General features: G+C 33.2%; 5 protein-coding genes and 2 long non-coding RNA genes across 16 annotated transcripts; 2 read left to right on the top strand and 5 right to left on the bottom strand.

Moving 5' to 3' along the window:
• Nucleotides 1-15,016: 15,016 nt before the first annotated feature.
• On the bottom strand, nt 15,017-22,629 carry LOC149491333 (uncharacterized). Of its 2 annotated transcripts, none has more exons than XM_089699416.1 (4): nt 22,587-22,629; nt 16,822-16,906; nt 16,421-16,582; nt 15,017-16,246 (listed from the first exon to the last, which is right to left on the bottom strand). In XM_089699416.1, exons 3-4 carry the CDS (start codon nt 16,570-16,572, stop codon nt 15,373-15,375), a joined length of 1,026 nt encoding a protein of 341 aa, XP_089555542.1. In that variant the 5' UTR covers nt 16,573-16,582; nt 16,822-16,906; nt 22,587-22,629; the 3' UTR covers nt 15,017-15,372. The 2 variants fall into 2 exon arrangements, with proteins under 2 accessions (XP_089555542.1, XP_089555547.1); XM_089699421.1 differs by lacking the exon at nt 22,587-22,629 and adding an exon at nt 18,688-18,839.
• Nucleotides 22,630-46,148: 23,519 nt separating this feature from the next.
• Nucleotides 46,149-51,541, bottom strand: zld (zinc finger protein zelda). The gene has a single exon (XM_089715155.1). It carries the CDS (start codon nt 50,948-50,950, stop codon nt 47,792-47,794), a length of 3,159 nt encoding a protein of 1,052 aa, XP_089571281.1. The 5' UTR covers nt 50,951-51,541; the 3' UTR covers nt 46,149-47,791.
• A 14,116-nt stretch (nt 51,542-65,657) lies between these two features.
• LOC149491327 (uncharacterized) lies at nt 65,658-215,051 on the bottom strand. Its single transcript, XR_016316010.1, has 2 exons — nt 214,634-215,051; nt 65,658-69,936 (listed from the first exon to the last, which is right to left on the bottom strand). It is a non-coding gene; the product is annotated as an uncharacterized LOC149491327 (long non-coding RNA).
• On the bottom strand, nt 72,689-156,274 carry Nca (neurocalcin homolog). Of its 3 annotated transcripts, none has more exons than XM_089698387.1 (5): nt 156,097-156,274; nt 74,741-74,893; nt 73,951-74,069; nt 73,651-73,839; nt 72,689-73,276 (listed from the first exon to the last, which is right to left on the bottom strand). In XM_089698387.1, exons 2-5 carry the CDS (start codon nt 74,808-74,810, stop codon nt 73,082-73,084), a joined length of 573 nt encoding a protein of 190 aa, XP_089554513.1. In that variant the 5' UTR covers nt 74,811-74,893; nt 156,097-156,274; the 3' UTR covers nt 72,689-73,081. The 3 variants fall into 3 exon arrangements, with proteins under 3 accessions (XP_089554513.1, XP_089554504.1, XP_089554522.1); XM_089698378.1 differs by having other exon boundaries at nt 156,101-156,274; XM_089698396.1 differs by having other exon boundaries at nt 156,123-156,274.
• LOC149491331 (neuronal calcium sensor 2) lies at nt 75,156-114,810 on the bottom strand. 2 transcript variants are annotated; one of them, XM_089698426.1, is made up of 5 exons: nt 114,058-114,810; nt 80,531-80,649; nt 80,302-80,445; nt 79,971-80,099; nt 75,156-79,355 (listed from the first exon to the last, which is right to left on the bottom strand). In XM_089698426.1, the coding sequence occupies exons 2-5, from the start codon at nt 80,639-80,641 to the stop codon at nt 79,179-79,181; spliced, it is 561 nt and encodes a 186-aa protein (XP_089554552.1). In that variant the 5' UTR covers nt 80,642-80,649; nt 114,058-114,810; the 3' UTR covers nt 75,156-79,178. The 2 variants fall into 2 exon arrangements, with proteins under 2 accessions (XP_089554552.1, XP_089554559.1); XM_089698433.1 differs by lacking the exon at nt 114,058-114,810 and adding an exon at nt 81,027-81,174.
• Nucleotides 161,128-208,672, top strand: Ack-like (activated Cdc42 kinase-like). Of its 6 annotated transcripts, XM_089697096.1 has the most exons (26): nt 161,128-161,151; nt 161,401-161,479; nt 161,728-161,905; nt 163,119-163,298; nt 181,732-181,881; nt 183,001-183,149; nt 183,275-183,415; nt 183,625-183,784; nt 184,699-184,830; nt 185,087-185,184; nt 185,423-185,519; nt 185,837-186,070; nt 192,896-193,079; nt 195,022-195,122; nt 196,913-197,014; nt 198,145-198,207; nt 198,643-198,723; nt 201,559-201,596; nt 201,675-201,809; nt 202,638-202,765; nt 202,934-202,980; nt 203,151-203,335; nt 204,611-204,659; nt 204,753-205,359; nt 205,984-206,096; nt 208,465-208,672. In XM_089697096.1, exons 2-26 carry the CDS (start codon nt 161,409-161,411, stop codon nt 208,669-208,671), a joined length of 3,630 nt encoding a protein of 1,209 aa, XP_089553222.1. In that variant the 5' UTR covers nt 161,128-161,151; nt 161,401-161,408; the 3' UTR covers nt 208,672. The 6 variants fall into 6 exon arrangements, 4 of the variants coding, with proteins under 4 accessions (XP_089553222.1, XP_089553230.1, XP_089553238.1 ...); XR_016315847.1 differs by lacking the exon at nt 161,128-161,151 and having other exon boundaries at nt 161,216-161,479; nt 204,753-205,368; nt 206,020-206,096; nt 208,465-208,523; XR_016315845.1 differs by lacking the exon at nt 161,128-161,151 and having other exon boundaries at nt 161,216-161,479; nt 204,753-205,368; nt 208,465-208,488.
• Nucleotides 178,097-180,198, top strand: LOC149491329 (uncharacterized). Its single transcript, XR_016316006.1, has 3 exons — nt 178,097-178,698; nt 179,106-179,242; nt 179,952-180,198. It is a non-coding gene; the product is annotated as an uncharacterized LOC149491329 (long non-coding RNA).
• Nucleotides 215,052-288,043: the final 72,992 nt, after the last annotated feature.

The raw sequence follows: 288,043 nt of genomic DNA, 5'->3' as shown, positions 1-288,043 counted from the left end.
GTTATATGGATTTTTTTCTTTTTCAGATTTTTCCCCTTTGAACCAACGAAAATGTACGGCACATGAAAAAATATTATCTATGCATAAAATACTTTAAAAATAAATTTATTTCGTGTTGTGTCAAATGACCCCCTGGAGTGGGGAAAGAGAGGGGATTATAACTCTCGATTTTTTCCCCTTGTCCCCATGATTTTTGTACGGCGTTGCGGAATAATGGATTAAAAGCAGTATAGCAATAGTATGACACAGATGCCGTACATGGTCAAATGACCAAATTTACCCCCGGTAACTCTCGGAAATTAAATAAAAATTCCGACTTGGTGGACCACCATTTTTGTACGGCACTGAGCGGTTTCTTATTATTTTTAATGGATCTATCGATGGTTAAGAATGCCGTACAAAAATATATGACCAAAATTTACTGAGTCTACCTGTACTTTTCAATTCTCATCTGCACTCAGTTGGACAGCTTACAAGTGACGGCATAGTGATGAATCTTATTATTTTTTGCTCTGCTATCGTTCTAGATATGTCCCCTGGTGGTTCATTTGACCCATATTTTTGTCCTATGCGGGCTTGTAGTCTAATACTATAAATAATATATTTTTAGAAAAATTCGAAAACGTTGTATTCGAATGTTTGTTTATTTTGAAACTAGATGGCGTTAGGTGAGATAAATAATCAACAAGATAAGTTTTGTCTCGTTGGATTGATATGAATGAAAACAAAGACAAACTCGTAGGTAGGGCATGCAGAACCGAGTCCGGTTCCAAGTTTCTGAAACCCGGTTCCAAATCGAGCTCGGAACCGGGTAGAACCGGGTTACCCGGTTCTTTTATAATACCTCGGAAAAAAATACGAAATTAAACAAAAGTAACTGAAAAAGTACCTGATGGGCCTTTTATTTTACGCGGCTTGTGTCTTATTTTATTAAATTAATAAAGAAACAAAATTTCAATACTTCTCTTTATTTATCAGTCTTATAAAAGTACCTTGTTATCATAATATCACAAGTAAACTTAATCCTTATTCATTATCTGCAAACTGTAAAGCAAAAAAACCGGCCAAGTGCGGGTCGGACTCGCGCTCCGAGGGCTCCGAACAAACCTATATTTTATAATGTTGTAACTTTAAAATTTATGTTTCTAGCAATTTTTCCTTTATTTGTGTTATAAGACGTTACTTTTATCAAATTTAAAGGCTCTGTGTTCATGAGAAGTACCCTGTAGGTTTTGAGTCCCATGCGAATGTCGAAATTTGCGAAAATTTTCAGCATTTACGGCTGTATCTTTTGATGCGTTGGCTTGTGAGTTTGACTTTTTCACAGCATCAAGGGACTGAAGACTTGAGTATTCGATATAAATTTCAGCTTGATACCAAAAACAAAAACATGACTGGATCATTATATGAAAATCAACAGCTTTTCAAATTCACGACAAATCTAGTAAAAATATTTCAGTAGCCTAATTTTTGTCATTTTCGAAGCCTACTTTTTTTTTGGTAATACACCCGTAGGAAACTTATAGCATCTAAGGTTAGACAACCACTCAGAGCCACGCTTGAGGCGTGGACCGAAAATTCGCGATGCACGTGAGTCTGACGTTGCCAGATAGAATAAATTTGTTAAAATAATGCAGCAAAATATAAATAATACTTTATATTTTAATATTTTGTTCGGAACCGGGAGAACCGGGTTTCATACTATTCAGACCCGGTTCTCAAGATCATCAAAAAACCCGGGTTTACCCGGGTTTTTCGGAACCGGGTAAACCCGGGTGCATGCCCTACTCGTAGGCACCTAATCTTCTGGTAATATAACAAACAAAATATCCTTAAAGATTTATAATTAGAATATGGTAGTTAAAAGAAACAAATAATTATTAATACATATTATACATACATATAACTCAAATGTAATCGTAAAGGCATTTACCTACTTATATCAAAAGTAACCGCTATTATTTTAAAAGCTGATGTTTATATTTAGGGTATTAATATAATAAGAATTTAAATTAGACTACACATTATTCACAACGTAATTAATCTCATAATAAACAACATTGAGTATAAATAGCAAATTAAACAAGCGCCTCAATGAAGTACAGAAAACAAAACCTTTTGATGATAAAAGCTCTATATTTGAAACAAACATGGCCCATTCCAGCCTAAGCTTTACAGAAAATTAAGAGTGAAGGTATACACGTATTGTGTGATGTGTCCTAGCCCTATTTGAAATTATATCTGCGATTTTTTTTGGATTTTGGGTCTATCGTAGTTGATATTTTTTTAAGACATAATTTAAAAAAATGAATACCTACTGTATTAGCTTATAATATTATTTAAATGTGAATCTTTAATTGTTCTACGTCGTTCATTGTGAAGTTGATAATGTTTGATGATATTACTACCTATATTATTTATATTTATATTATGAAAGTAAGTAATATATATGTATTAAAGATTTTAACCTGTTCATTATGACTTATTTATTAAAATATTGATTTATTTTCATCCAATATGTATGCCATAAAAATAATTGAGCTCGATCCAAAATTCAATAATAACGACGTAAGCATAACACAAGTGGCATCACATTATAATGCCGCTCGTAAATGACAAAGCATCAACTATCCAACAAATTGACGTTTTAAAAAAGCACTTTCCCCGTACGTAGGGAAAATCGAACGTGATTTAAAGGAAGCCTTGGTAGAAATGGAGAGTGTTCCTATTTCGAGCAACACACCGATCTCACAAAATATATTCAGCGTCGCCGTTGGTTACCTAACACTGCCCTACCTACCGATAGGGCGGGCAGCTATAGGACGCTAGCCGTGCACATGTAAAATAGCTTTCACTTTCGTTCGACGTGAAGTATACTCTACTTTGGTATTATTTATTTATTTAAAGTGTACTATTTTATACAGATACATATATAAACAAGTCGATTGTGTGTTAAATTTTGGCTTTTAAAGAAAATAGAACGTATAATAAGTGCATAAAAATATTATAGCAACGCAAAGTTTAAACGTACACTCCGATTTTTTCTGACAGACTTACATCTGACTTTATAATACTGAATCTGATACTGCATCAAACAAGACATAACAATCTTTGTTAAGAAAAATATAAGAGATGAAATTAATCCATGAAATATGTTGACGAATATATACCTGCACACGATTAATTTTCGTAAATATGTAATATCATAATATTTCATTGTTGGGGCAATAAATCGATTTACATAATGTCGAACAATACCGAGCCAAACTTGGTCATCCAATCACTTAAAAAAAAGGTAATACCTACATAATATTTTCCTTGAAGAAATTTATTTGTGTAACTATACTAAAATGTATCACTTTACACAGCTTCAGGTGACGCAATTAAATTTGTTTCTTCAGTTAATATAAGTTAATCAGTCAGTTGATATTGGTTCATTATAATGATCCATTATTTAAGACCAATATGTAGATTTTGACAATTATTTTTGTACACACATAAAATGCTCTATCCAAAATTGTTAGATTGCAGCAAATGTTTATTAATTTCTTTTTTAAAAGTGTTTAAATGATCAGCAGATAGGTGTTGTCATAACCCAGAGCTAAACAGAGTTCAGCACACTTACATCTCAAAAAAACAATCAATATCACACCATAAATACAAACTTTAAAACGAAGTAGAGCATCTTTCCCGCCTGCTTCTAAACTGGATTCTGGGGGCTACTTCTCTGTTATATCAGCCCGTTCAAGATACATGCCTCGCATAGGCGCACTCGTATTACCGTCCGCGTGGCCAGCAGTAGGGGGCCACCCCTCCCCACCGCCTTCCACCCGCTGCCCTCCCTGCGTCATCTAGTGCGACTACTCCGCTAGGGTTAATTCAAACTACTACCCTATTTAAATATTTTAAATTTATAATTTTTTCACAAATAATATTTGTGAGTACAATTTTGTGGAGTGTTCTGAAAGTGCATTATTACGTCGCCCGACGTTATGAAGCTTTGTTTTGATTTTAATCTACCTGTAATTTAAATATTATTTTCCTTTTTAAACATTTCAACATAATATTATGCATAGGATAGACATAATACATATCTACAACTAGAGAATATATAAGTGCAAGGTATTAATAGTTTTATAATACCTAGTTAATTTTTAAATTTATTTTTTTTTCTGAAAAATTTAATTTATCTTGCAAATAAGCAATTGTTTTGCAAACTATTGTTTGGGCTAACTAAATATTAATTGAATTTAAAGTTAGTGACGAAATTTCTTGAAAATATTGTAATGAAGAAACCGAATGTACACGATATCAACAGCGAAATATTATTACTATCACATGTTACACATGACTATAGAGAACATACGTTACAACTGTTGAATTATTATAAAATTCATAAGAAATAAATTTTAATTTGTAAAACATAGTGGCAGCCCTGCGTGTCCGGTCCACAACCCTGATTCTGTAGAACGAAGAACAGAGCCGCGTGCGTGCCTCGTCCGCTGTAAACAGCCTACCCTTGTACGTATGTAGGGCGGATGGACGTCCCTTGCCCCCTACCCCCAGAGAAAGGGGTGCCCCCGCTTCTTCCTTGTTCCTCCTTGTGCAAATTCCCCTGACGATGGAAATGTGCTCAGCCACATTTTATACAACTTCTACTTAGTGTATTCAAAGCCTGTCCAGTTATAACATAAAATCGGTTACTTAAATCGGCGAGCGTCTACGCCTGAACATTAAGGCGCCCTATGAATGGTTTTCTCGAGCTATGCTAAGGTTGTTTGTTGGGAAGAAATTCCTCGGCCGTTGACTTCTCGTTTCATTCAGTCGACGCTTGTCTATTCTCACGAGTCTCACTATCGTTATTATAGGGCACCAGGTTTCGGCACAATGTTACACTCAGTTCAAAGAATTTTTCTTATTAAACAAATTTTCTATTTAGCGAAAGATTCTAAAAGAGGACGATGATTCACCTGACTACAATTTGTATGTGAATTTATTTTTATACTGCATATTCCATATGTAATGAAATATTATAAAATAAAACATTGGATAAAATAATTTGTATGAGTTAGCAGCGTAGGTTGGTATATTGATGAGAATGTAAGGTTTAATAATCTATAAAATTCAATAAAACACATTTATAAACATTAAAGTATCTATCGTATTAGAATTTACCTCATTCGAATCCAAATTTCTAAGAAAGATAATGTCATCTTCGGCCTATTTTTCCCCCTAACTTGAGTTAAATTAACTCATATTTCACAAAATGAATGGTAATTTCACAAAACCAAAAAAGAACTTCAAGAAAATATCGATGAATAAAAAATATTCTTAGGGCGGTCTTCTTTAATTGTGAAGAGCAAAGAAATATCTATATTCACATTTCACAATCTATGATATTCGACGTTCCGAGTAATAACCATTTTTATACTGTAATCAAATATAATGTGAGTCGTAATTTTATCAGAGCAATTTCTTAAAGTTGTGATCTTTTACTAAGTAATGCTAATATTAAATCTTATAATATGATTCAATAATATTTTCATCTTAAACATGGTCGGATACACTAACATCCAATTTTTTTTTTCGAAATAAATTACTATTCATCATTCCTCCACTATTACTATTGCCACAGATAATATAATACTATACTAGTACTATACCTACATTTTAAAAATAACTTCTATAAGGAGCAAAACTTTAAAGCAAAGAGTTATTACGTCATGCCCATCCCAATTTAATTTCTAGAAGCTTCTAAACTTAAAACATTTAAACCGAGCCAAAAACTTTCTGCATGCCAAGGATAACCTTCAAATTGAACCAATTTTGAAAATCAACCTTTCACAGCCTCACAGGTCATGTACAATCTCTCTAGAGACGTAGGGGATAATATTATTTTCGTCTCTGGAGATATCTAAACGCATGAGAAATCATTTTTTGTTCACAATAGCTGGTCCCCTAGGCTTTCCTATGATACAGTATAAAATACTAAATCATTTATTATAAGTGTTAATATGCCAATTTTTGTTAACACTGATATAATATACTTTTAAAATCAATACCGAATTTATAAGGCGTAGCCTATATTAGCAATTTACTATTACATAATTTAAAATATAAATTAATAAAAGTAATCATCTTGATTTCATATCATAAAATAGCACTCCAATGATATTTTTTTCATTACTTGTCTAAATACAAATATGTACTAAGAAAACGATTACCTAGAAATTTCTTTAAAAAGGTTAGAAGGTAGAAAGATGATATTAAATTTTCTTCATTTAAACACGTTTGCGGAGGCACATTTTCATGGCAATCACATTTAATTAAGAACTATTATATTTATTATTTGTATCGGGAAAATAATAGTAATTATACATAGATATACATAATACAGTAATTACAACATGGTAAATAATCTCTCAAATCTATTTATTTAATTATTTATTTATTTATTAATCTAAAGGACGGTTGGGTCAATTCTTATTTAAAATCTATGATTGTTAAAAATTCTCATTATTAAATAGTATTTTCAGTAAGACCTGAAATCCTAGCCTTGATTTTTATGTCTGTCAGGTGCGCTAGAAATAAACAATATAATCAACATGCCAGTAAAATAAGAATACATGCTCTGTCTAATTAACACAAACAAAGGAGATAAAATTGTTAATTTACAGATATTCCATTACGTCGACCACTTTAAACACATAATATGAAAATACCCAAGCAAATTTCAGTCTAAAACGTTCGGACTAAGCAAAATTCAGCTAGCACTATCAGAGGTCATAGCGATCGTTGTTGGAATACTTGTCATGTACAGCATTGCTGGGCTTTTAATTAAAGCTCGAGTAATTTAGAGGGCCAGGGAGAGCGTAGCAATGTATTAGGAACAGTATTCTGCATACTCATTTGGATGTGTTTAAAGGTACCTCGGTGGTGGCGGGCGGTGGGCCGGTTAGTTCGGCTATAGATAAATTAACAATACCTACTGCTTAGATATGCGTGTAACACGCATGTCCGTATATAGAGGACGTTCAATGTTCATGGCGTTATTTTATATAATAGTTTATATTCGCTATAATAAATAATTGTTATCTAAAATGGGAAGGAAGACAAAATATTACTTCGACATGGCATTGACATTTTGTAACCGAACGTAGTGGTTAGGGAGCCAGGTGCAAATTTGGTTAACTATTTCCTCTCAAGAGATAATTCGTCAGACGCATGAGAGTATAGTATTATAAAGCCTCGTGAACGTCAGCTGGCGCTCGGTTGGGGGGGTGAGCGGTTGTAGCCTCCCACGCACATAGGAAAAAAAATACATTCATTCATTCATTTCCTCTCAGCTAAAAATTTGTCAAATTGTAGCTAACCCAATATCTCAACGAAAAAAAATAGTCAGCTGGTTACAACATGGTGTATTATACGTCAGCTGGTGTCTCGAACATGAAAGTTAAATTTAAAGAAAAATTTATTTTCCGTTATTTCCTCTCAAACAAAAATTTACCTGATTATAGCTTATATGTAACTGTGGATAAATATATATGTCAGCTGGCTGTATCTTGGTGGAAAAACCGTCAGCTGATACGGGAGGCTACAACCGCTCTTCCCCCCAACCGAGCTCCAGCTGACGTTCACGAGGCTTCATAATACTATACTTTGATGCATTTTATTAATTACCGCTTGAGAGGAACTTGGTCATAAAATCTGCTGCTGGCTCCCGGACCATAGATATGTAAGAAACTTAACGATGAATATTTTTATAAATGTAGTAAGTATAATTCTACTAAACTTTTTCTTGAGATTGCTTCATAGATTGAGATGAATCTCTTTGTGTTAATATTTATTTCCAGTAGGCAAGGTAGAAATGTCAATTAGTTTTTCTCCGTACATGCCGTGTGTTTAAATTTTCCTTGAATATTTAAGGATCTGGGATATAATAGATAAGTGTTCCTCGAAATGAAATCAAATAATAAATTCTATGCCATCTGTTAGCGAATAAAGAATACCATAGATTGTAAAAACTTCTAAATGTGGTCTACACAACCCGACAAAAATGTAAAATAAATATTGAAATGATTCATCTAAACTTAATTAAGAGTTGTGTAAGACTTATATCCTTTGTTCTAAACAAAAGCCTAAAAACACATTCCATTTATAATTATAAATTCTATTTAGCATTATAAAATTAAATCATCCTATACATCTGAGATGTGAAATGTAAAATTTGAGCCGAGTACGCTGCCTATTATGAAATTTGCACACATGGGAAGGGCACACACACATACACAACGTTATTCGGACTTGGCTATCAGGGAGGGTTCTGCCCGGCTTAAATTCTACTATTAATATGAACCTACTTTGCTTTGACTTTACAAGTCCGCAATATATTTCGACAAAATTCTTTGTTTAACATTTATTTTGCCTTGCTCATAATTCCCTTCGTATTTAATATTGTTTACTGAGATTGTGGAATTATACGGTTGATATAAATATTTGTTCACTTTAATATTCACTTATTATGTATAACACAATTACTACAATCTATTTTCAGTACTTAGCAAGTAGAAAACTATGTAACTATATTCACTTCTATTGTACATACCATGTTATTGATTATTTTTTTTAATCCAAGCAGGGAAAGCTTGTGAAATGAAAAACGCAATATTTTAAAGTTAAGGTTTTTTTTTGTTTTCCTTTCGTTATTTCTTACCACCGCTCGGCGCTCTTATCAACGTGGTAATCCTTAGGCAAGTAGGTACCATTACTAGAATTGAAATATGATATAACCAATTGCAATAACTTGATTATTTGCAGAGCGAAATACTAATTTTTTTGGACCACACATCATTAGTAGTCATATTAATTACCTTTAATCAATTCAGATAATATTACTCACAGTAGTTATTATTTTTATAATATTAAATTCGTTGTGTGAATTTAACAATAAATGCAGGCATATAATACTAAAAAAAAACGAAAACATAACCTACCTACTATAGTTCATTCGAAAAAAATAAGAATTTGTTTTTACATTTACCTTGTAGCGAAATAATCGTCAAATAATAAATTATTTGTCGAGTGCAATTCACACTTTGTCATGAGTCACGACCTAATGTGGGTTCTGTTTGACATAACAAAAGTTCATTGCACCTCCGACGACAGGTATATAATTATTAATAATAAAATAGTAGTCCAGTCATTATATACATTTAAAAAAGAAAGTGAATTTGCGCATCTAATTATTTGATATATTTTGTAGGGGATACCTAGAAAAGCTTAACTTGAGTTTTTCGACCAAGATTTCCTATGAGCTTCCGCCGCCATCTTAAAAAAAGGGGTAAAATTTGTTTTTCGGCAATAACTCGGCTATCCGATGAAATTCGGAAATCACTTATAAAGCACTTTTTGTTCCTTTTTTATGCTCTACAATTAAGTCTTGACCATTTTTTCCGTATCATGCATCGTTATCGAGATATTGATCGATAAAGTAAAAAAAAATGTGTGCGTGTACTAGTGTGCACGTACGAAGTGAAACTTCTTTATGTCCTTATTTTTCAAAAAATAATTTACTATATGCAACTTTACAGAAATACGTCGAATCACGCGTGGTAGGAAAAAGAAAAAGATGGCGCGTAACGGAAAAATGTCACGCGTAACGAAAAAATGTTACACTCAATTTTTTTCCAACCCCGATAAAGAAGTTTCACTTCAAAAATTCAGGGCACATTTTTCGTTTTTTGCTTTTTTTTTGTTTAGGACATAATATATTTAAAAAATCGTAGAATTGGTACTCGTAGAGAATATTCAGACCTACAGTTTCCTTTTTGGAGTTTTTTAAGTTGGACAAAAACTACGATCTCCAGCGCGCCGCAAAGTCGGTGAATTCACGCTCACCCTCGAGCGAGCTGCTCGCTCAGTTGTGTTCGCATGGCGAATCGAATGGAGAATTGTTTAGCAAATTGATGGGATAAAAAATAAGTACATAGACCAACAAATTAAAGATCACACTTAAGTATATTTATTAAACAAATAATTTGTTTGTGCAGTAAAAAAAAAGTTGAACTGTACATTTGAGCGAAAAAAAGTACAAAACACACGGTAAAATGAATGAAAAATTGTCTCAAGAAAATTTTGTAATTGAAAAAATGCAAACACACTCGTCAAAACGGATGCCAGGTCTTTCAATAATTTTTTACTTTATCGATCGATATCTCGATAACGATGCACGATACGGTAAAATGGTCAGGACTTAATTGTAGAGCATAAAAAAAGGAACAAAAAGTGTCATATAAGTGATTTCCGAATTTCATCGGATAGCCGAGTTATTATAAGATGGCAACGAAAGCTCATAAGAAATCTTGGTCGAAAAAGTCAAGTTAAGCTTTTCTAGGTATCCCCTACAACATATCAAAAAATTAGATGCGCAAATTCACTTTCTTTTATTTGCCTTTTATTCGGACGAAATGACTGGACTATAGCTGTTTTGCATCAAACGTAGCATAATACGTATGCAAATTAGTTCAATATTTTTACATATACTTCACATTATAGACCGGGAGATACTGACACAAAATTTCGAGTCATTTGTAACAGGATGGCGGTTCTACAGGGTTCTTAGTACGCAATGACAAAAAGAAAAATGATGGTGTGAATGCTGGTACTGGCGGCTTAGTCGCGTGGGCGTTAGTCGAACTCGTCGGAAAATAGCGAAAGTCAAACGATTTGTAACAGTATGGCACTTATTTTTCCTGTAAGTTTGAGGATCAACGAATATAAATACAAAATTTCAAAGATCTAGGTGTTGGAAATCTTCACTTATATAAATTAATAATAAATTTATTTTTCAAGTATGACAGCACTTTTTCCCCTTACTAGAAGTATGGCAAATATAATAATGGTCACATTTTATCAAATACTCTCCAAAAAGCCAAATGCAATACTGGTACAAAAAGATAGGCGAAATAAAAAAATTTTGCAGATTTTCGGCGGTATGGCGACCATTTGGAATCGTCCGAAAAGTATGGCATGGCGATTTTCGTAAATGGCTGCACGACGATGGTTACCTGTGCAAAAGTTAGCTTGGTACAAATGGTTGAATAATTGTTTTTTTTAAATCAACACATTCGCGTCGGTATGGCGGGCTGTAAGTCATACCGGAAAAGTATGGCATGACACTACCGCCTACTTCTTTTTTATGGGCTATCGGTAAATTCTAAAATTTTTGTGTTACAAATCGTTTGACTTTCGCTATTTTTCCGACGAGTTCGACTAACGCCCATGCGACTAACCCACCGGTACCAGCGTTCACACCATCATTTTTTTTTTGTCATTGCGTACTAAGACCCCTGTAGAACCGCCATCCTGTTACAAATGACTCAAAATTTTGTGTCAGTATCTCCCGGTCTATTATTAAATGTCACGACAGTTGTTTAGGTGGAGAGTTTTGTAAACACTTTAATATTATTAACTTTCGTTAAAAAACACAAAGTTACCCTATGTCAATTATTTTCTGAATGAATATGTCATGCAATTAATTATTTTAACCATTTAAATCGTCCACTTCGAAAGGTACTAACCATAAACTATGAAAGTTTGCTACGAAAATATGATTGTACAGACAATTAAATCGATTATGTATTTTTTCAGTATTATCAATTCGGATTTCGACGATCCTGTGCACCAGGTTTCGGAAGGGTCGATCTACTGTCCCATCATCCTATAAAAGTGATAAAAGATAAGCCGATCTTGTTAAAAGTTTCACTAATCCAATAAATTAGTTAATTTTTTTAAATATTATGACTAGACATCGGATTATATGCATTTGCATATTTGCATATGCAAATGCATAAAACTCGCTAATTACGGCGTTAGTGCATATTTTAGCCTTTTTCCCTAATAGTGCATATTTCGTTAAGTAACGGGAGTTTTGATTGGTCGACTAACCTTTATTAGCCAATCAGAACGCTCAGCGAGTAAATAAACCCTATTTTGGCATGGTAAAATGGCGAAAAATTACAAAATGGGCTCCATTTTAAGTAAATTTTGAGCTATTCAAAATAGGGCTAGATTACCCTAAAACTTAAAACATGGGTTGAATTCCAAAAAAGGGCTAGATTTAGCCCGGAAAGGTCTAAGCTGGCAACACTGGGCTCGCGGGTGACAAACGTCACAAATTTGCGCTCGAAAATTAGGTAAAAATGCCTAATTGTATATTAGCACAAAAACTATACTAAATTCATGAAAATTTCACTGTATTTGTACAATCTTTGATTTAAATATATAAAATAATAAAGGTTTTTTGATTTTGTATTGTGCATATTTTAGGCATATCAGTCGTTTTTAGTGCATATTTCGGCCTTTTTTAGTGCATATTTGCATGCATATTTTGGCATTTTGTTAGTGCATATAATCCGATGTCTAATTATGACATACTCGTAGATATACGTTTTGAAAAGTATTACGAGTGTTTGATAATCCAATATATTACCCACTTAAAAAGTGATAAAATATAAATATTATGTGTGAAAATTGGAAATCGTCCACCTATTTTATGAGGAGTAAATAGGAATGTGAGCATTGAAATGAACTTTGAAATTTCATGGCGACATGCACAAAGAAATATATGTCCATTCAATCAATACATAGTATGTATTTTTATAAACTTTAAATTTGTAAAGGAATGTCGTTTTAAGTTTCACTATCAGGTACAAAAATATCATGGATTTATAGAAGCCACGTGATAACTGATAAGGAGTCATGTTTTACTGTATAATTTTTATTACATAATATTATGAAATCGATAATAATTAATATGCCGTAAGATGATGTATGTAAAAAATGATTTATTTATTATTTTACGGATTGCTAAATTATTAAAAATCCAATTCTTAATATTACAGAAGAAATTTTTTTCTCGATTGAGATGTTTCCAAGTTTTCCTCCTACATCAGAACTCATAGATAAAATTCTTCTTATTTTCAAAAATCTATTTCCACAAAAGTTAAATACAATTTAGTTTTGTGTTGATAATTTTTTGACTTAGCGTGGCAGTGGTAGGTATACCTCATAGAAAAATATGTTCCTATCAATTAATTAATAATCCTGTTGTGTAATTATTACATAGACACTGTATTATATTATGTGGTAATATTAAGAAAAATAGCAAAAAAAAAACCAACTTCTAAAATGTCTCGTATCTACATGTCAATTAAAAATGCTGCAAAACATTTGAGCACTTAGCCACGATGTTACGAATTTGCACACACGTCTAAATTAAGAAATTTACGTAAATAATTAAACAACGCAAAAAGGATTGTCAGCAAAGCTTGGACAGCAACCCCACTTTCAATGGGTAATTGAAAAGGGTTGTGCCAGTTAAAAATTCAGTTGGTTACTAACTCAAAGCCACGCGTCTATCTATTTCCTATTTAGGGCCGATCATGCATTTCTTATCATATAACCTTTTTTAGACTTTGCTCAATCGATCGTTACCTATTTATTTTTCATAGTGATATGTTTTAGATGCTCGCGAATATTATGAAAACTGACTTCTCTGTAGAGTTGGTACCTACATAATGCTTTATATTAAAGGATACAAGGATATTGTTTTAAACTTTAATAATGTCAACTAAAAAAATATTTCTTAAATAAATATAAGTATTCACAAAATGAGGCTGTGTTTACCGCTTCTTTATTATAATTAACATAATATAATATGGTACATTTAAATGTTCAAAGGCCTTAACAAAATATAATATTACCTAGTAACAAACTCATAAAGTCTTGAAGATAAGCTAGCTATCCAAACTAAATACACAAGATTTCATTAGAGGATCCGCAGGATATTTCCCTTTAAAAACAATAGTTTCAATATTGGAGCAAGGGATGTAATCCTTAATTTCTCCGAAATCACGTTAACGCTTAGGCCTGGTGTGCTGTGTGGAGACTGTTCGAATCCATTTACTGCTCTAAATTATGCGTAAAACGTCCATTTGACGTTCTCCCCTCTTCCCTCTTATCGCTTGGACAGAACGGGAGCCCCGGGCGGGGGTGCCGGACTAGGGCGAACCGGGGGAGCCCCCTAAGTGTGGGGGCCAAAGTCCACCTCACCCTTTAGCTACCCTGAAGTTCCATCTCTCACACCTATAAATTCAGCACACACACCCTATCGGGGGCGCCCATGGCGTACCAATCCTTTCGCTGCGGCCGTGTCACATTTGCCAAGGCTCTAGTGACCTCAACTACAAATTAATATTCAGAAACGTTTCCATTTTGATCGTTAATCATTGCTACTTGTAGCCTGCCCTGCGACTATGTCCGCAACGTTGATGAATGTTTTCTTTTCAGTTTGATGCAAGTGGATTAAACTTCAAAATTTTACCGTTTATTTTAAGAATAATTATGAATCTAACACCCACGCTGCTTAATGATTACAGAATATTATTTAGCTAATACTTTATACAAAATAAGCAGAATTTTTCTTTTCATATATTTTATCGCACACCATAACATGCAATGAAATATACTTAAGTCGTAAGAGTTTTGCTCGGACCTTTATGGTTGTAATATAAACTATATTATGGTACTTATAATACTTAATGTAAAACAAATTGATATACCTATAATTCGTATCGATTTTACAGTATAAGCTTTTTTTGTAACGCTATTATAAGCACTGGTCAAACACCTAAAACTACTATCAAGAAAAATTAATATACCTAATAGTCCATTTTAATGAAACTATTTATCACTGACCATTTTATTACTCCTATTTTCAGATACAAAACTCGAGATTAAACGATACTTAAACAAACTAGATTGCGCATCGTCGCACTAAATCACAGGGTACGTGAAAAGTTTACGTCTAATTTTTTTTTCGAGAATGTACGCGATTCTCAAACTTTTGCCCAACCTTAGATTATTTATATTTATACTTATACTTAACATTTATAAATAATGATATAGCATATACATACACATACACATTTTAAATCTCCAGGAAATCTCTTAAAAAATGTAAGATAGCATTCGAGCTTAACATTAATTACTAATAATGGATTGTAAACCATTCTCACAAAATTGAAAACTGTAGGTATACATACATTTAAACTACAAATGACAATGTGTAATTTCTTTATTTAGATTAAAATTTCACATTCGTTAATTTTATATTGTTTAGAATTCATAGAAAAACGTTGAGAGCCGCATGTAGAAAGTAAGGGTGGCGCCAGGAGGGCGCCAAGATTCGCTCGCAGGTAATTTAAATAGACGTCACATCGGCACTATTTTGAAGAAAAAATAGATTGAATTCTTAAAAAAAAATGTAAGAATTCTATTCGAAATGGAACTGTATGTATACAGGAAAAATTATTAGAAACGTTTTGGAGATTTATTTCTTAAAACATTTTTTAAAGACTTCGCTTTCCTCTCCGTTAATATTCCCGACCGGTCCGCCAACTTGAAAGTCTTACAAAGTAATGTAACTCGGGCGCCACCCGCGTTCTCATCAAGAGTCTTCACTGTATTCGTCAAAAGATATTTATTTGCGAAATGTGACTGTTTAACGTTAACAATTTCTTGTTTATTTTCTATTTTCGTTTGTTTATCTTCGTAGTCTGACATAGTAGAACTAGAGCTGTAATTGCACACGACGTCTACCCTAATGACTTGAACGGTAGCTGGGCTTTCAGTCCTCGATATTGTCAAACTTTTCCTTTTACCGTTTTTTTCATAAGTAATTTTTGCATCTTTTATAGTAGTTTTGGTTGTTTCTGCCATTTTTTTACCTTCATCCTTGTTACGCTTAAATGGTTTCTTAAATTTTGTATCACTTTTGGAGGTTATCCTCGAAACATGTTTTAGCTCAGTCTGTACTGCCTTGCTCTCTTTAGTTTTATTGTCCAAATTATAAATGAACGTGTTCGACTTTCCTGTGGAAGGTCTAGACCGGTCGTTGCTCAGTAAGTACTTGGCGTAATCTTCTAAATAATAGCACGTAAGTTCCGAAAAGCGTCCGCCGTCATTCGAGTTATCTTCGAGAAGTTCTTTCACAAACATCCTGTGTTTTCGGTTGCCCGGTAAAGTTTTGTATTTAAAGCTAGTCCGTGGTCTTTTCCTTTGCTGAACTTCGCCTTGAAACTGTAAGTTTTGTACGGACAAAAATAAGTCCTGGGCGTCTTGTTGAACTCGAGCGTGGTCATAAATCTGATTGAGGTCGCAGTGTTCGTTTTCATTACAATAAAACCTGTGAACAGGAAATGGCGCTAATGCTACAAAAAAGAAACATCGATAACTTTAGATTCTCAGTAATCCATTATATATAATTAAGTTGTACGGTCGTTTTTATTGAACTTTATTGCTGAGTATAATTTTTAAAACTAAAATAAGTATTTTTATTTTATTTAGTTGAAACAAATACCTTTCTAAGGCTTTGCCCCTCCATCTTTGATCCTCTTCGTGATCCGGGTCTATCAGTCGTTTTTGACAAATTCTACGGGGCTTCTCAACTGATGCGTTCGGTTTGACTCCAGACTTTGTTCTCTCCTGAAGCTGAAGTTTTGCACACTGCATCTTATCTGAACTATAAGCATAGATAATGAAAATCAATATAACCGTTATAACAATAATTGTTTTTATTTTGTGACTATAATATATATTGTACATACTCTAAAAAATACGGATTGCATAGAAAGTTTAAATATAAAGTAAAGCAATAAAAAAAGCTTAAAACGTTAATAGTCAAAAATATTTGAATTGGTCTAGGAATTATATTCGTATTTATAATAATATACATTTTTAGCAATTTCTTTAATATATTACCATTCATGCCCTGAGGGTTAAATGAATTAGGGATGAGAGTTTATAAGAAATCGAAGTCCACGCGTGTGAAGCTGTAGATAAACGCCTGTAACATAAAAGTTATACACTTGAAACAACAGTAAAATATAACTATTTATAGATTTTTTTTTGTTCACTGTTTGTGAATAGATTTACCTACAAGGTATACAATCCACTTAAAGAATAATAAGATACAACCATCGATATCAATTCACAACAATCAAAAGGTAAATCAAGGTCGACAAAGGAAATTAGCTTAATTCAAAATTGTCGTGATCCAATTTGTATTCGTCTATGTAGGTATAGGTGCTCAGAGCTGTAAATTTATACTTGGCTTTTACGACTTTAGCTACAAGGACATAAAAAGCCTAGCACATTTCCTCTATCAAACTTCCAAGGAAACTAAGTCTAATAACGTTATTAATCTGTCTTTATATAACTTAAATTTGAAATCACTGGATTTAACTTTATTTTAAAACAAATTCATTTCTAAAATAAAAATAAAGACAGTTTCACAAATTAGTAATTATCCCATGCAAAACGTTTGCGTAGCGTTTTGTCATTTCAAAGTGCATTGTCTAACGTCTATTCATTTTGAAAGCGTCTGTTTTGAAGAAGCTCTTGTGTCTTCTCACTCTAGCATTAGCAATGCCAATTTGAAATTAGAGGGAGATGAATAAAATGTTTTTTTGAAAGCATTGATATAGGAACTACAATGCCGGCAGGATGGTGTATTTGATCTAGCAATGTAGCGGTCCACATGTTCTTGGGAATAGCTTCGGCAACGATGCAAAAAATGTTTCCCTGTGAAATTTTGTGGGGCTCGAATGGTTTTGGTACTTTAATTGTAAACGTTGTATCAATTTTAGGTTCGAGTAAATTAATTTTTAAAAGAAATACATATATTCGTTTGGTTTCATAATTTCAATCGTTTATTATGTATCTAACTAGTTATGGTAAAATATGATAATTGCAATTTTTATTATTTTGACGAATTTCCTTTTATATTTATCACCCTAATAGATGCTACACGATCCATGGCACCATTATTTTTATCGATTTCTTTTCAGCTTTGACAAAAAACTTCAACGAAATGGCTTAATCGTGACTTGGCAGTTTCGGTGGTTTGTTTTGCATAATTACTGGAACAAAATAAAAACACATTTCGCTACGTCTTGTGAGCCGCCATCAGCTATATTTTGAAGGAAGTCAAATGTCAACGGAACACGCAAACCTGTAAATTATATTTTAGGATAGTAGTGCTATTTTTGGTGAATTCTATCGAACTTAAATTGAATGTTTGAGCGCAACGAATTGTTTAAAGCAATTTGTTTCGAATAATATTAATTTAGTTACCTTCACGCAATATTTGTATCGTAGAACACGAGAATAGTAATTTTAATAGTTTATTTTACTAAATTGTAGTTTTAACGAAGTAAGCCATTTAAACTAATTGGTAAAGAGAATTTGAACATTATAATCAATTGAATAAAAATGAAAACAGAATCTGAAACAGCTGTTACTTTTATTATTTAGTACATATTCATGAATTTGTGTTATTTCACTGAACCTTAACTATCAAAATGTGTTAAGTCATAGTATTATACACGCACACAATGCTAGAATAATAGGCACAGCTGCTACGACTAGATGAGCACACAGACAAACATCTTGTTGCACCGCATACGGACATCTTGGATAACAAAAAATGCATTATTATTATCCTGGAACCAGGACATCAAAAGTTGCCACCGAAATATGGTCCATAACGTCTTTGAAAATGGTTGATAATGGTATAACACTGCACCTGTAAACGATTAACTTAGATTTATCCTGTGTTAACAATACCATGAACGATTATAAGACGTTCTCCCAAGAAGATAAGGTGTTATGTCCCGTGCATCAAAAGGAATTTAACTTTTAATAATATTTGAAAAAACACTACGTATCTCACTAGGCGCCAAATGCACGCTGCACATCGAATATTATGAGTTTTGTGGAATATTTTAGCTTCGAACGTGATGTTTTATTGCGCATCAGTTATTATCGCAGCGATAACACGTGTTTGTTTCCTGTGTTTATTATCTGGATTTATTTTAAGATAATTCCGTGCTATGAGCGGTTTTGTTGAAATACTTTTTCTATAATTAACAGGGCAAAAAGAAGACTTACCAAATACTTACGAAATGTCCTGTCGGTATTTTAAAATGATTGTCTCTTAAGCATTATAATATAATATATGACTTTGTAAGACACAACTTTTATTATTTTTATTTATATTATTGCCGTAAATGATCATGTTATTCGCTAAGATGGCTTTTAAAGTACTTAAGAATACGAAGAAAGTCGATTCTATTTAAAACAAAGCCTCCGTCAGTTGTAAAAATCTCTTCTCAGAATTTTCTTACAACTCTTTCTATTTCGATGAATTTAATAAAGAAACAAAGGAAGCTTACTCGTGGAACAATTGTCGAATTAGATAGGATGTTAAAACTTATTTCAGCGAGTTCTTTAATAAAACTTTGTTTTTGTTTTTATTCTAATATTTTTCTTAGTTTACTTTTACTGGTAATTAAAACACCCTCTCAAATTTTATAGACTTTGGTCGATAAAAAATGTTAGGTAAACTAATTTTTTTGTTCAAAACGAACTAGATAAATCAAATGAAACTTGATTAGCCTCGTTGGTGTAATGAAACGATTTTTAACAAAACTTTACCCATGATTCGTACCCGATTCGAATGTTGTCCGCCGTCGTCTTTTGTATCGGAAATCGCAAACCTTTGACCTGTCAAAAGGTTCACTTGCAGCTAACCAGCTCCTCAGGCAAGGTGACCACGACAATACAACCTGCCAGTGGGTCAAACGCGACAAAAGAGGGTCAGTGAGAGCATGTATTGATTACACTACCGCATCCTAATCTTTCGGCCGGCCGGCTCCGCATTACCATCACAAAAGCCGGACCCCCCCGCTGTTTAAAAGAAATAAAATCGCTCAGAACACGCCCATGCCGAAAATTATATTATGTTTGAGGCAATTTAAATGGTGACTGATTTATTTGCTCTTTTTATCTCGAGACAATGGAATTTTAATAGCGCGCCGTTATAATTACTGTCCTCTTCAACGCATCACATATTATTATTTATCAAAAGTTCCCATGCTGAAGCTCGTATCAATCTCTTGTATGGAAGTTGCAATGCTATTTCAATAGAAACCGTGCACCGGCTGTATTCACGACCCCTTTGCCCTAAAATCTATCAAGAATCGGACAAAGCCGTGTGCGCGAATATGTAGCAGTGGATAAAGAAAGGGATGATATATTGTTAAGTCTGATGTTATTAAAAAAAACCATTTCCCTTAGTGCTGTCAAGGTGCATTATCACTAGTGATGTAGGAATGATGTCGGTAATTTTGTTACTTGTAACAATAAGTTGATAATTTAAAATTTTAAATGTTAGTTTTAAAAGTTTTATGAAATTCAAAATTTTAGTGTCTACTGACAGTGTCTCCGAGACATATAAACATTACCTATATCAAAAGTTACCTATTATAGGATGTAATAGTAATTACCTACTCTCTTCGTAATTAATCAAATTTAAGCATGCTAAATAAATAAACCTAACCTATTTTCCGATCCCAGCCGTAAATAACCTCCCTTTTCACGATAATATTAGTAGTATAATGTTTACAACTTTAAAGGAATGTGAAACTTTTGTGAACCACAATCACGCCAAGTATAATGGCGAAAACTATGCAAACTCCATAAAAATAAATTTTATTTTCAACGCACTTGACGTAACAGCAAAACTTATAAATTCAATTTGAATACTCCAATTCCGTTTATCGTATTATCGATTAAAATAGAACATCACTATTGGCTTTCAGGTGAACGTAATCATTGTGGGAAAGAATGATTCTATGTCATTCAAAAATATATCTGTTCTATTCTAAAATTGCTCCCTAGATGATATATTTTAATATTGAATGCGATAGTCAATAGATATGCTATTATGTGATAAATGCATGATCTTAATAATAATAAAAGTTAGCTATGTTATGAAAAATTTTGTCTTGTATTGATTTCCTTGTTTTTTTATAAATCATGTAAAGTGTACAGTTAAAGTTTAGGTAATGTATTATTTTTGGGGTGTTTTAAAAATAAATTTGTAGTTGAGTAGGCATTCACCATGGTATTTGCATGTTTAAAATTAAGTTATATTTTATGAATGAATTAATCACTGATCCAACTGAACTCAAGATAATTTAAATTAGGGAAATATTCAAGAAAATATATCTGTAAGTTTATTTATAAATTAGACAAAGTATACAATTTTACAGGTTCTTTCTATAAAGAGGCTGGTAAGAAATAGATAAAGAGTAATTATCATCTTCATCATCAAAATTGTTGTGACCGATGCTCATACCGATTAAAGGTAATGCATAGTATTTACCTACCTATATACATAAATTGAAACAATAAATCGAGACAGTTTGATTGTACATTATTAAATAAAAGCCATCGTAACATCACATACTTTTTATTTAAAAAATGGGACATTTCAAGAAAAAGAGGGCTTCTTCTTCAGGCTATAAATGGAAATAGATTATGATCAGAATTGGCTGTGGGCATATCGAGAAACTAAAAACCTATTTCAACAAAAATGTTAACAGTGAAATGATTGACCTATATTTTTGTGAAAAGATGATTTTTTATTGGGAATGACGTAATGTGTAGCGTAATGTGTAGCGAAAAGAGAATGGAATTTCCAAAATAATAATACAGTTTTGAAATGCCGTTCTCTATCTTATATGATTATTATCTTTTTAACAAAAAACTTTCAAGATATTTTACTGAATATTATTACGAGTAAATATAGATTATACTGAACAGAGACAATACGCTTTTCAATGGGGCTAATTGTTGGCATAAACTTGTAGTTTGCAGTGTTTAGTGCTGTCAGTCATATTTCGGTCCTTTTGTCGGTTCTCTTTGTTCAACTCAAAGGTGCCGCTCGATACGCATGTTTCCTTGGTATTAAAAATCGATTTCTATGTAAAATATATTAGTTGCAAATTGACCTTCTAATGGAAATCGGTAGCGTTAACTTTTTGAAGCTTTCGTTATACTTTTTTTGTATTTTAATTATTTTATACTTAGTCAAGTTTTAAGAACATGCAAGAGCAAGAGCAAGGTACATTCAAGATAGTTTTAATACAAAATAACCAGTTTATTTGGAAATAGAATGAGAGATTAATTTGAATATGAAAAATGTCCTTTAATGGGTGGTCCTTCCTTTCCTGTAGTACATACTTGTACAGGAGTAAGCATTATTTTTTTCTAATCAGAGCTCTTTGTTTATTGTATGTAGATAATAATTAGGTGACTAAAATAAGTTATTTGCATTTGATCCCCTTAATGTGCTAGGAGATTGTTGTTGTGTGCTAGGATATGTTTATTGTAAAGCTTCCAATTGAATGCCAATTGTTGAACCAATAATTCGATTTACAATATTGCCTAATAATTTGTATTGCAATATTTACGCAAATACCATACTTATATTACGTACACTATCTACAGAACCCACGTCTATGTCCTAGTCTTATGGCGTACATACATCTACGATTGTGATACGGTCGATCTCCGAACAAGCCCAATAAACTCGACATTTATACGCAAGTGACAATAAAAGCAAAGCAAAGCAACGAGTAACGTGTAAAAACCGTGAGTAAAGAGGAGCAATAAATTACCCGTATTCAACCAGAGAGGAGGTGCGCCGCGCCACGGCCGCCGTGCGACTACAGACAACATCGTATCATAACATTCATTTGATTCTTGGGCCGCGGTTATCATGCTCCAATTTTAGTCTACTTTAAGTAATAGGTTAATATATTTCTTAACTATAAATTAGGATAACTACATAGAATTAAAAGCTACTTGATGTTATACCGACAAAATGGTGGTAATGTCATTTGAATTTCGCGATTCGTTTGCTACCTATGTTTTAGTTTTTCTTTTTTGTTAATTTATTTTATATGATTAGATAGACGTAAAATTTGAGTATTTTTTCTGATAATATATTTTATTGTACCAATAAACCACATGTTTAGGGATTAGTTATTACGTAAGTACCTTAACTTTGAAAAAGCTCTTCAACAATGAACCCGAAATTTACTTATAAGGACCTTAAATATTTAATTAAACATTATAACATATTATTAATCTGATTCTTCTGAAGTTGATAGTTATAAATTTTTGTGAAAATATTTTTTTAATATTCATGTGTCTTAAATTATTCTTTAAATACGGCCAGGATTTATAAGCGAAGGAACTTCTTGAATATCAACAGTTTTATATACATACAGATATATATGAATCGAAGTACCTATACTTATTTTAAATCCAATGTTAAATTATAGATGTGAAGTAATTTTGATACCCTTTCTGGACTGATCCACATCATCCAGGGTCAAATATGAGCCCTGTGACCCCTAAAGTGTTGAAATAGATAATGAAAGCTTTGTACGTAAAATAACGAACACTTACATAACTTTGAAAAAATTTATTATATTTTTCGAATATAAAATTTTCGTTTCTATTGTAGTAGATATTTATGCGGCGTGGAATACCGGAATTGCAGATTCTTTTATTATTCACCAAACTATTTTATTAGATACCTACACAGATTAATACCTTTATTCTCGTCACAGTCCCGTTCATACTACAGAATATTAGAATAACATCTCTTAGTCTATGTCAATGTATTACAGAATAGGTATCTAATTATTTTAATCAACCGTTTTTGTTATTCGGTAAATAGGCCGACATTTATTGTGAACAAGCCTTGATGTTGTTCGACGCATTGGACTTCTATCTAAGTATTAGCCCCTTTTACTTATAAGGTAAACTTGTACTTAAGAATATACACATATATATTTTTATTAGAATTAATCTTCTTATATATAAAAATGAATCGCAAAATGTGTTGGTAAGCGCATAACTCGAGAACGGCTGAACCGATTTCGATAATTCTTTTTTTATTATATTCCTTGAAGTACGAGGATGGTTTTTATGTAGAGAAAACGTAAATATGTACCACGGGCGAAGCCGGGGCGGTCCGCTAGTCTTATATATAAAAATGAATCGCAAAATGTGTTGGTAAGCGCATAACTCGAGAACGGCTGAACCGATTTCGATAATTCTTTTTTTATTATATTCCTTGAAGTACGAGGATGGTTCTTATGTAGAGAAAACGTAAATATTATGTACTACGGGCGAAGCCGGGGCGGACCGCTAGTATAATATATAAATTCTAAAAAATATATTATAACAGGGATATTTGTAAGTAGGCATTATACTAAACTATCTTTGCCTCGTGGCTTTATCCCGGATGAACCCGTGGGCAATAGGCATTTCTATTGTTTATTATGGCACAAAAGCTAAATCAAATATTATCTTGAAAATACATTTACCTAGTAGTTTTCACGTGAACCCTCAACAACTTTCACGTTTAAAATATTAATTAATGAGCTCAGGAATATAAGATAATATGACAATAAAATACCAATCATATTGTGCACTTATTTAGATCATACCGATTTAAAAAAATCGGCTTCATTCCAAAAAAAATTGCTAAAGTTCTAAGTATAAGATATGCGTCATTTTTGAAACAGAATTCAGAAAGGAAGAGGTTTACCGACTCCTACTATTGTTATCTAATCTAATTGTTAGATCAGTCTTTAACGGTTTATATAACCGTATATTTTCGAGCTCGCATAATATTACCAACAGCGCATTGAAGTATCACAGATCGTTGAGATCCTGACGGCTGACACCCATCATCGCTGACCTCTCTGTAATCGATATTTCGAGAACACCTACACGCGATGATACGGACACCACTGACTGCATATTTGCATTATTTAACTTACATGCTAACCTTATCACGCGATCAAAACGAATCGACCGCTGTGTGACGTGAAAAGTCTATCGAACACCAAACGGCTCCGAAGAAGTTGTAAGTCATAAAAGTATTCCAATTGAAGGTGATACGAAATGCGGATTTTGTTTTTTATATTGTATCCAACATGGCACACATGACAATTTTACGACATGCGGTTTTTTTCCTGTATCATACGTAAGATTTATGGAGTAATAAAATAAAAGGAGTTATTACAAACATTATTAACAAACAAGGTAACAACTCATTTGGCTGAAAGTTTCATCCGTGCTAAAGAGTCGATTAATTAAATTAGTTAAAAATAATTATACCATATACCGTATTGCTAAAGAACTGGCAACTCGGTGGGAGTTCCTGTAATTGTAACTGACCTTAGGTAATATTAAATATACTGACCTTGATGCCTGATCTGACCGAGCTTTGTTTGACCGCGGCTAGCTCTGTAACATATTGCCTAATGTTAAGCATGTGCCCACCCGACTGCCAATTATTTCAACAAATATAAATAACACAAAGACTACCTATGGCTTTGATTTTGTATGTTTAGTACACGTATATATCTACTTTGTGTTTACAAATCATTTAGCAGTAGGTACTTAGCTATTTTAGTATACAATTTAATGAACCTAATTATAATGAATTAAATAATATAATATATAAAATAATTCATTAAAATATCGTTGTTTCGAACTGATTGCAGCCGTAAATTGCGAAAAAAACGACACATTCGACCACCCATAATGCTTAGCAACAATATTCTGTCTCTTTTCGGCTCGTCGATCGTCTATCCTGCCTCTCTCTTTCAGCAACAAACTGTTTTTTCTAATATTACCATTGTTGTTTAGGGTGGTCTTGCAAGATTTAAACCGAATTGATGTGACAGAATCTTTATGAACTAATTTTTATTTTTAATTACAAGTTGTATAACTACTCGCCTTATTTATTTTTTGCCTGCCTTAATGCAAATGACATTATCGGCACTCGTTTAAAATTATAAGTGGGCGATTTGTTTTATTTGTCTTTATTAGCTGTCGATTAGGTCGGCTGTCAAAAATGTTCAACGACAATTAAATGATATATTATTTGCGACTAGCTGTTGTTGCTTGTGATATCATCCGGTTTCGATTTGTGACCATTTTGTCATTTACGCAATAACCTAGTAGAGGAAAAATCCATTGTCGATATAATAATATGGGAACATAATATTATAGACATGTATTGGTTAAGAAGTTTTTTCTTTTAGCCTCTCGTAAACTAAATATTAATCTGCTATGAAACATTAAAATTGCAAAATGCATTTTAATCGCTTTACAGTAACTAGCGAACAAAAACAAGATTCTTTGAAACTTGTTACAAAGCTAGCAATTATTATCCCTTTGCAGTGAAAAGCCAGCGGTTTTCACAATAAGGCTACAAGAATCACGAGCTTTAATTATTAAGCTGAGAACAAATGATTTTCAGTGAATATTATTTTTCGACATAAATGATACAAATTAGTGATACACCTGGTTCTGCATATCTGTTCGTTAGTGACAACACTAACTTTAAAATTTACGACATTTACGTTGTCTAGGCTAGTTTAGTCTGAAAATTCGATCAGATTATAATGCCTGTCGTATTTGCTCAAAATGTTTAGGTACTTCAAAAATTCTTCAGTTGAACCCAAACCTGAATTCAGTTAACATTTTAACAAGATGCGTTAAATCTAGTTAACTGTAACCTAATTTAAGCTAAGTGTTAAAGTGCAGTCGATAAATTTGTTTTTTTTATAAAACGGAGCTTATTAGTTAAGGCGTAAAGTTCATTATTAGTTGGTGTTCGTAGACATCAATATAGTGGATTGAGATTGTGAAACGTAGTTATGTGGCCTGTAAAATCTGTGAATCCGTAAGCCATCCGAGTGGCTGGTCATGTGAGAGGTATAGAAAAATATAATATAGATGCTACCTATCACTTTTTACGTAATATGAGTAATTAGAATTACATTTTATACAAAATTAGCCGCTTGCTCAGATAACCAGGTGCAGCAGGGATAAAAAAAATATAGCCTTAATAAGTCGGTAAAGTTGTGCGTCTAAAGGTAAAAATTAAAACCGTTAAAAAAATTAAGTGTTTAAAATCATAACTTACAATTTTTTTTATAATAATTATAGAATAGATTGTGTGTACTCAGGTTAAGCAGTGGTTGGCACCAACCTACCCCTTCGTTTAAAACCAGCTCTATCTAGACTACAGCTAAGTGTACAATATATATGCAATTTCAGTTAATTTACCCCGTGCTAGGCAAAGTTCATGCACATCATTTATGATTTATACTCTGTATTAATGCTACATGTAACTTGCACCTTATTACAAACGTATAAGGTTAATCTTTGAATATTTTCAATGCTTTCTAAATAAAGCTTAACGCATTCTGTTTTCATTCTAAACTAGCAGTCCGCCCCGGCTTCGCCCACGGTATATATTTACGTTTTCTCTACGTAGGAACCATCCTCGTACTTCAAGGAATATAATAAAAAAGAATTAACGAAATCGGTTCAGCCGTTCTCAAGTTATGCGCTTACCAACAGATTTTGGGATTCATTTTTATATTATAGACTAGCGGTCCACCCCGGCTTCGCCCGTGGTACATATTTAAGTTTTCTCTACATAAGAACCATCCTCGTACTTCAAGGAATATAATAAAAAAAGAATTATCGAAATCGGTTCAGCCGTTCTCGAGTTATGCACTTACCAACACATTTTGCGATTCATTTTTTTATATTATAGATTATATGTAATGTACCTAATAAATACATAGACTTCTATATAATAGAATAATTATTATCCTAACAAAATCCTAGCCTGTTTCCAGAACAAGAGAAAAAATTGCATCATTCCCAATTAACATGCGAACAGCATTAAATAAACTTATGAAAATATTTTATTGCTTCATAATTTGGTAAATGTTAATGTCAATGACTTCTGCGTGTACTTTAATATGGAATAGAGGTCAGATTTTAATAAATGCTTAATCGAGTTAGCCACCGGCTCCGTTACTGAGACATTTTTCACCCCATCGATTTCGATAAACACGGATGAGAAGCATCAAGCAACTTATTTCTGCACCATTGCCACATTGCTTTATATCTCGTTTAATGTTTCGTCCACACAGATCTAAGAATATCTAAGATCTAAGATTATCACTAGGGTATCGGATGAACTGTTAGACGCTTTGTGCACAATCGTTTAGTAATTGCCCTAACTCCTTCCTGCGCACTGGTATATCTCCTTAGCATTGCATAACATTTTAGACAATATTATTTGACGTCAATAACAAATGAGGTCTTCATTACTCGTGTAGCCTGTTTAGACATGCCATGCTACCCCATGTTGCTAACGGATGGCTTCATATTGTGGGTGCTAATGTCATTCTCAGCGAAAAGCTATCATGAAAATTTCCTATAAACAACGTGTTTTAGTCACACAGTACACGCACGTGAATCTGTATGACGTATATGATGATCTTCAGGACTTGTGTTGACCTACCACAATATTTCCAATACTAATGATAATTATACAGTATCATATTACACATCATATCAATATTCTAATTAAACATTTGAGTTTTTCTGTAGCGCTTAAAATTTATTTTTTGTGATGTTTAATAATGATTAACTGGTATAAAATAATTACTACATGATTAATCATTAGACGCTTTTGAACTTAGTTTCCCACAGCTGTAAATAACACTGCTGCACAATTATTAATATTACTCTTTTTTAAATGAATGACGAATTTGGTTTTGTTTTATCTATTTCTATCCTACTTGAAGAATATGCATAGTACAGTTTCAAAGGAAGCTGTAACCAAAAATTAAAAAAAATAAAGTTGAATTTATATTTCAGGTTGGGAGACCAAATTGCTTGTCAAAAATACTCTTTATTATGAAGCTTGGTGATATAAATTAACAAAATATATACCTAACGAATTCATTCATTCTTTAGTCTTCATAAATACATTCATAAATCCATAATAGTGTGTAATTCAATTTATTAAGATAATATATTATCATTCCATGATCATTCCCTAACAACGCGTCGCACAAGCTATAGAAGTCCAACTTTTGGGTACGTTATGCAAATTAAAATTATGCGTGTGATTGTCGGATTAGACCCTCTAAATATGTCGAAATATAAAATGCATATTTTTTTTTACTTTATATAGGACATAATTTATTTCTAGTTAATATTACGCAAATATATTTCATTATTAAACTTGATTATCAAATTATATTCATATATGTATATGAATTTGTATGTATCGTTGTTTGAAATATTCAAATTTTAAATAGGAGGCAGACTGTAAACAAGACTTAAATATTAATATTATTGCAAAAATTATAATATTAAGTATTATTCTTGCTTCTTGGTTACCTACTACATCAAAATGTAAACTTAATGTATACGTATAGCTTACACAATAAAAAAACTTAATAAATATTATATAAACTAAAATTACTGCATAATTAATTGCATAGATTATAATGCATATTTAAATTGTGTTCTTTAATAATAGGCCAATAATTTTAATTCGCGTAGGAAAGATTATGGATGTGTACTTTAAAAGTTGTTTGGGATTATAACCTTAGACATTTAGCAAAGTCAAATAGCGGTAGAGATATGACTAAATAATGTTATTTGAAGGTGATTTTAGCAAGAGACAACCACCTGTGTGGTCCGAATATAGTGCTAATCCAGATTATAATTTCAATCACTTTAAGCAATATGCTTTTTAAATAAATGTATTTTGTCCTGATATTTTAGCCAATTTTCATTCGCCGACTATTTAACACCGTCATACACCAGGATCAACGGGACATTAATGAAATAAAGTCTAAAATAGAGTATAAACAACGTTGGTCAAATACGGGGTCGGGTCAGATGTCGCAAGTTTAGGTCTCGTTGATTTCCCGCGGACACCTTGACCATTTAAACAACAGCGTGTAAGATATAAGTTTGCAAAAGTACGTAAAAAAATGATAATTTCTCTTACCCTTCTATACTGGTATTGAGTTGGAAGCTTTTGATCTGATCAAACGCTGCTAGGATAAACTTAAAAAAAAACATAAGGTATTAAAAGGTAGATAAAATATAAACGTTTAACGTTTATAAACGATATAAACGTTTTAAATTTAATATTTTTAGGGTTCCGTACCTCAAAAGGAAAAAACGGAACCCTTATAGGATCACTTTGTTGTCCGTCTGTCCGTCCGTCCGTCCGTCCGTCTGTCAAGACCCTTTTTCTCAGGAACGCGTGGAGGTATGAAGCTGAAATTTATATCAATTACTCAAGTATACTGTCCCTTGAAGCTGTGAAAAAATCAAACTTCTAAGCGAACGCAATCAAAAGATACAGCCGTTTATGCCGCAAATTTTCGACACTTGCAAGGGAATCAAAACCTACAGGGTGCTTCCCGTGAACTCAGAATCTTGAAATTTGGTACGAAACAACGTCTTATAGCATAGATAAAGGAAAAATTACGAAAACCATAATTTTTTAGTTACATCACATAATATATTTTTTTTAATAATTTTAAACTTACTACCCATTTCCTCATAAACGGGTAGAGGTATTAAATTGAAATTCATACCAAATACTCAGGTCTATAATACCTTTAAGCTGTAACAAAATCAAACTTCTATGTCAACGCAATCAAAAGAAACAAGGTTTGTACGGAACCCTCGGTGCGCGAGTCCGACTCGCACTTGGCCGGTTTTTTTACTTATATTTCTTCTGCTGTTCGTACTGTCCTACGATTTTAAAGTACCTACCATTTACCAAAAACGTTACGTAAAACGTTAGTACTTACCATTGTTTTGTTATATATAACCATCATTTTCTCCAAAGGAAGTTACAAATATTATCCTTTTTATAATCCAACATTTTTTTATGGAAAATATGTTACAAGATTTCCCTATGTCAATATGATACATTGTATAAATTAGTCTCACTGTATCAATATCTGAGAATTGATAATTACATATTCGTCCACTAAAATCGGTATCCGTTTGATCGCTAGACTTTATATGCAAAGCTTGTAATAAAATAATTAATCTTTAATATCAGTAAACAGATTTCTCGCTCCGCAGTTTTGTCGCTTCTTTTAACGTTAATTTATATGCTTACATAGGTATCGACAAAGCATTCCTTGTGGACTTCAATGACCTATGAGTAATCGCGATTATTCGCAATAAAAAAAGAACACAGTGTACGGACACCATGTCTTTAAATTATTTGGGAATAAACAAATCTTCTAAATTAAGCGTACGATATTAATTGACACGAAAACAATAGTTTATAGTTTATATACAAGTAAGAGAATCAGATAGATCTTTCAGGCTAATGATATTAAAAGCACATTTTGTAGCTTAGATAAAAATAATGATGATTATTTCACAAGAACACAAGAGCTTCGAATTAATTCTATAGCACTATTGTCCTTTCATTTGTAAACAATTGAATAACTCATTAGCATATTCAGGTGTAACTTAGCCCAAACTTCACAGTCCAGAAAGTTTGAAGGACTCCATCCTCTGTGCTTCAAACAGTGCAAAATTTATAACAAATCAATAAAATATTATGGTCTTCATATCTAAGATATTCAACCAACATTACATGTCATACATACGTCATCAAAAGGTAAAAGATCTTCACGAAATTAAAGTCATTATTATATCTAGGCATTATTCGGTCATCTTTACTCAACTCGACGTTGAGCTCCTGAATCAAGCTCAACCATCCAATTTCGGAAGACTTCAAAGCACTACAGAACCCGGGTAAGAGTCCAAAGTTAGTCAGTAGAGTTATTGTTACGTAGGTATATATACCATATACATATAGCAATACTAGCGGTCCGCCCTGGCTTCGCCCGTGGTACATATGAAAAATAGATGTTGACCGATTCTCAGACTTACCCGATATGCACAGAAAATTTCATGAGAATCGGTCCACCCGTTTCGGAGGAGTATGCAGACTAACATTGTGACACGAGAATTTTATATGTATACTAGCGGTCCGCCAAGGCTTCGCCCGTGGTAGGGTAGACTGGGTACGATTGAAACAAAGGACGGTTGAAACAACACGAATATCTCGCAAACCGTTGGTGGGGGGGTTAGGGGTCCAAGGGGAAAATGAAGCACACAACTGTTCTAAACACGAACCACAATGTTGCGTCGATCTCCGCGCGCTTCAGCTGATTTTATAAGACCCTATTGTGTTTTTATGACCAAAAGTAAGTATTTTTGCTTGGAGATTTTTAAAATTATTGGCGTTTCTATTTAAGTGACAGTATTAAGTGTGCGTTTTTGTTTGAAGTGAATCTTGTGGAATATGACATTGTGAATAGTTTTTGTGTATCATTGTTGGTACAATTACTATAACTGTATTTTACCAAAAGTAGGAGTTGGGGACGGTTGAAACATTTTTTTTGGGTACGGTTGAAACATTGTTTTAATTATTTTTTGTTTTTTTTAGATGCCGATAGTACGTGTAAGAGAGATTTCGGGAAGACAAATAGACTTACCGAAGTACAAAGACGCATATGAGGAGGTGAAAACCGGAAAATGATTGCGATAAGTAGCAGAGAAGCACGATTATTCGCTTCTAAGGTAAATTCGAATGCGAGATGACTCTGGCGAGCAAGAAAATCAAAAAATGGGATATAATAGAGGATATAATAATAGAAGGCGAAAAATCAGAAAGTCTACTATTTACACTGACACACCAGATAAGGAAGAGATAAGAAAAGAGCAAGAATTAATATTGAAACGAATAAGAGCTAAGCAAGTGAAGAAGCGATTGGATAGAGGAAAATGGAAGAAATTTGATGGAGGAAAATGTAAAAGAAACACCATAAAAGCAAATAAGAAAAATGTACAGAGGAGATATCAACAGAAGATGAGGAGTAGGTACTTCTGTCTTGTTTGTATGTCACCATATTGAGAGAGCAGACCTTATTGTAAAAGAGTTACTTAATTATTGTTAGATTTAAAATAAAAAATCAATAAAACATATTTTAATACTATATTTTGTATTATTCCCATATTTTTCAACTGACCCTAATCACTGTTTCAACCGCCCCTGGTATGGGGACGGTTGAAACAAATCGGATTTATTTTTTTAATTTGATTTACTGTTTAAAATAATACATCTGGAAGTAAAACCACAGTGCCTATTAGTAGACAGATACATGCTCTTTAATTTAACATATTTTTTTCATCGCTCGGGTTATAAAAAGCAAAGTTATGGTCGTTTTAAGTGAAATCGTTTCAACCGTACCCAGTCTACCCTACATATGAAAAATAGATGTTGGCCGATTCTCAGACTTACCCGATATGCACAGAAAATTTCATGAGAATCGGTCCACCCGTTTCGGAGGAGTATGCAGACTAACATTGTGACACGAGAATTTTATATATAAGATAAGATTATATCTCAAATATTTCCTACATCATGGACAACGTATTCCCGAGGAACTTGCTCCACAAACAGCCAGTATCGGCATCGGAAACGAACGAGTGCCTTACCGTGCTTTTAAATAAATAACTTACCTCCAGGCTCTTGAGTCTTGAACAAAGAAACTAATTAAAGTGGATCAAACGAATTGTGATAAAAATCGAAAAAATAATATGTATTATCAACATACGTTCACATTTATTACATGCTAAATTTTATATTTCTCCTCTCACAGTTTAATATACATCGAAAATTTTAAGTCAAAAAACAAAAGAACTCTCCCTACATTCTTTTGCGGTTAGTTCTCAGCTACTTATGTTAATTGGAAATAGGAATGTCGTTTCCAAACATGTTAAAAACGACGGATTAGATTAAATGGTAGAAAATAAAATATAAATCTCTGAACATTGAATAGTCAACAATGAGAAACAAAGCTATTTTCATTGTTTTTCATTCGTATTAATTTATTGTCTAGAAAAAACAGTGCTCTGAATTAATAATTGTCTGTTTATGACTACAAAAAATCTTGACAATTTAATTAAAATTTAATGAAGTTGTGTATATTTGTATTTCTGAGTTGCCTAACCGGTGTAAACGAGATTTACAAACAAACGAACAAACAACAAACAAAAATACTTTATTGTGCACCAATAAATAAAAATTACAAAAGTAAATATATAAAATAAATAGACACAGTTGAGCACAACAGGCGGTCTTATCGCTAAGACAGCGATCTCTTCCAGACAACCTGGTGGTCAAGGAAAAACAGTGTAAGTATTAGTTTATGGGCAAGAGGTGCATTTATAAAGTTTAAAATACATAAATAAAATAGTATAAACACAGAGAACATATATACATACATCCATAATATACCTACATACATACATAAAAGTAGTATACGTAGATAAAATAATATAAATACAAAGTACATATATACATACACATGGAAATGAGCTACTTACTAGTAGAAAAACAGACACATACGGTGACAGCACCAATACAACAATATTTAACTTAAATGAAACAGGTAGATCTGAGTTCATGACTTGGACAGGTAAAATCGCTTCAGCAATTTACCATTCATAAACTGTATGAATACCTACATGCTGTATTAATACATAACATACTAAATATTTAATCAATTCCCCGATACATAGTTTTAATAGGATTCACTAAAAAGCAAAATCGCTGGAACAAATATATCTAATCTTAGGCATTCAGCTTAACGAAAATAAGACGAAACAAATTATTTATATCCTATTGTTCAATGTCAGACTGGAGCAATGTTACTGGGAACTGCAGAGTTAGTAATTAACATCTATGTCCTTGAATATCAGACGACCTTAGAACAAGCCGCTCGAGTTATGTATAAGAATCAAACGTTAAATTGGAGCTTAAATAAAAACCGGTTGAGTCGCTTCTACGGTGACGTCATCATCCTCAGCTTCCGACGAGCCGGGTTATTATAGAAAACGACAGTATTACAGTTCTATAAGTGGGCCAATGACTTTGTTTTTCGAAGTGCATGGATTCAGCTCTATGACGTCACAGTGAACTATCCACTTCCTTGGGGGCCTCGCCTTCGAGTTTATCTACAATCGTATTTTAAAATAAATTTGCCAAAAAGATTATTTTATACGTAAGCTTAAGATATTATATTATCCTAAAAAAACTTTGCAACAACAAAAATAAGTCCTACGAATTATTTATTTTTGAAAGAAAATCGAATGCCACAAGTCTCAAGGTAAGGTGAGTTATATTGACCGCAAATCTGAATGGTATTCGGAAATACCACCCTTGCGATTATATTGTATAAATTAATTGTGGTGAAGAAGTTGTTCTAACAATGGTAATAAAATCATCAATTGGCTGCAAAATTAAAAAACTGCTATTTGTAAAAGAGACCTATTTTTGTTTAGTCTACAAATGGTATTCTTAATCTTAAACACTGGGTCATGATATTTGTAAGAATTTTAAGCGTTTATAAATTAATATTGAACCACCTTCAATCATTCAAACGATCAGCACCCTTTATTTAAAATTATTCACTCACAACATTTTATAGTGCATAAAAAATGACATTCAAATAATCTAATTCTAATTAATACAAAAACTCTTGTATATAAGTTATACGTGCATAAAATATTTATAAATGCCTTTATTGCATTTTATTTTACACATTGAAACACGTCAATAGCTTAAGTTCAAAAAAGTAAATAAATGTCAACTTATAACATCTAACTGCATCTAACCAACATCTAACCTTTATGTCACAATAGCGAAAAATCATCTGTCATTAAGGTAACCATCTCCTTTCATTATTAGAAGTTAATAACAATAAAAATAAACACACAAGCAGCCGATCGAAACATTAATGCCATAACATGATCACAATAACCCGAACCTCACACTTAAGGCAATCAAAACAAGAAATACAAGTGTTTTATAGTTAAAACTTGCAATATATCTCGCAATAAATAAAATAAACGATTTACAGGAAAAATAGAAAAGCAAGAATTGTCACCATATACACAAATACAAATTGCGTGAGATGGTTGTGACTCTATATGGGTCAAGGAACGTTTCCCCTTGCAACCTCCTTGACTTGCTGAGGCCAATCACCATCAGGCGCGGTTTTTTTTTGTTTTTTCTTCCGAATGAAAATCATTTTATATTTTCGTATCGCTTGACCACTTTATGTTATCTTGTCATCAATAGGAACATATTTAAATTATTTTAAATATATATTTATTTATTGTCTGTAATAGTACCTACTAAACAAATTATAAAGTAAAATGGACCTCGAAAACTACGCTATCGTTTTATGAAAACAAAATGAAAATCGATGAAGCAGTTTTCGGGTTTATCGCCAACAAACAGAAGCGATGAAAAAGGTTGTTTTATAATATTTATTTTCACTAGAGAATGAAAAAAATTAACTTTACTAACTATAATTTTTTAACTAAAATCAAATATTATTTATATAAAACTCCTGAAATTTTAAGTGCATGGTTAGGTCTGAGAATTGGATATCTGTTTTTCAGACCTATATAATTATATAAGTGTAAGACGGAACAACATTTGTCGGGACAGATAGTATACACATAAATAATTTAATTTACTTATATTATCGTTATATTCTAAAGGTAAATTATTATACTTACAGAAAAAGTACATTTTTTATGATCGTTTACTAATTTACTATATTTAATATTCAAAATTAAAACTTAAATACAACAATATTTGCTGATTTCATTGACGTTTCGCGCAAAAAGCGATGATGAAAAAAACTGCAAACTGCAGTCAACGCTCGGCAAAGTTAAATGAAATAACGGTGAATTTAGCAAAGGATTCAATAAACTTTGCAATCGCCATTAAACACATTAGCATGTTGCACTTCCGTTAGAGTACTCTTAGTACACATCTGACGTGTGTTTTTCAATACATTTCATAAATATGTAACCACGGACTTCAGAAAAGGCGTTATTGTATTTAATGACTAAACAGAGATAGACTTAAAGGAATAATATTATTATATTTTATTCTTATAAATAATATATTATTGTGTTTAATGTAATTACACAATACATTAAACAAAATAAAATAATCTTAATGTTATGGCCAATCAAAAGCTTCTGTCGTTGATGCGGCTTGACGGAACACAGTGGGGTTTAGGTCGGTAGGAATCCGACATCTGCCCCTTCCCCGGAGGCCGTGGGTATCTATGCAAGATTTCCCCACTTAAAAAAAAGGTCATAAGGGATTTAACATACATTGATAGACGAAAATTGGGACATTGAATTATCGTACATAATTCGATTTATAAGTTAAATACAAAGTTGAATTAAGTTTTTTTTTTCAAAATACAGCCTATGAACGTTTCAGAATTGCATCTTTTATTATTCAATCTATCTTAAATAAGTCATTGTATTCAACAAAACGCATAAAAATAACACTGACACGTAAAAATCCGTGAACAATAAAATTGTTCAAGGTCAAGAAAAAAGAAAACTCATGTAAATTTGATGTTTGTATTGCATAAAATTTAACTTTAAAAACAGATCCTCGCTTTCTCGTTCGACATTGATTTTCAGTTTAAATATATTTAAAATGATTGAAGTGTCGCGTAAAACAGCAATAATAATGAAAGATTCATGAAAAGCCAGGGGCATACATAGGGCGACTACTGGAGCAATGTGACGGCCATGTACATACCTACGGGCGCGTGCCGCGTGACCACACGTTACTCGGTTAGTCTAGGAGATAAAACGAATTGAAATAACACAGATTTTAATACGCGACTTTAATGAATGTAAAGGAAATTCTTGCTAATCAAAAAATTACTTGGAACATTTTTTTAAAGTAGGTCTCTTGCCTCAAAATGAATCAAATTCGTATTTATGTTATATTATTTTAGATTATGCTTAATTAATTCAAATCATAGATACAATTCCTAAGCGGGTAATTGTGGCATACATAATTCATACCTAATTGTAGAAGATACAGATTACACATATTCTTACAAAAAATTAGGAATACCATTAGAAGGAACTTGATACTAAAACAACTCGTATCGATATAATATGTAATTACGTAATTTATATCTGATCCTTTACATTACATAACAAAGGGATCCGCTTATTTGTATACTCATAATATTGGGTATTTAAACACAACAAACATCAAACGTAATACAAAATTGTGAAGATAAAAATAGTTATGTTCATGAAGAGTAATTACCACACAAAAAATTGCATCGTTTTACATTCCGAGCAGTGTCTAAAATCGATATTTAGTGGTGAAGCAACCAGTAAAATATGCTGCATACCAAACGAGTATCAAAAGTCGTGTTCTAACATAAAGTTGTTGACAAAAGTGGCCATTTACTGGTCTATAAGTTATAATTGTAAAGGAATGGCGTCAGCGACACTGACCTCCGCTGTCTCAAGTACGATGGGTCGTTACCTTTGCAATGCACTTGAGATGCAGAAACTAGTCTTTAAATTAAAATCGTATTAAAATATTTTATATATGTATATTTATTTCCAATTATTTTGTTTACGGTTGGCTGTAGGTGTCTTTTTAAAAGAATGTGTGACTTATATTTCGTATAATTGTGAACTTTATGTTACACACAAGGTACGTTAATTTAAAAAAGAACTAGATAATAATATGGTAGAATAATTGTACCAACTTAAATACTACCCTCCCTGTAAAAAGAGCAATTTAAATAACTTTTAAGATATAATAGGCAATTTAAATTTTAAGTGATACTGCATCTATCCAGCACGAAAGTAAGCTTTATCGGTTTCTTCCTATTTTAATAAATCCAGAAAAATCACTGATTACCAAGTAAAATTTACTACTCAGAGGATTTTTTTTGAATAGCAGTATTCTTTGCAAATTTTTCATTGAAGAACCAAAGGCCGCGGACGAGCGAAGATGTGGGCAAAAACTAGCTCGAAATATATAAAAACTAGATTTCCGCCCGCGGCTTCGCCCGCGTTTGCAAAGGAAAACCCGCATAGTTCCCGTTCCCGTGGGATTTCCGGGATAAAAACTATCCTATGTGTTAATCCAAGTTACCCTCTATATGTGTGCTAAATTTCATTGTAATCGGTTCAGTAGTTTTTACGTGAAAGAGTAACAAACATCCATACATCCATACATCCTTACAAACTTTCGCCTTTATAATAGTATTAAGAAGTTCAACAGTTCTTCAATCTTAAAATCACCCTTATATTTTGTTTGAAAGGTACTTTTATAACAATATACTTACCTCATTAATCCTTTTATACCGGAGGCGAGATTTTTTTAAATTAACATGTTTTATTTAAACACATATCTATTAATAATATCTCGCATGAATCATTATGAAATAAGTTTACCTACCTACTTTATAAATATTATAATGTGTTTTAAATTTTCAGTGTAGGTATCGTGTAATCGTCATCGCTTATAAATTATAAGTCAAAGAATATCAAAATCAACGACCTAATATTGTCTAACCTTGATAAAATACCAATGACCATTTAATAAGGCCACCGACCACGTTATTCACAATTATTTTTAAAAAGTTAACATGCTCATGAAATGCATTATTATATGATTTATAAATTCATTTTAGTAAATACTAAATACCTAATACAATGTAAATACTTAATTCCTAATATCCAATTATTCTACAATTATTTGGTTTTAAATTTATCCTCAATGATTAAAGTTATTAGGATTATAATTACATATAAGTAAGTAATTATATTATGTGAGTATGAAGAATAATACGAAATCTACATTAAAATGCAGAATAATAAATAAACGAAACACCACGTTTTAATTAAAAAATCTGTCATTATATTGTATACTTTATATAATAAATAAGTTATAACTAAGTACAATATAAAAGTTATACCTACTTAATATATTTACGAATACGTGTTTTATAGTTTTCTATTTTCCAAGTTTCAAGGTTTCTAGAATATAAAAAGAATGTCATATTTCAATTTCAAATGAATGTCTGCTATCTATCTCCAACCGTCTTAAATCTCACTTCATTCATAATAGTAAAACTATTATCTGAACGAATTGGAAGTTTCACAGAAACGTAACCGCATCAAAGCCTCCGTCGCCCACACAACATGCGAATTATATATAGTTATACAAGACCACGTGGGAACGGAAATTAATTAAATTCCAAATGTATTACATTATGAGTAAAAAAAATGTTTAAAATAAATGATGTGGTCCTCTCGATTGTGAATGGTATAGTATGGAGTGTACTTTTAAAAAGCAATATTTGTCCTACAATAATTTTAATAATACTTCCAAATTTACCTATTCTTAACACATTTCTGAACAAGAATAATTAGAACTTATATATAATATTATTTCTATCTTGGATTATCCTGATTTTAACTCATCTCTTTTCCTCTTTCTCTTAATAGAACACCTAAGTCAGATTTTAAGATATTTAGCAGAAATTCGAAGAATCATTAAGTAAGATGGTTTGATCTGAAAACTGATAAGAGTTTTATTAATGAATACTAAGTAATGTAATTTAATAAATTTAGTCTTACACATTTATCTCTGGAGGAAGCCATCGTTGTATTTTTATAATCCCTATTATTTTTTTACTCGTACAACTTGTTATAAGGATTATTAATTAATTTTTCTTTGTTTAATAAAGTATTCGGTGAAGCATGTGCAATATGTGTAAAACAAGAGTTGTCCAATCCAAGCTAACCATTGATATTTTTTTAATAAAATTAAGGTTATCTATCTACCTATATAAATCTATATTCTGCTTCTTTTTCACATTAGCAAACTGATGTATCAATGGTCTGCTTCAAGCACTTGTACTTAAGTGTTAAAATATGAAAATTCATGTAGCAACGAATAACGAAACATCTAAGTGATTTGTTTCTTAATATGAGGAATGAGATTGATTTGAGATAAGTACGGTTTACTTGTCTCATCCCCCATATAGGTACCTTACTTTCTTCTTTTCTAACCTAAAGTTGAAATTATACTTCATACAATTTTGCAAGCTTAGCTTCTAACACTTTCGCATATATATACTCCTTTAAAGTTTACAGCAATCGGGATGTATTTACTTATGGTATGAAAGTGAATGTAGCCGCGCAGGCGCGTCGCGTTGACCCACACCGGTTTTACTTTCGTTCCAAGGTCATGACTGAATCTGAACCAACGCGTGCCACGCGAGTTGTTACCAGCTATCCATGCTAATAGTTACATCCTTTGTTGTTTAGTAATTTGCTGTATTACTCTGGATTTAACATGCATACTTGATATTAAGCTTTTTCGTTATTACGTACCTTTAGATTTCGAACTTCAAAAGTGCGGAAAAACTTGGTTGATAAAAGACATTGCATTTTATTGATATACCGCTATATTATGATATATAGTATTAACATAATATAAATGAACATTAAAGCAAGAATAAGATACCTTAAATATATATCCGAGACTCCGTGTTTTTATTAACTTCTTGGTTTGTATAGTTTAATTGGCCAGAAAGTTTAAGGATATCAGAACTTACCAATCAGTATACCAGTATATTAATATAAAGTGTTGCCATAATATTATGGCTATTTTACACAGTCGAAAATGAGTTCAATACGAATTCAATATAGACTTTTATTTGTAAAAATATCTTTCACACATATAATTATCTAGGTAGGTACTTTTTCCAATCCATTAAATCGAATTCGGTCCTGTAGGTAGACCAAGCAAGTATCTTAATATGATCAAGTATGTGTAGTATAACCAAACCAAACCAACCAAAAAACAATTCTGATAAATATAACCTAAATAGTACATAATTTTCGTTTATGTGGGATTTCCGGGATAAATAGTAGCCTGTGTCTTATTCTGGGTCTTCAGCTACATACCAAATATTATTGTAATCAGTTCAGTAGTACTATAGTAGTAATAACGAACATCCATCCATCCATCCATCCTCACAAACTTTCGCATTTATGATATTAGTAGAACTTTATCATCTTATTTTTGTGTTAAAATGTTCGTGATGCTACGAAGAATCTTCCGCTGGCCTCTCTGCAACCACCCGTGGATCTCCAGCTCCTCTTCACACATATTATATCAAGTAAAGTCATATATTATGCGTAACAAAATCATTTCAGTATGAATTTGTATTTTAATAGCAAAGTAATGAAAATTATATTATGGTAGAAAAGATAGCTTAAAAAACAGAAATTTTCCTACACAAATAACGTTCTTCCAAAATAAATAATATTTGAAAAGAATATCGATAAAGAAAAATAGAAAAGGCTTTCTAAAAACATCAAATCGGACCAGTAGCTGAAGCAATTTCTTCTTACTTTGGATAACTTATAAACCTTATGATTATGATAAATATGAAATAATATTTACAAAAAAAATATTCTCAAGTAGGTGTATAATATTATATTTTATAAATATTTCTCTAAGGCATAATATAGAATTGATATTTTCTTTCAGTCAGATTTTTTATTGTCACTTGTTGCACCTGAAAATGATGTAATGAAACCGGTCGTAGTTTTATAATAAAAAATCGAAATAAATGTGGAATAAGAAAATTGTGTTTTAAAAAAATCTTTTAAATGTAGTTTCATCAATTAAATAATACAAAGTATAAATTATATTTTCTACTAATTCTAATTAAGAAAGTTTAATGATCGTTGTTCTATTTAATTCAAAATATGTACATATATATATAATCATTCAGCTATACATACATTATTTTCTGTCACTTATAATTGTGAAAGCTTTATTTAATAAATTTTTCGCAACTTTGTTTGAAAACAAAAAATTGTAATATTGTTAATATGCTTCCTTCATGGAGATATTTCATGGGTGCCCCAAGTTAGATATTTATTAGATATTATTAACTACGAAGTAGCACCGCGTTGATGTCTTTTATACGTCATGTCTACAAATACTTGCAGAGTATTATAATTTAGATAAATATTTTTACATCAACTTCATGGTATCATCTTCAAATGCATCATTTTTGAAATGAACATTAATTTGAATGGTGGTTTTGAAGGTTATGGATTCGATTCCTTACGTTACATACTAAAACGTTTTGGTAACAATAAGTAGTTTAACATTTAATTGTTATTGATTATTGGAAAATTTTGTATTTATTGTAGTTAAATTCCTAGCATTTCGGACTTTAAAACTAATTGTAGTTTCTCTCTCTCAAATAAACCGATTTTAACGAAAATTTCTATAGGTAAAATAAATCATAATCATCTTCTCAAATGAATTGCATTTTTGAGTACCTATATTATATAATAATATGATTAATAAATATACCTACATTAATAAATTAATGACAAGTTACGTTACCTACGTTTATTACAAAGATAATCTTACAAAAATCAAAATAATTATTTTCTTCAGTGATCAACTAGGTATGAAATAATTATTTAATATTCACCAAAATCTCAATGTATTTAGTGTTATTACTTTTTATATTTAATAGTTTATTTCTTTCTTTCTTTTACTGCAAACTGTACTTACGTTATTTATTATCTGGAAACTGGACCTCTGCATTCTGCCGTCGTGTGTGATTATATAGTCAATTGTAAATAACTTGTTTCTTATTTTTATTAGAGTTATTTTAACAACAGTGAAAGGTTAATTGCTGTTACATTATAAAAAATAAAAGGCTTATTTTATTTTCAAATAATAATGTTATAAACCCTTCACTGTCTACGTATATATTATTTTCTCTTATCGATTTTTTACTTTGACAATTTAATGCCATTGGACTTGAACATTGTATAAATTTGCTTGTAAAAGGATATAATTAAAATATTTTTGTAGATATTAGATATTCGTACCACGTCGACTTATCTTTATTTTATTTGTTTTAATTTTTAATTATAAATTTTTAAAGAATAGAAATATTCGATGGATTCGAACCCGCGTCTTCCGCTAAATCCTGCTTCGTGATCGAATTTATTATATTCTTTAAAAAATAATATTAATAAAGCATTCGAATACCATGGAACAAAAATATTAAATTCAGTTAATTTTATGTACCTATTTTTTGATAATATAGTTATATAAAATTGTACTTACAATGTGCAAGCCCAGAATTAAAAAAATTGCCTATCGACAATTATTACTTGAAACATCATGTCATTCATTCTCTTGATTCGTGAAGAAACTATTCTGTATTTTATTAATATTCATTGATAAAAGTCTAAAAAATCAACCTATATTATCTTTATATTGGTTTTATCAAATATATATTAGATATTATTAAGGATAGGTGCAACAGGTTAATTATATAGGTGCATGATACAATGAAATGCAATAAAAATATATTCGCAAAGGCAGGCAGGGGGTAAAAAAAAAACAACAATTATTTTTTCACATTAAATTTATATTTAATGACAGATCATGACACCGGATACCATTTTTGTCAATAAACATCAATAAGGACATAAAATGCCAAGACTTTTAAAATGGTATAAAGTAAGGAATGACATAGGAATTTCAAATCTGGCATTTTAGTCACTGGTAACATAAAACACAAAATATTAAAAATCGCTGAGCAGTTCACATATCAATTGACATGTTTGTGTAAAAATATAAAAAAATAAAATACATATATTGCATATAATAATAAAATACATTAAAACGGCATATTATTTTCTTTCGTTTGTAACAAAGTGAGCGCTGCTAGACTAATACTCCCTTTGCTTTATGAGAGAACTAATCTAGGAACATTTGTAATGTTAGAGATTTTTACGCTAATCTTACAAATGTATCACGCACCCTTTGTTAATTTTCTCCACAAACATATCAACGCAAAGCATATTATATGGAAAAATCGTTCGCTTGAGCGATGTACAGACCTGTCACCTAAGCCTATGTATAAGTAATCTATGAGAAACCTTATTCTAAGTCTATCTAGCTTTACCCATGTGATTTCCGAGGTTTAGTTTAGATGTCAAAAACACACACAATATCAAGTGATACCTGTTAAAGCAAGAAAATCACTTGAGTGAAGTTAGCAACGATGTGATTTCGCACTAAGCTTATAATAAACAAATAATAAAAATTCAACTTATGCAAGCCAATGTTGTCTGCCATAAAGTTTCACTGAAAGGGGAACAATCTTGTAAAAAAAACAACATCTTATCATATTTAAACTGTTCCGATTTTACTCAACTGAATGTAACAGAAATCGTATGGTAACTGACAATAATTAAATTAACATAATATCATACACAAACAAAATCACTGGTTACAGTGTCTCAAATCTTATAATTAATATTAACTTGTATTACGTAAAACTTATTAAAATAAGTCTATCGATGAATATAATTGAATATGATAAATAACAAAATTTATCGTAGATTTTGTATTTACATTAGTTAATATCTAAATACTACTAGTGTGTGCTTTAAACAGTGTGAGGAGACAAATGTCCGCTAAAATATATTAGAAGACGGGCGTCGGACCGCGCAACTCCAGGCTTGTCAGTGTAAATAAAGGACATATATATCTTTAAATAAAATGTGGAAGGCAAGACGAGGTATTCGGTTAGTTCGGCGACAGCCTCGAGCCTGAGGTCCGCGCCCTCACAACACATTCTAACCCTATTACTCGTTACTTGAGGTAGTTAAGTTTCATACTCTTTAATGTTTTACTATTACGTTATTGCTATAATGAAAATATGTTACACAAATAGTTCCTAATAGTATAGATCTTAAGTTTATTTTTGCATCCATATTTAATTAAATGTAAACACTGTATAATAATGTAATAAATTTTACCAAATGGTTCGTCAGTCAACTCGTTTATTACATTTATTTTGTACTTATAGTTCAACAGTCTATTTTGTAATTAATTCAAAATATTTAACCAAAATTAATGTGAGGTATTGTATATCTTTTTCTATTAAATTGACTGACGAACTACAATAATTACAGTAAGAATCATCAACGATCAAGTCAAACTGGCAGTATTTTTATATTAAATATATTTAATATTATTATAAACTTCATTGAAATAGACGTGTATATACTTTATTATCTTTTTGATATGATAAAATATAGTCGCTGATGAGGTAGACATGTGTAATTCTATTTGTATAAAAATATTTCTGAAATATAATCAACATTCAAATACAAACATTATCAAAATTAAGTCAATACAATGTTCATATTGCACAATGACTCCATAGTAAACGAATAATCAGTATGGTAAATAGACAATCATAGGGTTTCCATCCACGAGAAAGCGAAACAAAATATTCTACTGGTTATTATATATTTACTGGCAAAATAAAATATTTGAGGACATACATATATAGCTCTTTAAAATATTTATTTGTAATAAATATACATAATATTAGTTGATCGCTGCATTGTGTTAGATATGATTATTCAACAACGAAAAAGAAATGGGACTATATCCATTGGAAAAAAACTCGGGAACACTCCAGATCACAACCATTTGAATTAAATGTGAATAAATAACAAGACGAATATTTTGTAACGCCTGTGCCAAGGGGCCTTGAAATGTTTGTTTTGTGTAATACATACTGTGTATTATTGTATTATCCTTTCGTATATTATATACAAAATGTGTATGTCTCCCATACCGCTCTCTACACGTACTCAATATTCGAAATATTTTATTTATTACTATACAAAAAGAAAACATTTACATTATTATATTAAATTATTGCTAGAGAATTTCATTATCATTAGGCTAATTAAAAGTTAAATCGCTTCGCAACAGACAGTTGGCGGAATTAATTTGGCAACGTTCAGGAAGACAACTTTCCTACACTAACGAAACAGGAATGTATAAACTAAATTCGTTCAAATAACATATTGGTAACTAAATAGTGGCATAAATACTTTTCAATTCCCAAAAGAATCAGAAATTTCAAAGTAGCTAACTAGCCTAACATTAAAACAAATTTCAACAGATAAAATAATAGGAAGCACCGGAAAATACAACAAACAATAATTATTACCACGAATATAAATTAATATCTGTAGAAGTTGGCTAAGGAGTGATGTTACGCACATTCGGCCACTGTACATCATATTCAATTAATAGGTACAATCGTTACAGAAATCCACTCATTAGTAGCAATAACTACTCACTCTCGATAAATTCACTAAAGACGTGCGTCTCGTCCACGCAATAAACTTACGTGTGAACAGGTGATATGATGCAAATACACAATTTTTAGCAATTCATTGCCGAATTATTTGAATAATAGGTATATTTTTATTTGCAAATAATCTTTCAAAACTATCCAAATATTTTATCTTGTCAAACGTCCTTTATCCAGCCCCAAAACTAGAATTATAGTGGTACAATTAATGATATTATTATCTTTATCTTGTAATATATTTACACACAAAAAAATACTCTATGAACTCTCAGATTACACGCATAATTCTATCAACATCAACAATCAAAGGCAAACATATAATTGTAACTAAAATAAAACATTTAGAGTAAAAGGATATGTAATTAACATTAAAAAGATAGTCACTGGAATGACCTAACATATTGAATAAAGTGGTTCATATACAACTAATTATTATTTAATACTATATAAATTTTCATATGTAAAGTGATATGGATCGGTCTAAAATATTGCGGAATATTACTCCAACGTCATGTAATTATATGTTTTGTTTAGCGCCCAGACAACCAGACATGTAAAGTCACCTTGCACCGAAGACAAGGTTAGATTGAATGAACAATAAAAAATAAAACTGACGGAATGAACGCGTGCGTCGGAATCGGCTCCCGGCTTCTCTATAAGGACATAACAGATATATAACAAAACATCGAGCTTCAACGTCCTAAACTACATACATATATGAATATAATCAAATAATGTTTTACTTAGTATTGCCATCTAGTTATGATATGTGTATACGATACGCATAACTTTTATATTTTTTATCATCGATTTCAATAGCGTGTTCACGAAGTCGGGGATGATGTCGAAGAAACTGAGGATGAAGAGGACGATGAACGCAAATTCTTTTTGATGTGAGTATCGAAATGTTTTATCATGTGATCTTTTCGTATAAAGCCTTTGCCGCAGTGATCGCATGCAAATGGTTTGCAGCCCGAGTGCAAGCACATGTGACGACGCAAATCTGTTTTGTGATTGAACGATTTCGGGCATTCGTGGCATTTGAATGGCTTGTTGTGAGCATGCTTCAAATAGTGACCTTCGTATGAAACATCGTCAGAGAAGCGCTTACCGCATCGATCACACTTAAAAGGCTTAGCTCCTGAGTGAAAAGTTTTATTGTGTTGCGTGAGATAACACGCTTTATTAAATAATTTATCGCATTCAAAACATTTATGAACGGTGGTAGGTACACTCTTTTTCAATTGATTTCTTTCAGTCAACGGTGTACTTGGTACCGTTGATGATATAGAAGGAGAGCCATGGCTTTCATTTTCAGCTTTAGCGCTCTCTGGACTAGCAGGTGATTTCATTTGTGCACCATAATTTTCTTTGTTTGCATAATCCATAATATCTTCAATTTTTAGAATTTGAAGTTCACTAGAGTCACTTCGTAATACGTCATCTTCCCTTTTAATAGTTTTACCCCCTACAGCGTAACCATACGGATAAACCTTTATGTTATCGGTATTATAATTAGTAACGCTGTCTTTAATAGGTTTGGGGAAATAACTATATTCATAATCAATATCTTGTCCATTTATATCAATACTGTTGTATTGAGGAGAAGAATGGACAGGATCAACGATTATGTAACCGGCGGTAGACTCGTCGGTAATAACTTGACCCCCCACGTTAGGTGATGTGACATAGTTAGAAACATAAACGCTGAAGCTCTGCGTTTGGAGCTGCGAAAAGCTAGGCAAGCGTCCACTGGCAGGCTGAATAGACGTTTCTTGTTCCATAACTTCGACTTCTTCTGGTGTTGATTCACCAAAAGTAGCCGGATTGGCTATAGGCAGATTGTTGATAGCCATATCCATAACGTGGGGGGCCATCCCGTTTGGGTAACTCGGTGCTATAGTCTGCTGAAAATTCTGACCCAAATATAATGGGGTGTGCGTGGGGTCCGGTACCGAAGGCCCCAAAGGATCCGTAGACCTCGGACTGTATGGGTTGACACCCAAATGACTGAACGGCGGCAGGGTGTGCGACGTAAGCGCTGGAGTACTCTGGGTTAGAGCTGGAGTTGAAATATTGCTGGTTGACACTGATAGCAGGCCCCTCATATGGTGATTTTGAGAAACAGAGGGACCTGCTTCCCCGTTTGGGGGATTCGCACTAGAAGATATTGATGCACCTTTGGACCCTTGGCTGTCACTCGGATTACCTATCCCTGGCGGTTGACTACCTATATTTATAGGATGAGAACCTACTTGATGTTGTAAAGGATGGTTTACTAAAGGATTATTACTGAAATTATTATCTAAGTTACCCTGTTGAAGATGCGTGTATGGCGGCTTGGACTGCATCGCGGCGACCCGATGCGAGCGATCAAAACTTTGCGATGCGTAGGGTGATTGCAGTGCTCCGTCGTCGACGCCCCGGCTGTCGTCTGAGGGCACAGGACTCTGCGTGTTGGAGTCTGCGCTTTGCTGTTGCGCACGAGCTTGAAGAGACTCCCTCGTGGGATGATGATGACTCGAAATTGGCATTGTAGCTGGATCTGGCTGACCTGATGATCGTACAGCATTTTTGTGTAAGGTTGTATTGTAATGCCTTTTAAGATGCCCTGAACTTGTAAACCATTTGTTACAAGCTGTACAGTTGTATGTTTTTGGTCTTCTCGCTTCATTTGATTTCCAATTTGCTCCCTTTCCTCCGATTGACGGTAATGCAGATGATGTAGGATTAGCAGGTTGTGTACTTGTTATCTGCGGTGCGTTCGGTGAATCATAAGGCCGGTACGGCGGTTTCATGTCGGAATTGGATGACGCTACGGGTCCTGCGTATTCAGACAGCGGTGGCATTTGCACTCCGGAATATATTTTTTGTTCAACGTGCATAAATTGTTTTTGATCGTGATGTACTGGCAGGAACTTATCTTGTGTGTATGCAAATTTCTGTTCAGGGTGAAACATTTTTACATCTGACGGGTATGGTTTTTGTTCTTGAAACATTTTTTGCTCCTTAAATAGAGATACATCTCCATTTATTTGTGGGTTGTTGTATAATTTTTGCGTTTCCCACGGCATCATCGGGACCGTTCGTGTATTTACTTCTCTTCCTTGTGGTTGTGTTTCTTCATATTGATTGTTTTGTGGCTCGCCTTCGTTACCTTGGTATACCACCTTTTGTGAATCTAAATCCAATATGTCTGAAGACTCTTCATGCTCTTCTTTTACTTTGACGTTTTCGTTTTGATAACCAGAGCTATTAAATTGTTTACTAGCAAATTGTTGGAACGGCATTGCTGCTGCCGTAGGAGTCGAGCTTGATCCTGCGTGAGCTGAGTTGCAATGCTCATTGAGTTGGACAGCAGAGTCACATACAAAGCCACATTTGTCACACTGATTTGGAGATGGTGAGGGTGTAGGTTGATTTAATGGCTGGCCATATAAAGGGCTAGAGGAAGATACTTGTGATACTCGATCTTGTAAATTATAAGGGTGGAAGCGATTTGATTTATGATAGTCTTGATTATATTGAGATTGATCCCAGTTAATTTGTTCTGAATGTTGATTCTGAGAGAAGTTTGAATGAGAATAATTATTACCATATTGTGCTCCAGGTGAGAAGGTGGTTTGATCTGGATTCTGATATGGTGATGGTGCACTGTGGTAGCTCTGCGGTGTGGCTGGGTGAGGAAATTGCGTGGACGTCTCCGGCGTAGCACGTTGTTGAAATTCAGGACTAGGTTTTGTAATCATGTTGTCACTGGAGTCTGCTGGGGCTGACACAGTTGTTTCGTTTTTTATTTTCGTGCCGTTGTTATTTTCAGTATCATTTTGTGAATTTTGTGTACCCCACTTCACATATAAATTTTCTTTGTGATATTGTAAATGCACTTCTAAAGAATCAACAGTGTCCAAATAAAGATCGCACACCTTACAATGATAATCCCTCGACGGTAAAGTCGACGACACGGTGTTGCTGTTAGCCATTTAAATCATTAATCCAAAGGAGAGCACCGCCTCCTCCAAAGAAAAAAATAAAATAAAAAACGGCACTCTGTTCTTCCACGCACATGTAGTCGTTGCTACACAAATCAAGCGCTACAGGTTAAAGTCATGGTCGCATTCGCGGCGTCTCCCTCGCGGTCCAACTTATGCCACAGTAATGTTTTCAAAGAAAGTTTTTCGCGGCATCGCGCGCGGGCGGGCGTCGGGCCACGTGCGCGCTGTAAACACTGCCGCTGTATTCGTAAACAACACTAAACTCCGCTCAACTGTCCGAGTGCACAAATTTTAATTCAATGTTTTACACAAATATTATAGTTTTTAAAGTTCCGAAATCAATGTTCATCGTAGTTAATTAACGAAACTAAATTGTAAACTTTTATCGTTACTTTGTAATCACAGTGAATGTTAATTGAATATCTTGGCACTTATTTATTAACAAAATCGCGACGTGTTATATAGTTTGTAGTAAAGCGCGAACACGACGGGTCAGCCGCCGGGTACGGACGCTATGAACGTTTACTAGCAACTGACAGCCTTCCCGAAGTCGCCTTCGGGGGCATGACTTCAATAACAATTCGCAACGTCGTCCCCCACCGAGACGCGAGTGTGAGCGAGAACGGCACGCCGCGCGCCGTGATGAAGTTATCGCTTCTTCGTCCTTTTGTTCGTCCTTGGCGGAAGCGAGAGAGCTGCGTGGGGGAGGGCGGGGGTGCGGGGAACGGACCGGTCCTACTCTTTCTCAAAATTGAAATGCCCGGTCGAAATGTCCGGTGAAGCTGCGTCCGAGTGGGACAGCAATAGCACCCACCCTTATAATGCGGGCTGCCAGAACCTGCGACTAAATTTTCTAAATTTTAAATCTCGTTTTTTTTCCAAGGCTCCAAGGAAGTAGTTTTAATAGTTCAAAAATTTAATGATATTATTTTAAAAGTAATTGAACATAGCAATTATGATGCAAAGTTTATGTAAATATTGTTTTGAATAAATTGTTGATTTGAAGGTTGATGCAAAACAGGCTATATGAATTTAAAGTTCGTATCCTGCTATTACATATAAGTACCTACTTATAACGCCGACGTTGATTATTTTAAGTAAACATCTACAGTACCTACATGCACTATGCAGTGTCATTGACCAAATGAAATATAAGGTAAAACCACATACATTAAAATAATTTTAAGTTAAATTAAATTTTTTTAACTACAAAATTTAATTACATAACAATAATAAAAGGGTTTATTTAACAAGTAAGTAACTTAATTTTTAATAATCAATATTAGTTCTGTACAACTAACTAAACTTATAAAAACTTTAGAATAAACACCAATTTTAAAAAAAATCAGTTCATTTAAATTTTTTTGTCCTTTTATTAATAACTAGCTTTCCGCACGCGGCTTCGCCCGCTTTGTCTAAAACATAATAAATTATATAGGTACTAAAACCTTCCTCTTGAATCACTCTATCTATTAAAAAAACCGCATCAAAATCCGTTGCGTAGTTTCAAAGATTTAAGCATACATAGGGACATAGGGACAGAGAAAGCGACTTTGTTTTATACTATGTAGTGATAATCTCCCTAAAGCAATAGTTGAATGGAAATTGCAATTCTAGGTCGGTATGTTCCTTTAAACATTTAAAGTGCCGAAATAGGAATAATTTAAAATCGGTTTTTTAAGCTGAAAGCTGAGATGTGTATTCTGTGGCCGGTGGACGGTCATGCAAACTATGGGGAGTGTCGTCATCGATTTTCTCGGACGATGCCGATCACTTCGTCTCCCCTACCGTTTTACACTCGGACTTTCTTCCTATCTATACTATACTTATGTTTACCGGAGATTATTACGCAGCTTTGTACTGGGGTTATACCTTAATATTTACATTGAAAATGTTATATATGTAAATGCAACATGAATTTTAATAAGGGTTAAAAATATTTAATTAAAATAGATTTTAACAAAACTTGTCTATTGTATCACAATACGCTTGCAAATATATTATTAAGTAATAAATTATTTCATTTTTAATTTTATTCAGTAAATTTATAAAACACCGCCAGATATCATTTTTTATTACCTACTGTTTAAAATAATGATAAAAATGTTTCAACAATTTGTTAATACTTTCTATGAATTTAAAACTGCACATTGGTACAGAATGTAAGCATCAATATCCTAGAAGAAATTAACCATAACAAAGACAAAATTTTTATTAACTAAGATAAAAGAACGTTAAATTGAAATGGCAATTTTAAAATTGCTTTATTTAAATCTTTTAATTATTAGGTACATGGGTACCTAATAATTAGTGGTAATATATAATTTTTTTAGAAGACTCACATTTATAAACTTTTTGGAACTTATATTTAAATTACTATTTATTACGTAGAAACTCGTAATAAATAGTTTAGTTTAGTTATCAGGAAAAGCTTTGGTTTTTTATGAAAACCATTGCTTTTATTTTATGACGGATTAGCAAGAGAGGTATTTAGGTCAAGAAATGATCGCATCCATATCGCATCTTAACAATAAAATCCAATCAATTTCGACCACATGAAAATATGTAACGGAAATATAAGTATTTAAATTTATTTCACAAACAAAATACGAAAATTGGTTTTAATTTTTTTAATCTGATAAAAAGTTTTAAGTTATCAAACAAAAGTTCTATTAAGACTCAAAATTAAACATTAATTCATTCAACTAGGCTTCTCACAAAAGCAATTTGGTGTCGTCAATTAATACAATAATTAAGTGCTTATCACCAATTCGGAAAGCAGTGTCAAAGATATTATTAACTTTTCCACCCTCACTGTCTGATAACAGGAATCTTGTTTTTTAGTTTGTGTTGATGTTTGTTGATACAGGAAAATATCCTTATCAGTTCAGGTATTTCAAATAATGAGTGGTATACGTAGATATAGATATCCAGAAAAATTATGTTCTAGCTACTTATCTACATAATTTTTAATTCTAACCATTGTTTTTCAAATGCAAAATGCGGCCTAAAGTATCTACATACCTGACAATTACTATTGTTTTTTTTTTAAAATGTATAGAATATAGTTTATAATGAGTCCTAATTTAATCAAGTATAATATCTAAGTGACGCGTCATAATTTTAATATTTTTTTTACTTTAGTAAGTTAGTTATACTTATTAACTTAATAAATACAAAATATAATTACACTAAAATACAATAACTCAAAGCTCTGATAAGAAAATAATTATTATAAATGCGTACCTTTTCATGTGTATTACGACTTACAACCGCTTATAAGAGATATAGTAAGTAGTAACAGCTACATATTTCGCCGAAAATCTAAGTACAATGCTCATAAAATAATAAAAAATGTAGAAAAATTAAACTGAAAATATTTTAAGCTTAAACAATAATACTAAGCCCTTTTATTGCTTAGCATTTGGCGCTATTGTTTCTCAATGCACTAAACTTAACAAAGAACAGTTCTATTGCTATATCGCTTATCGGATTACAAAGAATTCAACACGTTGTAGTGGCGTTAATATTCTAAGTAAGTAATTAGTAGCGATAAGGGCATCTATACTACAATACTATTATATGGTAACACTGCTTATTTTATGATCTATATTTTAAAACTATAAGCGTGAATGACTTAGGCTTAGTGTCGTAAAGCCTTCCTGACGCGATAAAAAAAATAAAGCGCGATTTTAAATTTATAAAATTATTCAATATTTTTTTTTCTCTTATTATTGCTGTAATTATGAAACAACACAAGATTATGTAAACTTGGACAAAATTGCATATTCATATAATTAATTATAAGAAATTATTTTTATATCGATTTAATGTCCAGATTAATTAAACAATAATTTTATTGTTACGCTTAGAAGAGGCGTAGGCCGTAGAGGACGCAATTCTGTTAGGAATTAGGATCACAAATAAATAAATACCATAGAACCATTAAGTTGGTACTTATTTGAGGGTACGTAGCTTAATCATATTATGTAGATATAACTGCAATGAAGTTTATATTATAATGACTGAATCCTGAATCAGATAATTATTGGAAAAAACCATGCAGGAAAAATTTAAAGACTAAAAATGTTAAATCGTCCTCATGTTGTTTGAAAATGTCTTCATTTGATTGAATGGATTAAAATAAATGCCTCTATTGATTGATAATTTTGATTGTCCCTCTCGCGATTGTGAAATGATGAGAATGCGAATGCGAATTAATGCTCATATGTTTCAAACTTATTCTAAAGTCTAAACGAAGAGGGAATTCTATGGCAAGCGTCATCCTCCTTTAAAGCGTAATTTTTTTACAATTGTTTATATTAAAATAAAAAAAATAAGTATAAATATGTAGTAATTATGTGTAAAGTTTCTCGATACTTAAAATAATGTTATTATAAATATAATCTTTGGAGATTACGTACCCATTTTACTGTAACACTGGTTTTTCGAATAATTCCTATACTATACTAAATACTTCTATAATCTATTCAAAATTATCAAGAATTACAATTCTTCTTTGCGTTTCAGATGGTTGTTATAAAATAAGTGAAATGTACGTATTTCACCAGCACTTTTATCTTGTTTAACAGGATTGCCCATTGTTACCTTTTAGTCTCCGAAGTTGACCACGCTTCACCTTTAGTCCGGGATCGCTGAAACAATTTATAAAAGACTTTCTTAATCTCATTCCCGTCCTCCGATGAGATGTTTTGCGTAGTTCTAGACGTTGTTTTATCAAAATTGTTGTGATACTCAAAGAAAGCTACATTCTATCTTTAATGTGAGAAAAATGCAATATCAAATTATTTAATAGTTTTAACAGATAATGTTCTTGTATCCTTATTATGTATTTGTTTCTATTATACTTAAAAAAGTCAAGTTGAGAAATTACATATTAGTGTAGTTTGTGATTTTACTGAAGAACATATTTTGGTATATTTTAAAAGTATGTATAACGTAACATATAAATTACTCGGATATTGAAATTTGAAGTGTATTTTCCTTGAATAAAAAACCTTAACTCGACAAATTAACTATTACATAATGTAGATTATTATATTAAATAATTACATTTCTCCGTTCCCCATAGGTATATCAACAGTAGGTATTAAAGCTTAAAAAGCTTTTGCATGTAATTTTATTTATAATTTTTGAAAGGGTAGGAAATAACCCACTTTTATATTTGTACAAATAAATAAATTTATGTTAGAAAGATTATAAAGAAATAATAATAATTTTATGCCAACCCAAAAATGCAAAACGGTAATAAGGCAATTATTTTTTTATAATATAATGAAATATTATGATTATTCTTATTGCCCTACCTATAATAAAAAAAAATTAGTATCGCCCGGCTTTATTATCAGAATTTATCGGTAAGCAAAATATAATGGCGATTGTGACGTCAAAATTAAGGTCAAAATATTCTGTATTAAAATTCAAAATACATAATATACTTTCAAATTAATAAAAATATAAAAAAGTATTTGAAATATTTACTCGGAATATTTATATTTGACGATGGAAAATATATTTATACCACGCTGCGGAAGTGTTTCAGACTGCATTATTGTGTATCAAACAATACAAATAGCATTTTACATTAGCATGCCCATTCGAAAAGATAGATATTTCAAATTCTGGTAAACAATTAGCCTATTTTTTCGAGCCCAGCCAATAACATACACACAATTTCGTTTGACAAAATATAACACAAATTTTGAGTACTTACTCGAAGTAAAGCTTTATATCATACTACATATTATATGACGTTAGGTACCTATGTATACCAAAATTCCAACAAAATGTTTAGTTCTTTACAATGTATTCTATTTATTTATGCATGAGATTTTTTGACGAATGGAAAAAATTCTATCACGGAGCGGGAAATTTCTCATCCCTAAAACTATCAGATCCAGGTGAAAGGAACCTTACACCTGGATCTCTGCATTGCACAGCTGTAAGATCTGCAGATCGAACATTTTTTCTAGCCTAAAATATTAATTCAATGCCCGTCATATCGTATGGTGTCAGTTTCATAACAAATAGCTATTATAGGCGAGTAGTAATTAGATTCAGTCACCGTTTTGACTTTAGTGCTGAGGTCACATTGATGGAAGTAAATTCTGCGAACGCTCCCGTTTCAAGTCCGTATTCGAATTGGCCAGACGTGTTATTATTTAGCGATTACTAATCGTTATTTATACACGATGTTTTATTGATGTAATACGGAGAGGTTTGTAATAGCTAGCGTAGATTACGTCCTGAATTAACGCGATAGGTAACCCTGACTTTTTAGCTAACGTAATATGGTGTCTGAAATAAAGGATAAATTATTAAAGAATGAATAATTATTATGTATCACTATTTTATTGCAAAGCTTTTTGAAATTTTGCACTAGATGGCGCTATGCTAAAATTAGAAAATATAATACTCCATTCTACTTAGTACTTATACTACAGTTACTACCTATAGCTTATACTTACCAAAATATTTAAGTAACTAGGTACTACTAATATTCATTGTTACAAAAATATCTCATAGGATCATCCTGCCATCATGTGGCACCATTAATCGTTGTTTATGAGTTGTAAACCAATTTTTTTTTCTTATACTAAGTAATACAAAACAAAAAAGGAATTAAACTTTAAATCTTTTTCATATTAGGTACCTTTATTGCAATAAAATTATTTTGTCGATAAATAAGTGTGAACTTCATCACGTAATTTCATTGGTGTAGGGAACCAAAAGAGAGATCTAAACTAAAAATTTGAAACCCAAGCGAAGCATCCAAATTGCGCGACGTTGTCAAATTTACCCAGTGCACAAAAAAAATACAAATGCATCTAGCAACATCGCGTTATCACGCACACAGACGCGTTAATAGGTTAAGTCACGCAGTATAAACGAAACGCTTCTTAGAATATCACACTCACACAAAGAACATTTCTATTCTGTGTTATAGAATAGGTGTCTATTGAAAAAAAACTGAGTCGAGCATACAGATCACGAAAACAATGCAGCGTCTCTGCGGACGCCGCAGTCACGTGCAATTTAAAACTTTTCTCGGAGCGTGTTTGAAACATCGTCGTCGAATAATCCACGTTAATGAACTAAAGTATCTTTACATGTTTTAGATTAAAGTTTCTCTACGCTAAGAATTTTAGGTACTTAAAATAGTGAAAAAAGTTTCGTCATGTTACCTACCTAAAGCTTTCACTATACAAGAAGATATTATCAATATGTGTAGAATAATGTTTTCTATTGGTTTTGTATACTTAGGAACATCGTCTTAAACTTTACAACGAATAAAACCTTTCTTTTATATCTCAATACAAGACCCGCGTAATTCATAACATCTCAAGACTGAGTCGTTTCCTTTTTATTTTTATTATTATGTCGTGTAAAGTAGGATTATAATAACTGGCTACAAATTGTAAGTAATTTCTAGCTTTATGTTTGAATAGTAGTGTACCACCAGGAGCTTAAAAATATTTCGATCAATACAGCATTCTCCATTTTGTGGTTAAAAATATTTATAGTATGAAATCGTGAATGCTCTCGATTAAAGAATTCGTTGCTTATAGTGAGATCTACTCACGTATAAGGGATGGGGTGCATAGGAATGCAGCAGATAAAAAACGATTTACAGTTAGCGGGGGTGGCGCAACCGGTTCTATACACAACCACTGTTATTTCATCTCAAATGTTTCGTTGGGACCATGCGAACTATTGTTTTATTTTTAAATCAAACTTACAAATCTGTGATTATAATCTGAATTTCATATAAAATCACGCGTTTTAAAGTTTCGTTGTGTAAACTATCATGCTTGTTATAATATCTATCTAATTTTACCTTAATTAACTTTACGTCTTTACTAAATAATTCCTTTTATATTAACAAGATACAAAGCATTAAGGCTTAGATTGTCTACTTAATACGATATATTATGTTAAATTTAAACCGATTTCCATGCGAGTGGCTGGTCATCAATTTACTGAGGGGTGGTGCGGGACGGGCGAGCTCAGCCTCATCTAACCCCTTATTTTACATTTCACACTCCGGGAAAATCGTTAGAGAAATCTGCGTAACGTACATGTCCGAGACATACGCACACACGCACAGCACCGCTGTAAGCGCGCGTCCGAGCCACCCCTGCTTACCCCCTTATATCGATCAAACTTCAAGAAATCCTCTTACCTATACGTAGTATACTGATTACATGTAAATTGAAATTTGGTATTCATCTGCGTACATCTGTAGGTAAAGGAGGTGTTTGATAAAATGCCGTCGTTATAGCAGGTCATCTCACAAGTGCCAATTACGTTATTGCAAACTCCTAAAGCTTCTTGTATTAGCTATGAAACTTCAAAAAAAATTTTTTTTTATTGTGTGATAGGGAAGCGCTTGACCACGATCTCGCCTGATGGTAAGCTGAGATGTGGCCTATGATGGAGCGCGCTTCCCTAGAAGGTACCCGTTAATTTAATTTATTATTTAATTAATTTTGGTGAACCTAAAATAATTAAGAAGTAATAATAAAAAAGTCTTTAAGAAAAGTTTTAATCTAGGACGTGTCGGTTGCAAGTAGGTACTTATAATAAAAATAAGAGGTAATCGAATTTGTAAGCTATAAAACTGGAACGTGTATTCCGCAAGAAGACTCGGGGCGCAATCTAGGAGCCCAGGCGATCTATTGAAAGATGTCAGCCCAGGGAGCGGCGAGCCGAGTGGTCACATATATTATTACCGTACAATGTCACTATGCAAATGTATGTAGGAAGGCTTTGTGTGTACGCACTTACGCATACGGGGTGGTGGGTGTCGTCTCCACACAATCCGCTTTCCCCGGCAGGCTCGCGCCGACTCGCGCCAAAGATGGTTCTACGCATGTGAGTGTACACACGCGGCACTTTCTCTTCAAGCTCGCCACTGGCTTTTAAAGAGGGTGGAGGGTGGCAGGGGGTGGCCAGAGGGCGAATCGTTCCGAACGGGTAACCTCGGGTGGCAGCGGACAGCGTGGACTCACGTGCGCCACGTACAATTGAAACCATGGGCTTGCTTTTGCAGCGTAAGATCCAGCACTCTTGAGGGCTGCAACTTTGCGACGAGCTTAAACCGCAATGTCAGGAGCAACAGGTCTCCGACGAGATCCTAGCTATATCTGCAGCATCACCCGAAATACGATCATATTTCTCTTGTTTTACGATCTCCTATAAATAAATATTAAATTTACTCGATTTGTGTAGGCTACAAGCTATTTACCAGACTATTGAGAAAAACATGGTTGCAGTATTGTGCGCCAAGTGAGGGAGGTGAGGGTTCTGCTTTATTAAATGTACTCAGCACCCTCAGCAAATGATAACACGCTTCCAAAAATACCTGTAATAGATGTTAATTAGCGCCGCTCCGCACACTGCAAGAAAAAAAATAATTTGAACAAGTCGTAATTAGAGATGTTTACGTAACTGTTAAACAAATATTTACTTAATTTTTAATATTTTTTCCTCTTTTCGGCAGAGGGTCGGGTTTAAGCATATTTATTTTTCTCGAGGCAAAGGAAAAATTCTGAAATTACATCTGAACGTTGAGACTCAAAGAGTCGGATAAAATGTTGCGGATACCTACGGTCTTTACTTTAATTTGTTAATATCGCCTTCAAATGTGGAGGTTTAATATCGTAGTTACTTACAAATAAATAATAAATATCAGTGGGTCAAACCGCAAACGTCTTGCGAAAATAAGTGCGAAACTTTAGGTACATATAACATGCACAAATTTAATACGGTTTTACTAAGTTAAAGTATTTTAAGCCCCTTGTATATCCATATATTATGTATATTTCATGGATCGATTTTCTTTATGGACAAATCAATACAGTATCTAGTAATAGGCTATGGTAGGTCCATATACTAGGGGTTCTTTGTGTCCATTAGGGATCGAATCCAGACCCCCATTCATGCACTAACGAGTTAACCTCTTGGCTAAGATGACGGTCGATACGCCGATATGATATCTATAGATAGATAGTTAAATAAATGTATACATTTTCTTTGTTATTCGTGTACCTAATGGTAGGTACTATCAGCGTCAGTAATGAGACAATTTAAAATCATACCTAGTATTTAAATACCTGTATGCAAATATGGATATTTAAATAACCTAATGGATTAGGTAAATATAAATTCATAGAAATAAAAATAAAATTTTGGAATATTGAATACGATTTGCTAATACATATTATTTAATAGATTGTCTACTACGAGAAAATTCATGCTCATTACCGAGATTTTTGTTTTCAGGTAGAACTCAAAGAAGTTTAGCCGCACTGCGTCACCCCTTTGATAAGGCTGATCCACACACTCCGGTCGTATGACTTTCTCGATAAAACTTAATTAAATTCGCTCCCCTTCGCGTTCGAGCGGCTCTCGTAGTACCTGCACAACTTTCATGCCGGACTTACAAATAAACAGTTTAAACAAGATAAAATTAAATGGTTTTTCAGGGGAGATTACGCTTATTGTCATACTAGCGTGAAAAAAAATGCTTTAATTTTATGTGCCAATATATAAGAGGGTATATTAATTCTCACATTACAGAGTTTACATTTTTTGCCTCCAATCTTTTGTCCTTATTGAACTAGCATACAAAGTACCTAGTCAATGTTTTCCTCGATATTAGGTAAACCTTCCTTTAAAAATGTCAATAGGTAACTAGGTTTCTTTTTATTATGCGATTTTTTTCGTTGTTTAATATAAGAAATAAGTATAGAATTCCCAATTGGATTACCATACGATAGAAAGGATAAGCGTATACGGTCTATCTACCAATTACCATAAATACGCAGCATCATAACCTTTTAAGTGATTCCCTCCAAAACGCCTAAGAATCATACGTAATTAACAGCAAGCTGAAACAATAAAAGATTTTCCTTTCTGCTGGAGCGATTACATTTTTAATGAAATTCTTTTATTGCATTACTTAAAGTATTTTAAAACAAACGGAATGGACTTGGCGTTTTTCAATGACCTACTTAATTTTACCGTAATAAAATACTTATTATTCAAAAGTATCTAGAGAAGACTTTAATATTACTATCACTTAAATCAATTCAATGTATTATTATACTGCTATTATCTCAACCTTCAAAAAGGTATAATTTCCATATAATCTTCAATTACCATCGTCCCAAAATAAAATCAATAATCTAGCTATAACGAGATGTCCAATATGTAAGCAAATTTCGAAGCGCCCTCAACCTGTTCCATTTCCTATGTCCGCATAATAGATAAATGTATACTCATATATGTAAATAAGTACCTCGAAAGCGTACAAGACCCGATATATAGTTTAAAGCTATACATACAGGCTTGACAATACTAGCCTCCCCCACACCAGGATATTTTACTTTATCTGGACGTGGCCCCTTAGGCGCGTCCTAAACACCACCCAGGAAGGTGGCGCACCCCACCTCCCTGCCCCGGAACCACCTCATAGTACACACCATACACAGAGAACTAATTCTGCCAACCTCCATAAACTCATATGTGTATATAGACTTATTTAAATACAATTTAGAGCGGTACCTCTGCTCAAACAACTAGCCGAGAGGGGCTCAAATCACTTTAGCGAACGTACCTATTAGTTTCGATTATTTAATACGAATTAAGTACGATAAATTATATTTAAAAAAGATTGACTGAAGTTCCTTCAATTACAAATACAGAAAAGTTTACAATTTAAGTATTTAATAAATTTAAACTTCTTCTTAATTAATCGTTTGCAGTCGCACATAAATACTTAAGGATTGTTTAATATTTGTTTACGTACCTAGTTAAGCATTTATTTATTTTAATAATTTTCTTGCTTCCTTATTGAATTTCAGTACCTAATTGCCGAAAATTATAGAAAAGTAAAATCTTTGTTGATGTAGGTACTTAACTCACTACCAAGTTATTTTCAAAAATCAATTTTAGCATTCAGCAAAAAACTTACTTTTTCCTGATGTCCAGCAGTTCGTGCAACATGATAAGGAAAACAAGAAAATTACTAAAATAAATAAATGCTTAGGTACGTAAACAAATATTAAACAATCCCTCCTTCCACCCTCTTCTAAGTTCGTATATTGTAACGGTCTTGTACAAGTAACTACATTCAACGGAATCATACTTATCCTCCGTGGGTGATATGAGCACCTACGTTTATTTTGTAAAAGTTGTAAATTGTCTTTTCGCTGAATTTATTAGTAGTATGCCCTGAACTCCATAAAGTATCCCAACAGGTAGGCCTAAAGATGAATATGGATAAAACAAAGATTACCTATGTTCAATGCCCACATCGAAGCTAAACCTGTCTCTCTATATACCTGGGGCAAACGATCCAGCTAGGTAAATTCAATTTCGAGAAGGAGATAAACCGCCGAATCCAACTAGGATGGGCAGCTTACGGGAAGCTACGCACTATCTTCTCGTCAAACATACCGCAATGCCTAAAAACAAAAGTATACAACCAGTGTGTGTTGCCAGTTATAACATATGGTGCAGAGACATGGTCGTTTACAAAGAGCCTGATAAATAAATTAAGAGTGACCCAACGAGCTATGGAGAGAGCAACGCTCGGAATTTCTCTGCGCGACAAGATCCGCAATACGGAAATTCGCAGACGAACGAAGGTAACTAACATTGCTCTCAGAATCTCCAAACTAAAATGGCAGTGGGCAGGCGACATAGCCCGCAGGACCGATGCTCGTTGGGGAATACAGGTCCTTGAATGGCGACCAAGAACCGGACGGCACACTGTTGGACGCCCTCCCACTAAATGGTCGGATGATATATCTAATGCATGTTAAGACAGCTGGGCGCAGATGGTTAAGCAAAGCCAAAGATCGGCAACTGTGGCACAGTATGGGGGAGGCCTACGTCCAACAGTGGACTTATCCGGGCTGAATGGATGGATGGATGGATGGATGCCCTGAACTCATAGCCTGGGGCCGTAGTCTGGACATTTGTCGGTATTTATCGATAAACTAATTCATAGTCCCGTCTTCAGCAATGGAAATGATGTCGCTTAATACCGTACCTAATTGGAAGGATTGGAAGTATACAGTGGATACAATTTGTTTATCATTTTTATTCTTCACAAAACATTCCGTAATACGTTAAACTATTTATAGAATAATAGCCTTGTAGAAATGCGTTTTTATCTAAATTAATAACATCATTATTTCAATTCCGTAGATATATGAAAAATAAATAAAATATAGATTTCCTGGATTTGGAGAATCATTTCTTTGCAACACATTTATTTACAAAATTGCTCTAAACGCATTAATTGAATACTAGGGTAGATATTATTTGAATTGCCTAGTCTAATTATGAAAGCGAATCCGGATTCATCCATTTATTAACATATAAGAAATATACCTACCTACCTAGTTGATGTTTTGGCAATGTGTGTTAATTATGTGTTTGTTCCAATATTTGTATTATTTGCCTGTTCTGCTGTTATACTCTTACTATCTAAACAATGTAGATAGAAAATAAACTTACCCGGACTTAGAAAAAGACAATGCTATTCATTTAACTTAAGCAAACTAACTTTAATTTTTGTTACTTTACACCCCAATATCACTGCTATCCCATAGAACAGATATATAATTGTTATATTTATAGAATCTGTATATTTTTATCTATTTAATCTCCCATAAATCATCAGTGTAACGATCAGGCCCAGAGTCCTATGGGAGTTTGCCATTCTCCCTTATTAATCAATTATTTTGATAGAAATATTATTTTGATTGATGTCAATTCACAATTATTGTCAAAAAAGTAAATAGAGATTGCCATACATGGAATTTTTGATTCCATGATTATGTGATAAATAGAACATGAATAATTGAAGGATTGATATAAAAAATATCGAATTTGATTAAAATTAAATTAACTGCCATGTTTTTTTTTGTGCATAACATGTGCTTTTTTCATATGCAATTGCAATTGTAATAATGTGAAAATTAATATAACTAATTTTTATTAACTAGGTATATATTCCATAATACCAAGGTAAATTTCTTGGAAAAACAACACAAATTTTTTTAGTTCCATACTATAGTTATTGAAAATCGTTAGTTACCTTTTCGTTATTTACCGACCGATTTCGGTCGAGATCGATGTCGAGTCCTGGTAAGGCTATGTCTTATAGCGATTAGGCGGGTCTCCACAGAACAAACTGCTTCTCGCGAGGCTTTTCGCTCTGTAGGGACGCGCCTATGTCGATACCTCATGTTATTTTATATATTTTGTACCTATTGATTGATCGACATAATTAGGCAGTTATTTTTCAGTGTGCAATTATTTTTTTTGGCAAGCACGCCATTGAGCACGCCAAACAAAATATGTACATTGTTCGAGATAGTTTTTAGATACTTCACCATCAGCCAGATATAAACTATGAAAATCTCAAATTGGTAGCTAAATAACTAATCATCTTAATAGTTGAATACAAATTAATAATTATCTACCTACCGTATAATAGGTATTAAAACTTTATTTAATAACTCTATTAAAATTTAACAATCTAGTAGCCACCTATGATTAGGTAAAATTCTATTTTTTCTAACTTATGGTTTAAACTACTAATCTAGAAATCAATTAAGGCTATAGAGGTAATATAGGTTATGGAAATAAAAACACATTTGAGAGAAGAAAGATTTAATAAATAGATACAATAACTTTACATCTAAAACAGTATCAGATCAAGGTCGTTTTGAAGAAACTATTAGGAATCACGAATTGACTACACAGAACAGTAAATTTATATAGAATTTCAAAAGTGACATCAGAAATGTAGAATCCGTAAAAGGATTAATAATTTACGACATATACAACACATATTACGGTTAAGTTCAAATTGCAGGGTGCTATTAATAAGTTATCAAACTTCACAAAGTGAATTTAAACATCGACTCACAACGTATATATAAATTATTTTATAGTTCGAAACATTTATTAAGTAATCAGAATTGATATGTACCTAAGACACAAAAATGGTGTCACTAGAAACACGAATAAGTAGTTATTAATATTTAGAATTTAGAATTAGTTGTAGGTACACATTTATTGCTTATAAGTACATGATGTTAACATGATTTTGGTCCTTTACAAAGAAAGATACGCTTGTAAAGATAATTTCAAATGCACTCCCGCCTGCTCCCCCATACAAAAACCAACCGACAATTAACATGACACTAGAAACACAAATAAAGATACTTTGGTCAATTGTCGATTGGTTTTTTCCAATCTTCCGGGAATTATCAAACTATAGTGTTTGACGAAACGGCTTCCATCAAAACGCATTCGGGAGGCAATAGCACCCTGAGTTAAACGTAAACGCGTACGAAAATTCTATAAATAATAATAACCGGGTAATTCATACATAAACCTAAGAGACAATATAACTAATATTGTAATAATCTCGCGGGGTATTCGTCGCACCATAGATTTAATATGTGTAATATTTAAAAAACAGTGAAGAAAAACTTAGCGAAGAGAAAAATATTATTTAAGCTTATAATAGTGGAGCAAAATCATATCTATCTAGGTGTTAAGAGATAAATTGAAGCTATAGTTTGTAACTTGTAAGATATAACTGTTTAATATTATTGGTATAATAGTTTAAGAATATATCAACTTTAGAATATTTATGTTAATGAAGCGTCCTCTATCGTATATATCTTTAACGTAATTAATCAGTGATAGCACCTAAACATAGGTACCTACGGGATAACAAGATGCTAGAAAATTAATTTCAAAATTTTTATTTAACTACGATACGAATAAAGGCCAATTAAAGTACTCATTAAAATGTCTACAGCTTAATATACTGGAAGACAGAAAAAATTAAATTTCCTTATTGAATCGAAATACTGTTAATTTTCTAACAAACGGCTTAATATAATGGCCTGGTGTATTTTTCTGAACATTTTTATGTACGAAATATTCCTAGGTATCATATTACAACATAAAGCGATTAGATATTATATTGGCGAGATAATATTATTATATTTTGATGGTATATTTCTTTATTATTCATAATTATTTATATTTTAAACTTCAACCGCGTTTGTATTTTTAGAATATGATTTTATTGGTAAACTTTGAAATATTTTTAACGCACAGAATTTTGTCTAAGTTGCATGCGAGGTTGCCACGCTGTGTGTACAACGAAACTATTGTTCAAATCGAAATGCGCTGTTGCCAAACCGTATAATATACCATGCTTTTGTGCGCAAAATGCATACTTTCAGTCAACAAAATGTTACACAGACAGAATTATTTATTAATTTCAATCTCGCCTTTACCGCGTTTGTACGTACATATAAGCTTTTTTATGTATATAGTAACATTATTAAAGTGTAAGGAAGTTTAAACCTATTCTCTAGGTTAATTTGTCCTACTAATATAATTTAGAAGTTGTTTTCGTGAGGTAAAGTTAGAATATTAGAAGTGAGTTCAAGAAGTGAAGTGGTGATACTTTAGAACCATTAAATTGGAAAGTATTTAGAACATTCTGATAACTATAATATTCATAAAATTTATCACGAACATCTAACAATTGATACGCGATTAAAATTATCTATTAAAATATTGATCTCTTTTATAATATAACATTAAATGATTTAGATATCATTTAACTAATTCGAATCCGTGGTTGAGTTAAGATATTATAATACAAACAGCATGCAAAGCTTTTTATAGCACAAGCCTTTAAATGTGTATTTACTTAATTGTTTTGAATAAGTGATGTGAAGTATAGGGTCGATTATAATTTTAATTTCGTGTTAGGTATTTGCTAATGTTGCTTTTTTATCACATTTCAATTAAAATATGAACAAAAAAAGAAGGTACGCTATATTCCAAGATACAAAATTTAGAAACAGCGCCCTCTAGGTAGTCATGAAACAACGTTCAACACACATTTTTCTACACCAATTTCTGCGTTACACTTTAGTTTATTAAATTTAACATTTAATATAATTATACACTCTTAACACGGTCCATTTTGCAATACATCGAAATATTCGTTTTAAAAGTATACTTAGCTATAGATACGTATTGTAAATATTTTGCTTGTAAATATAAATACAAAATAAAGTAACGGCTTATTATTTTTCAATACCTAACTTAAGCAGGATCTACTTACATTATTGCTTATCATAACAATGTACTGACATTTATTGCATAGTTTCAGCTATATTATATTATACAACACGTATAAACCATAATATTAAAAATAAATTTAGTTATTACTTTTTAATAATTAAATTTAATTATAAATATTAAAATCAGATCAAATGAAACGTACGCAATGGCAGTGCAAGTGTCCTTTTAATCATAATAATCATCGAAGTGTTTTCAATTGAACCCTATACTTTACCATCATTTTTTGCCGAATATTTTTGTTAAGGACTAGAATAATAAGATAACGCAATAGAAAAAGAGAAATGGAATACACAACAACTAGAAAGACGCGATATTATGTAATTTAACTTTCAAACTTATAGCTATCAACTAATGTATCCATTGTCTTAAAAATCGGCGCAAATACAATAGATAAACATGAAGCTAGAAAGAAATTATGGCCATTATTTTTTTTTGTTTTTTTTTTTTAACTTTCAATTAAATTGACATACTACCATGATTTTATTTGAAACTTATACTATCGAATATAGATGAAACCTTTACAATTATCCTTTTTTGGAAGAAAATGTGAGACACAATTTACATATATCAGTTTAATCGTGTCTATATTACCTTAATAGAAATGATTTTATCGATGCTTTTAACATGATTATTTTAGTTAGGTTTGCCCTACTTGATTTCTATGCAAATAATGAAACATAATTCACTTAAAAAGAATGACCTCCACATAATATATATTTATAATATAACTCAGCGCTACATCATTATTAAAAAGAACTCATAATAATTATATTAGTTGTGCGGAAAATCAAATTGTGCATTACAGTACAATATAAGATTAAATAATTATAATATTAATAAAAGCGATGAAAGAATTCATTTATTACATTATGGTTACAAGCTAAATTAAATATGAAAGCAATTAATATTCATAAGTTCATTAAATCGAAATTATTTCTCGTCAATACTAAAAAAAACAGCATACACGCAAAAAAAAACATATTTAAGTACTTTTTGTGATATTTAAGTCATTTTTGAATAAAAACCAAAAACGAAAATATTAAAATGCATCTATATAAGCGATAGAAAGATACTAAAGCGTATAAAATAATTGTAAAATGTGTCAAAATTGTAATTAATGATTTTACGAGTCGACAATCACCAACAGTGCGCATATTTCAGGCCTAGTCAGAGCATGTCACAAAGCGTTCCAATACATGAAACGGATTATTAAAATTATTATTAGATCTATTATATTAAAAGCGGATCTAGAGCAAAACGAATAATAAAATAATGTATAAACATACATAATAATCGTTAAAAAAAATAATCATTAATATAATTTAATTAGATTTAATCGATATTCTAAATAAAATAGCACTACAGAGTTTTTAAATTTTTGTAGTATTAGTGCCATCGGACACAGCAAAGCTACGAAAATTTTAAATTTCTTCAGGAAATGAATTCAAAATTCACACTCATAAGCAAGGCTTTTAAGTTTTAAGCTTATTAAAATGTCTTTCTTCAATAAACGTTTGATAAATAACAAACATTAATAATACAGAATGTGAGCACATCAAGTCTATTCAAAATACATTATTTAAGTTTTTTTATAAACATTATTATTGTTGTTACATTATCATTTTAAAATTCAATTTCGGGTTTTAAAAGATCAAGGGTTTCCTCCAAAGACAACGGATACCAAAAATATTTTCGATATTGCTCAGATTTTGTTTGTGATGTATCTTCTATGTGATATGCCGATTTCTAAGCTATTTAAAATAACTATAATTAATAATTCTCTATACAATAAAGTATATAATATATCTACGGCATCTAATGTTTTTTGTCAGTTTTTAAGGCTCACATCGCGATGTCTACTGCAAATAAACGTACGATGTCGTCACGAATCAAATCTATACCTATCTAACTAATAATCGTTCAAAAATACATTTCAGTAAAACGATACTATCTTTATACATTTTAATATTATACAGTCTACAAAAGTTTGTCAATACAATTTGTACTAAGCTTATTATCAATCAATTGTATATCTTTCGCGATTCCCTCGACAAGGCCCTACACAACAGCCTACGCACTATTCCCTCGATCGACGACTCACTTTGCCATTCTTAAAATATATTTATAAAACTTATCGTACGCAATATTCTTACAAATCAAATTACAAATAATCGAATAATACTCAGGCTGACTTTGATTAGATTTAAACACATTAAAACTAAGCCTTATAATATCAGCTATGCTATTGAACGTCTCGGATCATAAATTAATATTTAACAGTATTCTATTTGCATGTCATAATGTAAATTCAGGTCGTGTAGAAGGATCTGATTATATCCTAAATAATGTATAATTATTGTAATTCTGATGCATAAAATTTGTGTAAATGGTCAATTTAGTTACATTGATGGTATCGGTTATATACCAGGCACTCTTTTGAAGACTATATAATTAATTATATAGACCATAAAGACTAGCAAGATAAAAGCGTATTTATCAATTTATCAGATCCACGTGATGTATATCGCAGTGAAAACAGTTGGCATGTACCTTAAGGAATCTAAGGATAGGAATCTTGTAAATTATATTTATGGACGTCGTGACGTGTGTATGCTTATTTATATAATGAACACGCCCATCTCTACGCGCCGACACTAAGACACTAGTCTAACCGTGCCAACTGCTTTCACGCAGGGTAAATACTTGTGATTTGGTATAATGTATCTATGAATGCAATATAATCCATTCATCGAATACGAAACAATTCTAATATTACAATGTATATAGAAAAATTACTCGAATTCTCATAAGAACATTACTAACTCTATGTCTATATATTGCTGATTCGCTTTCCGGAATACATTTGCCTCCGTGTTTAAATCAAACTCTGATAACACAGCATTGATATATTGTCATAAGTGTTAATTAGATACTGCATTGCCAATACACGCGGACACGCGGACACGCGCAGACCGCTACGTTACTATTTGCTCTGAAACTGCTACTTTAACTCAATGCACTTGTGTACATAATCATCAAATAAAATAAAGCTACAACTCGTTACGTCGAGTTTAGAACTTTATTGTCTTGCTTAAATTATTCCGAATTTTCATATGAATATAACAACAACTATAGAATAATATTCGTTTTATGCAGGATCCTATACTAAATTACAGATACGTAAGAAGCATCAATTTCAAGATCTTTGTTTTGGTATATTAAACTAAATAGCACAAGCAGTATATGATAACTTCGTCATCTATTGATAATATATCATAAAAAATATGAAATAAATCCTATAATATTGTGTATATAAGCACTCAAAGACAAACACCAAAGAAACACGCCTTCACCTATTTTGACCGTCCTTTAGACTCTCGCCCAGATCTCCCATCATAATATACAGACTTCATCGAATACGCTAAAAAAATTGCAATATACTATCGAATAATGTAATTATGAAAGAAGTATCGAAGATAATATAACGAGTGAACGGACCGAAAGATAAGCTGCGTTCGATAATGCGGGCTTTTAACCCAATTTTAGACCGCTAAATGTGGACAAAATGGTATCACTATCCTAACTACAATAATAATAATTGGGAAAAACACATTAAACATAGTCACATTTCCTTTGTCCTGTTGACTGGTTGTCTTTTACTTAATTATATTATACTTAAGGTAGAGCCATTTTAATAGGCAACATTTGACAGTTCTATAAAATTCAACAACGTAACTTAGTAACGACGACATAGAATAATATATTATTTCGTTTTGTTAGAACTGTACATTTGCTCAACTTTTTTCAATTACTATCACTTACATATTTATAATAATAATGACCGATACAAGTAATTTTAAGATTTGATTTTACTGATAAACCATTCTAAACATAATAAACAATTTCTGATTTAAAGAACTGACGTCGCTACAATTTTGCGTCTATAAATTTTTTTTCTTTTTAAATACCAGAGAGGTTACTATAAAAATCGAAATCTGACATCTAGAATCGAATGCATTGATTACTTGTGAATAAAAATCATCATAAATTAATAAATGCGTTGTGTTTTTTTTTTTTTTTTAATTATGTAGATACTTGTCTTATTTTGCTCCTTAAATTTACGAAAGAAAGTATATTACTGGGACAGGGATTCGCCTGATGAATTTTAAAATTGACATGTGTTTCAGGTTCGATTGACAAATGTTTCAAGTCCGTATCGATTAATTCACTTTAATCGATGTTTTTAAGCAGGTTACCTTTCTTTGAAGATAAAATTGATAGACGTCAAATGTTGCCTATTAAATTGGCTCGACTATAATAATAAAAATTACTAATGATATACAAGTATCGAGATATACTTTGCGATTCAGAGACAACACAAAAGCCGACCACGCCCTTCAATTGCATCGATTCACACTAAACCTGCACCTTTTTACTATCCCATGGCTAGAAGGGAGTTACTCGATTACAATATTTTCATTAACGAAAACACTTATAAAGGAAATTCCGTTTGAATACAGCACCGCAGGAACTACTTTCTTATATTTTGTTTAACTTTCCATGTACAACATTTTTAATTACTCCTGGAACAAAGCTCTTGCGTCATGTCCGAATCGTAAAAAAGATATTATAGTATAGCGTAACACGTAAAATTACAATATTTCACATTACCTAAAGTAACATGAATAAATCAGGCTTTAGCCACGAACACAAAGGAAGAATATTTGAACAGCCAAGCAGCAGGACAACGATCTGAGAACATTTTATATATGCAGTAATGCTTTACGCCGCGCACTAGCTCTTACAAGCAGTTAAGTGATCATGTACAATAGATTTGCTTAGCATGGGGACCGAGGTGGTTTGGTTTGCTCGGTCGAATGGTTAATATTTGAGGTATCACTGTGACTGCGGGTCGCACTGAAGAAGTCGTACAATGGAAGGATCGCTCTTGGCGCCCTCTATGAACTCTTCGAGTGACAATTTTCCATCCTTATTTCTATCCATTTGTCGGAATATTTTGTCCGTTCGTTTCTCGGGCGTGGATTCATCTTCGGGCATTTTCATCACGGAACCCACCATTTTATAGATAGCCTGAAATCAGTTATAAAATTCATACATTTAGAGTTTTGAAAAGATTGATTAGTTATCCGTTCTTTATTAAAGTTAAGCATAGTTATTGTTACAATGATTTTTAATTATCATACTTTTTTAATTATTTGAAAATAATTTAAATACAAAGAATTAATGTTATGTTTAAAAAACAGATTATATCTAAGATCAATAATTTATTATGAAATATGATTTGTACACGTGTTTTTAAAATAATTTCTTTCAGAACTATAATAAATAAAAGTTATAGTGCACAAAGCTTACAATTTATAAATTGTTTAGTTTCATGAGAGGAAATTTGAAAAAGGAAGGTAGACAATGAGGTTGTATAACAAAAAATAAAGTATCATACGTACTGTAACAATTTCAAGCATTTCCTGTCGAGAGATGTAACCATTTCCATCCAGGTCGTACATAGAGAATGCCCATTTGAGCTTCTGCTCCAATTTGCCTCGTGACGTCACGCTCAAAGCGCATAAGAACTCCCGAAAATCTATAGTCCCGTCGCCATTTGCATCAAACGTTCGAAAAACGTGTTCAGCAAACTGAAACAAAAAGCAATTCTTATTATATTTATTCAAATACAACAAAAATATTACAAGGCGAATATCACATGTTTTAAGGGAATCCCCTAATAATAATCTGGTCACTTTTACCTTACTAGCATCCCCGTACGGGAAAAAGTTTCCATATATTTTCTTAAATTCCTCTACCGACAAATGACCACTGGGACAATCCTTTAAAAATCCTTTGTACCACTCCTGTATCTCGGCATCTGAAATTGTTTCGACAGTTTTAGGATACGTACTGCATACTATTACTGATACTGATAGCAACATGAAGTCAGTGGTTTAGACACTAGGCGAAAGTGCAATTAATAAATTGATTATATAAATTTATTGAAATATGTTCTGATGATAATACCGTATACTACGTACGATTGAAAGATCAAGACATAGATTCATAAAACATTCGTTATAATTTAATACCTACGCGAACAAATTAATCAGTGATTAGGTAACACAATTTTCAAATACAAGTCTATATTAGAAACAGGGAAATTTTTATGCTTCCATGTCCGTATATAACGTATATATATAGTTCAAATTTTTTGATTATTCAATAGGGCTGCCTAGACAATATTAAGGAGGATTTTCAACTGAGGAATTTGTAAATTAAAGATAAAGTTTATGTATAAAGTATAAATGAATTTCGATTAGTGTACAATAGCCGCTACAATTTACATATTCTAGTCGTTCGGGGATTTTCCTAAAGATTTTAATCTCGATCACAAACAAATACAATTTGTATTTGTGGCTTAATTTAACCTGATCCAACTAACAAATATTTAATTATTGACAAATACAGACCTTACCGCCTTTATGATATTTTTTATTTATTTATAAGGATATAATGCTAACGACTAAAAACTTTTATGTATATTACCTGAAAATTCTGTGTTCTGTTTCAGATCTTCCAAGACCTCAGGTTTCAGTTTGCTATTTTGTTTTCCCATATTGAATTGTAATGTTTCTACACAGCAGAGATAAAATGAGTTTTAATCAACCTTTCGTCTTTTAGTTAGCCAAATATTGTGCCCTAAAATAAAAATGGTATTATATATCAACTTGTTATTTTCGTGGCAAAATAAACTCACAACGCTTAAACGACACTTGAATTCTTTACATCTTGAAATCGAAAGAATGCTTTAATTACAAACCTTGCTGTATAACACATGAAAATGAACGCTCGTAATCATTACGAGAATACTTTTCACTTGTTCTAAATGATGAGCAAAATGTAAATAAAATAAACTGAAAAATACGTAGGATGGTAGTTGATTGTGATAAAAACCAGAAACTATTTTTTATAATTTGTATATTATACATGAATAGGCAAAACGTGAATCATTAAAAATATGTATTCTTAAAAATACATAGAGAATTGATGAGGAGCGATGGTAGTTTCCACCTATTAGAAGTGCCTATTACACTAATGACGCTCGTAAGAAAAATCCTACAACACCGCGAGTGATTCATTAAACAAACAGGTTTCAGACTTAGAGATTCATTGGAAGTATGTGCCTATAGTTTTGTCAAGACATCGTACTAGATATATATAATAATTGAGTAAATATTCATTTCTAGCTAGATGACGAAGCTTTTGTAATTATGTTTTTAGCAATATTGCTTTTATATCCAAGATCTTCTACTGTTTCATCATTTAGCTATATTCACCGAACCATTGTCACCTAATAAATAATTTAATAAATAGCTCTGTGTTACAAATTGACAACTCACTCACTGGTTTGGTTATTCTAAAAGAATTACAATTGTATGCGTAAATAAATTTCTCGTAATAATATACACGATAATTAAGTGACAATGATAAATTAATATCATTTTCTACATATTGACAGATCATAAACAATGAAGTGAAATATGTTATTTTATAAATAAATGACAGATAATAATTAATTAAACGATGAAAAATTATTCTTAACATTTTTAAATGCGACGTACCAAACATGTGTTTGTTCTCTTTGCCAATGATGCAATATTGTGGATGTGTTCGTTAAGAATAATTCTTTTAACATAAAATAATGCGACTTTTGAAGTACACGTTTAACCTTCCAGTATACCTATTCTATGACACGTACTACATAAATAATATTATAGGTGTATAAAAGAATTGTGCTTGAAACTTGTATTACAATAGAAATTTATAATTCCTTATAAACTAATACATACAAATCAAAATTGTTAGATATTAATAATGTGCTATTAAATATATTCGTACATGAACATTATAAAATTTTATAAAAGGAGCAATGTACGTTAGTTGTGCTAAAACACAGATAGACAGAGACTGTTATAAAATAATTATTTTCTTAATATAGCATTTAGAAAAGTGATATAAAATATATGACTTTAGCTTAAGGGAGTTCAAACAATAATGCAAAAATATTATAACATGGAAAAATAAGAAACAATTATGGATACAGATCTTTGGTAATTAATAAATTAATTCGATGGCACTATGTTCTTAAAGAAAATAATAATAATAGTTAATAGTTTATTCCCAGTTTGATATAAACAAATGATGTAGTGGTCGAAGAAATTGATACAATTCCTTTTAGTCATTGAAACAATTTTATTTTAGTAATTTTAGTTCGTAGTTAATATGTATATTTAATACACAACTACAGAGATATTTAAGCAAATATGAAAAATGAAAGTCGATACCACATTCGATTACGTGCCTAATTGTTTATATTTTTGTGCGATTTCTTGTGACAGATAACTCTATTACTTTAGCACGTATATCTATTAACAATTACTTTCAATTTACGTTAAATTTGTGCTTTTAATTTCATTTATTATCATTTAGTATCCAAATTAGTTTATACGTACTCATAACAAAACAAAGGAAAACAAATTGCGACCTGCTTAGCTACATCCGTAATTTTAATTTTAATTGAATTTCTTAAATGTTGTTAAACCATCTTCTTGTAAACTTATCTATTCCTGTCAAACATACACAAGGTTTAAGGTGGGGTTTGTAGAGAAAATTCCTTTTGTTGATATGTTTAACGACACCCTGTCTAACTATATACAAGAATTCGAATTGATTATTTTGATCCCTTCATAGGTTGATTTGTATCACTCGTTGTCTTTCCAGCCAATCATTCTTATAATAAAATAAGGAATAAGAAAATTTAAGTCATTTACTAAACAAGAATAAAGTATTTAATACGTTATATTAATGTTTAAGTGGTTAATTTAATTTAATACTGACATTAGTCTTGTTCATTTTTATTTATGATTTATTGAATAATGGCAATGTTAAAGATGATAAATACACAATAGTTTATGATCAACATGTACTGAATAAATGCAATTAAGATATTAATAACAATTTGAAACTTAAGATTGAATAAAAAATAAAAATTGTTTGTTTCTAAATTTGTTTTAGCTTATTCTACGTTAATAGATGGTATCAAATGTGGAATGTATTTAGAAAATCGTTGAATTTAGTTTCCAGTACACTATAGTTAGATAAATTACAATAAATGACTTTCACTTACAAAAATTCATTGTGCGTTAAATATTGCACTCAAATGTTAATATCAAAGTCAAAATTAAACATCTCTGCTTATGTATAAATGTGTTTGCAAAGTTATTTTATCATTTGTTTATTTTATACTTTATTTATATTAATTCATTTATTTAAAAGATTCGGATTTTAAATTCATAGTGCACAGAAAACCACTCCAAATAAATGTTAATGATTCGACCGCTATTATGTCATGTTTAGGTCAATCGACAAAAACAAGTTTTATTAATAAAAAATATTATACTCTAAACTAAGGACTAGGGCATACTAAATTATTGGTTCTGTGTTAATTTTGTTAAATGAGGAGCTTATGGAATTCGAAACAAAATTTACAGAAAACGAAAACTTAAAACTAGGACGACGAAATGAATGGAACAAACTATTTACAAATGGATTAGAAGGCACAGTAGGAAGAGGAAAGGAAAAGGAGTAACTTCTAAAGAAATAGAAGCTTAGTTATTCAGCTTCGAAATTGATAGTAATAAATGGAAATGCCTACATGAGAATATAGAGAATACCTTATACAAGTTACGTCGATCTAAGAAGTACAACACCGATATCGATTGAATGTATAATGCATGTAATGTAAAATACTAATTATCCTTACATTAATACAGAATAGATCAGATCGTTAGTATGAGATCGAATGTGGGCCAAAGTAGTGTTAGGCAGATCGCTTGATGACCAATCATTAAGAATTCCTTTGTGAAGTACCTTACAATACCAAAATGTCGTTTAATAAAAATTCATTTGTTGTGACTGAGAGATAATTGAAATTATAATACGGCTATTTGTGACAAAAACGCATTATGCCATTAAAGTGTTCATTGCATTTGCGCAGTTTTATTTTTCTTCCGATAATTGATGTGATAATTATGCCCAAGCTAAGAATAAACAAAGCTCTCATAAAGGCGTGTTAAGCAAATATTTATCGACATTGCATCGTGACCAAGTAATGGATGCATAATCCATCGCTCTGTATATAGATCTTTACCAAATCTCCCCGTTAGGAACTTCACGAATCACTATTATTCACAATCTGCCTTAAAATTACATCCATGGTAATCAGTGCCTTTTAAGGTTGATCAATAAGACACTTGGTTGGTCGCAATCTCATCGATTCTGTTTACACTAAGCTAAATGTATCTATATTAGTAATTAAATTAAGATTGATATATATTCTGTGCAGTACATTATATAATCGTACGTACTTGTATATCAGACAAAATTTTCTGAGGGAGTAACTGCCTAATCGTGGATGGTTCGGATACAACACTTACAATACAATAGACAATCCGACAGCGACAAATGCTAGTTAAGGAAATTATTTAATTAATATTTTAAGTAAGTATATTAAGTACGCCTATAGCTACAAAATTATCAAAAATTCGGAAGCTTGAAAGAAAGACATTCGATTTGGACGTGTAAAAGACTATTGGCACTAATTTAAATAAGTTGCGTTTAAAAAAAGTCGTATTGATTGCCGCCCCGACACAGAAACGCGGATCTGTTGAAGCATGCGAGCGCGGGCCGGGGTAGGCTCGGCCTTATTAAAACTTTCGTACATGTAATGAGACAAGATTGAGGTCGCCAATCAATAGTTGCCGGCGCTCATCTTCGATAGTAGGAAACATTGCGAAGCCAATTATAATAGCCGAATGGGTCTCAAAATGGCGTAGAGAAGCTAGGGGGCTACGATCGACGCCGTCGGGTTATCGTGTACACAACATATAGGTGAAAGTGAGCTGACGACTGAAACTGGACGCGCTTAAGGCGCGAGCATCTTGGAGAGCTCCTCATCCTGGAGGCATCCCTTCAGGAACTCCTCTTGCGTGAGCTGCCCGTCGTTGTTCTCATCCATCTTAGCGAAGATGTTCTTGGCGCGCTCCTCCGCCGAGTCAGCTGGCCTGTTACTTGAGCAGGCGCCCAGCATGTCATAGATGGCCTGGAATACGCGAACATCATCGCTTTAATCCTGATTTTAAAGTCTTAAATCGAATTCAAAAACTATTTACTGCTTGAAATGATCGCAAAGAAAATATAGAAAACATTTAATATTTTAATATTTCATCGCTGATATTTTTTCTACCCGATTTAGAACAAGTAATTGGCTCGGAAGATTCTAAGACACGCCTCTGTTTATTGAATACGGAAATAACGTTAAGAAAAGCACTTCTCGTTATAGATGAAATGGAAAATACTTCACCCATTTGCTAAATACTAATAATGAGATGTTCATGTTATAATAATATACAATTTTCCGCTGCAAAACATCTTATGGGTACTTCAAGTTAATGATGAATTTTCGTAGAAAGCGTAATGATATACCTATTGTTATCAATATGTTTTTGTTGAAAATATCTCAAAGCTTCTATAAAAATATATAATAGGAAAATTACGTCGAGAAAGAAAATTCTATAGAAAACCTAATAAGGTTATTATATGATAAGCCCTCTGCGGATAATAGGTACATATTATAATAACTTCATTGTACCGCTCCATCTTGGCTGATAAAGGTTAAAAAATAACAGTGCACGCGATGGAAATACATTATGCATACCTGAACTATTTTAGTCATCTCCTGAATATCGATTACCCCATTTCCATCCACATCGTACATGCGGAAAGCCCACTTAAGCTTTTCTTCTGGGGTTCCGCTGGACGTAACGTGAATCGCCTGCAGGAATTCCTACAACAATGCAAACACCGTCGTGTACCAACACAAGCTTACTCCTCAACAATGCATACGAGGGAAGCCTTGTTGGCTCTTCGTAAGCTCAAACATGGTTATAGACAGGTTCATTCGCAAAATACGGAGCGTCAATCGCAATTGCATTAAAAGATAATATTCGCAAATAAGCTCTCACATGTTACACCTTTCGTTAAGTTACCTTGAAGTCAATGTATCCATTTTTGTCCATGTCGAATGTGCGGAACACGTGGTCGCAGAATTCGACCGCATTCCCCGAAGGGAAGAACATCTTGTACATGTCGACGAATTTCGCCGGCGTCAATCGCCCGTTAGGACAATCTTGCTGCAAAATGGGAAAGATAATAAAACATTATAATCATTTCTAAAGGCATTACCAGACGCTTGGATAACATATCAACGTGTTTTACCTTGAAGCCTTTGTACCACTCCTTGATGGTGGTTTCGTCGTACGACGTGTGGGTCTTAAGGAAGTCCATGTCTTCCTTAGTGAGTTTGTCCTTGCTAACAAAGCAGCCCATTTTGTCTTCTGGAACAACGGAAAACATAACTTTAAATGCAATTCTTTTTAATTAGGTGAAACAGGTTTCGTTATAGCAAGTGCAAATTTAATGATAACGCTGAGCTTCTTGACAATTTGTCACAATTTTTATTTACAAAATTACACATAGTTTAAATAATTGTTAAACGTGCAACTGTCGTATTAATCTGAATATTAATAAGAGCTACTTTTTGTTTACCATTCACAACCTAATGAAAGGTATGTCAAATATTTTAATTACCTCTTATCTTAAATGAACAAATGCAGATACATTGAAAGATAATAATCGTAATTTAATTTAAAGTTAAGAGATCAAATCGCAAGCACCATACATAAAAATTAGAATGAAAATAAAAATGCCGTACAAACACATGCTTCCAAAGCCTTTTGCCATTGAATTAATCATCTTTTCCTTCGCTACCGCGTACAATACACCGCAATCCTATTCCAGACATCTAATTTCATAAGAAACAAAACATGTAACCCAGAAATACGATATTTTATACACGTCACGTTTACTTGCGGCAAATAAACTTATCACACTGGTAAATACTAACGATAACCGCAAGGCAATACATACATATCTTATAATTTGACGTAACTACTTACCTATAGATAATAGTCTAAGATCCCACTGCAGTATTCCTTCGTTCATAGTTTTTTTTGATGAAACCAAAATTTTATGTATATTTATATAATAATTAGGAGAAATAATATATCGACTAGATTTCCTGTCAAAATTTGGCCGCAAGCATTTTTAATTAATATTCGTCATCTTTAACAGCCAGCAACCCTCATTTGCGGCTGGATTTAATTAGGCAACCATATATGATAATTAAAAGGAAAAAATAGCTTTAGTTTGATATGAACGTGTAACGTATAAATAACGTATAAATGGATTGAAATCATACCTGTTTGCACTAGTCTGCGAAGGGGATGCGGCCAGATGAAAAACGGCAACCATGGGTTTTTTTTACAATCTTTATGTAATTTGCCTTGATGTAGACTATAAATAAGAAGTGAACGGAATTTTTTTCCAAAAAATCGACGTGAAAAAATTTAATTATACATGCTTGCGGCCAAATTTTGACTGGCAACCTAGTCGATATATGTATATTCTCCTACTTATAAATATTCATAAAATTTTGGTTTCGTCAAAAAAACTATGAACGAAGTAATCCTGCGGTGGGATCAAGTACATAAGTGTATATTCGTTGCGTTATATCTAACAACTAACATAATATCTATAATATCAAAATGAATAACTCAACACATTTATAGAAGGAATTTTAAAGAACCATCTAAAGAATCGATTTCCAGTCAGCATTTGTTCGATAGAATGTTGGCCTATTTTTTATTATAACCTAGTATTGGCTTACATATAGCCCGCTATTAACCTATTTATTATTCAAGATTTATATGGCTCGCTAAGGTCAAAGTGGAACCCTAACTGTGAATAATATAAAGTAATTTATATCGCATCCGATAGTTATGTTGCCGCGAAGTTGGAAAACATGATATATAAGCGTCGGAATGTGGCATCGGCTTCAAAGTAGTGCTGATTTACGAGTTTCTCTTCACAATTGGAAGTGGAGTATTGATGGCACATTTGACGCGGCTGACTTGGGGCGTGGAAATGTCACGGACGGAATGGCGATAAAGATAAAGAGTGAGGGCCCGCGGTCCTTGGCATCAGCGCCCATGTTCCCAATACGTGACACGATAACACCTGAAGCTTTTATTCAACTTTTATTATTTGCTTCATCTATCCAAATCACTATTCTTTCATTATTGATTCTGCGTTTGCTAACTAAAATTTGGGTATCTGTAATCTAATACCAATTCGTAACTGCCCGTTTACGTAATGCACGTACTTGTTATATGTATTTAATATCACGTTAAAAAATATATTTTTAATTCTGATTCCATATTTAACTCTAAGGTACGAATCATCGTAGCTTTAGATAGATAAAGAATGAGTTATATTTAAATAAAATCATTAAAAACCTTTATTGTGTAAGATAAACTTTCAAAGGTATAATGTAAACTCCAATTAAAAGTATTACATTAAATAGAGTGAAATTACCTCTACTTAGGATAAGAATGAACAGAGAGGTCTTTAAATAAAAATACCCTTATCTTTAAGGGATTTCATTAAGCTAAAACGTTCGTAACCATTTATTTAGCTAACTTTCAAGTTCCCGATTGTCTCACTGCTATAGAACAAGAACAAAGAGTAAATTCCGCTACAACGTGACGCTTTAACGAGATCATATTTATTAACCGAAAGCTTTATATAATTCCCCGGATTTTAAATGTCACACTTGCGTAATGGACGTCCTGTGCATGTCCATTGATTGAATTTTCGTGTACCGCACACTAACCTAGATACGTGTAGGACGTAGGTATAAGCCAGCAGATACAAAATTGAGTGATGTGTAAAAATAGGACATAATAGCTTTACCGCCGTAACCATTTTACATTCGACTTTTTTAACTTTATTCCTAGCAGGTATTAACTACAGACGAGAAATGTTATTAACAGGGCTGAATTTATTATAGACTATTCTTCATTTCTTAGAAACTGCATCGTAATTATGACAAAGCCTTGAATTGAATGCTCACAGTAGATTATTAGCTGACTCGTGTATACAAATACAGTTGGTATTTATTTTATCTTTCACTCTAGTCTTATAAAAGTTTTCTTTACGCAACCATTTTAAATGCAACGGCAAATATAATTTTTTAGTCAGGTTTTGCGGCTATCAACGGTTGGTCTGTTATCAACCTACTAATTGAACTAAACGCCTCATTCATTAATTCCCACGACTAAGGGGCAACTAAGTCTTACGAATAGTTTTGTATGCCGCTTTGGCGGTTAACTTAACGTCAAAGCTTGAATTAATAGATAATTACAGTTCGTTCTTATGCTAAATAACTGGTCTACATCATATGATGATTTTTTAGAATATACAAAACAAGATAAAAAACTTAAACACCAATTAGCCTTTGTACAATCGTAATTCAACAAAGATAAAACATCTGCAAGTAATCACCCGTCGTCTCAATTTAACTTAGTTACATGTTCGCTTTGTATTTTGTTAATTGAGAATCGAAACTGATTTAAGTACATTTTCTCGTAACTTGAGATATGTAATCCTTTGAAGATAAATTTGGAAATTTGCACCAGTTTGGAAAAATAATAGCAAAAATTGCAATTGCTTTTTCAACGGAACTGCATTAAATCACCTCTCAATTTTATTTAAGTCGAAAGAGAAACCAGAAACGTTGTTCCGTCCGTCGAACGCTACCCGTGTCCAAACAGCATTTTACGCGGCTAACAGTCTTGACAACACAAAATCCTATTTGCGTTATTCCGTCAGCGCCAAAACTGAATTTCATTTTCTAATCAGCGACACCGGGACATTTTATTAAATGGACACTTTATTCAGGATATTGAAATAGCAGCGGATTGTTGTTTAAAGAGACTTGCAGTCGACAATTCAAATAATTATTGTAAATATCACAATAATTTATAAGTAGTTAAGTACCTGATATCATTTGTTGAGCCTATCATGAATGGCACACTTTTATCTCTTTATTTATCTACATTTGGATAACAATATGCAAATGAATATTCTTTAATTAAGAAACAACGTATTAGATAGGTATTTCTATTGCCAATATAAATCAATAAAACCGGTAGGTACCAGATGTGTGACTGGAGTAAGCGCTTGCTATTATTTAATATCGTTCACATTAATCTAATGAAGCCACGCTTCTGATGGGGTAGTAGGTAAGGAAATTTGATAAATTTATACCCGACCATCGGCGGCTCTTTATGCACCGTCACGATAACACTATTACAAGTATATTTATCGATACAGTAAGTATAAGGCTGTATAATTGTAGCCTAATCAAAGCCTAACGTGGGTTAATAGGGTAGTGATTTCAATACAATCAAGCATGCAAATCAAACATAAGTATTTTGGAAAGGCTAATCTTGATTTATCAAAGCAAATTGTATTTACTTAAATCAACTACATAGTTCAATCCGAATTGATTACATCCAGCTTATTTTTGTTAATCAATATCAACAAAGAGTATCGCGTCAGATTACGTTCCGTGCTTGTGCTTGAATAGAGGGTCTGTTTAATTAATTTTCTATTCGAGAAGTCACGCTTTGATACTTACGAACATACATATACAATAGTACAAAGCATAGCGGGGTTAGTGACACAAATTTTGTAAGCAAAATGAAGGCAGACAAACTTCTTTAATTGGTCTGCCATCTGCTGACTTTTATATTCTCTGGATAATATTATTAAAAACACGTAAGGCTAGGAGACTTTCAATGTTGAATAATGCTATTACATACTTCAATTTTCGCTCACTAATGTAATCATAGCCGGCCTCCATACAAAAAGGGTAGTTGCACAAAGGCATTCAGCGGAAAAGTATCATAAAGGGTGACAGCGTCAGTGGAACACTTTGACCTGAATGCAGCCGACGGCTACAAGCAAATCGAATTACAGCCAATCACGTCACCCTCACGAATTTCCAACACGTCGACACCTACAGCCGACACAGATGCAGCTATCGTCGATCGGGCTACGTCATAGAAACGATACGTGAACAGTTATTTTCAGACGCCCTTTCTGACGATACGCAATAAATAGCTTAAGTGATTTATGTACATTAAACAGTTGGGTTGCGATCGACTGAAATAGTACAGAGGAACGGTAAGACATCCTCTGATTACCTATTTGTTAGCCATGATAATGCCGCATTCTTCTATATTATTAGGATATATTCTATGTTGGTATGAAGGATGCCGTGTGATACATTTAATAAAGCAGGTTAAATTTGGGGTGTATCACCAGAATTTTAGTTTTAACTAGCTTTCCCCAAGTCTAAGTAATTATGCATAACTGACTAACGTTATTATAGAGAGCCACACCAAAATCCTGATCGCTTATTATAACTGGCTAACCGTATTATAGCCTTATTAAACTTTGTGCACATCATCGACGCTGCGGGCTGTCGTATTAAAATTAGTTTCCTTTATGACGTCCCTTCGTGGCGTATTTTACTTAACAAAAGAAAAGAATGCAATAAACTGCACTTACAGCTCGTTATTTATAACGTAATAAAATAGGATTTGAAATTGAATTGACAATAAAATTAGTTCTGCATAAATAAAGTTCTAGATCTCGCATAAAATAGAATAATTAGTGTAAAACAAATAAATACAATATTACCTACAAATAAATGCATTTCAATAACTTTCAATTCATCGTTTATCGGAAATATGATGTGATATCTTGGATTTAAAAAACGAAGAATATGGGATGTTCACCGAATAGAACTGAAAGGAGAATATCAAACTTGGGGTCCACTCATGAATGTTCAAACAGATACATTCAATTTTTAATTGTTCTATAAAATATTACCTACAAATCTATCTTGATGATAAATAATTAAATAGTCACCTATAATGTTTGTGTTAAGTTCTAGGACACCTCCCTATACCTTGGATAGTTGTTTGTGGTATGGAGCAGATGTTTTAATTGAAGGTGAACATATCAAATTCGCAACAAATTGGTATCAGATCCACGTAGAGCATGAAGGCCGGCAGCCGCCAGCCGCCTTACAATTATTGAGGTCGACACCGTAGAATTGCAGGTCACGTCGCACCTAGCAGTCACAAGTAATCGTTGCAATTTAGTGAATGGACTGGACTGAGCCAATTACTAACTAACTGAATAGCGCCTGTTTTAAACTCAATTAAGGGACGCGGTTGATTCAATTATGAGCAACATAAAAATATACAGGAGAGCGGTACAAAGTAATTTCTGCAAAACATTTGATACTGAAGCTACACGAATGAGCGACATTGCGCTAGTCATGAAGCGAAACAACTGATTCACTGAGATCTCAACTGAGATCATACAAAAACAGTCAGGTCTGAAACCCGTTTTCAACTTTCAACAGTTTTACTTGAAAAGAACCTGATATCCTTTGATTAATTGATATTTTCATCTGTTTTCTATTACTCAAGCTAACTATAAATTACCTCGCGTATTACACGGCTGAGAGCAAAGTAAAGCCTTAAAAGGCATTTTTCTCTTGTTGTTTTTTACACTTTCCGAAAAACAAGCTTCACGCCGGCGCGTTATTCAAAGGTGATATAAATTAAAAATATTTCAAAGCTTCTGAGAGCTGGATGAAATAAAGACCATATTATTCTTGTTTTCAACGCTCATAAAATAAGAACTATGAAAGATAATTTTCAAAGGTGATGGAAAAAAGTATTCAGAATATGTCTGAAAAGTAATATTAGAAGTCCCTTGAAATTAAGTGCAATTTTATTATGGATGAAAAAGATGTATGGAAAGTATATTAGCTACAGAGATTTTGTGTGCACAAATATAATATGTACTTAGTTATTACACGAGCATATTTTGAAGGATGTAATTATAATAAAGTAGAAAAAGCTTAGGAAAAATTACACTTAAAAATATCCAATGAAATCAAAATAGGAACGAAATATTTTACATACCTATATTTCACAACCAAATAGTTGAAAAGGAAGAACATAAAGGAAAAATCTATTCGCATTTAAATATAGCTTTACAAAAGCAAAGGTTTTAATTAAACATTGTATGTCGAACTGAAAGCATTCCGGCTTCTTTTGAAATAATTGAAAGTTTTCCATTTCAACACAATAAACAGAGATAAAAATTCGATTAAATATTTCTCCCGATATTTGAAAGGGTGGAAACGTACCTACCAGGAAATTTGAGCAAATATTCAATTTACAAAATTACAATTCCGTGTACAACAAACAACGGCTTAATTAAAATTATTTTAAGAGGAAGTAAAATGAGGATAGATACTGAGATTGTTTTTAACTGATAATGAGTTGATACCTACTGATAGGGATCGCGTGTAGAATTAGGTAGGTAGGTACTTGCTATGATCAATATTCATCTCGTAGAGTCGACTGTCCCTGGATACAAGCTACGTCACGTGCCTCGCCCGAGCTGTGTCCGCTCCCGTGGTGGCGGGGTTGGCTTTTACATAAAGAGTGGCCTAACTGTACGTACTTTGACCCATCCGGCGTCAGCTGTTGAACAAATGTGGCTTAAAGTCACGGTCCGAGGTAAGGTGTTGGTAATCGGAACGGCATATCGCCCTCCCTGGATGGATACTGATATATTCTTTGGTGCTTTGGCAGACTCGTTGGGCTCTTTTTTATGGAGTGATCATATTGTTTTATTGGGTGACTTTAACATTAATTTGCTAAATAGGAATCATCCCAATTCTAATAAATTTAACAACTTTCTAAGTGTGCATGGTTTAAAGCAACTCGTAGCTGAGCCTACTCACTTTACTTCTAACTCCGAAACTCTCATCGATGTTATTTGTGCAAATACTTCTATCTCGCAAATAAAAGTGGATTATATAGTTACTCTCAGCAGCCATGCTTTTATATCTTGTGTTTTAAATATTAAGAAAGATAAGCCTAAACTACGGAAATTTATGTGCAGACCACTAAAAGATATAGATACAGATGCTTTTAAAAATTCTTTAAACAATATTAACTGGGACAATATAATAGGTATGAGTGACGTTAATGATATGGTGACCACTTTAACACATTATATAATATCTTTATTCGACTTTTACGCACCTATGAAAACGCAAATTATCAAAGATAGACAATACCCGTGGATAACGTATAACATGAAGCTAATTATGAAACGCCGCAACGAAGCGCATATAAGAGCTCGCAAGACTAAACTTGATTCACATAAGGAGTACTATAAAGAGTTAAAAAAATACGTTGAAACTGCTCTAGAGTCCGAAAAGCGCGCGTACTTTAATACCTTTATAAATTCCAATATTAAAAGACCACGAGAGATGTGGAAGAACATTAAAAGTCAAGTTCAGCTAACGTCAAGAAAAGATGGCTTACTATCACCTCATTTAAGCGATCCTGATAAGATAAACGCGCACTTCCTTAATATTCCCGGGATTAATCAACTATCTTTATCTACTCTTTCATTCTACGAGTTTCACCGTTACAGTGATAGCACTTTTGAACTGCGGACTGTCAATGAGACAACGGTACTGAAGGCAATTAACGAATTAAAATCCCAGGCGGTTGGTATTGACGGCATCTCCCTTGACATGCTTCTCCTTACAATTTCAAAAACATTGCCCATACTAACACACATCGTTAATACATCGATCCGTACACACATCTTCCTGATCTATGGCGCCATGCCATAGTATGCCCAATCCCAAAGAAAGAAAACCCGGATGATTTCAAAGATCTACGCCCCATCAGTATACTTCCCTGCATGTCCAAAATCCTAGAAAAAATTGTGCACAACCAGCTCATGGAGTTCTTGGAGTCAAATAACATCCTTCCTGACCGACAATCTGGTTTCCGAAAACACAGAAGCACTTCAACTGCATTGATGGACGTTGTTGATGACATTTTGGGAGCACAAGATAGAGGAATGGCTACGGTTCTTTTGCTTCTCGATTACACTCGCGCATTTGATACTATAAATACCGATTTATTGCTGTCAAAACTAGCATACTATGGATTAAGTACAAATGCTGTGAAATGGTTTAACAGTTACCTCAGTGGTAGAACTCAAAAGGTTTCGGTCGCAAAGGAAGATGGCAGTAAACGCTTTTCGGACTGCAAAAGTATATCGAGGGGTGTTCCCCAGGGATCAATATTGGGACCTCTATTATTTATCCTGTACAGTGCCGATGTAGTGTCACGCATAAAACATTGCAATTACCAGATGTATGCTGACGATATGCAACTGTACATATCTTGCTATCCTAATGAGACACAAAATGCCATAAACCAAATTAATTCTGATTTAAATAGTGTATTTACATGGTCCGTAGGTAATTCTTTATTTTTAAATTTATCGAAAACCAAATTTATGCTTCTAGGAAGCCCTAAGATGGTAAAAGCGATTGAGCAATTTGATCCCAAAATAGTAGTTGATAATAATTTAATCGAGCGTGTACACGAGGCAAGGAATTTAGGCTTATTATTTGACGAGAATTTGAGATTCGAAAAACATATTAATAATACCATTTCTAATTCTTTTTATAGGTTAAAAATTTTGTATAAAATAAGAAAATATATAAATTTAAATTTACGTATCCGTCTATGTGATTCTCTTGTATTGTCGAAATTTAACTTTTCGGATACTGTATATGGCCCTAGACTGCTTAGCCGTACTAGAACAGCAATACAACGCGTCCAGAATGCCTGCGCACGATATTGCTGGAACGTTCCACCTAGAAGCCACATCAGTCCCTATCTTAAAGACGCCAATATTTTAAATATGGATGGACGTAGGAAATTGCATTTTGCTACTTTGTTATTTGGTTTAATGCACAAAAAAATACCATTATATCTATATAAAAAATTAGCTTGGTTAGGTCAACGAAGCGACCTAAAATACAAAACCAGATTTGCCAGCATAAAACTATCAATACCCATGCACTACACTGCATCATTTAGAGGCGGTTTCACATACAGCGCCACTAAGTGCTGGAACAACCTTCCACCACCCCTGTCTGAAGTAAAAAGTATTACAAACTTTCGATTTAAATATAAAAAACATTTATTAAATACGCTGTACCAGCCTTAGTGCCGTTGATGTGTCCCGCTGTATGTGTATGGGTATCTCTATTCTCTTCGTATATAATATCATACTTCTTATTGTAGTTATTTATTATTCTTAATTTATTATTTTTTCTATACATATATATTTTTATAACACATATATTTCTTATATTATATAAGTAGTAAGTACAAATATTTTATAAATATATACATATCTCACACTTATCACTATTTCATCATATACAGTTATATATTATCTAGTTATTTAAAAAAAAAAAGCTGTAACTCCAACCGTCGCAACCGATAGGGGCTCCTGAAAATCAGTGCTGTTAGTGTTCCTATGGGGGCACTACAGCTTATAACTGAGTAGTCCCTTTTGATGATGGACATTACCACACAGTTCTTTGTTGTTGTTTTTAGTTATATATTTTTTTTTTTTTTTTTTTTTTTAAGTTTAGTTATAAGGTTTTTTTATATTATTCTATTTGTTATGTTTTAAGTCTGTAAGTTTTATTAGTTTTTAAGTTTTATTGGTTTTTTGTTTTCTTTTTTAAATATGTTTGTTTTTTGTATCTGTGTGGTGTGTTTTGTTGTCAATAAATGTTTTTATTATTATTATTATGTCTCTCTCCATAATACACGGGTACCACCAGAAGGAAGATACCCGGTCCTTTGGAAGGCTTACGTGGGGACACAGGTCCAACACGCAGAGGCCCTTTAGAGAATTTAATGTGTTGTGGGACACCAGCCGCAGCCTGCCCATGACTGCACTATAGAGATACAGCCCTGGGCAGTCCGCGGCCAATGTAGGACTATTGCAGAAAAATGGAAATGAACAAAACTGGGTTATGGAAGGGGGTGTTAGATGGACTGGTATATTGGTTCTATGGGGACTATGGACGTCTGCCTTTTCAATATTAAAAATTGAAAATAATGGCAGACGGTGACTCGCCAGTTCGGTCGATGGGCTCCCAAAAAGGTTACCGAGTATGGCAACAAGGGGGCAACATCAGCTGAACGGCTAGGGGTGTAGAGAGGTGCGGCACCGGTTTCACCATCGCGGGCCCGCGGGCCCGGAGCGGGTTTCCCCGCTATTACGCCATTAGACACTTCCACCCCCGAGCATATAGCTCTGGCGGCTCCACTCTGGACGGCCAACAAAGGCAAGCCAGAGGTGGGGGATCCTGAACCTCGTCATTGTTCACTCCGAACTGCCACTGGGACAGTCCAGAGGTGAGGACAGGGACCTCCCCCGGGAGCGCTCGGTTCCCGCGGGGTCGCTACTCCCCGACACCTCGCCACAAGGTGCCCTGCGGGGTGACTGACTGCACGGTTGGGATATCTATTGTAGATATGCCAACCGGGGGCGATGGGGTCGTCACATCCCTACGCCTTATTATTAGAGTGAATAAGTACTTAGTTCATATTTCCCCATACGTATTTTAAGTAATTTGGACAAAAAGTTCCCTTATTTCTATAGTCATTGATTTAAAAAAGGTAGCCGTATATTCAAATTTCGTTTTAAATTATTTTTATTTCAAAAACACAAATTGGTGATGTGGTTTAAGCCCAACGAAGAGCCAAAACGGAACGTATAGTTTCACATTATTATTAATTTTCTTTAGTTTGCTTCATAAACTAGAAAGATCGTGTATTCTCAACTTATTATCAATGATTGATCAAAATTTGGTGCTCACAAAAAAACTGTTTACCTACAATCTCAGTGCTACGAGTAAACAAAATCATTGAGTGGGGTGTCCATTTCATGCTAAAAGTGATTATATTGTTTCTATTGGTATGGCAACGTTATACCTACCTACACGTTGTGTTTTAAATAAAAATGTTTTCCTTATTTCTGCCAAATTTCATATATAAAATTAGCCAAAAAACGGACAAAATCAAGTAGGTATTTATAGGCATTTAAAATGCTTTTTATTTTGACTTAAAAGGAACAAGGTGAAACGGGGGTGGAAGTTTGAAAGGGAAACGGCTATTTCCGCAATAAAACGGCAGTAACTAGTCTGTTTTTAGGTACAAAACATATTATACTTATGTGTAAGTAATTAAATCAACAATAAACGTATTCAAATCATTTTATGGTAATAATAATGTATTTCGTATAATAATAATTAGATAAAAATGAGAACACTATGAAAAATGTCACCTAGGTTATGGGTACCTAGGTACTAAAAATATTGTTAACAAATAACAATATCTTAATAGGATTTTGGGAACTGGAAAGTACCTACTCGAACGGTATTAATTATACCTTTTTATTATAAATATGTTAATTTGCAAATACTTGGTGGATACAACAGATGAAAGTTAATTTTTGTGATTTTCTTACCAAATTACATTTCATTAATTCCTTTGTGCTTCATCTGTATTATGCTGAATAAAATTAAATTAATTTGCATACAAAATTACAATCGTATTGTTTAAGCGATGATCTGAAATATCGTATTGAACATACACATCGAAATAATTAAATACCTACTGTTTAAGCTGTTTTAATCGCCATCATTATTTTCAGTAGGTAAAACAAAGAATATAAAACCTATCTATTATTAATAATAACCGGGTCGGTTTTATAATACACTTAACTTTTCACGACATTAAATGAAGTGCTGCAGAGCGCACTGGTGAATTATTAAAATCATATGAGAAAGAACTTTAAACATTTCGCTTGCGAATATTTTGTGCCACACTAATTAAGAGTTGGAAACAGGAGCTGCTGAAATAGTGATATTATATTTTCTTTTGTTTTTCAGCGCACTATGATTTCCGTTAACGTGAAGGATGTTGCTCATCTAAAATTTCCTTGTACTGTCGTATCTACCGTCCCTTCCTGTGTTATTAGCTCGTTTCCTTTTTAATTATTGTAGTGTTATAATTGTTTCCGATGTGTCATTATCGATTTAATAATTGTTTCCAACGTGTCTACAACACAGATGAACGAGCAATTGAACAATAAATTGTTTACTTCGAGCTACGTTCAATTCAAATTAATATTGACGCATAACATTCTCCTCCGATTGTAGCAAAGTATCCTATAGAATTCATGTATTCATGCATTCATTATTCATGAGCTCTGGATAAACTGTTACTGTGAATACGAAGCTCGAGCCGACGGAGATTTTAGTGTCGATTTCAGTCACTTCAATATACGCTGGTAAGGTTTATCGGGGTCGATATCTAGGTGGCACACCGTTGCAGTTGTGCTATTTTTGAATAGAAATATCGCGAATATCCGATATTCCAAATATTTATACCTAGTGCATGCGAAATTGCACGTCATCGTCAGTGAATGGAGATTTTTAATGATGAATTGTTAATGCCGACTGCCTTTTCATAAAAAAATGTACCTACAGAATAATGTTGAAGGGAAATTGTGAATTGTGACATAACCTGCAGGGATTATTATAATCTAAAAAGCAGCGCTGCTATAAATACTTTCGAGACCTACAACGGGTTTATCCATTAAAATTCTTTTTTCGTCCATAAACGTTTTCATAGTCAAGTAAGGCTTTATAGCTGAAATTGTGTGGTTTCGGTTTCAATACTACTCCACTTTAAGCCGTGTTTTGTTTTTACATAATGCACTTTAGCATTCGACTTTCGGCTATACAAACGATCTAATCGCTTTTCGGTCATCATTGTTGGGGAGCGCGTTAGTGCTTATTGTTGCTGTGCTTATTCAGCAGCTTCGTTTCGTACGCTAATGTCAATTTGGATTCTACCATAGACGAAACTGATTTGATGCTTTTTACGTAACCGTATAAAAGATTGAGAATAAATGAACATTTATTTTCGCACTAAAGTTTTACACGACATTTAAATTTCACCAGATTCATTCATTCACTTTTCCGCATGAAATAGAAACGTATGAACACTGAAACTATCTCTTATGTAGAACTGAAACCTTTGTTTCTTCAAGGTAAATGGGAATAGATATGCTTTTTCTTGGCAAGCGTGCCTCTTAGATAAAATCGCCACTCAACATTATGTGAGAACACAGGCCGCCAATGACTCATAAAAGAGTTTATATGCAGTAAGAGATTTATTATTTATTGGTTTCAAAATTCAAATCACGTCTGATGTTTTAAAGTTTAGAATCAATATATAAGAGTATTGTTACAACAATATAAGTTTGGATAAATAATAATAAATGCATCAATTGTATTTGCTTGTAATGTATTGGTATTGATTGTTATTTTTGTCATTTATCTTTCAGGTGAAACAACGAAGTGAAAAATCAGAAGTATGCGATACACTTTAAAATTTCATATTTTAATAATTATGTCTCCTTATTGCCGAATACAGCTGAAATTATACGTATACACATTACATATCCACACCCATCGTCCACAAAAACTGTTATTAAAAAAAAATTAATATGTAAATGTACCACTAGATACAATAGAAATTGCTACATGATGATGATCGCTAGTTACCACAGCTTGAACATCATATGATAAGTGATTAGATTGCTCCAGCTCGTTTACAACCTACTAACTGTAAATGTATTTCCGGGCCAGTGGTCTGCGGCTCTCTTCCTCTATCAGGATGTAGAGAACAATAGGTTAAACGTAGGTACCAAACATCAAACATCATGTAACAGTAGAACGTAAACAAATCTATTCAATAAACAACTACACATACCTAGTGTTCGACCTCACCAGGCTTCGACCTGCAGGCGTACTACAATGAGAAATCTCAGGAATCTTTCACTGAATACGAACGCGTTCTACAAGGAATAATTTATATGGAGCACAGAGCACTGTACCTATTCCTAGGCAGACGACGTCTGATTGAAAATACGATGAGATTGGTAGCGCATCTCTGTTAAATTAAATAATATATTGCAACGGAATACCTATATTAATTCTGAGAATATACGGATTCGAGCTTATATCTAGGAAACTGATTACAATGCTACCTACCAGTGCGGTTCTTAGAAATCTTATCTTATGGACAATTTTAATATTACTAATATACGTTTATACGTATAATAATTTCTGATTAGAAAATATGCTAGCGGTAAACTTTTGTCAAACTAAATAATTTGAAATGTCATATTAGACCGGGAGATACTGACACAAAATTTCGAGTCATTTGTAACGGGATGGCGGTTCTACAGGGGTCTTAGTACGCAATGATAAAAAGAAAAATGATGGTGTGATCGCTGGTATCGGTGGTTTAGTCGCGTGGGCGTTAGCCGAACTCGTCGGAAAAATAGCGAAAGTCAAACGATTTGTAACACAAAAATTTTAGTATTTACCGATAGCCCATAAAAAAGAAGTAGGCGGTAGTGTCATGCCATACTTTTCCGGTGTGACTTACAGCCCGCCATACCGACGCGAATATGTTGATTTAAATAAAACAATTATTCAACCATTTGTACCAGGCTAACTTTTGCACAGGTAACCATCGTCGTGCAGCCATTTACGAAAATCGCCATGCCATACTTTTCGGACGATTCCAAATGGTCGCCATACCGCCGAAAATCTGCAAAAAAAATTTATTTCGCCAAACTTTTTGTACCAGTATTGCATTTGGATTTTTGGAGAGTATTTGATAAAATGTGACCATTATTATATTTGCCATACTTCTAGTAGGGGGAAAAAGTGCTGTCATACTTGAAAAATTAATTTAGTATTAATTTATATAAGTGAAGATTTCCAACACCTAGATCTTTGAAATTTTGTATTTATATTCTTTGATCCTCAAACTTCCAGGAAAAATAAGTGCCATACTGTTACAAATCGTTTGACTTTCGCTATTTTCCGACGAGTTCGACTAACGCCCACGTGACTAAGCCGCCGGTACCAGCGTTCACACCATCATTTTTCTTTTTGTCATTGCGTACTAAGAACCCTGTAGAACCGCCATCCTGCTACAAATGACTCGAAATTTTGTGTCAGTATCTCCCGGTCTATATTGCATTAAGATAATATGTAGGTATGTACCAAGCTACGTAATCATAAACCGCCTAACATTCCACTCAAGGGTGAATGTCTGACTAAATCTTTCTTCCATGCACTCATACATTATCTGAAATTACGACACTTATAAATATTATTCATATTATTCATTATTATGTTATAATCCAAAGCCTCTTATTCAGAAAGTGAATTATACTGAAAATGTAAGCACACAATGCATCGTTGGAAAACCGTATTGACACAAATAGGTGAGCTATTACGTTTTCTTTCTCTCTTGTATCGCAGTTACTTTCACTACCTACATGTTTAAAAACCGAGATAGATTGCACATTAGACGGGTAATTTACGATCGCTTAAGGGCAAGGTCAATGGTAATAAGAGGGAAACGTTTCTAACAAGGATTTAGATTTTATAGAGGAATGGAATTTTGAATTCTCTGCACAAACATTTGTTGATTTATTCAAGAAGCTACAGATTTCGGTTTAATAACTCTGATTTAATTGCTGCTTCAAAGTTAGATCAGAAATAAGGTAAAAGTTAATAAATTGTAAAATAACGCGTAATTTTAAGGGTTTAATTAATATTTGCAAAATGTTTTGCTTCAGGGCATTTTCATTGGGACAGCTATAATTTTCAAACTCAAACTCAAACATTTATTTATTCAGTTAGACTTCTTCTAGAAGCACTTTTGAAACGTCATTAGGTACATATTTTTAACATTTACCACCGATTCGGAAAGCAGTATCTACGGAGAAGAATCGGCAAAAAACTCCATAGTTGTTCTTTTTAATCATGTCAGTTTTACAATTTTACAAATTACATATGTAACATCATAATATGCCAAAGAACTGTCCTGTGATTTTTACGCGACAACCCTCCATGGGTTTTTATCGTCCATATAATATTCCTTAATACTGTAATAGGCTCTCTGAACTAGTACATTTTTTATATAAGTTTTAAATTTAGAACTACTAAACTCTTTAATATTAAGAGGAATTCTGTTGTAAAAGCGTATAACCTTGACCCATAAATGAATTTTTAACTTTAGCTAGCCGTAAAAATGGCATTTCAATTTTATTTCTGTTTCTTGTGTCATAACAATGTCTATCTCCTACTTTTGTGTGTAAGTAAGCGTTATTGTGTACATATAAAATATGGTTAGGGAGCCAGGTGCAAATTTGGTTCATTATTTCCTCTCAAGAGATAATTCGTCAGACGCATGAGAGTATAGTATTATAAAGCCTCGTGAACGTCAGCTGGCGCTCGGTTGGGGGGGTGAGCGGTTGTAGCCTCCCACGCACATAGGAAAAAAAATACATTCATTCATTCATTTCCTCTCAGCTAAAAATTTGTCAAATTGTAGCTAACCCAATATCTCAACGAAAAAAAATAGTCAGCTGGTTACAACATGGTGTATTATACGTCAGCTGGTGTCTCGAACATGAAAGTTAAATTTAAAGAAAAATTTATTTTCCGTTATTTCCTCTCAAACAAAAATTTACCTGATGATAGCTTATATGTAACTGTGGATAAATATATATGTCAGCTGGCTGTATCTTGGTGGAAAAACCGTCAGCTGATACGGGAGGCTACAACCGCTCTTCCCCCCAACCGAGCTCCAGCTGACGTTCACGAGGCTTCATAATACTATACTTTGATGCATTTTACTAATTACCGCTTGAGAGGAACTTGGTCATAAAATCTGCTGCTGGCTCCCGGACCAATATTATTAAATATATACTGCGACGGTACAGTAAGGATACCAGTATTCTTAGAGAGATCTCTTAGTCTCTGAGTCTCGAGCACGCAAATTATATATAGAGCGTATGGCTCTTTTCTGTAATATAAAATATATAGTTTCTATATCTGCAGCCCTGCCCCATAGCAGAATCCCATAGGACATTATGCTATGAAAGTAGCTATAAAGTAAACAAATCTAGCCGTTTCTTCATCGTTGAGATGCCTTATTCTTCTAACTGCATATGCAGCTGAGCTGAGCTTAGCAGCGGTGGTGGTAACATGGGCCCCCCATTGAAGCTTCTCATCTAATGTCAAACCAAGAAAAACAGTCGATTCCACGGTCATAATACCTCCCCGTTTAAAATAATATTCCTTTTCACCTTTTTTACATTTGGGAGGATAAATTCTACACAATTTGTTTTTTTTTGTATTTAATAGTAAATTATTAGCATTAAACCAATAGGATATGCGTAAAAGAGCAGAGTTTACTTCGTCAACATTTGTGTCATATCTATCCACATTAAATATTAATGAGGTGTCATCTGCAAACAGTACTTTTTTGATGGGGGAAATTGTGGATATCAACTGAGTTTATCAAGAGCAATGTTTTATGGTATAGGCACAGAATACATAATAGTAGCTAAACGCTACAGAACGGACACTCTCCGCCTCCCGCCAAAATTTAACACTTTCCTCACCCCGCACGATCAGGCTAAAAATGGTCCGCATTTTTCTGCAAGGACGATACGCAATGAAGATTGACAACATTAATCAAATTGACTTAGAGTAATTCTATTATTTTGGATTTGTGATTATCGTTTTTCGCAGAAAATTTAGATATTGTGCTGTTTACGGATGTATTTCATCAGAAAAACGCGAATTTTTTTTTACGCTAGTCACAAATGTGCCAACAGTGACAAACCTTCAACAATAAATACAGTAGGTACAACGCAAGTTGCATTATCATTAACAATTTGAAAACTATTTTGCTTACGTTTCTTAGACTATATTATATCATTTACATGCATTTTTAAATGCAATTACTGCAGCAATGCAATGACGTTATGCGGGCTACGTCAATACTCTCACGTCCATGCAAAGAGTACTCGAATGTTAAACTTGAGTCTCATAAGTACTTGTCTGTTTTCAATCTAATAAAAATAGCAATCATTCAATACAGAGTGCGAAATCTAAAACTTTTATTTAGCCGACTTCTAAACCCTTTTACTGCGCTAGCAACGCAAAAATGACGCTTCTCTTTTTGGCGTTCCGTTGAATTCAAGGCTTTTACAGTTCATTAGTGTTACAAGGATGGTGATTAAGCTGATTCGTATACAAAAATAATGATTAAAGCTAGAAACGAGCGTTAAGCTTGCAGGTCACGGCAACTTAGCGTCTATTAAATAAATTTACATGAAATTATTATAGAACATAAAGTACCCATTTCTTATAAAACTGTAGTAAACTTGCACACATAGCATAAAATCAGACTTTGAAATTATTGTAATATGCATACAATAATAATAATAAGATGAAACTCGGAAGATGTTTGTATACATAATTGTGTAATGTTGCGTGCTGTTGTATAGGTTGAGATAAAAGCTTTCGCATAGAATCTTAACCTAAAAGTTTCCAAGTAAGTATATTTTTATATTGTTCGAAAAAACGTAATAGAATAAGGGTGTTTATTTATGAAATCGTTTGAAAAAGGTGCGCATGTGTAACATTGTAACACAAAGTGCGAACATTTTATTGGATAAAACATCTCTGCGGGAAATCGGTGGCCTTTCTCTGAGGCGTTCCCTGTTAACCATCAATTTGCAAGCTAATCACGAGCAAATTGAGCTCGAATATTAAACACGTGTTAAACCTTGACCGATAAAGTGTCACCTCCAGTAAAACGGATAAATAAAGGTCGTAATACCTGATAACTTGTCACCGTCTATCGCTCGCTCGCCGGTTCTTTCCTCGAACCACGGCCATGAATGTCGCCGAGAATTAATATCTACCATCGTCACATGCTTGACACATAAACCGGCAGTAACAAAAGCTTACATTGCAAACGTTGCAGATACGAGCAACAAAGTTGGAACAAAAACGCAATTTACGCCATCACCCAAATATTAAGCCGGTAATACAAATTACAATGTAACGGAGCCTCCTAAATTGGGGTTAGAAACGATGATCACGTTATCGTACAAAAGCAAGAACTATGGCACAAATAGCTAGGTAGCTGTAGTAACTCAGCGGACGACCCAAAGCGGGGCTGCGGGCGTTTATAAAATTGTTAGCATGGCCTTTTGTGTAAGAAGGAAAACTTTTGTCTCTAGGTCGTTAAGGTCAAGACGACATAATAGCAGAAGTAACAAAGTATTCCAGTAATACCTACTACTGTGAATAAATTATACAATCTTAATATTTTAAGAAATACAAGGCAATTCTATCGAGAAAATGAAAACTCCTAAAAAATATATTGCTGGATTAATATCAGTTGAATAGCTTTATTGAGATACCTATTAAAGCAGTATCTTCTTTTAGTTTGAATTTATATCTAACAAGGTAAATTGAAATAATTTTCCATGGGTCTTTATTTTTTTAACAATAGTCACATTCATTTTTCGTTTCCTCCTCTGAATCATTAAGTAAGTCACGTAGCAACCTAAAATTGTAACGGCAATGCGCGGTTTTATATGCTTTCAGTCGTCGGATGTTATGATACTTATATTATACATAGCTATTTAATATTGCTGGTAAGAGAATTAATATAAACGAAAAAACATATTCGCAAACTGCAAAGCTGTATAAATTAGTAAGCCACGTGTATGTGCTATAGTCGTTATACCAACACGGAAACCAGTAACATGGTAAACGTTGAGCCGCACGTAATTGCACAAACTAATAGCGTGACACCGAAACGCCGCTGATGCATTACAATTACCAACCCTTATACAGGGTGAACATTTTCAATGGGCCCTGGAGGGAAAGTACTGGGAATACTGGAGATAGAAAAATGTGCTGAAAGGAAACATTTCTTTATTTCTAAAGTAAAATAGAACTGTATTTTCGAAAATTCACCTGAAGCAAACGGGAATCGAACTTACTAAAAATTAAAAATAGAACTTACTACTAATAAGGGAATGTTTCTTTTCAGCAAAGCTGTCTCTATTAGGAATATCGAGTGAATACTTTCCCTCCAGGGCCCATAGAAAATTTCCATCCTGTATGTACATGTCTTTATACTATACAAGCTTTATAGTAATGTAACTAGGAGAATCACTTAGTACCTAGTCTCACTAAAATTTCAAAGTACCTACTCGCTCTGTGTTAACTCTATTAAATGAACTTAGCAAAAGATAATAAGAAGATTATTTCAAGCGATCCCCGTCTCTTAGTCTTTTCATTTTAGTTTACTGCTACACACTTTACTCAATTTACTTTGCTCAGAAGGATTATTTTGTGCAACTATGTGTCCAGCTACACTAAACTCAGTTATGGAATTATTAACATTGATACTATATTTTGAGTATTCTAAAAGTTCGTTTTCGTGTTTAATTTAAAACAGAAAATTAAGCACTAAACAAATTTCTCTCTAAAAGCAAATCGACAATATTTATTTTCTTTTGGTCTTAAGTAGGTGGTGAATAGCTACCTATTGAATTACGGTTTCATGTATTATGTTTAGAAATTAGGATTCTGGATCCAACTTAACAAAAAAATGAACGTGTCTGTTTCATGTTAATCGAGTGTAAGATGGTGTTTAGCCTTCTGCCTCACGAGTTACCACCTTCGCGTAGGTATCTTATCTGTAGGTATTTGACCATGCTGAACTGCTGGCCCTAAGTTGTATCCTAGTTACCTCTGTTAGCTACCACAATCGAGAGTTTCGTACATGAAATTATTGGTCGTCTCATCAAAATAAAGCTACTCACGGAAAATTTGCTTGATAGTAATCACTTGCAAAAATGGGCGATGGATCCTGAACTATTATACAGCTTTTTCATAGAACGTTAAGAATTCATACAATTGTGTGCAATGAAATTCTGTTTCTGTTAGATGCATGAGCTGCACAAAATAACCGCTTCAACGGTCCGCAACTTCGTTTATATGTGTTGTTTTCTCGCAAAAGCAACAAAGAAACAATTTTTAATTAAGCGAAGTAGTTTCGAGATAGTGAAGTTGATAAGCATACATTCAATGTGAATGGAGCGAAACAAAGATACGAAATATATTGCTCTACCGATTTTTAGGAAAAGATAACAAGAAGTGATAGATGTAGTAAGTATGTAAAGTATCAGATACGGAAAAATAGATTTAGCTGTCCTTATAATTATGTAATTATTTCTCGACATCGCACTCATATATCCATGTGCTATAACTTTAAAGTAATTATTTACATACAGCTGAAAATTGGTAAAATTGTTTAAAACATAAACAAAAAAAAAATAACAATGCTCTCCGTTATCCGAAAATCTACTCGATTTTGAAATTTACCAAATGTTTATAAAACGTAATACGCAATCCACATATCACATCCGCTAAGACCTAGTAATCCCCAATACAATAAGTCTAACCATAATACATTGAGCCATATTGTGAAAGCCATCGTTGAACTCTCGCCCGCAAATAAGATATAAAACATTTTCATGACTAGAGGCGATGTTCGAGCACATTGCACAGCAAACAAAGAAGTTCAATCACAATTCGAAACTGCTCGAGCTGATATCTAAGGTTTCCTCTTCAATAACTAGTGCACACTTCCGACGTCGATATAATACCCCCACGATACAGAACGCGTACGAGACATTCTCATCCACTTTATTTACATTTATTTTTATCGTTTTCATCGGAATTGAAGTAATAATCCGTGTTACATTCAATACAAATAATTGAAACAATAATTTTATGTCGGCAGGTTGGATTATACAAAATTATAGTCCAGTGCTCATTAGCTAATGTATATTTGTTCGTTGGTAATGTAATGAAAATTAATTTAGTAGAAATGTATTCAGGTAATATTCCAATATACAGACAAATTCATACCACAATCTCGCTAAACATTTATGTCAATTATGAGACGCGGAAGGGAATTATGCAAGAATTATGTATATGTATTAATAGAATACATGAACTGCATTGCGTTTAGGTACCTACTGTATTGTATTTTAACAAACATATTTACGCCAAAGTTTTTCATGATTATTTTGATTAAAAGTTGATTCATTGGTATAAAAAGAACATATTATATTCACGAAAGTAGGATTTCTCGCAATAAGAATAAAAAGTTACACACGGTGGCAATAGCTAGAACGTTACAACAGCTTCTTTCTAATGGTACTTAAGAAAGGGTCCCGGGATTGTTTTCATCGACCCTACAAAAAGTATTCACGTGGAAAACATCTAGTCTTTCATATATACGGTATTTTCACGAAAAACAATAAAATTTACACGTCGAGATAAAGATCCGCTCCACGCTAATAAATATTTGGCATCAACGTCATAGGCTAATATGTTAATTAATAAGTATACACTTTGTTATAGTCTGTCACGATCAATACATTTCCAGTATACCTACGTCTTATAATACCTATTATAACTTTTTTATTATAAGAAATTTTAATATTCTCCTTTATTAAAAGAATTTCAAGACTGATTTACAATATTTATCAAATTGTACCCATTAGTCTAACAACAAAAAATGCTTTCAAGACCTCTGCTAAATGAACGCCGTAATTGGTCGTTCTTCTAGTTTCATCACGGACATTTACAATACCTAATAAAAAACAACGCAATTAGTTTGCTTGTTATCCAAGAGAAAGAAGACCATTTTGTATTAGATATTCATGACTAGGAGACTCAATTATTTTAAATTTGCTACAATGTCGTTGCAATTTTAAGATAGAGATAGGACACGCTTACACAGGTACATTGCGACAGTATATAGGTTCTTAATACGGACTAGGTAATATTAAACTATAGAGCACCTTGGAAGACTACTGAAATTTAACCAATCACACAAGAATTTGATTTTTAAAGCCATCTTCACTTCCCAGTTCCCACCCATCTCATAGACGCCGTTATCACTTCCGTCTTACTTCCCGTGTTGAGAATGAAACTTTGCCGAGCGAGAAGAAAAAGTACTTACCTACGTCATAACCACAACTCGCCAACTTTATGATAGAAATACTTTATAGCGCTAAAACTTCACAGTCAGCAATACGAAGTTACCAGCGTGACATTAATGTTCCAAACGCCGAGATTAACATCTAGGCGTTTAGAACAACGTTCATTATTCATGATGTGAAATTCTACAACACATGGCAAACTGTTTTAGAGACAATAACTTGTTACTCTAGTAAAAAAACGCACGCGTGACTACTAACATTAATATTGACAACAAACAATTTCAAACAAACGCTGCATCAATATTTGCTCGTTCAACCAATGCATCCATGAGTGTGTGCAAGTAACTAATCACATAGAGTAAACGTAGGGCGATAATCGTAAGTCAATCTTGTCGATAACTGGGGGTCAATTAACCGATGTCGTGTTACCAATGCAAGTACCTATGTAATTACGTCATTAGTCTATTGTTTTACGACCTTAAAAAGCCACCTCGAATGTCGGCTAATAATTGTCTGACTTTGGATAATGCTTATTTATATTTGTTCATATAAATAAAAATTGATCTGTTTATATAGATATCTTATCATTAATCATATATGTAATAGCATTATTAACTGTATTGTAGACTAATGTAAATTATACTTATAATATTGCGTTACCTACGTCTATTAACTTAAATGCAGTGCCGTTGGGGTTAGGGACGGGTTAAAAATAAGTAAATAAATGATGTCAAATCACAGAATACATAATAGTAGCTAAACGCTACAGAACGGACACTCTCCGCCTCCCGCCAAAATTAAACACTTACCGCACCCCGCACGATCAGTGTAAAAATGGTCCACATTTTTCTACAGGGACGATACGCAACGAAGATTGACAACATTAATCAATTTGACTTAAAGTAATTTTATTATTTTGGATTTGTGATTATCGTTTTTCGTAGAAAATGGTTAGATATTATGCTGTTTACGGATGTATTTCATCAGAAAAACGCGAATTTTTTTTTACGCTAGTCAAAAATGTATGTTTGTATGGAGTGTCCGGGGTGTGGTCAAATTAAAAGTCTATGACGAACGTGTTCTTTTATAGAAAATAAGTAGGTCCCTAGCCTTTAGTTCTAGAAATTTAAATCCAAGGAAATCAGAAAAGCACTACTGCTTCATGTGTTGTTTTCAGCGTATTTCCTTTTAAAACAAGAGACAAAAACACGCTAAAAATGTACATAGTAAAACAAAACTCAATGCAATAAATTAAAAACTAACAGAGATAAATTTTCAAATAAGAAAAGAATTGAAATCCCAGTCTTATTAAATTTACTTAAATGCCTTTGGAGTAATAACATTTGACGTCAACTTAGAAGTCCGCTTGGAAAGTGTATTTAAATAAAATTTACTGACCGCATTTCCCGATTCAAAAGTTATTTTTATCATATCCAACGCATCTAAATGTTGATAACAAAGCAAAGGTACCGAATGTTTAAAGGAGACATAGACATGAAAATCGTTACTTACTTTTTGACTTTTTCGGTTAAAGTGATTAAAAATATAAAAATAAAAGTAAATTTATTCGGTGATCGTATGATTACATAAGTAAAAAAAGAAACACTTCATAGGCGTATCACGTATGTGATAAATACAGTCTATAAATATATCATTTTCACGGATAGAATAAACGCAAAAAATAAGCAATACATTTGCATAAAAATGTGGTATTATTTTAAAGTTTTGGGTCAGTAATTAAACACTGGCTGACGGGGTGTATTGTTTAGTGCTTTACATGTATAATAACATACTTCCAAATGTCAGCAGCAGCGCTTGCTAACAACTAAAATATAATGATCGTGTACATTGTACATTCAAAACGACAACAAAACAAGTAACTGCTAGGTACCTATATATAGCACAGCCATAAATTTAATTAAAAACTTTTTCATTTATGAGTGCAGTACACGTAAGATTTAAAAATAAACTAAATCAATAGTTCTCAATATTTAAGTATAAGTACTATTGTTACTTATGCTTTAAAGGAATAAGTGATAACGATTTAGATATATAGTTAAATTAAGAAATTAGACTTGTGTTTTAATTATAGATTATTTTACAATTTAATGGTAATACATTTAAATTGATATCTTATATAATAGTTAATTATACTGATTCAGACAAACAATCAGACGGTAAGGCCTTTCTAGATGCATTAAAAAGTCACGTGGAAGACTGGAAGCCGCCTGATACTAAATAATATTGACGGGAAACCGTATAACATGTTTAATTCAATATCTTATCGGAATAGGGAATCACGATCAGATGAACTGCCTTAGGATTCATTTGAACCAATCTCTTTAACTATTAATTTGTTCCGGCATTATAATATCAACGACGATCGCAATTATCATCCGCCCAAATTCTATATTTTATTAGGTACCTACTCTCTTACAAAAGAATAAATATCTCAATAGAAGTATTCTTCTTTATTTTCCTTACATTGCGGTCAAAAGGTAAAATAATGATCAAAAATATAAGAAAAGATGAAGTAGGAGAAAAATATATTCACATCTTCCGTAGTTTATTTTCAGAGACGCTATTATACAAACAAATAGGACAATATTCTGCACGGGAATCTCTCTCTAAACATACTTGACTAAGTATTATAAAAGTTCCATTCATACTAGAGAAAGCAAATAAGGCTTAGGGCGCGTTCAAAGGACAATTCTCAACGGCAAAGCTTAAATTTTTTTATTACTTACAGATTTTATGTATGGACAAGTTTTACTGCGTTATATTTTTTAAAAAGATCGTTTTATATCTTTAGAGCAGTGATCTAATAAAAAATATAAAATACAACTTCAATTATTAGAATATATAATACCAATCAAGAATACCTATAATACCAATCAACCCAAGAGTATAAATTCGTAAAGGTCTGTAAAGTGCAAATCTATACTAATATTATAAAGCTGAAGAGTTTGTTTGTTTGTTTGTTTGTTTGTTTGTTTGAACGCACTAATCTCGGGAACTACTGGTCCGATTTGAAAAATTCTTTCGGTGTTAGATAGCCCATTTATCGAGGAAGGTTATAGGATATATTTCATCACGCTACGGGCAACAGGAGTGGAGCAACGGGGGTGAAACCGCGTGGAGCAGCTAGTAATAAATATTGACGGAACGTTTGTGGTAATCAGGACAAAAGCGACAAAAACATTAAAACGCAAGCAATAATTAATTATAGACCATACAAAATTGACGACACCTTATACCGAAAATTTAATGACATTGTGTAAGAATATAATCGCGGTGAATAATTTCAGGCCATAAAGTGGTTTTGGGAGTTAATGGCGAACAGCTATTTTGATAAAAAATTTCGTAAACGACAAAATCAAATTGTTTTACTTGCAGGTATTCGCAATAAAAAATACTTATTGCGAATTGCAGATCAAACAATTCCGTACAAATTGTACCTTCAGTTTTTCTATGCAGATGAATCGTTCTCTTTCATTTAAATTTTTCTATCAATAAATTTTCCATTTTTGCATTAACTTTTAATCAGTCGGATCTCGACTTCTTGTTATTGCAGTAAGTCGAGACTCGAGTTCATATAACTTTATTGGCTTTATTACCTACTACATAGTTTTTACTTTTTATGAATTGCTATTGCGAACTGGGTACTTAAATATTTTTATACGCCTTGTGAGCAACACTCATTAAAAATGGTGAAATTTACATTAAACGATACTTAAGTTTACTTTTAATCGAATAATTCAAACAAAAATTAAGCGCTCTTCAATAATATCCATTTCGGCCGATGTCAGAAAAACACATTCGTAGGAGATGGTTGCTATAGGTACCTAATTGTTAAGCAATTAGGTACCTATAGTTTCAAAATTCATTTCAAAAGTTTAGAGTGGGTAGATTAAAAACTAACTCATTATATATTTTGCTAAAAGTTCCTCTTGGTTTACATAATAACACTAAACTTTTGAATTTTGATTTCGAATGAATAGCATTCAAAATCGCTATATCTGAAAAGAATTTAAGCTTTCGGATTATAAGTCATAACCTTCGTCAATAAACTTACCTATTCCCTTTCATTTGGTTATGCCAAATAGTAGCTTAAAAGTTGCAGAAAGTACAGCTCTATATTCTGTCGCATTTTCTTATTTATTGCCCCGGAAAATGATAGTCTAATTTAATCCCTCGAATGATGATACCGAAATGAAATCTTATTACATAAACCTTTGTTGTGCTCTGATCGAAAAACAAAAACTGTATAAAATAATTTTAACGAATTGTGTAAATCTAAAAATCGAATGAATGTCAATCAAAATAAATTGAGAGAACACCGACAATATATCTATTTGCGTAGACGAGACGATCGCAATATTACGTAATCGTGACTTGATAGCGATATTTTCACTACACGGCTAACAAATATTTATTTGCATCTCATTTTGACGACATTTGATTATGGCTCACAAAGCTCTATGTATCTCAAAAATAATGTATAAATTCGTCTTTTCTTTGTACACTTACAATTCTCGAATACAATTGTTAAGAACAAAAACTTCTTAATGAACTGTCGACTATTCGAAACCAAAAAAAAATATTTGAAATTATGATAAAGTAACAAATAAATCAGGGTGAATTTAATAATCAATATATACGTTAGTAGAATGACCCATAGAATAGACATTTATCCAACAATTTTTCTTATTACATACAGGGCCATGTTTCAGAAAAGGTCACAGAGAAAATCGTATAAAATACGAAGACGAATCGAAGGTAAAAACACTCTATTCTTCCTTGAACACGGAATTATATAATTATAGTTTCCTTTTTCTGCATCGCAGTTAATATATATAATAAGGCAGTAATTTATTAATTAGTTTCCGTCCACCCACACTCTGCAGTATAGAGCTATTAGGACCGCAAACAATTTCTTGTAACTAACGAATAGCGACGCGACGTGAAAATACTTTGGTTTTACCGCACAATGCAATAAAGATAAATGTCCACAAGACTGTTTCGTGACAAAAACTGTGATCATTTTATAAAGTTACTAGAGGTCCGCCCCGGCTTCGCCCGTGGTACATATTTCGCAATAAAAGGTAGCCTATGTCCTTTCGGGTATCAAAATATCTCCATACCAAATTTCATGCAAATTGGTTCAGTAGTTTAGGTGTGATTGAGTAACAGAAAGACAGACAGAGTTACTTTCGCATTTATAATATTAATATGGATGGAGGATGAGCCTTTGGGAACATTAAATGAAAAAGTAAAACGGCTTTTGAGAGGATTTGTTTCCCTACTTGGTTAAGGCGACTTAAAGATAGGTATATTTTTTATCTTTCTTTTTTGTACTTAGATAAAAAAGTGAGTATCTATGTTGATTGAGCTGAACTAATTTTATTTTATTAGTCAATATAGGTAATTGTAACTCATAAATAAGGCATCTTATATCTATAGGTATGTAGTACTAGCTAAATTCTTCGGCTTTGCCTGACCATTTTCGTACTTTTTAGTTAGAGAAGAAGCAATAAAATCGAACAAGACTCCTTTTTATAACTAAAAGATGATAATATAATCCTCCTATAATGTAATCCAACAATCCGCATATGATATGAGGTTTCAATTTTAATCCTAATGAAAAATTTTGCTCTGAATAATGTTCGATCTAAATAAAAAATTGAATTGGACTCTAAAGTAAAGAGTATTACGCCCATACAAAAAACTAAATATGTATGTTCATTCTATTATATTCGAAGTTAGATTTGCATTTCCACAAATTTTAGAGCTAGCGCGCACGAGCAACTTTGTCTCCGCAACTATTTTGTCTCTCCCATCAATGTGTATGGGGTGTTGCGTCGCTACGTGCGCGCACCGTCATACTAGCCCATGGGTGGAGAGACAAAATAGTTGCGGAGACAAAGTTGCTCGTGCGCGCTAGCTCTTAATCTCGGATGCAATACGGGCTACGGCTTATTGGAATAGATATCTTATTACTTCGTTTTCAATCTTCAACTGATCTCATCACCATATTGTATTCAATTATTGCATTGTAAAATATTGAGTATCGTTATTACGCCTTTTCTTTATTAAATTATACACTTCAGTTGTTTATTGTGTAAAACGAGAATTATGGTAGTTTTAATTACGTGGTTCGACGGATTATCCGGAGATAAGAACACTTTGGCGCAAGTTCGTTGAAATAATATTATGTGAAAGGTAAATACCTACGTATTTTTAAATGAAAATTCTGAAACGGTTTTTACTTCATCCGTTAACAGGTAGAGAAAACTATTTTTTAGGGTTCCGTACCAAAAGAGTAAAACGGGACCCTATTGCTGAGACTTCGATGTCTGTCTGTCTCCACCTCCAGGCTGTATCTCATAAACCGTGATAGCTAGAAAGCTGAAATTTTCACAAATGATGTACATATTTCTGATGCCGTTATAACAACAAATACTAGAAATTAAAAAAATATATATATATTAAGGGGGATCCCTATAGTACGGAACCCTTTGTGCGCGAATCTGACTCGCACTTGGCCGGTTTTTTATTTATGTTATAGTCACATAATGGTAGGCGCTAACCATCATGAACCTTTGCAGAGGTACGCCTCTGCGAACGGATTCCCAACTCTTGATGTTTAACGAAAGAATTTGATAGGATAAGGAAAGTATTGGGATGGGAAAGGAAGGGATACGGGACTCCAGTTCTAAACAGAACAGAGTAGCATTCGCATGCTACTCTGTTACGTTGCAACAAAAAATGGCTATTTCACGCCAGTTTTTTGTGGTAATGTCGTGCCGAAGCTTGTTTGACTCACACATTTCAGAATTTTAATGACTATCCGCACAAAAAAACGGAACTCATTACAAAACTGCAATCGTTTTTTTTTTCATTTGGAATTTTGGTCATTGCCGAAGGTCGGTCGTTCATCTTGCGGTAGGTGATATTTAGAAAGGTTATATTTAGAGAATTCAGTAAAATATTTCAAAGGATATTGGCTAATTTATAGGCACAACATATTTCATATAAATCGATATCAGCGATCGCATCGATCAAAATAAGATTTTAAAATCAAAAGCTTGTTCCTTCTTGTTCATTACGCAATACAGTAATTGCGAAATTGTATTTGTTTATAATTTCTTTCAAACCTCAACGAATAGGAAGCCAGAAAATGTTTGATAAGTAACTTTTTTACCGTTGTGAAACATTTTATTTCAATGGAAGAAACTTCCTTTCACCAAGAGCTTATATTCTTAATATGTTTTTGTTTTCAGAATAATACATTAGATACCTACAAAACAGAATTGTATAAATGAAAAACAAATATTAAATGTTGCGTCAATTCTATTAAAACATTTAATCTTATTATACAAAGGTATTAGACCGGGAGATACTGACACAAAATTTCGAGTCATTTGTAACAGGATGGCGGTTCTACAGGGGTCTTAGTACGCAATGACAAAAAGAAAAACGATGGTGTGAACGCTGGTACCGGCGGCTTAGTCGCGTGGGCGTTAGTCGAACTCGTCGGAAAATAGCGAAAGTCAAACGATTTGTAACAGTATGGCACTTATTTTTCCTGTAAGTTTGAGGATCAACAAATATAAATACAAAATTTCAAAGATCTATGTGTTGGAAATCTTCACTTATATAAATTAATAATAAATTAAGTTTTCAAGTATGACAGCACTTTTTCCCCCTACTAGAAGTATGGCAAATATAATAATGGTCACATTTTATCAAATACTCTCCAAAAATCCAAATGCAATACTGGTACAAAAATTTTGGCGAAATAAAAATTTTTTGCAGATTTTCGGCGGTATGGCGACCATTTGGAATCGTCCGAAAAGTATGGCATGGCGATTTTCGTAAATGGCTGCACGACGATAGTTACCTGTGCAAAAGTTAGCCTGGTACAAATGGTTGAATAATTGTTTTATTTAAATCAACATATTCGCGTCGGTATGGCGGGCTGTAAGTCACACCGGAAAAGTATGGCATGACACTACCGCCTACTTCTTTTTTATGGGCTATCGGTAAATTCTAAAATTTTTGTGTTACAAATCGTTTGACTTTCGCTATTTTTCCGACGAGTTCGACAAACGCCCACGCGACTAAGCCACCGGTACCAGCGTTCACACCATCGTTTTTCTTTTTGTCATTGCGTACTAAGACCCCTGTAGAACCGCCATCCTTGTTACAAATGACTCGAAATTTTGTGTCAGTATCTCCCGGTCTATATGTTCATAATATAATAAACATGTTTCAAACAAAAGTGTACTTATTACTTAGTATAGGTACTTATAAAGACCTCTTTTATAACTGTATTCAAATTAAATTTTATCTATTGTGTCGTAACATTAAGTAGGTACCTACTGGCATGTTTGGAACTCATCTCATGGTGCTCATCGGCAAATATAAATGAAATAAATCGGAGAAAACTTGATCTTCTCAACTTGTTAGGTAATTCAAACAATAACTTTATATGAAAACACATTTACAGTACCTGGAAATTGTATTATTGCAGAAAGACTTCAAAGTATTTGCTTAAGGTCGCAAACTGTCCATTGAAACTTGAAAGTTTCCGTTAAATGCATGGAATTGATATATGGTAACTAAGTTGAAACTAGTCTTACTGCGCAAAACTGTATTACGCTAGTTATCTGATATGATGATTAAATTAGTACCGTGTTAAGTTTTGAACTCATTCATTTGATTTCGTGAGCGGTTACAATAGATGGGTCTTACAATAGAAATATAATGCTATATACGTCTTATGAATTGTTGTCGTCTGTAATGAAACGAAGTAAAAGAGAAATACATTAAATCGCCTAGACGCCGCTCGTTCTCCCAGTTGTATGATTGGCATTAAGTCGTATAATCCTGTAATCCGCGTATGTGTTTGTACTTAACTTGCGTTATTACATTCGTTTGCATTCACCACCCCAGTTTTAATTAAAATAAAATGTTTTCTGAACTGAACGATTCATTTATTTTTTTAAATATTAATCCTACTCATCGTTTACACGACGTGTTTTATTTTAAACATACAAAGTATAAAGTCACCGACACCCTTAATTAAATAATCGCTTCAGCATATTTTCCATTTTTTTATCCAGGGTTTGTCTTTAATACATTTTGAACATACTTATTTTTCTGATACACTTTTAGACAGCCAAAGAAAAGAACAGTGAAACATTATACAGTTTCACAAATAACTTTTTTACACAATTGGCTATTTTTCTTTTGAAAGTTGGTACTCGTAAAAAGGCTGCTAAGCAGTTTTTGATCCATGAATTTTGATAATACTTTTAATTTTATCTTATTTCATTGTTGCCGACCAAAAATGTTGTTAGCTAATTTTTACAAGACGCCTCATTAAAATTTATTAATATGTCGCGGGGATACTTCAAAGCTAATGTAAAACAATGTTTTACATACTCATTACTTAAATCTGTTAAATATAATAGGTATGTACACTCTTAAATAATTCGAACCTTAATTTATTTCTTCACAAATTTGGGAAGCTTAGGAGCGAAAGAACAATAAATCCTCAAGACATGCGCAGTAAAAACAATAAGAAATACTAAATCACGTGACTACGGAATTATTTAACCGCTGAAATGTTTTTAACACTTAATAAAGGCTCATTTTATACGCATATGATTTTGACGCAAACGTAGGTGATTGTTGCGGTTTACGATTTTACAATCTAACTTTAGAATAATATACCAGATGGCTCACTAACTCTCAATAGAAATATTTTACGTACCGAAGTGCGTAAACCTTTCATTATACTTCGTAATTTATACAATTATTAATTTACATATAAAAATGTTAAAAACATTCGCTTAATAAGCTATGTAAATAAATGCAAGGCGACATCAAATTTATTTTATTAAAATACTTACCTAAATTTCTTCTTCGCTTGAATCAATGAAATATTCGAGTGGACCCCTGAATAAGCGCTCGGAGCTCACAGAGTACCTTATATCACGTCTCTAATTGGCAAGCGCGAGCATGATCGAATAAAATAAGTTACACGGCGCGTAAACAGCACAGCAAGGCCGGCGCCGACGGCGACCGTTAGGCGAATATCCCGAGAGAACGTCGTGCACGAACGACCACACGTAATATTCAGATCGATACTGGGACTAACGCGCGCTCTCTTCGAAACGTACTGAGCACGACCGGCGGACCAATCGACAAGTGGCTCGGGAGACGGCAAGAACCGCGGAAGACCTATTCCCAGGGACACCTCGACAAATTACTTGCCAGTGACGAAGCGGCGGCCGAAATGACGCTCCTCCGCTCTGCATATCATTTTAAATCATGACGTAGGGGGAGTCGCATGAATCTTTCGGAGCATGCGCATTGGGGCGTAGGCGCGGCGGAGAGCGGCGGAGGTGGAGGCGACGGACCGTGAGGAACAAAGCGAAGGCACGCCGCGTTTCCGCCGACGACGAGGGTCGCTAAGAAGCCGCACCGTACGCGCGGCCTTACCACCGGCTAAGACGCACGCAACACCATCGATCATCGGCACGCACAGTCGCGACCTCCACAACACTTCACTACACGAGTCAACCTCTTTAAATATATCGATTGTAGGCATTACATGCAACTGCCAACAAAAGCTAAAACCTAATTCGAGCATAATAAAAACTTGACAACGGAACCGTCAAAACAATGGCAATCGATATTCGCCCTTATGACGACGACGTGGTAAACTTAATATTACACGAACTTGCTTCATGTTTTACCTTTGCGGCAAATTGGTGCTCCGGCTGATGTAATTTACGATTGAAATATAGAAGTAAAATACATTTCAACCCTAATCGAATATAGAAATATTAAATTCGCTTTGAATAAACTAAGCATATTTGTTCGAAAGCAAATGAGAGTTTGATTTTATAATTGAATTTATTTTAGTCAGCGTTTTATACGAACGATAAACCTGTTTTATTTTCCACCACTAAAATAAGCTTTTAGTGTTAGTAGGTACATTGGCTCATAGTCTCGTACTCGTTCGTTTATATAGAAACTGCGTCACAGATGGAAAAAAAACATTTTTATTATATGTATTTATACTTTTGGATATCAAAATTTATCAGTTATAGTAGAGCCATTTTAATAGGCAACATTTGACAGTTCAACAAAATTCAACAACGTAACCTAGTAACGACAACATAGAATAACATGATACATATTTCGTTTTGTTAGAACTGCACATTTGCTTAACTTTTTTCAATTACGATCACATATTTATAATAATAATGACCGATACAAGTAATTTTAAGATTTCATTTTACTGATAAACCATTCTAAACATAATAAACAATTTCTGAATTGAAGAACTGACGTCGCTACAATTTTGTGTCAATAAACCTTTTTTCTTTTTAAATACCAGAGACGTTACTCTAAAAATCGAAATCTGACATCTAGAATCGAATGCATTGATTACTTGTGAATAAAAATCATCATAAATTAATAAATTCGATTGACAAATGTTTCAAATCCGTATCGATTAATTCACTTTAATCGATGTTTTTAAGCAGGTTACCTCTCTTCGAAGATAAAATTGATAGACGTCAAATGTTGCCTATTAAATTGGCTCGACTATAAGTAGTAACACTATTGTGTATGCACCAATTTTACAGGCACTAAATAATTTTATGTAACAAATATGTTTACACTGCAATAAACATTGAATTGACATCTGAACGAGAGCAAGTAAAGTATTGATTTATCTAGCATACGGTCTACGTATGGATGGATAACGCCCAAAACGAATAAAACTAACAACGCAGACATTTAAAGTTTCCTACATCCACAAATTAATTGAATTAAGCGCATTTACCATTTGGGTGCAATAAATGTTTCTTATATTTAAAAATATTATTGCTATTGAAAACGTTATATACATTATATATGTAGTTACATATATGTAACTACATACATATATGTAACTACATACGTTAAAATAATATAAACGATTTAATACATAAAATAAAAAGTCGATTTAAAAAAAACATTGAAAGTCTGAGATATATCATTGATAAACATAGAAGTGATCACGTAGTTCGCGTTTAACTATATTATATGTATGTGCATTGCTTGGAAATAAAAATGTAATCTTCGACGATATAAAACTATTTTTGACATTTATAACGACCGAACACGAAGTCATTTTAGCACGCAGCTTCGGAATCAATAAATTTTGTATCGGAATATGATATCAATGAGTTGAAGACATTTATAAATTTAAAAAAAGATCATTTTCTCGTGTAGGCCTTTGCTTAGTACCTTTTTTTTTTTTTTTTATAGTGGGGAAATCTTCCAAAGATACCCACGGCCCCCGGGGAAGGAGCCGTGGGTTATGTCGGATTCTTACCGACTAAAACCCCACTGTGTTCCGTCGAGCCGCTTTAATGATGGGGCCGCGGGTATTTGTTGGAATTCTTCCGCGACCTTTGCTTAGTACCTAGTGATATGGAAATGAAATGTCAGAAATGATGACTGTGTGCCTTTTAGAAATTTAAGAAACTCAAGCAAGTTTCTATCAAGATAACATCTAAAGCGCCAAAGACAATAACTAAAGGCTTCATTGGTTACAAATTCTCGTAATCAGTAAATGCAAAATACACATTCAAAATGCTTCCATGCCTGTTCTTTTCTACAGAGATTCCCTCCATGAGTAAACCGAGTCAATCAACCCGTTACGTGACCGGACTACAAGAACCCGATTTCGACGCAAATAAGACTTTATGATCTTAGACATTGCTGAATAATATTATAAATACCTTTTCAATTATAAAAATCGCTAATAGCTTAATAAATATAAGACAAACATTTTTGTTTAAATTTCCATTAAAAAGTACTTACTTAAAAGATTTCATGGAAATATTGTATCGTCTCTCTATACGAATGCTATTTCATCGTTCGACGTAGAAAGTAAGTGCTCCATAAGTCTATCTAATAAGATTTAAAAATTCACAAGGAGTGTACTTTAGAAATTGTACAGTTAGGGATTCTATCGATTTAAATATACTTATGATACAATAAAATAAAAAGAAATGCCATCATCACATCTTTTTAGGGTTCCGTACCTCAAAAGGAAAAAACGGAACCCTTATAGGATCACTTTGTTGTCCTCCGTCTGTCCGTCCGTCCGTCCGTCCGTCTGTCAAGACCCTTTTTCTCAGGAACGCGTGGAGGTATGAAGCTGAAACTTATATCAATTACTCAGGTCTACTGTCCCTTGAAGCTGTGAAAAAATCAAACTTCTAAGCCAACGCAATCAAAAGATACAGCCGTTTATGCCGCAAATTTTCGACACTTGCAAGGGAATCAAAACCTACAGGGTGCTTCCCGTGAACTCAGAATCTTGAAATTTGGTACGAAGCAACGTCTTATAGCATAGATAAAGGAAAAATTACGAAAACTATAAATATTTAGTTACATCACATAATATATATTTTTTTAATAATTTTAAACTTACTACCCATTTCCTCATAAACGCGTAGGCCGTAGAGGTATTAAATTGAAATTCATATCAAATACTTAGATCTAATTGCCTTTAACCCGTGAAAAAAAAATTGCAGGTTTGTACGGAACCCTCGGTGCGCGAGTCCGACTCGCACTTGGCCGGTTTTTATTTCCTTGCTTATCAGGTTGATTTTAGTTTATTGAGAAATCATGACATATATGTAATTCCATTTATCATATTAAAGGAAGAAGGTTTTTTCCATTAATTGTGACTTTGATAAAAATAGGAAGATACAGAGCAAAAAAGTTAAATCGATTTAGAGAAAAAATACCTTTATATTTATTAGTTCGCCACTTCAATAAGACGGATGGATTATTAGGATGTATTCAACACAAACACAAATGTCTAAACAAAAAAAAGCACACGAATCAAAATACAAAATCACAAAGTGAGTATGAGTGGTATGAATTGTGCTGAGTACCTATTGGATTTGTTCAGCATACCAAAATATTGCGTAGCAGCGATGCCGTTATACTCCCTAAAAACCTTAACGAAGACCTTGCGGAAGGGAAAAAAATAGTTGGAATGAAGTTGTTGGATCCATTTCAATGTATGTATTATGTATATAATATTCCAGACGATTTAAAGAAATTTGACGCAAAACAGTTTAAGACAAAACTTTATATGTGGCTATTAAGCAAAAATTTTTATAATGTAATAGACTACAAGCCCGCATAGGACAAAAATATGGGTCAAATGAACCAGCAGGGGACATATCTAGAACGATAGCAGAGCAAAAAATAATAAGATTCATCACTATGCCGTCACTTGTAAGCTGTCCAACTGAGTGCAGATGAGAATTGAAAAGTACAGGTAGACTCGGTAAATTTTGGTCATATATTTTTGTACGGCATTCTTAACCATCGATAGATCCATTAAAAATAATAAGAAACCGCTCAGTGCCGTACAAAAATGGTGGTCCACCAAGTCGGAATTTTTATTTAATTTCCGAGAGTTACCGGGGGTAAATTTGGTCATTTGACCATGTACGGCATCTGTGTCATACTATTGCTATACTGCTTTTAATCCATTATTCCGCAACGCCGTACAAAAATCATGGGGACAAGGGGAAAAAATCGAGAGCTGTAATCCCCTCTCTTTCCCCACTCCAGGGGGTCATTTGACACAACACGAAATAAATTTATTTTTAAAGTATTTTATACATAGATAATATTTTTTCATGTGCCGTACATTTTCGTTGGTTCAAAGGGGAAAAATCTGAAAAAGAAAAAAATCCATATAACGAAATGTTTGCTTTATATTTTTATAATAAAATATAAATATACATTAATATTAAGAAGCTCGAGGTGGTTAATTATCACCTTGGAAAGTCGGAGTCAGGTGGAATGGACTCCGTTAAATTGATGAACTAATAAAAAAGCTATGAACGAAAAGATGTGAATTATATGCAATCAGTCCATGAATACAGGTAAAGTCACAAGCAAATGCTAGTAATATATACATATTCAAAATGTACAAGTAAAGCTCTTTCAAATGATACCAAACACTGCATATTTATCTTAACTTTATTTTTTTACTCTGTATGTTTTGTCCGCTAGAGGGCGCCACATTAGATTTTGTGAAACCCCATATAGCCTTTAGCTAGCTGGTCGCTGGTTATCCAGTGAACAATTCAGACGCTTCTAATGATATGTCATTTGTCGAATTCTGATAAGTAGTTTAGAAGTTACGAGGGAATAGATGAACATACATACATGACCTGTAAACAACCATAACCCTCCTTTTGCTTTGCCGTAGTTGGGTAAGAATATGTTAATGCCGTACTGTATCAAATGGCCATAAAGCACCCTTAAAATTGTAGCTTTCGTCGCTTTCATCAGCCTAAAAGATGTGGTCTGCACAAAAATGTACGGCATCGTTTTTTCCTAATTTATCTATGTTAATACTATTTAAAACAACGGATAAAGTGTAGAAAACTATTATATTTCATTAATCTGCGATGTTTAAACTTTAACAAAATTTCTGGTTTTGCATTTCTCTATAACTTTTTTTAGAACGGTTTCTTTTGAACGGCAATACTATACAACAATTGAATTTTACAATATCATGTTAAAAAAAAGTTCCCGTACAGGGTCAAATGACCTTACAGCTCTTTATATCAAGAATTCGATGAAATTAAGATGATTATTGGTATACATTTAAAAGAACAATTATTTTTTGACGGCATTGCTTTTAATAGTACTTTTGAGTGCTAGATAATGTTTTGGAACCGAAGCCGTACTTAGTCAAATGACCCCCTGGAGTGGGGAAAGAGAGGGGATTGCAACTCTCGATTTTTTCCCCTTGTCCCCATGATTTTTGTACGGCGTTGCGGAATAATGGATTAAGAGCAGTATAGCAATAGTATGACACAGATGCCGTACATGGTCAAATGACCAAATTTACCCCCGGTAACTCTCGGAAATTAAATAAAAATTCCGACTTGGTGGACCACCATTTTTGTACGGCACTGAGCGGTTTCTTATTATTTTTAATGGATCTATCGATGGTTAAGAATGCCGTACAAAAATATATGACCAAAATTTACCGAGTCTACCTGTACTTTTCAATTCTCATCTGCACTCAGTTGGACAGCTTACAAGTGACGGCATAGTGATGAATCTTATTATTTTTTGCTCTGCTATCGTTCTAGATATGTCCCATGGTGGTTCATTTGACCCATATTTTTGTCCTATGCGGGCTTGTAGTCTATAAGGGACCTTTTGGATTGTAAACATAAATATTGACATGTAGGTATGTTATTCTTTGTTGTTCGTGTGTGTAATCGTTCGTTTGTGTGTAATAAATAAGTATATTTTGAACTTAATTATAATAAGTATGTAATGTTTATGTAATAATTTTTTTTCTGATTATGCGGAGCTGTGAAATTATGTTTGCATGCCAGTATAACTGGCGAATGTGCTGTACTTTTCCATAAATAATAACTTGTGAACCACATTTGAGCAAATAAAGATTTATTTATTTATTTATTTATTTATGTGAAATGTATTTGATCACTGCATCTTGATCTAATACAGAGCAACACCTTACCATTTTCATTCAGCTAGATGTAATAAGAACGAAAAATTGGAATGCGCCGTGGTCACTATTCAGTAACTAAAATCCGAATGCAGCTTTAGGTAACATCAAGTGTACTTGTCAAGCACGTAGAGTAATTGCTTGTCAAGCATTTTTGACCGCCTAGGGAGTACTTAATGTAGAAACACGACAGCACAAAGGTCGCAAGTACCTACCGCACTCCTTCATACAAGTAAACGAAAAGTTGTGCATTTTTAAACCAACCTTTTCTCATAAATTACCCTTAACATTTGTTATTTAAAAACTGCATGGGAAGAAGAAAAATCCGTAAGTATCATTAGTGTAAAAGAAAGGGGACAATTCTATAAACACACCTTTATAATTTCCAGTGAATTCTTAAACACAAAGCCTTTCTGTATGTAATACAATGTTGCAATAAAAGAAACTTTACAAGGAACAGCGGACGGAGTTGTTAAAATTTTGAAAGAGGGAAACTTTAACTAACGAGCAAATAGTGCAATTGATATAGCAAAAAAATGAACATTACCGTAGCCAATGCAACATCGTATTCTTTTTGCAGTTTTCAATATATCTTCATCAACAAAATTTAAGAAAATTTAGCGTTCAAGTTAGTTTGAGTGAAATTTATTGGGAAATGCATTTACGCATCCCCCTCAACAGTTTCAGGTAGGCTATTTCAATAATTGATTTTGGAAATAGGTATTCTATTCCAGGCTATGCTACTGTATATAAATTATTTAGGATTTGGGAATATAGAATAGCATAGCCTGGAATAGAATACCTATTACAAAGGAAATGCTATAACAATAAGCATTAAATTGAATACAAGGCTCATAGTTACAAAGGCAAGGAAATTCTAATTCAATGTGGAAACCTTTTGATTGTCAGTAAGATAGATCCTTGAAATGTGCCAAGATAGTGCCTCAAACGAAAGTCTAGTTACAATCAGAGATACTTATATGCACTGTCTAAATACAAAGTACCTCTAATAGCAGAAACCTGAGCATAAAATACGAAGCCTTATAAAAGTAAATAAATAGATAAAACTTTATATCTTCAGTTCAGTGTATTTTAAACATTACTCAGAAATGAGAGAATAAGCAAAAACCTCTAGACTACAGCGCGTTGAGAAGAAATAACATTAAAGTATTTTTATTTTAAAACGATTTTTATTTTATCGCGGTAGGTTTGGATTAGGGTCTGTTATTTTGTAATTACAGTCTTAACTTTTCATAGTTTTTGTTTCATTTAAATCGATATCAATTATTACATTCAGATCATTTTTCAGCGTCATTTTCAAAGACAAATTATTTCCTAACTTATTTTTCCTTTTGATCTTATAAAGTACCTATACCTGTATACGAATTGATATCAAACGATCAAATTCCGATACAATCTCCTCTTGCTTCTGTAAACAGAGCGCAAAATCCTGATAGCTAAGTCTCGATACATATACTAAATAGTATTATACTAAATCCAATCATCAATTTCCAACGGCTTAAACTTAGTATTTGCAACAGTTTAAAGTTACTTGCGCGGAATATGTAATACGTATAACCAGTTCTACATTCGTGGATCAAGTAACGCAATTGCTGCAAGTTGAAACATTTAGATTGCAAATGTTAAAGCAAGTGTTTGCAATCATGTTCAATGTTCTCATATCACTCGCATACCTAGTCGAACAATACCAACATTTTTTAATTGAGAATAATTTGAACATTATGCAGGTACGCTGAAAAACCATTATTTTTTAATTTGTTGTGTAACTCGTTCTTGAGTCTTTCAATACAAAAATGACAAAAATAATAGATTAGGTAAATTCCAAAGTAAAAAAGTTCACAACCAAATGAAATAGTCTGGTACCGAACAAGGGGTTTAGGATAGCTTTTTAATTGCAATTTAGTAATACAATATGAAATTTCCCCTACAATTAGTTTACTTGAATGAACTTTTGATTTATGTAGGTATGATTAGTCTAATATCGCAGCAGTTATGCTAAATCCATTGAATGTTATTTTATCTTTAACGAAAACCAAACACCTAATTAGATAAGAATTAATCTCTCGATCCTGCAACACAAATCTCGCGAGAGATGATCTAAGAAAGATACAATGTGCCGTGGAATTACATTTAAACTTGTAAGATAAAGTTTATCGATTGCGATTTAGGACTCCACCATACAAATGCATGTACGAAACATGTTTAAAAATTTACGGACCGTCTTCTTTGGCCTGACAGCTGTTGAAGAATACTTCGCGATTTCAAAGCAAACTGATCCCTTCTAATTTTTACGTTTCCTGACAGTTATTCATTACGCGAATCCATCAGACAGGTACGAAAGCGTGCCTTCTCCTTTATGATTATATATTGCAATGTCTTGTAGATATATCGCACTTGATATATGGATGGAATTAATCTTCAATCGATTTTCGGCAGATCAATTTCGAAGGAAAATGAGAGCCTGTTATCTGCATATCATCTAGATATGAGAGCAAACAGCGATGGTACTACAAAAAATTATCAAAATTTTAATCGTATGAGACGTAGGGATTCAAATCACCATAGTTTTTAATTGTGAAAAATTGGAACGCGTATCAGGTGAGTAGCATTCATAAAAAATTAAATACCTGATAACTAAATACTTAGGTACCTACTTAAATTTTTAATAGTAAAAGAAGTCAGAACAAACCAGATGCTTGTGAACATTGATTCGTATCAAATCAGACACACTAAATGGAAACCATTACACGTCACTGGATAAAAGCAAATAATATTGTGAGCTTGCATTAGAACATAAACAGTAATGAGGCTTTATTAAATCACGGATACCAGAATCAATATCAATGATATTTAGCAAAGCTAACTCGACGTTTGCGGCTGTTCTGTACATGCTACCGTATATCAAAATTTAACCAGTCATTGAAACGATGCCCTTTGACGTCTAATTTGAATGGACCAAACAAATTCATCTCTACAATACAGAAAGCTTCACAAACGTCTATCATCAAACAAAGAACAAAGGAAAAGGTAAACTGAATGTATGGAAGTTATTAAACAAAGACGGAATATGGTACACGTATAGGTGCCTATAATGGAGTTATTAGTTGAAAACGTGCAATCTGCAAGTACATGCTAGAGAAGATTTTAATAAATGATTTTCCATTTAAATTGAATCGATAGTAATTAAGCACAATTTCCGAAGAAGGTGTTATTTCAGTAAGTAATAATTAATGAATATCGGTCGTGATCGTCGTACTTATTATTAGACAACAGTGGAAATTATAATTATTCCAGTTAAAACTATTTCGGGTTAGTCAATATCTGAGAAGCTTTACTAAGAAATCCTATAAACAATAGCGAACTTAAAGGGATGCTTTGAATACAGTATCAGAGTTAGATTCACGAAATATCGATTTGGTCTGAAGCACGGTGCCCGTCTGACGGCCTCAACTTCTTACCGCAAGCCTTACTTTTAACTCATCTTCATAGAGTGTAAATCTAATCCAAACATATTGTAATACTCTACTATTTTATCTTCAAAAGGAAAGTAAGTTTAGAACATGGGTAGATCATGTTCTTGTCAATAATAATGAGTTTATTTTATCTACACAGGGTCTAAAGGTTCAATAACTTTCTTAAAGATTTATTCAAAATTTCAGTTTTTGCATTTCTCTATAACTTTTTTTAGAACGGTTTCTTTTGAACGGCAATACTATACAACAATTGAATTTTACAATATCATGTTAAAAAAAAAGTTCCCGTACAGGGTCAAATGACCTTACAGCTCTCTATATCAAGAATTCGATGAAATGATGAAATTAAGATGATTATTGGTATACATTTAAAAGAACAATTATTTTTGGAACCGAAGCCGTACTTTGTCAAATGAGAAAGAGAGGGGATTGCAACTCTCGATTTTTTCCGCTTGTCCCCATGATTTTTGTACGGCGTTGCGGAATAATGGATTAAAAGCAGTATAGAAATAGTATAACACAGATGCCGTACATGGTCAAATGACCAAATTTACCCCCGGTAACTCTCGGAAATTAAATAAAAATTCCGACTTTGTGGACCACTATTTTTGTACAGCACTGAGCGGTTTCTTATTATTTTTAATGGATCTATCGATGGTTACGAAAGCCGTACAAAATATATATGACCAAAATTTACCGAGTCTACCTGTACTTTTGAATTCTCATCTGCACTCAGTTGGACAGCTTACAAGTGACGGCATAGTGATGAATCTTAGTATTTTATGCTCTTCTATCATTCTAGATATGTGCCCTGGTGGTTCAATTGACCCATATTTTTTTCCTATACCGGCTTGTAGTCTATTAGGATATCATACCATTCATTTGTATCGTAAAACAAATGCAACGTCTGTATTTGTCTCTACGAATCCATACTAATATTATAAATGCGAAAGTAACTCTGTCTGTCTGTTACTCAATCACGCCTTAACTACTGAACCAATTTGCATGAAATTTGGTATAGAGATATTTTGATACCCGAGAAAAGACATAGGCTACTTTTTACCCCGGGACGTAGGATAGGTTTTATCCCGGAAATCCCACGGGAACGGTAACTATGCGGAAAGCTAGTAGGTATATATATCATATATTTCATACTAAAAACTGAAATAACGGCAACAACAAAGTTCTTATAATCTACGTAGAATTCATATCCTTATAGTTTGCCATTACAATATAAACTATCATGACGAACGAGAGCTTATCTTCTTGTTCACGAGCTACGAAACGGTCAAGTTATCTTTTAGTTTAATAAACTCAGGAAACCTAAACTCATAGCTAGTTGGTAAATAGATTTTACACGGCTTCACACTTCAGTTCTAATATTAAACTGAATACTGAGCAAATAAAAGTGGGTACATATTTATCTTCTTGAAATCATTTAACAAAATAAAATTTATTATGCAACTAACGGATGGATCTCATTAATTAATAACAACGGGTCACCATGAAATTTGACTTTGATTGCAAAGCATTAAATTCGGTAGTTTAGGTCGTAATTAGACGGAAAAAAAATATATGGCATGAAAAACTTTGCTTTTGTGCTTAGAAGACTGATTGAACGAAATTTTTAAAAATCTCGGATTTTAATTTTTGATTGAAAATAAAACTATTGAAATAAACATGTTTATTATTTTTATTAAGTTTTACTATCAAATTAGCTTACAGAAAAGTAGGAAATAACTTAAAAGTGCACACTTTTACTTTTTCTTTTATGTTCATACTTCATAGCTACTTTCTCTCAATAAACCCCAAATATAGTCGCCCATCATGTTTTCATTGTATTGGCCTTGATAGCGTTGTTCAAAATTCATGATGTCCTGATGGAAACGTTCTCCTTGCTCTTCGGAATAGGCTCCCATATTGTTTTTAAATTTATCCAAATGAGCATGCAGCATATGTACTTTTAATGACACCCTGCAGCCCATGGCCTTAAAATTTGTAATTTGTAATTTGCCTTACCTTCCAAACACCTTTTACAATATCTACAAGCAACATGTGGAGCCCATGGCTTATCTTGATTCCGTACAGGACATTCAAAATATGCTTCATAGGCTTCACAGAGAACGTGAGATGTCTTTAGTTCATATTTCACGTCTCGAACTTTAATAAATTGACCACATATAAAACAAAATGCATCAACATCGTATTTGCACTTTCGTGACGACATTTTAAGTTATTCTGGGCTTGTAAATAACACCTGATGGTTGTTTATCACTCGGGTGCCATCTAGCGGCACAGTGTAAACGTTAATACCCCCACTCTCACCGCGCGGTCTTTTTAAAAATATTAAAATCAATTAAAATTTATGAAAAAATTGAAAGATGAGTATAATTATTATAACTATCACAAAAGCAAACTTTATACCGAAAAAAGGTATTTTCTTTTCTTTTTTGTGCATAACTAACTGGAAAATAATAGTATAAACTTTAGGACAAAGAACGAAAATTTTTTTGTCGAGTCGTGTAATTTATGAATTGCGCAGATCTCTTATTCTTTACTTAACAGGTAGAAGTCGTTATAGGTAAATAATTTTACACAAACATGAGCTATTCAGCAGTTATTAACACTTAACACTGTAATGGTCGAGATTAATTTGTTTGTAGGATGTATCAACGAAATCAATTCGGCAGTATAAATTTCTTGATGCGGAACAAATTAAATATTAATATGTACTTACTATTCTTACCTTACCTTACCTCACCACTGTTTTTCTATATAATTGTTTAAACGAACAGACACAATTCACTACCCTCTTAGATTGATATAAAAAATAAATAGGTATGTAAATAGGTCCCAGCATGTGAGTCAGATTTATCCCCCTTTGTACTTTGCAATCTAAATATATAATAATTAAAACCCGTTTTCCATTACAACGCGTTTTCCCTAGTTAGAACTAGTTATAATATTATGTACAATCCGTTATTAAAAATAGTAACGTATTGAAACTAGAATCCATACTAATCCATACTAATACATATTATAAATGCGAAAGTAGGTAACTCTGTCTGTCTGTCTGTCTGTTACTCAATCACGCCTAAACTACTGAACCAATTTGCATGAAATTTGGTATGGAGATATTTTGATACCCGAGAAAGGACATAGGCTACCTTTTATTGCGAAATATGTACCACGGGCGAAGCCGGGGCGGACCTCTAGTTTACTATAAATAGGTATTTTTGCAAACAGTATAAAAGACAGTTATTTAGTCATATATTTAAGATGGACAATAGTTGTTACAATAATTAGATATAATATTACTGTCTATATACATATTTACGATTTCAGGGAGTTTCCACCCCAAACAGCAATCACTATGGACCAAAAGATAACGTCAATTAGTTACTTCTAGTTTTTATGGAATTTTTGGAATTGGAAGTAATTGTTGTAACAAAGTCATTTAGTAACAACTAATTCTAACTAGGGAATACTAGTGGTTACTTACGGAAAACTTTAATTGTATAGTATTTAAAACTTTTCTTACACCTACGTTTAAATGACCTTTTCTTTAACCTATTTGCACTCCGATTTATGGTACAAAAAATAGAAAATTCGAAGAACCTTTACAATATAAAACAGTGCATTCGTTTCCCCAGATGTTCCCGTGATTAATATTCTAAGTTAATTAACAGCACTTGTATCAGGTCTTACAACAAGTAACAAGCGCACTGCAATATAAATCGAAAACGAAATAGTCTTCATCAGGCACGGGAAACAAAAGCTCTCTATTGTTACCTACAGCTGAACCTCTGACGAGGGACGACGTCTTTGAACGTTGCAACAATGCAATATAACTTTTTAAGACAAAGGTGGGCTACCTCACGCTTGTATAGTAACAATTAGTTGCATCCATTTCTGTGATCTGTGGTTGCATCTAATAATGGCAGTCTATCCTCCTCCACTTTATTACTTTTAATATCTTCCTCTATCTAGGTATAGGTACTAACTTCACTGTTACATACTTACATAGGTAGATAATTCCTGGGTGCTACAGACTTTATATACGTACCACGGACGAAAACGGGGCGGACACAGGTATGAACTGAATCGTCCTGTAACGGACAATCACTTGCGTGAATTTTTTAGGATTGCAAACATTTCTTTCCCACTTAGAATCTTTTAAATTGTTCTTCTTGAAATTCAAACTAACGAAAAAAATACACCTTTTGCAATACTCAATCTGTACTAAGAACTTTAACAATGTATACAGTACATAAATACTTATTACCATTATACATAACTAGCGGTCCGCCGCGGCTTCGCCCGTGGTACATATGAAAAATAGATGTTGGCCGATTCTCAGACTTACCCGATATGCACAGAAAATTTCATGAGAATCGGTCCACCCGTTTCGGAGGAGTATGCAGACTAACATTGTGACACGAGAATTTTATATATAAGATTTATACCAAGATAATGAATCAGTCGCACTTAAAGTAACTTTCCACCATCGTCGCTGCACATCATAGAATTTTCCATTTATTAATATATCAAACCCTTATTACGCTCAAATGTGAAAGCTCTATTGTGTAGTTAATAATTAAAAACCTCTGGCCTTCGTCATTGTTTTCTATTTTAAAATAACTTTCATGCTTACGACGAAACTGAATTACATCATATCGAATTCAGAGGAATGAACGCCAACTTAAAGACACGTCTTTGAAAAATAATAGAAACATTGGTATATAGTGTAACCTTATTTTTCATTTTATATGTTTATTTTATCTCAACTTACGCCAACATGTTATTTGTCGAGTGTGTGAAGTAGAACGGAAATTATAGACTGTCACGCGAATATGAAGCATAAATGTATTTTAATTATAGTACGGTGTTTGTTAATTATTTGCGCTCAACCAGACAGTTTAATAAATTTTCACCTTTTGTCTTTTTAATTACACATTACAAGCATGAACAGACATTAATAATAGTGCGTCAATCATGAAATATTAATTTTAAATGAGTACGAACAATATTAAATCGTTGATCCATTATTCTGTAGTGAGAAACACTCAGCGTTTTTTTATATATATATACATATATTTTTTTACATACATACTAGATTGTGAAACGAGAATTTTATATATAAGATTGTTTTAGGTACATCTTATATATAAAATTCTCGTGTCACAATGTTAGTCTGCATACTCCTCCGAAACGGGTGGACCGATTCTCATGAAATTTTCTGTGCATATCGGGTAAGTCTGAGAATCGGCCAACATCTATTTTTCATATGTACCACGGGCGAAGCCGGGGCGGACCGCTAGTATAATATATACATATATTGTTTTAGGTACATATGTTTAACCTATTAACAAAGATGTAACCCAGGCATTTACCTATGTTACTATTAAGTCTGCGACCTGTAGGCCACCTCATGAAATTCCTTATGTTTGGTTATCTATACTAATATTATAAAGAGGAAAGGTTTGTATGTATGTATGTATGTATGTACTACCTTTTATTTCGAAATATGTACCACGGGCGAAGCCGGGGCGGACCGCTAGTAACTTATAAAACTCAAGAATAATTCATACGAAAGCCAAGACGTCTGGAGAATGCGGTTTTTGCAGAGCATTGCTATTCTGAATTAAACTTCAAATAAAGCAGTTTGCAAGTAGGTACTCAGCTACGCCAAATACGAGAATAAGATTTTCACATTCACAAATGACTTGAAATAGTGGGAGTTTTGTATTAATATGAACTAACGAAAGAGTTAGGGGTGACGGGGACATAACGGGGACGCGAGGCACGACGGGATATGTTTTGTTTTCGCTAATAGGTAACCATCTTGTATCGCTCTTAAGGCGTTACCCGGCAATTTCGACTATGTTCAACCTCTATAAAGTCTGGTACAACATAAAGCACAATACCGGAAAAAATATATAAAATAGGATGGTCTTTGATCTTTAATTGCTCGCGAGGAATTTTTTCCAAAGTTAATAGATTTCTAGAAAAAAAATGTGCCGTGGTCATCGATTTTTCCGCAAATACTCTATAAACTTCGTAACCTGCTGACTTAGAGCTCTGAAAATTTTATGTTTAATAAATTATCAGTTACACAACAGTCCCTGACGAGGATTTTTTGTTTCACTGATTGGTATCTTTTTAAATACAAAATGCGAGGAAAAAAGAAGGTGCAGCGGGAGAGGTTTGAGATCCGTCTAGTATGGTCAAGGTTATTAGCGCATGTATAAGCCTTAAGTCTGACAGTGACCGGTGAAATTCTGCGCGCGTTTGATTAATATTACATACTTACTTAATATTATAAATGCGAAAGTAACTCTATCTATTTGTCTGTTACTCAATCACGCCTATCTACTGAACCAATTTTCATGCAATTTGGTATGGAGATATTTTGATACCCGAGAAAGGACATAGGCTACTTTTTATTCCGGGAAAATGACGCAATCCCGGAAATCCCACGGGAACGGGAACTATGCTGGTTTTTCTTTGACTGCGCGGGCGAAGCCGCGGGCGGAAACCTAATTTATATAATTTTGAGTGACTACGAATACGCGTATAAAAAGGTAAGTGTTTATGTCGCTACTCTCTTGTATTAACTTATTGATATGTATTTACAAAAATACTCTAACCTTATTTTAAATAATTTGAAAATTGGGGCATAACGGGGACATGGCTACGGGGTACGTTATGTTAGAAGAATGATAACAATTTAAGCGAACGAAAATGTTCTTATCCAAATTACCCCAAGTTAAAGAAGAACTCTAAGAAAGAGACGACCCAAAAAAATACTCTACTGTAGAGAATACCGACGAGGATGCCATGCCTGTACTGCCTTGACGTGAACCACACTTATTTAAGGTCTTCGGAAGGTTGGGTGGCTTGCCAATTATGTGGACGGTGGGCTCATACAGCTTGTGCTGGTGTAGATGACGACAATACAGAAGAAATCGACATCTGACGCAAAATAAACACCTACCCCATACTGCCCCTACCCTGGGGCACGATGGGGTTTTCATTATATTTTCAAAAAATAAAAATTATACCGTGATATGATTATTTACATCACAAAATTCTATGCCAAATGATAGTTTAAAAAGTAACCAAAGTGTTGTGATTCATTTTAATTAATAAATACATTGCGTTGATCATGTTACTGAGTATTTTCCTTAACGTCCCCATTATACCGGTCCCTCTCCCGTATATGTAGTAGCTTTCAATCTGATCTTTATGAATCAATATAGATTTCTTACAGGAAGGGAAATAGACTAAACAGTAGCTTTACAAATTTAATAATTAAACGTTAATAAACTATTCAGGGCATTATATTCACACTGCAAATTGGATTCCGGGTCAAAACGCATGAACAAATAGAGGATTACGCTTACAAAAGATTCTAGGGGCATTGATGTGTGAGTAGATATGCTATATGTATAAAGCGCACTGGCCAATGGTATTGTTCACTAACGGATTTGGGGACCAATCTACATACTATACAAAATCTTCAGAGTTTTAACTGTGACATCAAATTCTATTAAATTATTTGTTTATTTGAAATTTTATTTTTATTTATAGCCCGAAAGTCTATTTTCGTTGATAGTATGTCAATTAAATTTGTACCACATTGCTAATAAGTAATTACATAATATTATTTCAATATCATAAACGCGATTCACGGTAGAGCATCAATGAAAAAAAAATATGAATATTGAAAAACCTAAGAAAAATTTTATTTTTGATCTAATTCATCGCGTAAAGTACGTAGTACGTTCGTATTTCATGTAGCTTGGCAAATCACACGCGACAACAACAAACTTTTAAAACGATCATCCTTTGACATAGCGACTCCCTTCTGACAATATCATCCATATTCTAAACGCCTGTGTTGGAAAGATAACAAAGAGATATTCCTACAGTGCAAAGGAGTATCTTATAGTCAGACTGGTCGGGTTTTGATGCCACCCGAGGTTTAAAGGAATTGTATCTAACAATAAAAGAATAAATTTAACGCCGTCAAACAATAGATTTAAAATTTGTAAGATTCATATTAATATGTACCTTGTTGTAAACACACCTCTCTCCAATTTCAATTCAACGTCATTTCTCAGCCTTTTGAATAGTAAATATAGACTTCATCTAGCTTTGAGATGAGATCGATTAATAAGCTCCAGAGTACACAAAGGAAGACGTCTTGACGTTGTGTTTACTGGGAAATGTTTTTATTTTTCTTATGTTAGTAGGAGAGCCCGTGGGAGATCGTCCTTCACCGATCTGATAACCAGATGAGACGTATTTTTTATGAAAAAAATACATATGTCTATTTTTTTCACCTATTTTGACTTACCTGTTTACACCTGCTTGCCAGGTAGTTATACACTGAAATGAGTAGGCAAGCATACCTAGGCATATTCTGTGTATCAAAAACTATCAGTCAAATAAATTTCATTTGGTTATCAAAAGTATGAAGGTGAAGAAAAAAAGAATCGATAAAAGTTAATTTAATTAAAAATAGCCATGACCACTTTTCGATAGGCAAGCAATTATAGGCATATTTGTTTATTAAAAATATTTAATAAAAAAGACGTCTCATCTGGTTATCAGATCGGTGAAGGACGATCTCCCACCGGCTCTTAGACCATGTAGCGCTAACAAAAGATACGCTAGCACACGAGAGATGTACCAACCTAATAGGTACGTAGACGAAGTTGCGGGCTTCAAGTTACATGTTTATTAATTTCATTTCTCAGAAATACAAGCCTCTTCGCAAGATTGGATGAGCTCTTTTTATTCCCTTTAGAGTGAATATTTTTATATGAACGCAATAGTATTGCAATTTTAATATGTAATTCCAAGTAATATATAATATGGAAAATATTTTGTTACCAGACTTATATTATTGCAAAATATCAAATAGGTCAACCTTTACCCACATTATTCGCTACATGCAACGAATCCTACGTGTATTAAATTCATATGTCATAGGTCATATCATTTGATTACTTCAAAATCTATTTTATGAAGATAGGTAAGGCTGGTTTTCCTCTAAAGTTTTGTCAGCAATCGTTCATAAGGCTTTAGGCGCGGGTCAAACACAAGCGGCGCGGGCGCGGGCGTGCCATAAGCGCACCTCTTGAATCTGTTTTGCACCACGTCCTTCTTATACATTTTGTATGAAAGAATTTTGGAAAGGCGACGAGGCGGCACGCCACGGTTGCGCCGCGGGCGTACCGCAGGCGTACCGCAGGCGCGCTTCCCCCATCGCATCCAAATAGAGGTCAATTCACGGTCATACACAATCAAAAACAAATCGGGTGGTAGGAGACGGTAGCCTGTCAGTCAAAAATGTGTTCTCTCTGTGTGGAATTATATAGAGCTGCTATTACATACCCTTCTTCGTTTTGTTTTTAAAGGTGAATTGAATTAATCGATGAAATGATTTACAGAGGTGATGGCAGTAGGGAAAGTGAAAATGAAGAAGAGCATAATGAAAGTTCCCATGTATTTACAATGTCAGAAATAAAGATAATCCTGATTTTGATTGTGTTTTTTATTTATTTGTAATTGTAATAATATTGTGGAATGATCAGTACTGTAAATACTTTTGAACTGAGATTTTAATGATAAGATTTATATGGTTTAAATGTAAACCTGTGTTTGAAAACCATATTTTATCTATACTAATATTATAAAGAGGAAAGGTTTGTATGTATGTATGTATGTATGGTTTTCACGCATAAACTAGGTACTGGACCGATTTTGATGAAATTTGGCACAGATAATCTTTAGACCCTGAGAAAGAACATAGGCTACCTTTTATTGCGAAATATGTACCACGGGCGAAGCCGGGGCGGACCGCTAGTACAATATAAATTTTGTGTTATTTTAACCTTCTTTTCTTCCATCATTACACCAGTACTACTTTAAAAGTACTATAAAATTTTCCAAGTAAATTCCAACATTTCCAACAAAGATATATTTGCAATCGTGGGGTTATCCTCGCTATTTACTTACAAGGAATTATCAAAACAAAATCGTTACTTTCAAATTAATGTTAATCTCTTTTAGCACAAAAAACATAATTTTACTAAATTATGCATGAAGAAAATGCATTTAACCACTCTATATAAATATCATTTTCGGACGCCAACAGCGCGCCCGATGCGCGCCGGCAGCGCGCCCGAGGCGCGCCGGCAGCGCGCCCGCGGCGCGCCGGCAGTGCGCCCGCGGTGCGCCCGATGCGCGCCGCGCCGCTTGTATATGCCCCGCGCCTTATGGTATGGCGTTATAAGCTTCTTAGAATTTCTCATGTGTGAAAATTCTAAAAAAATGGGAAACTTTACCGGCCGAAAAATTGATATACATATCTACGAATCTATATATATATCTATTATACCTACGAATACGGTGAAGCTTAAACTTGAAAATTTTGTGCCTCTTTTTACAAAAGTTTCGCAGACTGAAGAATGCCAAATTTGACCCATTTATAGTTTTAACAAGGGAAAAAATGTTCAATGTTAATTATATTACATAAATGCCTAGAAAATACATTACAGTTAAAAAAGCTATACACACACTACCGAGCATTTGACACACATACGTGTCGATATGGTCGAATTTCAACCACATGGTGGCTAGATAGATACCCCCGGAAGGAGCCGTGGGTTATGTCGGATTCTTACCGACTAAAATCCCACTGTGTTTCGTCGAGCCTCTTTAATGATGGGGCCGCGGGTATTGGTTCGAATTCTTCCGCGACCCCCTCGGCGGCATTTGGTCACCAGGTCAAGCACAAGCAAGAACAGCAAAGTTCTACCCTCCATTTGGCGGCATGAGCGGAAATCAGTAGCTAGATACCTACTCTATAAGTAAAAGATACTATTAAAAGTAAATAACTTCAGAACAAAAGTTTTTAAAAACGAGTTTAAAAATAATACATAAATACGGATAAACCTGCAGATCTGCTCTCTAGATTTGCTTTAAGCTAAGCATAAAAATCTTTAGTCACTTATCGAATAACTTTTAAGGATTTATCTTGACCGAAGTTTTCTCGTGCCGAAGTTCAACTTTTACTATTTAGTGAAAATTCAAAATATATTTATAATATCACTCCTATATTCGAGGAACGTTTCCGTACCGTATGAATTTGTTTATATCAAATATGAATGTTTGATCTCATATCCCATTCACAAAGAATAAAGAACACCCAGCAAAGTTTTTATTAACAGACAAATAGAAAGTCAACTTTCGGCAGACCTAGTAACTAGTAAGAAAAATTCATCGGAAATCTACGGTTCAAAAAATAAAGTTTAAAGGTTTAAATTCGTCGCTACCTAAATAAGTTTCGAAACTAAATAAGTTCCATAAACATGTTCAATTAAAATCCAATCAACTTCCACTAAAATAAATCCATTACTACTAGCGAACCCTCATATCACTGCGGAAGCAGAATCATTTCGAAAATATTACATGCAAAGTGTCGCATCCATATTCTATTTGCATAAAGTTCAATAACTGCAACGTTAAATGTCAAATATTTTTCGGGAAACGATTGCAGTTCACCCTCCAGGCGGCTGCCCTGTAAAAGTAGGAATATTAAAATAAAATATTGGTATTTTTATCACAGAAAGAATACGAGCTTTGTTTAAATATTTAATGGGATAACTGGGCTGAGACTGAGACCAGCCAGTTAAGTAAATCAGAAATAGAAAAGTAATTTTTAACGCTTTGGCTTTTAACTATCTAAGTTCCTAAATACTTGTTACCAACTTAATTAATGGAAGCCACGCGACACTTGTGGAATTATTTATGTCTTTCTGCTTATTCCACTTCGATATCGAGGATATAAATAGGCCCATTTTAAATGGTAGAGCCAATACTATTCGTGAATTTTAGTATTGATTATCTTCGTTTACGTATTTAGATTCATTCTGTAGCTGTAAATAGAAACGGTAGGCAGAATTAAGATGACATTTACGGAGAAATAAATTAAATAGTTCTGGGCATCCAAAAAGACCCGTTCTAAACAAATATTGCATGAATGACTATGTTATTATATTTACGTAACATGCAAAACAGCAATTTGCACGTCGACCATATTCAAGTTGTTCCATTTTGCTATATCAAATGGTTTATATGTCGACGCCAAAAATGGTTGAATGACACGTAGTTAAAATTTTAAAGATATTCTTTTATTTATTTTAAACGACATTTTATTTAGTTTTTTAATTAATTACCTATCACATCAACTGCTTTATACCGTCAGAATATATTTTATATATGTAGGTATACTTAATTTGGAGAAACTTGTTGAAGAATACCTACCTACTTATATAAAACTAGGTTTCCGCCCGCGGCTTCGCCCGCGCAGTCAAAGAAAAACCGGCATAGTTCCCGTTCCCGTGGGATTTCCGGGATTGCGTCATTTTCCCGGGATAAAAAGTAGCCTATGTCCTTTCTCGGGTATCAAAATATCTCCATACCAAATTTCATGAAAATTGGTTCAATAGTTTAGGCGTGATTGAGTAACAGACAGACAGACAGAGTTACTTTCGCATTTATAATATTAGTATGGATTGCTTCGGTATTGAAGATGCATTTTTTTAGAAAATTATCTATTTCAATTTATTGTTATATGTATTATCTTTAGGTATTCCTAAATCACGGGCGAAGCCGGGATATTTATTAAAGTTCGAATGGAATTTTAGCATAGGTATTCGTTTTTTCTTTCTCATTCACAAAAAAATGGATAATACATACAAATTGCATATTATCAAATTATGTCGTTAAAATAACATTTAAATTTCCATTTTAATTGAACGTATATATGCATTATGCAACATTGACGAGTGCGTAGTAAATTACCGTGGGAAAACATACATTAATAAATCAAAATTTAGGCTTGATGAAAATGCAGCTTTGACTAATGAACCGCGATTCGTTTCTAATAGATATCTATATTGATATATTTTCCTCAATGTTGCTAATTTCAAATCAATGATTTTAAATCAATGATTTTATATTTTTGGACGCTCAAGCAGCATGACAATTAACGAAATCGCATGTCATGCTGTATTAGGGCGACCATACACGGACCGCTTCAAGCAGTTGAGACCAACGGCTTCAAGCCGCGACCGCGTGGTGAACTATAGACATTCAATCACTGCCGTGCTCGAGCAGTCACGACCGCTTCAAGCCGTCAACTGCGCGGTTTGTAGGGACAGCTCGAGCAGTCAACGACCGACCGCTCGAGCAGTCCGTGTACGGCCGCTCGAGCTCTTATCGTCTAGGGACCACGCTATGACACTTCATTTAAATATACAAATTTGGGTATTTTAATAAATACCCAAATTTGTATATAAATGTATATATATGCAAATTTGTGTATATATGTAACAAGGGGGATACGATAATTCGTATCCCCCTTGTTACACGGATACAATGTAGCCTTTAAATTATACTTAATATTGGTCTATCATCATATAAATTTTTGTCATCATAGAAAATATAAACATCTTATTTTTATGATACTTTATTGCACATTTTCCTTGTAGGCTAGTATGTAAATTACATTAATTATAATTTTATGACGTTACTGCCAGTTCATTAACCTCCAAATCTGTTAAATATTGAAGAAACATTTAAAATGCTAGCATACTTCATCGCTTGAAATATCTAGACGCAGAATTTAATATGTAGACACTAAACATAAATGCAACATCTACTGTATAAGAGAACAATAAACATAATGGAAGCCTGCGTGTATACAGGGATGAATTGTTATATGTACTCTTTTCCGATTTTAATATATGTGTACTTATATACAACGTTCATTTGTTTTTAAGAATAAATACCTTTGCGAAACACGGTCACCAAAGTGCCGCAGGCCTTAGGAACCCTATCGTATATATAAACGTTATGTCGCAAGGTAGGTATAGTTAAAGAATTCAAGCCAATTGCAATGCGCAAAGTATAGCCATGTTTCTGCTGTTAAAAGTAAAACAATACCTGCCGAGAACACCGTATTCAAAACTCGTCCGCACCAACATCAGAGCTGTCAGTGGCATAAAAGCGCGGTACACAAAGGATTCAAGCGCCAAAACTTACAGAATCGGTCGACAGGTCAATTATAGTAACGCACGGTTTTTGCAACCTGCCAATACCCGATTTTCTTGTCTAACACAAAGTGTTGTGCTGTGCTTTCATACACACTTCAGGTCAAGCGTGACACAGGATTTTTGCTTTATTGTTCAGGTTTCTGATTTCAGCCGAATAGCTGTCGTGACTCCTGTAAAAGTGGTGTCCAATTTGGGGCGACATTTTACCATAAACGTGTACATTTCATGAAGAATGCTTGATAATATTACTGCCTGCATGCGTGTTCGTAATCATTTCAATATAATAAGCTAGGCAAGACTTATAATAATCTGCGATAGCATAACCGTGTAGGTACTTTTATTTCTATTTTCAGTTCTAGAAATAAATGTCTTAATTCCCCGCATTTTCCCCACACAAATGCTCTTCCCACACATTCCCCAATCAGGCTGAAAATCGCAGTTTGGGGAATTCCTCACACATTGGCAACCCTTTGGCCGATCTCCCCATCTGTTAAGTTTATTTCCACAATAATTGTCCGCGAGACATCTTTCGGTGTCTTTCGTGAAATGGACTGTAGGTACCTTGGTAGGTACATACTATTGCGACTATGGGCGACATCTTCAACTATTATATTAAAACTGTACCTTACTGTAGGTTGGAGAATTTACAAGAGATGGCGCTTTCAGGAGTTTATTTTAATTCTAGTGCCATCTATTGGAAACTATGTACACTACAATAAAATATACTGTAACAAAAAATATAATAAACTGGCTAAATTTGTATAAACGCTAAATAAAAAGTTTGTAAGTATAATACGAAAAAGAACTCTTACCATCTAATTAGAACCAGTTAAATATCGTTTATATTTTTGCGCTCTCTGCAATCAGTTTTTAACGCAGTATTTAGTAATGATTTTAGAAAATTTACACAGATGTCGCTAGTCATAACCTATTCAGTATTCATACAGTTTGCAATGCTGATAAAATTTCGAAGATTTTATACACATAACAACTACTTAAACTTTTTGATATAATTAATAAAGCCGCATGAAATGTATAAGTAATTACCGTAGAATAGAACACCTTCATTGCTCTTCAATAAATGCATTTTGTGGACACTTTCCTCAACCGTTCTAGCCACAGGTTAGTTTTGGACGTAGCACCTAAAATCGTTACTAGGAAACAACCTTCAACGATCGTTCTTACACGAGTATGACCAACATAATATTGCTAGCGCATTTACACTTGCTGGTTCGCAGTTAAATTTGAACGCACAAGAGCCCTGTTTACAAAAATTGGGTTAAGGAGGTACTTTAGTGAATTTATACGAGCTTACCATCGAAAGTATAGAACTAAATAAATCTTGATATTTTTTCGTAATTATTCAATAAAATCACACTACTTATGTATTTTCATTTTAAATTGCACTTCAACGATTTGCGCAGCAAAATGAAACATGGACATTAAGTATTTTTGTGTATCTGATTCACTTTAGGTAGTTAATTTCATGTCAAATACTTATCAAAAATTAAATTCAATTAGAAGGTACATCAATAGAATCACATTTGATTTTCATACATAATAGGTAGGTACGTAAAAATGAAGTGAAAAAGAGCAAAATTAACACACAACAAAATGTATTTCTGAATATACCTAGGTAAATTGGTTTAGCGTAATATTGGTGCAATTGGAACATAAAATTCGATGCCGAGGGCAAGGATATCAGTTATCCAAAACGCTTTTGGTTGATGCGATTAATTATAATTAAGTATATAATATGTTCAATTTTAATAACAAGTTCGAATTCCAACCAAAAAGACGACTCTATTTACTTTAAATATTAAATGCCTGTACTATTACGAATTGTAATTCTTTACGCATAAATATGTAAAATTTAGTACCTACCTATATCTACGCATAAATATTATAAATGATACATTTTAATGTCATGTACATCTAAACATTCTGATTCTCAAGCATGCGGGAGGCACTTGACGTAAATAAGTAGGTACCTACTTATTATGTACTTAGTATCTGATAATAATAAAATCGTTTTATATAAAAAAAGTTTTATCACGTAACAAATAAGTTAAGGATACAATGATAAATGATAAAATGCACTCTGAATCGAGATCCGGTCTATTTATGCACAGACACTAATCACATACGACAGCAACGAAAACACCCTAATAGAAGCGTCGCATATTGTAGGTATACAGTAAAGCTGATTCTAGCGACTTTTCCATTCAACAACCAAAATAACGAGATCAGATCACTCGCCATCTTGCACCTGACTCTTCTTAATCGTTTTAGGATCGATTCAAGCATGGCATACACGGCCGATACTTGCCAATTTATGATATGAACTTTACAGTTGGCACCAATACGCGTCTGATGTTTTAGCTAGATACATGAAAAAGATACGGCGTCACGATGGAGTCACACGCTGTCTTTACTGACTGGCTGCAGGCCAGGTCACATCCGACATCATCGACGGGATTTACTTCGAGACATCCATAACTACGTTGAAAATGAATGGACCATGATAATACTGACACTGATCAATTGTGGTAGGCTCGAAAAGAGAAACATTATTTATACACAGTTACCTTAGATTACAAGTTACATTGTGAAATAGTGATACAAAATACAAATCCGTTTAAAAATTGGATTGCTATTCAACACTACAAATTATTCCACTACACGATATTAGTTAATTGAAATAATATTTCAACTAAGTACAAATAAGTACCGGCTTAAAACCTCATAAGCTGCATCGATTGCGATTGAAATTATTTTAAGGTTATTTATTGAACATGAATTTGTAATAAGTGTACAAAAATAGGCCACTAGTAGGAATAACTACCTAATAGTCGATATCGACCATGCTCGGAAAAGCGTCATATTCATAACTTAATTGAGTATGAATTTTCTATTAAAAAATGAATTCACCAGAGCGCTCATTAAAAGTGAACGTTCAAGTTTATATTCACCATCATAGTATACATTATACTAGTGAATGTGTCGCAATTACTGACGTCGGTGCAACGTAATGACATAGACGTGAGTAATAAAATATCAAGTAATTAAAGATTCTAAATATGGATTAACGTTATTACCCACGCAATTCAAACAGAGCACTGTTTAAACGAATCAATAAAATAGTGATGATTTTCAATGGTAAAGATAATCTGGAGCTATAATAACACGAACTATAAATTCATTCTCATTATTTCATTCAGATTATTTTATACTATTTAAGGTTCTCTGATAAAAAAGAAACAATCAGAACGAGAATCATAACCAACATCATGGGAATATTGCAATTATTTACAAGGGGCCAATAATCATGCTCATTTTTTGTAGACTGGAAGAATATAAAAATCATGTGAATCATGATGAGAGGTGAAAACACTTATGATAATTTAGAGTCGGAGCGTATAGACCGGGAGATACTGACACAAAATTTCGAGTCATTTGTAACAGGATGGCGGTTCTACAGGGGTCTTAGTACGCAATGACAAAAACAAAAACGATGGTGTGAACACTGATACCGGCGGCTTAGTCGCGTGGGCGTTAGTCGAACTCGTCGTAAAAATAGCGAAAGTCAAACGATTTGTAACACAAAAATTTTAGAATTTACCGATAGCCCATAAAAAAGAAGTAGGCGGTAGTGTCATGCCATACTTTACCGGTGTGACTTACGGCCGCCATACCGACGCAAATGTGTTGATTTAAAAAAAAACAATTCAACCACTTGTACCAGGCTAACTTTTGCACAGGTAACCATCGTCGTGTAGCCATTTACGAAAATCACCATACCATACTTTTCGGACGAGTGGGCGCCATACCGCCGAAAATCTGCAAAAATTTTTTTTTTCGCCAAACTTTTTGTACCAGTATTGCATTTGGATTTTTGGAGAGTATTTGATAAAATGTGACCATTATTATATTTGCCATACTTCTAGTAGGGGGAAAAAGTGCTGCCATACTTCATAAATAAATTTATTATTAATTTATAGAAGTGAAGATTTCTACCACCTAGATCTTTGAAATTTTGTATTTATATTTGTTGAACCTCAAACTTATAGGAAAGATTAATGCCATACTGTTACAAATCGTTCAAAATACGAATAAAATCATACAATAAAAAAAAATCTTATACACATTCGCCACCTCCCACAGGTATGGCATTATCACACTTCTATTTATAATCATTCAGGAGTTGTTGAAAAAAAAATTTAGGGTGTTACAAATGGTTCGGCGAAAAAAAAAAATTTGCAGATTTTCGGCGGTATAGCGACCATTTGGAATCGTCCGAAAAGTATGGCATGGCGATTTTCGTAAATGGCTGCACGACGATGGTTACCTGTGCAAAAGTTAGCCTGGTACAAATGGTTGAATTGTTTTTTTTAAATCAACACATTCGCGTCGGTATGGCGGGCTGTAAGTCACACCGGAAAAGTATGGCATGACACTACCGCCTACTTCTTTTTTATGGGCTATCGGTAAATTCTAAAATTTTTGTGTTACAAATCGTTTGACTTCGCTATTTTTCCGACGAGTTCGACTAACGCCCACGCGACTAAGCCGCCGGTACCAGCGTTCACACCATCGTTTTTCTTTTCGTCATTGCGTACTAAGACCCCTGTAGAACCGCCATCCTGTTACAAATGACTCGAAATTTTGTGTCAGTATCTCCCGGTCTAGTATGACTGTGGCGGACAACACTGATGTCATACACGGGCGCGTGTGGAGTACGTACCACGGGTTTCATGACATCACATTTCAATTTATTTTTAGAGCTCGCTTGAGCCTTAAAATAATTTCCATGTAGTCGTCACTGCGCCAGACAATGCTCCTATTTCTAAACTATCTATTTACAATTTTCAACTCAACATCACCATTTCTTTTACATTTGAACCGTAGGTACGTTTAATTAAATTATCTTGAGAACCTCATGTTAGACTTAATATATTTTATTTTTAAGTTAAAAATACTTCGCCGATACTCATTATTCGTTCATCCCAAATATCAGATATTTAAAACCCATTATAGTTTTCTTTCAAGAAAACTTAATGATCATAAAAAGAACATTACGTATTAACAACGTAAACATTTTACAGCCACGCACTTTTACGTTATGAGTGATTATCTAAACGTTCCTAAAATTGTTATTATTTAGGTAATAAAAATTGTATTATGGCCTCACCATTGTGAAGCGAAAGCAACGCATTTCAATCAATCTTTGGCGGGAAATATATACAGTTTAAAAATAAACAAAGATTGTTTATTAACGTACTACTATACTCTATCACTTACAAAATAATTCGTACATTTTATAACGAATTAGCGACCCGCCCCGGCTTCGCACGGGTGCAATGGCGGCCGGCCGGTACCGCCGCAAGCGCTACGTCCCGCAATTTTTAAATCTGTGATATCTTCGAAAATATTCACTTAAATCATACGGTGTAAAGGGCCATATAGATCTATATTAAATGAACTTTCTATTCAAGGTATTTAATTGATTAAGGATTAATGCTGTATTGGTTAAAATCGCTTCGAAAATTAACCATTATTTGTCGTAAAAAGTAAATGACAAAAAAAAGTTATTGTGGGTTATCCATAAGAGATAGATATATACCATCGCGGACTTTTCTGTAGACCTTTTCAATGTGTACAATACTTAGTACATTATTTTGATAAAACTCGTAGGGTTCAGCCTGCGTTTGCAAATTGCAATGTAAGCGGAAAAAATATATTTTTTTACGACATCACATTAGAAACCTCAAAAATAACAGTACTTCTCCACTATTTAATGGATGTTATTATACATATAAACCTTCCTCTTGAATCACTCTATCTATTAAAAAAAACCGCATCAAAATCCGTTGCGTAGTTTCAAAGATTTAAGCGTACAAAGGGACATAGGGACATAGGGACAGAGAAAGCGACTTTGTTTTATACTATGTAGTGATGATAGTGATAATTCACATTAGTTTTCGACGCAGGCGTGTCCCTTGATTTTTTATTTTTTTCATATTGCAATTGAAAAATCTGTTTTCTTTTAGATCATAGGTCGTTACAATTTACAATGAACTGTTAACGTAATTTAGAAATCGATTCTGGGTTTTTAGAATCTCAGGCATCTATTGTCTATAATAAGAACACACAATAAAGCTACGTCAGTATTTTTAAGATATTCGAGAGAAATACTTGAATACAATTATATGAATGAATCTGATCCGAAATAATGTACTAATTATATTTAACAAGTTTCTTCTCAATAATTATAACAAATAAGATCAAAGGTCAATTTATATGCTACAATTGTCGTTGTTTTTGACGTGAACGTTATTTAATTTAGTTAAAATATATTTTAGTACAATATGTATAGGTGAAATATAACGTTTCAGTTTATGGTAACGTAGTTATAGATATTAAAATCGCGGAGATTTTTTCTATAAACATTTTCTTCCTTCAATTAAATATAAAAGAACAATTTGAAATGTTTTCAAAGTTAATTTATTATTTTAGTACCATACATTTATTTTAGTACCTAAGCTTTTCCGCAAGGTATAAACTAGGTATTCAGTTGGAGCGCTTCTTGTGCTATCGATTTTATACAGTTGATCATTTCGTGAAATGGTCGCATTTCATGATGAGGCCAACATAGTTTGACCAGATATATACGTTTATGGGTATTTAACGTTTGCAGATATGTCGAGTCGTTACCAATAAGACTATATCAATAGATATGGGTAACTAAATACATAATATAAAACCGTTTTACCGACAAGCAAGCCCACTAATGCCGGAGGTTCTCAATTCTAGCCTATGTTTGCGTTAGCTACTATAAAGTATTCAGTGGTTTGAGATTCAAAATAATCCTAAAAATATTGCAGATAAATTCTATATATATTATATGTACAGCACTCCCAAACTGATAATGCGCATAGAAAAATTCGTCACTGTTTCTTCGTGCATAGTTTATTAGAATTATGAGTTTTATTGTGATTTTATGGTAAAAGAGATAAGTAACGAAATTTGTTTCGATAATTCGATGTGAGTTAATAGCGAGGATAAGCCACACGATTGCGAATATATATTTGTTGTATTGATTTACTTGGAAAACTAAAAACTTAGAACTATTAAAGTGTCTTACTGAAGCTGGCGTGATTATGGATATATGGAAGGTTAAAATAAGACAAAGTTTATATTAAAAAAAAATATTTTCAAACACGGGTTTACATTTAAATTGTAGAAATCTAATCATTAAAATATCAGTCCAAAGGATTTACAGAACCAGGGATTATCTCTATTTCTGATATCGTAGAATGATCAGAACTTTCATCATGCTCTTATTTACTTTCACTTTCCCCACTGCTATCTGCTACCTGGGTAAATAATCATTTGACCGGATTCAACTTTGAAACAAAGCTAAGAAGGGTATGTAACAGCAGCTCTATATAATTCCATACAGAGATAATACGTGCAGTCACCACCAATATATAAAGACGACTGACGTATTTTTGAATTTTTTGACTGACAGGCTACCGTCACCTATCGCCCGAATTGTTTTGTGTATGACTCTGAATTGACTCCTATTTCTTTCGTACAAGGTGCAAGGTGCAAGGTGCATTGTTTAGGGCACTTACGATTCAATGATTCGGGGTGATTCGAGTGTTTCCGGCAATACGATAATTAGCGAAGATCTGCATGCGCATTATTAATTTTGGAGTACTGTAAAGCTAGCTTATTATGTTTTGGGGCATTTGTAGGTCTTTTGGGCATTTGTAGGCCAGCTGTCCCAACAAGAGAAGTGTGAGTATAGCCTCCCGGTAAAGAAAAAAGAAAAAAAATTGTTTCAAATTAAATAGATAAGTATGTCAATAAATAGGCGTGGGTGCAAATAAATCGCACACCCCGTAAATGTGTATTTTATGTTCCAAAAATATTTAGAGAATATATTATGCCTAGCCTGAAAATTATATAAAGTATTTGCAACCCACTAACTATAAATGGCCAACTTTCACTACACGCACTGCGAGCCGTACTCATCCGAGGACAAGTGTCGCCGCACACGAGCCACTCGCGACAGCCACAAGCGCTGCCACGAGAGAGAACTTTGAAGCGTGTAGCGTGTGGCAGCCACCGGTGCGGCGTCAAACGTGTGCGGCGAGTCAATATAAAATATATGAAACGTACAGGAAATATGCCGGTGGCGGCGTTTTGTGGCCGGTCGCTGTGGCCGATGGCCCGTGTGCCCGGGAGCCCCAAATCCTTCATCGTCCACACGCTACTGCGAGGCGCGCACCGAACCGACAACCATTTTCATGCAGATTTGTCTACGGACTTGTCGCTTGTAACAAATCCGACGGAAGGGCGCAGAAATTAATGGTAGCCATTAAGAGGCCTTATACAAAATTGCGCTGGACGAAAGTTAGTATTTTAACGTTTGAACGCGATCATCGAGTAGTCGAGTAGCGAAGGCTGCAGCGCTTAAAGTGGAACCCACTATAGGACCTTATTATCTCGTAATCGTCTACTCTGACAATTCTAAGTAAGCATCGTGGGCTTCCCGATTACTACGCGCGCGAAAAACGGACTTTAGTAATTTTGTGTCGGACGGAGCAGCGCAACACGCCCTACTCCCTAAGCTTAATCGCGGAGCGCGGTCTGCCGTAACAGCGTTTGCGCCCCCGTATATAATCGAAAATTCTAGAGAACTTTAAGTGAATTGAAAATTTGAGTGAATATTCAAAGAATAATTTTAGTAAGTAGGTACAAATATTTTTATTTCACATCAAACTTTGCTTGGATCTTATATGTGTGAATGTCCGATAACAGTGAATGTTCAGAAGCACCTTAATTTATGCTTTAATCGAACATACACCGATTAATTTTAACATACACAAAGGATATACAGTGAATCTTATATGTGCTTATATTTAGCGATTTACAATTTATATGAATGTTAATAGACCGGGAGATACTGACACAAAATTTCGAGTCATTTGTAACAGGATGGCGGTTCTACAGGGGTCTTAGTACGCAATGACAAAAAGAAAAACGATGGCGTGAACGCTGGTACCGGCGGCTTAGTCGCGTGGGCGTTAGTCGAACTCGTCGGAAAATAGCGAAAGTCAAACGATTTGTAACAGTATGGCACTTATTTTTCCTGTAAGTTTGAGGATCAACAAATATAAATACAAAATTTCAAAGAGCTATGTGTTGGAAATCTTCACTTATATAAATTAATAATAAATTAAGTTTTCAAGTATGACAGCACTTTTTCCCCCTACTAGAAGTATGGCAAATATAATAATGGTCACATTTTATCAAATACTCTCCAAAAATCCAAATGCAATACTGGTACAAAAAGTTTGGCGAAATAAAAATTTTTTGCAGATTTTCGGCGGTATGGCGACCATTTGGAATCGTCCGAAAAGTATGGCATGGCGATTTTCGTAAATGGCTGCACGACGATAGTTACCTGTGCAAAAGTTAGCCTGGTACAAATGGTTGAATGATTGTTTTATTTAAATCAACACATTCGCGTCGGTATGGCGGGCTGTAAGTCACACCGGAAAAGTATGGCATGACACTACCGCCTACTACTTTTTTATGGGCTATCGGCAAATTCTAAAATTTTTGTGTTACAAATCGTTTGACTTTCGCTATTTTTCCGACGAGTTCGACAAACGCCCACGCGACTAAGCCACCGGTACCAGCGTTCACACCATCATTTTTCTTTTTGTCATTGCGTACTAAGACCCCTGTAGAACCGCCATCCTTGTTACAAATGACTCGAAATTTTGTGTCAGTATCTCCCGGTCTATAACAAATGACAGTGCTTGTTCGAAAAGCGGGAAAGTTTAACAAATAAACTAATGACAAATGATAATTTTAATAATACCCAAGCCCTCTGTCCTATCCAAGTAAAATAGACACAATTCGGTTCAGGCACGTTTTGTGGTCCCAGTTCTATCACAACCTAACAGTAATCTAGCCATTCCAAGTCTTATTAAGTTATATATCTCTAAAAATATTCATTATTCGCTAATAATGAACATATTATGTTTACCGATTACCAAGTTGTCGTGGTGCATGATAACAGTCACCAGTGAATTACCGAAATCGTCATGAAAAGGATCATTCACCAATTATCTTGGTAACCACCACTGTCCCAGAGTATCTTTACATACACTACATTTCATACATTCACGGGGTGGGTAACATACATACTATTTTATTTATTCACAAAATGGGAACATTTAACATTTTTAACGCGGGGTCTTATACGCCAAGGGAATAATGTCACTTTATTCCCTTGGCGTATAACTTTGAATGTAGGTATGCGACAAGCGATGTCCAAAAAGACGATTTCCTGTGGGTATATTCTACGAGTATCAACATTAGAGAATAATAAATTGTTCAGGAATTTTCGTCTTATCGGAACAGTGATACTACGGCGAACAAACTAACGCCAAATTACGTAAGATTCTATTAATTAAAAAGTTTATTTGTTGATGAGACATTTAATGAATACTTAGTTGATTGCATTTCGTTCTCTTCATAAAGATTTAGCTTTCATTTATTTTAAAGTCATTCAAAGTTGTTGTTCTGATATGTATAAATACTTTTTCAATCATATAACAACATGTTTTAGACCCTGATATGATCTCTTATGAGAAACTTTATATAGATATTTTGGTATAATATCTATGTTAGCATCTTAAAAGTTCGACCAGTTCACGATTGATCTATGCATTACGAAAATAACTATTAGCTATCAACTGCCTAGGATTCCATCGGAAACGGAAAACGTGTCGTCGCAATTTCTGCGGATCTTGACTAATGATGTGTACATGACGTGTAGAGGAAAAGAACCTCAATGCAAAACGAAGGTGTAAAAAGGTAAATCGCCTTAGCAATAGATATTGATTTAAATATATAATGAATGCGATACACGACATTTTAAATACATTAGCATACATTTCAATTAATGCTTTTATTTGAGAATATTAGGTATGAGTTCTTGTTTTTAAAAAATATTTTTTTATAAAAAATATCAAATCAAGTATAGTTTTACAATGTTTCTTTGTTAAAGAAATGTCATTTAAGAGGAGGCTACCTAATATAATTTCTGGCACTGAGAGACCGGTTACGGTACTAGACACTAACCCAGCCATAATAAAGTTGAATATTGCGTGCGCTCTTTGATCGCGTTCGATCTCAAATTAAAAGTCTCAATTGACAACATTTCAAAATTTTAAGCTACTTTTTTTTTTATTTTAATGAAAACTAGATCAAAAATTACATACATTAGACTAAAAAGCCCTCATAGGAAAAAAATATGGATCAATTGAACCACCACGGGACATAATATCTAGAACCATAGCTCCATAACGCGACAGTATTACCATGACGCGATCTTGAAATTCGACGACGGTAACATTGGGGATTTGTTAATAGCTGTCTCAAAAACCTTGAAAATGACACCCATGCCGAAAAGATGTAAAAGTTTCGTCGACACCATCTTGGATTTCGGCTTTGACCTCATATTGGTAAATTGCTACCCCAAAAACCATGAAAATGACACCTGTGACGAAAATATGTCAAATTTTCGTCGGCGCCATCTTCGATTTTAGTTTTGACCTCATATTGGTTAATAGCTACCCCAAAAACCATAAAAATGACACCCGTGTCGAAAAGATGTAAAATTTTCGTTGGCGCCATCTTGGATTTTAGTTTTGACCTCATATTGGTTAATAGATACCCCAATAACCATGAAAATGACACCCATGACGAAAATATGTAAAATTTTCGTCGGCGCCGTTTTGGATTTTAGATTTGACTTCATATTAGTAACTCAGGCCCCGAAATCTCAGTGTCGTGGACCGATCGGGCCGCTCGTGGCTCAATGGGTTAATAGCTACCCCAAAAACCATGAAAATGACACCCGTGACGAAAAGATGTAAAATTTTCGTCGATGCCATCTTGGATTTTAGTTTTGACCTCATATTGGTTAATAGCTACCCCAAAAACCACCCACATTTGCAAATGTGTTTGCTACTTAGGAAGAGTTCATATTTAAAGATATAGGTAATGTGACGAATTTAATTTATTTCATTCCGACTGTTTCTCGGAATAACATACATTTACTAAGAATTGCATACAATGCCGGGTTTAATATATTGCCGGTAACATAATATTATGTATGATAATAATTATTAAAAAAGTATTTCATACATTTCTTAAAAAGCTTCGATATTGTATACAATTCATTAACTGATTATTATTCAAATTGTTGTAAAATAGTCACACTTTTTTGAGTTGGTTGAATACACTAAAATACTTATAAGGATCGTACCTACTAATAAAAGAAACAAAATGAATTTTTAAAGTTCCCAGTAATCTTCTGGAATCAATTTCAATAAAAATATAAAAAAAATAATATCAAGTATGAAGATGATCTATAAAAAGGATTGCGCTATGTTTACGTGAGCGTGATGTTCCCGCGAACCACGTTGCGACTTGCGACGTTAAATACCAAAATTTGAGTAACGCAGATTTGTGACAGCGTCCTTAAATGCCAAGAAATAGGGTTTATGTCCGAGGACCGTGGAGGCCAGGCTAAAGGGCAAGATACCCTGAAAGATGGATTGGTCGTTGCAGCCTGCGCATGCGCCGGTGACGCCTGCCTTAAAGCCTGGCCTCCACGGTCCCTCGACCTAAAGTCCATTGATTTGTTTCAATGGAGATACTAAAAAGACCTCGGCGACTTGAGAGAATGCCACAATTTGGATGAAATAACCCGAAAATTCATAGTAGCAGACGAAACCATTAAAAATGATAAAAAGGGCATTCAGACATTTAAAAGACAACTTTTTACGGTGATGTCGCACTTGCACTGAGCAACAGCGGGGTCATTTTTAAAATTTCTGGTTATTCGTTTTTCATGTATTTTTTTTTTGTTATCATCATGCTAATTCAATTTTTGCACTTACAACATTTAGATTTCAATTTTTCGATAGAAGCCTTCTGAATAATAAAATGAAATTTTCAGGGTAGCTACCTGATAGATAGAGCAAGATTTTAAAAGCCAAACGGAAGACTTTTTTTATGTGATTTTATTTTTTACGGGCCCTTGAAGTGGTGAACATACTGGGTAATTTTATCTTTCTTGGCATTTAATTCTTTTTTTAATTCCATTCACAGATCTAACGATAGTAAATGTTACCATACTGAATTTTGTGTGCTAAGCTGAAATATAGGCCATATTTCAGCTTAGCACACAAAAAAAATCAAGCATCTAGCGCAATAATTCACGTCACCATAAATGAAAATCTCATCGTACCTACTCAGCGATAGATGAAAAATTGAAAAAAAAGTCATAACTCCGAAAATACGAAAAATCGCATAACATACATGGGGTTGATTACTTGATTCGGATAGCCCTCTATTTCCTCTACCTCCCAGCTTCCGTTCAGCACTACTTTTTGGGACACCCTGTATAAGACTAAGGCGCATTTTTATTCCTCCGTATGTATGACGTGAATATATTTTTAAAATTATTATTTTAAATAATTAACAATAGTCCATTGTTTACGATTCAATAACTCGTACAGTGAAATAGTTGCATGGGGGAGTGGGGGGAGCATTCAAAGATGGCGAGTATATTTTCAAGTTTATGCCAGAAATAAAGGCCTAATACAAAAATATCGGTGTCAGGGCTTAGAATAATAATCTCTGCAATATGGCAGAACATTCTTGAATCAGCCTCTGTGTGATAAGATTTCAAATCGGTAACTTCAGTGAAAGTTGCGCCTTGCAATTTAAAACATTGTGTGGGGTCATCAAATCCACCACATACATATAGCTCACTTATTACAAACTATTGAATCATAAACAATGGACTATTGTTAATTATTTAAAATAATAATTTTAAAAATATATTCATGAGTTTTCAATCTATATTGGTTAAAAGTTAACTCAAAAATGGAGCATTTTCGTAAATTTTCTAAAAAATCTTAGAGAAAGTGTAAGAAATGTTATAGTATGCTATATATTCGTGATCTACTCAATAAGCTCTTTCATTTGATAACCCACACGGCATGTTTTAGAAATTTTTATATTTTTCTTTGTATGCCATATTTAATTACGGGGGTGGGGGAGGGGGACCACAAAACTGGTTGGCAACATCTGTCTATAGGATGTCTGGGATCTATACAATATATATCAGAAGTCTAAGTCAGAAGATAAAAGTACTTAATTAGCCTCGAACATATTTTAGGATGTCTCAGTGTCTTTACTGTTGTATATTTTATAAGAAAACTTCTTCTTTTAAATTCCGTGTAAACTACAAAGACACGAACGTCCCGCATGGAAAAAGTTGAAACACGCCTCAGGTTATTGGCTATTAAACAAACTGGACAATGAAAATCAATAAATTGTCTCGAACATATTTTAGATATTGAATAAATCTTTAATTTAAGATATTATAGCATATTGTTACTAATTTAGTTTTTTTTTAAACGAGCTCCTAAAGAATTACAGAAACAAGTCAAAATCACTCTAAAATCGATACGGACTCTTAAAAAAGGCATAATTTATGAATAAAAAATGAATCGAGCGAAAATGTTACAATTACGTAACTGTCTTGTACATCGAAAGAAAACGACCCAATAAATCATATACATATACTAAAGTTCCATTTTGATTGTAGGTATGTGTGCCTGTTTCAGAAATTTGCATTTTTATTTATGCAAATTCACATAAAATTTAGGAAGCCTCCCCTTAACAAATTAGTATTACCCGAGCAGATAGAGAATAAATAGATTTATAAATGGCGTCCGCTCAAATGTGTTCTCGCTTACTCTCTATCGCTGTAATACTGACACAGTAAAGACTGCACAAAAATTATATTAAAATAGTATTTTTATAATTTACAAAATATATAATTATAATTAAAATCAGTTAGGATTCGCTTTACGAGCTTCTTGACGCACTCCGAATTATCGTTAAATTTGTTCAGTTAAGTCCCTGTTATTTTGTTGTTTTCGATGATATTGTTGAGTTTGATTGTTATTTGTTTGCATTACATTTAATTGTTTACCAGTGTTTTAAGTTCATTATTTTTAGTATTATTGGTCAATAATATTAAAAAACAATTAATTAATTAATCAATTAATTAACAATTACTTAAGACATGTATTTTATGGGCACCGATTCCTTTACCTTTCCAAATGGAAGAACCAAACCAAAAAAAAATATTTGTGAAGTTGTTTTGCCCACCGTACCATAAGTACCCGCCGCCATTTTCAGATATATTTTCTACTAGATTTTCGCCCGCGGCTTCGCCCGCGTTTTCAAAGGAAAACCCGCATAGTTCCCGTTCCCGTGGGATTTCCGGGATAAAACCTATCCTATGTGTTAATCCAAGCTACCCTCTATATGTGTGCTAAATTTCATTGTAATAAGTTCAGTAGTTTTTACGTGAAAGAGTAACAAACATCCATACATCCATACATCCTTACAAACTTTCGCCTTTATAATAGTATTAAGATCTGCTCGCGTTATAGTCTAAGATCCCACCGCAGGATCAGTGCGTTCATCGGTTTTTTGCTGAAAACCGAATTTTTATGTATATTTATAATTAGGAGAATATATATCGACTAGGTTGCCAGTCAAAATTTGGCCGCAAGCATGTTTAATTAAATTTTTTCTAATCGATTCTAAAAAATCACGGTTGCCGCTTTTCACCTGGCCGCAAAATCTTGGCAGCCTGGTGCAAACAGGTATGATTTCGATTCATTTTTACGTTCATAACGCACATTTATGAATCATATATCAAATTAAAGCTAATTTTTTTCTATTTATTATCATATATGGTTGCCTAATTAAATCCGGCCGCAAATAAGGGTTGCCGGCTGTTAAAGATGTTGAATATTTAAGGTTGAGTGTAAACATGCTTGCGGCCAAATTTTGACTGGCAACCTAGTCGATATATATTCTCCTAATTATAAATACATATACATAAAAAATTGGGTTTTCAGCAAAAAACCGATGAACGCACTAATCCTATATGTATTTATAATTTTTATACGCCAGCAACCCTTATTTGCGGCCGGATTTAATTAGGCAACCATATATGATAATAAATAGAAAAAAAATAGCTTTAATTTGATATATGATTCATAAATGTGCGTTATGAACGTAAAAATAAATCGAAATCATACCTGTTTGCACCAGGCTGCCAAGATGTTGCGGCCAGGTGAAAAGCGGCAACCGTGATTTTTTAGAATTTTTATATCATTTGACGTGATGTAGACTACATTTTATTCAAAAAACAAGTGAACGAATTTTTTTCCCAAAAATCGATTAGAAAAATTTTAATTAAACATGCTTGCGGCCAAATTTTGACTGGCAACCTAGTCGATATATATTCTCCTGATTATAAATATACATAAAAATTCGGTTTTCAGCAAAAAACCGATGAACGCACTGATCCTGCAGCCGGATCTAGTACTATTATACAAAATCATATATCATCATCATCATCATCATCAGCCCATATACGTTCCCACTGCTGGGACACGGGCCTCCTATGAGGGTACAGGCCATAATCCACCACGCTGGCCAAGTGCGTGTTGGCGGATGACACATGTCGTTGAACTTTTTAATTCTTCGACATGTCGGTTTCCTCACAATGTTTTCCTTCACCGTTCGAGAAATAATAACACATACAAATCATTTTCAAATCATGGTTTCCTATTTATGATAAAAGATTGTAGGTTATCGTTATATTGATTATATATACCAATCACCATCAGGTTCATTGGTCGCAAATTCTTGCAAAAACTTGGTTTAGTGTCAATAATTATGCCTACTCTCTCTTTTTTATATCTAAAGAGAAATATTAAATATTGAAACTGTTTTATTAATTTTAGGAACTATTAAATGAGATATTAAAGATATTTTAATTCGATGATGATATAGTGAAATAAAATTTACTAACACTATTTACGAATAGTCTTTGTATTATATTCTTGTCATATTATAATAGATGCTCAAAGAAAGTCAAAGTTTGTATACAACAATAAAATGGTTAGAACTATTAATTATTGAATGAAGACTGCAAACAAAATAGCATTACAAATCAGCATAATCGGTTTCGGGATTGGAGCCGGTAAGCTCAATTCATCAGCTGATGAATAAACAAATATACAAAACACTTACAAAAAAGACACTTACCTTTTTAAGGTTATACATATTTAAGAATAAAAAATAAAATAATGACTTACCCCAACACACAGCATGATGGTCGTGGAATGTAGAGAGCACACAAACAACAGTTCTCAGTTGACACAAATACAGGCTTAAGTCCTTAACTTAAATTCAGATTACAACTCTATACAAACATAACTGACACATAAATGTACAATGTGTTAAAAGTCTCATGATACAAATAGGTTACCTCCGAACTTACTTATAATTATTATATTAAATAAATATACAATTATATGGGAACCTACAACCAACTATTTATACAGTAATTTATGTTGACAAAAGCTTTTAAAGTAATTTTCTTTTACAAAAGTAGAAGTCTTGACAAAACTAATATTAGAAGTCTGTTTAAAGTTTACTTAATATTAGAATACCTATTTCTCTGTTAAATATTTAATGTTTACTAAAAATTAAACATAAAGAGGAAAACATAATCTTGCTTTGATTGTAAGAATATAAGTTTTGTACCTACATGGCGACAACTCACAACTCACATTAACAGTTCTCTGTATCACTTTTACTTTAACAATAAGTCTTATTGAAAATGCATTTCATAAGTTTGAATTTCATAAGAATCAGAATTGACAATTAAAACAAATTATGTCCAACTGCATTTTGTAGAAATCTCAAATCTACGCCATATTTGCAAACCTCAGGTGGTTGCCACATCTAAAATTTGTAAAAAGAAATTTATCTCATATCTGTCATTCACCAATTTTCCAAAATTAATTATAATAAGAAAGAAGCGAATGGAATAAAAATTCTGCTATTTTTTTCTATCAAAGTACAAATCTGATTAAATATACATTTTAGGAATCGAATGAATTCACAATGTCAAAAGAGTAAGTATTATAATCGATTCGAGTACAACACTATGAACATATTCAGCTGCAGCTAAATTATACGTTGTTTCTAATAATTTCTAGATCCTACTATAATATTATGTGTATCTCACTTCCATAATACTCGGATGCGTCTTTCCAAACTATACAAGGCCAGTACGCAACGGTGTGAAACTAATCACGTGTAGTTTGGAAATGACTTTTTTACAAAGTTCTTCCAATCTATACAACAGCAGTACGCAAATACTCGTGTATACTTTGTAGTGAAGTAAGTAAGAATAGCGCTCCAAAATATACAGCGCCAGTACGCATGCGGACTAATCGTGTATGTTTCGGAGTAAGGGCGCGTTCCCACCGTGTCGTGACGACAGATAATCGTGTAGTTTTAAGTGTCGTGGCTTATATGTTTAAATGGAGGTGTTCACATTTAGAACGACACAATTTACTGTCGTCTACGACAGTTTTTGCAGTGACGACTGCAAGGCAAGCACGACAGTCGTAAAACGATAAAAAATCGTGGACGGCAACTCTATGACGTCCATTGAACTCAGGAGAGTAAACGCACTAGTAATCACCAAGCGAACGCAGAGGCGACTAGATTTGTAGCTTGCTGATGATGTGTAAACGAAAAAGCGACTGCCAGGAAACGATAAAATGTCGTGGCGATCCAATGGGAACAGCTAGATACGACAGTCGCTAAACGATAAAAAATATTGACGACAAACAATCGTAATAATGGGAACAGGTAGAGACGACAGTCGTCGAACGATAAATTAGTCGTTACGACATAGTGGGAACGCGCCCTAAGCGCGGCGTCTTTAAATTTATCGCGCTCGTATATTATTGTATTGCTGTTTTGAAATCTATTATTAAAATTCATGTGTCCTTGTGTATGTAATGTTACGTACTGATCGTATATTTTTTGTATCGAGGATGCTTGTGTCTTCGTTCCCGACAATAGTGCTAACATGCAAGAATCTAATAAGTCCAGAAGAAGACGGTTGCGAAGCAACGGAGAACACATAAATCTAACTCCTATTTATGTGTAGTTAAAAAAACACGAACCTAACCTAACCCAACCTAACCCTTATATCTGTTACCTATTTATTTTTCTAAGCTCACTTAATAATATTTTTATTTCATATTTTACTGAATCAATCAAGAAGAATAAAAGTAGATAGATATAGCTGTACAAGTCTTTGATTGCCTATATATTATTTCGCTCAAGCGTAAGTGGTGTAGTAGCTATATTTAGTTATATTTTGCGTACTGATCGTGTATAGTTTGGAACGAAGAAGCAAGCATCCGCGTTACAAAGTATACACGATCAGTACGCAAAATTCGTGTATAATTTGTAATAACAAACTTAAAAACAGCATTACAAAGTATACACTAGCAGTTTCCTATGGTTGCGTTCTGGCTATGTATAGTTTGGAAATACGCTACTCGGATACCATCATAAGGAAGGTAGTACCCGGTCCTTTGGAAGGCTTACGTGGGGACACAGATCCAACACGCAGAGGCCCTTTAGAGAACTTTACTGTGTTATGGGACATCAGCCGCAGCCTGTCCATAACTGCACTATAGAGATACAGCCATGGGCAGTCCGCGGCCGATGTAGGATTATTGCAAAGTATGGGAATTACAAATCTGGGCTATGGAAGGGGATGTTAGATGGACTGGTATATTGGGTCTATGGGGACTATGGACGTCTGCCTTTTCAATATTAAAAAATTGAAAATAATGGCAGACAGTGACTCGCCAGTTCGGTCGATGGGCTCCCAAAAAAGTTGCCGAAAATGGCAACAAGGGGGCAACACCAGCTGCCCATCATTCAGCTAAGGGTGTTGAGAGGTGCGGCACCGGTTTCACCATCGCGGGCCCGCGGGCCTGGAGCGGGTTTCCCCGCCATTACGCCATTAGACACTTCCACCCCCGAGCATATAGCTCTAGCGGCTCCACTCTGGTCAGCCAACAAAGGCAAGCCAGAGGTGGGGGATCCTGAACCTCGTCATTGTTCACTCCGAACTGCCACTGGGACAGTCCAGAAGTGAGGACAGGCGCCTCCCCCGGGAGCGCTCGGTTCCCGCGGGGTCGCTACTCCCCGACACCTCACCACAAGGTGCCCTGCGGGGTGACTGACTTCACGGTTGGGATATCTATTGTAGATATGCCACTCGGAGGCGATGGGGTATAATATAATATAATATAATATATGTAATAAATAATCTATACTAATATTATAAAGAGGAAAGGTTTGTAATTATGTATGTATGTATGTATGTATGGTTTTCACGCATAATCTACTGGACCGATTTCAAAAATTCTTTCACCATTAGAAAGCTGCATCTTCACTGAGCAACATAGGCTATATTGCATTTTGAAAAAAAATAGATATCCTTACCAAAAATGCAATAATGTAACCCAAGGTGTAAAAAATTCCTGAATAAAACTTCTGTCATCGCGTGCGCTGCGGAATCTATTGAAGATAGAACAAAAAAATGTTCTACGGTATTATAGAATGGATCAATATCTACAAGAGAGTCCGCGGTACCATATGTCCATCTTCAGTTGTTATGTTACTACAACAACTTTTTTACGTTTTCAAAGTAAATAGAAGTGCCGACAGTAATCAAACCATGTTATCCATACACATATATTAATCCTTATCCCATTAAATGATGTTTTATTATAGACTGTTTCAATACCAGCAAAATACTTTTTAAATGAAAAAAATTGGATATTCCATTCAAAAGATATAACGAATTTTTAATAGTGTCAATCTACAGAAAATAGTTACTGTTCAATACAATGAGCAGGCCGTAGTGCGGGACGGGGTAAACTGTAAAGGTGATTTTCATGTGATTAAAAATTAAACCTATAAGTCCGACCTATAGTAGCGTAGACAGAGAAACCAATAGACACCGGCAATGCATGTCGCAGAAAGAGATAAAAAAGAATACGTCACAATATTTAGGGTTACCGTGTGAGGGAAAATTTACCCCACAATTTGTAAGATACAAATCTCTCAATATCATTATTCACATAACATATTAAGTGGATCATAATGAGATATCCACATTATGTAGGTACATACTTACATGTCTATACTAATATTATAAAGAGGAAAGGTTTGTAATTATGTATGTATGTATGGTTTCACGCATAAACTACTGGACCGATTTCAAAAATTCTTTCACCATTAGAAAGCTGCATCTTCACTGAGCAACATAGGCTATATTGCATTTTCAAAAAAATTAGAGATCCTTACCAAAAATGCAATAATGTATCCTTAATAAAAATTCTGTCATCGCGTGCGCTGCGGAATCTATTGAAAATAGAAAAAAAAATGTTCTAGGGTATTATGGAATGGATCAATATCTACAAGAAAGTCCGCGATATTCCATTCAAAAGATATAACGAATTTTTAAAAGTGTCAATTTACAGAAAATAGTATGGATACTGTTTAATACAATGAGGAGGCGTAGTGCGGGACGGGGTGAAGGTGAGGAGGGAAGGGATATTCGCAGGAACTACTTTTATTCCGATTTGAAAAATTCTTTCAGTGTTAGATAGCCCATTGATCGAGGAAGGCTATAGTAGGCTATATTGTACCATAACACTTAGACCAACAGGAGTGGAGCCACGCGGGTGAAACCGCGGAGCGCAGCTAGTATTATTATAAATACGAAAGTTTGTGAGGATGTGTGTGTGTTTGTTACTTTTTCACGCAAATACTACTGAACCGATTACAATGAAATGTAGCACACTTAAAGAGGGTAACTTGGATTAACACTTATGATAGGTTTTATCCCAGAAATCCCACGGGAACGGAACTATGCGGGTTTTCCTTTGAAAACGCGGGCGAAGCCGCGGGCGGAAATCTAGTATTTTTATAAATTGTCATATTTTTATCGTGAATTTTTATCATTACGTCTTGAACGAAATTTTATTAAATACTAGCGGTTCGCCCCGGCTTCGCCTGTGGTACCTACATGTTTAAACTATCCTATCTCTCAATTCGGATCGAACTGCACATGGTGTGCGAATTTTATTAGAATCGGTTAAGTGGTTTAGGAGTCCATTGAGGACAAACATTGTGACACGAGATTTATATATATTAAGATATACATAAGATTAATTTAATTCATTTCATGCTTTAGAGTTTAGTCGAACCAAATATAGGTACTGTCACTTGTGAGCCTACTAATGACTTAAGCTTGCCAAGCACCAACTTGGCAAGTTAGGTGTGAAAGGGATAAAAAAACATACAGGCGTCATTCAAGGTCATATTTTCTTGTTACAAGTTAATGTTCATACTGAAATCTCCAGTGTATTAGATATAAGCTTCTTGCTATCAACATACTATTAAAAAAAGATTGACAACTTTAATTTGACGTTCAGCAAAACTATCGAGAACTGTTCTGTGATCGAGAAAGACGAATGCGGAAAATCGATATTAGGCGCTAAGGAATATCGGTTATCCTAATATTTTTTTTTAAATTCTATGTATAATGTTTTTTTAGTAACACATGCTTCAATAATTCCTATAATTTAATAGAACTTTAAATTATATTTTTGTTTTTGCATAAATCAATTATGGGCATCTTTCGATTCCTGAACGTCAAATAAAGTACATCCCTAGTCCCTCAAATCAATACACGTATTGTCCTCTCAAGCGGTGCGTAGTTTTCAGATGTACTGTAAATAAAAAGATCAGTCGCATCGCTATTTTCACTCGCGCTTCATCCGGTGTGTGTTATAAAAATCACGCTCTATATCTATATGATGTATTGTGATAAATCATTGTAATAACTGAAGACTTTACGTGTTAAGGGTTTGTGTGAATTCAGTTTCCGTTTTCATTATGTTTTGTTTTTTTATTTATTTTGTTCAGGAATTTGCGTTTTGAGTTATTGATTATTTGTAGACAATATCATGGACGAATTCGAAGCCTTCAAAGAGTTTTTATTAGAATGTGAACTGCAACAATATTACGATTTATTCAGGTAAAGACAGTACCTACTTTGCTGGTGATGCGATTTTCAATATATTGTATTGACATTTTTGTACAAAATGATGTATTATGTTATGACGCGACCATGTTTCTAAAAGTTATGCTGCAATGCGAATATTGTATGTATCTATATTAACGTGTTCTATGTAATATGTTATTGTGTGTGCTACACAATTTTCAAAGAATATGTACAATTCTTGTATTACGCTTTATTGTATTTGTGTCACCATATTTTTACAGAGATATATTAAAAATTACTAAAATATCACAACTTAAGTTTGTTGTGATTGAAGATTTGGCTCAAATTGGCTTATCAAAGCCTGAACAAAGAAGGTATAAAAAAATTTACAGCAAATATTTTCCGAACAACTATGTGGCTAAGATCAAAAAACTTCTAGGTACAAAAAAACAAGAAGCAGTAAGTAACACCATGTATTGTCAATTATTGAAAAATGGGTATTTCTTTAGAAATTTGCGGCACGAATTAAGGGGGGGGAGGGAGGTAAGGGGAGATCCCCTATAAAGTGGGGTGCGGAAACCCCCCCTTCTATTTTTTTTTAATTTTTTTTTGAGATTATATTTAATCCGTCAGTCCTCGGATCACAGACACAATAGAAAATCTATTGTGTCTCGGCCCGATCGGGCCGCTCGGTGGTCAATGGGTTATATGTAGTTAGAAATATATCGAAGATTATGGGCTTTCTTGACTGCTCCGGCGCTGCAGAACGTGGCGCTTGCCTCCATGTACCTCGTTTGCAGGAGTCTTCACTCGCCTTCGTAGCTTCGGCTTTTTGGTCGCCTTTGGCGACCAGCCTCAGCCACTCCGACTCGCTTGACTCTGCCTGCTCCTCAGCACACGCGGGCGCCACGCTCCTCCGCGCCTCCGACTTTTTTAATACACTCTAATGTATGAAAGACAAGTACTACGTGGAATCGAGGTGGACAGATTCGGTTCTGTGATTAACAATTTGTGTGCAATATACATACAATAAAAACATTTTTTTAAATAATTATTTATTCAAATTTTGTATACATGTTTGATACAATTTACAATGGCAATGAATGGATCCATTTTATTTTTTCCACCCAGCGTCTCCACAGTCATATTCTATAATATTATCACCGAAGTTTGCTGGGTGGTTATAGTTATCTTTTTTAAAAAATCTTTTTACAACATGCCACTGGGACTCAAATGGGTCAGGGGCAACAAATGGGTTGTCTGGGTCTGAGTGATTAACTTTTTCATGAACATACCGATATTGCCCCAAACAATCATATGCTCGCCAATAATCCGTATGAATTGTTGTCCCCTCAGCAACATGCTTTTGAATGAACTATGGTTTTTAATATGTACATTAAGACATTTGTTATCTCTTTCAAACACAATTCTTGTAGTTTTGTCAATGTAACTCAAACAATTTTGAACATAATCTCAAAAATTAAAAAAAAGATTTCTCTGTAATTACGCGTTTCCGTACGAAAAGCCGCTAATGTATGTTTCGGGGCATCATTATCGATCGATAAAAATTAAAATCGCGCGAAAATTCGTGCCGCACGTTTCTAAAGTCAACCCGAAAAATGTATAAAGAATTTAATTTACCCATCATCTCATCCTAATTTTTGTTTTTTAGGTAAATCTTGCAAATATGGGGTTAAATTCGGATAATCAGTTTCCAGAATTTTCTGAGAGCAATGTTAAAACATCTCCTAAACATATAATAGCTATTGAAGATATCTCGATAAACAAAGAACTGGGCATGGGCCAGTTTGGTGTTGTGCAGCAAGGGACGTGGGCGACAGGAAATCAACGGGTAAGTAGAGTAGGTTTTTTTAACAGGACAATATAATAATATATTATGTTTATAGAAATAGATTTGGGGCCATTTGGTGTCGTGCATCAAGGGATGTGGTCAGTAAGAAAACGACAAAAATGCTTTATTTGTATTTTTTTTTGTAAATTTTGTATGTCACACAAGCAGTCTCAACAACATTGCATAGTTACAATAACTTTACTTAAGGTAGGACCGTAGGAGGTAGAACTTTCTTCTTTTCTTTTCTTTCTTTCTTCCGTTCTACTACTAAGCAACAGGTAGCCCACATGTTGCCTGTTGCTTGCTCTGCCATCAAAAAACTGACATTAGTAATGGACAATGGACATCCAACAATTTTTATACGTGGGCCACACTGAAAGATTTGCGTAACTAATAAATAAAACAATTTATTTGTCTGATATTATATTTACTACTTTTTAAAGTATTCTCCGTTACATTTAAAACACTTTTTCATCCGTTCAAACCATTTCTGGAAACATGAGGACCATTGGTTCGAGGGTATGTTTTCTGCGTGCTGTTTGAAAGCAACCACGGCCTCTTATGGCCACGTAAATGTCGAACCACTCATTGAATCATAGATTTTTGGGAAAAGGAAGAAATCGCAAGGTGCTAGGTTGGGACTGCATGAGTCACGTTCTCTATGTTTTCAGAAGCCAAAAATGACTTTGTTTTGTTCGCGGTGTGCGCCGAAGCACTGTCGTGGTGTAACAAGATGCGACTTCTAGGTCGCTTTTCTCTTATTTTTTCTAAGACATTGGGCAAACAAATAGTGGTGTACCACTCGGCATTAACAGTCTTTTGTTACTCAAGTGGGATAGTGCAGACAGGATTCGTCTTAGAGAAAAATAATGCAATCAATTGTTTGCCGACCTTTCTCGCCTGCCTCAATTTGGTTGGTTTGCTGTCACTTTCAAACACCCACAAAGAATATTGGTGTTTTCTTTCTGGAATATAACCATGTATTCATATTTCTTATCCTGTCACGATATTATTATACACGGCATTAGAATGTCCGTAATTGTACTTTAATAGCATTTCTTAACACCAATCTACTCGATGTCGTTTTTGTTCTGGAGTGAGTTTGGGAGCAATCCACCGGCAACCAAGCTTCCTAACTTTGAAATGTTCATGTAAAATTTTCTGAATTTGGCTCATACCAATCCCCAAATGTCCTCGAATCTCCTAATAAGTGATATGGCAATTTTCTTAAATTAGTCGTCTGACGGTAGCCATATTTTCCTCCGAGATCGCAGTTGAGGGTGGACCTTCACGAATTTCATCATGGAGAGAAACACAAAAGTATTTTGAAGGCGAGCAGTGCAAGCTTTCGGAGAAAGCGAACTTTTAAAATCATCAAAAATCATCGCCCTAAAATTGTTTCGTGTTAGTTTCGTTTTTGCTACGGACATCGAACTTCAACTTGAGATAAAAAAAAAATTGACAAGCGCTTCCCGCCAAATTACGCTACGTACATACAGTTAGGAAACTAAGCCCCTGCGATGAAATTATGACGTATAGCTATAGGGCTGTTGCCTGTTACCTTTTTGATATTTAACCGACTTCAAAAATAAAGGAGGAGGTTATCAATTCGGCCTGTATATTTCTATTTGCTTTTTTTTCACAGTCGATTTTGTGGTAATTTTGAGATTAAAACTCGTTAAAATACAAAAATGGTGTAGCCTAAATATGAATTTACAAGAACAAACAATCCGAATTAATACACCTTGTAAAAGTAAATACATTTTTATCAGTGCTATATTTCGAAATCTTGTTTTGTTATGGACGCCGAAGGTTATATTTTAATGTACCTAAATTATTTCTAATGCTTGATATATTTTGTATTATACATATATTCAATAATTATTTTAAACCAGAATTTACAATACTTGTATGTAGGTATACCTACTAAATTATTTTTAAAACGATAAATTAAATTAAATTAAAAAACACAAAATATACAGAAACTAGCTTTCCGCCCGCGGCTTCGCCCGCATTTTCAAAGATAAACCTGCATAGTTCCCGTTCCCGTGGGATTTCCGGGATAAAACCTATCCTATGTGTTAATCCAAGTTACCCTTTATATGTGTGCTAAAATTCATTGTAATCGGTTCAGTAGTTTTTGCGTGAAAGAGTAACAAACATCCATAAAAACTTTCACATTTATAATATTAATAGGATAAATTAAAATTATTATTATACGAGCATAGAACCACCACCTTTTTGTTTAAGGATGAAAAAGAAAATAGTTTGACAGGCTTAGTGCTTGACAAAGTGGTGACGCCACGTATCGATAAAAATACAATAATTACATATAATATCTACATATTTTTATGTGTTTATGTTTTAACATTTTGGTGAAATATATTATTTCAGTTTAATTTAAACACGTGCTTATAGATGAAGTTGATTTCGGCGATCATTTTAAAAATGCCACGTACTAATTGCGCAGTATTCGGCTGCTTGAATTCAACTATACCAATTATACCACCAGATGATTTTGTTCAATATGTCGAGAAAATGGATAACATTTTCGTTGCTGCTTTAAGGGTGCGTATAAAGCAAAATTACCAATCTTCTATTAGATGATACGTGTAATATTCAAGACCAAATCTAAAAAATAAAATATATATCAAACTAGATGATATGTTCAACGATTCTGTTCAATCAAAAACATAAAATATTAAAATTGACTCGATAAAAAAAAATCACCAAGTTAGCTCTTTTATCGTGACCACTTTTATCGTGACAAAACCAAACGTTTATCTCGAGAAAAAAAGAGCGCCAAAAGTGGTTTATCGCAGATAAAACCAAAACTAAAAGTAATTACACAAAATGCTCTGACAAATATCTTGCAAATGTTTTAATATAATTGTTTATGAAAAAAAAATCATAATAAGTATTACCATGTCAAGTAGAAAACATAAAAGTGTGAAAATTAGAGCTAACTTGGTGATTTTTTTTTATCGAGTAAATTTTAATATTTTATGTTTTTGATTAAACAGAATCGTTGAACATATCATCTAGTTTGATATATATTTTATTTTTTAGATTTGGTCTTGAATATTACACGTATCATCTAATAGAAGATTGGTAATTTTGCTTTATACGCACCCTTAAGTGTAACTGTAAAGTGGCTGAATTAATTTACAACGAATTAAACATAATCAGTTACTTAAAAAAACTGTTCATAGGATTGAGAATATTTTACATTATAAAATTTAACAATAAATTCCGAATTAGTCTTAGACCGTCGCGTAGTAGACGAAAGTACATTTCAGTAAATAATTTGTTTTTTTTTTTTTCGAATAAAGGCATATTTATGTAATGGTTATTTTAATATCTATACATATAATAAAATCGTAGGAAAGTCAAAACTGTAGATTGAATATTTTTTTAAAAGAATACTTGGGACAATAGATACCGAAGCCAAAAATATAGTTAGGCTACAAACTGAAACAATCGATATTTATTTAACGTGAAGTCATTGACATCACTTTTCTATACTATGTATCTTTGTCATTCAAAATCTGTGGATGTGTCATCCGCTACTATCGATCCCCCTGAATACCCTCGTAAACACGCTTGATGGGGGGGGAGCCATTTCGAACATTTTGTATGAAGTTTCCTTACTGTATGTATCTGTATATTGTGCTATATATGTTAAAAAAATATAACATTCGAAATTCAAACATTTATGGGTGGCCGGAAACGCAAAACTTTTAGTGTGCACTAGGTATGCAGAAGTACTTGCCAATATGGACACAAAACTATAGTTTATACCTTACATCTACAATGTTTCATGTCATCCCACACAAAACAGAACTTGTTGTCTAATCAAAAAAATATTAGCATCATGGCATCTGTATATTAAACCTCAATTCGTAAGTACACGGTACAAAGTCTATCCAAAGAGATGAAATATCTTGGGGTCATCCTAGACGACAAACTTAATTGAAAATGACACCTTGACAACAAGACTGAAAAAAAATTTGTATACCTATCTCTTTCCTATCTCTCAAATTAGGCAAAAATATACATTAATTTGCATTGTTCACATTTTACTAAGATGAAGATTAAGCAAATGGCTGACAGCAATGAGCATTGAGTATACCTGGCAGAAATATTATCACAAAACTTTCTGCAAATATAAGCCAGCATTATTGCTGTACAAGTGGCTGGGTGGTTGAAAAGCTATTCATCAACCTGGGTAACAGTCTTATATTATAAGAAGATCAAGGGATATAGCAGTAAGGATGCCGCCAATACTTTATCCAGAATCCATTTTACCACAATATGGATTTTCGGTTCTTTAGCAAACTAGTCCTTTACGCATTGATGACTGCATTATCCCGTAACTTAAGGGAATAGAAAAATCCGTAAACCCGAAATACATATTTCATATGAAATATAGACCATTAAGGAAAACTTGGAAAATATTGAAAGAAGAACCATCCGCGCTAATCTTATGCGTAATAAGTGCTTTATGTTTTATTATTACATTTAGTTATAATATTATATGCCGATATAGACTTTTTTGCGAAATATTTGTTTCCACTGCAGGAATACAAGCCTATTTAGGCTAAGTCCATAATCTATAGAGCCACAATGTCCAAGTGTTAGTAGAAACATGCATACTGTTGTTGAATACTGAGAGGTCTGAGACATTCTAGTTTCCATCTTATGTTTAGGCGTAGGTGCATCTTGGAGTTTGCGTTATGTTATCTATTATATGCAGATAAATAAAAGAAGCTTATAATAATGCTCTCTCATCTTGTGGACACGTGGATTGATGATAATAAGAGTCTGTGGATCTGTGCTAAGGATTTGTGCTGTGTATGGTCAAGAGAGGTGTATCTATGCAGAGCGGAACCTACAATCGATACATCATATAGCACGAGCTGCGCATCTTCCTCGCGCAGCTACTTTGCGGGGGCGCATCTTTATAGCATACTTCATTGTTTCAATTAGCAAAAATAGACGATGAAATTACATTCATTTTATCTCAATAGGGGGGTATGACTTTCAGTCTACAAATAACTACAATTTTTAAAGTATTACAATATTAAAGTTAACATTAAGGCATAACATTTTGCGGGAATAGATTATTTTATATTATACGCTTTTATTAAATTTTATAAATACTTAAATTCCATTTAGGAAAAATAAAAAAATGTCAAACAATATTAAATATTTACAGTACAGACTAAAATATATATATATATATATATAGTGTATTGATTGTATTGAGATTACTTGTGTTTTTCTCTATGATATTTGATGTTAGTACATTAATCCATCTTTCCAAAAATCTACATGTTCTTTGTTACAGCGATAACAGAAATACATTATCTCCGAACATGTCAACTTTCTATCTATCACGGTTCATGAAATACAGCCGGGTGATAGACAGACTGGCAGATAGACAGACAGACAGCGTAGACCCGTGGTTTCAACCGCTTAAATATGTTTTTCTTTATAATATTAATGTACTGTGAGGACATCAGTATAAAAAATTGTTTCTTAATGTTACATCAGCTTTCTGTTAGTAGAAGTTCCATCAAAATCGGTCCAGCCATTCCAGGCGTTAAAAGTTTAGTAAAAGGCTATTATTTTAATATTTCCACGTTTAATGTATTAGGTGTAGATATGCGAGCGTAGGTATATTTTTTTCCTATCCTAATATTTTAATGCACTTTTGATTTAAAAATTTATTAATAAATCTTGATTACATTAGGGGGAGGGCTATAAAACTTTAATAATGCTTTACTTAGGGAGAGGGATGACTAAAAAGTGTTTTTGATATTTTTCCGACCACCCCAAATCAAGTAGATTCTTCTTCTGTAGCTTATATAATCTTAATTTATTTTACCAGCAATATAAAATATTTAAAATTATTATTATCTTTAGGGCTAGCGCATATATTATATAACTTTTATAGTAGAGCCATTTTAATAGGCAACATTTGACAGTTCAACAAAATTCAAAACCGTAACCTAGTAACAACGACATAGAATAACATGATATTTCGTTTTGTTAGAACTGAACATTTGCTTAACTTTTTTCAACTACGATTACATATTTATAATAATAATGACCGATACAAGTAATTTTATGATTTGATTTTACTGATAAACCATTCTAAACACAATAAGAGCTAGCGCGCACGAGCAACTTTGTCTCCGCAACTATTTTGTCTCTCCCATCAATTTGTATGGGGAGTTGCGACGCTACGTGCGCGCACTTTCATACTAGCCCATAGGTGGGAGAGACAAAATAGTTGCGGAGACAAAATAGTTGCGGAGACAAAGTTGCTCGTGCGCGCACTGTCTAAACAATTTCTGATTTAAAGAACTGACGTCGCTACAATTTTGTGTCAATAAACATTTTTTCTTTTTAAATACCAGAGACGACCGGAAGGAAGTTAGCGCGGAAAGTTTTTTTTTTAATTATTAATATCTCAAAAAATTGCTTCTTAAATGCTCCATCAGAATCTGTAATTGCTCCACTTCTATAATTATTAGTTTATTTATAATTAATTTAAAAAAAAAAATCCAAATACTGAAAACTTGATTTCCCTATAGAATGAAAAAAAAATTTTACAAAAAAATTGCTCCCGATTTACTTTATCAATTACAAAAAAAAAATTAATTTTGATAATTTTTACAATAATTAACTGAAAAACTATGTTTGCATAGTAAACTACTGCGCTCTGACGTCATCAATTGTCGTTGCGACGCTTAAGGGCCATATTTACATGTAACATCACTGCAGCGATATCTTAATGTTTATGTTTTCTTATTTATATTATTTACTAGATTTCCGCCCATTTTTTTGTAATTGATAGAGCAAATCGGGAGCAATTTTTTTGTAAAAATTTTTTTATGAAAAGTGAATATTTTTCATTTTATAGGGAAATCAAGTATTCAGTATTTGAATTTTTTTAAAAATGAATTATGAATAAACTAATAATTATAGAAGTGGAGCAATTACAGATTCTGATGGAGCATTTAAGGAGCAATTTTTTGAGATATTAATAATTAAAAAAAAAAAAAACTTTCCGCGCTAACTTCCTTCCGGTCCAGAGACGTTACTCTAAAAATCGAAATCTGACATCTAGAATCGAATGCATTGATTTGTGAATAAAAATCATCATAAATTAATAAATGCGTTGTGTTTTTTTAATTATGTATTATACTTGTCTTATTTTGCACTTTAAATTTACGAAAGAAAGTATATTACTAGGACAGGGATTCGCCTGATGAATTTTTTAATTGATATGTGTTTCAAGTTCGATTGACAAATGTTTTAAGTCCGTATCGATTAATTCACTTTAATCGATGTTTTTCAGCAGGTTACCTCTCTTCGAAGATAAAATTGATAGACGTCAAATGTTGCCTATTAAATTGGCTCGACAATAGTTGACAACTATTTTGTTTTGTCTCATAAGTATACATAGCAATATATGAACGTGCGCATACTGTTAACTCGATAGTAGATCGATAAAAAAAATCAAAAAGCCGTATCGATTTCCTTTAGATTAAAAAGTTGGACAACCATAATTGATCACGCGCTCATTGTGTATTGCAAAGTATTGAAGGGCGCATATAATCGACTAAACAGTTGATCAATCTATTATTCAAATTAATAAAAACGGTTAATACATTTTAATAGTTGCATCCAAAAATAACGATATATGATATGATAAATGATATGGGTCATTTGGACTTGATTTTCTGGACTAATCCAAGTAGAGGCAAATGCGACGAACAAAAAACTAGTTAAATCTGTTCAGTCGTTCTTGAGAGTACAGACAGGATACTTTTTACTAATTAGCAAAGCACAAACTAGAACTTTCTTGTTAATTGACATTGTTTGTAACACTCTAGCGTTGCTGAATCAAGACTGGTCGATTTGAAGAGATAAAAAAATTGAATGTATGCGCACCTTCATCAACTGTTTAGTTGAGAGTAAATCACGAAAAGTACACAACTCGACAGAACAGTTTAGTCGATAGTCGAAAAGGTGTATGTATGCGCGGGCCCTTACTGTTCAGTGTTCATTGTAAACGTCGTCACTTCGATTCAGCAAGTTCTATACCTGGCGCGCCGAATGATGATTCCTATGACACTGACAGTTGTTCTCAAGAGACAAACTTGTAATGGCGTCACCATTAAATAAGAAACGTATTGGAGGCGTCTAAAAATGGCATTTATTAATTTTTATGTAGCTTTATGCCCTTACCATACTCCGTTGGAACCACCTTATTACCATATTCCGTTGGAATTATAAGTTATAACAATTCTTAACATTGACGAGAAATTATATCAATCTGAATTTACGTTTACGTCCTACAAAACGTACATCGTTGGCATTTATCGACTAGTGCGGAAAGGTCATATTGGTTAATAGCTACCCCAAAAACCATGAAAATGACACCCATAACGAAATTATGTCAAATTTTCATCGGCGCTATCTTATATTTTGGTTTTGAGCTCTTATTAGTTAAAAACTACCACAAAAACCATAAAAATAACACCCATGACGATAAGATGTAAAATTTTCGTCGGCGCCATCTTGGATTTTAATTTTGACCTCATATGGGTAATAGCTTCCCCAAAAACCACCCACATTTGCAAATGTGTTTGCTCCTTAGGAAAAGTTCAGATTTCCTAGGTAATGTGATAAATCTAATTTATTTAATTCCGACCGTATCTCGGAATAACATACATATTTTTCTAAGAATTGTATACAATGCCGGATACATTGCCGGTAACATAATATGTATGATAATTCTTAAAAAAGTATTTTAAACATTTCTTAAAAAGCTTAGATATTGCATACAATTCCTAGAGGTTTTGTAAAACACTCACACTTTTTTAAGTTAGTTACTAACTAACATACTTACCAGAATTGTACCTACTAATAAAAGGAAGAAAATGAATTTTTAAAGTTCGTAATAATGTTCTGGAAGCAATTTCAATAAAATTTAAAAATTTAAAATAATGTCAGGTATCAAGATGACCTATAAAATGGAATGCGCTATGTTTACGTGAGCGTGATGTTGCCGCGAACAAAGTTACGTCGTTAGATACCTAAATTTGAGTAGGGCAGAAAAGTGACAGCGTCCTTAAACGGGTTAAAAATTACGTGAAAATGATAAGGTGCATTTTTATGTTTTGGAAAACTTTCGTTGTACTTTCCTACTTAATCTATGCTAAAAAACTTAAATCAATAACAACATAATAGATGTTAAAAATTTTAGTTAAAAATTCAGTTTATTATATTTGTAAAAACATGTTTACCAACGTGGCTGAATGCAAACCACGCCTTTGCCTATAAAATAGTAAAGTATCGACACGACCCATCATACGAGCAATCACTAAGACGAACTGTCATACGGATCATCAGTCGCCGAGCCGGGTATACCTATATTAAGAAGAGCTGGAACGTCAACACATTTACACCTTAGATTACAAAATAAAATACAGATGGAGTATGACAACCGCCCGTCGCCCTTGTCAAAGAAAATACGAAATCAAAAGCAAATACGTCGCTGCTCCAGTACTATAGCGCATATAGTGTCATGCAATACGTCAAAAAGGGTTTGCAATTTTAGTAAAAAAATGCTGTCTTGTGATAATAAAACGCTGTAAAATTTGTTCCCGAAAACAAAAAAAAAGATAAAACATCGTTTCACAGGTTTTCTGTAGATTATTTGGCTGATTTATTTCTTTATACGAATAATAATTTTACAGATATGAAGGAATACAAAACTTCAACGTATGTTGCCAGTATTTTGAAAATGAATTTGCCATTTTTATTGGTAAAACGGTAAAACGGTTAAAAGATCTTCAGGGTAATGCTGTTGGATTTTTCGATCGTGAAAGTGATTATTTGTAAAGTGCACTAAAGGTTCATGTTCATTATTAGATTATTTTAATAAGCATAATACATTATTTTGTTACTTTTATAAAGCTTAAAAACGCCATAGTCGTTTTCGCTAGCGATTTAATTTTAAATGTGAACTCTATGATGGTTATAATGAAAATAAAAAGTCCCGTATTCTCGACTAAAAACTACCGCTATTTGCATTCATATATTTTGAAAAATAAAAAATAATATAATTATTATAGTTAGTTAGTTAATATTGAAAATTTTTGAAGTGAAACTTCTTTATGGGGGTTGGAAAAAATTTAGTGTAACATTTTTTCGTTTCGTTACGTGCCATCTTTTTCTTGTCCCTACCAAGCGTGATTCGACCGACGTATTTCTGTAAAGTTGCAAATTATTTTTTGAAAAATAAGATCATAAAGAAGTTCACTTCTTACGTGTGTACACTAGTATACGCACACATTTTTTTTATGTAATTTATTTAATTAAAAATTGAATACAATTATTTTGTCCATATATAACTTTAGTAGGCAGGTACTTTATATTATAATAAAAGAATTTTTACAATATTATAAAAAAACAATATCAACAAACCCGAAATAATATTAAAATAAAAATTAAAACTTGACTGCTAATTTATAAATAGCCTACGTCACTACCGCCACTAACATAATAATTCAGATGATTGCAATGAAACCTCACAACTCAAAATCGGTCCAACGGTTTATACTGCAGGGCGTGTCAAAGAAATATATTATACATATGTACATACATAAACTCGAAAAACATAACCCTCTTTTTTCGGTAGTCGGGGAAAAATTTGGGAAATTTTTCAATATCTGGTAACATTACACGCACACAGAAGCACCGTGTACGTACAGTGCAGCGGCGAAATGACAGCACACATAGCTTTATTGAAAATGACGATAAATCATTCGGTTTAGTTCGGCAACGCTCCATCTGTCTTTTATTTTGTAATCTAAGATTTACACATTGCGCATGTTAGGCCGGGAGATACTGACACAAAATGGTCATTTGTAACAGGATTGTAAGATTTTATTCGTAGTTACACCGGAAAAGTATGGCATGACACTACCGACTACATCTTTTTTATGGGCTATCGGTAAATTCTAAAATTTTTGTGTTACAAATCGTTTGACTTTCGCTATTTATCCGACGAGTTCGACTAACGCCCACGCGACTAGTCCGCCGGTACCAGCGTTCTGACCATCATTTTTCTTTTTGTCATTGCGTAATAAGACCCCTGTAGAACCGCCATTCTGTTACAAATGACCCGAAATTTTGTGTCAGTATCTCCCGGCCTATGTGTAGCTTTTATTTTGCAATGGAGAATGTTCACTAATTTTGATTATTAGCACTCCATATTCTCTGTCAAAAATAAAAAATTCTAGTGAAAAAATTACTTCGATACGTCAATTAGTTTCCGATTTAGAAGTAAAACAAGTTGTAAACGCCCGGTGATCGTGTGACGTCACACCACAACACGCTCAATCAGTCCGCTAGCGATCGCGCGCCCGTGCCGTCGAAATTATAATTAAATACTTTTAAAAATGTCCAATCCAAATACCAGAAAATCATGTGTTGTTCCTAAATGTAAAAATACAATTACTAGCAATTCGCCGGATAAGTTGTTTTTTATAGTTTCAAAGGACGTAAACAAAAAATGGTCAGAGGTGTAAAACCTTTGGTGTCAGAATTTTCCGTGTTCTTACATAGTACTACATATTATAATAACATATTACAAATCTGCGTAGGAGAAATAGCCTGTTCAGAACTTCTTAGCTTAATAAATTATCGCATCCCATCCAGATCAACACGCTCAAAAGACTTATTTCATATACCTACCGCCAGAACCAATATGGGTCTTCGTGTGCCTCTTCACAGAATGTCTAGTTTTTATAATACCTATATGAATGATCTTGATATGTTTTCTTGTTCCTCTTCGTCTTACAAAATGAATGTAAAAAAATTGCTATTGAACATATAAGAATGTTAATATGTAAAGATTTTGCAAATACGTAGACCTAATTTACCTCCGTCTTTATGTACGCATGAAAATATTAATCAACGATTGTCTTTTGTGGTTTTTTCCTTGTCTCTCCTACTGCTGGGTGTTGGCAAAAATAATATTATATGTTCACAGTGAAAACACTATAAGGAGGCATTTTCATGTATTTTTAGTTAATAAGATTTTTTTGCACGCCTCTTAAGCGAAGCGTTGAGGTGGGTACTTACTACTGTCACTTCGCGCAAAACGTCTGATTTTTCAAACTTAAAATGTCTTTATGTATCATACATTGCACTTGTAAGATAATACATACACACACATATTAAGAAAAAACACTATTTTTAACATTCATGATATTTTTGATGTCATTTTTGTTATTTAAACTAGTTAAAAATCAGTTTAAAAAAGTTCTGTCTCGGACGTCCGTGTGTCTGTATGTGCGGAGGATTTTCTTGTTAACACGATAGCGACCGAAATACTTTACTAATCGAGTCTTTTTTTTTCTCTTACGCTTGAGTATGCTCAGGAATAGAACCCTTTCATTTTTCAGGGTCTGATTCGATGTGGTTTAATTGTTATTAAATAAACAAAAATAATAATTAATAAATAATTATTAAAAAAAATTATGAGGCGTGCACTTTTGGATTTTCCAAACTATTTTGTTTTATGTCTTTGTCTCTGTATGTTTTTCCAATAAAGAAAATAAAATAAAATAAAAAATATTTTGAGAACATTGCAGCTGTTTTGCGTTATCCTTTGTTTTATATACAAGTTTTAATATATACTAGACTGTGCTTCTGCTCTGCTCGTATGGGCTAGTATAGGTAGATGGCTTTTTTCTTGTTTTAAGTTGAGAATGATATGGAGAACTATACTAAAATATAAGTTGGTCGGGGGAAGAATTAAACAAAAACAGGGTATAGTTCCACACAAATTCAAATGTCAGCAGGAAAATGAAGATAAACCTCAGAGATCAGCAGTGCAAAAACGCAATCGTATAGAATATTTTGAGAAACTATTAAATAAAGATGAAACTTTGGCATGACTGTTATTTTATTAAACGAATAATAATTACTATTATTGGACTATTAACGAAATTCGCGGACGAAAACCCATCAAAATACTGCGCAAGCTATAACACCCATAACACCTACTACAGCGCTGCCGACTTGATACTAAGCGCGGGTACGGCGCGTTGTGACGTGACGTCACAAGCGGTCACGTGACTATTAGCGGGACTCGATATTTTTCGAAACTTTGAATGCGTATAAAATCAAAACTACTTGGTATTTTTGAATACGACAAAAACTAATTTATTTGTATACATACAGGCTTTACTGAGACACAATTTCAAGGGATTTGGCATACCTAGTAACATTCTTCATTGTTTATAAATACAGGGTGATGTAATTGGTGTAGTACGAATATCTAAAAATCTATGAAGAATTTTGTGATACAGTAAATGGAAGGCCCTTCGCTCATGGAGCTACTCAAAAATGACTGAACTAATCAGTAATTACGATTACAAACCAGTTACAAATTGTATCTCGCATACAACGCTACTCAAGTTATAAGGTTTCAGTCACTTGTCAATGTTTGCTCGTTCATTTTTATCATAAAAAACAAAGAAACTCGGGAAACCAGTAGCGTGGAGACCGGCACGACGCGTCGCGCGTGATTGGTTGCTAACGCGTTACTCACCAGTTAGTAACTGGTCGCGTCGTGTGCGAATCTCCATAGAACATGTATGGGCTGTGACGCTCAGGCAACTCGTTAGTAATTTGAGTTTGTGACTAGTACTTTTTGAGTAGCTCCATGAGCGAAGGGCCGAAGAATTATAGACTATTTTACAGTATTTAATAAAATCATTTAATTTTTTGTTCATTTTCATTAGAAATGTCAATTTTTCTCACCAATGTGGAAATTTGGATGATAAGGATCTTGTTAGAAAAATATGAATTTTGACTAAAATCGGCATTTTTTTTTCAAAAATCAAATAACCAATTATTAATAATCAGAGTTATCACCATTTACATTAATTTACAAACGATATCGGTTGTTCTTACTTAAAATTGAATACCAATGTCTTATTGCGGTATGTGTTCTTTGGAAGTGTTCGTAAAGTTGTTGATCCGTAATTAAATTTTGCGGAAAATCTTTTAGAGCGCTTAGTTGTGACATATCCTAAGCATATTCAATAGAATTAAAAGACGAGCGAATATGCAAGCCAGTCTAAAACTTAAATATTTTGGTCTCGAAGAGCGGCCGTTCCCTGTCATGTCGTATGCGAAGGGACATTATCATTCATGAGTAAGAATTTCTGGTCCATTTTTACTTTGTATGAGACAATACTTTTTGATGTTCATGCGCCAAAGTAGACTCCTGATCCGGACCCACATTATGATATTCCCGTGATGATATAGATGTACCTCCTGAGGATGCCACAGATGGCTAACTATCCCAAGCGTTTCTCCGGCTCGTGTTCTTCGTGGATCCGGATGAAAACCTAACCGGAATCATTGGTGTGTTGGGAGTGAGCGTACACGTGTTATTTGTATTGTTTTTATGACCTGAAATTTAATTATTATTTGATAATTGAATGATTATTAATACTTTTATCCAATTGATTATTATTAGAATAAATAATTAAGTTCATCAATTGATTTACTTTTAAATTATAATTTTACATGTAAATTATGAGAGCTTTCATAATTATATTTGCATATAGTTATTTATCTACAACGCACCATTTTACAATTCAAGTCTAAAATGAAACTAGAGTCGCATTTATTTTTGAACATACTGTAAGTGAAATTGCATAAGTGTGAGTACTGTGAACATGCCAGCTTTCCTTAAGGCGAAATGAGACCCAAAACAGACGTTTCGAGTGCACGGAGAATTAATTTTTTTCTTCAAAAACTTTGAATTTGATTTTTTTTATTTATCGATTTATTTAATTGAAGAGTTTGTTTAGTGACGTTTGGGAACCGAAACACGATTGGCAAAATTTGCCTCGATAGAAAAACGTTGTGAAGTTGCCCAAAAATTAAACAATCAATCAATTTCATTTGGACAATAGTAAAGTAATATCAATGAAACTTTATCCACATCCACTTCCATTCAATTCTTGAGGGACGTACGGGATTAGATTTTTCAATTAATACATCAGTAATTAAAAAAAAATATATTTATAAACTATGAGCAAAAAATTGCGCGCAGGCCGGTCGCTTCCGCCGTTCCGCCTCCTGTTAGTCGACGCCAACGCGTCTTAGAGAGCAGTCCTATACAACTTTTTCGCGCGGTGCCGTTGTCTACTCGCATACGTGATTTAGTGTTAGTGTTACTAAAGTTTTTCATAAACATGGTGAATTTTGGTGGCCAAAACATTGATGGTGAGAACATTAGGAAGAAAATGTTGCGAAGGCAGATGAAGAAACTATAGTTATTGAATCTAAATAGGTAAGTTTAATGTTTATCATGCTTATTTATATTTATTATGTCTTTCGGTCGCTACAAGTCTAAAGATTTCAACTTCAAATATTTTGATTACTAGGTATATGTTTACAAGTCTAAATTGAGAAACGCATAAATGAAAATCTGATGGTTATTTTTATTTGTAATAAGTAATATTATTTTAGTCATATTTTGAGATTTCATTACCTATTTATGATTTTTGTATTAGTACATATATGTTTACAAAGTCTGAATTTAGCAACGCACAATTCAAGATTTTATAATTTTATGCACTCTGTCTTTAATTTAATTTATAATTTTATTATTGGTATAAATAGGTAATGTTTTAGTTGTTTTTTGAGATTTCATTTTCCAATAAATATACTACTGATTTGTGTGTTTATTTCTAATAGCGAAGTGCGACCACGAAAAATCCGATGTGCAGCTTGCAAGCCAGAACGCAATAAAGACACGTTGGTCTTTTAGACCAACCATGATTACCAGAAACTGATGTGGATCTTCAGACAGTTTCACATAGTACTTTTTTTGTGTAAGTTTATTCTTATGTCATTTATTTATAAGTCATAAGATTGAAGATAGTGGAATATTTCAGACTAGTGTAAGTTATCACTGACGGGTAGGTAATTACCAGTGAGATCAGAAACAATTTTTATTTCAACCCTATTGCGTATAACTTTTTTCTTATTATTATTATTGTATTATAACTATTGTCTGAGGTCTTTCACTGCACCGGTAATTGTAATTTTTTTACTTATTAGATATCATGCTATTTTAGGCTTATTGCTGATCTACTAACAATTCTATACACATGTGAGCAATCCCAAGACAATGCATAAGAATAATTACTTATAAATTTTATATAAAAAATATTTGAAAAATTTGTAGTTATGTAACTATGATGCCGACAATCGACTTTTTTACGAGCTAGGACAATAAAGCGATAAACGAACGGACACAGCTGCGAAATTTTTTACTAATTTTTATAAAAGCACTTGTTATAATAATTGCGGTCAACCGTAAAATTTTTCAAACAAAAGAACGATTTTCTCAGAAAGTTTGCTATGTATGACGCCGACAATCGAGTTTATTACGGCTAGGATAATAAAGCGACAAAGGAACGTACACAGCTGTGCAATTTTTTCTAGTTTTGATGACAGTATCTTTATAATAATCGTGGTATTATAAGAGGTATTATCAATTAATTTTTCTCATATTATAACATATTATGGTTGTTTCAGCACCTCAATGCACAAGGATAGCTCAAAGTAACGGGCAAGAGACATTTATTTACGGAACAAGGTGAAGAAGTCGTATCAAGAAGATAAACATTGGAACAATAAAATGGTAACAAAACCATATATCAAAATGTCGGATATATTTATTCAAAAATAATCAAAATTGTAAATAATATTTTTTGTCTATTATTGTTTTTTTTTTCAATAAATATGATATAAAAACAAAAACCCATTTTTTTTAATCTTTTAAAACCGATAATAATGTAAAAAATAAACGTAAATAGCATTATTCTATTATGTATTTTTAATACTTATCATATTGTACGTAAAGTCCCCATGTCGAAAAACTATAAAATTTGTTTACAAAGATTTGCAAATAAGCTAGTAACGTAGGTAGCGACAATTCTAACAATAACAAATAATTACATCATAAAATAATTTAGTTAAAACAAGCTCACTTTTTGTAACCAGATTTGTGCCAATTAAAAATCGACCTTCGTGCAAAGGAACAAAGGTCGATTTTTATAGTTCGATGGGCCCGGCAACGAAAAGACGTTGCCGGATCACTTTACTCAGCTTTAACCGCGCGAATATAAGAATATAATGGTACGGGAGCCAGTTGCAAACTTGGTTAATTATTTCCTCTCAAGAGATAATTCGTCAGACGCCTCAGAGTATAGTATGTATTATAAAGCCTCGTGAACGTCAGCTGGCGCTCGGATGGGGGGGTGAGCGGTTGTAGCCTCCCACGCACGTAGGAAAAAAAATGCATTCATTCATTCATTTCCTCTCAGCTAAAAATTTGTCAAATTGTAGCTAACCCAATATCTCAACGAAAAAAAATAATCAGCTGGTTACAACATGGTGTATTATACGTCAGCTGGTGTCTCGAACATGAAAGAAAAAATTTATTTTCCGTGATTTCCTCTCAAACAAAAATTTACCTGATGATAGCTTATATGTAACTGTGGATAAATATATAGGTCAGCTGGCTGTATCTTGGTGGAAAAACCGTCAGCTGATACGGGAGGCTACAACCGCTCTTCCCCCCAACCGAGCTCCAGCTGACGTTCACGAGGCTTCATAATACTATACTTTGATGCATTTTACTAATTACCGCTTGAGAGGAACTTGGTCATAAAATTTGTTCCTGGCTCCCGTACCATAAGTAAAGTTCATTGAACCTCCGTTAGTTCCGTATGATTCCGTCATCTATTCAGTTGTATGGCGTGGCGAGGGGATTTTTGTGAAGCGTCCCGCGCGCTCTTATGCTCCACCCAGGGGGCGTAGCCCAAAAGGTGCACAAGCATGATTGTATTTCGCCTTAATTGACCGATATAATAACCCATTCTGACTTCTAATATTTCGCTCTGTGCTCGGAACTACATAAGTTATCGTTTTTTAAGACCAGAATTGCAATCTATACTAATATTATAAAGCTGAAGAGTTTGTTTGTTTGTTTGAACGCGCTAATCTCAGGTACTACTAGTCCGATTTGAAAAAAGCTTTCGGTGTTAGATAGCCCATTCATTGAGGAAGGCTATAGGCTATATATCATCACGCTAAGACCAACAGGAGCGGAGTCACGCGGGTGAAACCGCGGATCGCAGCTAGTAATTTATATATTTATCCACTTACTGGAAATAATCAAATACAGCGTTCAACCCAACTAGTGACAATATTTTAACAAACTCTCCTATTTAGGACAAATTGGAATAAATATTTCGTATTATAACCACAAATCATCAAATCCAACTTGCTGCAATTGTAAAAATGTTTGCAGATACAAGTAGCTATAAAATGTCTCGGAAATGAGCGTATGACTTCGAACTCTACGGAATTTCTGAAGGAAGCCGCCGTGATGCATAGTATTGATCATCCTAATATAGTCAGGCTTTATGGGGTTGTATTACACCTAGATTCGTTGATGTTGGTAAGTTATCATTCTATTGTAGAGCCATTTTAATAGGCAACATTTGACAGTTCAACAAAATTCAACAACGTAACCTAGTAACCACGACATAGAATAACATGATATTTCGTTTTGTTAGAACTGCACATTTGTTTAACTTTTTTCAATTTTATTACATATTTATAATAATAATGACCGATAGAAGTAATTTTAGGACTTGATTTTACTGATAAACCATTCTAAACATAATGAACAATTTCTGATTTAAAGAACTGACGTCGCTACAATTTTGTGTCAATAAACCTTTTTTCTTTTTAAATACCAGAGACGTTACTCTAAAAATCGAAATCTGACATCTAGAATCGAATGCATTGATTACTTGGGAATAAAAATTATCATAAATTATTGACATGTGTTTCAAGTTCGATTGACAAATGTTTCAAGTCCGTATCGATTAATTCACTTTAATCGATGTTTTTAAGCAGGTTACCACCCTATGAAGATAAAATTGATAGACGTCAAATGTTGCCTATTAAATTGGCTTATAATTTATGCGTATGTTTTGTAATTGTATACCTACTTTTGCTCACCACAAACACGGTAATAATAGAGATATTATTACCGTGCCACAAATAATGCCGTGCTGCTTTTAGTTAAGTATCAATTTGTATTTTCACTGAATTTGTTCATTTATACATTTGAATAAATAACTGGTCGTTGGATACACGTGTGACTGTGTGTAAAGGATGATTCTCGGTAACGCGCGACCGTGTCACGACCGGGCCGTGCCCCGTCCTTGCCCCGGCCGGGGCACGATCAAACATTATTGTATACCTTTTGTATGAGCGAATCATGTTTAAATTCAATCATTTTTCCGTTAAGTATTCTGAAAATAAAATACAGTCACATTTTCACATGAACTTTAAAAGGAAATATGCAGACAAAGCGATGCTTGTTGCGCAAATTTTATAGTACTTATATATCAATTGAATTGTTGAAGTTGGTTTTGTTATGACTTGATACTTGATATGGGATAAAAATATAAAATATTTCTCCACTATTTCGGCGCACAACTGACTTTATACATATTATGATGTTATTTGGGTTGACTGAGAATGTTTAATAAATCAATTATTTTAGGTCACAGAGTTAGCACCACTGAGATCCCTATTGGAATGCCTCCGTGAGGTTACACTCCGGCCGAATTTTCCAGTGCTAAATCTTTGTGAGTTTGCAGAACAGATCTGTGATGGAATGACTTATTTAGAAAATAAAAGACTGATTCATAGGTGAGTAATCTATTTGGCGATTTTTTATTTACCTTTGAATGAACGTTATATGGGTAACAATGAAATAAATATCCGTCATGAATTTCTAAGATTTTCCGAACAATATAGCATGAATAATTTTACAGGGACCTTGCGGCTAGAAACATACTAGTGTTTAGCAAGGATAGGGTTAAAATCTCAGATTTTGGATTGTCACGGGCTTTGGGGGTAGGGAAGGATTACTACCAAACCAATTATAATGTCAACCTGAAGCTACCCGTCGCTTGGTAAGTTAATCATAATTTCATAAGAGTTGATGTTATTAATATTTTCCTTTTGTAAACTAATATTTTCCACTTAAATGCCTCAATAATATAATAGTCTACACTTACCTCAATATCAGTCAATTTTACCTTTTTTCGAGACTTTCCTCAATATATTTCTCATATAGAAATTCATCACAAAGGGCTATTTCTAAATATAATTTTAACAAAAGGTGTGCTCCGGAATGTATTCTGTATCTGCGCTTCACTCCATCGAGCGATATGTGGGCGTTCGGGGTGTGTATGTGGGAAATGTTCACTTACGGGTTTCAACCGTGGGCGGCCTTTTCCGGACAACAGATACTTGAAGCCATTGATGCGCCAAACTACCAGGTTGCTATTTTTATTATATATTCAATATTGGCTGAAATATTTTTTACGTCGTTACCGTTGCTATGTTATGTACGATTTAATACCGCCCAGGAAAATTGTGAATAGTGGAAAATTGTGAATAGTTAGGACTCGAAGAAGTGTTCTCAACCTCTAATTACTTATCCCCTGAAAACTTTTACATTCATATTAAAATATACCTATCGCAGAGCTTTATAATCTTTCATATTGATATTGTAACTTTTGCGTTTTTATCATTTCAGCAAATAAAATAACATGATTTTATGTTTATTGACTCAATATTCCATAAAAACAACTCCCACTATAACAGGATTATGCTTGTTTTGATCTGCGAATGTCACGACCTCTCACCCACGCTCCTTCTTGTTACATTAATCAATACCTTTCTTTGCATAGAGACGCAATATATTTTATTAACAACCTTTACAATTGCTATGCTTTTAATAAAATTGATATTCAATCTGATAAGTTCAATATGTTATGATATTCTGTAAGAGTTTTTTATGATATTAATCCGATTAGAGGATAAACTAATCGTACTGAGTAATTTTATTTTATTTTCGTAATACTGGGTGGAAAATTTTTTAGGTACCTACTTACCTTATGAGAAAAATTATTTTTCTTAAATAAAGTCAGCTTTCCTGCATCGATTATCGAGATATTTTATTACATCAGAGAATCTTAGCTTAACTTAAGTTAATCTAATGAGTTATACGTTTTAGGTAAACAGTGACTATAACCCACACTTTCTTTATGGGCATTTGGTTGGTCTTAATGATCATTTCCACAAAAGTTTGGCATACTTGAATAAATCAATGATAGAGTTTCATTTTGATGCATATCGTAGGGCGTAGTACGGCGGATGGAAACAGATTAAATGTTTATTGACTTTTTAGAGGTTGGAGCGCCCAGAATGCTGCCCTGAAGAATACTATGATTTGATGTTGCAATGCTGGGCACATGATCCCAATGATCGGCCAACATTCAAGGACGTGAAAATACGATTGATGGAAATAAAGCCTCAAGAGGTAAGTTCTAGTCAATATAAAGGAAATTTTTTTTACAGCAAGCAAAATCTTATTTTTGAAACACTTTTTTGAAAAAAAAAAAACTAGTCATTTCCCTGCTTTTTTTTCTAAATAGGTAGTGTATATGCTGCGTTTCTATAAGAGGAAAGGAAATCTAGTATCTACTGTAGTATTTAAATATAATTAAAGTTACAGCCTACAGGTATCTATTGATCTTAATTTAGATACATGGTAATGTATTTTCTTCACTTTTTAGGTAGAGGCTACTTGCACCTATGTAAAACCGGAGGATGGTCGACGATCAAGTTTCCTCGAATACAAAACTGGCCAAAAAATAACTGTGCTGGCCAAAGAGTGAGTGTGAACTCATAACATAATAAATTTAAATAACGAAATCAATAAAAAAAATCTCGTGGTATTCATGTTGCAACTAGAAATTGGTTGTTAGGAAAAATACAATTTAAGGTTTCTTCTTTCATGACGCTTTCATGATTCTTTCAGCAGTCAGGATTAAGATAATAATTTAATAATTTATATCCAATATATATACGGAAACATGATATTGAAAAATTATGAACTTTTTTTAATACAGAAACTACACTCATTCGGCCATGTGGTATGGAGAGTTGCCAGGAGGCGCTCGTGGACTATTTGATCCGAACAAAACAAAGCCATGCGTAAAGGTTGAGGTAAGACTGAATAATAAAGAATAAAACAGCAAGCATGTCCATTCAAGTTTTACTCATTACTTTGCTCCTTCCCCTGGACCATGTATACATTGACATCTTTGACTAATATTTCTCCTCCTCAATAACAGATAACTAAATCACACTGTGACATTATCATCCCATTCTTGTTAACGACCAGACGTATAGAATTAACGAACAGTTTTCGAAATTCCCTTTTGTCTTATATTATATTTCTTAAAATATTCCAAATTGTTAAAAAAAAAGAAAAAAGAATAAAAATAATAGCTGGTCGTAAACGAGACACGTTTGTTAACCAGAACGCACGCTCATTCGCGGCCGGTTCATACACGACGCACGTGTCGCGCTCCGCGAACCGCTCGTTCCGCTCGACGCTGTTGCGCTCGGACGCCAAGCGGCACACGTACACCGGCAAGCGCTCGCTGCAGCACTGCATGATATCGGGCCCGCAGGGCGACGTCAAGCACACGGGCCACGTGGGCCTGGACGGCGCGTTCTTTGGCGACATTGCGTTCATGGATATCGCCGGATGCGTAAGTGCCGTGGCTTGAAACGCGATGTTTTTTTGTTTTTTGTTAAAAATTTGTTTTTTCTTTTTCGTTACTTTCAAGAAGATTACAACCACAGTTGACAGATACATACAGTTAGGAAACTAAGCCCATGTGATGAAATTATGACGTAAGCACTGTTGAAGCTATAGGGCTGTAACCTTTTTGATATTTAACCGACTTCAAAAATAAAGGAGGAGGTAGTCAATTCAGCCGGTATATTTTGTTTGATTTTTTTTAAGTTGCATTTGTGGTAATTTTGAGATTGAAACCCGTAAAGATACAATAATAGTGTCCTTTTTTGTGGCTAAGATATTAATTTGCAATAAGAAATAATCCACCTGCATACTGCTAGTAATGGACGCAGAACGCTATTTAATGTACCAATTGTTTTAGCTCTATATTTGTACTTATATTCAACAATTATTTTTAACCAGTATCTATAATATAAAAATGAATCCCAAAATGTGTTGGTAAGCGCATAACTTGAGAACGGCTGAACCGATTTCGTTAATTCTTTTTTTATTATATTCCTTGAAGTACGAGGATGGTTCTTACGTAGAGAAAACGTAAATATGTACCACGGGCGAAGCCGGGGCGGACTGCTAGTTTACAATAAAATTTATATTATGTAAACTTAATTATTTTAAAACGAAAAATTAAACCAAATTCGTAAAAACAAATATGCAAAAATAAATTAATATAATTATTTTTAGAGGAGCGTAGACGGTAGAATCTCTTCCTTTTTGTTAATTTAGGATGAAAAAAAGAACAATTTGTCAGGCTAGTGCTTGAAAAAGTGGTGACGTGACGATTATCGATAAAAATATACCTTTTATGTATTTATATTTATATACAAATCATATGAAGAGAATTATGTTTCACACAGCCGGCCGCAAAAAATACCCAGATGTACTTTAAAACTACATTTAATAATTAAAATGAGACTTTATAACCATGTCTGCACGATGCAGACCGGAGTTAAAGAATCGTTATACATTTTTAATAATTATTCTAAAGAAGTCTTAAAAACACAGCAAAACCACGCTCGCATTCCGTTCCCATGCGAACGGCGTAGTCAGCAGTTTGCTGTTAAGGGCTTGGTCTAGTAGTGCAAACAAATGCATCCTGTCATCCTATATGTAAATAATACAAATGTACTAAGGGAAAGTTGCTCCACTTAATTTTTAAAAATTAAATCATTCGTATAATTTAATATTCGTAATAAGTACCAAAAATGACAATTTGAAACAATTTTCGTGAAAATTACACCGGGTGATTTTTTTTTATCAGTACACAAAATTTGCGAATACTTTCTATTGATATCTTCAACTTCATGTTTATATAACTGATCAACTTTTACAAAGAAATTTGTACGAAATATAAAAAAAAATAAGCTTTCCATACAAAATGCATAACTCTATACATTTTTTTCGACCTAAGTTTCTTAGTGAAAGTTGTTCAGTTTAACTAATAAAACGGATAAACAAATTTTGTATTTAATAAAAAAAATGTAATGTTTGTGTTAAAAAATTATAAAATAGAAAAATACGCAAATGAAAACAAAAGATATTTATTTCTGACTAGCTTCCGCCCGCGACTCCGTCCGCGCGGATGTCAGTCTTCGCGTCTTCTACAGATTTATTATATTATGTATAATATATAGATTTATATTGATAAACCTAATAAATCTTTTGCTAGCATTCTGATGCTTTATCGGTTGCACTGGATTTATCTCTTTTTTTTCAATCGCTTGAATGATATAGGATGGGTCCTTGATGGGCATCGAATGCTGAAGTCTCGAATCAATCAATTCTGACAGTAGGCAATTTATGTAAAATCCAATAATGGTCCATCATTTTATTTTGCCTAAACGTTACATACTTTTTTATATATTCTATTTTTAACGAATGATTCACTCCAGTCCAAACAGCAAATAAGCAGACTTCTGCTTCTGCAACGTTTAGTTGTCCCTGAATTTGGAAAAAATAGTCATGATTCTTATCTATGACAAAAGTGTTATTTTTTGCATTGTATTTCAAATATTAAATTTTTTTTAACCGCATCTTCCGCATTCATGTCTTTTGCCGGAATTAGACATTTAACTTCTACTAGTCCCATTTTCCCTTTTTGATATGGGAGTGTATAAAGTAAATTTTTTAGATATTTCTCGTTATACTTTTAAAAAGTTATTATTGTCATTTTGCTCATTAGGTAAAGTAATTTCGATATCAGTTTTAAGTTTTTTGATACCTGCAATAATAACGTCATAATCGCCTGCACATACTTATCGATTACACCCTGTATACAATCCACCATCCACATTCATAATGTTTTCCTGTCCTCCTCTCCTTTACGCTGTTCACCGATACATTTTAAATGAGTAAATCTGCTACCACTGAAGGATGTTTCATTGTGATCAGCAAATTTTCACCACTGTTGTCGATTATTTGTTTTTCATTTTTAATCAGCAATTGGGAATCATCAGTTTTGTTTTTTGCAGATTGGTGATGTACCCTAACAATACGTCGAAAAGGGAAAGCATCAACGAATTATCGTTTTCGTCCTCTTTTTTTATTCTTCGCGTCTCTGTTACTTCTGTTTGTTTAGTTCTCAACCCCACTGAATTTTGATGATGTGATGATAATCCATTCGTTTCAATATTGGTACTTAGAGTTTTTTGGTAGTTTTGTAGTTAGACTAAACTAGAAATGGTGGACTAAATTTGTCAGCGCGTCTGTAAGATCAGAATATAAAACCAACATCCTGTATTTAAGTTACAAAATTAATAATCAAACAACATGCCGCTACATTGAAAATGACTAGAAGAAAAAATTAAAACACCTCGGATCAATTTTGGAGTAAACAAATCATTTTCCCCGTATGGGGATTTCCCCGGATGAACTTGGGAAGTTCAAGTTCTCAATACAAGTTTATATTATATTTTGTATTTCTCAAACGAAAAATAAACATTTTTGGAACTTTTGGAAATATACATCCCTTTACTGACACCCCGTAAAATAAAGAAATTGTTGCCAATCACCTTTGCAATCTATTTGGTTTCATTAACTTTATGTTCGAAGATAATTTTTTTTCTAGTAGTTACTAGTTACACGCGTATTTTTTTCGTTTATTTTCCATATCGAAATCAAATGTTTAAAAATACGAATATTTGCACAAAACTAAGATAAAAATAATCAATTAACAAAAATATTAAATTTAATGAAGTAGAGCAACTTTCACTTCGGTATGAAGGAAAATCGAGCGTAGAGCACACGTCAGAACGCTCCGGCCCAAGGAGCGCGACTAAAGAAATTCGCTAGGATTTTTACTTATTATTTTAAATATTTTTTTAATATTTAAAGAATTATCAAAATTCAAAAAAAAAATTTTTTAAAGGATTAATACTCATTGGTCTTCAACCAACTCGAATAAATTAATGGAAAAAATAACTTTTAGCAGTATTTATCAATCGATTTTGTAAGGCAAAAAATGGGAAATTTAATGAATTTATAACGCTCTAATTAAGAAAATCATAAGTTTTTCGGCAATTGTATTCAGCAGTTTTTAATAACGACTATATAAGGATAATAATGCGCTGATCAGATTATGTAAATTGTAATCGGTTGCAACGTAGTGAGTGCACAAACTTAGCTCGAAATGATTTTGGGGGAAAGAGACTTATCTTGAAGGCCTGATTAAGGTAACATAAAGTAACTTTATAAATGTGAAAAAATTCACGCGCATTGCGTATATAACACTAATTGATAAACAAGAAAAAAAAATTCAGTTTATCATTTCATTAGCCGGGAAAAAATTGTCAAATAACTTGTTGAAAACGCAATTTTGCTAGACTGCAGCCTTAAGGCCGGGACGTAAGGGAGATAATAATATGCAATATCTTTCATCTCGTAAAGATACCCAATATCAAACTTCGGGCATTCAGCCTCTATGTACAAGAATGACTGTGTACTTGATGTAGGGAAAAGGAGGGATGACAAGAAAAGAGGGATGACTGTATGTTAATAGAAAAAAAAACTGACGAAAACTAAAGATAAACTACTATTTTATACTAATTAAAATAATTATGATTTTAAATTATCGTAGTTTTTTTATCTGATTTCGATTCTAGGGTTTTATTTCTACTATAAGTGGAATTTGGTACCTATTAATTATATTAAATTTAACATAAAATGGAAAAATTTGTAAAGGACGTTCGTATGAATACTAACGCATTATCAATTTAAGTAAACTTTATCATATTACAATATCGTTATAAATTATTTAAAATACATTAAATTAATATATATTACAACGATATGTAATAATTGAATCCAAAACTTAAATTCTGATTGGGCTCGAATATTTAAACTAATTATTTTAATATCTAATTGCGTCTGTAAAATTGAAATAATTAATTGTTATAGATTAATTTGATAAATCTCTATAAGGTCCCGTACGTTTTTATAAAATGCGTTACTACGCATATACTAATTAATATATTCTATAATATAATATGAAAGTTAACTTTATTTCATACTTTTTAATTAATTTTATTCCTACAATTATAACCTAAACATACGGACATACCTATACGATGTAGGCTCCCGAGGGAATAATTATCAAGGATTATGGGTATTTAAAATTACAAGGATTAAAACTAAAGGGATAAGTAGCACAGATCGATTCTATGTACTTACCACATCTGGTTACTTTTTGGGATCGATGTTTGATTAAGCCTCCAGGCCGCAGAAACCGTAGACTCTGGATCCTCAGCTCCGTAGCGATAGCAAAATTTCTATCTATGCCACGTTTTTTGAGGATCCTACCGACTGCGCCAATTATGTTTCACACAGCTAGAGGCCCCAAAAAATACCCAGATGTACTTTAAAACTACATTTAATAATTAAAATGAGACTTTATAACCATGTCTGCACGATGCAGACCGGAGTTAAAGAATCGTTATACATTTTTAATAATTATTCTAAAGAAGTCTTAAAAGCTAACAGCAAAACCACGCTCGCATTCCGTTCCCATGCGAACGGCGTGTCAGCAGTTTGCTGTTAAGGCCGGGACGTAACAAGAGACACAACATCCTCATACAATTATTGTTAAAGCAAGAAACCGTATATACCTAATTTTTAAGTTAGATTTTTTTTTAGAATGAAAAGAATGAACATAGTCGAATTGACTATCTGTAGCTAACATTTTGATGAAAAATATTTCAGTATAATTTGAACTCGTTCTTTCATGTCTACAGAAATTAAAAATTAACCTTGTTTTAATTTGTCGTCACGTCAGGGATTTATATGTTTATTGAAAGGCCTATAAACAATCGATATTTACTTAATGTGAAGTGTGTCGTGCACATCACTTTTACTCACACATCGAAAATATTACCAACATATACAAACTTTTTTTCTATAATATGTATCTTTGTCTTTCAAAATCTGTGGACGTGTCACCCACTACTATCGATCCCCCTGAATACCCTTATGATTCTCGTAAACACACTTGCTTGTGTGCGTGAGCCATTTCGAAAGTTTTGTATGAAGTTCCCTTACTGTATGTATCTGTATATTGTGTTACAACGATAATGTTAATAGATTGCAGAATAGTTTACTATGAGTTGTAATTATTATTTTTTTCGTATTGTCCTAAATTGTGATTTCATTATTTTCAAATATCAAAGTCAAAGTGCAAACACGAAGGAGGTTCTCAATTAGAATGTTTTTTTTTTTGTATTTTGTTTACTCGTTATTCCATAACGCCGTGGGCTTTCAAACGATTTATGTGATTCCTTTTGCGTTTGATGGGATTTAGTAATTTGCTCCAATTTTAGAATCTTGAGCTGTTTCCCTCTTCGGCAACGTCCGTGATATGTTTTTGGAGAAAACAATTATAAAGTATTGACTACATTGTTTGTATCTTGTAGTCTCGCAGGAAAGAAGTTGTATATTTATTTTATGAAATCCTTTTTGGAATTTTTTTATTGAATAGTCCTACCAAGTTAAAAGTTTGTCGGCTCGTAGTATTCAAAGTACATTATTTGTTTTGAAGTAGGGATATAAATGGCCTATGGTTTTATCAGAGATTTAGTCAATTACAAGATTTAGTTAAAACTGATAATGTCGTTTCGGTTCAGGAAAGAGAAAATTTGTAATAATATGTCTCATCTATTGCAGGTCTTGAATCTTAGATCATTACATTATTTTCAGCATAATTTCATTATGTTTACAGAAATAATGCTATGGAAAGTTTTTATTCAACTTTTATCCATTCTGCACCCATTTACAGGTGGTTGCAAAATACGTTTGTGCATGAATATTATATTATTTTGTAAGCTTTCAGTTCTTTACCATTTCTTTATTTCTTATACATTTTATCATTATTTGTTTCCATGACACCCACAATTTTTTATCATCCCTCGGTATTACACCTCAAGCACGAAAGATGAATTTCCCTGTGTAATTTTCCTTTCAAGTTATATTTGGTTATCATGATAAAGTAAAGCTTAACGTATTTATTTATTTTGTAACTTGAACAATTTTAAGTAGTACCTATTACGTATTTTAGAAAGCCTCGTGGAAATTTTGAACATTTGAAATGAAAAAAATATAAAAAAAAATATCACGCATTAGATACTCGTGTATATTTATATCTTGTAGCTTTAGAGCAATTGACAATGTATTTTCAAGTTCAAAAAATTGAATACTAAAAGTTATAACTAAATAATAGCCTCATTGCTCGTGGTATTGGGAACGTATATACTGATGATGAACTGAATAATAAAACAAACATACACAACAGCCTCCGCGCCGGATCGTGGCGCCATACAAGCCGTCGGACGACCTGGAGCAAGTGCCGCTGATCAACCCGAACTCGCCGTCGCACCTGGTCGGCACCACGTGCATCGCTTACCCGCTGCTGACGTCACACAACGTGCCCAGTGCCTGCTCGGGCTCCGGCTCCGGTGGGGACAAACGTGACAATCGTAAGTTAAATCTCATGCGTTAGTTTTCAATTAAATTTCAATTTAATTTTTTTTTAATATTTTGTATTATATACTAGCTGTGCCCAGCGGTTTCACCCGCATTGCTCCGCTCCTGTTGGTCTTAGGGTGATGATATACCTATAGCCTTCCTGGATAAATGGGCTATCTAACACCCACAGAACAGTAAAAACATATAGAAGTGCTGTAATGTCTAATTAGTATGAAAACCAGTGTCGCCAAACCCACACATTTAAACCGATAGTTATACAGTACACTACAAGTAAACTATGCCTTTGATTGGACAGCTTAATTTGAGTAAAAACTGACTTAGGTTATAAATTCAGCATTTCAATATGTACCCTAACGCACCATGTTACGGTTTATTTTAGTATAACATCCCTAGGTATATTAGCTGTTTTGTTTCTCATTGCACAGAAATTCCAAATTCGAAAACATTCAGCTACTCCACAACAGAGGGCGTTAGTTTTCGATAGATATAAATTTGAAACGCAACACATAGAGATAAGGTTGAAATTTGTGTCACTCAACATTAATGACATTAACTTGATATTTATCTGATGCTATGCTCTGAGGGATGTCAGCCTTGTTATCGATAATTCACAAATAAATATTTTTTGTGTATTTTTTTTTCTTTCTTTTATATGAGTACATAATATAGTATAATGCGTCACATTTTGGAGTATGTTTATTACTACTAAGTACGTCTTTTTATATTATTATTATTAAATAAAAAACGGAATAGAATAGTATAAATCTATATTTACAAAATACAAACAGAAAATATGCATTATTTTAAATCTTGGAACTGCTGTAGGTTTGATGTATCGTTGGCCTTTGTTAGACCGCTTAGTACTGTTCGGCATCCAGTTAACTCGTCACGTTGCATTTATCCATTTCTCTTTTAAATTAGCCTCTTTGGGAAATCTATAAATAAATTAGACAAATGAAAGCTAAGGAAAAATAAAATAAAATTTAATATTTATAATGTTTGTCTTTTCTAAAGTATCGATACTGTCGATATGCACCACAAGCATCACTAAAGCGACATTCGTTTGTTTATTGCAATAATATTCCAGAAAGTCTTGTTTGCTGTTCAATCTATAATAGTACTAATTTCTTATGGATTAAGGTTCATTTTGACTAGATATTTGTATACAATTTTGACAAATTACGACAAGCGAAGTTATAACATAAAATATAATTAAAATAAATTAAAATAAGACTTACCGACGGTATGAAATGCCTTCATTGCTGATACTATTTCGTCTGCTATCATTTTTGCACTCTATATACCGAACAACACGTCCTAATTAATGAATAAATATGGAAAAAAGGTTTGACAGCTGACAACCGACTCGAATATTTTTCTGCGCACAACTGAGAGCAAGTTAGGTGATCTAAACTTATCATTGACACGTGGGCCACGCCCACATCACACTTCTATCTACTTTACTGTTCTGTGCTAACACCGAACCGAACGAATACACCGATAAAAAAGATAATGGGAGTTAATTGAAGAAATTCTAACAAAATAAACTAAATCTATGTATAGAAGAAAATCGTGTTAATTACCCCACTCCAAGTCATGAACCAAGAACCAAGAATGAATTTAGTTTTCGAACTTTTTTGCGTCAGAATTATTATCCTAATAATTCTAAAATATTTTCAAAACATATAAAATGTCTTCTTTATTGATTTAATTCTAGAGATTTCTGTAAGTGTACACATTTACGTTTTAAACATATTGAACTACGTTGGTAATATAAAATATTTATGGTCAAAACTGTCACGATATGGAATTGTCCTTTTATTTAGTGTAGAAATAGGTAGACCTACAAAAAAATTACAATTATTATTTTTTCATACATGTTTTGAAATATTTTTTGCGCTTATTATAATTAATTTAATATTATGATTATAGGTGATTCAAAGGATTCAAAAGATTCGAAGCCAGGTAAAGCTTCCAAGAAGAGTTCCAAGTCCAAAAAGGAAGAGTCAAGCGGCAAGAGCCTCTTAAGCAAGGTAAGAAAATGAATCAATATTATCGTTAACAAGTGAAAAAAAGTTTCTATACTGTAGTTGAAAATGTATTTTACATTTATGAGCTAAATTTTGTTACAATTTCGGAAATTGTTGTATGCAATTAGTGACTTTTATAGTAGAGCCAATTTAATAGGCAACATTTGACGTCTATCAATTTTATCTTCATAGGGTGGTAACCTGCTTAAAAACATCGATTAAAGTGAATTAATCGATACGGACTTGAAACATTTGTCAATCGAACTTGAAACACATGTCAATAATTTATGATAATTTTTATTCCCAAGTAATCAATGCATTCGATTCTAGATGTCAGATTTCGATTTTTAGAGTAACGTCTCTGGTATTTAAAAAGATAAAAGGTTTATTGACACAAAATTGTAGCGACGTCAGTTCTTTAAATCAGAAATTGTTCATTATGTTTAGAATGGTTTATCAGTAAAATCAAGTCCTAAAATTACTTCTATCGGTCATTATTATTATAAATATGTAATCGTAATTGAAAAAAGTTAAACAAATGTGCAGTTCTAACAAAACGAAATATCATGTTATTCTATGTCGTGGTTACTAGGTTACGTTGTTGAATTTTGTTGAACTGTCAAATGTTGCCTATTAAAATGGCTCTACAATAGTAACTTATAGCAGGCTTAGTAGTGGAGGCTAGGGTTTTCGGATACCCGGACTTTTTTCGTACCCGGGTATTATTTTTTTTGATACCCGGGTATCGCATTTTATTCAAGTAAAACAACGCAAAATTTGTCGCAGTATGCTTATTTTTATTAGGAATACAAAAAAAAAAACAAATCAAAGTCAAAATTTTGAAACCAAAAGAACGTATATTAAGTATGTAGTTTGATTATTTGAATCAATATTGTTTGTTGCGTTTTGAGTGTATTAGTTCAGAGAGCCTATTACAGCATTAAGGAATATACATATGTATATTATGGAAGATATCCATGGAGGGTTGACGAGTAAGAACCACAGGACTGTTCTTTGGCATATTATGTAGTTAGATATAAGTTACATATTATGTTAAATTAAATTAAAATATTGACATGATTTTAAAAGAGCAATTATGCAGTTTCTTGCCTGTTCTTCTCGATAGATACTGCTATCCGAATCGGCGGTAAATGTTAAAAAATGTTATGACGATTCAAAAATCAAAAGTGCTTTTATAAGAATTCTAATTGAATAAATAAATGTTTGAGTTTGAGTGCAAGAATCAATAAAAATAATGAAAAGTCCAGAAATATTTATTAAAATGATTAATGAAAAATGAAAAGATATTCTTGTTGAACTTAAAATAATCTATGAAAAAAATAATGAGCAACTTAAAAATAAAAATTAAATTTTTCAGAAATAATAATAATGGACATCAAGGTTTCTTTCAAATCAATTTTTTTACTTTAGTGAAGTGAATGTCATAAAATATTATTTTTTATTCGTAAAATAATACATATTTTAAAAATACTAAAGCGGTACGCGAGTGTTCTGGCAGCCGATTTCTTGCTTTTGTTACAAATCCAAAACAAAAAAAAAATGTTTGGTTGTGATACTCGGGTACCCGGGTTTATCGTCTAATATTACCCGGGTTTGAAAACACTCAAATACCCGGGGATCCCCGACCCGGGTACCCGGTTCCGAAAACCCTAGTTAGTAAGCCACTAAGGAAAGTAACCAAAATTTTTGAGTAACCATGCTTCAAATATTTCAACACAATCTCCTACAATTATGAATATGAAGTATTAACCCATTTTTATTTATTTTAAAAGGTGAAATCTGCTACTCTTAGGCGTTCACACAAACAAACTGAGGATACTGCAGCCAAGAGCTCAGAGGCCCACGAGTACCATGAAATCTCGGACACTGACACTGTAAGTATTATTTTTGTTTAATAAACCTACATTATGCTTCTGTGTCTTTTTACTTTGTTTATACAGATCCTTTTCATATTTAAATTTTCAACAATTATCATTGATTTCATTTGATGTGTCGTAGTAAAAACCAAAGTCACTTCCCACTCTCTGTCTATCTATCTATCTGTCCATACATATGCTTAAATCCTTAAAACTACCCAACAGATTTTACTGCTTTCTTTAATACATATAATGGTTCTCGAAGAAGGTTTTAGTATTTAACTTGTTAAGTTTGAGACAACAACGGTCGAAAAAGCGTGAGGAATGAAATTTATACATTTTTTTTATTTATTTATTTTATTTATCTCTGTTCGTCTAATCTGAAAGAAAACACATGCAAAACTAGAAAAAATTAAAATGATACAATGGTTAAATACCTGTATTTGAATAATAACAATATTTATAACTAGCTGCTCCGCGCGGTTTCACCCCGTGGCTCCACTCCTGTTAGTCGTAGCGTGATGATATATAGCCTTCCTCGATAAATGGACTATCTAACACTGAAAGAATTTTTCAAATCGGACCAGTAATTCCCGAGATTAGCGCGTTCAAACAAACAAACAAACTCTTCAGCTTTATAATATTAGTATAGATATGTACAACTACTTTTACATAGATCATATTAATTGATTTTGGAACAAAATTATAATTTTAATTTAATTGAACTTTAAATTACTTTACTCTTTCAAAGAACAAAAACTAAGAATCTCAATCGACTTCGAGAAGCCAAACTGAGAGTACATTAGAATCCTGTTCCTTTTCATTGTTGTATTGTTTGTTATTATTTTTTGATGTTATTTCTGTTCATTTTTTTTTGTATAACGTTAGAGGTTCATGAGGAGCACTGGATGGAAGCTGGTAATCCTTATTATCTCAAACGTTTGTAAGTATGAATGGATGTTAGTAAACTTAGGCTCAAACAACTGAGCAAACCTGGATAAAATTTGGCCCAGAGATAGATTATATCTGTGTGCCAATTTTTTTTATGAGTACATAGGGAACCATGCGAAGTCGCGGGCAAAGATAGTATAATCATGGTCTAGTTTGTCTTAAGTTAAGTCTTATGGATATCTATATTATATTAACAGGAGAGTACAGCAACAGATAATGCTAGAGCTGAAGTAGCAGCGCCAGATAGTCCCGGTATACCAGTGGGTATCCATTTTATTTATACAGCACAGTCTGAAATTAGCGGGTTTGGTGAAGATAATATCATATAGCTCACAAAAACAGTTCGTGTTTCGAACAATCCTAGCTTAGCATTTGTATGCTTGCGCTAGGAGCTTTTTTTGTTTTTTTTTTAATCACTATAAGTTTGATATTTATAAATAGTTATTTTAGAGTAAAAAACAAAAATCACCATAGTTCCCTAGCCTAGCATTCAAAAAATTGATAACAGTTTTTTAAAATGGTTTAAATTACCAAACGTACGTAATGTAACGAATTCCTTTCCATTACTTACAATTTAAAACGGTAATTTGTTAAAAGTACGCGAATATCACGCAAGCTATGGGAATTTTTGTTCTTAAAGTTAGCTTAATGCGTTGTAAGATATAAAATAAGACTTTTATGTCCTAATTTTCCAGAAAACATACACTGACTTCAGTCAAAGTCTTCTCAATGAAATTGAGGTGATGTTTCGGAACCATGGTCAGCGAAAGGAAGACGTGAGTACCAATTTTAATGTAATCTTTGTTTTGTACTGAACATGTTCTCTGGGAAGGAACTGTCTTCCTTAACACAGGATTTTCCTAGCTAGGAAGACTGAGCCACACTGTATTAATTTTTGTACTCAATAAAGATATTTTTTTTTTATTAATTTAACCATACCACAACATACATTGGCAAAAAAAAACAATATTTATATTACTTTCAGAGCTACGATGTGGAATATTCGATCTATGAAACCGAATCAAATTATCGGTCGTATTATATTTAGTATCGTGGCCAATAAAAAACAAAAGTCTTTTAAAAGCGTGTGTATTCATTTTTAGCAGCTAAAACCCAACGGTATGTAAGTAAGGTTGATAAGTGTTTTAGCTCACCTAAACGATTTTTTTTAGATCGCACAAGTTAAGAATGTTCGAAATATACCTCTAGATATAGCGTTAAGCGTAGTATAAGGTTATGGGTTAGTAAATAGCTAGTAGTTTCTGATACTGTACTTTAGTATTAAAACACTGAAATGTTGAAGCGTTATTTATCCCATTTTATTTCATACCCTCAATTACTTGATCTTATGTAGATATACGAGATATACCATTAGAAATACACCATATTACCAGCACATATAACGAACATCGCCTAGTATCAAATTTAGGACATTAATCATTTTAAAATTGTAACATTGTTACATCTTATAAAGTGTAACCATCATTTTACTTTAGAATTTATTCTTAGTCTAAATATGTAATTATAGTTTGTATAAAATTGATTACTTATAAATAATATTTTTAAAGATTGTATCGATAAAAAGCAAAGATCGTTATAGTAGAGCCATTTTAATAGGCAACATTTGACAGTTCAACAAAATTCAACAACGTAACCTAGTAACGACGACATAGAATAACATGATATTTCGTTTTGTTAGAACTGCACATTTACTTAACTTTTTTCAATTACGATTACATATTTATAATAATAATGGCGGATACAAGTAATTGAAAGATTTGATTTTACTGATAAAAATTCATAAACATAATAAACAATTTCTGAATTATAGAACTGACGTCGCTACAATTTTGTGTCAATAAACTTTTTTCTTTTTAAATACCAGAGATGTTACTCTAAAAATCGAAATCTGACATCTAGAATCGAATGCATTGATTACTTGTGAATAAAAATCATCATAAATTAATAAATGCGTTGTGTTTTTTTAACTATGTGTTATACTTGTCCTATTTTGCTCCTTAAATTTACGAAAGAAAGTGTATTACTGGGACAGGGATTCGCCTGATGAATTTTAAAATTTGACAAAGGTTTCAAGTCCGTATCGATTTAACTTTTTTAGTAATGATTTTTTAGATATTAAGGATTAGCGATTAACGATGCGATGTTAATTATTTGATCCACGGTACCCATTTATAAAAGAATCTATACGTACCTACATTACTTGTATATTCTTATCACTGGACTTGTTTGTTGGGTTGAAAAGTTTGTAAGTTAATACACAAATAGCGTTACTACTATCTGTCTATAAGCTGTCGGACTACTTTTTTGTATAGACGTAGTATAAGTAAAGCAACTTTTTTTAGTCCGAAGGAAACGAATAGAACAGATTTCATGTGTAGCTCAGTATTTTCTAGATAGTCATTATTTGGGCGTTGCGCTCATCGCATCAACTTACATTAAAAGTATTTCTTTAAATTTCAATGAGGGAAATGAACTTCGAGGACGATACACTGGATGCCCTAAAAAGGAGGTAATAGGCGAAAAGAAAAAATTCACCAAATAATTTTAGAAGACCACAAAGTGTATACAACTAGATAGCTGAGACTAAATATGTCAAAGGAAGGTGATGGACCTATCTACACGAAGCTCACATTCAATATTCTGAGCAATGTTCTATCTTTAATCAAAAAGGCCGACATCCGAGTCTTATGATGTTCAATCGACTCCAAAGCATGTAAAGACATAGCAGTAGGCTGGCAAAGTTCAGGCGTCAATATTATGGGATGCGTATGGTATAATATTTATCGAAAAAAAGAAACTTTAAATAGAGACTATACCATAAAATTTGTGGAGAGTTTGAAGCATGAAACCCCTTAGAAGCTCCAATTTAAATAAAAAGGGATTGTTGTTTTTTGAGGTTTATCAACGTGTCCCAAATTTTGCTCAGAATCTTTTTCCGAATCCACCCATTCTTCAGATCTGGTGTCCAGAAAGGTTTTCCTGTTTTTACGCTTCAAGAAAATGATCGCTGAAATGAATGTACCGTCAATATATTATAAATTCTAATAGGGTAATCGCTGAAACCGATGCCTTCTTAGTGTCTAAAGACAAATTGTACTAGAAAAATTATATCACCTTAATCGTTGTATCGTCCTCGAAGGCAACTATATTGAATAATCAAATTAAATTTGCTTTCTTTGTTTTCCTATCAACTTTTCAGCCCAAAAATTACAAGAGATATTCGCAGAATGTAACAATATTTTCTGTGTTAACAAGTACAGCCGGTTTCTATATAAGATGTGTTTATTATATCGATCTAAACCTAGACGACGTTATTGTGTATATGTGTTCGAATTATGTAAGAATACTGGCAGGTAAATATGTTCTTGGTAAACTTTTACGATGTAGGATATGTGGGAAACAGAAAATGGGCAAGTTTCTGGTAGATGATATTTAGCTAAAATACCTCACTAAAATGTTATCTAGTCCTGGCACTACCGTGTGTACAATATATTAGTTAGTTGTATTGTCATTTGTAGCGTTATTAGATGTTTTATTGATCTGTCTTAGTATTTACTGAATTAAACTATATGTACATTATATATTTTCAGGGACAGTTCCAACAGGAGGAGGTCGCAACGGCTATCAGGTGTGTCTTAAATTATTGAAAATATAAATATGTAGATACGATAATTAGGGGCAGCATAATATTAAATGTTTAATTTAGAAATGCTTTGGGCAGGACTCGTACACTGAGTAAGTCGGAGAAGAACAAGATTTACACCACCATGAAGCCAATGTCGCCACAAGACGAGAGAACCCTGGAGACAGCCTGCGCTATGGCAAACGAGCTAACTGCCAAGTAAGTTGTTTCTTTTTCGAACCACTTTAAAAAAGGAGGGTTCACTCAATTTGATATTTTGTTTGGTTTGTTACCTGAGAAATATCGACTGAACCGATCTTAATGATTCTTTTTTTTATTTAAAAACTGGTGTTGTCCTCATTTTTTTTGTCACCAGTAGTGTACATAATTCAAAAGGCTACAATTCGAAAAATACAAAAGGATAACATTCGCTGGCTTATATTTTTCTATTAATTATAAAAATTAAGCAAACTTATGTTCATGGTAAATTTTTCTAATACATATAAGCAATATCAATACTACCTGTGACTTAATATTCAAGTTAATTTAATAGGCACATTACGATAACGAAATAGAAAAACCATGAAATATTATTACTAAATAATAGCAATACAATAACGTAATAAAATAATAATATAACTACATATAACTGTGTTCTTATATACTTAAACAACATTTTAAATTTCATTTCATCATTTATCATTTTTAAATTCATTTCATAAATAATCGTATCATTTTAGCTAGGTATAAATATTATTATAAAGACTACACGTCGGATCATAGGATTTTTCTGTGAGACCATATTCTTTATAAGTTGGTAAGTAAAGACCTACTTTGAACAATATTTCATGTACTTAATTCAGGACAACATTGACAAAGATCTATTAAAGCCTAGTCTAATTTTGTATATCTGTAAGTACCTAATTTTATTATTCGTTTTACTCAAAGCTTATCTCTTCCGTCGGCGATGTACTTATGATGGATATAAAGTATAAACATTTCCAAATTTATCTTTTAGATTTTCAAATATATTTTTATAACTTTCAGATCAATGAATGATTTGGGTGAGGATAAACAACCGACGTCCCCCAGTGAAAAGTCAAAATTCCACTTCAAGTTCCCGCTAGTGTCGCTGCATCATAGCAACCACCATGAAGCTGACAAGGAACCAACTGGTAACATTCACCTGAACTTGAATTATAATATTAATATTTCATATAAAGTATTGAATTTTACATGGTCGAACTATCAGATGCAACCGACTTTTTTTCATTCATTGTAAGTATATTAAATATTAAAAAAAAATACATTTAAATAACACGCGCATTAATTATTTCTTACAGCTAAACGGAACTTTAGCGAAGAAGCAAACAGCGTTCCTGACATTCAAGTAAGATTATAGAGTTGCTATCAAGACAGCACTTTTTATTTTTTATTTTTGTTTTTTTTTTTACTACCTACTCTTAATATAATTTACATTTTATCAAGTATTTTTTTATACGTGATAAAATGAAAATAATAATAATTTTTGTTTTGTTTTGTTTTGTTTGATTTTTACAGGCGTCAATAACAGAGGAATCCAAAATGGTATACGCGAGTTTAATTGAAGAGCCAACTCCCGCTCTATCGGTGATTAGTAGGTCACACGATATGTTGGCCAAGCCATCCACGATACCAAAAGAATCACCTAAAAATCAATATACACAATCACACTTCAATTCGTTACAGAAACCTGTGTCGGGAGGGTATGTAATCTGCTATATCACCGTATGAAAAGAAACCAGTTCTCTATGGTCTACTTACTTTAACCGCTTATTATCAACTAACACGTCTATTAATATTAATGATACTACTTTAATATCAAATCTTAAAAGGGTATCATGGACGTCGAGTCTCTACGACTACTTGATTTATATTAACCGCTTGCAAAGAACTAACAATCTAGTGATTTTTTTAAAGATTGAAATTAAAGATTTTTTAATGGATTTTAGAATAAATCGCGTTTAAACTCGGTTAAAAAGTCTTTAATTTCTAACTAACAATCTATTAAAATTCATGGTACTTGTCATATCAATTGTTTCAATTCTTGATAGGGGAATATGTACGCTAAGCCTCTACGACTACATTACACATCTTTTAAAATTCATATTATTACTGTAGCATCAAATACTTAAAACCGACGCAAAAATTTACTCAAACCGGATAAAGTTAAGTTCGATTCATTAGTAGACTTTACAAATTACACTAAAACACATTTATTTATTTTGATTTCATTTCTGATTTTGTTGTGCTGATTTGATAGTAATTAACATGATGATCTGGCCTGAATACCTGTTAGATCCTGAAGCAACGCTGTTATCTTGTTTAGCGTCGAACAAAAAAAATCCACGGTATTCACTTAAAGCGTCGACTATGTTAATTACATACTTTAAATTAATGTTAACATTATCATTCAAGTACAGATGAATATTACCAGTTGGTTCTTTGTCAGTATCTTGGTGGTTGATATAATGCAGCGACATCAGAGGAATGAAATGGAATTATGGCTTCTCACTGGGAGACGTTGGATGTTTATATTATGTATTGATAAGACGATAACAAACATTATTTAAAGTCTTTAAAGAAATAAAAAAATGTACTTTATTCATCATTGTACAAATTATATTCTTAATTTAGGATATCGGCTTAAATGAGAAAATTGGCATTATGTTGATTCGACAGTGAGAAATAAAAAAATTTCTTAGACCTATTCGAAAAGAGCAAAATGTAAAACTAGCAAACGAATGTTATCTGTAGACTGTAGTCTTATTCTATTTTCTACAGTAATAAAGAGTCCAGTTACCTTCTAAAATAAGTAAAAAAATATATTTATGAACATTTATTTCCTATCTCTTTGTTGGTTTAATAGTGCATATTTTAATAACTGGAAGAGGGCTTATGTTAGACTTATAATAAACTCATGTTTCTTTCTACCAACTTGTGACTTACTAATTTATATTAAGTACCTAAATAAATTATAGGATGGTGTTTGGAGACCCGTCGGCATCGATGACGACAATCGACAGCGATGTAAGTATAAAGCTATGTTGACTAATCCATTATTTTACATAAAAGGAAGTATTTACATAGACTGAAACTAAATAAATTTTTATCAATCCTCAGGGTAATGAGCTACCCCTGCCACCGCGGTCAACAAAACCGAAGCTGGTCGACAAGCCGCGCCACTTCAGGAAATACCCACTACGATTACCGGGACGTGACATCCCAGGTCCCATTTTGAACACCCCGGCTAACGTCCAGGGGTGCGCTATATACCAAAATACTAGAGCTCTGATGCGAAACGAGGAAAGAGAGGCCAGAGAAAAGGCACACCGTGAAGCAAAAGAAAAGGCACTAGCGGAGGCAAAGGCACTAGCTGAGAAAAAGGCACAAGCAGAAGCAAAGGCTAAAGCAGAGCAAGTGATTGCAAAAGCTGACGCAGGAGTGCAAGTTGAGGAAAAGGCACTAGCAGAGGCAATGGCACCGCCAGAGACACGAGCAAGGACACGAGCTGCAGCAAAACCAGCAGAGGAGGAAAACGCTTCGGCTCTCGATCCCAGCAAACCGTTCGAACTTCCGACTTCAACTTATCCAGATATAGAACTGCCTGACCTCTCTACGAACCCATTCAATTGCTACCTAAGTAACTTGGACGCTACCGTTGATGAGGGGGAAGACCAGATATTCGAAGAGGTCTACTTTAAAGTTGAGGATCGCGACTACAAGCGTGGTAAGTAAGGTGAGTTTAACTTTCTAATACTACTAACATTATATACCACTCTTCATAGAAAAGATTAATTTGAAACTCCGACAACGAGCTCATGTTATAATAATGTAAATAATGTACAGTCAAATGAAAAAAAAAATATTAAATATTTAGATATAGTCAGTGTAAACACCCTGACTTATTTTAATACTGTAATTAATATAGATAAATCTTTTCTATGTTACTGTTGTTAATTATAATGGTATTATTATTCTTATTACATATATTCTGAATGCAATCGCAATTTTTTTCTGCAAGAATTTATTTTTAGAAATGATTTGAAAGTATATAAATATTTTTGTATTTATAAAGTATCCGCTGTATAAATTAACCTTAACTAACACTATTAATTACTTAGTGCTCTAAGGCGAATTACATTTTTATGCACGTGGGCGCATGCCATTTTCAACCAAAATGCACTTTTGTGAAACCGCTTGGGGTCTGTCTATTACTAATTTTGATATCGCTAGTGAAAGAATAACAAAAAGAAAAACAATACAATCATTAAAAGATGAGATGGTACAGATTCTGTACACCATTGCACCAATGCGTCGTAAAGCTACGTTAAAAAATAGGTTTATTTTCTAGATCACGTCTCAGTGGAGGATTTACTTCAATTCGCAGATAAAAAACCCTCCTCAAAACAACGCGGTGTCGAGTCCGACGAGGTCAGAATTATGAACAAAGTTCTTAAACAGCAGGTATGTACAACATTTTAATATTTAATTTGTAATAAGTAAATAAATTTAATAGTCTTAAGATCCCACCGCAGGATCAGTGCGTTCACAGTTTTTTTGATGAAACCGAAATTTTATGTATATTTATAATTAGGAGAATATATATCGACTAGGTTGCCAGTCAAAATTTGGCCGTAAGCATGTTTTATTAAAATTTTTCTAATCGATTTTTGGGAAAAAAATTCGATCACTTGTTTTTTGAATAAAATGTAGTCTAATCACGTCAAATGATATAAAAATTCTAAAAAATCACGGTTGCCGCTTTTCACCTGGCCGCAACATCTTGGCAGCCTGGTGCAAACAGGTATGATTTCGATTCATTTTTACGTTCATAACGCACATTTATGAATCATATATCAAATTAAAGCTATTTTTTTCTATTAATTATTATATATGGGTGCCTAATTAAATCCGGCCGCAAATAAGGGTTGCCGGCTGTTAAAGATGTTGAATATTTAAGGTTGAGTGAAAGAAAATATGTCGTCCTTTTCAAAATGACAAATTTAAAAATTACAAAAAAAAAATAATATTGATTTAATATAATTAACAGCCGATCCTCTCTTTTTCTCGCGTCGCACTCACTGCAAGAAACGGTACTATCCTTGTTGCACTCATGATTATAAAGCTATTGCAGTTTTATGTTTTTCTTCTAAACAAATGAGAATTTCGAAAAAAACTCTCTGCTTCGAAATAGACCATTAAAAAATCTATTACGTAGCAGAGCGTTTATTTCAAAATTCTTTTTTGTCTAGGAGAGATATATAAAGCTGCAATCATAGGGACCGGCTGTTAATATTGATTTAAAAAAATACAAAAATAAAACCAAGGTGACTTAAGTAAAAAAAAATTTTATTGTGAAAGTACTATTTGTAAATTTTAGTAGATTTTATTCAGGTATTAAATCGTCTGTTACATGTTTATAAAACATTTAAGCAAATTAATTTTTTTTAAATGTATCATATATTTCCGATAATCGGAATCATCGGAGCTTTCAGTTACACTATCATCGGAGCTATCACTTTCATCGCTACAAATATCAGAATTGTCGTCACTATCGAAAGATTTGTCCGTAAAATCACATAGAACACTCTTAACTTGCGTTGGAGTTGAGTCTCCCAGGAACCATGTTGGTTTCAGAATACCATCGAATAGCAGCCAGCCATTATTATGCGGGCTGAACTTGATACAGTCCGGTTCAGTGGCATTTAACCACATCGAATTAACAAAGATTGTCCGCAACAATTTTTGTTTCAAATATTTCCAGCACGGTGGAATGTGCGTTGAGTCCAAACCTTTAATTCTTTTCATAAATTTTTCAGTACTTTGTTTTGAAGTTACATTTTATTAAATAATAAAAATCTTGCGGTATTTACACTTTGACACTTTGAGAGTTCATACATAAGGCACGTAAACTCTTGGACTGCATCAATTTTGGTTTCGTCAAAGATGTCAGTAGGATTCGTCAGTGACGCAAAAACTTGTTGAATTTGTGGGTGCTTCATAAATAGATTTAAGGGCCGAAGTTTTCCTTTGTTGAAAAATGCAGCCGTGTAGTCGCAACTCGTGTAGGCGTGAAAAGCGGGAAGAGCGTCGGTGTAAATTTTAATTAAACATGCTTGCGGCCAAATTTTGACTGGCAACCTAGTCGATATATATTCTCCTAATTATAAATATACATAAAAATTCGGTTTTCAGCAAAAAACCGATGAACGCACTAATCCTGCAGCCGGATCTCGTACTATAAGCAAAGCTTATACAAAACTAGACTAAGTTCCAATAAGATTCACAATATTTCCAACCAATACTATAACCAACCTCTCAAAAGCATTACCTGTTTAACCAAATTTAAAGTAATGCATACCTATAACCGTCAGCCACACAGCACACGAACTATAAAAATCCCAAATGTAAGTATATTATTTCTGGATAGGGCCCACGGCTACGCTCGCGATCGCGTAGTAAAAAAAAAATATTAGTTGTCATAATATTACGTTAATAAAATCTATAATAATCTTAACGCCATCTATCGGAATTTAAAATTGTGTTGAGTGTTTCAAATGCGCCTAATAGTGAATCTTCCAGTGGATTCCCATTGGGAGTTGGGAGAGGACATGTTTTACTGAGGTAAAATGCCTTTATCTCTCACATACCAGAAAATATCTCCCTTGCAACCTGAATTAAAGACAAGAAAACATACATATACCATTTCATATTTGTAATATTGTAGGGAGTAAAGATTTTATGGAAAATGTTATGAATTTAATACCGCGATCTTTAAAGAGGCTATCAATTTACTTTTATCCAGTTATATAAATATATAATTTTGTTACAGGCATCTCCAGAGGAATGTTTAGAGGCTTTAGAGTTTACAGACTGGAATGTACATATCGCTATAAAGTTATTGAAAATAAAGACTTCGGTGGCGGGCGATACGGAAGTGACTCTTGATGAGTGCCTTCGGGAACTGGAAAGGTTCGATGGTGATGTTGCAAAGGCATCGTCGGCCATTGTGTTGAATAAAAAAGAAGATGATGGATAAACTTATAGTGTGTTTTATTTGGACTCAAATATGATTGGACGAAATATTCGTTTTTAAATGTAGTGTTTCAACTCTAAATGTGTTATTTTAATACAAAATATTATGTATGTATCTAAATTATGTATTAATATTTTATCTAGTTCTAAGGATAGCCCGAATGCATAGGGTACTACTAACTATGTTGATATTATAACATTATGAATGTTGTTATCGATGTGTAAGAATTTAGTAGACATTTTTTCAAATGTTATATAATAATAGTGTAACTATCTGTCCAGGTCATCTAAAATGATGCGCTTTCACTTATTTCTTATATAAAGATGAATGAAATGAAATGAAATGAAATGAAAAGATATTATAAAGATATTATATTGGATGTTATATGTATTGTATTTATTATGTATGTCAATAATATGAATGTATGCAAACATAAGGAGTAGATGGATAGCATCGTAATTTTACATCAAAATTTTCTAAACAAGAAATGCGTGTTAGAAACGCCTAAATGTAGTTAAATTTATTGTATTATGTACATAAAAGCGTATATTTTATAAAGCATATACGATATTATACAGGGTGGAAGGTTAAGATGGCATGAAGGGCAGGTACCTTAACCGTTGTAGCTATGAAAACGTTCTTAGGAGACTATCCTTAAATTCTTGAGAAATTTTAATCTGCATTCGCAGATTTTTGAAAAAATGTACGGTCAGCAAGGAAATCGGCAGTTTTCAAAAAAAAAATATTTGATGCCAATCGATCCAGTTTTTCATGGGGATCAAAACACTCTAAAAGACCAACTGAAGTATGAGTACTAGAAAAGTCAGAAATCGCGAAAAACTATTTCCACACATTCACTAAGAAAATAAGTGATTCTACAAAAGATGCGCTAATAGAAAACTCCAAAGATATTTTCAGGCTTCAATATTTTTTGTTTCTGATTATTAAAACACATACTGATAATAAGAAGAAACATTAATTAAATTAAACGGTTGTCAAAGAAAATAAAAAATAACAAAATTTAAAAAAAACAACATTTAAAGTGGTGATAATTCCAGAATTTCTGAAATAATTTACATAAAACTTATGATATGAGATGCTCAAAGTGGTCACCGTTTTGACGTAAACATAGGTTTGTTCGTTTTACTACTGAGCGCGTAGCAGCCGACAACTTATTTGGGTGAATTCCGTAAAGTATTGCAGAAAGTGAATCTTTTAGTTCTTGAGCATTGTTGTATGATCTTTTATAAATTTCATTCTTTACATAACCCCAGATGAAAAAAGTCAACAACAAGTACAACGGTTAAGGTACCTGCCCTTCATGCCCCATTTTAACCTTCCACCCTGTATATACGATATTATAGATATATATGTATATGTACATATCGTATTTTCGGCAATGTTAGGCATGTTCTGTAAATCAATTTTATATACATATATTGTATATTTTTAGTAAGTATCAAAATTTTATTATATCAATGTTAGGAAGAAATGTTTTTTTACCTTTATCAAAAAGAAAATAAGATTAAGTATCTAGTTTTCTGAATGTAATGACAATTGCCCTATATCGGCCTACATATAATATAATCGCAATTGCAGTATTCACGTAGTTTTACAATTGTGCTTATTACTTTCCCTTTCAAGTTTGAGGGAAAAGGTAGTGACAATTACGATTGTCACCTTTTCCCTCAAATGGACGAGGGGCCCAGGCTAAATACGTTTAGCATTATGGGCCCCTCGTCCATTTATACATAAATAGAGTACAATTAAGCTTGGGTCTTGCACACATTCACACTAACTTTTGACAATATTTCCCAATGTTCAACGTAACTATCTAACGTAAGTTGACCCCAGAACCTTACGTAACCGTACTGGCATCTACATTTGCCGGAACGCAGAAGGGACTTCCAAGGCTCAAGTTACGATCAATAGAATGTTGATGAATCTCTATAATGTGCAATAGCCCCAGCTCTCTCTTTATATACGTACCGAATCAAAATAATGCATTTATGTTTATGTTATTAAATAAGTTGGTGGTATATTTACTTAAGGAATAGTTTTTTTGATAGAATTATTACAAAAAAAAAGTAATTGAGAGACCAATTATGTCCATAATGGACATAGTTTTTTTATGGTTAGGTATGTATTTTGTTAAATATAAATTTTAATCTCCAGTGTTGTTACTTGAGATTTGAAATGAGTAGTTTGGGATCATGAAATAATAAGTGTATTCTAATATTATAAAAAGACGTGTGGCACTCGGGGACTGTCGCGGTAAAGCTATATGCAATAGCTTGCCTTCAAGCCACACCTCCGCGCCCGTCGGAGTGGGGAGCGTGAGGTTTTTTCGTTACGCAATATCTGGATTCGGTCCCCGCGCTCAAGGCCCGCGATAGAAGCTATGCAATAGCTTAATAAGTGTTAATTACTAAGGTTCGTTACCTATATAATATACTAGCGGTCCGCCCCGGCTTCGCCCGTGGTACATGTTTACGTTTTCTCTACATAATAACCATCCTCGTACTTCAAGGAATATAATAAAAAAAGAATTATCGAAATCGGTTCAGCCGTTCTCGAGTTATGCGCTTACCAACACATTTTGCGATTCATTTTTATATATAAGATTATATTCAAAAAATATGCACATGTACATATACACATTATACAGGGTTGTAGAGTAAGTCGACCAGTTCCCGATAAAGGCGCGTACATCTGCATATTATTATAATTTTCATCGTTTCTGACTGATTTGATATTGATATCTAAATATGAGTTTATGTGAAATCCTAGTGTCGACTGTCGCGGTCGCTAATTATAATTAATAAGACACTAGAACTGCTGTCATGTCATAACACACCCCGGACACTCCATACAAAATTATCGTTTTGATAGTCACACTGTAGAGACTGCAAATGTGTGTGTTAAAGCTTTATGGTTGGCACATTTTTGACTAGCGTAAAAAAAAAATTCGCGTTTTTCTGATGAAATACCTACATCCGTAAACAGCACAATATAACCATTTTCTACGAAAAACGATAATCACATATCCAAAATAATAAAATTACTTTAAGTCAATTTGATTAATGTTGTCAATCTTCGTTGCGTATCGTCCCTGTAGAAAAATGTGGACCATCATTAGCCTGATCGTGCGGGGTGAGTAAGTGTTTAATTTTAGCGGGAGGCGGAGAGTGTCCGTTCTGTAGCGTTTAGCTACTATTATGTATTCTGTGGTCATAATTCGTATGAAAACCACTGTTGCCAAAATCAACACATTTAAACCGATACCTAGCTAAACAGCAGCACACAAGTAAAATATGCCTTTTATTGGACAGCTTGATTTTAGTGAAAACTGACAAAAATATTAAGACGATACACAAAAAAAAATCTACTGCTTGGCGGGCGGAGTCTAATAGCTCGCTATCGCGGACGCGGGTGTGCGCGAAGTCATTCTTGCAAACTCGCCGCGCTGCCGCTGGCCGACTCGGGACAAACATGTATGGAGTCGTCATACAGTTATAATATTCTTATACATATATTTAATTGTTGATTTATTGGTTTTATTTTCTTGCTTATAAACAAATAATCTTCTTTTTAACAACTACTTAGACATTATTAATAATTATTATTATTTCGTAATGTTTACTTTATTACAAAATAATACAGGTTATAAATAATCTTTAAAATAACAAAAAATATTGTTACTCTGAAAAAATGAAATGGTACTCAATAACGCGGACTACTGAATGGATTTAGAAAGAATTTGATGCTGACGTAGATATTACGTCATGCCCAGAAATGAAAGGTAATATTTCTGAAAGACGTTATAAACCCTAATTCTTCTCAGTCAAAGTCAAGAGTGGAAGATATCACTAATACAGTAAAACTGATGCGAAACTTTGGATGTTAATTTGTATATTTTTTTTGTTAGTTGTTACTTAATCACGTCAAGACTACATTACCAATTTTGATAAAATATAGCTAATTGCCTGGATTTACACATAGGATACTTTTTATCCGAACTGAACACTTCTGTGGGATAAGACAGGATTCACGATATACTTAATCTAATTCCACGCGGGCAAAGCCGCGGTCGGAATGATATTTTTTTAAATAAAAAAATTGTTTAAAAAAAACACAAAATATATTGACGCATGTATTTATTTTTTGCACTCTATTATAATTGTAATTATTCATTACAAATAATCAAAATAAAATAGCCAGAACAAAGTTAGGCCCTGGTAGGGTAGGTAGGCAGGTACAGCAATGTGAGACGAACACTGGCTTATTTATACCAATAATAATGTATTATAAACATTAAATAAATTAAGTTTACTTTCTAACAACAAAAATACATAATATTAGCTAATGTGAAAGCGAATCAACCAATCATCCCACAAAAATGAAATGTGCACACAAATATTCATCCAAATCGGTTCATGTCATTAGGAGGAGTGACTGCAGCGCCATCTTCCGGGCCCAATTGTGTTTCCAGATCACCCAGGAACTCAATTTAATATACTTACACAAAATTTTTCGAAATGAAAACTCACATTACTATGTAAATATGAATATAAACCTGTTTTATTACTAAGCAATTTCCCGCACAGGTGTAGTAAGTATAAATGAAATAAATATCAACATCAAATTCTTTATACAACATACTTATCTAGTTACCACCTTCTAAGAAATGTAATTCTTGAAATTATTTCGTATTTTTTTTTTAAATATAATACTACTCCAATGAGCTCCTGTTCCATATTATGTCCGCCATACTTCCACTAAGTTCACCATGATTTTTTATTTCTTTGCACTTTGTTGCTTTTTGCTAAAAATGGAATCATGCGATAAAACCAGTAGAGCTTTGATAACATACATTTTTGACTGAATAAAGGTACTTACGAAGGAGTGGATTCACATTATGAACAATCAGTGGGTTTATTTTCCTTCTGGATTCCGGATTTCTGAACAGATTATTTATGCTATAAATGAAAAAATCTTACACATTCGTTATGTACTTAAAACAGGGGTACATATCAAACATCGTCTATAATACAATTATCATCAAATTTAAAATAAAACCAACTTAATTTGTTTGTTTCATTAATTTGTTCCAATTGTAAGCATTCTTTTTCCTCCAACCTTTATGTTTCTTCTTCTTATTTTCTTTATTGTCCCCATTTGTCTTATCGTGTTGTCACCCTTTTTTACGATTGCGCGAGCGACACAAGTTCCCCGTGTGACGGCCGTAGCGGGAATGACTCGTGCAGCGATCGGGGTAGGAAGGTACAGGGCGGCTCTCGCTATATTGGCTGGTCGCGCGCTAATTTCAAGTATTTCTTGTTTATTTCAAAACCATCGCATATTTCAAAATTCTAACACGGTAGACGTATAGGTTGTATATTTTATAGTTAATATCCAAAAAGTCGTAACTTTACGTTTGTTATTTTGAAGATGCCAGAGATTAAAAAAAAATAACAATGATAACTTTGTATTTTTTTTCTATCGAGAAAATATCATGGAATCGTGTTTCTAAAACGGTAGACGTATTGTGTTACTATTGAACTTTCTTGTCAAGAATTTTCATCACGACAACTTTAATAATATAAAAATTACGAAGGTTTGAAAAGGGCCGTAAATGTTAGAAAAATTAATTCATCACCTTAAATTCAGCTTTTAAATATGTATCCTAACGCACGATTTTACGGTTTATTTTAGAATAACATCCCTAGGTACATGAGAGGTTTTGTTTCTTTTTGCTCCAATACGAAAAAATTCGGCTTTTCTACAACAGAGGGCGTTAATTTTCAATAGATATAACTTTCGACCTAAACATATACAAATAATAATGTTGAAATTTGTGTTAAACGTTATAATAAGAACGGTCGACTGTGACATTCATTTTTATTTAGATTTCTATGGTGACACTCGTAATACTTGTAAATATTCTATAATTTCAAGGAAAAACGGCATAGACCGGGAGATATTGACACAAAATTTCGAGTCATTTGTAACAGGATGGCGGTTCTACAGGGGTCTTAGTACGCAATGAAAAAAAGAAAAATGATGGTGTGAACGCTGGTACCGGCGGCTTAGTCGCGTGGGCGTTAGTCGAACTCGTCGGAAAAATAGCGAAAGTCAAACGATTTGTAACACAAAAATTTTAGAATTTACCGATAGCCCATAAAAAAGATGTAGGCGGTAGTGTCATGCCATACTTTTCGGTGTTGACTTAAAGCCCGCCATACCGACGCGAATGTGTTGATTTAAAAAAACAATTCAACCATTTGTACCAGGCTAACTTTTGCACAGGTAACCATCGTCGTGCAGCCATTTACGAAAATCGCCATGCCATACTTTTTGGACGATTCCAAATGGTCGCCACACTGCCGAAAATCTGCAAAAAACTTTTTTTTTTCTCCAAACTTTTTGTACCAGTATTGCATTTGGATTTTTGGAGAGTATTTGATAAAATTATTACTTTAACTACTTACTCCCAACCGTGCAACCAGTTCCGCGTAGGGCACCTTGTGGTGAGGTGTCGGGGAGTAGCGACCCCGCGCTCCCGAGTGCTCCCGGGGATGGCCCCTATCCTCATCTCTGGCTTGCCTGAACCCGCCGGCTAGAGTGGAGTCGCCAGAGCTTTTAGCTTGAAGGATGGATGCGAAACGTAAGTGGCGAAAGGGCACGGGAAGCTGGACCCTCTGGCAGCGTGTGATCGTAGTTTAAAGTCCTGGGACGCCTCCCCATCCTTAGCTGCTCACAATATATTGCCCCCTTGTTGCATTATTGCGGCAACTTATTTAGGGGGCCCATACAGTGAGAGGGCGAGTCAGCGCCTGCCGAAAATATTTTCTTTATTTAAGTAGAAAGGCAGGTGCCATAGTTTCCCATAGTTCCCAATACCGGTCCAATAACATCCCATTCCACAGACCAGTATTTTTTTCCATATCAATATGCAATAACTAGTCCTACATCAGCCGCAGACTGCCCAGGACTGTATATCTATAGTGCAGTCATGAGCAGTCTGCGGCTGGTGTCCCATAACACATTAAGGTTCTCGAAAGGGCCTCTGTGTGTTGGACAAAAACAATTAAGTAACTTCAAATGTCACAAAAACGGTTAGATTAGGTTAGGCCGTTAGGGTATTAAGTATATGGTCAAATCATTCAGAAACGATGTAAACTATGCGCGCTTCGGGAATTTGTGTCGACACATACACAGCAGCATGTATGCATTTATACACATACAAGGAGTACCTATACAAGAGTATATAATATATATTCTACTTCTCGTTTACAATATCGAAATAAGTAAAAACTAAATTTTAAAATGCGGGTTTGATGCCCGATTTCACCAGTAACCCCTAAACAGTCTCCTAAGTAAGGGTTCCTTATTTAACTAACCTAAATTCTGTTTCACCATCATATGGGCCACCTAAATAAGAGACCCCTAGTTAAGGGCTACCTCACGATTTAGGTGACACTTAAATTTTACGGGTCCTTGGTGAAAACGGGCATGAGTCATTCATTTATATGGCTCAAAATGTTGATTCAAGCGGAAATATGTTATAATATATAGTTAACGACATCGAAATGGATTTAATAGTAAATAGTCGCAGTCGTCGGCGCATGCGCGCTTTTCGGCCTAGATGTCGGACGAGGCCGTTGTGCGTGTGTGTGTAGCTTGTGTAGGATACTAGGTCTAATCGTTTGTGTGCGTTTGGCACGTAGGACGCGCCTCTCGACCTACATTCAGCAAAACCCCGTTTATTATTGACGTCCTAGACGACTCTGCATTGGTCGCTATTCATTGAATAACTCATTATATTATATACTATAGAAAAGTTTCCATAGTCAATTAGCTAAGTATATAAATATATTTCACATACACATGAGTAAAGTGTAAATTTGTTGGAACATGACTGGGACAAAATTACGGAGTAGTAGATTTGAATGGATATGTATGTATACAAATAAAATGTGTAAAAAAAATATTTCTAGAATTTTTTTCTAGTGTGGCACACGACACGAACCTCGGCTAATAAATAGTTAAAAGTACCTAAATATATTATCCCATTAAAGTAGGAATATAGATTTATAGTTTGTGAGTAGATAATGATGTAATGATGTTTCGAATGACAATACTCGTACATCATTTACAATAATAGTAGTAAGTAGGTAGGTACTTACATGTTTATAGGGCACTATTTTACTTCGTACCTACTTATAGCTGTTATATAATATAGATATTATAGTTGTAGGTATATAATGTAAATTAAAAATTGTATTCATGTCAAAATACAGTGCAAGACATTACAATGGTAGACTTTAATGGATGCTGTATGCGATTATTATGTAAAAATAATACGTAATGGATGGATACGTAATAGACATAGTAGGTACTAACAAGATTAAGCTTCAATTCCCTTGAAGAAATGACAATCCCTGCATTTCCTGTCCTCATAGAGTTGGCGTGATTACAGCGTAATTCATTGAAATAAGAGGATGCACTTCGACTGTGTATAGGGAAGCTGTTATCTCCACGTTAACGGAGCTAGGTAATTTCGTTTTAATGTTTTAGCCCTTGAATGTTTAACTAAAGGTGAGGCAAATAAAGTGACCCCCATTATATAATAACTAGATATATACATAGTATTTAGTAGTACATCTATGTAATTAAGAAGGTATATCTAAGCATGTAATTCCAACGTTAATTATACGTAAATATGAAACAAAATCTAGATACCTAAGTAAGTTGATTAACTAAGGCTAAGATTTGGTGTTTTGTTTTATATAAAAAATAAAACTTCTCTTTACGAAGAAACAAAAAACGTTATTAGGTAGTATTATAATATAACTATAAGGTGTACCTACATACTAGCTTTCCGCCCGCGGCTTCGCGCGCGTTTTCAAAGAAAATCCCGCATAGTTCCCGTTCCCTATGCTATGTGTTAGTCCAAGACGTATGCGTGCTAAATTTCATTGCAATTGGTTCAGTAGGTAATATTTGCGTGAAAGTAGTTATCAAACATACATAAACACACATACATCCATCTTTACAAACTTTAGCACTTATAATATTAGTAGGATTATGTAAACCTGAATTAAGTAGATCTAGATCATTATCTAGATGTAGATTATTTGCATGATACCTACCTATAATTGTACCTAAGTATACTTAAAGATTTTATTAATTCAGGGTATTTTAAATTATGTAATATTTCCTTGACCAAAAGAAATAATAAAGAAATATATAATCTTCAATTAAACTTTAATAAGCCTATAATTATGCTCTACGTAAATGTTGTAGTGCCCTATAACAAATTAACAATAAGGTCCTCAAAAAATGTATAGTCGTAAGGTTTAAATGTTTTTCACTTCCGGGTAACAACAGAACCCAAGAAATATATATATATATGTGTCATTTGTCAATTTATTCCGAACATTAGGTTCGAGAGAATTCTAGTCGTTAATGCTACTATAGCCCTTAATCTATTTAAAATTAAATTGTACGTAGGTAAATGTATTTTTCTTTTAACTTCATGATTAATAAAATTGATTGTTATCATAGTAAAATTATTATGTTACATAATTGAGAAGAAAGATTGTGAACTTGGTAATAATTGTCTTATGAAACATCGAGTATTAAAAACAATAAGTAGGTAGTTAATATTGTGTAGGTAGAGATAAACTACGATAACATGGCGCGCCCCTCCAAATTACTGTTTCAATGTGTGTAGTGACATCCTTACGAAGGAGTTTGTATGTAGTTGTACGTATTCGTCTTTAGTACTTTACGTCCAGATTTGTTGGTCAACTAATCATAAGTTGCCGAGCGCCCAAGACAACGCACGTGTCGTTTTCATAGAATACGTCAATGCAGCGCCATTACTAATAATAATGAGCGATTAGAGCGTGACTAGTCGAGCAACAAATTCGTGGATTTGTTTTTGTTTGACGGCCGTCTCATTACGCACACATGCGTTGTGAATCTTGGTGGTGCATTGTAAATACTTTCACAAATACTTTCAAACGTTTTGAATTTTGGAAGGGCGCGCCATGTTATCGTAGTTTATCTCTAGTTCATAGAAATCTAAATAACAAGACACTAGAAGTCGTAAGCGCGCGTGACCTTGTCGCCACTCAGGTGACTTTCACAACACCAGCGTGTTCGTCACTGTTCAGTTGCTCTGGAGACGTATGTGTATAAACATGGTGTGTTTCAGCATATCCCATTGCGGAAATTCTTCCACAAGTTGTAATTATACTAATAAAGGAATAATATTTCATCGGTAAATATTTCTTTTTTAGAAATAATGCCGTTTTTCCTTAAAATTATAGAATATTTACAAGTATTACGAGTGTTACCATAGTAATCGAAATAACAATGAATGACACAGTCTACCATTCTTATTATTATTCGTTTATTTATTATTCGGTTATTTATTATTTCGTTTAACACAAATTTCAACCTTATTTCTATGAGTTTAATGTTCAAAGTTATATCTATTGAAAATTGACAACTTCTGTTGTAGAAAAGCCGAATTTTTTCGTATTGGAACAAAAAGAAACAAAACGTCTCATATACTTAGGGATGTTATTCTAAAATAAACCGTAAATTCGTGCGTTAGGATACATATTAAAAAGCTTAATTTAATATTTAAGGTAGTTTTCACTAAAATCAAGCTGTCCAATAAAAGGCATAGTTTACTTGTGTGTACTGTTTAGCTATCGGTTTAAATGTGTTGATTTTGGCGACAGCGGTTTTCATATGAATTATGACATTATAGCACTTCTATGTGTCTTGTTATTTAGATTTCTTTGCTCTAGTTCTTTGATAGATTAATTATTGTTGTTATTATTATAAGTATCTATTATATGTAGTTGTTGTACAAAACCTATGTACACTTTTCGAAATAAAGTATATTGATTGGAATTTGTATTTATATCGGAATACCTACCCTGCCAAAAATATTCCATATTTAAGCTTTAGACGCACATGCAGAAGGTTTGTTTTATCTGAAAAGATGTGGGTATTTTGGACTGCTATACTTATAATTTATCAATACCTTTATAAAAGTAACGGTAACAATATAACAATTATTGAATACGTGCACCTAGATTCTTCAAAAATAATTCTGCGTCATTTACAAAAAAGACATTATCGTAGCCATTATGTACAATACAATTCCATAAGCACAATACATAAAGTAATTTAAAAAGAAAGAAGTCGACTTTCCAGTTAGACAGGTTTGCGAGTTAACTTGATTCAATTGATCATGAATGTATCCAGTAATTCCGGACACCTATCGAATAAGAGGAAGCTCTACGTTTTCGGATGGCAGAATCTTTAGTGCAAACGAGAAAAAAAAATAAAGGGTCTATATATTATATAAGCTTACAAAAGAAATAGCTACAAAATGAACTTCATCATTCATAGTAGAATATTAAGAATAACGATCGGGTAGGACGCGTATGAAATTAGTTATAGCATAGTTAATAAGATTGATAAATAATAATACCTATATACCTATCTTCGATCTAGCTTGTAAAGAGTGCGTAAATAAACTAGGTATCTACCTAGTTACTAAGTATAAACTAACTAGCCGCTCCGCGCGGTTTCACCCCCGTGGCTCCTCTCCTGTTAGTCGTAGCGTGATGGTATATAGCCTATAGCCTTCCTCGATAAATGAGCTATCTAACACCGAAAGAATATTTCAAATTGGACCAGTAGTTCCCGAAATTAGCGCGTTCAAACAAACAAACAAACTCTTCAGCTTTATAATATTAGTATAGATAAGAAGGGAATATACCTATTAGGTATAATAGATCGATCGATATCTACGATTATGTATTACGATTATGTATGATTATGTCTAAGATTATGATAAAGAGTTTAGTAGTTCTAAATTTAAAACTTATATATAAAACTAGCGACCCGCCCCGGCTTCGCACGGGTGCTTTGCTGATACTAAATACACTACAGAAAAACTGTGAACGTTGCCGTTGTATATAAAAACATAGCGGCCCGCTTTGGCTTCGCACGGGTATAAAATATATATAAACTCGTACAGCCGTACAAATAAACGAGTTATAACATTTTATGCAAAGAATAAACTAAGAATAAGGAAAAATCATACAAATAAACACGAAATAAATGTAACCTAGTATAACTTCGTAATAAGTATTCATACTAATGCTATTCCGTCCTTATTACGGCTACCACCCTAGTATAAGTTTGACATAACCGAGTTATAACATATCTTTTAGTACATTGTGCTGTGTTTTACAAGTTTTAGAAGCAATTTTCAGCCTAAATTTGAGATAATAGCAATGAGAGTAATACGAGAAGTAGAAAAAGTTGAGCAAATTAATAATTTCATTACGTACCTATTGAAATGGAAAATTTTGTATGAAATGTCAAAATATACGAAATTATGAAAAACCCTTTTGATATTTATAATGATTTATTTATTTACAACATGCGCCAAACCATACATACATAAAACTTATTTCTAAACTTATCACAATAATATACACTTTCGTTGAAAATATAAATCTTCAAAGCCTGGAGTTGTATGTTTTGAGTACCAGTTATTTGGCAACTCTCTATCTCAAGGTGGGTTTATCTTCTGTTCTCCAGATATTGGATAGCGTTCTCTTTCATTTGCTTGCATATTTAATGATATATTATATAAAATTTGCGGCACGAATTAAGGGGGGGGAGGGGAGGGAAAGGGAGGGGGGAGGTAAGAGGAGACCCCCTATAAAGTGGGGGGGTGAGGAAACCCCCCCTTCTATTTTTTTTTTTTATTTTTTTTGAGATTATATTTATACTAGCTTACCGCCCGCGGCTTCGCCCGCTTTGACTTAAACCTAATAAATTATATACTAAAACCTTCCTCTTGAATCACTCTATCTATTAAAAAAAACCGCATCAAAATCCATTGCGTAGTTTGAAAGATTTAAGCATACAAAGGGACATAGGGATAGAGAAAGTGACTTTGTTTTATACTATGTAGTGATGTAGTTAGAAATATAACGAAGATTATGGACTTTCTTGACTGCTCCGGCGCTGCAGAACGTGGCGCTTGCCCCCGTGTACCTCGTTGCAGGCAGGAGTCTTCACTCGCCTTCGTAGCTTCGGCTTTTTGGTCGCCTTTGGCGACCAGCCTCAGCCACTCCGGCTCGCTTGACTCTACCTGCTCCTCAGCACACGCGGGCGCCACGCTCCTCCGCGCCTCCGACTTTTTAAATACACTCTAGTGTATGACAGACAAGTACCACGTGGAATCGGGGTGGACAGATTCGGTTCTGTGATTAACAATTTGTGTGCAATATACTTACATACAATAAAAACATTTTTTTTAAATAATTATTTTTCAAATCTTGTATACATGTTTGATACAATTTACAATGGCAATGAATGGATCCATTTTATTTATTTCCACCCATCGTCTCCACATATTCTATAATATTATCACCGAAGTTTGCTGGGTGGTTATAGTTATCTTTTTTAAAAAATCTTTTTACAACATGCCACTGGGACTCAAATGGGTCAGAGGCAACAAATGGGTTGTCTGGGTCTGAGTTATTAACTTTTTTATGAACATACCCATATTGCCCCAAACAATCATATGCTCGCCAATAACCCGTATGAATTGTTGTCCCCTCAGCAACATGCTTTTGAATGAACTATGGTTTTTAATATGTACATTAAGACATTTGTTATCTCTTTCAAACACAATTCTTGTAGTTTTGTCAATGTAACTCAAACAATTTTGAACATAATCTCAAAAATTAAAAAAAAGATTTCTCTGTAATTACACGTTTCCGCACGAAAAGCCGCTAATGTATGTTTCGGGGCATCATTATCGATCGATAAAAATTAAAATCGCGCCGAAATTCGTGCCGCACGTTTCTAAAGTCAACCCAAATTATTTACAATAAATATTTAAAAAATAAATAAACAGAACATCGTATGATGAAACTTCACAACAAATTCGACGAAGTCAAACGAGCGTCAGCAAAATGACAGCACCAAGGCTTAACCGTAGACAATTTCAATGTTTTTCATAATTTTGTGAATGAATTGCGACGTTGCCGCTTCGCGCCTTTTGCATAGCGTGAGCATAGATACATCGACGTTATTCCAAATTTATTTGTAAGAAATTATGACATCCTTATTCTTTATTTATTCTTATCATATCTATGCATTGCATAAGGTTTGAATAAGCAAGTTTTTATTTGTACGGCTGGTAGGGTTCAGCCTGCGTTTGCAATGTAAGCGGTAAAAATGTAATTTTTTACGACATCACATTAGAAACCTCAAAAATAACAGTACTTCTCCACTATTTAATGGATGTTATTATACATATAAACCTTCCTCTTGAATCACTATCTATTAAAAAAAACCGCATCAAAATCCGTTGCGTAGTTTCAAAGATTTAAGCGTACAAAGGGACAAAGGGACATAGGGACATAAGGACATAGGGACAGGGAATGCGACTTTGTTTTATACTATGTAGTGATAGTGATAGTGATGATGTACTAGTTCAGAGAGCCTATTACAGTATTAAGGAATATAGGACGACTAGCTGCTCCGCGCGGTTTCACCCCCGTGGCTCCACTCCTGTTGGTCGTAGCGTGATGATATATAGCCTATAACCTTCCTCGATAAATGGGCTATCTAACACCAAAAGAATTTTTCAAATCGGACCCGTAGTTCCCGAGATTAGCGCGTTCAAACAAACAAACAAACAAACAAACAAACAATCAAACAAACAAACAAACTCTTCAGCTTTATAATATTATTATAGATTATAGATTATAGATAAAAACCCATGGAGGGTTGTCGCGTAAAAACCACAGGACAGTTCTTTGGCATATTAATATGATGTTACATATTATGTAATTTGTAAAATTGTAAAACTGACATGATTAAAAAGAGCAACTATGGAGTTTCTTGCCGATTCTTCATTTCTTTATTCAAAACTGTTATTAAACGTAAACTAAAAGAAAATTGTAATAAAAATATTGCTCATACAGTTAAAAATAATATATATAATTTTATTATTAAATTCAGCTTTTTAATATGTATCCTAACGCACGATTTTACGGTTTATTTTAGAATAACATCTCATCCCTATTGAACCTCATAATTTGACTTGGCTATAGTTTTTAGAACTTCATAACGAACGTTATTATACGTTCAATAACATCAATATATTAACTAAATAAATAAAAAACTAGCCTGATCAAATTATGGGGTTCAATAATTAATAGGTCATTAGGTGTTTGCTTTGTGAAAATAATTCTATTATTCAAATTGAAAAAAGTCATATTTTGGAATAAACGTTGTTCTATAAGGGAAAATAAAACAATTGAGTTTTCAGTTCACCTAAGACAGTGCGCGCACGAGCAACTTTGTCTCCGCAACTATTTTGTCTCCGCAACTATTTTGTCTCTCCCACCTATGGGCTAGTATGAAAGTGCGCGCACGTAGCGACGCAACTCCCCATACAAATTGATGAGAGAGACAAAATAGTTGCGGAGACAAAGTTGCTCGTGCGCGCTCGCTCTAAGAATGTAATACATCTTTGTATATTTTATGGACTGTATAAAGAACTTGGCACACATTTAGATCTCAATTCTTTTTTCGGCAATCAACTACGATTGAACTTGGCTCCCATTTTTACATTTATGTTTTTGGTGGGATTTATATTATGCGGGTATTTTGTGGTTGCTTTTTAAAATACCTATAATATTTCTTCTAATTGTGGTTCAAATATTTAAAAATAATTATTTGTTTTAATATTAAATTGTACGGATACCGAAATATTTTATCGTAGGGTAAGTTTAATTTTTATTAAATTGACTAATAGGTATAATTTTAAATCTGCAATAGTAATGCTTGTTTGATTTATATAATGGCTCTTTAATTATTATTGTTATATAAGTACCTAATATTTTATATATCAGGCGATATTAGAAGTACAGCGTTCAGTCTCTGTTTGGCAGTCAATCGACGTGAAAAGCAATGTAGAGACTAGAGAGTGGTAGAGATCAGGATTGTCGAATAATATTTCATTAGAGTGCCGAGTGGCGAGGAGTTGTGCAGCGGTTCCGCTTGTAGGTCACCTAGTTTCACGACCTCCCACCCCACCCTCGCCGGGAACGCGAGGCCCCATGACCTATTTATTTGCTGCTTTATGTAAGCCTCGAGCCGTCTTTGTGTTTGCTCGATATCTAACTGCAACTTATTCGGTTTCGCATTTATACAACAGGAAATGAACTACGATAATTACTTGCAGTTTTTGTCCAAGCGTTGTTGTGTAAGAACAATGTCCTAGTAAGTAATAATTGTCTTGATTACGCCTATTACCTTACACCGCAATACTCGTTATTGCCGTATAAGTATTAACTTTGAAGCACCGATTAACAGTGGTATTCGATTACAAAATGTATCTGGAATAGTTTGTTAAAAACATTTAAGAGAAATGTGTGAATTTTAAACTTCCAATGCATGACAAATGTTTTTTTATGAACCATGAAAATGTTAAAGCGGATTCTTATGGACTATTACATGAAGAAACTTTCGCTTTTTCAATATACTTGGCAGATGTTTAATGGGGTAATAATTAAAAAAAGCGATAGGTACCTATTGGTAGGCAAGTAAATTAAGTAACTAGGTATATTATATTTTATTTATTGCCATTAGGTTGCAATGCAATTAGGTATTTATTTATTTATTTATTATAGAATTTCCAACAAAGGACACGGTTCACGTTTATTACATCTTATTAAAATACATAATCTACTGTGCCTTTAATTACAGGAAATTACAGCGTTCAATGTTCATTACAATTCAATTACAATTTGTCATTTTATTAAAAAAAAATTAGGTATAGGTATAACAATATAAATCAAACAAGCATTACTATTGCAGATTTAAAATTATATTAGTCAATTTAATAAAAATATTATATAATATATTAATATGTTAGGTATTTTTATAGAGTAAGTATTTCTATCTATACTAATAATATTATAAAGAGGAAATGTTTTTAATTATGTACCTATGTATGTATGTATGGTTTTCACGCATAAACTACTGGACCGATTTTGATGAAATTTGGCACAGACAATCTTTAGACCCTGAGAAAGACCCTACCTTTTATCGCGAAATATGTACCACCGACCACGGGCGAAGCCGGGGCGGACCGCTAGTTTGAAATAAAGTAGGTGTGATTCCTGATTAAAAACATTGAAATTTGTCTATAACATTATGTGAACTGTGTCAAGAACATTAGAGCGCATTAAATTATAAAAATTGTAAGTAAACGTTTGTTATTGCCACGTGCCTGACCTAGAAATTCTGTCCATTCAATTGTAATTACTAATTAGTCTTATCAGTTTTAAATTTTATATGATGATTAGTTTCAATTATTTGTAAATTAATTAATGAATATTGTTATATGTAATACTTTTAATAATACACACTGAAAAAATAAGAAACAGATCTTCGTTACCGTCATTCATTTGGTTTTACCAGGTTTTACTCATTATTTATTATTATTTTATTGTAAACAATAAGTAAAAGTTAACGACTTAACAAACTGCCTCGTCGAATTGGGCACAAGAGAAAGCGCCAAACTTTGTACGAGGTAAAAATTTGGAATGCTACAATAACACAGAAACTTTCCCTCTCACACATAGAGTAAGCATTAAGGTTATAGGTGTCGATATTATCTAACTTTTAAATATTGACTAAATAAAAGAAACTACGAGGTTTCAAGGTTGATACCTAAGTAAAAGTATTTAATAATTAATTATTTCACTACCAATTCAGAAATAAGTACCTACCTAACTACTTATTACGTCACATATTAATATTTTATATTTTTGTGAGGAAAAATACCAAAGTATTTATAAATTAATCTAAGTATTTTTCACTTAATTAGTTATGAAAATAAAACTGAATATTGTGGGAGTAACATGATTACAACGGATTAAATTCTTAAATATTAGGATATAATATTATGTAGTGTGTACAGTGTAGTAAGTAGTAGATGTATGGCTTCATCCATTCCGTATAAAGGTGATTGCGGGCGAACGTCAGCACGAGCTCAGATGAGCTTAACTGTATGAGTGACAAAGGATTATGTGAGCCCGTATCTTCAGTTCAGCGGCTCTTCCACCTACGCTAACAGGATTTCAATTATCTGGAGCTAGCACGCGAACGCTGAATTACACAATGCATTTATTACTGACACTTCTGGATAAATTCTTTTGTTTTACGTTTCTACCCCGATTTATTTATGGTATTAAAGCGCTACTTATCTGTTGAACACATTTCAAATGCATCCAGCATCATCCTTGTAATACTCTCCCTGAGAATTATTTCTATATAAATTATGGAAGATAAGCAATGCTACAAAGTGAAATATAAACGATTCATTTTGGCCAGATTTGATATACGCTGTTAGTTAGTTGGCTGTGAGTTTTTTAGATTTCATGGAATGCATAGGATCCGTTAGCATTTTGCTGATATGCCCTTTTTACGGTAAAATTTCCTTTCTTAAACCGAAAATGCAAAGGTCATTTTGTAATAATATAATGATAGATATTCTGTCATTAATTTATTTTTCGTATAGTAAACTTCTATTCTAACTACATCTTCACCAAATTCAATATTAAGTCCATTATATTATGTAAGTACCTAATTATTCATGAACATCACAAAAAAATAAATATGTTTATGAGTGGGTATATTTTCTCTATAGATCGAGAATCTATCATACCTACCTACATAAAGAAAGGACACTCAGATAAAAAAATTTGCTCTTGGATAAAAGCGCTTGTTCATAAATATGTAAAATATTTCAAGTGACAAACACAATTAATTTTGAATGCGGTCGTTGTTTATCGTAGCGCGGTCGGAGCACTTAAATCGGTGATTTGAATATTGGTGGCCAGTAGCCTATGAACTGGGACGGATTAAGAACAGAATACATAATTTTCTACATAGCTAGAGTACTTACTTAGTGAAAGCTTTCTGTTATGTAAAAAATTTGCATCCAACGACAGCCATTTCTTTTAGAACTAGCTTTTTAGACGCGGCTTCGCTCGCGTGATCTACAATATTTTATTTATAATTATTATGAGCCATGGCTGTCCCACTGCTGGACAAAGGCCTCTCTTCCCTTAACCCATTTCTCCCCATTTTGAGCAATTTTGCTCCAATCCGGTAAATGAGAGTCAATTGCTGTAAGATTGGAAAGATCACCGGATATTTTTATCATATGAATAAAAAAATAACATAATATAGGTTAGGACGTAGGACGACACGTTTAAAAATAATTACATATTTTGCTATTCAAGTGGGTTCAATAATAGATAGTAAAATTATTTTATCATTTATCTAGGTATAAAAGTGTGCAATAGTGCTTATGTTTGAATTATACATGAACATAAGTTTCCGTGCCGGCTTCACACATTGAGGCAACGTTAAAGTGTTGAAAGAAATTTTATAGCGACGGTAATTGCGAGTACTTGAATGCTAGGTTTTACAGCCATCCCTCGTCATGCTTCAGTGTACTCCGTATTTCAACATGAAATTGGGTTACTTATATAGGACAGTGAGCCCGTTCCGTGCTCAACATTTACGTCAATAACGCCAGTTCCTTATCGCTAGCGCTTAGGATGCCGCTTAGGCGGTTCTACTGTGAAGATAAGATTCCATTTCGAAAACGAGAGCGATATAACCGTCTAGTTTGACTTGTTGTACCCGAAGCGTACTTATGTCATTTTGGATGTAGGTTATGAATTTTTGGTAGAGGGGCAGCGGGGTAAGAAGTTCCAACGCCCATACGTATACTCGTATAGAATACAATGCGGCACGGCTCTGCGTCGACGTGGATCCGTGCGCCAGCGTAGTGCGTACTAGCTACCGCAACTGTAATAAATATACCCACCATGCCGACCGTTCGTGACACAGCACCACGAGCCATGGCGGCATCTGGCGTTCCGGGAGGTAAGTGACGCAGCGCGAATATATTGTTTAGTTCCTTTGCGATTTTCTTTCATTCAGTGCTTGCGATAATTTTACGGTACGGTATCACGCTCTTATCAGTCCTCGTGTGCAACTCTAAACGCGTCACGCGTTCATTATCCAATCGTGTTGTGTTATATATTATAGTATAGAATATATTTTATATGAAGTAAATCTCAATGTTTCATGGATAGGTAATTATAGGAAAATTCTCTTTTGTTGTATTGTAGACAAATATTTAGATTCCGTAGATAGTGACGTTTCAGTGTTCCCGCCAAAACATCGATTCATTGTTCATTTCATAAGTTATAATAATATTGATATGATTTGTTATAGGTACCTTCATATTGTTTAATAATATAATTAAGTACAACTATTTATATTTGTTAAGGATCAATGTAACTACATTCATAACATAGGTACTTACCTACCTAATATTATAATAGTAGGTAACAGATTTCTGTTCCGTCCTAGAAATGACTACAAGTTCCTACCTGCAATCTTATGTGATGATAATTTAGTTTGCTTTAGATATTTATTCATACAGAAAGCATACTTCAAATAATTTGCGTATACATATTCCTGAATTCCTGAATTCCTAAATTCGCTTCATGGCATAAGGCGTGAGCGTAAAACTGAGGTTGCATACCCGTACCTACTAGCAAAATGCCTCGGTCTGGCAGATTTCAGAAGGCTGATCACCTACTTCTCTGTAGAGAAAATCGATGAGTGAAACAGCCTCATAACCCATCTAACTCATAGAAAGTGACGCAGGAGTTCATATTTTTTAAATAATTGACCTATGAAAAATATTTTCAAACTATTGTTAGATTTGGATGTCTAGCTATTTTTCATTTCTATGAAGAAATGAAATGAAATCTGTCTTAAGTAGGACCTGGGGGTTACCGTTACCATGATGTCTTAAAGCAGTAGGTACCTATTATCCGGTATCCCCAATGTGGGAAAGTGATGGCGCCAGTCGACCTTTGTAGCTCTGTCATTGTTTCACACTGGAATTAATATTGCTTTAAGACATAGCGGGGGCTGAAACACAACAAATACCTAACTTAGTATTTTCTTCTTTTTGATTTTACGCGAGTATTAAGCGCGTCACAGACGGTGAAGATACTATAATATTTTATCTTAAGATACTGTTATATTTTATATTACAGTATCTTAACGCATCCGGTATCAGCGTTCGGACCATCATTTTTCTTTTTGTCATTGCGTACTAAGACCCCTGTGGAACCGCCATCCTGTTACAAATGACGCGAAATTTTGTGGGTCATTTGTAACAGGATGGCGGTTCTACAGGAGTCTTAGTACGCAATGACAAAAAGAAAAATGATGGTCCGAACGCTGATACCGGATGCGTTAAGATACTGTAATATAAAATATAACAGTATCTTAAGATAAAATATTATAGTATCTTCACCGTGTGTGACGCGCTTTATACTTACATAAAGTTTCCTTTAGTCTTTTATTTCTAAAAATCCCTAACTTTTATTAGGTTAACAATTTTATGTTCATATGTACAAAATATGTACCAATATTTGCATGTTATTGCATAATGCATAGGTACTAATTTCAAATATGTACCAAGTTAACATGAGAAATATGTTCTTGAAAATAGCTCAATAGCTTCGTTTCTTCCTTTACAGCACATAATTTATCTTGTGTGATGTATGTCTAAAAAATCATTAAAAATAATTCATACTTTAATACACAAAATTAATATGAAAACTCAAGAACTCTACAAATTGCAATATTAATTCGATATGTACCTAGGTACTTTAAAAGGATAATGTTAATTTTTCCGTAGTAGGTATATTCAAATTATATTCATACAATAAAAATTTCCAAAATTTGTAAATATGTGTATCTATCAAATAATTGCTTACTTGGTTCCATTTGATCGCATTGAAATTTTGTCCTTGTACCGTACAATTATGAAACAATGAAACTTGTATTAATTATTCGTTTCTTAGATAAAGGCCAAGTAACGAGGTCGGTTACAGATTCGTCGTCATAACAATTATTGTTATTCAGGTTCTTTGTTCCATTTATCGCGTCATTCGTTTGTGACGTATTTTTTAGTTTCAGTCAACTTCAGTATTGATAAAACAATTGTTAAAAAAAAATATATATATATATATATATATATATATATATATATATATAATATATATATAATTGACGTCTTTCATACTATTTAGATATACATATATACATATATCAAGCAAAACAATATTCCCTGTAGTTTTATTCCCTTTATATAATTACACCCTATGCTATTTTTGTAAATAATAATTGAAACGCTTAGTTATCGAATTCTTTAAAAGTGAAATGTTAGTAAGTGCTCTACATAATATTTTAATCATAGTTTGTTAAATTATTATCCAGGCTAAAATATTGCCTGGTAAACGGAAAATTAGACCAAAGATGGTACTAACGATACAATATCAACCTATTCCACTCTATTATTATTATTTAAAGCTAGTTAATGGTTACGAGTTACGACTATCCGATTCATAGAAAACTCCATATAATTTATAAATAAAATTTATCGCTACCCATTTGGCGTCATAACATCGGGTCATTATATCATCTATGATATAATTATATCATACATACGAAATGAATAAAGTGACGGTTACATGTAGCAAAATTGTCACAAAGGCGAGTTCCATGCCTTTGATGCTGTATTGAAATTTTCCTTGTCTCATTACTTCGGTTTACGTAAAGATATAGATACAGGAAATTGATTCTAAAATCTTTAACTTAATAATCACGTTTGATCTTTGTACCCAACAACAGAGTAAAACTCTTCCATAACCAGATGTCGATTTCAGCATCTCCGCAACCACCATAATTTGAACTGTAGTTGCTTCACAAGCTCTTGTTGAAGCGACCGATTCTAATATGTTTCGTCATCCCCAAAGACCATCTTAGATTGGACGCCGAAAAGTATTTAACTATATTGCGTTAGAGACTACGCAGTAACGGTGCCCTAGTTATTTCGGGTGCCGTGCTAGATACAAACGAGGTCGCCCGAAGCGTGGTTTTCATCATCAGCGGCAACTTTTATTCGATGGGGCCGCGTTAGGCCGTGCGACCTCGTACATCGAATTAGATACCTACTTGGTCGACGGCAACGTGACTGGTCCCTGTCCAACGGTGGCATTTCATGTGCATTTTCGTTTATCTGTATCGTTGTTTATAACAATGTAATAAATCATTGTTTTAATACATCATGTGTCAACCTTTCTTTCTTCATTGTTAAGGTGGTGTCATCAGTTCAATAACCGAAAATCACCTCACCACAATGTCTGGATAGACTAGACAACAATATTGTAATCAGCCTTTGTTTTATAAAATATAAGTACTAGCTGATGTACCTACCTACATTGTGTTATTTGTGCATGTTTCTGTGAATGCGCAATTAATTTATAGCCACAATTCACCAAGTATTCAAGTGTAGGGTCGACAAAAGTTTAAGAAAAATAATGTACCTATTCAGCTAGTACCTATTTACTATTTAGTAAAGTGCGCAGAGAAGGGGAGGTGCCATTTGGCCTAAACTAAGCCAAGGCCGTCATGGTGGGGATAACGTGTACACGTGTGACCCAGATAGAAGCCGAGGGTTCACGACAGTATCCGAACGTTAACACCAGTTGTCTTTGATCAATACAAAACCGTTTGCAACACAGTTGAAGTTTATTTTAAATAACGTCATTAATCCTAGCCCATAATCTAGAGAAAAATGCTAGCTGCATGAAATAAGTAAATGTCTGATTTTACACAATTACAACGCTGATTTTTTAAATTAAGCGAGTTGCTAGTAAGTCTTTGTTTCTCCGGTGGGGAGGGGGACAGTGATAACTGACCTGGAAAAGTGATGTCAAATAGTTTCTACGTAATCCAAATATCTAAAATTTAGGTCTCAGTATTTGCATTCTCGTTGGAAATACTTAAGTTACATATAAATGTTAAAGAGCCAGAAAACGACGAGGATATTTAGTGTAAGTATACATGATACGGTGCATCGATCGCTATTACATCACATGCGTCCTCTCTCTGCGCGCGCAGGGCACCTCGCCTCCTCCTCCGGCACCCTCCCCGACCCTCATACCATGCCCCTCTCGCATCCGTAGTCACTACGCCATCGTTCCTCGCCACGAGCTGCCATTCGCTTCTCGGTCGTCGACAACTTCGGTCGTTTCCTCTTGTTCCTCTAGTGTTAGTTTGGCTTTAGTTGAATAATTTTACTTAGTTTTTTTTGCCCTCTCTAGCAGTTGAAGTTAAGCCTTCATGAATGATAGTAGTGTGAATTATTTTTTAATAACAGTGTTTCAATTTAAAGTTTAACTTGTGAATTGTTCGCGGCCTACTTTTAAAACTTCCGCAAAGTATTTCAATACTTTAGGAGTTCTTTTTTTATTTTCCATTTCCTATTAAAAGGAACTTGCACTTTTTTATACTATTATATATTACGTTTGATAACTTGCCAGTAGTTAGCAATTAGTCCTATTTTCCTCTTGTCACGTCATGTGACTGGCGCGTTAAGGAACGTTTATTGGCGAGAACTGAACAAGTTATTAAGTTGTAATTACTTGCAGTCGGGATGAAAGAACAAGTTTTCAGATGAAGATTCAACAAGGAAGCAAGAAGATAAACTGTCAGTTGTGTCGGAGGGAGAATTCGACTAGACTTGTTATATCAGTCAGTCTTTTTCTCTCTCCTATATGGTTGGCATAATAAATCTTCGGTTGGAGTCGGCCGGCGCCCGTGTGTTCTGCAATCGGAAGTGTTCGCAGTGACGTTAGAGATTTCGCAATCTGTTCAAATTTCAGTTGCGAGATCCCTGAATTTTCTGCATTGGACACGACCACTTATCGAGAAGACTTAGTTTTTAGTATCTAATTTTTGTCTGATCATAGCATGTGTCGTAATCATTCTGTTTGAGTCATCGCGCCTACATGACTAAAGAGGGTCGGCGCTGGCTTGCGGCAAGAATTGGGCAATCCGCGAGCGAACGGATGTGCGCCCGTGTCCCGCGGCCCACTCCTCACTCCGCGCATTGCCTCCAAATTCAACTCTTGCGCCGTTGATTTAAACCGTTTGATTACGTCAACGACTATTCTGAATATATCTATGTTTTCAGTACGGAATAAAGACTTTATGACATTATGCAATTATGCGACTTGGTTTAAAATATTGCGACTTACCTGCGATGCGATTTATGACTACTTATAATTTTTTATACTTACATAAAACATATTTATTATATATTTAAGCAACAACTTTACTTATTTTCCTGACCAATATCCTTCCTTGAAGTAATAATGATTTAAACTGACTAAACCCTTTGGGAGATAAAATAATAAAAAAATTGGTTGGGTAAGGCATCGGTCCCGCCCCTATACCTACGCCTCACCCAATCCAACGCATCCTTGTCCTTGCTTCCTTTCAAATGCCTAAAAAATTTATTACAAAAAAAAGAACAACCATACCGCATAGGCGAAAGATAACCGCTCATTATACTAAAATATATAACACTTCCATTATCTAAATTGGCTAACAGCGATTGTTCAACTAACTAAACAAGCATACATTGATACAGCATACGTTGAATATGGCATCCTTATTACATTTATACTTAATTTTTATTACATTTACCTTTTTACCTTCAAAATAAAAATTATACAAATTTAAATTTCAAATCGCAACGTTCTAAAAATAACGGATTTATGAATATAACATTAGAAAAAATTTAGAACTAGTCTTTAGTCTTTATATATTCAAAAATATTCTAAATTTAGTCCATAATCGCAATAACATAAAAAAAAGATACATAATATTGGGTCAATGTATTCCCATATCCGCGTGTAGAGCCATATCCGACTCATGAATACTTATTATATACGATTGAAATCTTAACGTACTTTTTAGGACATCCATTTAAATATGGATTTACATAGAATAAAACTCTTTTTTAAATAATTGGATACTTAGATAAATAATTTGGTAACTATTCAGGAAATTGGTGAAATTATTTTTATAAAATCGATATATCTAATACCCTTTATAAATTATAAAAAAAAAACTATAAAGAATGTCTAGTACTAGATAAAAAATATTTGAAATAAATTTTCAACGTAATATGTAGGTATACTGTATATATGTGTTATTTGTAAGGTATGGTTTGAAAATTCCTAGAGAGCTTGTTATTTGAAACTATCTTTTGAAAATAATATAGGTATATACTTAGGGAAGCGGTCAACTTTATCCTTTGTCTTTAAAATATTTTGTTACATAAATTTAACCATAATAATTAAAAATCGCATAAATATCATTTCACATTTAGAAATAACACAAGAAATATCTAACTGTTACTTAAGTAAGTACTTGTTCTCAAAGACGTATATTATATATGTAAAAAAAATTAAAACTTGAATTATTTCATTATTAATAAAAAGTTATAATATCGAATTAAATACACAGTCAAAAGCCAAATAAACGGATTTTATTAGATCTCAAAAGAGCTTATATGTATAAATTCGTGTTGGACCTAGTACGTCTCATTACACCTACCTACATAATATATCGAAGTGCCTTGCAAATGGCCGGGCTCTGACGTTGCCCGGTTTTGGAAATGAGAATTTCAATAATTTAAGGGTTACTAGTATTAGCACCACGTGCTACAATTATTTTGTGTTTCTTTACTGATAAAAGATGCTATAAACGTGCAATATTCCATTGAACTATTTTTTTAAGTCGCCATCTTTGGGTTTTGTGTTTCGAAATACGATATGAACAATCCTGCAAGTCGCAGGATCATATTAGATTGTATAATCAAATAATTTGGAAAATCCAAAAGTGCACGCCTCATAATTTTTTTTTAATAATTATTTATTAATTATTATTTTTGTTTATTTAATAACAATGAAACCACATCGAATAAGACCCTGAAAAATGAAAGGGTTCTATTCCTGAGCATACTCAAGCGTAAGAGAAAAAAAAAGACTCGATTAGTAAAGTATTTCGGTCGCTATCGTGTTAACAAGAAAATCCTCCGCACATACAGACACACGGACGTCCAAGAAAGAACTTTTTTAAACTGTTTTTTAACTAGTTTAAATAACAAAAATGACATCAAAAATATCATGAATGTTAAAAATAGTGTTTTTTCTTAATATGTGTGTGTATGTATTATCTTACAAGTGCAATGTATGATACATAAAGACATTTTAAGTTTGAAAAATCAGATGTTTTGTGCGAAGTGACAGTAGTACCCACCTCAACGCTTCGCTTATGAGGCGTGCAATACATAATTCACTAAAATGATCTCTATCTTATGTTCACAAGAATGAGAATTGTGTTACTGTTCATCATAAACACAGTCCAACGTTGCAGTCAAATTTTGCATATCAAGCGTTTATTCTATTCATGGCTTATTTTTATATGTGCTTTAATATGGTGGACTTTCTAACATAAGTGGTAATCCCCTGTAAGGAAAAATAAATTAATTTTACATATTATTAGTACTTCAATTTCAATTTTAGTGATCGAATGTAAAATTGCGGTAGATAGTATATAACCTTAAGTTATACCTATCTATGTATAGCTGAGAAAGGTAATGGACGAATTATATTTTTAATAATATGTAAGTGTGGTTGTAAGTAAATAAGTAGTTACCTAATAAACGAACTTTATTTTTCCCTATTTGCTATATAATAACAATCCTTTTTAAAAAATAATTCTACATTTTGATATCAATAATCTTTAAATCACCATGATGGATGTTAACACGGTGAATATCAACATTTTTACTAACCTTGTCATTACTATATTAAATCTGGATAGCAAACTGTTATTAAAACCATATGCTGCCAAGTATATAGCTGTCAATTAACATTGTCCTTTATCGTGGTTTGGTCCTGATGTTCACCTATAGGGCTGTAGAGAAATTTCATACAGCATTTCAAATCAATAACTTGACTATGAAGGAGAGGATGGCCCGTGGCCGGGATTGGAGTTCGAGTTGAATGGAATATTTGTCACCGGAAATGTATGAAATCTAGGAATTGTATACATCTATAGTAGGTATACAATTCTGAAGCCATTTAAGAAACGTACAAAACTATCTGTATAATAAATTGAATAAAAGCCGTTCTTAAACTAAGAATAAAATAATTATCAAGATTAATAAATATTATTATTAAGGTTAAGTAATTGTATGCTTAAATTAGTTTTTTTCTGTTAGTGTGGGACACGCCCTAAAGCTGTTTTGGTTCTTGCCGGCCCCTGCCACGGTCGCTTCGCGCCACGGTCGCTTCGCGCCACGGTCGCTTCGCTCGGCTCGTGTGGTGGATTAAAGTCAATCTAACACGCTCCCCGCTAACCTTTTTAGTATCAAAGTTTAGCAGCATAATGTTAAAGTAAAATAGAGTAGATTTGACATTTGATGGAGGTGAGACTATATTATGTAGAGCTTATTTGGACTAAAACTAATGTATTGCCTAAGTCATGCATTTACGGCAATTATGGCCTTAAATCGCACCATACATTTCAACGAGCTTACAAATCCTTACCCAAAATTGGTTAAAGAAAGAAAACATTTATTTCTACTTTATAAAAGCAGTCGATGTCAGCCCTGCAGCTTTTGATGATTGGATAAATGGACACCGCGCCAAATGGGATTGTTAATTGCGATCTGGTTCGATTATTGCGACGCGGTCAAGTGTTAGTAAATCCTACTTGGACTCTAGGTACTGCTGGTCTTGAATATATTAGTCTGAAATATTTCGCTTCAGCTCCTCTATTTAGGATGTAATTTTCGACAATTCTTATAACGTATAGAATAAACGCGGTTTTGGCATTAAACGATAAACTGAAAATATTTCATTTTCATATTTCAATATAAATTTTCAATTATTTTATTTCTATTATTTAATAGTTTCGATTTTTCTATGCTATTCCATTGTTGCTGTAAATTGATTTTGTCGTACAAGCATGTTTGCTTGTACTCCAAAACTGATAATGCGCATAGAAAAATTCGTCACTGTTCGGCAACTGTCATATTCCCCGAGCCTCCGAAGACGATATGTATATAGAGTGGTTAAATGTATTTTCTTCATGCATAGTTTATTAGAATTATGAGTTTTATTGTGATTTTATGGTAAAAGAGATAAGTAACGAAATTTGTTTCGATAATTCAATGTAAGTTAATAGCGAGGATAAGCCACACGATTGCACGATTGAATAGGTTTACAGGGTGTCCCAAAAAGTAGTGATGAACGGAAGCTGGAAGGTAGAGGACCTAGAGGGCTATCTGAATCACCCCCGAATCACCCTCATGTATGTTATGCGATTTTTCGTATTTTTGGAGTTATGACATTTTTTTCAATTTTTCATCTATCGCTGAGTACGATGAGATTTTTATTTATGGTGACGTGAATTATTGCGCTAGATGCTTGATTTTTGTTTTGTGTGCTAAGCTGAACGGTACTCGGCGAAAGGTGAAAAAAACGTCATAGCTCCGAAAATACGAAAAATCGCATAACATACATGAGGGTGATTCGGATAGCCCTCTAGGTCCTCTACTTCCTTCCTTACTTGGAAAATTCTAGAACTATTAAAGTGTCTTACTGAAGCTGGCGTGATGATGGATGTACGGAAGGTTAAAATAAGACAAAGATTTAAAAGAAATATTTTCAAACACTGGTTTACAATTTAAATTGTAGAAATCTAATCATTAAAATCTCAGTCCAAAGGATTTACAGAATCAGGGATTATCTCTATTTCTGATATCGTAGAATGATAAGAACTTTCATTATGCTCTTATTAATTTTCACTTTCCCCACTGCTATCTGCTACCTGTGTAAATAATCATTTTATCGGAAAATTGAACTTTGAAACAAAACTAAGAAGGATATGTAACAGCAGCTCTATATAATTCCATACAGAGATAATACGTGCGGTCACCACCAATATATAAAGACGACTGACGGATTTTAGAATTTTTTGACTGACAGGCTACCGTCACCTACCGCCCGAGTTGTTTTCGATTGTGTATGACTCTGAATTGACTCCTATTTCTTTCGAACAAGGTGCAAGATGCAAGTGCATTGTTTAGGGCACTTACGATTCAATGATTCGGGGTGATTCGGGTGTTTCTGGAAATACGATAATTGGCGAAGATCTGCATGCGCTTTATTAATTTTGGAGTACTGTATATAATTATGTTTCTGCCGATTGAGTAGGTATTGTATGCCAGATCTGTCAGTAACTTAAATACAACAATACTCGTACAATAGGGAAATGTATTTGACAGCGGAGACAACAGATAAAGCGCAAAATATCCTTGAAAATATCAATATATTATTTACAAGTAGAGTTATATGTCTTTGTCGTGCTTTTACGAGAAGAAACAGATAGAAACTGAAGATTTTATATAATACTAGCGGTCCGCCCCGGCTTCGCCCGTGGTACATGTTTAAGTTTTCTCTACATAAGAACCATCCTCGTACTTCAAGGAATATAATAAAAAAAGAATTATCGAAATCGGTTCAGCCGTTCTCGAGTTATGCGCTTACCAACACATTTGCGATTCATCTTATATATAAAACTAGCGGTCCGCCCCGGCTTCGCCCGTGGTACATATTTACGTTTTCTCTACATAAAAACCATCCTCGTACTTCAAGGAATATAATAAAAAAAGAATTATCGAAATCGGTTCAGCCGTTCTCGAGTTATGCGCTTACCAACACATTTTGCGATTCATCTTATATATAAAATTCTCGTGTCACAATGTTAGTCTGCATACTCCTCCGAAACGGGTGGACCGATTCTCATGAAATTTTCTGTGCATATCGGGTAAGTCTGAGAATCGGCCAACATCTATTTTTCATATTTACCACGGGCGAAGCCGGGGCGGACCGCTAGTTTTTATATATAAGAAGATTCTCGTGTCACAATGTTAGTCTGCATACTCCTCCGAAACGGGTGGACCGATTCTCATGAAATTTTCTGTGCATATCGGGTAAGTCTGAGAATCGGCCAACATCTATTTTTCATATGTACCACGGGCGAAGCCGGGGCGGACCGCTAGTTTTTATATATCAGATAATATGAATTTATTATTTAAACAGTAATCTAATTGTCTGAAGAGTTGCATCATAAAATAAGACTTATATTTTGTTCAAAATATGTAAAAATGTCCATTTATCTGAAATTAAGTTAATAAGTAGTACAAAATAGTATTATTAAATATCATCCAAGATAATTTATTCCATACCAGTTTAATTCTAATATATCTACACAAAAGGACCTTACTGAGCAAAATTTATATGTAAAATAAGTTCAAATTTGCTTATGTAATTAATGAACATGTTCTCTAATCATCTTGGCATTCTGAGTAACGATAACATGGCACGCATTTAAGATAGTAATTAATTATATTATGTCTTCCGGCGAGACGTAGATAGTTTCACGTTAAGGGGGCGCATAAAGCAAAATAACCAATCTTCTATTAGATGATACCAGAGGCGGCTCGTGACAAAATTTTATGGGTGTTCACTTGAAATAAAACACTGAAAATACATGGTGTAAAGCAGTACATTTATCAAAAAAAAATTACTTATAAAGGAAATACCTACATACGTCTTTCTTTTTGGTGTGCAAAAATATCTATAACTTAAAGCGACAAGACATTCGTAAATATCTGTTGTTGCTTTCATCACATCCACACAACCACGGTTTTTTTTACATATTGTTCAGATTTAAACACACGCGTATATGTTTTCGTTTTTGTCGTACATTTTTGCGTAAGATCAAGTTCAGGCCGTGGCGGTCCCTTAGCTTTACATTCAAGCCGAATTTGTAACGTTTTATCACACTTTTTAATGAACGCCACATTATAATTATTGTTCATTTTAACACTCACAAGTAATACTGATAAGTACAGGCTATTTCAACACGTATTTTATAATTTTAATTAGAAAATTGCATGAATCGCGCGCGTGCATTGAAGTTGACTCGAGAGTCGAGTGTTTGTTTATATTATAGACGTAGCAACTGGCAACGTCGCAATCGCTGTCCTGCCGGGCGGTAAAAACGAACCGGCAACGTTTGCGGGTGCGGCGCACCGAATTTTGCTACTTTTCCATAGAAAATCTTTTGTTTCACGCGCAGGGCTCTGGCAAAACCCTCTCTTTCACTCCTATTGGATTTCGTATTAGGAAATGTACTAAATCTTTTTTCATTGGAGCGCAATCGTGAGCGCACCGCTTCGCGCGTTACATAATACAGTAGGTATTATACAGGTGTATGGGATGATGGAATGATGGATATATTCATTGGTATTAACAGTAGTTTTAAAGATTACGATTGATTTTAAATAGTAATAATTAATGTTAATAATTAAATTAAGGAGTATGATTTTATTATAATTATTTATGGGAGTTCACTGCACCAGCGCTCCTCAGGGCGAGCCGCCTCTGGATGATACGTGTAATATGCAAGACCAAATCTAAAAAATAAAATATATATCAAACTAGATGATATGTTCAACGATTCTGTTTAATCAAAAACATAAAATATTAAAATTTACTCGATAAAAAAAAAATCACCAAGTTAGCTCTAATTTTCAAAATGCTCTGACAAATATCTTGCAAATGTTTTAATATAATTGTTTATGAAAAAAAAATCATAATAAGTATTACCATGTCAAGTAGAAAACGTAAAAGTGTGAAAATTAGAGCTAACTTGGTGATTTTTTTTTATCGAGTAAATTTTAATATTTTATGTTTTTGATTAAACAGAATCGTTGAACATATCATCTAGTTTGATATATATTTTATTTTTTAGATTTGGTCTTGCATATTTCACGTATCATCTAATAGAAGATTGGTTATTTTGCTTTATGCGCCCCCTTAATATTAAATCATTCAGATGCACAAAGCTTTATTTTTATTGATATTCTTGAACTAAAATTAAATTTACATCATGTAAAAGGCAAGCGTTCATATAGTGACATAGCTGTTTTGCAACAAAACATAGAGTTCTGTTTCCAAAGCTCGGGAAAAAATGACTGACTGCAGCAGTGTACGCTCGCCTTTGATACCCAGTCATGTGTCATTTCAGAAACTGCAATAAAGCTTTGTTTAACTTCGTGGGATCAGGCTGTTTGAATTTTCAAAAATTTATTTGCTTATATTTTTTGTCAGAAATCCTCACTTTATTGAATGCACTTTGCCTTTCTCTACCTGCGTTGAAAAAGTAATTATTACATGCCCTGCCACGTCCATAATAGTCACGAATAGTTTGAATATTGAAAATTTCTGAAGTCTTCCACAGTCCACACAAAATATTTGCAAGTTTACGTACTTAGTAGGTAATTAGTAGAGCAAGAGTGTAGCATATCCTCCAAATTAACTGTCTGAACTGTTCATAACCCTATATGTTAAGAACATTGATAAGAAATTATTACCTGCACTAATTAAAAGTACACAATGTATTAGTTCATAATCTTCTATAATATAAAAATGAATCCCAAAATGTGTTGGTAAGCGCATAACTTGAGAACGGCTGAACCGATTTCGTTAATTCTTTTTTTATTATATTCCTTGCAGTACTAGGATGGGTCTTACGTAGAGAAATCGTAAATATGTACCACGGGCGAAGCCGGAGCGGACTGCTAGTATGTAATAATTTAAATAATTCATTGTCCAAATTATATTTAACAATAAAATTAAAGGAGTCATATTAACTTTTTTGGCGATATATTCAATGGAATTATATACAAATTTATTTTATCGAGACAGAATAACGTTCTAAGTCTAACAAAACGAATTACCGAATCGAAAACTCGCTCTTCTAACGTGCATGATAATGCGTTATCAGCCTCGGGTACAGTTGATAAGTGCAAATAAAATGTTACATCCAATTATTGTGTTTCTCGACCTCATTTTCCGTTTTCCTTCATTTTAACTTATATTTTGAGGAATTTGCAATGCAGAATGCAGATGATTAAAATATTACTCCGGGGTTCCTTTGAGGAAGTATTCCTCCTATTTTCGTAACATAAGTATGATAAAATATTTATTAAATATTTCAAGAGAGTAGAGTAGTAGAGTAGTTTGAAGAAGATGCATTAACATCAAACGAACATAGAGCTAGAGCTAGAGCAAGAGCATTTTTTCGTGAACTTTTGGTATAAACGAAAATTGTTTCAGTGTTGTTCAGTATTAGAACATTGCTTAGTACCTATCTTTTCGAACGCAGTATGAACAACGAATGAATACTCTACGCCTGTTTACACAAGAATTAGTTAGAATGAGCATTCGCTCGTTTGATCTAAATGCAACGTTAAGAGAAATTTTAAATAGATCTTCTGCAAAATAAGAATTTATTGCATATGTTTTTATGACACACTAATATATAAATTACTAGCGACCCGCCCCGGCTTCGCACGGGTGCAATGCTGATACTAAATACACTACAGAAAAACTGTGAACGTTATACATATTATATAAAAACATAGCGGCCCGCTCCGGCTTCGCACGGGTATAAAATATATAGCCGGGCGGCCGGCCGGTACCGCCGCAAACGCTACGTCACGCAATTTTTAAATCTGTAATATCTTCGAAAATATTCACTTAAATCACACGGTGTAAACGGCCATTTATATAGATCTATATTAAATGAACAATGTATTCAAGGTATTTAATTGGTTAAGGATTAATGCTGTATTGGTTAAAATCGCTTCGAAAATTAGCCATTATTTGTCGTAAAAAGGAAATGACAAAAAAAAGTTATTGTGGGTTATTCATAAGAGATAGACATATACCATCACTTTTCTGTAGACCTTTTCAATGTGTATAATATAAGCGTTTTCAATATAAGCGGAAAAAATCTAATTCTTTACGACATCACATTAGAAACCTCAAAAATAACAGTACGTTTCCACTATTTAATGGATGTTATTATACATAATATACCTTCCTCTTGAATCACTCTATCTATTAAAAAAAAACGCATCAAAATCCGTTGCGTAGTTTCAAAGATTTAAGCGTACAAAGGGACATAGGGACGTAGGGACATAGGGACAGAGAATGCGACTTTGTTTTATACTATGTAGTGATGATGCTATCTACTATAAAAAAAAAGAAGATAATAGTAAAATGGCGACATTAATTATATATAATAGTGCAGTAATACTAAAATCTTTTTGCCACATAAGTACAATTCAGTTAAACGATTGCAAATGTATTACCGTTTTTCAATATTCTCTTTTATGAATATGCAAAATTCGAAGCACACGTACCTACCTTTATTCAATCTTTCGAATTCAGTTAAAAATGAATAACCGGTAGCCGTTGATGCAGAATATTTTATTGTAAATTCGTTAGGATATTTATTTTTTATGTTACATACTGCTTTTTACGTTTAATATTATATACGAAATTAATAGAGTTTGATTTGTTTAATATTTTGCCATTGACCAGCAATGAGTTTTGACTATGACAAATATTGTGATTATAATATATTATAAATAAAAGTATTAAAATAAGATAATATATGGAATAGAATAGAAACACACAGTGGCTCCTGGTCGAACCACAATACCGTTACTTACCGTTGATCTAAAAATCTGCGCATGATTTACGCTGCTTCGATGCCAAATAACCTGTTCTGAAAGAATGCGACGGACCTATTGACGATTTATCCCATAATTGCATATACAAGGATAAATATTTGAACATATTTTAACATAAGAGGTAAATATATCATATACTTTTTTCACATTTTCACATACGATATTAAAATATGAGGTAGAATATTTATCAGAATCAGACTAACGAAATATAATTTAATAAAATGTGGTTTGCGCGCTCACAGTATGAAAATTGGATTATAAAATGACTAAATTGACATATTTATCATTTAAATAACCATTAATTTTAATGACGGGCATGATTTCCAATTTATTATTAAATCTTTATTCATAAAATGCACACAAAAATCAAATTCCGCTCATATTTTTACCCGACTGCCAAAGAAGGAGGGTAATGTTTTTCGAGTGTATGTAAGTATGTATGTATGTCTTTTCCTTTGTGACCACCTGTAGCCTAAACGGCTTGATGGGTTTTGATGTATGAGGTATCGTTAGATTTGTCTTGATTACGGGAGTGTCATAGGATACATTTTATCCTAAAAGTCCCACGGGATAAAGACATAATAATATTTTTTCTAAATTTCCCTTTATTTAGTGTGCAGTCGGGTATTTTGTTTTTTTAATAATAATCTTGTATAATGTTAATTTTAAATGAACGTAAAGCATTTTTGGCTTTATTTTAAATCGATCATGTTTTACGTTGATGATTTATATTATCATATCGGAAGAAACTCAAATGAATTATTGTTTGTGGAAGCGTTAACGAAATTTTTGTAGATAGAATCATTTCTCATATAATAAATAGTTTACGCTAACAGAGTAAAACAGGGTATTTTATAAGAAAGATGATATTCCAAGACTTGAAAGTATTTCACTTTAGTAGCTGGTTTGTAGCTGGTTTTCGTTTGCTATGATGAACCACACTCCCATCTTATTAAAAAGCCCGTGACAGAATTAGAAAGTAGCAAAAATGAATAATTTAAAGAGCTCGCGCTTTGAGTGCTAAGTTGTGTAATTGAATAAAAAGTTATTGCTACCTATGTTACGCTTAATTTGTTATAGCATTCTATAACTTTATTAGCATCTTCAACAAACGTGTTAATTTACAATACTGAGATTGTACCTTAATGTACAATACTTATTTGGTTTTATAAAATATCTATCTACTAAATGACATACGGAGGTACGCAAAATCGGCCACGTTAGACACGTCCATGGAACTTAGTTGAGAATTCCTCGAAAAAAAATCGCACGATTCTTCTATTTTTAGAAACCTGTCCAACGAGTCCAGCCCTGTCTGGATAACCGAATGCCGAATAGCATTTGGAGGTGAAACGCGTCAGAGGGAGACGAAATCAGTAATCTAATAAAGGTGAAATAGGATGGGCGATCGTATAAATTCTTGCATGTCAATATCTGCCAGATTTTGGTGCGGCTTGCGAACGAACTCTCGACTGACAGTTATAATGGTTGACGAAATTTTGTACCGCTGAAAGTGGAATACCGTTGCTGACATTTTTTTCCCTCTTAAAGGTAGTTTGATATAGACTTTCACTGTAGATTTTAACCTATGTATGATAAACTATGAACAGATCTGATTTTATGTAGAGCCCCTTGTATTCCTTTATAAATATTATAAAATAACCTTAACCACTACAAATTTCAGTTTTTGAAGCTTTTACTAAAGCTTCAATCATGTCATCATCAAAGCTTTGTCAGGTAACTCAAGCGTTGATTGAACACGCGATCTTAGTTTCTTTTACAAAAAACCCAACACACCTGTTGCCAAGCGGCCGCCCCACCTCTTCTAAACTGCGGAGTATGGTAGTGCCAAAAATGCCCGTTCACCAAGCGACACCGACTTTCACTCCAAAGCCACTCGTGAAAAAATGTACCGACCTTTCTAACAAGTCAGCCTGCAACTATTGTGTCGCAATCATGAGCCGCGAGCAGGTTTCTAATGATCCCACATCCACGCACCACAATCACAACGGTACCTTTTAGTACACGCTTCTATAAAGCATCTTCTAAATTAGGGTACCAGCCGTGAACAAATGAAACGTTGCCACATTGCTAAACTTTAATAGCAGCCGGATGAACAACCATCGCTGTGCACACATAACATACACAAATTGAATCCAACAGTGAGTCTGCTTGCATGGTGATTTACGCAACTGTACGCTGGCTTCTGGATTATTTAAGATAAACCTGTTTTAAGTCAGAAAAATAGATAAATGTACAATTTTTAAAATTAAGCCAACTTCCGAAATGAATATTAATTTCATCTTTACCTACCAGCAACATGCTCATTTTATTTCATTTTGTCCCATTTATTCAACAGCGTATTGTAATCATCTTTGATTGAAGACGAGAAATTTAAGGTGAGTTGGGGTAAGACCGAACTGGGGGTAAGAACGTAAACATCAAAAATTCGGCCAATACGAGCGTATTTATTTACGGTGGAAAATCTGTGGTGGAAAAATTCTGTACGACGTCATTTTGTTTTGCATCGACCTTCAGGTCCCGGGCGTCGCTCCGACGAACCGCGCGCCTTTAAAGTGGATTTAAAAAAAAATCGTCAAAAAATCATTTTAGAGAGTAAAAGATCGAATATATTTTTTTAATAAACCTTATGCTATATTCAATAGAAGTGCATTTAAAAGTATGTCCGAACTTACCCTGAAGAGTATTTTTTTACCATAGTCATAAAAAAGTAAGTCTTGTTTTTAAACGCCTTAAAATCAGAAACTGTTGAGTTTATAAGAGCAAACTTATTGTAGAGCAAAGCCATGCTAAATGAATTGTCATTTACATCAGTTTTAAGTAGTAAATCTTGAACTAGTGCTCACTATACTTGGTCGGATGCTTTTCTTAGAAATAGTTGATGTAATTCTATACCTTGAAGTGTAGATTGTATGATCGCGCTTTTCCGACCATCATACAATAACCCAATTACACTGAGACCAAGTGATTGTCACTCACGGGATATCTTCATGACTGCGAGCACTTGTATGTAATTTGTACATACTAGTTCAAATCAAGATCATAAAAGCGCAAAACGTGTATTCTTAACATTGTTATGAATGTAAGGTACACTTTTATATCATACAATATGGTTCGAATATCTCAAGGTTATGTAGGACTACATAATATTTTAGCCTTCGAGGGGCATCAAGTCTTCAAGATGTTCAAGAGGTATTAATTACCTAGTTCATTTTGAAAGTTAAAATTACTGGTTACATCGTATTTATGGAAAATATGTACATAAAATATCGATGTATATGTAAACAATACATAAATTAAGAGTAATGCAATAAAGGAAAAAATACAACTCTTTTATACTGATTTATATATATGTTTGAACCTACACGGTATATCAACACAATATAATATCATGTTATGTAACAAAAGGTAGTATTAACGACTTTCAAGTGAGTAATTTAAATTGCAAATTAAACTAATTTAGTTTGAAATATATCATGTAGCGAAATAGAGGAAAAAACACCATAGCAACAAATAGGTACATATATATATTATAACTACTGTGGCACGTTGATTGACTCAGTACCGCAGTACGATATAATATGTAAAGAATTTTATATGATATATCCGCCATTTTACTGAGACGCTTCTCGAACAACGTGCTAAGGATCAATTTTAGTATCTACATAAACCTCAACAAGACTTATACTTATATAATTATATAAACACCTTTTGTAAAGACACATAAACATAGAGTCATTACAAAAAAAAATCATTTTATTGAAACTATCTTTTAAATTTTCAATGTTGTTATGTATTGTGACAAAGTAGGTACATCAGTGTTTCTTAAAAATTAAGCGAGATAGGAATTCATATTATCGAGTGGAATAATTTCGTATGGAATAGTTTAGTTTCGAACGTTACGAGCTGATAGGAGTAGGTTAAATAAATGAATGGTTAGCAAATACCGTATCTGCTATCTGACCACCGAATAGGCACAGAGTGTCACGCTCTTTTGTCTAAAATTGCCGTAGGGCTACCATTTATATTGTTATGATTATTAAAGAAACGCTTTACATTATAAATGTATAATTATATAATAAATGTATATAATTATGCAATCGTATAATTTGTATTTATTGAACATTTCAACTCGCAGTATTTATTTATTTATTGCAATTCAACTTTACTGTTTTTAATGATAACTATTTTTTCAGAAATTCACTCAAATTTTGATGCATGAAATTTATGACGGAAAGTACATAATTATTTATAAGTACTACGGGAAATTTATAAATTTTGAAAATTTACATTTACTTTTTCACATCGAAACTATGAACTCAATCAATAAGTAGAGCGTATGCATTCTAAATAAAGTTGAAGTGATCAAAATAGAATCAGGTATATAACCAAACTTTTACCATTCTATTTTTCTTCATTTAGTTATGATCATAAGCTTATTCAATGTGAAGTTTAATTTCAGAAATGAAAAACGGAAGGGCCGTTTTTAACAAACCAAACGTTACAAGTTAATTACTCATAGAACGTAATTTGTTTTATGACATGCAAAATAAATGTTATTTCGAAAATTATTCGTAGCCTTCCCTACTCAATGTCTGAGGAAAAGCATTAAATAGTAGGTATTTAAATTCGAGAGATATAAAGGGGAGTCTACAATTGTATTCGCTTAATGAATATTAAACAGTATATTAATAACTCTTTATGTAATCAATCGAAAGCTCTAAATCTGGAGTCTGAATAACATTTTTAACTGATGTGACATTCATAGGAGCTACAACGAAATAATTTTAATGATTTGAAGCGTACAGTAAACAAGACATTTAAATTTTTAAAAAAGGTCAGTGCTTTCGTACATTGGCTGTTAACATATTATAAATTATTATTCGTTAGTCGTCATAATATTATGAGTTACATTATGGGTTATATGGGACACAATTTAAAATACAATGCTATATTGTGAGAGGTAACCCTAGTCACGAGTCGCTTACGCCGAAAATCGGCGATGTCATCGCACTTGAGTAGCCTAGTTACAACGATATTTCGGTAGAAGTAGCCACGGACGCTGACCCTCCGTACCTCTCACCCCTCCGACGTCCGCTATTTAGTCGCTTTTCTTTTATATGTTCAAGGATACCATAGCTTTGAACGCTTAATTGTTAGTTGAGTATTCAGCAAATGAGTACTTTTACAACGTAAAAATTAACAATTTCCTACACGTTGGACAAGTTTCAATGGAATAGAGAATGAGCTTGGCAATATCTGACATAGAGTTTACTGTGTAGCTGTAACAGTAATATTTATTATGCGGCGTTATAATAAATGGTTAACGTTAATTTGTGACCTTTACCACTTCGAAACAAATAATACAATTTACTAACTACAAGTACATATAAGACGACCTGAATATAGCTTTCAAATTGAAGCAAGAACACTATGAATAAACAAAGTATTTTCTTAATACATACCTCTCTGAAAATATTAATTTTCCTACTCTTTTGTAAGTCACACTTAAGAGGCATTTTACATTAACAAGTAAAATGTTTTATCATAATTGGGTACTTGAAGCAATTCATTTCAGATTTCCAATGATTAGATAATATTACAATGATATTAATTTAATGAGATTACATCCGTAGGACTTTGGTTGGGACTCGCCATACATTATTGCTAGACTGTGATCATATAGGGAATGAAACCGAAATGAGTACTAGTAGTATTTATAACATGTAAGTATATGAGTATTTCATTAGTTTAAAATACGTACATAACGTATCAACTAAAGTGAAACGAAACGATGGCGTGGTCGATAACAGTTAAAGAATGAAAAGAAGTAATCCATGCTGCACAAATTATTAAAATTTAGTCATTTTTCTCTGAGACGTGTTTGAAGTAATAAAATAAAATACTATTACATATCAATCCATATAAATATTTATTTTGTATCATTGTATTACGTTCATCAAAGCCTAAATTAGTTCAGCTAAAAGGTAACACAACATTCATTGACAGGGCGGTACAAAGTTCGCCGGGACAGTTAGTTAGAATTATTAGTTATTGATCGGTTTGAGAAAAAAAAACGGCAACATTTAATTTGAAATATCTATATTCTATGGCGGATATATTATGTATAGATATAATTATTTATGTATTGGTATTGCCTAGGTCAAATATTTTTAATTATATTAAAACTCAGCTAACTAACTCTTTGTTAAATAGAGATAAAATACAAATTTCTAACTTATTTATGAAGTAGGTAAATGAATTCTTCACGATCTCGCTATAAGAATCAATAAAACAATTAGCTAGTTTATAATTCTGTAGTAGCAAATATTATATTTTGTATTCATAAAATATTTAGTACTTCTTAACGTACGTATGCAACGTTACGTTTAAAGTACGGAATACTTGAAGTCCACGTATCACAAATTATATGGTATGAATCAACTATATCCTTGGGGCTACATCGGGGGGTGGGCACTGGGCAGTGACCACCGCAGAAACTTTATTGCCCCCCTAGAAAACCAATTTGAAGTTATATTATTTAAAAATATCGATTTCCGATAAATTCTCTGGTCGTTTTGTCCAACATGCATAGCGTTTAGTAACGACTGTATAATATTGTTGCTTGAAGGTCTTTTGTTTCGCTACCTTTTTACTAAACTTATCTTAGAAAGCTTCATGCAGATTTGACCAACCGACCTAATGTTATCAAGATTTTCATTAAAATTAAGTATCTAATTAAAATCTGGTTATTTTATATGAAGTAACAAATTGCATAATGTTCGCTTATAAAACGGTGGTCACTATTTAAATACTAATGTCTTTTGAAATTGAAATATCTACTATTAACTTTACGTAAATATGCAATACTCGACTAGTTCGTAAGATACGGTTGGGTTAAAGGCGAACGAAAACTTTACATCTATAATATTTAACATTATCTATGTATGATAATACTGGTACAACTAATGATCATTATTTTGCACAGATACTAACCAAAGATGCAAATAATAGAGTGATTATTTTTCCGACCCAAATATCGACCAATAGAATTGCACCATTCGACGTCACGTGGTACAACCTACATGGTATTCGTGGACGTATAAAAAAAGACGGACGCCGTTTTACGAACAAACAACGTGAAGCCACCGTAGTAAGCTAGCGATCGTGTAAAGACAATGAACACGCACACACTCTCACAGTCTCACCATAGTAAGCTAGTCGGCCGCCATTACGTCGTGAAAGCTACCGACTGATTAACTGCGTCACTGTTTCACAAAAAATATTTAAAATGCCGTCTTGCGTGGTTAAAGTGTCGCAACAGTACAATTTTAAATAACAAAACACAAGGGATTACATTCCACAGGGAAGTAAATTATTTCTTTTATGTTTTAATGACAAAATTATTACGGCAAAATTTATAGAAAAAAATACAGCCGCCATTGTCATCAGGACAGCTGTTGCCATAGTGTTGCCATGGCAACATGGCACACACACATGCATGTGTCGCCGCCATTACTAGGCTTCACTCAATGTGGCGATACTCCGTCCGTCTTTTTTTATACGTCCATGATGGTATTATACTGATAATTTTTTGAAAATTTTCTCTGGTAGTTGACGTCAAACTGACAGGTTGAATTCAATTGTGAAATTATTGGCCGACATTTGGGACGGAAAAATAATCCCCCGAATACCACACGAGCTTCAAAATTATCTGGCATTTCCCTCAAGGTTCCCTTCAAACAAATAAAGTCGTCAAGTTTTTCAGGGTTCAAATACCCGATAATTTTGAAGCTCTTGTGGTATTATAGTAAGTGACTATTATCGATAAATTTGAGTTTTACTGCTTCAGTGCAATACCTACTTACTGGAATGGTTTGCGTATTGCGTATAATTGGATATTGAACATAGGTATTCATATATAGGTATTAAAAGATATGTATTTTATGTTGCAAAGATAGTGTATGTGATGTCGCACTTGCACTGAGCAACAGCGGGGTCATTTTAAAAAATTCTGGTAATAAAACACCTTGTTATTGGTTTTAATTTGTTTTTATTAATCATCATGTTAATTCAATTTTTGCACTTACCAAATTTAGATTGCAATTTTTCGATTGAAGCCTTCTGAATAATAAAATGAAATTTTCAGGGTAGCTTCCTGATAGATAGAGCAAGTTTTTAAAAGCCAAACGGAAAACATTTTGTATGTGATTTTATTTTTTTACGGGCCCTTGAAGTGGTGAACATACTGGGTAATTTTATCTTTCTTGGCATTTAATTATTTTTTTTATTCCATTCAAAGATCTAACGATAGTAAATGTTACCATACTGAATTGGCCTATCTTTCAGCTTAACACACAAAAAATATCATGCATATTCCGCAATAATTCACGTCACCATAAATAAAAATCTCATCGTACTCAGCGATAGATGAAAAATTGAAAAAAATGTCATATCTCCGAAAATACGAAAAATCGCATAACATACATGGGGGTGATTCGGATAGCCCTTTAGGTCCTCTACCTCCCAGCTTTCGTTCATCACTACTTTTTGGGACACCCTGTATTTTGATAAATAGTGGGATTGTATTAAAACTATTTTTTTCATAGATAATTACAATATTTCTGTATTTTTTCTGAAGCGTCGACAACTTTTTAATGTACCTACTCGAAAAATCGAAGTACTTATCACTTTCCATATTTTTAAACAAAGCGCGCTTTATTAGCGAAAGGTAATATATTAACAATACATTGGCAATGGACATATAATGGCACAAAAATTCCTTATCGTACAATCAATATTTCATTATTATGAATATTTTTACCATTATATGACCAGCTAACTGCCAAAGACGGCGCGGCGCGCCAAAATGATGAGAATCTGTGTAGTTCTTTAGGCGAAATCGTAGGCTCGTAGAAATTTCTGGCATAAACTAAATAAAAATCAACGTGAATTTCCTCGAATTTGTGTTAAAACAAAGTGATTAGAGCAGGACGGTAAGTAAATATAAATTTCCTAATTATAATTTTCACGGGAACACGCCGCGCTTGTCGCTCGCAGCGTTGGCGACCCTCCAGTTTTATATTTAAACATTATCGTATCACCCGGCTTTATATTATATGAATTTTGAAACAATTTGGGCTCCAGACAGCCTGTGAAAAGTTTCCAATTCCCGTTTTCAAAAATTTGCCAATATTCATATTTCTTACAATTTACAGCCTGTCATTTTTTAATTATTTAAGTAATGGAAAAGAAAATTAAGTAGCTGTAGATATACCTGACTACACAAACTAATTAGATCCCAAAACGTTTACAGTTGTGTGTTTTGAATTAAAAAATAGATGTAGGTTCAGGCTCACATAGAATTTGTATAATACGTATCTGGGATTCTAGGTAGAGATAAACTACGATAACATGGCGCGCCCCTCCAAAATTCAAAACGTTTGAAAGTATTTGTGAAATTCATAATAAATAATATAATAATATAATATAATAATAAAAATTAATAATTTAATTATTATATTATTATAAATAATAATAATATAATATTTAAATATTTGTATTTCACTACACACATTGAAACAGTAATTTGGAGGGGCGCGCCATGTTATCGTAGTTTATCTATAATATGTTATGAACCTAAACATAATTCAGTCCTTTATTTTAAAGCAACAGTCTTGATACCTTCTTTAATAAATTATATATAGGTAGGTACCCTGCCTCAAACCTCAATGTGTATAAGTTGTACAATAAATTGATAAATACTGTCATTATGATAAACCAGTCAAGTTATTTTAATTATCAACGCCGCCAGTAGTTGGTACTTGGTATTGGATAAACTATTAATATTTCAAAATTAATAGGTTGTCAATAACAGTTCCATGGCGTAACTAGCAACACTAATGATTATATATTATTTAATATTGTATGAAAGTTATGTAGCTTGTCCTTTTTGTGTAATGTAATATAATTTTCGCTTGTATCAATTAAAAAACGTACATGAGCGCAGTTCAATAAAATAATGGTGTTATCATTTAGGTAATATTATCGTGTAAAAGAATTGAAATATAATTTTATTTTTTCTTTATTTTTATTGGAATATATTTTTTTATAAAGGTGAAACTTTTTTGCATTCTAATTCTAATAATATATATATATTCAAAATGCAGGGGCTGAGAAAGAAAATGTCAAAGCATATTTTATCCTTGGAAACTTGCGCTCTATAGACTTAAAGGCACGTGCGTGGAATCAAAGAATAATATCGATGCTCCGTATTTTTCAAAGCCGTCTTTCACATCTTTTCACATTTTATAACGAGGTTGTTATCTGGCAATCATTTATGAATCTAATATATGAGGGGTTATATTCGAAGTATTTTTTTCTTTAGCTTTTTGAATTTCGTCAACAAAAGAAGGAATAACGTCGAATCCGTTCAGCGGTTTAAAGAACTTTTTTAATGAGGTAGGTACCTACCTAATGAAATTCCAGCATAGTTCTAAAAATGAAAATTGTGATTCTTAACATAACAAATTCTTAACAATTAACATGAAAAAATTTAGTACATAAAACATCCACAAACAAACATTTACCCATATCGCTTTAACCCATTGAGCCCCGAACGGCCCGATCGGTCCGGGGCCTGAGTTATTAAAAGTATTTAGCTATGTTGATTCAAATAAAGTTTCAATTCTAACCGATGATATTCTGCAACTTTTCTCTAAGAAAAATAACTGTATCTTTTAGCACTTGTCAGTTTCACATTTACCTTTTGCCGAACGGAATTATAACTTTACCTTGTTAGAATGTTCATTGAAATGAAGTTGGGCTTATCAACGGCTTGCGCAACTTGTGAAGTTGTTGAAGCGGCTCTTTTAGTAGAAAAACTTTGATATCTCTTGAGCTGCCTTTTATTGCTATTCTTTTTCAATAGAACGCCATTAAAATTTACCACTTTTGAAAAGAACAATCGTTCATCACTGTGTAACTATGATAAGAAGGTTGGAATATATACTGTGATAATGATTTCTCATAGTGAATATAGTAATTTATGTACCTACGACATTTTTCTTTGACCTATTGGTATGTTAAATGTACACCATATAAAACAGATTTAAGAGACGAGGCACGACACTGAGGAATTATATATAGCTACATATATCAATATGGATATTACCACAGAGTACAGACTAATAATAATATACTACGTATACAATATTACGTAGTTAATAAAGCTACATGATCCATTGGATAAATAGTGCTGAATGTTCAAAATCCAAGTGCAAACCGAAACAAAAGCCTTGACCAAGTTTTTACTCCTCCACAAGTTAACTGGCCTTGGGAAATTTCTAGCTAGTTATTTGTAAATTTACCACACATTATAGTTCTCTATTACTTCACAGTAAGGTTGTTTATAGTTTGTACTGAACGTTTTATCGGTTTAGACTTTAGTAATTATGCACAGACGACGACCTTCTATACGCTCGAACAAGGAATATAAACAGTCGTTTAGATCAATATTTCAAAAGAATCTACACATAATAAAGGTATTAGAAAAGGAAAAGAATGCTTCAATCAGTTATATATACCTTTCTATACATCTTACGCTGTTCAAAGGTTTAGAAAAGCTATGCAAGACTTTTCATTACGCTATAAATAAATACCTTTCTTAAAATGATGTCCTACTTTCTCAGCAAAAAAAAAGTTTTATAAGCATATTTATTTATTATTTATTTGAGTTTAGCTTTATACATAAACGACGCCGTTAGAAATCAATAGATACATACTTAATCGATAAATCGAGACAATTCACACAGTAAACTTTGAACTAAATATCGTTGCGTGAGCATAATGCTCTGTACTGAATCTAACGTTAATAGCGCATAGTACATAATGACCTTGCCTCGTCGTCCATTGCTACACTGTCACTGCTCTAGGCCGACTCGCCCACCACTTCTGTAATATTCCTTATAACAATTGCTTGTCTTACTAGTAGCGAGTATAATTACGCTGTATGATGTATCATATTATATGCACATACCTAATATACTTATCAAAGAAATGTATTAGGTAAAAAAAGTTGTGTTAGTGATATCCACTTAGGTTTTTAAGATGATTTAATTATATTATAATATACTTAGGAGATCTTTCATTGATCATATAGTAGATAGTAGACCTACGATCGAGCAAAATCCTTTAGTTTCTGTGATCTGTGAGCAAAATATATCTTCAACTAGTTAGAATTTAGATAATATAAGAGCAAACTAGACTCTTATTAGAAATATGTTGAATCGTATAATAATTATTAGTTAGCTACAAAATGATTGGATGCTCTTCCTTCAGAGATACCCTCTGGCCCGTGCTTGTCAATAATTTATGAAGTAAAGTAATATCAATAAATAATAATAGCACACTTAATATATTATGTGAACGTATGTAGGTAGGTCAAGCCGCTCTTGTATCATTTTTGTATATTATTTCACTGTTTTAAGTTACAAGACTTCCGCTCGCGACTTCGCCCGCGTTTTCATAGGAAAACCCGCATAGTTCCCGTTCCCGTGGGATTTCCGGAATAAAATCTATCCTATGTGTTAATCCAAGTTACCCTCTTCATGTGTTCTAATTTCATTGTAATCGGTTGAGTAGTTTTTTCGTGAAAGAGAAACAAACACACATACACAATACACACACCCATCCTCACAAACTTTCGCATTAATTATAATATTAGTAGGACATGTGTAGCAAATTAAAGGGAAACAATAATTTTAAACGTTATTTTTAAGCTCTTAAGGGCTAAAAACGAGCTGGTTTAAAAAGTAATGTCATATAGCTGACACAGTAAATCCCTTATTGGAATCTGTGCTCAAAATTTTGATAGCTGCCTCACCCCTCAATCCTCATATCACGTTATTCATGTCCAATTTCCTTGCATAGGTAACCAATCTTATTTCCTCTTTCCCAATGCCTGTCTCGGCAGGATTTTTTCATTACTCAGTTACATATGCGGAGATTGAATCATAATTTTATTTGTTTCTAATTTCTCTCCACGATTCACGCCTACGTGGATTGTTAGAAAATATCGCATCAAATTTAATCCTGAAGTAATTTCATGATGAAATAAAATTATAGTAAGTAAGTACAATTATCATTTAAAAATTTTTACACTATTGTCGATTAAAGACACTTTTTAGCTACGACATTGGACGTAAAAAGAACTATCTATCTGTTTATGTCATCAAATACAGCACAATCCGTGTATTACTCTAATCAATAAAATAAAAAATAAAATAAAATAAAAAAGCCTTTTATTTCCACACAACAGTTTTACAATTTTTACAATTTTTGTTAGTAATACATTTATTACATATTACAATTAATTACATATTAATTTAAGACAGTTTTACAATTTGTGTTAGTAAGTAGATGTGAAATTTATTATCAATTACTACATATTAGTTGTTGTGTTGGATCCCACATTGGGTGAAGGCCTCCTCCATCTTCCTCCACTTGTGCCGGTCCATACTGCAGGAAACCCAGTCCTTCCCAGCTATATCGACAATGTCATCAGACCACCGTCTGATTGGTCTACCTACATTCCTCAATCCTTCTGGTCCTTTCCACAATGATGTTTCTGATGTCCAACGTCCGTCAGTATAACGACTTATGTGTCCAGCCCATTGCCACTTGAGTTTCAGTGCCTGTGTGAGAGCGTCAGTTAAATTTGTTTTTCCTCGGATTGATGTGTTTTTAATTTTATATATTTTCCTTAGGTTTAGCATGCTTCTCTCCATGCTGCTTTGTGTTGATCTAATCCTTTGTTTTACTTTGTTCGTGAACACCCATGTTTGGCAGCCATATAGTAGACAAGGCAACACGCAGGTATCAAATACAATTTTCTTGAGTTTTAAAGAGTAGTTTCCTTTTAAAATTTCTTTAAGGGACCAAAATTTGCGCCATGCTATGCTTATTCTTCTGGATATTTCATCTTCATTATTTAGTTTATTGAATGATAACTGTTTGCCCAAGTAGATATACTTGTCAACATATTCAATAGTATTATTTCTTACACAAATAGGAATGTTGGAGCTGTTGGACATTATTTTAGTTTTCTTTGAGTTCATTTCTAATCCGACCTTGAGGCTTTCAAAGTTCAAACTGTTTATCATTTCTTCTAGTTCATTTGGATTTTCTGATATTAAAACTATGTCATCTGCAAATCTCAGGTGTGTAAGATAGTTATTGTTTATTTTTATTCCTTTGTTTTCCCAATTTATGTTCCTGAATATTATGTCTAAAACGGCAATAAATAGTTTTGGTGATAGCGGGTCACCCTGTCTAACCCCTCTTTCTATTTTAATTTGTTTACCTCTTGATTCCAGTTTAATCTTGCTTGTACTATTATTGTAGATATTCATTAATATTTTGATATATTTTTGATCAATTTTTAGGTTACTTAAAGCGTTCCAAATTGATTTGTGGCTTATACTATCAAAGGCTTTGCTATAATCAATAAATGCCAAATATAAGGGTCTATTAAACTCTCTATATTTTTCCATGACATTTTCCAATGTCTGTATATGGTCCATAGTACTGAAGCCTGAGCGAAAGCCTGCTTGCTCAATTGGTTGTGCGTTATCAATTTTATTTGTTATTCGTTTGAGAACAATTGATGCGAAGGTTTTGTATATATTAGCTAGTAAACTGATGGGTCTATAGTTCCCGATGTCTAATGGATTTCCCTTTTTATACAATAGAATAATATCCGATGTGCACCATTGTATTGGAACAGTTTCTGTATCAAGTACAAGGTTGAACAGTTTAGTTAGATGAGGGATTAAGATCGGAGCGCCTAGTTTTAGGACCTCGTTTGATATCCCATCAGATCCCGGGCTTCTATCAGATTTTAGCTTTGTTATTTGCTCGTACACTTCTCTTTCATCTATTTTTGGAGCTGTAGCATAGTTCTCATAGATGCTAGGATATTGTTCCGAGACGCTGCTGTGTCCTTCCTTATTTTTGTACAATTCTGCATAGAATGATGTTGCATGATCTAATACTTCTTGCCTTGTTCTTGTTACTTTAGATTTGTTTTCTAGCTTCTGAATCCATGTTTTGTTTTTATTTATTTCCTTGAATGCTCGCTTTGTGCTTCTAAATTTATTGAGATTGTAGGTTATTATTTTCTTTCTGTATGATCTGTAGTCATTTCTAATTGATTTGTGAGTGTCCTTGTATAGCTTGCTCAGTTGCCTCCTCATAGCTTTGTCCTTATTCTTTGTATTTATTAATTCTGTTCTCTTATTTATTAATGAAATGGTTGTGTCACTGAATATATTTTGTTTTTTCTTCTTAATGGTATTATTTGTTTTTAATGAACTGTATATTATGGCTTCCTCTAATATATTGTAATAAGTTTGTGCATTTGTAATTCCTTCTAGGCAATTGTTAATGCTACTTTGTAGGCATTGAGTGTAATTATTTATTTCTTCATCTGTTTGAGGGGTCTTAGGTACTGTTTTGAAGTGTTTCCGGTTTTTTTGTGAGATACTCAAAGTTACTGTCACTCGCAGGAGTCTATGGTCAGATGGGAATTTTATTTTGTTTATTATCTCAAAGTTTGTTATCAATCTTGGGGTATTTGTTAATATAAAGTCTATTTCATTTTTGGTGTTAAAATCAGGTGACCGCCATGTCCATTTTCTGTTGGGTTTTTTCCTGAAATATGTGTTGATTGTAGACAATTTGTATTCATAAGCATATTCTATTAGCCTTTCTCCTCTTTCATTTCTATTACCAATACCATACTTGCCCATAATGAGACTTTCTTTGTCTGTTGGTTTACCTATTTTGGCATTAAAGTCACCAAGCACCAGCACTCTATCATCAGCGAGTGAGTGTGCCTTTTTAAGATCAGTATAGAATTTCTGCAAATCTGATTCGCTCGCTTTTTCTGTTGGTGCATATACCTGTATTATTGACATATCTAATTTTCCAAATTTCAATTGCAATAATGCAATTCTTTCAGAAATACCAGTGAAATTGATTATTTTATCTTTTAATGTTTTTCTTATTAAGAACTCTAATCAATATCAATACATATAATAAAATTCTAGAAAAGTGGTGTCTGTACAATGAAAATATGTAAAAAAAAATTAGCAGGGGTTATTACTAAATCAATCCCAAACCCAAAACTGTCGTTAAAAAATTTTTTGTCTGTTTGTCTGTTTGTCGGTTTGTCTGTTTGTCTGTTTGTCTGTATGTTTGAACACGCTAATCTCAGAAACGGCTTATCCGATTTAAATGCGGTTTTCACTAATATATTGTGGTAAGCTTCATTTAACATTTAGTGTTTATTTCATGTCAATCGGTTCATAAATAAAAAAGTTATGACCATTTAAGTAATCACAGCGAACATTTGCTAAGGCATTCTATACATGAATTACTTTATTACGTAAATTATACGCTAAAGTTATTCCTTCACATGTCCAGATGATCATATCGAAAGTTCCCAAGCTTGGGGGGGGGGGGGTGGTTATGCTGAGGGGGTAGTAGGGGGGGTCAAAGGAACTTTATTTAGATTTTTGCTCATAAGTCTAAAACCTGCACAAATAGCATTATGGTTACTTCTAGGTAAATTTTCTATATAAAAGGTCTTTGAAATTATGTCGTAGGTATTATATTTTTAACCCCCGACGCAAAAGAGGGGTGTTATGTCCGCTATGTGTGTATTGCGTGTCTGTCTGTGCCACCGTAGCTCGCTAACGGGTAATACGAATTAGATGCGTTTTTTTGTTACATTAGTTGTTTATTATATTATATAGGGGTAAGTGGGAATGAAAAAAACGAATGTTAGTTGTTAATGTAGGTTGTAGGTTATACCCAAGTGATATATCAAATGAAAATAGACGACATGTCAGAAACAATTAGTCAAATTTTATCAAAATCGGTTCATCCATTTATTTGATATAGGGGTAAAAGTGGGAATAAATAAATGAATTTTATCAAATATACTCAAGTGACGTATCTAATGATCTTTCATGACGTGTAAAGTACAATAAGACATATTTTATCAAAATTGGTTCATCCATTTATTGGATAAAAGTGGCAATAAAAGTTGTCAAATATACCTAAGTGGCATATCAAATGAAAGGGCATGACCTGACGTGAGAAGTATAATGAGGCATAGGTATTTAATCAAAATCGGTTCATCCATTTATTATATTATAGTAGAGGGGTAAAAGTGGGACTGAAAAATAACGAATATTGTCTGTTATACCCAAGTGATATATCAAATGAAAAAAGACGACCTGTCAGTAACAACAAGTCAAATTATATCAAAATCGGTTCATCAATTTATTTGATATAGGGGTTAAAGTGGGAATAAATAAATAAATTTTATCAAATATACTCAAGTGACGTATCTAATGAAAGACATGACGTGTAAAGTACAATAAGACATAATATTTTATCAAAATTAGTTCATCCATTTATTGGATATAATATGTAGGTATAAAAGTGGGAATAAAAGTTGTCGAATATACCCAAGTGGCATATCAAATGAAAGGGCATGACCTGACGTGAGAAGTATAATGAGGCATATTTAATCAAAATCGGTTCATCCAATAATTATATGTAGGGCAAAAGTGGGAATGAGAAAAACGAATGCTGTCTGTTATACCCAAGTGATATATCAAATGAAAAAAGACGACCTGTCAGAAACAATTAAGTAGTCCAATGTTATCAAAATCGGTTCATCCATTTATTTGATATAGGGGTAAAAGTGGGAATAAATAAATAAATTTTATCAAATATACTCAAGTGACTTATCTAATGAAAGACATGACGTGTAAAGTACAATAAGACATATTTTATCAAAATTGGTTCATCCATTTATTGGATATAGGTATAAAAGTGGGAATAAAAGTTGTCAAATAATATACCCAAGTGGCATATCAAATGAAAGGGCATGACCTGACGTGAGAAGTATGATGAGGCATATTTAATCAAAATCGGTTCATCCATTTATTGATTTATAGCGGTAAAAGTGGGAATGAATAATCGAATGTGGTCAAATAATATAATCAAGCGGCATATCAAATGACGTGTGAATTACAATTAGTCATGTTTTATCAAAATTGGTTAATCTGTTTATTACATATAGGGCACCTTGGGGTGATAGTGGGGATACATAATCCAAATGGAGTACCAAACGAAAGGATATGACATGTACATAATATATAGGTATAATTAGACATGGTTTAGAATTTAGATCAAAATCGGTTCTGCCATTTACTAGGGGTGAAAGGGAAAAGTTGAAAGTCTGTGAAAGTAGAAGGAATATGGGAGCGGGAGAATAACCACATCCTGGAAATTTTGAACTCTTCTGTACCTAAGTTTTATAGCTCAGTTTAGTAATAAATTTTACTAACAGTTCTTTTGTGTTATTATTTATTTTATTTCTTAACTTTATAATAATGTGTAAGTACTTATAATTTAGTTGTATATCATAGTACGTGTTTCAAGACGTGTTTACTCAATAATTGTGTGTTAAGTAGTAACTACTATGCAGTCACTATTCCACGCGGACGAAGTCGCGGGCACAGCTAGTAATTAATAAGAATTACTGCCCGTAGGCTACGACAATGCAGTACAATGTTTTGTCATTGAAAATTAATAAAGCCATCATCACTGTTAATTCGAGCCCCGCGGCAATTGTTTCAATATGTAATTGTTTTACCACTATTGTCATTAAAGGTATAATTAATTAACTTCACATGTCATTTGCATTTTCGATGTTACGTGGAACGTCATAATATATTTTACTAGCTGTAGGTACCCCGCGGTTTTACCCGCAGTGCTCCGCTCTTGTTGCAGTTGGTCTTAGCGTTATGATATATAGCCTAGCTTCTTCGATAAATGGGCTATCTAACAACGAATGAATTTTTCAAATCACGCGTTCAAACAGACAAACTTTTCAGTTTTATAATATTAGTATAGATTTCAAATAATCCGCTATGCGCCCGAACTGAGGCCATTGTTTTACTTCTGCTCTACTATTGTCCTTTGTTCTTACAATATAATACGATAACGGCGCACCACGTACACTAAGTTATATAATGTTACGTTATATTAGTGTTTTGAAAGCCATTTAATGAATTATATACCTTCTTTAATTATGATATGTCAGATAACAATAATTATTGGATAATATTAAAATCAAAATATTTTCTTTATTGAGTGAAATATGTTTCATATTTTGGATGAATGTTATGAATGTTACACACAGATGTTACACTATTATTTTTAGCGTTGCGTACCCAAAGAGTATAACGCAACCCTATAACTGAGACTTCGCTGTCTGTCCATCTGTCTGTCTGTCCGTCCATCTGTCACCAGGCTGAATCTCATGAACCATAACAGACAGGTACCTAGTTTAAATTTTCAGAGGTGATGTATTTCTGTTGAGGCTAAACAAGGGTTGGCACGTTCATAAATTGGATGGGTGACCAGTTCTTTTTTATAAATTGCTCTTTAGCTTGTCTGTAGGTAACCCTTAGTGTTGCGACCGACTAGCGCTTGACCGATTTATAAAAATATAAATTCAGTACTAACAAATAAATCAGAAATACAACGGAAAAGTTTTAACTATCTTATTCTAACGTCTGTGTGATGCACGAACTACGAAGTCGACAAAGCTTTGAAGGTACTAGGGTACAATAGACTATAGAGCGGTGATGTATTTTCAGTAATCCTATTACCGGTGAATGGATCATATTCGAGGGTGGTTACGAGTAATCCAATAGACAGTCTAGGACCTTCGAATACCCATTTAGTATGAAAATTGGTTTTATATCGTTAACTGTACGTTAACTGACTTCATCAATTAGAACTTTAGTAATGAATTTGGAGGTAGCATTGTCATCCTGATTTAATATAGTTATAGACTATAGTTCTATCTTATACTTTGATGTGGTTTGTTTTTCCTTCTCTATCTATATTATTATGAAATAGAACACAATTTTTAACTTAAGTATCTAGTTTATAGGTACCTACTAATATAATAACATACATACTAATATTATAAATGCGAAAGTAACTCTGTCTGTCTGTCTGTTACTCAATCACGCCTAATCAAATATAGCTTTAATCTAATATAGCTTTACCACCACCCTCTGTCATGATTTTATGTTTTTTTATCTTGTGTTTGGTTGCCTGGAAGAGATGGCTACTAAAGTCATAAGGCCGCCATTTGTGCATGTCTCTCTTCTGTATATGTATGTCTTTTTCCTGTTTGTAATGGTGTACAATAAAGCGTTTTCATTCATTCATTCATTCATTCATTCATTCATTCATTCATTCATTCATTCATTCATTCATTCATTCACGCCTAAACTACTGAACCAATTTTCATGAAATTTGGTATGGAGATATTTTGATACCCGAGAAAGGACATAGGCTACTTTTTATCCCGGGAAAATGACGCAATCCCGGAAATCCCACGGGAACGGGAACTATGCGGGTTTTTCTTTGACTGCGCGGGCGAAGCCGCGGGCGGAAACCTAGTAATAACATATTTCGATATTATAAACATGAATAAGCAGTGTCGTGTTTTACGACATGTATTATGTATTCAAATAGTAAATACCCATAATAATAGAGCACAATTAATATTCAATGATAAACAATTAAATGTAGATAAGAGATGTCATACTTTTATTAGGGCCTACTGACATAAAATTGACGTCAGTCGTCACAAAAAGTTATACCAAAATATGTAATCTACAAGGTTTACACCGGGGTATGTTTTACAGTATTGGCTGTATTCCAATTCTGTTTTGTTTCGTAAATATTAAATGTACCTAATACACGCAAATTGCTTCAAGTGGCATGGGTAAACTTTTTTATTATATTCAATAGCTGCACTCTTAGAGATGTCAGAAATTAAAAGATTGTTTTAAGGAAAAATTTTGTAATTATATTTTTGTTTTGTGCTTTATGTGATAATATTATCTCGCAAGAATTTAACTTCGTCAAAACCTACGTAGTACAACTTAGTACTATTAAGTACATATAGGTAATGCAGTAGGTACCTAGAAGTAAAGTAATTCTTTCAATAATATTAAGTTCTCTCTTCCAGGCTCATAAGAAAATGAAATAATTTAAGTTTTTATTTAAAAGGAAGACTCGTCTCTCAAATATCCTTTTAACATTTGTGTTTCGTTATGCTTTATATTTCTTACAAGTCTGGGTTCTTAAGTCTACGAACGAAAGGATCCATCTTAAGGGTATTCGCTCGAACACAATAGAAGAACGTTTTGCAGGAATAAGCGGCTTGTGAAAATATAGAATGTTTCCTTTTAGTTAACATTTTACTAGAAAAAGATTTTGGGGGTTCAAGAACGATTTGGCACAAAAGTAACGGTATTCGTAGGTACATTATAATATAATGTCTATACAAAGATACGATATTCGTACCAAAAAATAATGAGTCGTATGTAGCTATTATTCGTTTGCATTACTCTTTTGAAAATCCTAACTAATTGGTACGTAAGCCGGTACATACGTAGCCAGAAAATGTATCTCGCAAACCTTTTCGCTGCTAATTGGTCTACACATAAGTAGAACTGTTGAATTGTATCATTAGAGTGGCAATTAAACACATCTATGGACAATGTAATATAAAAATGAGTGAGATAACCGAAGATTACACGCTGCGACGTCAAATGTTAACCTGTATCAACATAATACTGCGCTATTCTATTGAGATCAAATTTTTATATTCAAGGAAAATAGCTGCAAAAGGTGCGGTCAGGGATTGAATTTCATTAACGAGGTAATTTAATAGGAAGACTCTTAGACGATATTTAAAAACAAAAACATAGTTTTTCTTCTGAGTAATATAACTATTAGAAAATATTTTTCAAGTTTAGCAAATTAATTTTGATTAGTAGAGACATTTGATATTATGAACACCACCTTTTTAAGAAATCGGAAACTACATTAAAATCAATATTTTTATTTTTTGCCTAGACAAATTTTAATAATAAACCAGATTGAATATGAATTTGATCCATATGGAATGATGACGTTTCTTCAATTTCATGTGAAAGACGTTAATTTTTTTTGCTCTTAAATCTATATAGTTAGATAAACTCGTTAAACGCCCCGTTCTCATGTAGTACATAAGATACAATATCATTTAGGGCGCTATCACATATTTGAGGCGCACATTTTTTAATTCAAACGTATAATATCTAGGCCAAGGATGTCGTTGGCGTACGATAAGCGATTAGTTACTTTATCGTAGCACGACAACAAACGACCTTATTGTGCGACAGAAATACGACTGCCGACTGCCGACATAGTCGCTATTACTTTATTAAGCTTATCGATAACCTTACAAAATAGCATGGCGTCAATGTTAGTAGTAGATATGTACAAAGTGCTAATATAACAGTTTGAAATACATTTCATTGTTCTTCTTTTATTAAATTATTTATTATTTTATTTTCATTAAATTATATGATTGTAGTTAAAATAATTATTTTAAATATATACCTATCGACTTCCGAGGGTAGTATAGTCAAGAACTAGAAATAGAAGAACTAAAACTAACGATTGTATTACCTACCTACTTGTTATCCATACCTACATCAACGGTTCGCTTCATTACCATAAAATATAATAATATCATAGAGATGATCATCTGCGTGATATTATTGTATACATGCATACTGTGCTGTTTGAAATGAAAATTCAATGTCAGTTCTGAAAATTAGCATATGGACAAATGCCTGTAAGTAAATCGAGTATATCGGCATAGGTATCAGGCATGTTTTAAAGCTGGTGAACGAGATTAAAATTTTGCCTCAAATTTGACGCCAACAAACGAATATATATCAAATACGACTCATAGACTCAAGTCAATGATGAAAGCATATCAAATGTTAACTTCGGCCTTCGGGCCAATTAATCAGGAACAGGTATCCTTTGTACTACACGAACTCCTCGGTATTTAGTTGAACCATCTCTTTGTGAACAGATAAAGTGAGCATCGCTGACTACTATTTAAGTCGATTGAATGCGCTACATTTCCGATTGTAAATTCAGGCTGTGAAATTAATAACGATAAGCCGTTATTCACTTGAGATAAGGGTCATAATTGTGCGGTCGTTTATTTATAGAGCTGTATACGAGCCCTCGGTTGGATGGACATTAAATTGGATCAGATTGAAATGCTCCAGATTTCATCGCTTATGCGCACGTCTGCTTGACGGTCACACTAACAATAATTTCATATGGCTTGAATTGCACGTTAAGGTTTCATTATCTAATAGAGGTTTTATACGTCCTCTTTATCTAAAAACATTACAAGTATATAATATACCTCTTGTGTTAAATTTCAATTTAATTTGTGTTTCATTTGCTTTTTATTACTTATATAATATATTTTCTTATTTCTTACCATATTGTTCAGACATTTTTATAAAAGGAAAATATAATTGGGATATTTCTCAGAGATGTTTTTCAACTCGACAGGAAACCGGACTAAGGACTTCCTTTCGTTGTTATTGTAACACTTGAGATGTGAAATAATATTTTTGTTATAATAATAGATTTAATCATTGCTAGAATCTGGGATCATAACATCGGCTACACGTGTACACGACAATACATATTATATTATGTATATCTCTCGATCTTGTTAACACGTTAGTTGTATTCAATGTATAGATTAGGAAAATATTATTTAGGAAAATATAATTGTACCTGTGTATTCTCTAAATAAATAAATAAATAAATAAATAAAAATAAATAAATAAAATACTAATATTAATAGTAAAACCGTTTTTTTTTTTTCAGTTTTTACTAATTTCATACCAATAATATAGATAATAACAGGTAGGTAAGCTCTTGGTACATAAAATTTTAATTAAAGATAATCGTGTTATTTAAATGCCTTCATAAAGAATAAAAAAAACTCCAATATAAAATAATTTGTAGAGATTTTATTTAAAGTCACATACAATTTATACCTAACTAACAATTCTTATGAAGACACAGTCTAACGTTAGTATATTAATAAGAAACAAAGCTCTATCTAATGCTCTATCTACAAACATTTCTAGAATATGAGAGAAATATGCAATAATAAATGAATTGATACAGTTTCATAACATCAAAACCGCCAGTTAAATGGTTTGAAATATTCAGGTACAGTCTGCAAATTTTCCGTTTTCATTTCATGCATGATGAAACGTCCACGAGGAAGTTAGTACGTGCGGTTAAACGTTGTTTAAATATTTGTAATAGAGATGAGTTTTCTCAAATGAATTTAATTTATATGCGTTTTCTGATTTAAATATTTACAAATTTTTATAGAATAGAAGCGATTCAATTGTTAAAATATATTTAGTGTACTTATTCTATTTATAATTTATTTATCGATTATAAATAAAAAGGTAATATGATTGACAAAGAAGCAGAATTTTTTGTTGTGTAATTTCCACAGAAAAATCTACCAAATATTTTATGTGCATCTAGATGTCACTGTTGAGATATGTAAATAATTAATAACTGCTTTTTTGTTGGTTATATAAAACCCGTCTTTAAGCATGAATTTTATTTTCTTTTATAGGTAAGAATTTGTTCATAAAAATTTGTTATACCACAACTAATAAAATACAATTTTTGATAATTCTTATAAAACTTTAATACGAATCTAATGCCAAAGATTATTTTTCACAATTCACAAAAAATCGGTTTTAAATTTACCTTCAACATTTTATTTTATTTCAATCAACAGTTTTATAGATTTTATATTTTTTTAATGATTCAGTGATTATGAAAACACAATTAAAATCAAAAAGTAACTTGTCATTATGGAATGCAGAATCACCCACATTATCTAATCGTTTATTCTGTCTTTTGACGGCCACACTTAATTGAATCATTTGCGTCTGAAAATGAAGTGCGGACTCTTTTTTATATCTGAAAATGAAGTACTTAGTCTCCTTTTTTCTCAATTGGTTCCCATCGAGCGAGCGACTGACCGCTGACGTATTCAAGGGGAATTAGATAGGTCCTCCGATTTGATGGCTTTAAGTACCAATCAAAATGGAGGACATTTTAATTATGATTTATTAAGAAAAGTATTGGCATAACATATGTAATAAATGTAACATTGTGCTTAACATATTGCCTGTGATTTTTCACTGGTATTTGTATCAAATTAAATATTTAAGAATCGGTCCCAATTGATTTTTAGTGCCTAATTTGACTCAAGTTATAATAAGATTATATATTTTGTTACATTTTACTTATTAATTTCAGAAACACGGGTAGAAATTATTTAAATTCATAGGAACGTAAAAAAGTGAAGTATTAGCATTTAATCATATTATAAACCGATATTCTACGACTGAAGGTTCTAGACACGCGGCAGCGTGTCAAGCCAAGTTCAAGCGAAGAGAACTGGCGAGCAGCGGCCGTGTGTATATTTACACGAACCATTTCGAGCCACTTTTCACCCCCTTATAACTCGAAAACTATTTAAGTTAAATAAACCAAATTTGGTACATATCAAGAGGACCTCGAGATAAACAAGAACCTAAAATTTCATAAATATAGATTAAACAGTTGCGTAGATATTAATGTCCAAAAATCGCAATTTTTAAGACTGACTGACTTATAGACATATACAAAACCTAACCCACTTCCAGATGACCTAGAAAGTTCAAATTTTGTAATCAACTAGGTAATAGTGAGTGTACAAAGGAAAAAATCAGAAAATACTGAATTTATCTGTATTTAATTTTTTTTTCAATGACATTAATTTTGTTTGTATGGAAAAATGGAAAAGTTAAAAAAAATAGAAAATATTAAATTCACCATAATAGTGTTAAAATATAGATCAAAACTAATCAGTGGCAGAAAAAAAAATTGAAATCCATCAATAAATGACTGAGATATAGATTTAGAGCAGGCTCCAAGGAGATGTTCGTTTGCAAAAATAGCGGACCTAAATCTGACTTCTGATATATATTGTATAGATCCCAGACATCCTATAGACAGATGTTGCCAACCAGTTTTGTGGTCCCCCTGCCCGCACCTTGGTAATTAAATATGGCATACAAAGAAAAAAATAAAAATTTCCAAAACATGCCGTGTGGGGTATCAAATGAAAGAGCTTATTGAGTAGATCACGAATATATAGCATACTATATACATTTCTTACACTTTCTCTAAGATTTTTTAGAAAATTTACGAAAATGGTCCATTTTTGAGTTAACTTTAAACCACTATAGATTGAAAACTCATGAATATATTTTTTAAATTATTATTTTAAATAATTAACAATAGTCCATTGTTTATGATTCAATAGTTCGTAATATAATATAAGTGAGCTATGTGGTGGATTTGATGAAAATAACTATATACTATATGAACTTGAAAATTTACTCGCCATCTTTGAATGCTCCCCCTACTCCCCCATGCAACTATTTCACTGTACGAAATATTGAATCGTAAACAATGGACTATTGTTAATTATTTAAAATAATAATTTAAAAAATATATTCATAAGTTTTCAATCTATAGTGGTTTAAAGTTAACTCAAAAATGGACCATTTTCGTAAATTTTCTATAAAATCTTAGAGAAAGTTTAAGAAATGTATATAGTATGCTATATATTCGTGATCTACTCAATAAGCTCTTTCATTTGATACCCCACACGGCATGTTTTGGAAATTTTTATTTTTTTCTTTGTATGCCATATTTAATTACCGGGGTGCGGGCAGGGGGACCACAAAACTGGTTGGCAACATCTGTCTATAGGATGTCTGGGATCTATACAATATATATCAGAAGTCAGATTTAGGTCCGCGATTTTTGCAAACGAAACTCCACTGAGAGTCCGGTCTAATTATTGAAGTTTACATATTTTAGCGCGAAACATCTGTGGATTCGATGCGCCTCTGACATCACAGTTCACAGTCACTCGCGCTAGTATCGCTAGGGCAGATTACTTCGATTGCATGATTTCTTTATTCAAAACTGTTATTAAACATAAAATTAGTGATGCAACGAATACTACTTTTACGAATACGAATACGAATACGAATATCAAACCTACTATTCGGCGAATACGAATACGAATACGAATATCTCGCCTTGGTAATAAAAGACTTATTTATTTAATGAATGTTTACTCTTCTAATAATTAAAATTTACAATAGGCAAATTTTTATTTAAAAAACATAAAATTCTTAGATTTTCTGGTTTTAGGCGATTTTTTTTTTAAGTCTGGATGTTTCCAGCCGTTGAAAAAGGCTTTCTTCTCGCCAAAAGGCCAGTGGATCAGCAGTCTCTGCACACGTCATATTTTAACGCTCGATTTTTAAATCTGTAGTAAATAGAGTTGCGTACAAAAATATTCGTTTTTAAATATTCGTATATTCGCCGAATACGAATATTCGGTAAATGTCTAGTATTCGGCGAATACGAATATTCGTATTCGTATTCGTTGCATCACTACATAAAATAAAAGAAAATTGTAATAAAAATATTGCTCATACAGTTAAAAATAATATATAATTTTACATATTCACATTTATTTATTCTTTATTAATTATGAGTGTTTAGTTTAGTTTTAATTTCAGTACAATGGAAGAAGGCTTCGTCGAAGGTCGAAATGATTTAATTTGCGTAATATTAAAATTATAATAAGTGAAACTTCTTAGGCGCGTTGAGAGTAAAATGTCAAGATCGCGTCATGACAATACCGTCACGTCATGGAGTAAGGCGACGATTCTTCTACGACGATCTTTGCATCTTGCCAAAGAAGTTTTACTTCTGACACGTGTGCTCGGCACACACGCTTTTTTCAAACTTTGCCCTTTTTATCTGGAACGGCTGGACCGATTTTGATAGGACTTGCACTGAAAGATAGTAGATGTAACCAAGTAAGAATCTAGATACTAAACTTAGGCAATAGCCTGAACAGTTATACAAAAGTTTTTAAATAATATATTTTTATTGTTAATTAATACCTATTCTTCATCTTGACGTGTGTAAGATTGATTAATGCAATATAATTATTAACAAGTGTATTATTCAAATTCAAATTCAAACATTCATTTATTCAATTAGACTACCTACTATTTAGTAGCACTTTCGAATCGTCATTACATAGTATTTTAACATTTACCACCGATTCGGAAAGCAGTATCTATGGAGAAGAATCGGCAAGAAACTCCATAGTTGCTCTTTTAAAATAATGTCAATAAATTTACATAATATGTAACTTATATGATATATCTAACTAAGTACATAATATGCCAAAGAACTGTCCTGTGGTTTTTACGCGACAACCCTCCATGGGTCTTTATCGTCCATATACTTATTCCTGAATACTGTAGTACGCTCTCTGAACTAGTACATTTTTTATGTAAGTTTTAAATTTAGAACTACTAAACTCTTTAATATTGTGAGGAATTCTATTGTATAAGCGTATATCTTGACCCATAAATGAATTTTTAACTTTGGCTAATCGGAAAAATGGCATTTCAATTCTATTCCTGTTCCTTGTGCCATAATCGTGTCTATCTCCTACTCTTGTGTGTAAGTCAGAGCTTTTGTGTACATGCAAAATATTATTAAATATATACTGTGATGGTACAGTAAGGATACCAGTATTCTTAAAATGATCTCTTAGTGAGTCCAGAGCACGTAAATTATATATAGAGCGAACGAAAACGCAAGAAAAAATAAAATAAAATCGTTTATAAAAAGCATTAAATACATAAATTAAATCTTTGCAAAGTAATTTTCTGTACAAAAAGTAATGATATCCCAACAAAAACATAAATGTAAAAATTGGAGCCAAGTTCAACCGTCGACTTGCCGAAAAAAGAATTGAGATCTAAATGTGTGCCAAGTTCTGTAGACAGTCCAGAAATTTATTTACTAAGATGTATAAAATTCTTAGGTGAACTGAAAACTCAATTGTTTTATTTTCCCTTATAGAACAATGTTTATTCAAAATATGATTTTTTTTTAATTTTAATAAAAGAATTATTTACACATAGCAAACAACTAATGACCTACTGAACCTCATAATTTGACTTGGCTAGTTTTTACAAGTTTCTAAAATAATAACGTTCAATATCAGCAATTTGAGAAGATATTATATAGATAAACAGTACCTAAAAACTAGCCTGGTTAAATTATGAGGTTCAGTAGGTCATTAGTTGTTTGCTATGTGTAAATAATTCTTTTATTAAAATTAAAAAAAAATCATATTTTGAATAAACATTGTTCTATAAGGGAAAATAAAACAATTGAGTTTTCAGTTCACCTAAGAATTTTATACATCTTAGTAAATAAATTTCTGGACTGTCTACAGAACTTGGCACACATTTAGATCTCAATTCTTTTTTCGGCAAGTCGACGGTTGAACTTGGCTCCAATTTTTACATTTATGTTTTTGTTGGGATTTATATTACGCTACCTTGCCTAGGTACAGCAGTTATAAATGTGTGTGTGCTCTTTATACAATGATAGCTGCTACTGACACAGATGGTGTTATATAATAATATAAGGTCGCTTTTAGAGTGGCGCATTAACAAAATAGGTCAAGCTGATTATATAGAATCGATACTTGCCTGAGAAGCAGTACCACTTTTCCTTATGTTATCCCCGTTGTGAATTACATCGAAATCTCTGCAATGTTGTTTTCTAGTTATTTAAAAGAACTTTTATGCGCTTATATTTTTGTTTAAATCGAACTATAGAATAGACGAGAGTTAAAGTAGAAATCATGGTTTTATTTTGTACTTTTCAATTCACATTTTTTACTTGGTTTAAACAAAAGGTAATCTATAGGTCATGAAAACGGCAAGACAATAAATATTGTGAACTTGTCATTTTTCATATTTTAATGTAACTTCCATTTTATAACAAATGTTTGAGAATAACAAACTTTTGTTAGAGGTACTCAAATCACGTAGGTAAATGTATTGTTCTCCAGTTCAAACTTTCGGAATCGGCTAAAATGTTTCACAGGGATTGCGGGAACAAACAAATCCGAAATTGCAGATTGGTGTTTGCTTCAACAGGGAGCCTGCGCTATTAATTATTATGGCTATGCGTACATAACCACTGATTTGCGCAGCGGTCTGTAACTCTCCCCTACATAAATTATATATAATTACAGCATACATTTCTTATATTTATATTGTAAGAAAGAACGAGAACGTACAATGTATTATAAGAATAAAATCCACGATTAATTTATTAATATTTTCTTAGTAATAATACTCCGTTATTCTGTATAATATCAATACTTTTAAATTTGTTGCTAGAAATTATTGAAGTCCAGTGTACTTTAGTTTAAGCTTAATAAGTTAAGCATCTTTGAACATATTAGGTACTTATATTTTTTACACATAACTATGTAGCTTATCTATTCAGGAGATTTATTCATATTAATTTATAACAAAGCATTGTTTATAAATAACCATACAAACAAAATTCATCGCATAATTTCTAAGCTATCGCCGAATATCTCCAAATCCGCGCAATGGTTCATATGAAACATTCTGCAAAGGCCAGAAATGCTGAGCATTGAGTTATATACTCGTCCATGGTCATGTATGGTAAAACATTGTAACGATTTATGATGTGAACACTATCGTACTTAACGGGTATATAATTGAGTGGCATGTTGATTCATCTCTTCACAAGGATAAATGTCATACTAGTGACGTAATGATTTCTGTGATCTTCTGAATACTAATGGCATCAAGTATATAACCGTTATTTATTGTAAAAAATACATTGTAAATGTGTGAACTAAAATAATATTTAAATTATATACTAGCTATAGTAATTAGTGTATCTCGTGTAATCTCGTGCATTTGTGGCATTATCAAGGTTTTCATTTTCCTTCTTCTGTATTATAATTATAACCTATCGCAAATTTGAATATTTATAATTTATTTCATTTTTAATTAATTAGGCAGAAAATAAACTGTGTTAAAAACAGAGTCTTACCTTTTCAGAGAGTTTACTCCAATATACCATAACATCTATATTATTAGACTATAGACATTAAAATATATTTAGTGATATTTAGAAAATGATTGATGCTTCTATAGATGCCTATTGAACCGTTAAACAAATCTTAGCAAAATTAATATTCATTTATGACGACTAACGGCAAACTATAGCATCTTAATATCGATGACATCATAAGCTTTACGTCATCTTTTCCGCACGCGAAACGCGACAATATCGTCTGGCGTCCACGGTTTGAGCTCTATCACGCCCTATGTAGAGTTCTCTATTATAAACAATTTTTTAGACTATGGAACTTAGTAACACATCGGAATTTAGAACTATTTTCTGGTTATGATAAAATCATTGTTGTATAGCAAAATGGTACAACGAACTACAGTCGCCCGTCTGGCCTTTTAGTCTAATACCAACGTACAAGCGTGATGTTAATTTCATATTTATTTAGGACAGGCCGGGTTCACTTGTATAAACTGTAACCGTCTAAAATATATTACGAATTATGCCACACGCGCACCATATTTACTAGATAATACCGTGATATATAAAACGAGTGATGGCACCAAACACTCCTATATCTAACTGTCGTTCTGTCTTTCACGGAATCGCAAATCACAATTCCATCGGAGGCTGGCGACGCATTCGTAATTGTCTGTGGTCGGTGTATATGAGCGAAAGCTTACCATGGGGAGACACGTCTGCAGGTTTACTCCCTATATCGGCAAAGCTCAATAGTTAGGTAGGAGTATAGTATTCGATACTGGAATCTCTATTATAACTGTAGGTATTGACGGTGCGAGTTTGTCATAGCACAAAATTAGAGAATTAACAATGTCGCTGGTATTTCCTCTCGAATTCATTACCTACAGCTTAAATCACACAAAGCCCTTTATTACACGAGCAGCTCTAATGCGTATAAATTATGGTGGCCATGCCATGTATGTAGTATAAGTGTACGAAGGTCTTTGTGTGGAACTCGATACTTCCTCATTCATTACTCCCGACACGTCTTGTTTTGATTAGTAGTCAAAACGTAAATATTAGTTTGTTTAGATCTGAGGTCATGTTGTTATGATGCCGCCCTGCAATTATTATTATTATTTATAACCTTTATTTTTGAGAAATTGACTAGCTTACGTAATAATATGTTAGGTCATTATGATTACAATAAATATTTTTTTATACTTTATTTTACGCATGTGTCTAAGTATTTTTGAAGTGAAACTTCTTTATCGGGGTTGGAAAAAAATTTAGTGTAACATTTTTTCGTTACGCGTGACATTTTTCCGTTACGCGCCATCTTGTTTTTATCCCTACCACGCGTGATTGACGTATTTCTGTAAAGTTGCATATATAGTAAATTTTTTTTTTAAAATAAGGTTACAAAGAAGTTTCACTTCTTACGTGTGTACACTAGTACACGCACACATTTTTTTATTATGGGTAAGTATCTTTTGTACCTAAACTTAAATTGATATTAATTTTTTACTTCGTTTTATTGGCAGTGTTGCAAATTCATAACGAAAATATTAAAACCATAGTCATAACTCATATTCATTTATTATTCTCGTCCAAAGGTTTTCATAGAATATTCAATCATAAAAGATTACAGGGACGGTATTATAGCAACTAGCAATTACCTTTATATACCTTTACAACAACAAAATTGTGGAACAGCTTGCCATCTTCGGTGTTTCCATCTACCTATGATATGGATGCCTTCAAAAAAAGAGCCTACGCGTGACGCGTCTCTCAAAGGCCGGCAAAACAGTCGCAAAGTTACCTAACGTTGCAATTGTTCATGGGCGGCGGTGATTATTTTCATCAGTACACCGCCCGCTCCTTTGTCGGTTGTTGTATAAAAAAAAAATATATATTAAAACTAGCGGTACGCCCCGGCTTCGCCCGTGGTACATATTTGGCAATAAAAGCCTATGTTCTTTACTTCTTTCTCAGGGACTAAAGATTGTCTGTGCCAAATTTCATCAAAATCGGTTGAGACTTGAGAGGTTAAAGCGGGAAAGCGTAACAGACAGACAGACAGTTACTTTCGCATTTATAATATTAGTAGGATATATAATCTTTCCTTTTACAGACCTGCTAGTCCTTTGTACCAATTAATAGTAGTGAAACTGACTTACGGTATTAAATTTTTAATGCCAACTGACTTTAAAATTCGTGTCCGAATATTCAAGTCAGCGCTGACTTCAAGCCACTGTACTGACTTCAAATCAGCTTACTTTTTTTCGGGTCAGCACTGACTTGCCTCGAATTTGTAGTGAGTTACTGACCCTGTGTAAATCAGCCTTTATTTCATTTTCATATCCTCGCCTGTCGCATGTAGCATATCATATTGCGACCATGCTAAAAATCCTTAAAAAATAATTTGTCAAGTCAGATATAATATGACAAATTATTTATATTTTATATTTATATTTTGTAAATGCACTGTTGACTTCTGAATTTTATATTCTAGTTATAGGTACTTAAATTATTTAGTATTTTCTATTGTTTGATTTTACGTGAGGACCTACCTATTATATACATTTAGAAATTAAAGATTTCAACGGATTTTTTAGTCGGGATATAATGAATAAATCGCGTTTAAAATCCGTTAAAATCTTTAATTCTAAAAGTAAAATAAATTTTCGCCTTTGACATCTGTGTAGCAAATCGTTAATCGACCCAACTCGGCAAAACATTTGTATACAAAATTGCGCTGGACGAAAGTTAGTATTTTAAGGGGTGTTAGGCGGTCAGCGAAAATTCAGCTATTCGGGCCTGAGGTAAGGGGTGAGGGGGTCCGCGTTTAGTATGGAATCAACGTGCTCGAAACTAAAAATCGTAAGCGCCATTCACATTTTTATCAAAAAGTGAATGAAAATATTTATTTAGTATTTTCTAAATCTAAAACAGTCACGAAATCGAAACCTATGTATTTGTGATTTTATACGAATTATTATCGTAAAATACGGTTGTAATCAGCATTTATATGATATTTTAGTGGTAACTTCAGGATTTTTTTTATCGAGCAAAATTTTTCCAATCGCGTTTTGGAAACAGTCATCCCATCACACATACGTTCTGTAATACATATTAGAAATTTCAGTGCAAAAAAACTTTAATAGTTTCAATTATAGTTCATAGATAACAGTCCATTTTGCCGTTTTCACCTACGTCCTTAACGTTTGTACGCGATCATCGTGTAGTCGAGTAGCAAAGGCTGTAGCGCTTAAAGTGGAAACATTATAGGACCTTATTATCTCGTTATCGTCTACTCCACCAATTCTTATCTAGTATCGTGGGCTTCCCGACTACTACGCGCACGAAAAACGTACTTTAGTAATTTTGTGTCTGACGGAGCAGCGCATCACGTCCTAGTCCCTAACAGGCTATTAAACAAACTGACCATGAAAATCAGTAAATTGTCTCGAACACTTTAGATATTGAATAAATCTTTAATTTAAGATATTATAACACATCGTTACTAATTTAGTTTTTGAAGTGAAAACTTCTTTAGCGGCGTTGGGTATAAAATCTTAAACTCGTTTTTTTAAACGAGCTCCTAAAGAATTACAGAAATAAGTCAAAATCACTCTAAAATCGATACGGACTCATAACGAACGAAACGGTGGCACAGTACTGTGCACAGTACCATCTAGTGTTAGAACAACGAAATACACACCTACTGATATTATTATATTTTTTTTCTGATAGCTGACTAATTCAAATCTGATGTTCAAGTCTTTAACAGTTTTGTAGCTAAGAAGATACTTATATAGTATTAATGTCGGTAAAATATTATAAAGTAGCCACTTGTCCCGGCTTTATCAGGGAAAATAAATGATGGCTTATGTTGCTCGGGCAACGGGGCTTTTTCATCGTAAAGGAATTATTATAATGGTTTGAGTAGTATTTATCTCTAATTAATAAATTAAGTCGTTCCGCCTTCCGCGTTAGGCGCGGGACATATACAAGCGGCGCGGCGCGCCGCGGGCGCGCCGGGAGCGCGCCGCGGGCGCGCTGCCGGCGTGCATCGGGTGCGCTATTGGCATTTTGTATGAAATAATTTTGGAAAGGCGCAACCTTGGCGCAACCTTGGCACAACCGTGGCGTGCCGTCTCGACACCTGTCCAAAATTCTTTCATACAAAATGTATAAGAAGGACGTGGTGCAAAACAGATTCAAGAGGTGCGCTTATGGCACGCCCGCGCCCGCGCCGCTTGTGTTTGACCCGCGCCTTAGGTATATAAATTTTATTGTTATTTTCTTCGAGAATTGTTGATGATTTAACTACTTACTTATATTTTTAACGAATGCATATTTTCGAGAGACTGCGAGGAAAATTCCAATAATGCAGCCTTTAAGTAACATCCGGACAAACCTAGTAATGCCTATACGTTTATTAAATCTTTAAGAAAATTAGGTTGTGTATAAAACTCACTACCTATCCAAAGAGAAAAGTAATATAACGAAAAACTGGAAAAAAGGAGATGCTTTTTAAATAATCATCTAAGCAGGTATCTAATTTAGGAGAAATACGACAGAAAACTCTAAATTGAATACAATAAACGCTTCATTTCGTTAAATAGTTTGACAATTGATAAGAACTCTCAAATTACATTTAATTTGGGAGCGTCGCGTCGCGTTGGTATAAATTGTAAAGCCGCAATGGTTGCTGTGGGAATAAGCTACACAAGGGAGGTACTTGAGAGGTTTACTAGAAAAATTAGGTCGGTGCTGTGTCGGACCGAGCGACCCCGCAAGCCGCAATGCACATTACCTACACAATGACTGTGCTCCAATTTGAAACGGACTGTCGCGGGCATCTGCGGCATCATGTTGACCTAGATAGTGCTTTTTATAATTCATAACGCCACATTCCTTTATATCTAATATTATATACAGTGTAAACTCTATATAACGACACTCCATTTAACGTCAAACTCCGTATAACGTCAAGATTTCTCGACTTTGGTTGGTTTATATTGTTGTCTATACAATAATACACTCCATATAGCATCACGCTCACTCTAATTAACGACCATAATAAGACATTAACACTAGGAACTAGGACTAGGAAGTACTGACTAAGTTGCCGAAATCAATGAAAATGTAGTTGTTACATTCTTTTTTACTGACATACCGAAGATTCTCAGAAATGCAGTCGTAGAAAAATAAAGAAAAAATTCTGCATGCCGAAGAAGATGGACGATCTGCCAAAAAATTGAAGAAACCTCAATATGAAGACATGTTGACACATGTTTCGTAGGCAATGTCAAAATAATATTCCTGTCTCGGGACCAATCATGCAATTTTCCCTTTCTCTCCATTTAACGACCACTCTCTATAACGTCGAAAAATGCATTTGTTCCCAACGAGTAACACCTCAAATGTCACACTGTTACTCGATGGGAATGTTTTTAAGAAAAAATTCCCAACCAGTCACACTGTTACTCGATGGGAACTTTTTATTACTAATTTCCCAACCAGTCACACTGTTACTCGATGGTAACTTCTTATTAGTAACTAGCGGTCCGCCCCGGCTTCGCACGTGGTACATATTTACGTTTTCTCTGCATAAAAACCATCCTCGTACTTCAAGGAATATAATAAAAAAAGAATTATCGAAATCGGTTCAGCCGTTCTCGAGTTATGCGCTTACCAACACATTTTGCGATTCATTTTTATATATAAGATTTCCCAACCAGTCACAATATTACAGTAGTTAATGAAAAGAAGAATTAAATCGGTTTTTACTTTAAAAACATTTATTCGTCATATTGCTGGTGATTCTCCTTTGAACGTTTTATTCTTAAATAATTAAATAAAATTACAATACCTAAATACATACATACATACATAGACTCACGCCTGTATCCCCGAAGGGGTAGGCAGAGGTGTAATATTACACCCACATCTCGCCATCTATATTTAAGTCCCACGTAATAAGGGGGGGGAGGTACCTAAATACAATCAGCTTTATATAATATATCAGAGTAAATCATCACATTTTACAACAATTATCAGTTCTAATTTCTAATGTTAATTTGAACTTTAAACAATTTTCCAAATACATATAATTAGCCATAAGTATGTTGTGACAATTAAAATTATGTATAGCAAAATAAAGTTATGATAAGCCGGCAACATCAGTTATCGCGAGTGTGTAATGGCGGTTATTTTCCATGCACATTTAATGTAAAAATACTTTTGCATCCCTCTTCCCGCGGCCCCGGCGGCGGCGGCCACGTGTCGTAAGTGGGGGAGAGGGACGCAAAACAACAAGGCAAACCGTCAAAAAGAAAACGGGGTAAGAAATCTATATCAAGAGACGAGTTTATTCAGGAAGTGCAGCTGGAATTAACACAAGGTCTTATTTCAGTTGGCCATGCTTTGGAGATTTTACGACACTAGAATTAAGAACTGATACTTATTGTAAAATGTGGTGATTTACTGTGATACATACATATAGGTACAAACATAAGGCTGATTATATTTAGAAAATTCTTCTTTAAAGGTTCAAATTAATATTAGAAATAAGGACTGTTAATTATTGTAAAATGTGATGATTTACTGTGATACATGCATATAGGTACAAACATAAGGCTGATTATATTTAGAAAATTCTTCTTTAAAGGTTCAAATTAATATTAGAAATAAGGACTGTTAATTATTGTAAAATGTGATGATTTACTCTGTTATATTATATAAGGCCGATTGTGTTTAGATATTGTTACTATGACTAAAACATTAAAATGAGAATTACTAGCAATATGACGAATGTTAACGTGTAACGTCCGTAATTAAGTAACTGTATTTACCAATGTTGTTATTTTGTTGATTTTAATAAAAATTTAAAAAACCGATTTAATTCTTATTTTCATTAAGTTCAACAGTGTGTTCCCATCGAGTAACAGTGTGACTGGTTGGGATTTTTTTCTGAAGAAATTCCCATCGAGTAACAGTGTGACTGGTAGTGTGACCGGTTGGGAATTTTTTCAGAAAAAAATCCCATCGAGTAACAGTGTGACATTTGAGGGTGTTACTCGTCGGGAACAAATGGAAAAATGCACGGTCCCTTAAGTGACGTTATATAGAGTTTACACTGTACTTAGTTTACTGTAATAAAAGGTAGGTAAGCTTGCTTTTACTCTGCATAATATAATATAATATGAAATCATGTTGTAAAAAATGTTATATTAAAATATGTTATTGTTAAGAAACTACCAACCTGTGCTACCAACATAGTTTTATTTCTTCTTTAATAAAGAAAATAACGTAATGTTTACATAATTAATGTAACTTTTCCTCACAGTTATTGTTAGTACCTACTTATTATAACAGAGAAGAATTGAACTGAATAAGTTAGATGACGGAGCTCTGGGAAAAGTTTTATACAAAGAAAGCGCTGAAATGAACAATGTATTATCCCGTTACTCAGAATGTGGTACTTTTTTTTAAGCATACGTACATTGCGTTTTTTACATGACAGACATTACGAGAAAGGAATCAAAACAAGGATTGAATGAGACAAAATATATGAAACCGGTCTCCTCGTTTCAGCTGAAATTCTACAGTAGAGGGAGTAGAGGGTTGAATTTGGATCGATGACCTATTTTGGAGTTGTGAATTTGCACAAAAATTAATTATTTCTGTGGCAAGTACATGGAGTGTAGATTTTATGAGGTGGAAACGGAATTACAGAACACTTTATTTATGCAAGGAAATTAGGTACTAGGGTTTTAATAGAAATATTTGCAGATTTATTTAGTATAATCATGGACTAATAGAATCTAAAGAGGACTGATGATTGTCATACTAGAGATCGTACCCCGTAATTTCAGCTTATTGCTAGATGGCGCTCTCATTTGAGCTTATTATTTAATTTGCAGTTTTAAAAGCGCCACCTAGTGACCAATTTTAGAACTAAGGAAACAGCAAACTATCGATTTTCAATTATTACATCTAGAGGGCGTTGTTTTAAAAACTCCGGTGTTTTTGAATTATTATTTTAGTTTTTAGGGAGCATCTAAGGAAGTGAGTACCTCTATTACGATTTCGACACCCACTACAAACATTCGACATAGTGATCAGAGTAGTGTATATAATATAATTATATTATATATATTCTTTATTTTCTGTTAAAAAAATGTCTATATCTTTTTTCTTCTTAAGTATTCCCTTGTAAACAGTATTATTTATATGACCATAAAATACGGGAAAAGAAAAAAAAATGTGGATGTACAGCGATGATTTGAACCAGCATCTATCGATTTTAAAGTACGAGACTCAGTCAACACAGCTACAGGCACTTATATGTCTTACATTGAAATTTATGATCTAATTGTTCGAGTATTTCTTTGATAAATACAGTTCATAGCAACGCGGTGGTGGAGCATCTTAAGGAAGTGAGTACCTTTAATAAGATTTCGACACCCACTACAAACATTCAACATAGTGATCAGAGTAGTGTATATAATATATATTCTTTATTTTCTGTTAAAAAAATGTCTATATCTTTTTTCTTCTTAAGTATTCTCTTGTAAACAGTATTATTTATATGACCATAAAATACGGGAAAAGAAAAAAAAATGTGGATGAACAGCGATGATTTGAACCAGCATCTATCGATTTTAAAGTACGAGACTCAGTCAACACAGCTACAGGCACTTATACGTCTTACATTGAAAGGAGATTGCCCAAGTGACTATGGCACTTGTTATCGCAATCAAAGATGAAATATAGCTCAATTTAAAAGCTTGATGTTAGTACTTTTAGAAACGATTAAAGTTTTTATGTAAATAAGGCGCAGTTCACGACAATAAAAATAAAACAATAGTTTTATTCAACGCTTCAAAAAAATACTTTATCGAGTTTATACTAACGATGAACGTTAAGTTTTACATTTATTACATAGGTAATATTTTAATTTACAAGACAAATGTGAAAAGTAAATCGTAATAAACATTATAATTCAAAATAAATAACGTCGAACAATGCGTCGAACACATTCATTCAACTATGACAATTATGACGCAGGACGCTTGCAAGAGAGATAGATATATGTGTCAAAACAGAAACTTTTACTTTTATTTCTATTTATTCGGTATAATTACGACTTAATAGTGATAAATATGATCATTATAAATACAAATAGGAATTAACAATATCACGAACACGTGACACAACTAGTATTTTACCGATTCCATACGTGGTCATACATGTTTCAAAAGAATAACTTTTACTATTATTTCAATTTATCCGGTATCATTAAGACTTAATATTGATACATATGATCATTATAAATACAAATAGGAATTAACAATATCACGAATACGCGGCACAACTAAAATTTTACCGATACCACCCGTGGTCATTCTCCTTTATGCTCTAATTGTTCGAGTATTTCTTTGATAAATACAGTTCATAGCATGTTCATAGCAACGCGGTGGTGGAGCATCATAGAGTAACTTATATAGGATTGTGGAGCATCTTAAGGAAGAGAGTACCTTTAATAAGATTTCGACACCCACTACAAACATTCGACATAGTGATCAGAGTAGTGTATATCTTCACTACATAGTATAAAACAAAGTCGCTTTCCCTGTCCCTATGTCCCTATGTCCCTATGTCCCTTTGTACGCTTAAATCTTTGAAACTACCCAACGGATTTTGCTGCGGTTTTTTTTAATAGATAGAGTGATTCAAGAGGAAGGTTTATATGTATAATAATATCCATTAAATAGTGGAAAAGTACTGTTATTTTTGAGGTTTCTAATGTGATGTCGTAAAAAATTACATTTTTTCCGCTTACATTGCAAACGCAGGCTGAACCCTACGAGTTTTATCAAAATAATGTACTAAGTATTATACACATTGAAAAGGTCTACAGAAAAGTCCGCGACGGTATATGTCTATCTCTTATGGATAACCCACAATAACTTTTTTTTTGTCATTTACTTTTTACGACAAATAATGGCTAATTTTCGATGCGATTTTAACCAATACAGCATTAATCCTTAACCAATTAAATACCTAGAATACATTGTTCATTTAATATAGATCTATATGGCCCTTTACACCGTATGATTTAAGTGAATATTTTCGAAGATATTACAGATTTAAAAATTGCGGGACGTAGCGTTTGCGGCGGTACCAGCCGGCCGCCCGCGGGCTATCTATTTTATACCCGTGCGAAGCCGGAGCGGGCCGCTATGTTTTTATAAACAACGTTCACAGTTTTTCTGTAGTGTATTTAGTATCAGCATTGCACCCGTGCGAAGCCGGGGCGGGTCGCTAGTCTTATATATAAAAATGAATCGCAAAATGTGTTGGTAAGCGCATAACTCGAGAACGGCTGAACCGATTTCGATAATTTTTTTTTATTATATTCCTTGAAGTACGAGGATGGTTTTTATGTAGAGAAAACGTAATTATGTACCACGGGCGAAGCCGGGGCGGACCGCTAGTCTTATATATAAAAATGAATCGCAAAATGTGTTGGTAAGCGCATAACTCGAGAACGGCTGAACCGATTTCGATAATTCTTTTTTTATTATATTCCTTGAAGTACGAGGATGGTTTTTATGTAGAGAAAACGTAAACATGTACCACGGGCGAAGCCGGGGCGGACCGCTAGTAATATATATTATTTAAATTCTTTATTTTCTGTTAAAAAAAATGTCTATATCTTTTTTCTTCTTAATTATTCCCTTGTAAACAGTATTATTTATATGACCATAAAATACGGGAAAGGAAAAAAAAAAAGATGTACGGCAATGATTTGAACCAGCATCTATCGGTTTTTAAGTACGAGACTCATCAATACAGCTACGGGCACCTATACATCTTACGTTGAAATTTATGCTCTAATTGTTCGAGTAATTCTTTGACAAAAACAGTTCATAGCAACGTGGTCCATGGTCTTAGATCATTAAGTAATGGATGGAGTACGCTGGCAAATGTTCTAACTAAACTTTCTGCTGATTTTGGTGCGGGGAAGGTAACTCACACTATTGAAACACAATCACACATTCACAAAAATAATTTGTGTCACGAAAGACGTAAAAATTTATGACCTTTTAAGCGACGAGTTTTTAAATTCAACTCTATCCCTAAGTTCATAAAGTTTAAATTAAGAGTATGAAGAAATCGACAAGTATTTTTAATTTAGCTAATAATTGAAATAAAATTTTGATTTAGATACAAAAAAATTATCAGAATCTATAAAGGACTATATATCCCTCAATCATTTATAGGAAGATAGATTAGGCTTTTAATTTTCTTAAAATTGTACCGTTTTAGACCCCATTTTTTTGCATTTTATGCGATCATTGTGCTGGGAAAATCGTATTTCAGCGACAATTTTGTATGACGTCGTAGAATTTTTATAAGTTGATCGTAGAACTGAATATATTATTATCTTTAACTAGCGGTCCGCCCCGGCTTCGCCCGTGGTACATATTTACGTTTTCTCTACATAAAAACCATCCTCGTACTTCAAGGAATATAATAAAAAAAGAATTATCGAAATCGGTTCAGCCGTTCTCGAGTTATGCGCTTACCAACACATTTTGCGATTCATTTTTATATATAAAGATTTAAGATATTACTTTGTTCTCATGCTTTGAGTTAAAATTGTACCGTAAAATAGCGTTTTTTGTTAAAAATCTGTAATAGCACCCTTATTGTGGTGCTTTTTTTGTAATGAATTTACTACGCTACTGTATTTTCTTTGTTTTAGACTTTAGTTCAATACTTAATTAAACACCCATACAATTTTGTCACGAGTCGCCTCTGGTCAAACTAACCGTTATTAGTAGACATCGGATTATATGCATTTGCATATTTGCATATGCAAATGCATAAAACTCTCTATTTACGGCGTTAGTGCATATTTTAGCCTTTTTCCCCAATCGTGCATATTTCGTTAAGTAGCGGGAGTTTTGATTGGTCGACTAACCTTTATTAGCCAATCAGAACGCTCAGCGAGTAAACAAACCCTATTCTGGCATGGTAAAATGGCAAAAAATTACAAAATGGGCTCCATTTTAAGTAAATTTTTAGCCTTTCAAAATAGGGCTAGATTACCCTTTTGGGGCTAAAAACTTAAAACACGGGTTGAATTCCAGAAAAGGGCTAGATTTAGCCCGAAAAGGTCTAAGGTGGCAAAACTGGTCTCGCGGGTGACAAATGTCACAAATTTGCGCTCGAAAATTGTATATTGCCACAAAAACTATATTAATTTTAAGAAAATTTCACTTTTTTTGTACAATCATTGTTTAAAATATATAAAAATAATAAATTTTTGATTTTGTATTGTGCATATTTTAGGCATATCAGTCGTTTTTAGTGCATATTTCGGCATTTTTTAGTGCATATTTGCATGCATATTTTGGCATTTTGTTAGTGCATATAATCCGATGTCTAGTTATTAGTGTTACGTTTACTCAAAATACAAAAATGAAGAAAGTATTATTTTACGCTTATTAAATCTTTAAAACTAAAACAAAATGATACCTCCACGGTAGGGAGGTGGATTTCCTCAATCGAAAAAGGGAGAGACTA

The sequence above is a fragment of the Colias philodice genome, chromosome 1 (assembly GCF_061535455.1).
Source record: "Colias philodice isolate Cphi_HAF_F1 chromosome 1, ilColPhil1 Martin Lab GWU primary, whole genome shotgun sequence".
Taxonomy (NCBI): Eukaryota; Metazoa; Arthropoda; class Insecta; order Lepidoptera; family Pieridae; genus Colias; species Colias philodice.
The sequence above is the reverse complement of the archived record's forward strand: the minus strand, read 5'-3'. Positions and strand labels throughout refer to the sequence as shown.

Bases quoted from the DNA above. Each gene is read 5' to 3' on its own strand.
- Nca (XM_089698387.1), bottom strand. From the start codon at position 74,810: ATGGGAAAACAAAATAGCAAACTGAAACCTGAGGTCTTGGAAGATCTG. The intron at 74,070-74,740 runs GTAATATACATA...AAACAATTTCAG, and splicing joins ACAGAACACAGAATTTTCAG to ATGCCGAGATACAGGAGTGG. The intron at 73,840-73,950 runs GTAAAAGTGACC...TTTTTGTTTCAG, and splicing joins CGTACGGGGATGCTAGTAAG to TTTGCTGAACACGTTTTTCG.
- zld (XM_089715155.1), bottom strand. From the start codon at position 50,950: ATGGCTAACAGCAACACCGTGTCGTCGACTTTACCGTCGAGGGATTAT.
- Ack-like (XM_089697096.1), top strand. From the start codon at position 161,409: ATGGACGAATTCGAAGCCTTCAAAGAGTTTTTATTAGAATGTGAACTG. The intron at 161,906-163,118 runs GTAAGTAACACC...TTTGTTTTTTAG, and splicing joins GTACAAAAAAACAAGAAGCA to GTAAATCTTGCAAATATGGG. The intron at 183,150-183,274 runs GTGAGTAATCTA...ATAATTTTACAG, and splicing joins AATAAAAGACTGATTCATAG to GGACCTTGCGGCTAGAAACA.
- LOC149491333 (XM_089699416.1), bottom strand. From the start codon at position 16,572: ATGCAGTGTGCAAAACTTCAGCTTCAGGAGAGAACAAAGTCTGGAGTC. The intron at 16,247-16,420 runs GTATTTGTTTCA...TCCTGTTCACAG, and splicing joins AGGGGCAAAGCCTTAGAAAG to GTTTTATTGTAATGAAAACG.
- LOC149491331 (XM_089698426.1), bottom strand. From the start codon at position 80,641: ATGGGCTGCTTTGTTAGCAAGGACAAACTCACTAAGGAAGACATGGAC. The intron at 80,100-80,301 runs GTAACTTAACGA...GCATTGTTGTAG, and splicing joins ATGGATACATTGACTTCAAG to GAATTCCTGCAGGCGATTCA. The intron at 79,356-79,970 runs GTATGCATAATG...CGCGTATTCCAG, and splicing joins AGATGACTAAAATAGTTCAG to GCCATCTATGACATGCTGGG.